Source organism: Xiphophorus couchianus, chromosome 3 (assembly GCF_001444195.1).
Source record: "Xiphophorus couchianus chromosome 3, X_couchianus-1.0, whole genome shotgun sequence".
In the NCBI taxonomy this organism is placed as follows: domain Eukaryota; kingdom Metazoa; phylum Chordata; class Actinopteri; order Cyprinodontiformes; family Poeciliidae; genus Xiphophorus; species Xiphophorus couchianus.
The window spans coordinates 14480741-14724533 of record NC_040230.1 but is presented as its reverse complement, the minus strand read 5'-3'; the positions used below and the strand labels follow the sequence as shown (position 1 = coordinate 14724533).

At 39.1% G+C, this 243793-nt stretch overlaps 14 protein-coding genes and 1 long non-coding RNA gene across 31 annotated transcripts; 8 read left to right on the top strand and 7 right to left on the bottom strand.

Moving 5' to 3' along the window:
- The first annotated feature begins 248 nt into the window (after positions 1-248).
- Positions 249-5593, top strand: fdps (farnesyl diphosphate synthase (farnesyl pyrophosphate synthetase, dimethylallyltranstransferase, geranyltranstransferase)). Of its 2 annotated transcripts, XM_028013593.1 has the most exons (10): positions 249-404; positions 1218-1370; positions 1457-1597; positions 2229-2309; positions 2413-2535; positions 3102-3190; positions 3274-3346; positions 3504-3581; positions 3679-3813; positions 5052-5593. In XM_028013593.1, exons 1-10 carry the CDS (start codon positions 402-404, stop codon positions 5250-5252), a joined length of 1077 nt encoding a protein of 358 aa, XP_027869394.1. In that variant the 5' UTR covers positions 249-401; the 3' UTR covers positions 5253-5593. The 2 variants fall into 2 exon arrangements, with proteins under 2 accessions (XP_027869394.1, XP_027869393.1); XM_028013592.1 differs by lacking the exon at positions 249-404 and having other exon boundaries at positions 908-1370.
- A 1262-nt stretch (positions 5594-6855) lies between these two features.
- Positions 6856-27914, top strand: rusc1 (RUN and SH3 domain containing 1). Of its 2 annotated transcripts, XM_028012570.1 has the most exons (12): positions 6856-6962; positions 9692-12946; positions 16499-17338; positions 19901-20023; positions 20116-20192; positions 21216-21390; positions 21663-21768; positions 21884-21930; positions 22231-22721; positions 22814-23046; positions 23334-23501; positions 24659-27914. In XM_028012570.1, the coding sequence occupies exons 2-12, from the start codon at positions 9817-9819 to the stop codon at positions 24822-24824; spliced, it is 5556 nt and encodes a 1851-aa protein (XP_027868371.1). In that variant the 5' UTR covers positions 6856-6962; positions 9692-9816; the 3' UTR covers positions 24825-27914. The 2 variants fall into 2 exon arrangements, with proteins under 2 accessions (XP_027868371.1, XP_027868372.1); XM_028012571.1 differs by lacking the exon at positions 16499-17338 and having other exon boundaries at positions 6857-6962.
- Positions 8581-12816, bottom strand: LOC114141766 (uncharacterized). Its single transcript, XR_003594905.1, has 2 exons — positions 12711-12816; positions 8581-9274 (listed from the first exon to the last, which is right to left on the bottom strand). It is a non-coding gene; the product is annotated as an uncharacterized LOC114141766 (long non-coding RNA).
- Positions 27915-29863: 1949 nt separating the features above from the next.
- On the bottom strand, positions 29864-53140 carry LOC114141764 (histone-lysine N-methyltransferase ASH1L). 5 transcript variants are annotated; one of them, XM_028012566.1, is made up of 14 exons: positions 52723-53137; positions 44531-45404; positions 38727-42747; positions 35848-36175; positions 35510-35683; positions 35334-35428; positions 35177-35250; positions 35050-35095; positions 33962-34002; positions 33800-33870; positions 33547-33716; positions 33040-33134; positions 32762-32920; positions 29864-31675 (listed from the first exon to the last, which is right to left on the bottom strand). In XM_028012566.1, the coding sequence occupies exons 2-13, from the start codon at positions 45191-45193 to the stop codon at positions 32780-32782; spliced, it is 5919 nt and encodes a 1972-aa protein (XP_027868367.1). In that variant the 5' UTR covers positions 45194-45404; positions 52723-53137; the 3' UTR covers positions 29864-31675; positions 32762-32779. The 5 variants fall into 5 exon arrangements, 3 of the variants coding, with proteins under 3 accessions (XP_027868367.1, XP_027868368.1, XP_027868369.1); XR_003594903.1 differs by lacking the exon at positions 29864-31675 and having other exon boundaries at positions 32764-32920; positions 33552-33716; positions 52723-53138; XR_003594904.1 differs by lacking the exon at positions 29864-31675 and having other exon boundaries at positions 32861-32920; positions 33532-33716; positions 52723-53138.
- A 918-nt stretch (positions 53141-54058) lies between these two features.
- dap3 (death associated protein 3) lies at positions 54059-61128 on the top strand. Of its 2 annotated transcripts, none has more exons than XM_028013569.1 (13): positions 54059-54230; positions 54400-54441; positions 54566-54679; positions 56282-56383; positions 56470-56578; positions 56686-56778; positions 56862-56992; positions 57859-57939; positions 58544-58708; positions 58803-58862; positions 58940-59029; positions 60708-60825; positions 60913-61128. In XM_028013569.1, exons 2-13 carry the CDS (start codon positions 54403-54405, stop codon positions 60996-60998), a joined length of 1188 nt encoding a protein of 395 aa, XP_027869370.1. In that variant the 5' UTR covers positions 54059-54230; positions 54400-54402; the 3' UTR covers positions 60999-61128. The 2 variants fall into 2 exon arrangements, with proteins under 2 accessions (XP_027869370.1, XP_027869369.1); XM_028013568.1 differs by having other exon boundaries at positions 54060-54259.
- Positions 61129-62414: 1286 nt separating this feature from the next.
- On the top strand, positions 62415-71657 carry gba1 (glucosylceramidase beta 1). The gene is made up of 12 exons (XM_028012391.1): positions 62415-62542; positions 62666-62743; positions 62819-63010; positions 63077-63223; positions 66298-66431; positions 66505-66677; positions 66775-66864; positions 66951-67098; positions 68161-68385; positions 69454-69617; positions 69689-69805; positions 69884-71657. Exons 2-12 carry the CDS (start codon positions 62671-62673, stop codon positions 69987-69989), a joined length of 1569 nt encoding a protein of 522 aa, XP_027868192.1. The 5' UTR covers positions 62415-62542; positions 62666-62670; the 3' UTR covers positions 69990-71657.
- Positions 71658-71862: 205 nt separating this feature from the next.
- rnf115a (ring finger protein 115a) lies at positions 71863-81191 on the bottom strand. The gene is made up of 9 exons (XM_028012392.1): positions 81060-81191; positions 77258-77316; positions 76996-77050; positions 76557-76840; positions 74975-75043; positions 74815-74887; positions 74650-74743; positions 73614-73729; positions 71863-72646 (listed from the first exon to the last, which is right to left on the bottom strand). The coding sequence occupies exons 1-9, from the start codon at positions 81135-81137 to the stop codon at positions 72530-72532; spliced, it is 945 nt and encodes a 314-aa protein (XP_027868193.1). The 5' UTR covers positions 81138-81191; the 3' UTR covers positions 71863-72529.
- A 1160-nt stretch (positions 81192-82351) lies between these two features.
- On the top strand, positions 82352-88504 carry polr3c (polymerase (RNA) III (DNA directed) polypeptide C). 2 transcript variants are annotated; one of them, XM_028012716.1, is made up of 13 exons: positions 82352-82486; positions 83271-83408; positions 83718-83982; positions 84931-85235; positions 85329-85433; positions 86323-86496; positions 86578-86629; positions 86730-86790; positions 86880-87030; positions 87629-87730; positions 87925-87974; positions 88056-88205; positions 88285-88504. In XM_028012716.1, the coding sequence occupies exons 2-13, from the start codon at positions 83271-83273 to the stop codon at positions 88361-88363; spliced, it is 1632 nt and encodes a 543-aa protein (XP_027868517.1). In that variant the 5' UTR covers positions 82352-82486; the 3' UTR covers positions 88364-88504. The 2 variants fall into 2 exon arrangements, with proteins under 2 accessions (XP_027868517.1, XP_027868515.1); XM_028012714.1 differs by having other exon boundaries at positions 83271-83417.
- Positions 88505-88625: 121 nt separating this feature from the next.
- itga10 (integrin, alpha 10) lies at positions 88626-124472 on the bottom strand. Its single transcript, XM_028012713.1, has 30 exons — positions 123725-124472; positions 114046-114157; positions 113851-113960; positions 113669-113757; positions 110939-111053; positions 109489-109616; positions 108755-108903; positions 103140-103290; positions 99934-100099; positions 98609-98682; positions 98380-98524; positions 96304-96452; positions 96051-96194; positions 95751-95957; positions 95048-95178; positions 94752-94918; positions 93837-93979; positions 92800-92910; positions 92644-92729; positions 92409-92550; positions 92229-92321; positions 92054-92130; positions 91876-91965; positions 91694-91778; positions 90933-91046; positions 90751-90858; positions 90568-90675; positions 90388-90483; positions 88988-89101; positions 88626-88897 (listed from the first exon to the last, which is right to left on the bottom strand). The coding sequence occupies exons 1-30, from the start codon at positions 123774-123776 to the stop codon at positions 88847-88849; spliced, it is 3507 nt and encodes a 1168-aa protein (XP_027868514.1). The 5' UTR covers positions 123777-124472; the 3' UTR covers positions 88626-88846.
- Positions 124473-137126: 12654 nt separating this feature from the next.
- On the bottom strand, positions 137127-148149 carry crabp2a (cellular retinoic acid binding protein 2, a). Its single transcript, XM_028013340.1, has 5 exons — positions 148031-148149; positions 147864-147951; positions 141915-142093; positions 141251-141367; positions 137127-138106 (listed from the first exon to the last, which is right to left on the bottom strand). The coding sequence occupies exons 2-5, from the start codon at positions 147943-147945 to the stop codon at positions 138056-138058; spliced, it is 429 nt and encodes a 142-aa protein (XP_027869141.1). The 5' UTR covers positions 147946-147951; positions 148031-148149; the 3' UTR covers positions 137127-138055.
- Positions 148150-158823: 10674 nt separating this feature from the next.
- LOC114142024 (ribonuclease pancreatic-like) lies at positions 158824-161390 on the bottom strand. Of its 3 annotated transcripts, none has more exons than XM_028013033.1 (2): positions 161300-161390; positions 158824-160334 (listed from the first exon to the last, which is right to left on the bottom strand). In XM_028013033.1, the coding sequence occupies exon 2, from the start codon at positions 160330-160332 to the stop codon at positions 159754-159756; it is 579 nt and encodes a 192-aa protein (XP_027868834.1). In that variant the 5' UTR covers positions 160333-160334; positions 161300-161390; the 3' UTR covers positions 158824-159753. The 3 variants fall into 3 exon arrangements, with proteins under 3 accessions (XP_027868834.1, XP_027868835.1, XP_027868833.1); XM_028013034.1 differs by having other exon boundaries at positions 161306-161390; XM_028013032.1 differs by lacking the exon at positions 161300-161390 and adding an exon at positions 160565-160712.
- A 626-nt stretch (positions 161391-162016) lies between these two features.
- On the bottom strand, positions 162017-178056 carry ca14 (carbonic anhydrase XIV). 4 transcript variants are annotated; one of them, XM_028013029.1, is made up of 14 exons: positions 178030-178055; positions 176800-176879; positions 176526-176549; positions 171552-171731; positions 171181-171326; positions 168813-168908; positions 168635-168701; positions 168221-168378; positions 167046-167172; positions 166187-166210; positions 165998-166082; positions 165799-165840; positions 163652-163705; positions 162017-162782 (listed from the first exon to the last, which is right to left on the bottom strand). In XM_028013029.1, coding segments are annotated over exons 1-14 (1197 nt in total). In that variant the 5' UTR covers positions 178032-178055; the 3' UTR covers positions 162017-162670. The 4 variants fall into 4 exon arrangements, with proteins under 4 accessions (XP_027868830.1, XP_027868831.1, XP_027868828.1 ...); XM_028013030.1 differs by lacking the exon at positions 165799-165840; XM_028013027.1 differs by lacking the exon at positions 178030-178055 and having other exon boundaries at positions 176800-176887.
- Positions 178057-184425: 6369 nt separating this feature from the next.
- LOC114142355 (uncharacterized) lies at positions 184426-194363 on the top strand. Its single transcript, XM_028013595.1, has 6 exons — positions 184426-184642; positions 186948-187282; positions 187379-187454; positions 187727-187805; positions 189284-189467; positions 189581-194363. Exons 1-6 carry the CDS (start codon positions 184597-184599, stop codon positions 190184-190186), a joined length of 1326 nt encoding a protein of 441 aa, XP_027869396.1. The 5' UTR covers positions 184426-184596; the 3' UTR covers positions 190187-194363.
- Positions 194364-202181: 7818 nt separating this feature from the next.
- prpf3 (PRP3 pre-mRNA processing factor 3 homolog (yeast)) lies at positions 202182-210227 on the top strand. Of its 2 annotated transcripts, none has more exons than XM_028013323.1 (17): positions 202182-202357; positions 202736-202889; positions 203718-203848; positions 204031-204195; positions 204286-204363; positions 204503-204738; positions 204835-204953; positions 206241-206428; positions 206573-206739; positions 206874-206956; positions 207153-207296; positions 207453-207552; positions 207650-207763; positions 207840-207958; positions 209089-209166; positions 209259-209314; positions 209421-210227. In XM_028013323.1, the coding sequence occupies exons 2-17, from the start codon at positions 202745-202747 to the stop codon at positions 209568-209570; spliced, it is 2073 nt and encodes a 690-aa protein (XP_027869124.1). In that variant the 5' UTR covers positions 202182-202357; positions 202736-202744; the 3' UTR covers positions 209571-210227. The 2 variants fall into 2 exon arrangements, with proteins under 2 accessions (XP_027869124.1, XP_027869122.1); XM_028013321.1 differs by having other exon boundaries at positions 202183-202357; positions 204028-204195.
- A 504-nt stretch (positions 210228-210731) lies between these two features.
- Positions 210732-236634, top strand: rprd2b (regulation of nuclear pre-mRNA domain containing 2b). 3 transcript variants are annotated; one of them, XM_028012456.1, is made up of 11 exons: positions 210732-210954; positions 218440-218569; positions 218707-218888; positions 220450-220532; positions 220630-220756; positions 222864-223039; positions 223778-224063; positions 224293-224544; positions 225639-225806; positions 225896-227889; positions 236483-236634. In XM_028012456.1, the coding sequence occupies exons 1-10, from the start codon at positions 210759-210761 to the stop codon at positions 227812-227814; spliced, it is 3519 nt and encodes a 1172-aa protein (XP_027868257.1). In that variant the 5' UTR covers positions 210732-210758; the 3' UTR covers positions 227815-227889; positions 236483-236634. The 3 variants fall into 3 exon arrangements, with proteins under 3 accessions (XP_027868257.1, XP_027868255.1, XP_027868256.1); XM_028012454.1 differs by having other exon boundaries at positions 223778-224075; XM_028012455.1 differs by lacking the exon at positions 236483-236634 and having other exon boundaries at positions 223778-224075; positions 225896-231286.
- The last annotated feature ends 7159 nt before the right edge of the window (positions 236635-243793 follow it).

Sequence of the window (243793 nt, the reverse complement as noted above, 5' to 3'; positions counted from 1 at the left end):
TGTAAAATCACTCTGCAATTTCACTGGTTGCTCTTTTACTTCTTTATTTCACCTGTGCAATGAATACTGGATTTAATCTGACCACTCCACTAAGCTCCGCCCATGTTTAGGTCCTATTGGTTGATCATCACAAGATCCTATCGTGGTTCGATGCGAGCAACCAATGAAAACGTCTAATGTCAGATGAAGCCTTTTCTTACCTCGCCCAAATGCAGGGGATGCTGGGACATTTAGTTCTGATAATTCCAGATAAAAACTGCTAGGGTGAGGTAATGAACTACAATCTCCATATCCTGGTTTGAAGAAACGTTCAAAGACCTCCGTTTGTCTGCGGGAAGGAGATAAAGGCTGATTTTTATTCAACTATACGGTGCAGTTTGGAATAAGAGATCAAATATATTATGGTATGTAAAGATATATATTCAAACGAAGCATAAGGTTATATAATATATCATCGCATGATAACAGATTAAAAGCAGAAAGCTAGCCATCTACTAATCCCATCGTAGCAACGCAGTTTGACGATGCCGAAGTTAGCTTTAGATTTGTTACTTTCGATTTAAAGGTATATTTCCCTCCTTTATGGAACTTTAAAATATTTCTAATTAAAAATTGATAACACGTAAACTTGATAAATTCATAATGGATTAATGTAGATTAAGTATGTGCACTTTAAAATGTAACTTATATATAAAATACTATATTATACTATTCTGGATTTATATAAAATATCTATGCAATGATTTTACAGATCACATGCTGTATTTTAAAGAATACAGAATGTTAGTAGTGGAGGATAAATATTACCAGGATAAATATTTCTAAAAGTGGTGCTTTTTGAGCATGGATTTATTTTAGACGGGGACAAAAATGTGAAATTACCCTTTATGTGTAGCGGAAGTTACAAATCGGAAGCTTACTTCGTCGTCTTGAAAACTTGAAAACAGTGCTTCTGTGTTACTCGTACGAGATCATGAATCTAGCAAGCTCGGCTTTTCCCGTAGACTGAAACGAGTTTCTAACGTCATGTTGCCGCTAAAACTACACGTCGACGGACTGCAATAAGTTTGCCCCTGGAGTGAATTTGCTCCAGAATGAGACGCCTGCTGCTGAGCTGTGCAGTTAATGCACCTAAAACCTTTCGGGCCGTGTGGTTAGTTGCGTCTACGTTCAGATTTAAAAGCCCGGCATTTATGCTGTCTGCCTCCTGTTTGCAGGCGGACACCGTTTGCAATGGGACACACAGCAAAAAGGCGTTGCTGTCGGACCCTCAGCTGTTTGATGCCAAGTTCGAGGAGCTGGTGACAGAGCTGACCGAGAGGGACTTCCAGGATCCCGGGCTGGCGGACGCCTTGAATAGGCTGAGAGAGGTATGGCTTTATTTATCATCCCTTTGTGAACTTCGCTGCAAATCCCATAGTTTTGATTTAGTCTAATTATCCACTTTTTGCTTTAGATTTTAGATTACAATGTTCCTGGAGGCAAGAAGAACAGAGGTTTGTCTGTAATCGGCTCCCTGAGAGAGCTTCTTCCGCCGTCCCAGCTTAGTCAGGATACTGTGCAGAAAGCTCTGATGGTCGGCTGGTGCATAGAGATGGTAAGGATTTGAAGTCTAATACTTTAAAATTAGTCAGTACCTGGTAAATCCACATGATTTAGAAAAAAAATTGTTGTAGCAATTGTAAAGATAAAGTTATAAACTTTAGTCGAACGTACTATTAAGCATTTTGTATTATATTGTTATGTTTTCAGTTGAAACAATTGGGTTTCTAATATCACCTCAAATGGTACCAAGACATACAGTATATGGTCATTATTAAATTAGATTTTTAGGGACCGATGACTGAATATAACAGTCAAGCTTATTCTTTAGAACCAATTTTATAAACAAATAATCTGATATAAAACCCGAACAGAGGTTCATACAGTCCACAAATTAAAATCAACAAATGTGTGTGTGGGTGTGTGAAGTTGTGATGCTCCTAGAGTTTTTTCACATAACAACCCCAAACATTGATGCTTATAACCTGGAGTTTTGTACCTTGCTGCCAATGCTGAAAATTATACTTTTGTTGCCCAAAATGTTAGCTGTTTGATTAAAGAGGCTGCAGTAGATATGGGAATGGAGCAAAGCTTAACCTTCCAACAGGACAACACCCCTAAACATTTGACCAGGTCTACAATGTAGTGTTTTAAATCAAATATATGCAAATATAAATATATTACAGCTTCAAGCATTTTTCCTCATGGCGGATGACATCATGGATGCATCTGTTACCCGGAGAGGACAACCCTGCTGGTACAAGAGGGTAAGCACTCAGTCATTCAAAAAAAAAAACAATGGATGCTAAAATTTATTTTTGTTACGTATTTATTACACATAAGTAAATATTCTCTTCTTCCTATTTTAAGAATGGAATAGGCCTGGATGCAATAAATGACTCCTTTCTTGTGGAGGCATCAATATATAGACTCCTTCGAAGACAATGCAGGGGTCAGCCCTATTACGTCCATTTACTGGAGCTTTTTAATGAGGTAAGTCTCAGTCCCTGGAAAGAAGCAGCAATAAGGTGGGCTGTGTTTACCTCAGTGTTGGGATATGTCCGCTCCAAGAGCGCCGCTAATCGCAACAGAAAGTTTTCCATGGTTAAGATTCTACTGTGACTTAAAGAAAGATGATAACTCTGTAGTCTTTCCTAAAAAGATATGTCTGTACAGATCAGAATATGCATTTTTAACCTTCCCTAATTTAATTTCTTCTCTCCTGTCTTTCAGTCTTGTCTTGTCCTTTCCCTAACTCCTTCCTTTGTTCCTCTTGTCCTACATTTTGCTCTTTGTTGCTTGTCTTTTAGCTCCCTTTCCTCTGTCCTCTGATCCTTCCTCCCTATTGTTCATTTAGGTTTTTATGTATAGCTCAGATGTTGTAACAGTATCTTCTAAGAAGATGCACTTTTTTCAATGTATATGTTAAAATGTGTGTTAAGTTTTAAAGTGTATTACTGCAGATTTTAAGCCTGCTCATTTCTTTGAGAAAAGTAAATATTAATATTTTTTTCTAAAAAAAAAAAGATGTTCTTTATTATTATCTTTTTGTGTTTCAGACCACCTTCCAGACTGAACTTGGTCAGGCACTGGACCTCATGACGGCTCCACCTGGCCACATTGACCTGAACAGGTTTACCATGGAAAGGTAATAACAGAAGAAATATCTTAAATGATATATTTAAATATGGAATTTATCAGAGTAAATACCTTTTTTTTTCTTCATTCCAGGTATAAAGCAATTGTGAAATACAAGACTGCCTTTTATTCGTTTTATCTCCCAGTGGCCTCTGCAATGTACATGGTGAGTATGTTTATGTTGTTAGTTGTTGTATAGTTGGAAGAAGTTAAAGACTGCAGAGTTGTTTCTTTGGGAAAGATAAGCCAGCACAGCCTGTCCTTGTAAAGTAATGAAAGCATGTAGCAAGTTTCTCTTACATGCTGGACCTTCATTCCTGCAGGCAGGGATTGACAGCGAAGAGGAACACAGTAATGCCAAGCACATTTTACTGGAGATGGGAGAGTTTTTCCAAATACAGGTAGTTGGTTATTAATATTATCAGTTTTCTCACTGTTTAAATAACATGTTGCCTTGTCTGCTGTGATAATAAACCATTTATACGTTTTATTCTGTAGGATGACTACTTGGATTGTTATGGCGACCCAGCTGTGACTGGAAAGATTGGGACAGACATCCAGGACAACAAATGCAGTTGGTTGGTGGTGAAAGCTCTAGAAGTGATGAGTCCTGAGCAGAGATCAGTTCTGGAGGTGAGGTTTGTTATGCAGCATTCCCATTTGAGCAAAAATCTCTTCATAGCGACCAAATCTATGGGTCAAAGTTTAACTGCAATGCAGCAACATCAGATTACGATTTGTTTCCTTGCATGGATGTCGTCTCCAACAAAAAATAAAGTTGTTTTTGAAGGCAAATCAAACATTTATTAAGAAACTAGCCTTTACTTACAGAAAACGCCAGTTTCCCTGTTTCAGCCATTTTCTGGCTGGTAATAATGATGTTCCACAAAGATACCCATCTCATTGCATATCCTGTTTTTCTGTTTCCTCTTGTTTACTTTCAGAAAGTCGATGGTTTACTAAAAACTTTCCATTGGAGCTGACATAATCCTGCTGTTCTTAAGAAATATTGCTCAAATGTTTTAAGTGCGGGCTGCACAGTGGCGCAGTTGGTAGCACTGTTGCCTTGCAGCAAGAAGGTCCTGGGTTCGATTCCCGGCCGGGGTCTTTCTGCATGGAGTTTGCATGTTCTCCCTGTGCATGCGTGGGTTCTCTCCGGGTACTCCGGCTTCCTCCCACAGTCCAAAAACATGACTGTTAGGTTAATTGGTCTATCTAAATTCTCCCTAGGTGTGTGTTTGTGTGTGAATGGTTGTTTGTCCTGTATGTCTCTGTGTTGCCCTGCGACAGACTGGCGACCTGTCCAGGGTGTACCCCGCCTCCCGCCTGGAACGTAGCTGGAGATAGGCACCAGCAACCCTCCCGACCCCATTAGGGACACGGGTGAACAGAAAATGGATGGATGGATGTTTTAAGTGCATCCACATTTGTATGTTCATGGAAAATTGTGCAAGAAACCATTCCGTGTTGGAACTCTGAAAATACAGTTAAATCTGAAACTCTTTTAAGACTCATGGGATTTCTTTTTTCCCTTTGAGCCATTGCACATTTCACAATGAAGAAAACCCCTATTTTTAGTTTGGCAGGTGTTTACACTTAATTTGCACCAGTTCAGACCAATTTGTGTCCATGTGTTGCAATTTCATCTCAACAGCATTTCATCATCCTCTGAAACATTTTCCAATATTGGAGTATGCTGGATCTTACTTGATCTTTTTTGAGGATCCCCCTAAAGGGTTTCTCTGTGATGTAGGTCTGGGGTTTGTGATGGGCTCAGAAGAAGGTTAATTTTGTGTGTGATTGTTTTATTTTCATGCAACACATTTTCCACTGAATTGCATCAAGAGCTGATGTTTTCATATTCTCTTTAGGCTTGCTACGGGCGCAAGGATGAAGCCAGCGTGGCGAAGGTCAAAGAGCTCTACAACGCCCTACTAATGCCAAAACTGTATCACACATATGAAGAGGAGAGCTACCAGCGGCTGCAGAAACTCATCGCTCGACATGCTCAGAACCTTCCTCACTCAATATTCCTCAACTTCGCCAAGAAAATTTACAAGAGGAACAAGTGAGGGACGGAACATCACAGGAAACTGGAACTAGAATGTTAAAATCCCAAGGGAGAAGCTTCAAACCGATCTGAGCTGAACATAAATATTTAAGTAGCTTTTCAGTGAGTTATGAATGTCAGGGAACAGAGTTAAAGGCAGAGAAAAGGGTATATTTACCCCACAAAAGTCTCAACGCAGTTATTGTTTATATTTTGACAATAATGTCCAGGAAAGAGTTGTACTTTATTTGGACTTGGGAAGGATACCTGAGAGGTTATTTCCTAAAACTTTTTTATAGTGTTTTTATGAAATACCCAATTGTCTCAATGTAATTGCACCTAATAAATTATTTATGATCTGTCTCTTTTGCATCCTTTTTCTGGGCAAGAATAATGGACACCAAATACACTTGCTGAGCAAGAGAAAGAAATTGTTAAACACCCAGAAATAATGGTCTGGTCTGGTTTGGTGCACATGGAGACCAGTGAAGGGTATGTAAAGGATTGTCACTTAATCTACATCTTATTTTAACAATCACACAGACATTTGATCCCTTTTTAGAAAACATTATTAATCCCAGTCAGAAATTCAGTTACTGTTGGACCGTTTATATCAAGAACCATGTAGTATATAACTGTTATGAAATGCATTCGGACAGCAATCTGGCAACAATGTTAATATGCCAGTGACAGTAAATCAGGTCCAGTTTCACAATTACGAAACTGATAAACAGTAACAGAAAACAGCCTAAGTTCATCACATTCACGATATAGCATAAAAGTCCAATAGGGAAGATTTACATGAAACCATGTTCCTCAATGGTCAATATTAAAAGAATAAAATGAAGCTATTTGTATTAAAAGCAGGAATACTACACTTTTAAATATAAAAGTTTGATCTCACGGCATACACAATAATAGGAAAAACTGCTAATGTAACCAGTAGTGGTCAGCAACATGCTTCACAAAAGGATAAGCCATTGAGGGTCACTGTTAAGGAAGCTCATAGTTCAAAGAGTGCTGTGTTTGGATATATTAGTAAAAGTTCAAGTGGGAGGAAAATATTTGGGTGAAATTACATGGATGACTGCAGCCTCAGGAGGATTACAAACTTCTGGTCCTCACCTGCAATTGTTTGCAATTCCTCATGTCAGGCCGTTATTTTTTTCTTGAAGCAGATACAATTTCAGAAACCTCCACAGAACTGAATTTTGGTTTTCATTAGCTTTAAGCCAGTTTTTTGTAATGTTTTGAAACACAAAAAAAGAAGAAAAACATTTGAATACATTACTCTAATGCATTTATATAAAATATGCTCTATTTCTGAATTCAATTACTTAAATAAATTTAAAAAATGTTGGTAATATCGAGATGTATACTAGATAAAGAAATTAAATATTTTGTCTTATTTTGTTCACAATTGACCTAATAAATCTATGGCATGTTTAAACAAATTTCAGGACAATTTATTATTTATATAAGACTCTTTATTTAGATTTTTAGCTCCAGTTATTTGAAGAAAATACGGGAAAAACGCAATGTTATGACTTTGAGGATGAGTATGCTGATACCAGCAAGGGGTTGGCTGGGCAAAAAGGAGGCGTTTCTGTGTTCTCGCGAGAAGACAGAAGATAAGGCCGTTAACAACGAGAAGAATCCACATCCTCCCGGACCTGGATGTGAGAGAGACATAGGAGATGGAGACCTTCACCCATCTTTAAACGAATCCGACGTGAGTCATTTTAATGCTACATTTATTTGCATGCATGTCCGTGTATTGTCTTTTTAAGCGTACCTGCTTTAACGAGTCATGTCAGAGAAATGTCATGATTTAACATGGTTAAAAAGCATAGAATTCCGCTTGAGGTCGTGATATGTAGATTATGTAGGTTTAAATATATATTATTTAATATCATTTTATTTATATATACGCATTATTTGAGTTAGAACAGGGATAAAATAGAGGTTGATGCTATAAAGCGTAATAAATGGGGCGTGTGGGCCTGTTTGAGAGCGATGCGGATGGATGTAGCCCCCCCCCCCCCTCCACCCATCCTCAGCCCTGTCTCCATCAGCTCTGTGGGATCAATGCAAACAAGGTTCTGCACGGGACCGTCCAAACACACGCAAAGATAGGCAGTAGCTTATATTTTAGTTCCTTGGTGTACTTTATAGCTTTGCTGGCTTCAACCTGCATTCCTGAGAACAAACAGATTATTGAGTCATTTATGTTGCCGTTGCTGTGAAGGACTATATATATATATATATATATATATATATATATATATATATATATATATAATACATATATTTTTTTTGTACATTTTTCTGTATGTGAGTAATAGCCCTCGGTGGATGGGCTTTAAAAAGAAGAAGGCACACTCAGTGATGTGCTGATTATTTCATGCTCCAGTTACATCTGCGTTATGCTCCAGGTATTGGGGATTTTTTTCCTCCCCACAATCTTTTTCATTTGATGTTGCTCTTCCTTCCTTTTATCAGCTTGTGGCAAAGATGGAAACACTATCGACTCATGATTACTGAGGAAGCTTTCCGATAAGATGACAGTTCTATCTACACAGTGCCATTCAAAAGCATTCGTGTTCCGTCAGATTGTCCGGATGTTGTTGCAGTTTAACCGCAACTGTTTTATGGGTATGTCATGTTAGACCATCACAAAGTGCTGAAGTCACTGCATGTCCTTACATATTTTTAATCAGTTTAATTAATAAACTGAGCTTGACTGCATCTTTTGACAACTGGGATCAATTGAAATGTGTGCATGATTGGACTGAATTTCCTTTTTTTTTTATGAACTGCTGCTATATAAATGAACTCAACTGAATTGAGTTGAAGTAGAAAAAAAAATTCATAGTTTTAGATAAAATAAAAAAAAATAAAATAAACTCATAAAACTGGCATGTGTACTTTTAGTCAACCCGGCATCTGACACCCCTAAATAAAATATAGTGTAATCAATTGCCTCCAGAAGTCACCTAGTTAGTAAAAGGTGTTCTGATTTGTGTATTTTAATTTCATGCTGAACACCCAGTCCTAGCTGCCAAAACATGGTGGTGGCATTAACATCCTGTGGGGATATTATGTGAAGAAATCAGAATTGGTGATGGATGTTCACATTTGCTATCCATTCAACCTGACTTGAGATGGGCAATACCCCAAAATGCTTGGTTTCAAGTATTAACTTATGCGTCTGGAATGCAAATTCACACAGCACTTTTCAGCTTTTTACTTGACAAGTAAAGTTAGAAAGCCATGCTTCCCTTTTAAAATATACCTAAGTTTGTAGTTGTAATGTAACGATAAGTGAAAAACTTTTACAAAGCACCGTGTTAGGAGAATCGATGAAATTTATTACAAGGGTCTGGTATATATATTTTTTTACAATAACATCAAAGATGAAAAATAACACAATAAGTAAGGTGGACACAATCTTTGCAGAAACAGAAAAAATGACATGGTGTAAGAAATTTAATTGTATAAAAGTACCATAGTCATATCTTCCAAGTAATGTCTACATTTTCAGAGCACAAACATTTAAATGTGCCATTTTATTCTTTTCTACCTAAATATTAATGATTAATTATGTAATATTTTAAGGGTAGCTTGTTAGATTGTGTTCTTTTCCAATGTCAGGGCAAAAATATTAAGATAGAATGAAAAACTTGTTTAAATAAAATGAAATTTCATGTTGAGCCTCATGAGGGAGTCTTCTTGCTGTCAGTGTTTAGGTAGTTGTAAAAAACAAAAAAGGGGTGTCCTGTGGCAGCCATGCGGTGGATAACAAAACCACTCAGAAAGTAGTTCATAATTCATGTTGATTTTGAAAAGTACAGAAAATGAAACATGGTGTTAATTTGAAAAAAGAAAAGTCTTAAAAATGATCCAGCACCCGTAAAATATCGAGTATAGTCCAAAAGTGGAATTCAATTTCACTCCTGCTTGGTTACGCTTCTCTTCGGAAAGTACAGGGGGAGCCTGGGTGGAATTGATAAGAAGATGGGTGAAACCTAAGACAGGGAAATCCTGCAGAATGTGTAAAAAAGTTCAAAGGGTGTGAATCCCTTTGTATGCCATGAAGACTTGTAAACCCATTTTACTGTCAGAGTTTCAGAAATACAATAAAAATGTTTTTGCAATGCATTGGAGATATGCAGATATACAAAGAAAGAATAGAATATCCCTACTCATGCAGAGCAGAGTGTAATAAAAAGACATCATCAGATGTTATTTTCTCTGACATCCACAGCATGAGACAAAGTGTTCTCTGGAGATTTACTCTGATATCTGTAAAACTGGATTTTAATGAATATGTTATAGACTACGTCAGCTTCGCTTCAATTTAGTATGAAACAAAGACACGTGTAGACAAGAAAACTGGTGTTTGGTGAGCCGAGCCTGCTCGTAGAAGTGATTCATCATGTGTCTTCTTTGATGTTGCAGGATCTTGGGAGTCAAGCCAAGATGTGACTTACGGTGCATCATAGACAGGATCCGTCCAGAATTTCCAGCACCAGTTTCTATAGCAACAGAAGTATCTGAGAATTTTAAATAGTCCCATTCCCACGATGCAGTCGTCCTCCCAGACTCCAAAGCCGCGGCGTTTCGATGCCAGCAGGCGGACTGCTAACTCAGCTGGGTCCAAGCTTCGTGGCTGTAGTCTTCAGAAGGAGGATAAAAACATGAACACAATCACCACCCCGTCCCCAAAGCGGGCTGTTAAAGCCCCCGCTGCTTCCTCCAGGAGCAGGACAGCTGCACAGCCACGAGCTCCTATAATCCAGTCCAGACCGAGCTCTCAGAAACAAGGTCCCACTGCTTCCAGATTGGCCAAACCCAAACTGAAGAGCACTCGGCCATCTGCAGCAACCCGGAATACGCCAGAGGTCGCTGCCCCTCCTCTGCCTCTTCCCTCCGTCCTCCCTCTGGATCCAAACTGCAACGAACCAAGCCTCCCTTGCCTGTGCTGCGATGGTCGCTCTCCTCAGGACAACAACAGCATGTTCAACCATAACCACAACAACAACAACACCGTCTCCATCAGGCAGCAGCTGCAGCTACCTCCTCCTCCTCCTGTGGTTCAGTTGGCCGACAAGTGTGATGGGATGAAGGCCAAAGAGCCGGTTCCCTCGCATGCAGAGCCCTCTGCCCAATCTGCTGCCAATCTGGGAAATGATGTGAAGAACGCAGATGAAAACGCAGACGTGGACAACAAGAAAACTGTAGATGAAGATGACGAGGAGGAAATAAGCAGCAGAGATACTGCTGTCGATGATGATGAGGACGATGAGACAGATAGTGATGATGATGATGATGACACCCTGGTGCCGTCATGCTGTGACTGCCCCCCATCCCTATTGGAATTCTCACTCTCTTCTTCCACTTCATCATCCTCCACTTCCATCAGCTCCTGCTCTGACCTGGAGTCTGACTGTGCCGATCAGTGCGCTTCCATGTGCTTCTCACAGGACCAGGACCATCTGTCTGCTGCTTTGAACCCCAAAGACCAATTTCCTGAGTTCAAACATCCCTCATCTCTTCCACTTAACAAGAATCCTTTCTCCCTTACCTCCTGTTCCCCAGTGGCCTCTTGCTCCCCTGATGAGGGTTACCCCTCTGCGCTTGACTCCTTTTCTCCTGACTACTTAGGGGCTAAAGGCGACTCTGATGCTGACAAAGTAGATTTACTTGACTTCCTAGAGTCTGTAGGGGAGTTTGGGAAAATGGAGCGCTTCAGCCAGGTTATCCAAGTTGCTCGCTGGGATCTGGAAGGGGAGCAACACTGGGATGTACTGAGGGATCGCCTAGATCACCTGGATCGTTTGGAAAAAGTGAATAGGGAAGTGAAGCTGGCCTACATTGCCAGACTTCACGAGAAGGGGTTTGATCTTGAGGATCTGGAGGAGCAGGACCTCTCAGATATTATGGATGAAATGGGGAACATCGACATTCCCTGGAAGTTGTATAAAACCCGTGATGGAACAATGAGGGAGTCTCAGGAGTTTTCAGATGCTGGAGTTGATCTCACCGCTCCATCAGACTGTGAAGATCCCCTTGCTCCAGACTCCCTCACCCCTTCCCCCATTGAGCCGCCACCCAGACCTCCCAAACCTCCTGCCCGTCATGCCAGTGTGAGCTCTGATCTCCACACCTACATCAACATCAGCAGAGAGACCACCTCCATGGCCGTCGCAACCTCCCCCACTTTGTCTACTTTCGCCCCCAACTCCCCTTCGCCCACATTCTCAACATTTCGATGTGAGAAGCCCCTCCCTCCATCTCCGCCATCCATCCCTCCTCTTCCTCTCTCCAAACCAGTCCCCTACCTCACCCTTTATACCACTCCTTCCCCACCTCCTTCCATTCCCACTCCAACCCCACCCATCCCTCCACCTCGAAAGCGACACCTGGCCAGGAAGGAGGCCCAGCGGCTCGCTGCTCTTCAAGCTGAACAGGAAAGAACTCCCCTCTCTCTGCCACCACCCACCACACGCCCTCCACCATTGCCTCCTCCACCTGTCATCTCAGTGTCTTGCTCCTTCTCACCCCCCGCCATACCACCACCACCTGCCCTGCCCCCTCCACCCTCCTTTCACACATTGGACGTGGAGATCCGGAAGCTGCTCATGCTTGCCGGACTGACCCAAGCCGAGCTCCTTAAACTTAGCCCTGAGCTCAGTGTCTGCGTTGGGGAGCTGGACGATGAGGAGGAAGCAGATAATCACTTTACATCCAGATCTCTGGAGTCCAGAGAGTTCAGATTACAAGACAGGGAGGCAGAGAAGGAAAACGACACATGCAAAGTGGGTGGAGATGGAAAAGCATCTGAGGATGGCAATAAGGAGGGGGAAAGTAAAGACAGACAAAGGACCACCTCTTTCACTGAAATTGCAAGAAGAAGGAAGAAGAACACTGTTTTAGTGACAGATCATTACTACAGCACAAGTTTTAATAATCCACATGAAGCAACAGTAAAGACTTTCTCTTATTCAAATGAGCTACCAGATTCTCCTCCACCTCCTCCACCTCCTCGTCCTTTGCCTCCCATCCCACCTTCTTTAGCGCCCCTCAAAGTGAGCACTTTGCCTGCTAACTCTGAGCAACCTGAGCGCTTTGATTGGCTTATAGCTTTCACACCCGAATGTGAAGCCCCACCACTCCCAGTACTGGAGAAGAGAAAATCCACCACTGAAGTCCCAAAAAAGCTCAGGTCATCAGGCTCGTCTCCAGGCTCTGGTCCAAAGGTGACTACGTTTAAAGAGCTTCGTTTCCGCAACAAGAGCACCTCCCCTCCCACAAAGGTGATCACAGATCCCGAGCCCGACCCCACTGTTATCACCCCCGACCCAGATATACTCTACAACTTGAGGTGGAGGAGGGAGAAGGCTGGTAGTGACGGCAGCCAGTGGGAGTACACTTCACAGGCCCAAGCCCTGTTCATGCAGCCGCCCCCAGCCCTCACCTCCATGGCCGCCCTGAAGGAGATGCTGCAGAGAGCTGACAAGGAGGGTGGACAGCTGGAGTTGTGCCCATCGCAGAAGATCGGCTGCTCAGTCAGTGACAGCAGCCTGTGGAATGTAGGCCAAGACAGGGAGATGAGAGAGGAGATGAAGGAAAGGAAGACAGAGAAAGGAAAAGAGGAAGTGGAGGTGAGAGGCCGGGCTGATGGAGGGAGAACTTTTGAATCGAGAACTTCTGGTGAGTACAACTTTCATGAGTCAACAAATAACTAACAAGGCCATTCCAATTTAATACAGTTGAACACCTTAAAGTGATTTCTCATGCTGATACAGAAAAGTGGTCTTAGTTTTTAATTCACTTCTCACAGAGCCTCAAAGAAGTTAGCAAAGAACCAGTTAGATCTGTACTTTGTGACCAACAGGCAGTGAAAATGGCACACATTGTTCCAATTTCTTTATTTAAATCTATAACAAAACAAAGCAGTTTTTTTTAGATGCAACAAGCCTTTAGCTAAAAACATACAAAGATTTTTTCAGAAGTATTCTTATATTTTTCAGTCTTTCACATTTTGTTATGTTGCATCCAGAAAACCTCAGTGTGTTTCATTGAGATTTTATGTGGTAGACCACCATAAAGCAGTACATGTGTAATTTTGGAGGTAAAATTACACATTATCCAGATGATGCTGCCACCGCCATGTTTCATAGTGATGTGCAATGTTAGTTTTCATCCACGCTTAACCTTGCGTCCAGTCCAAAAATGTTTGATGAATTAATGATTTGTTTTAAGTATTTGGAAGTAAAACATAAAGAGATAGGAGGTTTTGCACAGTCCTGTAGATGTCTTTATTTATGTGTCCATTACAAACTGTAAATTAAAATCGAGATGATAAGATAATGAAAAGGGTAAAGAGGGGATAACAAACAGGTGGATAGGCTGCATTCTCATATCCTCAGTCATGCAGAGATTATTTCCTTGGACATTTTCCTCCTTGTTGTCTCGTAATAGAAAAACCAAGATGGATGAAAATGTTGACTCATTAATGGTAATGGTACATTGAGCATGATTCACAGAGTGAAAGTAAGGGTGATGTGATGGATGCCTGATAATGAGGGGTACGCAGCGAGAGTTTAGGAGTGAGGGAAGCACGGGGAGTGAAAGATGAACAGCCGTGAAGATAGATGAGGTAATATGAGATAAAAGAGGTGGTTGGAAACTTTCCAGCCAGCACATCCTCCACTGGTTATCAAAGTGTGATTTCATCATAAACTTATTCAATTATTTATCATCTCTTCATTCTGAGGGTTGGGGGATAATGGGAGAGCACTAAAGTCTACATTTTCAGTTTTCTTATTTTCCTAACTGGATTCCTACTCAATCTGGAAAAGTATGGAATTTGATTTTATTATTTCCCAAGTCTGGGAAAAGTAGGAAAAAGGCAAATGAGAGTAAGGAAAAATACATGTATTTCCTGGCTTTATTATCACTATTACTGTCTAAAAGTACCCCTTCTTTGCTGTCCTTTCTTCTTTAGTTCAGCCAAATTAATTGTTGATTTAGGTACATCAAGGATAACTTTCTCATATAAGGCAAGGTTGCTTTTGATAGCTTTCTCTCTCCGATTATTCCTATTAACATTGATGATTCCTATTAATGACGTTATGATTTAAAAACAGCTTTTTCTGTTTTCTCAGATTAAATTAGCAAATACTTTTTTACACATTATAAACTGATGGATTTAATTCCCATCAGTTTATAATGTGTAGGATGGTTGCTTCCCTGTATCCACAGTCCTCCAATATGAAAGTTTATTTTAATTCTTTAAGATCTTGGGGTGATGGGATGTGCTGTGGTGGCGCAGGGGTTAAGCACAACCCACATATGGAGACCTTAGTCCTCGAAGCAGGTGCCGCAGGGTCGATTCCCGGCCTGGCGACCTTTGCCGCATGTCTTCCCCTTCTCTCATTACCCACTTTCCTGTCAATTAACTTTTGAATAAAGGGCACTAGAGCCTTTTAAAAAAAAAAGATCTTGGAGTGAAATATCTCTTTGATAGGTGTCCGATTGATGCAGTAGGGTTGATCATTTTTTTCTACCGCTCATGAAGAAGTTGTTTTTTTCCTGAAATGTATGTATTTAGAGGAAAATGAAACAACTTATGAAAAGGTGTGTACACCTTTAAGAGACAAAGGGGTGGAACTCTGTGTACAGGCCAATTGCTAAGAGTTTTGTTTTCATAATAGGAAGTAGCATATGTTGACTTCAGTTCAAAGGGAGCTCAAGTCTACACAAGGTACGACTTCTCTCTCAGCTCTTTTTTTAGCCTGGCAGAAAACTGTAGTGCCACTCTGAGGCTCTACAGAGCTGAGGTTAGAGACTGAAGTGTGTTATCTCTGTCTACTGACTCAGCATTCATACGGTGACTGCTGTTACTGCTGGGGAGGACAGGAAGGTAAAAGCAGGGGAGGAAACAAAGGAGAAAACTGACATAGGGAAGGCGATCCGGAGATGGCACCGCACTGCAGTGAAGTTTAAAATACTTGGAGTAGTTTATGGAGTCTAAAAATTTACTATGTTCATATATTTTTCTCAAGGAAGTGATAGAAAGTGAAACTACACTGTGTTTACACCCCATCAACTTTTTTAGTTTGTCTCAAGATAAACAACTTTAATGTATTCATCGGGATTTTTTGTTTTTTACTAGAAATAAATATCTGAAAGTTGTGATTTTTTTCAATACCTCTTTTTCTAATGTCCTTGTGCTGTGATTGCAGCTGCAAGTCTTCTGTCTCTATCAGCTTCTAGGGACATTGTTTTGCATATTATTATGGTTCAGGCACAGTCAGATTGCTGCTAGCATCTGGGACCGGCATTTTTCAAGTTTTATCCCAGATTCTTAATTGCATTTAGGTCTAGACTTTTACTGAAATGATATTACTTCTATACCTCATTTAACAAGATGCATGCCTTCTAAAAAGTTCCACTTTTCACTCATTAGTCACAATGATATTTTTCCAAAATTACTGTGAGTACAGCTGGATTTATTCTGAAATGAAATTGCATACATGTATCCCTTAGAGCAATTGAGGGTGCTAGATTTTACTTAGCTAATTAAATCCATATGCACACAATTTTTTTTTAACTGTTTGAAAGCTAATTATTAATTTCCTGTATTTGTACAATTATTGACTACTTTGTGTTGGTCTATCACATAAAACCCCAGTCAAATACTGAGGTTTTATAGCATTTATTTATTTAAAATCCAAAATCTAAAGACTTCTGTTCAAAGCTGCCATCTGCTGGTCATAGGATAGAATTCAGGATTCAGTTGCTGCCAGATTTTCTTTCATTTTTGTCTGGACAAACAAAAACACATGCAAACGTTGCCCTCACAGTTGTTCTTAACATTTGCTTAACTGCAGTCTGAACATCACATGTGGGGGACCACAGGCACACTAACCCTTATTTAAAAGAAGTGGAATTGATCTTAATAAATCAGCCTCTCTGGCTCCTGTGGTCAGTTTTAAAATGTGAGCCAAGTCTAAGTCTAGTGCTCTGTTATTAGACAATGGAAGCTGAAATACTGTTAGAATTGTGCATTTTTCTCCTGTTTTACACTAACATTCTCTACATCTCTCTCTCCTTCCCATTTCTTTGCCACATTATCACTTTGTTTTTTTTCTCACCCATCTATCCCACTCGGTTGTATCCATTGTATGTCCATTGCTTGGCTTTATGTTCGCCATATCCTGACTAATATTTTTCCGCTTAATGCCCTGAACTGAACAGTTTCATCACCCCCGCTGTCCCTTACCCGGTCCCCCCAACCCTACTTCCTGCACTCTGCCCTCCCTTCCCTCCACCCAGACCCCCATAACTCGCAGCTCCTCGCAGATCGGTGGTCCTCCAACAAACAGGCCAACGAACAGCGGGGTCCTGCTGCTGCAGGCTCAGCTTATTTCCACAAAGACGACTCCAGTTCTCTTGTAGGCTCTGGATTTGATGATTCCCTGGCTGATTTCCGCGCAGACTCTCCTCATTACTACAGAGACATTTTCAGTGAAAACACACATTCAGCTTATAAGTACGTCAACGATTCCAAAACCAACACGGGGGACTTTGAGTCGAAGTGTAATTTTGACTCACTCTACTGCAGCGATTCAGGGAAGCGAGACGACACCCACGTCTCGCTTAGTGGCACCTCCGGACCGCAGGGCTGCACCACTCCATATAAGAACATAGATGTTATGATGAGTTACCCAGACAGCTTCAGTGCTGTGGATTCGCTGTATTCAGAGAGGCGCTGCCGTGCAGACGATAGCAGCATTAAGGCCAGAATGTCCAAAGAGCTTCCTCCCCTCCCCACATGCTACCTGTACCACCCTAAAAACTGCCCGCTCCACCGGGGCGCCCCTCCACGCCTCTCCCCTATCGGCGCCCTCTCCCCTCCCCAGCGTTCTGGAGCTCTCCCGCTCTCTCGCCTCAACTCCCCGCTCTTTCCCCGTTCTCACACTCTTCCTGCCCTCGCTGCTCCCCTCTACTACCCAAACCTCTACCCTCCCATCCCACCCAGGGCACCCCCTATACTCCCTAAACTCTACCAGGGTCCTCCGCAGCCACATGTGGCGAGTAAGAATCTTTCCTACACTGCATTCCACATTTTCTCTGTCTTTTTTATTTATTATTTTGCTAGACATTTAACTTGTGTGTATTTCACTCTGGAGTAGCTGTTTCCTATTTCAGCTTTGAGGGAGTTTTCCAGATTTGAAAGTAGCCATAACTATAGCTATTTGTGATATCAGAGGGCAGCTACCTGCACGTCATCTGATATGTCCTATCTCCACTCTTCTTTTAAATCTGCAAAAAGGTCCTTCAGACGGGGAATAGCTGGTCCTGTCACAGCGTGTCTACAGTCACTCTGCTCAATCTGTCTCTCTTTGTCCTCCCCTGTCTGTTTGTCTGTGTTAGTCTGTTCTGGTTTCTCTCCTTGTTTTTCTTCTGTTTCTGCATGATGTGTTAAAATTGACACATGCATCTCAGCCAAAGCACACCCACATCACAGTAGATCTTTAAATTACTTTGTTCCTTGTTTCCCCCACTTTGATAACAGTTAAATCTTCATAAACAGTGGATTTTAAAAAAGTCTATCCACTCTATTTAAAATGCCAGAGGGTTTATCATTTCAGAACTTTTCTACATTTAATATCTTTATGTTTTAAAGGATTTTCAAACTTTCTTTTTTTCATTTTTTATTTTTTTTAGGACTGGGTGGAGTGGATAAAAAAAGAAAAATAACTTTAAAAATGTAGTTACATAGGTTTGCACACTTTCTTCTAACTGGGATATTTTTATACCTAGCACTACTACTAATAATAACAGTAACAATAATAGTAATACTGATAATGATGTAAACATTTATGCAACCAAATTTCTTAGTTTTATTTGTCCTTTAAAAAGATTATTGTTTTTTATTTTATTTTTTGAGTCATAAGGGTTACCGGTCAATTTAAAGGTGGAAAAAGGTCTGAAAGGATTTATTGTAGTCTTATTTTTCATGTCACAAAACCATGGCATTTTAATATAGTAATTTTATAGTCTTTCTTCATCCACTGTATGACTTTGTTCTATAAATACCAGTGTGTTCACAGCACCTGTGTTTGCACATTTGTTATTATATGTCTTGTTATTTTTGTGGTAACACCAACAGCTGTTTCTTTTTAGCTTCTTATTTGTTCAGGTTTTCTTTCTGTCAGTTTGTAGAATGTTTTGCGCACACTCACAAAAACCTCTGACTTCATGTCATATATTTCTTGAAAAAATTCATAGATTTAACATTTCTGCTCTGTTACTGGAGCCTTGCAAAAACTAGAACTTTATTTTATTCTTCCTTTACTAATAATGCTGGGACATATTGAAATTTGAACCTTGAGGGTAAATTGTTTGAAACCTAATGACAGCTCTTGATTAAGTTAAACTATCAAATTAACTTAAAAAATATGATTGTAACAAGATTTTCTTTTCAACACAGTGAAGACTGTTCAGTCTCTAAAGTTATTGTTTACATCTCCATAATTCTACATTTTCTTTGTAACCAGATCTAGAATAAAATGTCGTTAGCGTACTCCAGGAAAAATATTATGAGGGAAATATTACAGGCTGCTCGTGTCTCACCATGAAACGTCAACAGTAATTCTTGCTCTTCACTGTAATAAATTGTAGCGGTGTGTTCAACTCTCTTGCACATATTAATTGGCTCTCCCTCAGGAGAAACACTTTTCCAAGTTGAGGTTATGCTTGGCTGTGCTGGTTGCTGGGAGACCAAAGTAAGTTAGGAGTTTTTTATTCTTCAATTTAAATGCAACATTGACCTCAATACAATCAACCAAACATAAAATTATTAAATAAAGTTATAATATTTGGACTTTAATAGTAGCAGAGAAAACATTGTTGAACAGAGCAGATTTTCCGAATTTGTAACAATTTAGCCACAATTATATGGGTGGTGGAAGTTGGCAAAACTATAGATTGATATTCAGTAGACTTCATCACATTTACATTTTAAAAAAGAACATAAAAATAATTCCTAAAATCTTCCTTGTTAGGGTGAGATTTGTGGCTCTACATGTGATGAACTATCTACTTTAGAAAAAATCACACTATTCACAGTTTTAAAAATGTAACTCTAAACTGTTGAGACTGACTGTTCTAATTACTGTGAGACTTTCAGGATTAGCTCTTTTGTCTTTTTTCTTTAATTTAAAACCCAACTCCCTTGCAAAATATAATATTTGTAGTTTTGAAAGAATCACAATAATTATTGGGAGCCAGACATTCACACTGGAAGTGCTTTGAGTAAAGCTTTAGGAGTTTGTAAGATTTCAGGAATTTGTTTTATGAAATCTATGATATGAATTGGAAGCATTAAGTGAGTCAGTATGGGTTGATTAATTTCCTGATGAATTTGTGAGCTGAGGTTGATGCATGGGCTTCTGTTTAACACTCAAGCTGACAAGAAGCCATCATTACGGATTCAGATGTAAAACAACCTCACTACTGTGGCTCCAACACTCACAGGATGTGCTCACAAAGCACCATCTGCTTACATCTGCCTAATTTCACTTAATAACACTCGTATGTTAGTTTTGCTTAGAAATTGAAGCTGTATGTAATTATTTTCTCTGCCGCTGCAAGCCGTCCGCAGTGTCTCGTTTGCCGGCTCCGTACAGAAGATAGACGTTCCCTGGATGGGCGAGGATGTGGAGCATTCAGTGAGGGGTCTCGGCCTTACCTCTCTGTGTATGCAGGAAAAGAAAGGTGTTCATTCTTGCATTTGTATTATGTTTTTTTCTTTTCTACTGCATATAAACTTATCACCCAGTTCCTATCTTATTGTTTCTTCTCTTCAGCTCTGGTCAGTGGAGTCAGTGCTGCAGTGGAGGCCATCTTGGCTCAGTTCAGTTCTTCACGGACCATAGTCCAGAAGGTCAGTCCCTAAAGAGCAGATTTAATTACTTTGTTCTTTTTGCAAGTGTGTAAATGTATAGATGTGGGTTCTCTAAGTGAATAAGCAATTTTTAAAATTGTTAAAAAAAAGAGTGTTTTGAGTCATGCCCACAAAAACAAGAATGCATTATCATCCATGGATGAGGACCCTGCACTACAGTCTTGAAGCTCGTCTCTCTGTGCGGCTGTAGAAAAATAACCGATTGTTTTAACAAAAACAACCTTCTTTCAAAGGAAACTGTTGAATGAATCTGTGGTCATTTAATACACACACAAAAAGGGTATAAAAGCCACTTTCATTACAAAGATCATACACAGTTCATGCCTTGGCTAGAACAGACTACTTGAAACATACTTGTACTTGTACTTTACATGTACTTGTAAACATCCAGACCACATGGAGATTGTGAGCATTCTCTGTGAGCATACAGTTTAGGATGTAAGAGAATGCTTATGCCAATAATATCTGGAGTATTTTTCTTCCTCTGTGTATGGCCTAAATAAAGCTAATGAAGGAGAAAGGGTTTGACTAAAGCTGCTGTTGGACAACTTTGACTTCTCTACAAACCACAACATGTGCAACATTACCTAGAAGAGGCTTTGGAGAGCCAAGCAGCCTGATTTTTTGAGAAAACTAAGGACTTATAGAGTTTGAAAGGGGTGACAGAAAGTTTTTTTGACTACTACATTACTCGAGAGCAGGTAAAGAGTAAAACACACAGATTGTATAGGAAAATGTGAGACTTTCACTATCTCTGCATGATTTCCTAAGCTAAAGTCTCCTAATCTAAAGTGTTCTGGTGATTTATTTGGATAAGATGGAAAGCTCGCTAAATAATATTTGTTGAATTTCATCAACAAATATTTTCTTCAAACACTTGTCCATGAATTGCATATTTCTCTCCTTTTTCTCTTGAGCATTTCTTTCCAAACGTCTTTTTCAATTGCTGCAAACCTTTTAACTCATCCAATTCCATTTCCTTCCCCTCCATGTTCACCCCAGGCTTTATCAGGAGACAGCGCCATAAATCCATCTCTTGGCCGTCTGGTGCTGCAGTGCCTCTGTCCCGCCCTGCACAATTTGCTGACCGACGGCTTGAAGCCTCACCAGAGTGATCTGATTGCAGGCCGGAGGCCAAACTCAGCCTGGAGTCTGGTGCAGGCCACAACGAGGACAGGTAGCATCCAAAACCTCAAATGCTTGGACAGTGCCTGGCAGCTGTCCTGCCAGGGGGGGAGATTTCTTTTCTCCCCCCCTGGTTGATGATGATAAACTTCAATTTTAGATTTCTCCCTCTGTTGATTTTTACTGTTGAAAACGCTGAATAGAGGAAACCAGCTGGATGCAGATATTGATCGTTGTATTAGTGCCAAGCTTCACAGCAGTATTTCAATCACCTGTCTTCCTTTTTTTCCCTCCCATGCTCTCTCACTCAACCATTTCTGCAAGGTCCCAAAACTCAAGCCTTATTTAACCTACAAATCCGGGTTGGTGAGCTGCCGCAGCTGAGACACAGCAAGCAGAGGTTCAATGCATTCCTCCTTGGTCTGCTAAAGTAAGGAATAGCTTTTCTTACCTAACCCTGTGCAAGAGTTTGACATTTTGTCCTCTGGAAATGTTCTTATCACAACTGCTTATATCATTCTCCTTCTCTGATTTTTCTCTTAAAGCACCAAGCTTCTAGATTTCTGGCTGTCTCATCTTCAGTCTTGCAGCGGTAAGTTTCTAAACCCTTAAAACAGATCTGGCTGTTGCTACAGTGCCTTGCAAAAGTATTCATATCCCCAGAGATTTATGACATCTTGAGCTTCAACTAACAAAACATATTTTAGTGGAATTGTGTGTAATAAACCAACAAAAGTAGCAAATAAATTTTTTAAATGCAGTTTGCATTCAGTCCTATTTACTTTGCCACAAGATGTCTTTTACAGAACATTTCACCACTGAAAAATATATCTTTCAAAATTCTCCTTTTGCAAGCAAGCCACTTCTAAAACCCTATATTTCTCAACCTCAGATGTCCTGGAGGCATGTTACCACCCTACTTCCTTTATGCGTCTGTCGCTGACCACCTGCTGGCCTCTTTTTGAGGAGCTGCTCCTCGTGCTGCAGCCTCTGAGCCTGCTCACCTTTAACCTCGACCTGCTCTTCCAGCACCATCATCTGGAGGCGGATTCTCACAGGCCTGAGATGCCCAGATCTCCTCATCGGGAAGCCGGGCTACAGGCTTCCCTGCAGGGCCAACTGAAATCCCCAGCTGGCAGATACATGAAGAGCCTCTCAGAAGTGGACTTTGGAAGCCCAGAACATTCACCAAATACAAATTCTTCACCAATTTTAAACAATGGGGGATCCGAGTCATCAACAAGTACAGATTCTGAACCTGTCAAGGCTTTGCCTAGTTTTGGTCAAACAAGTCCACAGCTGCTGTGGGTGCAGGAAAAGGAAATTGAAACTTTACCTCTTTCTAATGTAGATGAAGATAGTTTTACCCATCAAGCTGGACAGGTCAGTATTTTATCATCCAATGCTTACAGCCATTTGTGGTTGTACAGTTCTGCCAAATGGACTTTTGTTTTTCTTTTTTACTGTAACTATAGGTGATCCAGCAGAGCTGGGGAGTTGTGATGCGCTGGGGAGGTCGGCTGAGCCAGAACCTGGCCGACTTTAGCCTGTCTGCCGTGAAAAAGGAGGAGACGAACACCAACAGTCCTGATTTCCAGGACCAGACAGGAAGTGACTATTCCCCCGTCAACGGCTCTCAGGTTTCCTGGAGTTTGGGACGACTTTTTGGAGCCTCCAAAAGCCCTATGAGTCACACACCACCAACCAGGTGAGCCGCTGTTTTTACTGAGTACATCAGCACAGAAAAGGAACTTCTTAGGATGGAAGAATATAAACTAAGCTTTTGCCCAGTATGTAGACAGGCTAAATATTTTTGAACACTTTTTGGGTATTAAAGAAAGAACTCCAGCAACACACAATCTCCATCTCACTGAGGACAACAATTTTATATAATCTGCATGTAGCAATCAAGTGAAATTTAACTTTTATAGTTTTCTGCCCACAAAATTGTACTGTATCTCATGACACAATATGTCTGACTTCTCCCATCCACAGGCGTCCCTCTCAGTGGTTAGCTCCTGGTCTCACGGCTCTGACCCGAATGGTGAGCAGCAGTTCCACCCCAACGCTACGCGGAACCTCTGAACTTCAGGAAGGAAGCGACAAAGAATCAGAGAAAAAGACAGATGCCACAGAAATGAAAGAAAAACCCAGACAATTCAGGTAGAACACAGAAACTCTGCAGATTCATGCTAGAGCTGCCTTTTAAGCTTGAGCTGCTAGAGATGCAGTTGTTATGTACTCATTAATTTTCCATTGAACTTGAAAGACAGGTTTTGATATATTTTAGAACCTTTAAAAACAACTCAATTTGGATGAAATATCTAGTTGGTAAATAGATTTTTAACTCTAGACTAAAAAACTCATGGTGATACCACAATCTCAAATGCCTTAATCGCACCAGCTTATTTCATAATGAAACTGAGTGTGAGATATTATCCTAATGCCTTTTATGGTAAAGGAGGATATAAAAACATTTCTACAAAATGTTACCAAATATTAATTAACGCTAGTGTGATTATCCACAGTGAAATGAGTCATGTAGCGATATTGACTAAAGAGCCACTAAGTGAGGAAGAAGAAATTTATAAAGCCAGATTATAGTTTTTTCTTAATGACTGTTTTTACACTTGGAGGAAAAATAGAGAACATTGTAAGGCTGTGAACGCCTTCATCACCATCATGATGTGAGGAAGCTTGGCTGAAGGAGAGGATTAGAGACTACAAACCTAATAGGAATGGGCCAAAATTCCAGCAAACTATGGTGGGAAGCATGTGGTGCAGAAACAAACAAAAAACATGCTTTTTTTTGCAAAATACCAAATGGAAATGTTTGTGAACTTTGACTTTAAAGAAAGTTCACAAAAAAATAAATAATATCTGACAGTTTAAATTTTGTTTAAATGATATCAAAGAAAAATTAAAATAGACAAAAACTTATACTGACATATTGGAGCTTTATTCAAACCAGTACTACAATGAAATTTGATTGGTGGATATTTAAATAACATGTTTTGCCATTATATACATGAAATAAAAGCATCAGATTTAGACTATCAGTTATACAAGAGGATGGACTAGTCATGGAAAAAAATAAAGACAACTTAATCTGAGGTAAACCAAGGCATGTCTCAGCTCTCTTTAACCCTCCAGGAACCCCAGTGGGTGCAGCAGAGATCAGAATAGCTGCTGTTACCATTCTCTCGTTGAAGGACGTTCACTGACTCATCGCTCTGACCGGTCCTGGTCGTGACTCATCCAGTCCTGCTTCATATGCTGACAGTATCGTTCTCATGGCTGTAACCGTTCTTGTGCTTCAGATCCGTTCGAATGCTGTGTAACCACACCGGAACCGGTTCGGAGCTCAGCTTCTGCAAAGGCGAAGAGCTGGTGGTGCTGGGAGGCGTCGATCAGGATTGGATTCGATGTCGTCAGGGAGACAAGGAGGGGCTGGTACCTATTGGCTACACCTCTCTCATCATGTGACGTCGGCACTGTAACTTCTGCACTAAAATCCATATTATATTAAATAAATATATATAAAATATATCCATATTAAAGATATTTTAAGTGAATCTGGAGGGTTTATGGGAAGGTCGCACTACTCTGAAAGGGATATTTTACGTGGGTTTGAGCTGAGAGCATGACGCCATCTGCTCTGCTTTGCTTTCATCTCGAGTATTCTCCGGTCCTCTCCTGTTGTGAACATATGGGGCTTTTTTCCCCATTAAAACTCATCCTGTTTGGTAGCTAATGAGTTTAAGTAGCAGGAACGCAGCAGATGGCATGAAGTAATGACTCAACTCAAATTCAAACCATTATAATATTTAAGTGAAGTGTCCCTTTTAATGCTTTTCTTCCATTCCTGCGCTCCACGTCAGCTGCTGATCTGAACCTGATGGCGGGGGAGACCCTGTCCACTTAACGTGTTATAGTCGACATCTTTGGAGCAGTCTACTTCAGCACTGCAGCCAGCAGGTCATTGAGTGAAGAAAGGATGCTAGAGTACTACGCCGCAGCTCCTGTTTGCATACTGCGTGTCGATGTGGTGAATTGTAGCTGTGTAGGTCTGTGTTCCCTTATCAACCTCTCTCATCTCTGGCCCGGTTTGTGTGTGTTTCTGCGATTCTAGTAGAATGTATAATTATATATATATATATATAAATTATAATAAATCCATGTGTACAGCTATATTAACTGAGAGGGATTTTACCAAGACAGATAGATTACCAAGAGGGAAAAAAAAGTGAAACAGTAAAGACTGTGACATTATTGTGAGTTTGACCGATAGGAATGGGTTGATCCATCTTTACACGTGCAACTCGCCTCACACATTAAGTCGATGTTCTGCAAAGTAAATTCTGTTTTAATTATAAAACCCAGCATCTTCCTTTATGCGTGCTTTTTGTGTTGCAAATTTTTTGCCATACATTAAGGTGCAAAAGATTTTTTCAAACCACTATATCTTTAAACTTTGCTTCAGCTGAGCCAGACTTTATTGTAATCTCTTAGAGTTTTCTGGATCAATATTTCTCTGGGCTTTTGAGGGTTGTTTTTTAGGTGTTCTTTGAATTTTGAATGCTTTTTCACTCAATATCTCTCCACCATTTTCACTGATAATTCACTTTTTTTGTCAAAGCATTTACCTCTGACGTAGTGCCTTGCAAAAAAAGTGGTGTCCATTAAACTCCTCCCCAAAGCAATGTTTTGTAGACATAAACTTGATCCTGGATATGGTTCCACGGTTGAGATGTTTGCAAATTCTTTTTGGCAAAATCACTCAAGCTCAAAGTGGTTGGACGGATTTAGACTGTAATTATCCATTTTAAAGTCTTGCCACAGATTCTCAATTGAATCTAGGTCTGGTCTTTAACTGGGCCATCATAGCATAAATGTGTTTCGCTCCGGACAGGTTTTCCTCCAGGGTGGCCCTGTGTAGCTATTTTCCTGTCAACACAGAAAAGCATTACCACAGCATGATGCTGCCACCGCCGCGCTTCAGTGTTGGAATGGTGTATTCAGAATGATATGCAGTACCACAAATTGTGTTTTGCATGCAAGTTAAAAAGTAAAATTTGGTCTCTTCCTCATATTTGCTGTACACCGACATGTTTTTCAGTTAGATTCTGTAGATTCTGTAGTCAGCTAGAAGATCTGGAACAGGAAAATTTGCAAGAAAAAAAATCAGTCAAGGTCCAAAGAAAATTTCTGAAAATCTGAAGAACTACTAATAAGGACAACTTTTAAAATATTACAGGAAAGTCTGGCTCCTTGGAAGGCAAGCATAAGGGAAACAAGGGATGACTCAAGGCTTTTGCAGTACTGTAATTTTCTGAAAATGATTACGTGTAGCTCATAAAGTTTAACACTGAATGCATTTTAGTATAAGCATGGATGCTTTGAATGAATGACACATTGATATAACCCTCCCAGTGGTGAAATATGAGACAAAGCAATCTGTAGCTCATCCTGTGGTTTGAGAAATAACCTCACAAAAACATTTTCAGCTCTTGTGTAATACTATCTGAAATAAAATATGAATGCAGCGAGAGGGGGGGAAAAAATCCTTGAACTGATGTAAAATGCTGCAGTGAAGCTTATAGGTTTGGTGGCTTTTCCTCAGCTTTTGTATTTATCTTCCTGCCAGGTCTGATCATAATCATTGATATTAATGATAGTAGTGATGGTGGAAGTGGTTCGTTTGTACTGATGCCACTCATATGAAACCCGTTGCTTTGCATCATATTTATATATTTATTCGTTTATCTCTGGATTCTAGATGTATCGACGACTATGCATATGCTTAAACGTTGAGCTGTTTTGTTTCAAAGTCATCATTTTAGTTTTGTGTACAACTGAGGCATTGCAAGATATCTTAAACCCTAAAGATACAAGATGAAAAGAGACTTGAAGACGTCTGGATTTGGTTCTGTAGGAAGGTTTCTTTACCACTGATAAATCAGGGAGAGCTCAATTCTTCAAAATATCCTTGTAGTTTCTATGTACGCCAGTGCCATGTAGCATGACATTACTGGCGCTACAGCAAAAGTCCAGTAGCAGTAAATGAAACCACTACATGCTCATACTGTAAATAATTATCATAATAAAACACCATCAAATGGATAGTTATAAGAAATCTTCAGATTGAATATTATTGGACAAATAAAGTTCATTTAGATTTTTTTATGTGAAAGCTGATAATTTATTGGATGTACTATTTATTGATTCCAGGGTGTATAAAAAGAAACAGCTCTCTATCTGTCTGGGTTCTGAAAGCGCGAGGGTGTGAACATGATGGTGGTGTGTGTGTGTGTGTATGTGGGTGTGCATATGGAAGTGAAAGTAGAGATGATGTGAGCACTTTCATGTGTCAGCATATCCTGCTGTTTCGCTGTGTGTGTGTAACAGAAAGCCTCCTTCTCTTTTTCTCTCTCTCTGGTGTAATGTAGCTTGTAGACATTTCCGAGTCCCACTGTTGCATATAGTTGCGTGCCCCTCTGGTGTCGGTCAATTGTCCACCTCCTGCATGTGCTTGTTTGTAAATACACCCAATAAAAATCATCTGTTCAAACCAAACCGTTCAGCTGTTTGATTTGCATGTCATACACAATACCTCATGTGGAAATCCCTCTTTGAAACTAAAGGTTCTTGTCTTGGAAGGATAGTTGAAATAGTTAAGATCAAAGCTAACTGTATTTAAACAAACTTTTTTTTTTTACCACATATCTTTTTTTAATATCAAGCAGATAAAACAGATGACCTCTGTCTCAGTTATAATGCAACCCTCAATGTGTAACTTAATTTCTTCCAACTCCAGAAAAAGAAATACAGTTTTCTTGAACCAGCTTGAAACAGATGGAGGATTTGGGAGATTTTACTCCAGGATAAATTGTCGTCTGGCCAGCAGAGATGTAAAGGCAACAATCTCCCTCTGGGTGGATCTGAGTGGAGTTGACTCAGCTGGGGTCCCAGAAGTGGCAGCCATGGAGCAGGACACAAAACATAATCCCATTATGGGGAATTCTGCCTTAAAATAACCAGCCTAAAATCATGAGGCTGTAGCTCAGAATTTTCTAACTTTTTTTTTTAAATGCTTATTTTACATTTTATTCTGCCACATTTTATAATTTTTTTCCTCAGACTTATTTCTGAGTCTTTCTGAAATAAAAATATGAAGGAATGTACCACTCCTCATTCTGTGAGACAACCTGTGCAACAAATGGTTCAAAAATATCAGAACGTTGTGTCGATGCAAAACTGCAAAGATTACTGAAATTGTCTCAACCATGAATGAGGGACAGCTCAGATTTATTTGCAGTGTGGTTCTGTTGCATTCATGAGCTGTCAATATCTTACCTGAAGTTGATAACTGACGGTATTGACAGTCCTGACTCAAAAGCTCTTAATGCCAAACATTAGTTTTAATAAGTTTTTAAACTGCCATGATGTTTGCATTGGATGCTTATTGACTCAGAAGTCTATGGCCTCATAATAAATACATCCTGCACAGGTGGCATCCAATCAAATTCACGCTGGAACTCACTAAGCTCCAGAAAATTATTCTTTCACAAATGGCATTGAAAGCAGTCTGCATCCCTAGGTCCTTAATTTTATACACCTGTACCCAATAACATTATTTGAACGTCTAAATTAAATGATTTGGGCCTTTAAGCAAACCCTTTTGGCTGTATAGGATGTCTTTAAACATATTTTAGTCATTTGTGGTACTAAATGACTGATGGGCCTGGAGAGTGGTTATAAGGCGAGGGCCGAGATACACCCTGATCAGGTCACCAGTCCATCAGGTCACCTGCCTTGGGGTCTGAGTCACACACACACTCAGACCCCAAGGCAGTTTTTTAGAGTATTCAGTGAACTTATCACTCATGTTTTTTTGGTTGTAGGAGGAAGCCAGAGTATCTGGAGAGAACCCATGCATGCATACAAGAAAAACCTCAGCCCAGGTTTCGACCTTCTAGCTGCTAGGCAACAGTGCCACCAATGGCTTTACTGTGCAGCCAGTCTATTGAAATTAACTTAAAATGAATCCCCTTTTTATAAAAAAAAAAAAAAACAAACAAAAAAAACACTAAAATTTCTTAGTTTCAACATGTAATAAACAGGTTTGTTTAAAACAGGATTGTACCAGGTATTCTGCAAACATGCACATTCTAGTCAGTAAAACTTCAAAATCCTATCCACTATTGTAATCCCTTTTTTTGGTTTCTGGAGAGTTCTTCAGATTTAAACTACCTAACTCTGCCCCAGTTAGGCTGGAAAGAGGAGAGCATAAGAGCATCTCCATGCGCTACACCCTCCCACCATCTTGTTATTGTGCTGCTTTGACAGCCCTGTTGTCCACTGTGGGTCATTACAGAGGACAACAGAATGTGAGATGTACAATCTTACACCACTAGATAGCACTGTAAACTCACACTGATTAGCATCACTGCGGTACTTCCACTTAAAACACAAATACAGCAGGAAGGAGGGCCTTGACGATGAAGCATGAAGAGTTCACAGGGTTTAGTACCAGGAGACATAAAATGCTTTTATTATTATGGATATAGAGGCAAAATGTTTGAGCTGACATTCTATGGCATTGAGTTATCACTGTTTTTTTTTTTGCTGTTTTGTTTTGCTAAACAGATGCACACCGTCAGAGGCAACAGGCAAAGGTTACATGTCATGCAAACTAGATAAATAACTCTTTATGTGTACCTTTGCTATAAAGTTAATCATCCACTGGCAATAATGTAGTGCCTTCAGGTAAAAAAAGTAAAGAGGGAGAAAAATATACATACAGTATGTAAACAGTCAAAGAAATTGCACTTTTTTGGCTCGCTATAAGAAGCCACACTACTGAAAGAGAGCACTGGAAAACAAAAAAACTAGTTTACTGTCACAGATTGTCTGACCAAAGTACGCTCAGCTAAAAAAGGAGGCAAAATATGTAACTCTACAAAAGAAGAGAGAGTAAAAATAATATACAACCATGTCAGTTCTAAGGATATACTGGTCAGCTGCTTATACTGTTAAAAATGTCTCAGCAAAATGAAAGATTTGACTGGTAGCTTTTATGTGTTATGCTAAATTTACACTCTACTGCGGATGGAAGGAAAATAGATCTACGGACTGTACATTCACATAAAACTGAAGGCTTGTTAATCCAATGATCCTAGGATGAGAACAATTTAATATGCTTTTTGTACAGAAAAACAAAGTCCTCAAATATTCACAAATTAATTAAAAAACATAACTGGAGTACTTATATAGTCCTTATTAGAGGAGATATTGCTTTTTAAAGACCACATGAGCTCGCTTTTACACATAAGACGACATGGCACTTCTACAGAGCATTTTGGGGTAAATTACTTCTTGTATCCCTTTCCCCTCTGACACCCACCATCGTCTCCATCGCCGAGGACATTCTGATTGTCAGTGCTCCGAAGAAAAGAGGGAAACCCTCTCAAAGGCAGTCGGGAGTAAACAAAACTATCTCCCCCTTTTCCTTGGAAGCAATACTGAAAATAGTTCGACAATAAACATTCCTGTCATAGATATATTCTGTCCATTTCTATAGCAGACAACACTTTTTTTTATTATTTTTTTCTAAAAAATAAGCTCTTTCTCAAAACCTCTTTAGAAATTCTCCTGCAGCAATGGCAAAATTCCTATTGCTAAGCTCTTCCCACCCTCCCTTTTCCCTATTCACTGGAACATGGCAGACACAGTCTTGTTAAAGCGAAGCAAAAAACCCCAAAAAACTAACACTGTCTTTTTTTTTAGCATTTAACTGGCTCGCTTCTCCTTGTGCCATTTCCCAAAGGTGCAATGTGACTTTGAAAGCTTAACAAGTAAATGAGGGTTCAATTTTGACCTACTTAAGGGGGGCCCGGGCTACATTTGCGTTTCCTCCTCCCCAGGCGGCTTATGAGCTCCTTGTCTCTTGGAAACTAGTGAGCCGAAAATGCAGAGTACCGCGTTGTACGTGTCCGCGTTCAACCTCCCGAGTAACACGCGTCCTTTTAGTTTTGTTTTTGCTTAAGGTGCCGCAGTGAGAGCATTCAAAGTGTATATATGTATTTTTTAAAGTGTCTTCACTCAGAATACATACAGTCTTTAGTGTGCTTGTTCATCCAGCACTAGTGCAAATTCATGTCAGCTGGTCTTTTCTTTTCATTTTTTTTCCCTTCATCCATGTCAGTTTGTCTCGTTCATCTCACGGTCAAACGCTCCCCGTCTTCGTCGTTCTGTCCTTTTAGTTGGTGCAGTGACATCAGTTTCAGTCCACCTGTTCACTGCTGGGGCTGGTCCCTTTTTGGAGTAATTCCACCCTACATGAAGATAAAATAAAAATGACCAATGTCCTGCAGACGGTCCTGGATCAAACCAAACTGTTCGTTGGCATATGCCGATATTTTATCTGGATTTTATGACAAGGTTTTGAAACAGTATTACAAATAAAAATCTGAAAAGTGTGGCATCCAAAGTGTTTCCTTACTAATACTTTGTAGAATCACATTTCACTGCAGATACAGCTGGAGGTCTTTTGGGATAAGCACCATATTTTCTAGACTGTAAGTCGCATTTATTTTGAAGTTGTCAAAATAAACATCGTTAGCATGACCTAGTTCATGCTAATGATATGTTCTGGTGAAAAGCTGTGTTCAGTTAACAAACACAGAAAAATTGTCAACCTTGGCTTGGAAGTCTGTTAACATCCCAGGAATGGCTCCACTCCGCCTGCGTGTGGAGCAGCGGAGTGGAGACCCGTGCAGTAAATCCAGAGTTTTAATGCGGGGTGATGGGGAACTTGCGTTACATGAAGTGGTGCCATCAAAGAGGCCCGACAGCAAAGTTATTTACATCCGTCTGGTTGGCAACTACCTGGGAGTAGGTATGTGACTGCACCGTTCACAAGCCTCTTCTGGCAGAATGTTCTTTATGGACCAAACTGTGGACTCCTTTCTCCAGCTCTCTTCATTTTACCGTCAGTCCTAGCAAACTTCCTCGACTCTCTGCTAAGAAAAGCATCCCCACATCATGATGCTGCCACCACTGTGTTTTAGCTTTGGGAAATTTAGAACAGCTGGTTTTTGAAGTGAGGTTACAATGACATGTAATTGGCTGACTTGTGAAGACAGCTGCTTGAATTTGATTTTATTTAGGGACACCAGACTAAAGGGGCAGAAACCCATTGCTTGCCGCACACTTCCACTTCAGATTTTTATTTGAATAAGACCTGAAAAACCAACATAATTTTCCCTCCACTATAAAGGGATATACTCTGCGTAAATCTATTTCATTGAATCCAAATCGATTTTAATGGAATCTGTCATCGCTATGTGGTCGAATTAGTAAAAAGTTAACGGGTGTGAGTACTTTTGCCAGCACTGTACACCGGCTGATGTTCCACTTACCTCTCTCTTTCTGATCATTTATGAATGCTGCAGAGTCAAAAGTAAATCATTCAACCGTTTCCTCCTCTGTTCTTTGCTGCAGACCTTTCTTTCCCCTCGTTTTGTTTCCTCCTCTCCCTCCTCTTCCTCCTCCTCTTGTCTGCTCTGGCTATTGGTGGGCTGGAGAGAACAAAACATACAACTGACTGCAAAAGCAGATTTAAAAAATAAAAAAAAAATCTTCACTCTATTAGAAGACTTTTTCCTCCATGTGGGTGGTGTGCGGTTGGTTAACTCACGCTGGGGCTGGCAGTGAGCGAGCTGAAGGTGTCCTGACTTTGGTGGGGGGGGTCATTGCTGCTGATAACCGTCACCTCCACCCCCACTGAGTGATCTGCAGGTCAAACAGCATTCGGCACGTTAGTGAAGGCTGGAACATCATCTTTTACGGCTACATTTTAATTATATGTGTTCTTGTTTTCTGTCTGCTGGATGAAAGTGTGTGGTTTCACTGCTAATGGAGAAAGTCGATGCCTGCTGAGTTCTTGGACACCAGCATTGGATGACAGAAATAGGGAAACATTTCTGCAGGCTGCATTCTGTGGTTGGAAAACCACTTAGTTTGGGCTGCTGAGTATGATACGGAAAGACAAGCCAAACATGAAGTCGGACGAGCGCACACATACATGCACACATACAACACAGTCCACACAAATGTACGGCAAAACAAAAAAATGAAAATGCGCAAGGTTCAACCACAAACACCTACAGAAACAAAAACTAACACACACACTTGCTTCATGGACCTGACTTGATGTGGCTGTCGTCCCCACTGGCGCCGTCGCAGGACGCAATCTGCGAGTCCTCTCCCTCCTCGTCTCCGTCTCTCCCCCTCGCTATCCTCATTCGGATCTGTCGGTCTCTCACCAGCTCCCAGTTCCTGACGAGGAACACGTGGTGTTTCACCACAAAGCTCCTGGACCCGGCACATACGGTCACAGACGGTTACCCTACTGACGCTGAAATGAGTTTAACAGCAGTTTATTTTGAAATCCATACTTCTCGCTGCAGGTCAGAGGCTCCATGTCGAGGTGAGGGAACAGGCTGGTGATGTCTCCGGAGCTCTCCTCCTGTTCGGTAAAATGCAGACGGGAGGAGATGAATGGAGGGAAAGCAATGAGTCTGTGCTGGAATAAAACAAACTAAAGCTACAAAACCCACCACTATTTGCTGGGAAGACGGAGTCCTCTGCTTCAGGCGACCTGCGTAAATCAGACGCACAGTAAGAATCTGACACATCAGACTTATTTGCTCCCCCGGTACAGATGTGTAAAAAGTCGTGAAATAATTTCATTTTGTATGAAGCAGTATAATCTAAGACCTGAAGATCTTCCACAAATTCAACCTGTAATTCAAGAAAACTTGTGTCTTATTTTTAGGGGGGGGGGAAACAGACAACCATTTAAAATAAATGCATCTAAAGAATTAATAATTATTTATTGTCAAAGTTAGGAACTGAAAATAAATAACCTAAAATTTACGCTTTTTGTTAGGCATAAATATATTAAACAGCAAAGATGGGTCAGAATGAGTATGATGGAAAAGCATTGAATTCCCACTAGGAGTAGTGATGCTATGGGCCTGTTTTTGTCCAAAGGCCTATGTGACCAGGTTTATTTTGTCACTCTGCTCCGGGAGGAGGATGAGGCATCATTATGATGTGATGCAGAAAGCCAGGGGTTTTTAAATTTTTTTTTATTTGCCAGTCATAAAATGGGAAAGACAATAAAACATGGCATTTAAGTAAGACAGATCTGTGGTTATGGTTCCAATATTTACTCCAAATCTAAATAGTTACTTTTCTCAATTTAAAAGGTCAAATTGTGACAATCAAGGCTGGACGAGGACCTATGTTTATTTTGCCACCAGCTACAGAAATTATGAAATAGAAAAAAAACTCAAAAACTCATTTAGAACTGCAGAAATAATTGTAATCTTGGGCATTAGAGTATTATTATATTTGATTATATCTATATGCTAATTGGCTGTTTGGCAGTGAAGCCAGAAAAATATCATTTTCTGTCCTACCATCACAAACATTAACATGGAATTTGGAAGCGTGGACTTTGATTAGGACAGATTGGTCTCTTTGGCACTTTAAAAGAAAATTTTAAGATATGAAAAAGCACCACTTGTCCACTGATATGTAAGTATGTATCCTACGATTACATCAGGGATGAGGATGGGGTTTGTACACATATTTACTTGAAGTCACAACAGAAGTAATATCAAATAAGAAATAAACTCACAGTAACGGCGTTTCCTTTTCAGGGGAACAGCAGGTTGACGCTGAAGCTGCACCCAAATTACATGAGAGTTACATCTGAGTTATTAAAAAAAATCTGTTTGCTTGAATTCTTGTTTCTACCTAAATACCTGGTTTTGCTGCCACTGCCACATCACATCATATGGCAGCTGGAAGTGAATTCGTTTCAGCCTCAAGTACTTTCCTAAAGAAGATTAAGATAGTTCGAAATGAGCGGCGATAGCCAGTACGAGCCAGAACAGAGTCGAGATGTTGATCTGTACTCACCAACATGTATGGGAGCAGGTAAAAGGCTGTACTCATGCTCCCCTGGTGTGTACTCTAAACTCTCACTGCAGTTCTTCTGGGCTTGGAAGGGAGGACTGAGATAAAGAGAAAGGAAAAATTCATGAAGAGGAAAAATATCCTATATATGAGGGAGTTTATGAGTTCACTTGGCTCACTCTGTAGTTTTATAATCATCAGAGTAAAGGCCTGCTGTCAGGTAATTTTTCCTTGGGGAGTCATCACTGTTCTCTTCCCTATGGGCGGCTACTGCTTGGGTCGGAGCCTCGTCGACATCTGATTGGCTGAGAAACTCAGAATGCATGTCACATTCAGGGATGTCCTTGGCAAAACTAAAAGGAAAGTGCAAACAGAGAGGTAGAGTGATAGGGAGGGTAAAGGAGAAAGAGAGAGATAGAGGGCACTGGTTTAGCACACAGTGCTGAAAACGGTGGGTTAATATAACAGCAGCGAGTGGTTGTATTGAACAGTCAAGTCAACCAGCTCCGGTGTTCACCTCTGATGGCACGGAGAGTCACCGTGTTTTCTCTTCCGCCCCCTCTTCCTCCGGGCCTGCGACTCCAAATCCATGACCTGCTGCACCGTGTTGCCTCCTCCTCCTCTTTTCTCTGGCACCGCTTCTTCTGCCCCTCCTCCTGCTTCTGGCACGAAGTCAGCAGGCGACATGGACGGCGTCGCATGAGATGAGCACGTAGGGGAGGACACGGCGGAGGGCAGCGGGTGCTTCCTGGGACGTCCTGGCCCTCTTTTGTTTTTCACCGCAGCGCAGTCTGGAGTTGGCACGCTTCGTCGCTGGCCACGGCTCCTCGAGTCACCTTGTAAACCTGCAGGAGGGGCAGAGGAGGCGAGGGGGGCGGGGCGGGATGGGGGGAGGTGTGCATGAGTGGCGGAGAGGAAATAAGACAGATGTGGATGAGAGATTGAGCCAGCAGAAGGTGTGAGGTGAGGCCAGTCTGGGCTGAGTCATGCGGACGAGCCGCAGATTAGGTGAGTCACAACATTTCCTCTGACCGGATCACTTCTGGGAAATGCATTAAAAGTGATTTATGAGCTGCACACACTCAGAAATAAATGATGCACACAAACAAATTGAGGCATGCATACCTCTTATGCACATCATTTGTTTTTGCACACTCAGTTAAAGTGAAAAATAGTACTGGAAAAGGAAACAGCAAAGTATGACCTTACCTTCTAATTCTGTTTTGCTTTGTTTCATCAGAAACAAAAAGAGCTGTTTTTCCTCACATACACACTCTGTGTGCCCCCCTCCTGACCTCCCTCTGATCCCTTCATCAATCTCTCCTGAGGTCATCCATCTTTTTGTTCCATTTTCCTCAGCCACTGACAAGACTGACCACTCTTTCCTTATTGGATTTTTCCAAATCAAACAGGCTCGGCCGGCCCAGCGGGGAGGAATAGGACGAGCTTTAAATAGCTGATCTGGTGGTTAACTAATGACTGTGCTTCGCTGGACAGCCCTGAGCTGGTACAGCGTGCGGTTCAGGAAGATTTTAAAGATGTTCCTGCAGATTCCCAAGAAGATATGGAACCCAAAAGTTGACAAGCGGCTCATCTTAGCCATGAATGTCATTTTTATTTAGCAAAGCACTTGAACTTTTTGGTTTCAGGGTGGAAGGAGCATAACACATACATCTTTAATTTTAAAAATGAGAATTTGGTGCAACAATTTGAATTTATTCAAGATTTTCACAATTTTAACACAGGCTCAACTATAAACATGAAATTCATCATATTCCTGGCACTGACCTGATTTCAAGCATATTCCCCTTATCTTTAATGGTTCTGGACTAAGAGTTGAGTTTGAGTCTGTTCTGGAAGCTAAATGTCAGCCTAAATGATCCATGTCTGTTTGCCATCACTGTCCTGTTGAAGCACCTAGTTGCATCCTTGCTTTACCCTAAACTGTCACCTGGAAGAAAAATATCTAGGCAGCTCAGTAGGACTTAACTGGTCTGTGGGATATTAGGATTCATGGCATTGCTTTTTTTTTTACTGTTGAATGTATACATTGTTGATTATGATTAACCCACATTTTCCTCACTATTCCCTTTCTTCTTCTCCATGACAATCTCCACATACCTCTCTTTGAGCTTTATAATCTTGGTTGTGGTCATCAAAGACATTGAAAGTCCATTCAAGATGCTAAATATGTTATAGAGAAGTTGAGTTTTAATCCAAAGTCAGACATCACCAAAGCTCATATCTATAAGGACAACAGTACCTTCTCTGTTCAGGTTATGTAAAAACATTGTCACCATAGACAGTATCACTGGTCTTCCAAACAGCCTTTAGTTCACAATGTGCTTGAGCTCTGGTGGTTCCTGGGTAACTCCTGAACATCCTAACCAACTTTCATCTGAATGTGACATTTTGGGTCAGACTGTTAAAATCCAAACAGAACTAGTTGCTCCAACAGAGCATGATCCCAAAAGAATATCAAAACTAGTTTTGGTATGGATAACACTTAAGTACTGAGCCTTGGGAGTAACCCTGACCTCAGTTCTATTCAAAAGCTCTGGACCCGTGGTTAAAGATGCCCTACAGTCCAAGCAATTTCATGGAGCTATAACATTTTTGTAAGAAGAGTGCTCAAATTTCCTGACAGAGGTATGCCAGAAACTGTTTCAAAGATACCAGCTAATTATATACGGTTGTTAACTGGTGATAAATGAATGTATATATTTGAGTGTGTAGGTATTTTGACCCTATGTAGATTTTAGAGGACCCACAATATATTCAAACTTCTTCACCAAATTCTTGTTTTGGAAATAAATGTTTCAGAGTTGGTTGGTGTAGAATCATCTCACCCTGGAGAATGAAGAGTTCAAATAAACCAAGTTAAAATGAGATTAATGCCTTTTGTGAGTGTATATAAGCTTCTGATTACTACTGTAACTTCAAAACAAATTCTAAGAGGAGTGGCTGCAGAGCGGCTGTATCGGTGCCCTTGCACAGAAAAGGGACTGAAGCTGGCTATAAAAAGAATGGAGTCTGATTTCTCCTCATGCACCCTCCGGGCTTTGATGTGTGGCTCAACAACACCTGAGAAAAAGCAGCTCTGTCACTATATTGGGCACACGGCTGCTGGTTGGTGGAGTTTCATCTCCGCACTGTGCAAATAGCAAAATCTGTCACACTGTGCGAGTGAAAAGAGGCTCTCTGCGTAAACCCATTTTCTCAGCTCACTGTCATTATACTACTGCTATTGTTATATTTCAATGGTGTTGGAGTCTCTGTTTTATCTGGATTGCTGTCAGCATTCAAAATAGATTCACTTTTAGTGCCAGTGAGGCAACAACAGAAGACAGTTGTGGATTCAACAGTTACCCATTCAGATCATTAAAGCATTCTCACCTGCCTCCCTCCTCTCTGTCCACGCTGGCTCATCCCTCCTCCATGACTTTTCTCCATTTCCAGGGATCCTGCTGCTCAATCCGCTCCTCAGGCCTCTCCCCACTGCTGACATGGCAGCAGAAGTGAACAGGTTGGTGTGTTTTGGAGCATACAGGTGTGAGTCGTCGACATCATCTTCACCATCCTCATCTTCTCCTTCCGAGGTAGCCAGTCTGCCCATGTGTTTGTCCCCGGAAAAGCCTCTCCAACTGGGGTTCAGGGTTCCAAATCCTGGGCTTCCTAGACTCCCAAATGTTGCCCAGTTGTGGCCCAAGCCACCCCAGCCTCCTCCAAATGAAGACAGGTGAGTGGAGCCAAGGCCCAAAGAGGTGAGAGATGTGTTTTTGTACCTCTCTGCCAAAGAACATGATGAAGAGGAAGTGGCAGCGGAGAAGGGAATGCTTCCATTTTGACGCAACCAAGGTGAGTCTTTAGACAGCATGCTTCCTGGTCCTTTTCCCCCTTTTCTTCTTCCCTCTACTTGCCCAAAAATGAACCCTGATTGTGTCTTTGAACCACTCAAGAGCTCCCTATCCATGCCGTCTTCCTCCTCCTCATCCTGTAACTCCTCTTCAGTTTCCATGTTTCGCTCACAGAGTCGGTGACGGTGCTTATGTTTATGTTCGCTCCTCCCCCAGCCACAAGAGAGTCCAGAAACAAACCCCGAGCTTGCTCCTCTGCTGCTAGCCCCTAAATCCCCCTCTACCTCTCCTCCTAAAGCTCCATCCCTGAGCAACCTGCTTCTGCGCCTGTGGAATCTGGCCGGGTTGAGGAGGAAGTGAGCGTGGTGGGACTGATGGGGGGCATACTGGTGAGGGGGTGGAAGTGGGAAAGAGCTGGGGAGGTGGTGATAGAGCGACGGTGGTGCTGGTGGGTAGCTGCCATAAAAGCCCATGTTTTCAATTGTTTCCTGGAACTTTGAGGGGCAGCCGCACTGCCGGCGGTCCAGTTTCCTGTTACAATGGCAAGGATAGAAGGGCTGAGGGGTGAAGGAAGGAGCTGCTGGGAAGGACACAGGGTGTGGCGAGTAGAAGCCATTCAGATTGATCCGGAAAATGTTGGACCGGTGGGAATGAGAAGAAGAATGATGTCGCCTTCCTCCGTCAAAGCCCTGCCCAAATCCAGTCCTCGCCCAGCTCCGTCGTCCAATGTGAACTTCGTTGAACTGAGCGATCAGATCATCCAGTTCAGCTAGGAACTCTGGGTCTTGCATGTGCATCTGTTGGTGCTTCTTCTTATGCTTGTTCTTCTGTCTCTTCAGTGCACTATGTCCAAGGCAAGAGTAATAGTCGGAATGAGTGCACTTGTTGTGTCCAAGGCAGGTGCACAGGCAGGCACAGGAAGCGGGGCAGTCATAATCCCTGCGCCTGTGTCGGTGCCGGTCTCTGTGACGCTCTGCCGTGTTTGAGATGTTAATAGTGTTTGAGTGTCTGGCCACATGAGAGAGGGGTGACGAAACCGGAGAGGGCCGGTCCACAAGAGATGGAGGGAGCCTTTGACCTCCCAGAATCACCCCTGACCCATGACCCATCCTCAGTATTCCTCGGGCTCCCCTCATCTCGCCTCGCTCAGAGACGCTGTTATTATCTGTTCCTATCCCACTGTCGCTGGGCAGCGTCTCGTCACTGTGTGACTCGCTCCTTGGTGAGGGGGTGGCCTCCTTCAGGTGACTCGGGGAACCCGGTACATGGTGCATTGAAGCAGTGGCACCCGAGAGCTTACATGAAGACTGGTGAAAGGGAAACTGATGTCTCCCTTGACATGGACAGCTCTTTTTTACAAAGGGGGAGAGGGAAGAGGAGGAAGGAGGACGTGGGGATGTACAAGAGGAAGACGGGGAAGGGAGAGAGAAGTGGTGGGAAAAGAGGAGGGAGGATGTTGGTTCTGTGAGGCTGCCTTCACTGTAAGGACTCTGGGCTCCACTAGAGTGGGTAAGTGATGGGGAAGGAAATGGGTGAGATGGGGGTGGGTGTGGCTGGCTAGATGAGAAAAGAGATGCTTCAGGGGGACTGGTAAACAAAGAAGACTGAGTGGAGTTCTGGGAGCTAGAGTTTAGGTTCGCAGATTGGGACTTAGGCTTGCGTCCTCGCCTCTTGCCCATGTAAATGGTCCCTCTTTTGCTTACATTGATCTGAGGGCCCAGTGTGCTCCCAAATGAAGAGGACAGGGCTGAAAGGGTGTGAACTGTTGTGTCCTCAATCGATTTACACATTCTCAATGAGGTTTTACCATCCACTACCTCTCTTCCTCTGCCCTCCTTCCCCATGTAACCAGCCATAATTACTTTGTGAAGTCTCCTCTTCTTTCTTTTCTTTATTTCATTAATCAGTCTCCTGATCTTTAGCTGCCGGTTCCCCCGTTCAGGAGGATAAAAGTCTTCACTCCTTTCCTTGCGATTGGGGGGATTCAGTGCATCTTCACCCTGGTCCTCTGGGAAGGGTCTTTTGGGGGGACGCCCTCGTTTCTTAGGGTTGGACTTAGACTGCAGTATTGGTACCAACACCGGGGCTTTTTTAGATCTGTCACAGCCTACAATGGTATCCTCAGAGGGAATATCATTTGGTGAAAGTCGAGGAGGAGGCTCATCCAAACTGGAGCTGTGGGATTTGGGGCGGCCCCTCTTCCGGGCTGAATCTGAAATGGGGTGAGTTTGTTTTGGGGCTGCTAAAGACACTGGGGGGGAGCAGCTGGATAAGGAGCTCAGGGGCGCTGACTGCAACTCATCGCTCTGCTGAACAGCGGTTTTGGATGGAAACGATGTCTTAGTGATCTGGGGGAAACTTAGCGATGGATTATGCAGGGAATCCGAAGAAGCTTCCTGATTTTCTGCTCTGTGGGCGCGATGTACCAGCTTGGTCCAGCTGGGCCTTCTGGCTTTGCGTTTCTTGAGTGGTCGGCTGTCCTGCTCCCGGGGCGAAGAGGGGGGAGAAACAGGAATGTGAGAGGAAGACGGGGCCAAAGGAGGAGGAGCTGAGGACATAGAGAGAGGCGGAGGCACTACTGGGTGTCTTGATACGTCTTGTTCTTTTGATTTACTGAAATCACCTGTTGAAGCAGGCTCACTTTGTTTAGCAAGCCTACAACTGTCAACTGTCTTTTCTTTCTCCTCTAGTCTGACTGGAGTCACTTTTTTAGAGCTTTTATCTAATTTAGTAGTACCAACTGTTTCACCACATTTTGCATTATTATCTTGTGTCCTCAGTCTTTCAGGGCTTATCCTATCTGCCTTTCCAGTCTCATTCTTTAGGTTATCCCTCCATAAATCACTAGTTCTATGTTTCTGATCCTTTTCTTTGTCATGTCTTGATCTTCCATCCTTGTCCTTCTTTTTCTTAACCTCATTCTTTCTTTTTTCACTTTTTTCTCTGTCTGCCTCTGGTCCATCTCTCCTTGATTTTTTATCTCTACGTCTCTCCTTCTTGGCTTTCTTCTCTTTCTCTCTCTTATTGTCTATCAGGGGTAGTGGAGAGGGATCACAACCCTCTGACTGGGCAGAGGAAGGATCCAAGGAGGGGGAAGACTGTGATTTGGGGGTGATTTGGTGACAGGCAGCAGAGTCTGGCTTAGTCTTACTGGAAAGCTCTTTATGGGAGCCAGAAGACACCAGAGACCTCACTGTGGAATCTGTGGAAGAAGCAGAAGACGAACCGCTGAGTTTTCCAGCTTTGTTTTTAGATGAGGATGAAGTGCCAAGGATATTTGAAGAACTCCTCCCATTCGATAGTTCCTTCTGTTTTGCTGTCTGAACCAAACCATTGTGTTTCTTGGAGCTGTTCCCTTCATTCCTGGTTTCTGAAGTGGAGACTGTCTGCTTGCTCGGTGTGGACGGAGTGGCTGAAGTTGTCTGATCTGTTGTGGGAGAGCAGGGTTTAAGTCCTGCAGGGACAGACTGTCCATTAACACTTGGAAGCTTGTCTTTCTTCACTTTCTCTGATGAACCGTTTGAATTATCGTCCGTCTTATCGGCCAGCTTGATAGGAACCTGGGGAATGCAAAAACATAATTTCTGTCACAGACTGTAATAACCTTGAGATTTATCAGTAACAGTGTACATGCTCTTGTTTTAAAAATGAGACACTGATTCATCATTTTTAAGCTCTGTCCATCTTTAATGTGGGTTCAATATACACTTTAGTTTGTGTATTCAGCTGATACACAAACTAAAGTGTAATAAGGGAAAATAAGAGGAACAACCCAGCTTTACAACTTTTATCCTTAATTCTGCACTTGCTGAAACACAAATTGATTAAACTTCAGCATTTAGTCTTCTTCAGTTCACTCTTATAAATTAAGGTAAATCTGGCTAAGCTTAACCCGAAAGAAAAAGATAACCCCAAAGCATCATACTGCCATCACAATGTTTCATTGTTGGCAGTGAGACAGACCTTTACTTGTAAACCTAAAAAAGGGTTGTGCATACAAGTTCTAGTAAATAAGCAATATCTGAAACACTAAGACTTACCTTTTTGGTACCAACTACCAGACAATGTTCAAAGCCTTCTACAGGCACATCAAAGTTAACATTTCCCAAAACCTTGCGTGGAAATAGTCATAGTCTCTTGAACCAAACTCTGAAATATATGTTTGTCCCAAAAATAATACCAGAAGACCACCATACCAACAGTGAGACATGGTGATGGCAGTAAGATGTTTTGTGGTTATTTTTTTCTTTCCGGTCACTGAGTGAAATATGAAGAGAACCAGTTCTCACCAGTTTGGACCTTAAAACATTAGATTTCCGCTACAAAGTCAAAAATGAAAACAGAGAAACTGTGGAGCAGCTTGAAGAGACACGTAGACAAGACATGTTTCACAGTGTGAGAGAGTTGGAGAACGTTTGGAAGGTACTATCACTATCAGTGGCGAAGTATCAGTTCAAGGTTGTGTGCACTAATGCATCTGGGTTACTGCACCTTCTTTGATACATATCTCTCCACCTTCTAGATTTGTTAATTTTTACGTTGAACTTTTGAGGACATGTCAGATTAATGCTATAAAAGAAAACATTTGTATTGCATCAAAAGAGAGTATAAGAATAAAATGGGTCAAACAGGTAGAGAAAATGAGGGCATACCAAGGAAAAGGAGAGAGCCAGGTGATGGAAACTGGAATGGGGGCAAAGAGAGGAGAAATGCAAAGGTGAAGAAACAGAGAGGAACCGAGTGGGACAGGGAAAGTGGGGGGAGTGAAAGATAAATGAGAGCGCGTAGAGAAAAGAGGGGATGTAAAAATAGAAGAGAGCTGCAGATATAGAGGGCCAGGCAGAGACTGAAAGAGAGAGAGAAAACATTGCTATTGGTAGCTATAAATTGCCACTAATACAGATGAGAAGGCTTGACATTTTATACTCGTTCTGTAATTTTGGTATGCTGCTGCTGCTGCTGCTGCTCAAGTGACGTTGAGCAGCTATGGCTATAAGCTTCCCCTTGGGCGATCATCACAAGGACTGATGGACCGATGTCTGTAATAACTCCAACTGGCTACCATCCTATCAGTCTAATCTTAGGTCTGTTAATTGTAATCTGCTGCTTAGGTTTCAGTTCTGAGACAATAGCTTATTTCACACTTATCTCTTTTCACCATTCCAGTGTGTATGAGAATCTGCTGGTTAACTCTAAAAACTAACAGAGAAACTACAACATGTGGTTCTTTTTAATAATGGATGAAAACCCTCATTCACTAAAAGCCTTGGTTGCTGTCCTTCTATTTAAAGCTAAAGTCAGCAGCAGATTTACTGCCAGCAGCTGGGAGGCTGAGTGTCCTACCTGTTTGCCAGTCTTGGTTCCTTGGCTTGATATGTTAGGGGCAGAAGCAGGAGTAGACTCTGAAGTTAATGTCGAGGATATCGACAAAGGCTGCGATGACGAGGATGATAATGACTTTGCAAGCGGCGGTGGAGTAGCAGATGTAGTTTTTTTGGATGTGGCCTGGACGGCATCCAAGCCCGATCGCTGCTCCCTGTTTGCCTCGTCTGTGGCTGGGCTGCTTTTGATCTGCTGGACTGCTCTTCCCTCTCCATCTGCCCTCAGCAGAGCCCCCCTGCCTTGTCTCTGATACGTCCTGATGGTGGGCTTGCACACGTAGCTCTCCAAAATCTTGGGCGGCTTTTTGGTGCGCTTGGCCTGGAGTCCAATCCGGACCCTTACGTTCCCCTCGGGGCAGTTTGACTCCCTGCCAGAAAGCTGGAGCTCCTGCTGCCCTCCACAGCGCCCCTCGATGAGCAGCTCCAGCACTGCTCCCTTGTCCCCTTCCCTTTTTCCTCCTGGTCCTCTTTTCTCCTCCTCTTTTTTCACAGCATTGCCACTCTCCCCCTCTGCTCTCCTCTTTTTCTCTGCCACTTGGTCCTGCTTAGAGTCTTCAGGAGCAGAAGTAGAGTCCAGAGTGGAGGCGGTGGCTGTAGGGGTCCCCCCCTTCACTCTCTGGTCCATCAGAGAAGTCAGGGGGGAGAGGCAGTGTGCTGCGGAGTTCCCAGTATAACACCTTCAAATGAGCCCAGAGGGGCAGTTGGGGTCAAAGACGAAGGGCAGACTGCAGGTGCAAACCAGAAAGGTTAGCAAAACAAATCTCTTAACGGTCCAAGTGCAGTTTATTGCTGTCAACCAGCGAGGGAAGGTCTCTCTCTTGTCCTTCAGACTTGAGCTGAGTAAATATGAATCCAAAAGAAAGAGGAGACGAAAAAACAGACACACACAGAGAGAGAGGGAGAGAGAGAGAGGCCAGAGATTAGTCATTTTAGTGAGCTCAGATGCTGAATCGCAGCGGCACAGGAATTGAGGGGGAAAGTCCCCTTCCTGCAGGCAGCTGCAGCGAGGTGCTAAAGTCTGTGTCCACAGAGATGATCTCATCATACAGAAAGCCCAGGAGGCCAATCAGATTCCCAGAATGTCAGCTCTAACTGGAAGACTTACTCACAATCCCACCAAACAACTCTTACAGTGGACTCTTCTAACGGTCTTCAGCTGCGGTGCATAACAAAAGTGCTTTTGTAAGAACTCATACATTTTCTATTATGTTAGCTCGACACTAAAACATTTTAGGGGGATTTTATGTGACTGACCAACACAACAAAGTGCATAATCTTGAACTTGAAGAAAAATGTTACAAGGTTTTTAAAAGTTCTTTTTTTTTTTTGCAAATAAAAATCTTAAAAGCATGAAGTGAATTTTTATAATTTGCCCTCGTAGTATCCCTAAACAATTCCAGTGCCGCTGCCGCTACCACATTTCACCATATGGAAATTGTTTTACAGTGATGTAAAGTATTAGTTCTCTATCACAAGTCGTCTTATCAGACCAAACATGGTTGTCTGACACTCTTTTGGCTCTGTGGAAGCTGTTATCTGTAAGACTGGATACATCCAAAGGGGATTCTAAGAAACTCATCTTCCTTCTCAGCAAGATCATATTTTAAAGCATTTCAAACATGATGCTGCCATCACCTTGTTTCACTGTGCGTTTAGGGTGACGAATGTTTGGTAATGTTTTCTAGCAAACCTCTGAGGCCTTAACAAAACCTGAATTTATACTGAGATTAAACTACACAGCTTGCTGTAGGAAGTTGGTTGCACTGGATTTTAAATGTTTCGGAGGTAGGAGGGATAAATATGAATGCACACCACACTTTTCTAATTCACAACTAAGTGCAGCTTTGTTGATCTGTCACAAAAGTTCAAATAAAATACACAAATTTATTTGGCTGTGATCTAATGGAGAAGTTGTGCAGAGCACTGCCCCTATAGATCTGAACCACAGCCACTGTCCCCTGCACACTGTAGCTCAGTTACAACCCTCGCTATTTCTCTCCCTAAATCAGCAAATCAATCAGTCGTCTCCTGACACATTCGAACACTTGATCCAGTCTCCTCCCCTCGTCTCCCCACTGTCTTTGCCTTCTGTTCTCAGCTACTCCCACAGCCACCTCTCCACCCACTCTTCCCTTCACTGTAGTCTCTTTTCTTTCGAAATCCCCCACCCCCTTTCGTGTTTGGCTCTAACCTTTTTTTCATACATTTTCTATTAGTCCCATACACTCTCATTCCCTCGCTGCAGACCACACAGTAAAACAGTCAACCCGAAAACTGTATCGTTGTTAATCAGAACCATATTTCTTCCCTCTGAGCAGTCCTTTCTGTTTTTCCCTCCTCTCCAGCCTAAATCCTTCCATTCACAGTGCAAACCATTCCCCTCCTCCCTCCCGCTTTTCGGTAGTGGTAACACAAATCCGTAGGAAAGGGTAAAACTTATTTTTGGAAAGGAGTGCAAATTCCTCCTCCTCCCATTGCTTCCTCTAAGTCAAGTAAAGCTTTTCATTGACCCCATTGTAAATGGACTTTTAATGCGACATTACACCAGAGAAACACGCCCTAAAAATAACAATCCGCTCACCAGAGAAAAACTTTCACTCTAACTCACCCTGCGTTCACAACAGTTTTTTCAAACTGAAAAGCTTTGAAAAGGAAAGTGACATCCTTCGTCGAGCTCCTCTCATTAGTCTCCATCTCTCATCAAGCGACACACTCGTCCATTTTCTAATAAAACACACCCCGCCAAGCATTCTTGCGGCTCTTTCTTCTTGTCTCTCTTGAGGGCCACTTATGAAATAGCTCATCTGTCTCTCAACAACACATTGAATTGCTGCCTTAAACCTACAAGAGCGTCTCAGTTTAATGTTTTCATTTAGGAGCTCAGTGGACCATCTTTCCTGCCTCTAGGTCCCTGAGTCCAAACACACACAGAAACTCTTTCCTTGAATCACACGAATCGACATCTGTTTTAGAAACTGCTCTTATGTAACAATATTGGAAAGCATGTTTAAGGCCAGTACTGCTTACAATAAAATCAAACGAGTACAGCAGAGGACAGTAGCTTTCTTAAAGATGCAATCCAAGGATGCCAATTTATTCCACTTGACAACCGTATACTGACAGTAAAACACAGCTGAGTGAAAAAGGACAAAGTTTAAACAATGTACTGCAGAAAAAAATTCTGCTTACTGTTTCTTGTGTGAGATTGGGTTTATAACATCACAAGAAGTGCAAGAATCAATTTGATCAGCCAGCATTGGAACATATTATGCTGGAATAATAACTCCTGACAATTGAGACATAGACTCCAAAGCACTCAGTGGAGTTGTAAAATGTTAACTATACATGTTTGAGCCAGAATTTGACTGATGTTCCCCAAGCCATGAAGGGCGCTGAGTAGAAGCAAACCGTTATTCAGATCTTTAACTTGTACGAATGTGCTTATATTCATGATTCAATTTTTCCATCTGTTTGGTTTTTTGGCATATTTACATGCCAGACACTGTTGGGAGCCCTACCCACACGTCCAAACTGGTGAGAACTTTTTTTTGCACTTACAAATGATAATAAATTTATAGCTTCATATACATGAAGTAGTTTTGGTTTTCTCAATATGAAAAAAAATCTTTGTCCTTGCCAAAAGAAATTCTTCGTAAACACTCCAAATGTCTTCACCCATAGAAGAAAATGCCCCAAAATATTGCATTTACTGTGGCATTATATTCTGTACTGTAACACAGTCATTAAAATATACTACAGAACAAAGAAGAAGGTATGAAGCATGTATTTAAAGACTGCTGCTGTTGATGTGCTTGGGGTCATGCTTGAGCATTGATTATTTATACCTCATTTCCACTGAGTGGTACGGCATGGGTTGGTGCGGTTTTGTACGCTGTATTATGACCAGGAAAGTGCTTCCACCACCAGTTGGACTTTCACTGGGAAGCCAGGATTAAACCCAAAAGCCTATTGTGGCATCAAACATGCTGCACTAGTATGTCTTGTGCTGGTCACAAGCAGAGACATTTTTCTGTCCCCCAGTCAACAGACTGTGCTGTATGATGCCAGTAGCTCCATCCTAACTATGCCATACCAATTACAACTGCACACCACCTGGAACCTATCTGGGATGGTGCAGTATGGGTCGCTTATATGGACCGCTTTCACAATGGAAGCTGACAAAACAGCACATTGAACCGCACCGACCCATGTCATACCTCTCATTTGAAACAAGACATAACATATTAATCCAACTAATTAAAGAACCTCATGGATATTGCTTCCACTAATTTGTAAGCATAAGACATATTGCCTGAAAAACATCTATTTGTTCAAAATAACTCTTTTTCTGTGTCCCCAAAACCTGGGAGCCCTGGGCTATTGCCCCAAGTGAATGTATATCATTCACTTGTGCTGTCTTCAACATCTACTTAATTTTCCAGACTAGAGCCAGTCTGAACTCTCTTTAATTTCTCTCTTTCTGTCTACTGAACAATGGGAGTTTTTCTTACTTCCCTGGAGTTGACTGGACTGTTGATGTTGCCAGCTGTACTACCTGTCCACGCATAGTGGGGTTAACTGATAGATCGGGGCTTTGTACGAGTCAGAAGTAGCGAGGGATGCAGCAGTTCTGCAGGAAGCATCGTTGGAACTTATCTCGACCTTTATTGTTACCAGATTTCTCAAATGTTTTGATGATGCTGTCCTGACTAGAGATAGACACATTGAAGTTAGGCAATGCTTGCTACTAGTATCAGGGATTACTGATACTGGTAATATTATTTCTTTAAAATCTTTTTAAAGAAATGTGCTTGAGGTCATGCATGAGTATTAATTATTTATACCTCAGGTCTGGAGACCTGAGTAACTGTCCCTTCCTTCACCTATTGCTCTGAATTGCCAGTCTACTAGCTGAAAGAAATGGCTGTCCAGTTTTTCCCTTGCTTACAGGCTGGACAAACTCAAATCTTATCAGTTATTAAGAAAGCACACAGTTATGACATGAAATAGGGATTAGGCAACACTATCAGTTAATATAGTCAGAGCCCCCCAAACAAGAATACTGCTCTAAAAACAAAACTTAGCGATTATTAATTGCAGTACTACAGTACAATACCAACATAGTTCTATTGTACCATGAAAGAGTGAAACAGCTGCATTTAAATTTCATATTTTCAAAAGTATTTCAAATTACTAATGCTCTCATGGATCCAACATTGGGAAAACTATTTCAACTATGAAAAACTAGTGAAATTATTTTAAGCAGTAAACATAACAAACCTTTTTCTGTATGTTTTCAGTTATGCAGACATCATTAACTAGAGTTTATCATTATCACAATAAATAACAGTACCATTTTTCCCTGATAAGGACATCCAATGCAATAATTGCCCATTCCTTGATGGGGAACGAAGGTTTCCCCAGCCCGCTATCACCATTCTGAATAACTGACTGCTGTTTAAAAACTAACGTAGGTAAACTGTGAGCAGTATGTCTGTCAAGTAGCTAATTACACATTCTGACAGAGCAGATAGCCCAAATTATTAAACCCCAAATATCAGCTAGTTATACTTGTGGTGTTATTCTGCAAATAACATAACTTCAGAAAGGTCTTATATTCTCTGCTAAAACGGTTACAAAATTTATTTTTTCTATATTTGTACCTAAATGTATGTATCATGTACATATAGTCATAGGAATCTCAGACTGATGGAGATGGTACAATAAAAACAAGGAGATTGCAAATGCCCGCACTCAAAAGAACTCTGATCAGTTACCTTTTGTGATGTCACTAAAGGCATGTTGGTATGAAAAATTTATTTTATCTTGAGAAAATTACAAGTTATAATATACCGAAACAAATATTTTCTGATTATTAAATGTTATTCAATAGACAACAAAGTAGATCTAAAGATTTTACTCAAAAGTCTGGGTAACAGCTTTAAATGCAGGCACTTTCTGAAACAGCTGTAGTGAAAAGTGACGGCAGGCAGATAATGAGAGTGGCAGGTTTTCAAACCTAAAAGGGTAAGCCCATTCAAAATCAGTCAAAGAGCATACTAATAGCTCCTTATGCTCTCCAGAGCCATACCTCTCATACATAACTCTGAATTATTCTAAGATTAGAGCAGAAGCTATTCCCAGTGACAGAATGATGGGTGGACTTGACACTGTAAGTCACTGTGGTTCCTCTGGAGAGGGACGATTAAATCATGATAATGGCCCTCCATCTTTCCAGCAGCATCATGATCACCATCCTGTGACAGTGTTATCATCGAGAACCACAATAGCCGCTAGCATCTGCCTGACAACAGCAGGAGCACAGCTGGAAACTGGGCTCCAGTGTTGGCATCCCAGGTTATTGAACCATGAAGCCTCGCAGTTAGTCACTCAGTTCTCACACCTCACCTTCACAGGGAAGGAGTAGCGCCCATAAGGAGATACTGTGAGGTAGTGGCCCACCGTATGAATTTACTGGGCAATCGCAGATGAATGTCTTTTTTTAATAATTTTTTTTTGGTTGTTTTATTGGTTTATTGGTTTGTCATGCTTGTGTCTTTCAGAGTGTACTTCTCATTCCTGTCCTTATACTCCTGATATTATATTCTGGCTCCAGCTTTTATGGTGCTAGAAAAGATGATCAGTGGCTCGCATCTGGTCACCCTTTTCTAGAGCTTTCAGAGGTGCCACTACAGGGAGGTAAAGTACTTTGCAATAGTATTCACCTTAAAGTTATCCTTTTTTCCGATTACAAGCATTCACTTCAATTTATTTTATTGGAATTTCATATGATCGACTAGCACAAAGTAGTGGTTAATTATAAGCAGAAGAAAATTATTTTAATTGTGTTTCGCAAAAAGAAATCTCTAAGGTGTGTTGTGTGTAGCAGAATCCAATTTTACTGCAACAACAGCTACAAATCTTTTGGGGTTATGTCTCTGCCAGCTTTACAACTAGAGACTGAAATACTTTCTTGCAAAATAGCTCAGGCTCAGTCAGATTGATGGCGATCTTCTGTGAAAATCAGTTTTCAAATACTGGAACAAATAATTGCCTATGGTTAATGGTTTTCTCCAACTTGAGCTCCAGATTTCTGCAGCTCCTCCAAAGCCACTGCTTACCTGGTTAACGCCTTTAACAACTTGACAGCTTAGGTGGATGACCATGCTTTGGATATGAGTAATTCATTTTCTCTCTAACCCGTTATGTTTCTTGGTCTTTGTGTTGCTTGTTCTCTAATTTCCAATAACAAACCTCAGATGCTTTCAGCTATACTGAGACTATATTATACTTATTTGCTAATTATTTCTGAAGGCAATTGGTTGCACAGGTTTTGGCTTACAGTTGCCAGTGTAACCGTGCCACACTTTTCTTATTTTATTATTCATTAAAAACCATGTATCCTTTCTTTCCACTACACATTTTTACTCTTCTTTTTTTTGCTTGTTTGTCACATAAAACTCTCCTAAAACACATTAAAGTTCGTGGCTCTAGCGTGACAGAGCGTTGAAACAGTTTGAGGGGTGTGAATACTTTGGCGATTATTCCATATCCCACCTCCTCACACGTACACATACTTCTCCCTCAGTTAGGAGTGTGTTGATTGAACATTGTGTACTCAGGTCGCAGTTGTGTCGGCTGACTGATGTTGCCACTGTAGATATATTGAAGCTTTCTCTCCTCTAAAATGACTTTGCGCACCATCCTCTTGATGCTGGCGCACTTGCAAATGAAGCACACGTGTTGTTGTTGCTCCTCTCCTCCGTTATTACATATGACGCGTGTTTGAGCGTCCTAATAAAAAACACAGCAAACATGCACAGCAAGCGAGCTAAAAACTCAACATGGAAGTAAAAGAGGGTGCATGGCATCAAAACGCGCCTGCTGATGTGGATCAGTCCCGAGAGAGCCCCCCCTCCCTACCCCCTCCTGTCCTCTGCCAGTCCCCCTGCTGGTGTCAGCAACATTGAAATAAGAAAAATATCACCGCGCAAGGAGAACAGAGGAAGGGGGGGAGAAACACGCTCAGCAACAAGGGATAAAATTAGCGCAAAGCGGATGCACCGAATTTGAGCTCGGTCATGATGAAAAGGCCTGCGCACATTAATACGGACTGCCATGACAATCTGTAATAAGGCTACGTAGGCTACTTACCCAGAGAGCGCGTCCCAGAGCCAACTGCGTTCGAGGCAAAAGGAGCTGAAGGTGTTGCTGTCCTGCTCTCCGCTCCTATCGGTTCTAACTGCGAGCGATCCGCCGCTTCTGGTGCATTAGATTGTGGCTCCGATTACATAACTAAGGCCGGCGGAGGTTAAAAACACCCCCGAAAGGCGAGTTTGTTTCCCAGCAGAGCGCGGAGCCCTCCGTGCAACAACATCGGCGCGGGTGTTTTTCATAATCGGTACAGTCGACGGATCTCCGCCGAAGCGTCTCCGCAGCTAGGTGGCGTACTGGTTACACCCACTGGGTCTTATTTTGCCACTTCTCTCTCAGGGAAAGTTGGATCGCTCCCGCCAGTTCTCATGGCTCACGGCGCTCTGATGTACGTGTGTGCGCACACAAGCAGGCAAGCAATGAGGAAGAGGAGGAGGAGGAGGAGCAGGAGGGGGACGGGCTGAAGGCTGCAGCTCTCTAGTGCATATGTGCGTGTGCGGTTAGATGTGCGGGAATGCAACTGCGTGGCCATTTTCATGTGGCCAGAGGAGGAGATAAAACGGCGAAGTGAGCCCAGGTTCTCATTGCAGTTCATAACAGGCGATCAGAGGAAGGCTATTTAGTCTCTTAATAAAATGGCGACGACTTGGCTGAAGTGAGCTGCTGTCAGGGTGTTTTTCTCCTCTTCTGGTGGGGAGCAGCTCAGAAGTTGCAGAGTGCGTCATGTGAGATTAGGTCTTCAGCTCATACATTGCTGGGAGAGGCAAACAGGATATGAGCATTTATTAAAAAGTTAAAGTGAAGACTGTTTATTATGCATCAGTTAAACAAAGAAACAAAAAGCAAAGAGTCTCCCTCTATCACCCATCCACGGATAACATCATATTTTTATTTCAACCTGGTCCACCAGGTTCCGAAACAGCTTTTTCCCACTTGCCATCAGACTGCTGAAGTCTTAACTGGACTGCACTCAAAATCTGGTCTCCACTTCATACCTTGCACATGTACAGAGCTAAATAACTTCTATTTTACTGTCAGTCCTGCACTTTATATTTTATATTTATATTTATATTCATATTTTATACTGTATTTTATTTTATTCTGGAGTAACCTCACAACATTGAAAGCTCAAAACACTGTCCTGAGCCGTATGCAACGAAATTTCGTTCTGTATACACCCTGTGCATGCAAAATGACAATGAAGTCAGTCTAAGTCTCTAAGTCTAAGTCTCTAAGATATGCGTAACAACGTTTAGAAACAAAATGTGCTAAAGTCCAAAGAACTCAATTTCCCATCTTTGAGGAGAAGCTTGTGTGATCTGATTGGCTAATGACTGTGCTACGTCACGTCCTTGCGTTCATGATGGCGTTGTCCATGACAGACCTGGCACATTGACTCCTACCGAGCTATGTGGAGCTTTTCTTCCCCTCGTCCTCGTCTCGTTTTGTCGGTAGATGAAGCCAGCAGATAAACTCCCAGCGTAAATATCTGTGGAAGTGAACCGCTGGTGAGTAACTTCACAGGCCTCACAGCTCGGTAAGTGTTGCCTTCACGGCGCTGCTGCTGCTAGCTGTTAGCTATGTGTTTATGCAAAGGTTACATGACTCGACTGAAGCCTTTAAATGCTTTAAAGCTTTCAAATATAAAAGTAGTCACTTTTCCTTGGCGTGTTTCAGATCATGTCCCTTCACAGACTGGCCTTCAGGCTGCGGCCAACGGTGAGAGTAATATTTGTGGGTTACTAACTGAGATCCAACTCATTCTCCATGTTTTTAAAACCACATTTGAGGTGTTAAACTAAGAGGTAAAGATATTTTACTTTATTTTGCTGCTGTGCTGCAGGTGACACATGTCAGGAGTCTTCATAGCAGTGGATATGTCCAGCAGCAGGAAGCCGTGGCTGTGGAGCCAGAACCAGAGTCTGTATCAGTCTTCAGGACACAGGAAAAAGACCCAGTAAGATGTTTTTAATAATTTTCTATGGGAATCAGGTGGTTTGGTTAAGAATCCAAATTTCCATTTATTACCAATTATTTGGTAATCCATTTACTTCCATTTATTTCCAATTACTTTTTAAAAAAAGCATAAGGGCATATGTTCATGTTTCTTCTAAACAGATCCACTTGCTCCTTTATTTATATATTTAAGGTTAATAGACTGTATATGTTTTTTTATGTTCGTCAGTGTTTGTAAACTGCTGCAAATTGAAAGCACAAACTTCAGTTTTTCTGTTTTTAAGTGTGCAAAAGCACGCTACATGTTTAATTGTCTGTACTTCTTAAGTAATAGGATGAAGCCACCACTGAGTGTGCCACTAAAAGAAGCCGATATATAAAATAATTGAAACACTAGAACTGGAGATGATGATTTTATTTCAGATAATCACTCATATTCACCAAAGCATTTTATCTATTTATAGTCTGTTTTTAAGATTTCTCACAATCACTGTTCCTTTAACCATGAAGGACTGTTGTTATGTAATACTTTGTGCATATTGATAAATATGTATATACAGTCAGATTTATGCGTAACTTTATTTACATTCAACCAAGAAGTTTTATTCTGACTGATAAGGAGGCAAGCATCTCTCAAAAGATAAAGCAATGTAAAATAAGTGTCAATTTGGAAAAAAAGTAATTTTTTTCAAAATGTTTTATTTACATTTGGCATGACAGAAGGTTTTGCTACCCATCTCAACGGTGATTGGAAAAAAAATTGTCATTTGACATAACAGCAATCAAAAAGATTTTCTCATTGCTGAGCAGCTTTTTGCATGTTTCCTCTGTTACTGTGATTGTTTTTATGCTTGGTGATAAGCCAAGTGCTGTTTTTTTTTTTTTTTTTTTTTTTTTTTTTTTTTACAATTGGTGTATAAATAAATACATATAAAAAGTACACATTGTTTAAAATGAGATGGTCTGAGGTTATTACAAACCCTGAAGTTGCTTTGAACGTTTCCCATTGCATCTGTAATAAAATCATTTTAGAAAGAACATTTTTGTGGTAATAACTTAATTGGTGACAATTAGTGTTTAAGTTAACATAAAACCTGTCGGAAGCAGTTTTCACTTTTTAATAGCCTTCTATTACACTTGTTTCTATGAAAAGATAAATGCATATTATTTTTTCTACCCGTATTTATTTTAGTGTCTTCTTTTATAAGAATTGTGGCTTGAAATAAGTAAATTTAGAAATCAAATTTAAAATAAAGCTGTTTTGTGATCAGATTAATTTTGATTAAAGGACTCTGTTCCTTTCCCAGTTTATCATTTTGTCCATCCAAAACCTCGTACCTTTACATGAGTGGCCTTGAATTAATTTCCTTTTTTCAACTTGTTCTTGTTCCTTTTATTGACAGATTCTACTTACTTATGTTGAAATATTTGTAATAAACGAATAATAGTTTGTCGTACCGGTGTAACAGAGTAATTTTTTTATCTGATATGTTTGAGATTTGTATTTTTAATGTGGGTTTTTGAAGTTTTGCACTTTGTTATGAAACATGTACAGATGTGATTATTCTGAGTGACTCATCTCTGTCCCTCGCTGACCCTCCAGGCTTGCCACTCAGACAAACATATGGGACAGTTCTACACCCTGTCTTCTGCGCATGTCCGGCCTCTGTTTCCGGACAGCTTCCCTTGGCGCTATCAGCAACAGGCAAGTTCGTTTCTGAAGCTTTAATCGATAACCTGTACAAGTCATCAAAGTCAACCTGGCTATAAACCACGCTGTATCATTTCTAGATGAAGACGTTCAATGAGACCTGCATCATGGTGCGGCAGCCAGCCTTGGAGGTAATCTCTTACCTTAAAAAAGCTGACTACAGCCAGCCTGCCCTGAGATACGTATTCTGTATCCTTCAAAGCTTTAAGCCGCACCGACTGCAGAGATAAACAAAAGTTTTTTTGCCTCTTGCGCCTGAATAAAACGTCTGTTGTCGTCCTTATCTGGGGACTCAGACGGGCTGAAGGGGACTGGGAAAACAATGTCTCTTTGTCACACAGTCCACTTCTGCTACACACAGGGATGGCTGGTGCTTCACGTCCCTGATGGTAAGACGAACACAAATCCCACAAGTGTTTATCTGAAAACCAAAGAGATTAAAACCCTTCTTCTTCTCCTCTTCCTCATACAGCCCACCTGTGGGTGAAGAACTGTAAGGAGCTGCTGCCATCGTCCTATAAGTTGTCTCGCTTTGATCAACCGCTAGAAGCCACCACTTGGCTACGCAACTTCAAAATCACCAACGAACATTTTCTTCCAAAGGTAACATTAAAAATTACTCATTAACCTTGATGGTAGAGTTATGAAATCAAGAGACAAAGGCTGGAATTACATCCTATTTTTTCCCATTATGAGAATTTATTTTTTGTACTTGCAGCTGTAAACACATGCTAAAGAGACCCGCTAAGTAATATTTTAGTTTTGAAAAAGCCGTTCTTCTACTCTTATTTATGTTAAGTTGCTAAATTAAAAAAGAAATTAACAGTTTATAAGCCAGAGTATTCACTGGAGTCTAACATACAAGCTCTGGTTTCTTTCCAATAAAACTTGCTGATCTCACTCAGAACTGACATATTCACAACAAACCCAGCTAACTTTTCACAGTTGTTCAACCCAAAGTTGTTTTTTCCCCATGTTTGTCCTGTCACAAACACAAACTTAGTAAAACAAATGTGTTTTATTGAGATCTTGTACTGAAAACTGTGGTGGTGAACTGTATTCAGCTCCCTCTTTAATTCAGTGTTCCTAAATAAAGCTCATTACCATCAAGTCCTCTCTGAGTGTATAATTTAACTTCAGTAAATGCAGATGTTCTGTGAAGGCCTCAGAGGTTTGTTAGGGGACATTGGTGACCGATCAGCATCATGGAACAAAGCGGTTATATAGTTTCAATTATTTGCTGCTATGTGTTGGTCTATCAGTAAAATCCCCCCAAAAATGGGATAAGATTCACGTTTGTGAAATGAAAATATGATTAATCCTAGGAGATATCAATAGTTTTGGACAGGGCTTTCAGAATGTGCTGCAGAGATTTCCGCAGAGGGTCTTTAGTCTTGATATGAAGCAAAAATATAAAGAGACACATTTACAAAAAAAAATCGTATCTTTGCAACTTTTTTTGTTCTCAGATAAAACTAAAAGAGCGGTATGTGTGGACGAAGAGGGAGTCCACCGAGGCGGGAAGTTCACTTGGAGAGCTGGTGGATCAGGTCAGTCCTTATCTTCCTCCAGTGTTTTTCATTAACAATGCGTCCTCTCTCTCTCCCTCTCTCATGATCTCTGCTTTATTTCCACTCAAGTTAACTCTCCTTCAGGAGTCTTTAAAGTTTTATCTCTCCACCTCCACCGGTGATCAATAGCCAATGAGCCGAGCAGGGTGATGGATCAGCACAATGTTGTTGTACCACACGCATTGATGAGGACAGAAAGGAAGCGAGGATTTATGTGCAGCTGCAAAATCCTCACCTTTTGTCTGTCACATTTCAGCTTAGGGAGATTCATTGCATCCATCAGGGTCTGACTTGTCAGTGTTGGTGTTTCTGGAGGCTGCTGTACAGGATGCTAACATGATTAGAGGAAATACTGATAAGCATCCCTCTGCTGCATTATTTGATTTTCTATTAATCTGTCAAATACTTCCTGTTTTTTTTTTTTCCTTTTATCTGATAAAAACTTGACCCTTAAAATTTATTGCATTGTGTATAAAATCCCCCCCAAGTCCATCTGCTCTTTATCATAATGTGGTGTTTTTAATATTTTTCCGTCTTTTCACAGCATTGCATTTTTCATCTGAGCCTATTTGCTTTGCTGCAGGGAATATCGCGAGTAAAGAGCAGCAGCGACGTGGTGGGAGCGGTGATGAAGGAGCTCAGGCTGCAAAGCGGCCAACCGGGAGCCGACTTCCGCCTGGCCGTGGCTGTGGACGGCGTGAACGCCCTGTGGGGAAGATCCACCATCAAGAAGGAGGATAAGACCGCCGTAAGACAAAACTCATCCATCATGCTGCGTCATCTGTTGTTTTGTATTTTTTCCACAAACAGGAAGTCTTATGTGTCCTTCTAATTTTCCTCAGGTGGATCCAGAGGAGCTCACTTTGGTTTATAACCTGAGAAAGCTGATGAAGAACGACTGGGTGAGAGGGATGCAACAGTTAAAGCCTCACAATGCTGTTTCAGAAACCTGTTGTTGACATTTACCGTCTTGTCTCAGAGCGGCGGTGCCATCATTACCACTCTGTCTCAGACGGGCTCTCTCTACCATCCAAAATCCGCCTACTTGCCTCAAGATCTTCTCGGAGAGGTAAGAGAATATTCCGTTTCATCTTGATGTTTGATCAGCTACTCCTCAGAGTGCTGCAGATGATTCAGCTCTGCTGCTCAGTTTATGCTAATGTACATCAAAAAAGACGTCCAAGTGGGTAAAGACGCAGCAACCGTAGCATCAAGGAAACCACTTCATTTAGTGACAAACCTCATCTATATGGGGTCTTTATAAAAAAGACCAAAAAAATTCTTAGAATAGTCTCAGTTTTACATCTTGAGCAGTTTTAAAGACATCCAGAGTTGTTCAGTGTTCAGTTAAATTTACTGCTTTGCAGTAGCCATAACCTATGACTCTTTGCATATTTTGCCATTGTCCCACCTTTTTAAATATGCTTTGAGTTTTCATGTGCTAGACAATGTAGTGCCTTACTGAAGTGTAAGAAAACTGAGAAATTGTTTCTAAAAGTTTTTACTTGCAGAAATTCGAAAAGTGTGCCATACATCCATTCCCTTTCAGTCAATACCTTACACACAAACATCTTTTGCTACTGTTACAACCACAAGTCGAGTGTATTATGTTTATCTCAGCTTTCCACATCTAAGCACTGACATTTTTTGTCAATTCTTTGCAAAAATAATTTTAAGTTCTGTTAGTCTGGATGGAGAACATCTCGGAGCTTCAATTTTCAAGTCTTGACAAAGATTCTAGATTCGATTTAACTCTGAACTTTTTAAAATATGAATATGCTTTGAATCAAGGTTTGCCAGTGTAGCTCAGGCTGTATGTTTATGGTTGTTGCCCTCCTGAAATGGGAACATCTGCCTCAGTTTGCACTCTTCTGGAGCCTATAACTATAATTGCATTGTGTGCATTTATCACATAAAACCTCCCAGGAGTACATTAAAGTTTTTGAGATGTAAAGATTTATGCCTATTAAAGATTGTCTATAGACTGCTCTCAGTTTTAAACAACCCCTATGCAGATGTACTGTATGTCCATTATAATGTACTTCTCTTAATATTACATTTATCCTTAGAGTATCATATTCTGTTTGGCAGGAAACTGCCTATTGAACTGTTCAACTTGCTGTTTTTGTAAATAAAATAGCTTTTTACTTTCTAGTAGTACAGCATAGAGGTGTTGTTTTTCCATTGATAAAAGAGAGTAAAGCAAATAATGACTCGCATTAGTCTTTTTGACACTGCAGCACTTTACCATGTGACTTCATTAAGTCGTTTTGAACTAATTACTAGTATATTTGTTGTGCGACTGCACACCAGGAAATCAGTTCGTCCTATTGCTTGATAAATCCCTCTTCTTGTGCTGAGAGGCATAAATTACAAGATTTAAAGTGCGATCACGTAACCCACCTAATGGAAAACATTTGCATCAAATGAATATAATATTTATTATTTACTTCACCCTTGACTGTGTGGGCTTGACTTTAGCTTTTTTTTTCATCACATTAATGCATAATTGAAAACATTTATCATTCACTTCGTTCCTCTTCCCTCCTGAAGTGCCCGAAGCAGTCGTCATGGTTTCTGACTTTACTTTTTACATGTAAATCTATTGAAAAAATTGGACTGAATTTGTGATCTAAGTGCGTACTTTGGGATAATAATTAAAACTATGGCTTTAAACGTGTCACACACCTGTAGACAACCGATTTCTCATTCGGTTCTTTAACTTCCTGTCGGTGTCGTCCTCATAGAGAGGCTTTGACAGCATGGATCCATTCATCCCCGTATCGGTGCCCAGCTACAGCGAGAAGGAGTTTGAGAGCTGTTACCTTTACTACATGGATCGGAACTGGCTGCAGCACCCACAGAGTGAGTTATGGTCCTGTCACTCTGCAGTTGTGTGATTAAAAATGAAACGTAACCAAAGTTTTCTGACCATGTTTGCTTTCCCATCAGGCCGAACAGAAGAAGGGAAGAAAGAACTCGTCTTTTTGTGCAACATGAATCCATCCATGTTCGAAAGACTTTGTGGCTACTTGTGAAGTCACAGAAACATTTCATCACAACAATGCCACTGCATCAGAAACATACAAACATATATCTCTGTGGTGTGTATCATGCTGTAAATTATACTACTTTGTTGCTTTCATAATAAAACATTACCAAAAAAAACCTGTTTGTTTTTTATCTTTAAGAATATCACTAACTATTTTACAATTTGAAAATAGAGCAAGTGTGGAAGAACTTGGATCACGGTCTTATTTGTCACAAAGTTACATCATCCACGTTTTACACTACTGAAAATTAAATATTTGAATGTTAAATTATTGTCCTGGTTAAGCTTTGTTTTTTTTGTTAGATTTCATTGCTACATTCAAAAAACACAGTCATCAAAAAGCATTTGTCTCCTTACCAATTTCTTGTTTTTACACTCTTATTACACTTGTGTGTTACAGATCAAAGACATTTTAAAATCATACAAAGACAAAGATGACATCAGTAAATGTATAATATAAAGTTTTCAAGATCAGTCATCCAGAGAAACTTGGCTTTATGTGAAGGGTAATTGCCCCCTAAGCCTAATAGCTTGTTGTTCCCCCACTTGGCAGCAACAATTGTGGATGAACTTTGACCCACCATTATTTTAGGATTATTTTATTCACGTTGTATGATTTTGAACATGAACTGCCATCCTGAAACATTTGAGCAGGTTTGGGTCCAGCCTTTCACCGAAGCCACTCTGAAAGGCGTTTTTTTATTGCGTGAGATGAACAATGTGCTGTTGTGCTGCAGATGATGGAACAGCTGCATAACCTAAGTTAAGCTGCAAACTGATGGCCAGATATTGTTTTACAAGATGTTCTGCTAGAGAGCCGAGTTCATGATTCCATCAATGAAATGAAGTCGTCCAGGTCCTGAAGCAGGAAAGCAGTCTCAGACAGACGAGTTTCCCAGACAGACCTTCTGCTCTGGGAACCCCGTGAAATCCCCCAGAATGAGCAGGACGGTGTCTCAGGCAAGAGGAATGTCTGGATTTCCCTCCCGCACATTTGCACTGCAACAATCTTCGATAAATATTCTTCAGTGGATGGATGAAATGTGGATATTCTATTTATATGATTCTCATCTATAAACAAATATGCTCTTTTACCAGTATTGCCCGTTTTTATGAATTGTGTTGTTCAATTGTGATTGCTTTTTACCTCAGTTCGTCTTGGTCTGCCCAACCTCCTTTATTTGGTTTATTGTGTTTTTCCCCACTTTTAAAGTATTTTCTCCCCTGATTACACTTTTCTGAAATGGATTGCGTCCAATTTAAGGAATAATGGCAGATACATTTCACGCTATTCATCAGCACTGAAAACATGTTCTCTGTTTCACTCCCTAAATCCCGTTTTGACGGTAGAGCGCCCTCTGGCCGCAGGTAAGAATTACTGCGACGCTGTTCACGTGATCGCTTTTAAATTCACGTGACCAGTGCATAAAGGTGATCAGAAACCGATCAGGAAGTTCCCTAATGGGACAACAACAGATTGACGGAGGAGTGTTGTTACCTGGTCAGAGTTTCTTCTAGCTTCTTCTTCAGGTGATTTGATCGTTTATAAACAGATCTGAACGACAGGACTGTGAGGTGTTTGATTTTTGAACTGAGTGAGCTCAAGTTATGTTGCTAATGTTTCAGATCCTTATTATTTTTATTCGCCTTCAGGTAAAATGGTGCTGCTGTTGCCATCAGCTCTTGTCGTAGCTCTTGTTGTCAGCGCAGCAGACGTGACTCTTTGCGCAGGTAACCCAAAAGCAAAAGCACAAATATTTCCTCCTATTGTTTTTATTTGCAGTAATGATGTTTTTCCTCTCGTAGGAATCAACAGATGTGTTGCCAGAAACCTCGGCCATGACTCTGTGGTGTGTGAGTGTAATTCCACCTACTGTGACGGTGTTGGTCCGGTTAGCCTGCCACCTCTGGGTCAGTACTCCACCTACCTGAGCAGCATGGCAGGCAGCAGGATGGAGCCAGGCCAGGGTCAAGTCCAGGTCAACAGCACTGGAGCAGGTAAGAGGATGAGCTCTGGGATATTGGGACATCAATGCTTTTCCTTAATGAGTTTCCTTCTTCCAGGTCTCAGGCTGACGATTGTTCCCTACCAGAAGTACCAGAGGATCAAGGGGTTCGGAGGAGCCATGACGGACGCAGCGGCTATTAACATACTTTCTCTCTCTGCTGGCGCACAGGAGCAGCTGCTGCGACAGTACTTCTCCAAAGAAGGTAAAGGTTATAAACTTTGTAAAGATTATAAAGTGGCTGAGTTTATGTGGACCAGTGCAACTTTAAGTCAGAAAATGACATTAAAATGGTTATTCTGGTTAGATGTTTCAAAACAACGTATAATATCATAGATACAAACCAAGCTTGAGGAAAAAAATAATGCCTTGCCATTGTTGGATTTCTCTTTGTTGTTTATCATGCAAAAAATTTATATTTTGTTTTTAAAATGGGTGTAAAAATAAAAGTACAGATTGCCCTGTGAAAAGGAGTTGTTCCTTTCCACTGTTGCCACGTTCTTGTTTTGGAGGAGGGATTGGTCAGTGACTTGCATGGTATTATTAGAGAAGGCAATTTGCTTATAATTTGTTTAGATGGTGGACTGATTGTGTTATGTACAGATTTATGAATATAAATTGGATCGCCTGAAGCATCTTAAGAAGACATTAGTTGGGAACTAGAGTATAAAAATAAACCAAAATGAACTGCATTGTTGTTTTAATGTAACAGCAACCAAATCCAACACAGCAAGTGATTGTTTTAGATGAAGCGCTACCTGTAAAATATTAAACATAAATGCCAAAGCAATGCACTTCATCCTGTAGTGTAAAATGAAAGCCTTATTGTCTTGTTATATTTGACAGCAACAGGAACCAGACTTTCTTGCAAGCTTGGTTTTAAACAGTCTTCCAGTATTTACCTTGTGATTTTTAGTGTTTTCATTCCAGTTTGTAACTGTTTTTTTGTTTTTTTTGGGGCGGGGGGTGATTTTTAACATAAATCAGTGTATTTATGATCATTGTCCTGCTGGGACGCCAAAGTTTGTAAAACGTTTTGCAACACAGGCCAGAATTGTTCACCTAAAAGTATTCAGCACCGTTATTTGGATTTTTTTTTTTTTTAAAGAAAATAAATAGCAATAATTCTAATAAATTCTCCAAGTTTGTAATTTTATACTTATTATGAAATTACAGTGAAAGCCAAACACTTGGTCAGTAATTACCAGAGTAGTCAAGTTGGAAGTATTAGTGGGCTGAAAAGGTAGATTTTCTTTTTTTTCTTTTATCTGCAATAATTTATTTGCTGCAGAATTTTAATTGCACTCAGGGGCCGCAGAAAATCATCCCAAGAGCCACAAAATGGTCCCCCCGCCACATGTTGGACATCCATGTGTTTTTTTTAGATTTGAAACAGTAGCTGCAACTCTTCCAAACATTTCTGCTACCAATGTGGTCAAATAGCTCCATCTTTGTCCTGTTTGACTATTAAACATCTTCCCAGAAGACATTTGATCTGACAATATTCAAACTTCATTCAAGATTTTAGGTGTCAATACTGGAGCAGATCAATGAAACACAGTCCGGTGGTACAGCAGTGAAAGTGATCCAAACCTCGCTTCAAAACTGGGTTTGGATTTTAAAATGGGATGTAAAATAATAATGGCTGTCATGTGACCGCCCAGAAACATCTGGCCACTTTGAAGCTAAGTATATGGAGTGGTACTGAATGTGGACATAAAAGCATAAAACTGTACCACACCACTGCATGACATAAACTTTCCCCCATCCAGGATTACATCTTTTCTCCCCCCCCAAAAAATATAAAATCTTTATAATGTAGATTTAGCAATTTTGGCAGAAACCTCATTCTGGAGATTTGGTTTCATCATGCTGCAAATCCTGTTGGGGTTTTAGCAGATTCAGATTTAATGACCATCCGGGTCACTTTAATTCTTTTACCGCAGCAAGCTGGTCTAAAATGATTTAGAGTTTTGAGATGGTGGTTCAGACTGCTGAGTCTAGGAAAATAAATGAATAATAGGAAAATGCTATTTCTTTCTTTTTTTTTATTCAGTTTAAATGCGGCCTCATTCTCAGCATCCCTCCTCGGTTAGATTGTTCTCTGGTGTTCAAATGACAGAAAGAAAAACAGAAGCAGTGAAAGTGTTCTCTTAATTATGTCTTTAGAAAAGTCTTAAGATTGCTGCAGACATTAACTGTTTTCTATTATTTTAAAGATGCTGTTTTGTTTTCAGCTGAAAGGAAAACTGCTCCATTCAATTGGTTAGTACTACAAGGCACGCTGTTCTGCTGAGAACCCCACAACTTAATGTGCATCAATGATTTTTTTTTTTTTTTTTTTACAAGCCATTCTTTGTAAATGTCAGTGAGGTTTTTATTTGCAAAACACCATAAGATCATCAGCTTTTACAGAAGTAGCTTATCACAGCAGCAGCAGCAGGCAGATCTTTATCGTTTCATCTTTGAGAATCATATCTTATCGTGTCACCGGCACAGTACCAGAAAAGAGATTAAAGGACTGCGAAGAATAATGCTCATAATCCTATTGAAGTTTTTATTCACAGTGCAGAGATGAAAGATTTCTAGTAAAGTGAGTCAGGCATGTCGATGGAACCTTAATTTATTCAGGGAGCAGCGGTGCCGTCACGGTTTGGAGGAGAGCATCATCAGATTCTTCACACCTGCAGATGTTTAAAGCTTTGTGACATCTGCACCAGCTGCGGGGCCCGGTCCAACGCTCGAGGGCCACCTGAGCAGAATTTGAGCCCACTTTTCAGATAAGACCATGAGCCAGAGTATGTTTTGTAATTGTGGCAACAAAACATACTCTAAATTGACTATTTTAGAGACATCAGTTTATGTGGTTCATTAAATAAAAAGCGCTGAGAATAAAGCAAAAAATAAAAATTAAATTGTTCTAAATTTATTGTGCAAAAAAATTGTGCTAAAGCTCAGCCACAAAAAACTGAAATCATATAGTGCTCGATAACTGTATAATTTATCAAAAAAATATGTACTTTAGTTTAAATGTTATATTCGTTTAAATAATATTTATTTTTTCTTTTACAACAAATTAAACAGTTGCGCAAATTTAAAATTAAACGTAGCATATTGTTGTCAAAATATAGTGTGAACAACAAATAGCAAAGAAAGTTACTAAGTATTACGTGACTCTTGAGGGCCCCCTGCTGGTCAGGAGTCCCTGGCTTGGTTAACTTATTTCTTGGGCTGGCTCTGATAACTGAAGACCGTTTTCGTTTCTCTGTGTTGTACCAGGTATTGGCTATAGCGTTGTGCGCGTCCCCATGGCCAGCTGTGACTTCTCCACTCGGCTGTACACCTACGCTGACAAACCCGGGGACTACGACCTGAAAAGCTTCGCTTTGGCCCCTGAGGATGTGAAGATGAAGGTCTCTGTCTTTGGCAGAAACGCGTCCGTCTCCTGATGTGTCCTCATCAATATCCTCTTCCTCTTTGTTTCAGATCCCTCTGCTGCTGCGTGCCCAGGCCTTGTCCCCTGTCCCACTTTCCCTGCTGGGCAGCGCCTGGAGCGCCCCTGCCTGGATGAAAACTAATGGTGCACTCATAGGAAAGGGCTCCCTGAAGGGCCAGCCAGGGGGCAAGGAGCATAAAACATGGGCTCAGTACTATATCAGGTGACTTTTGGGTCTTTTACCTTGAATTATTATCACACATCAGACAGGCCTGATACTGGAGAGATAAATTCTGATGTGTTTTAACTTTCCCTGGCAGGTTCCTTGAGGAATATGCTAAATATAACCTAACCTTCTGGGCGCTGACTACAGGAAATGAGCCCTCTGCAGGACAAATGACAAACTACAGGTCCCTGATTTAATTTGGAACAATACGCAGCATCCTTGCCGCTTAAAAATGCTAAAAGTCACATTAATATCTTTGCGTGGTTGCAGTTTCCAGGCTCTGGGCTTCACTCCTGAGGAGCAGAGGGACTGGGTGGCTATGGACTTGGGCCCGGCCCTGCAGTCCTCAGCACACCCACACACACACATCCTCATACTGGATGACAACCGCCTGCTGCTGCCCCACTGGGCCCGAGTGGTGAGTCCAAGGACAGAGAGATGGAGCAGTAGGGAAGGTCGTCTCTGACTTTGTTCAACCCACATGGTGGCAGATGAGATCAGAAACTACAGTTATATTTTAGGAAACCAGCAGTAGACCAAACATTCAAAAAGGAAAGTAAAAGCAGAAAGTAGTGGCATGTAAGGTAAATTCAAAATGAGCAAAGTCTGCTGCTGTTCAATCTGCAGTAAAATGGCAGTTGTAATTAAATTATGTTTCCATATAAGTCACATGCAAGTCATCATGAGTGCTGATAGAAATGTGTGACGTTTACTCTAAAATTGAGTTCATCTCAAAAGTCTACATATTCCTGGTGTTTCCCAGGTTTTGCTAAATAATTTTTCCACAGATAATTTGACATATTCAGTACAATTAAGCCCCCACCAAAAAAAAAAAATATTAAAGGAGTAGAGAAAGACAGAGAACAAAGTCTGGAAATATACATTTTTTCACAGTCTTATTTGCTTTTCTAATACTTTTCCATACTTTCTCAGACTGTTTAGAAACTCTGAATGTGGTGCACTACTTTATGCTGGTCTTTTTTTCCTATAAATTCCTGATTCTATAAACTGAAACTTTAGGGTAGGAGCATTCAACTGGGGGCTCGCTGGTGGTGTCAGTCCAACCCACCGATGAGTTCATTAACAAAAGGAAAATCTGGGGAAAAAAAAGATCTTCAAGATTTCAAGTGACCAAAAAATATGAATTGTGTAACTTTAAGTTTTATTTTGTTTTAAATTAGAAATCAACAAGAAAAATACTAACAGAAATAAAACTTTCCTTCAGAGCCCAACCTGTCATAGAGGATCTTTCTCTTGTTGTAAAACAAGATTAATGAGAAAAACACTAGAAAGGTTTGGAAAGTCAAATGCCAGAAGAATACTTTGCTGAATTTGTAGGAATTATGAGTCATTTTGGTTTTGTTTTATTTTTCATATTAGTAAATCACTACTTTACTGCAATTTCAGTCCAGATTATATGATCAGACAAATAAACCTCTAGTTGCAGTAATTATCTTTTTTTGCCTCTTTGTCCCTTCAGGTTCTCAGTGATGTTCATGCAGCACGATACATTCACGGCGTGGCGGTGCACTGGTACCTGGACAGTTTCGTCCCTGCAGAGGCGAGCCTGGGAGCCACCCATCAGCTGTTCCCAGAGTACTATCTGTTTGGCACGGAGGCCTGTGCGGGCTGGAGCTCAGCGGACCGCGGGGTGAAGCTGGGCAGCTGGGACCGGGCAGAGCAGTACGCACATGACATCCTAGAGGTGAGCTCATCTCAGGGTTGGTGCTTGTTCAGTCACATCCACTGTTGCAGACGTCAGATTTGACAAGCTGCGAGTCGTCCTAGAGAGGCGCGTCTCCCTCCCCTCCACGGTGCAGTGCAGGTTAAATGTTACACTCTGCTGCACCCCCCTGCCCCCCACCTCCACCCCCCCCACACACACTACAGAAACTGCCTGCAGGGCTGCAGAGCAAGCTGGAACTGGTGTTCTGTGTCCTCTTACTTCACTTTAGCAGGGGGAAACTGGAGTCCTTCCATTCTATTCATTTTGTGCTCATTCAGGTATTAGACGTACCCTGAGTCAAGAAGAACTCGATCCTGTTCATGCCTCTCTGCCGGTGTCACGTTTTGTCATGTTACAAGCTAAAACTTTAATGCACTTTACTGGGATTGTATGGGATGGATGGATAAAATGTAAAGTGTAGTGGAAGGCAAATGATGCATGGTTTTCAAATCATTTTAGAAAAACAAATCTGAAAAGCATTGCACGTCTATGGACTCAATATCTGCACAATCAGTTTTTACTGGAGGAACAGTCCGAAGTCCTTTGGGCATTTTTGTACACAGCTAGAAATGGAAATATTTGCCTGCTCCTCCTTGCAAAATTCCTTCTATTCAGTCAGACTAGAAGAAGTAAATATGTAAACATCAGTTTTCAAGAGTTGCCAAATTTTCTCAGTTGAATTTTGGTCTGGACTTGTACTGAACCAGTCACCAATCTTTGGCTCTAACTTATCTGTTATGTCCCTTCATCTTCTGGATTCTGTTACATTAGATTTAATTTAGAAATGTCAGAGTGAAGAAGGGTACATACAAAATGCACATCACACTATTACTTGTAAAACTTTTAAAAAACATGTTCCATTCTTAATTTCAATTAAGGCGCATCCTCTACTTTGCGTTGGTCCATCATATTATATTCCAAACTCCGGTGTGTGTTTGTAGTGTGACAAGACACTGTGAATGCCCAGTTAACAGATTCACTTCATGAAGATACACTTCTCACCACTACAGTTTCGGAAGACATACGAGGGTGTTTTCTCTGCTTCAGGACTTAAATCACTACGTTGTGGGCTGGACTGACTGGAACCTGGCACTGGACCAGACTGGTGGGCCAAACTGGGTGAAGAACTTTGTGGACAGCCCCGTCATAGTGGACGCCAAGCGGGACGTCTTTTACAAACAGCCAACTTTCTACAGCATGGCCCACTTTAGGTGACGTTTTTTTTCGCATGTTTCCTTTTGACTTTTACAATGAGATCCTTATTTTTAGTCTTTGTATACAGTGCTTTCCTGTGGGAGGGGTCCCAGAGAGTGGGAGTGTCTGCTAGTGGAAAGACACAGCTTGAGTTCTCCGCCTTCGTCAGACCAGACGGCTCTGTGGTTCTCATCGTTCTCAACAGGTACTAATAAAGAAATAGGTCCTAATTAGTGCAGTTTAGTGGTAAATACTAACCTGCTGTGTGTGTGTTTGTGTTCAGGTCACCATCAGCCATTCAGTTTGAGGTGTGGGATCCGGCTGTGGGTTATATTCCCTGCACTGCGCAGGCCCATTCGCTGCTCACGGTGGCTTGGAACACACACTGAGATTTAACAATGACGCACTTTAAAGTTTCTCTGAGCACTGCAGACACAAAACCAACCATTTATAAATCGCATCAAACTGTTATGTCTTCATTAGGGTCTGCACCACTTACATGCCGGCACACTTAGCAGCTTAAGAAAAGGGTTCCACTTTTTATGTTGGATAATATAATTTAAGAATATGCTGAATCTGTTTGTGACAAAATCTCCAGACAGTATGTATGCAAATGATTTGGTCTAGTTTTCATTTTGAGTATTTCCTAAAGAAATAGGAAAACGGCACTGGAAAAGATCTAATTTCGTCACGGCTTCATGTCGTCATATTTTCATTTGTTTATTCTCACAATCCTGCTAACTTGAGATGTTGCAACGCTATGAGTAGAGGCCACTACTCACCCGCCCAGCCAATGTTTACATGTAGAGATTAATTGCTTTTGAAGATTTGATACGGGGCCACTCAGGGTTTAAAATGGGAGCAGTTTGAGTTTCAGATGTGTTGCATCTGTTGAACTGGATTTCTTTTTCCAGTTAGGACCTACATCTGACCGCTTTGTCAGTTTTGCTGATAAAGGCTGTTTCTCGTCAAGTGGATCTCATTCAGCAAGACTGTTTACCTTTCACCTTGGCTGTTTGGTGAAGCAACCCAGGCAGTGAGGTGATTGGGGACGATCCACATAAAAGGTGTCAGTTTTAAACCCAAGCTAATAGGCTATAAGCTTATCTTTAAATTGGACATCAATTATAATGATGTCCTACATCTACTAATACATGTAGAGATTACATGTATCTCTTTAATAATACGTTATTAGTCCTAATAACTAATAGGACTAATAATGAGACAAATAGGACTAGTTATTAATTTAATAATAGCTTAAGTTATTATTAATAACTTATTCGTTATAATAGTTATTATAACTAATAACTATTAGGACTATAAGTAACTAAGTAACTATTTATTACTAATAGTTATTAGGACTTTTAAGTCCTAATAATAAATCTACAAATAACTGCAGTCCAGCAAACACAGCTTTCATATGGGTTAAGGTTTGTAAAAACTCCAAGATGGGTTCACAAATCAAATGGCAAAGTATGAACATCAAACAACTTGGATGATTTTGACTTTTCTTGTCATAAATCGTTGCTAAGGTAATTGTCCACTTGAACAGTTCGTAGCCCAAATTCTGAATTGAATATGGACCTGGAAACATCAATTACAAGCTAATTCATTGCTATCTCTAATGTGCTCATTTGTTTTGCACTATGAATGTGAAGGTATTCAGCATCGACAGGTTTACTCTGGCATAATGTCCCCACTGGCTTTCCCTACATTTCACCAGTCGGCTGGAAAAGGAGCAGATCCGATGTCTGTTTTAATATGAACACATTTCTGTTTCGCACAATTACTGTCGCTAGTTATTTAAATAACTCCAAAGAACCTCAGTACATTTTAATCGAGTTTGTGAAGCTATTTTTTTTTTTCATCATTTTTTTTAAGCAACAGCAATAAATGAAAGTGATTTATTCACAAGCACTGCTGGTGCCTCATCGTGCTACTAATGATCTTTCTGATCAACAAAGCTCATAAATGCCTTCTTTTAGTTTTATATTGTGTATAAAGCGCACTGTTCAAAATGTTTCTTAATCAATATTAAACGCACTGTAAGCAAGCAACATTTTTTGTCAATTTATTGATACATCATAAACATTTTATATTTATAATATACAGTTTTCATAAACCATGTATTTCACATTTGTGTTGCCATTCTCAATGTCTTCTTTTTCTTTGCAAACCTTAAGTAGGACTAAAATTATTTACATCAAAATAAGTGATGAAAATGCAAATCAAAAGAAGACTGCCATAAACAGAGGACTAAAATGAGAGAGGGTTGTCATTTGTATTTAATATATACACCAGGAGGAGTTTATGACATCTAAAGCATGAAACACGAGGGAGAAACGCTGAAAAATGTAATTTCCTCATTTCATGTATGGTTTCAGAGTTGGGACGACTTAAAAAAAATGCTTCCTCTTATCTGAAGTTACAGCTTCTATTTGTGGCTCTTTAACCAGATTCCTATTAAATTTAAAATGCCAACATTTTCCTGACGACTACCACTGTAAGATAACTGAGCAGAATTGCTATTAAGAATATTCCTCGTGCCTTCACAGGGCTCAGCTACAGGATTCTGTGTCTTTGAAACGGTAAACGGTCGGAGAATTTCAGCAACGCGCCGAGAGAAAAGTGCGGAGACGTTTTGCTCGAGAAGTGGAAACAGAAAAAGAACGGGGCGAGATGAGGGTCAAGCTAGGCTGCTCTATCCCGACAAATAAAATAGAATAAGCAAACCACAACAAATTAAGACGTCTTTAAGAGGATACATGATTGAAGAAGAAGGCATTAAAAATAGAAAATATATATACAAAGTGGCTGAAAATATGATGACAGGAACAGAGAGAAAATAGGGAAAAAGAGAAGCGTTTGTTTTGTTTTTTTTCCCTGGATGTATGTGATGGAAAGCTGAGGATGAGACAGCTGGGGTGTCTCAAAAAGACCATCTCTCCTGTGTGCGGGGGTCCGTGGAGAGCGAGGGAGACTCTGAGGGCTGGCTGCTGCTGTCTTCTCCGTTCAAACCCATCCGACACACTGGACACGTGTCGTGCTGCAGAACCATGGGAAAAGTAGGCAGACATCAGCTTGCAGCAGTTTTTTTTTTGTTTGTTCCAAAATATGGTGTTACTACTGTCAAACTAAACTAAAAAACAAAACAGGGCAGCATGTTCCCACCTACACATTAACTCAACTTACAAGCTGAGTTTTAATCAAATCAAACTAATTTCAGTGGATGCCAACATTCAGCAAGTTAGCCATCCTCTTTAACTTTTTCTGATTTTGTCATGTTAAACCTCCAACTTTAATGGATTTTAAAACATATATGTAAAGCAGAAGGACAATGCTAAAAATCCCATAGGTATGAATTCATTCATTCTGTCTCTGGAGTGAACACTTTGTAGGAACCACTTTCTGTCTCACTCACCTTTGCATATCTAGAGGGATGTTTTAATCTTTTTGCAAATTAGCTCTAGCTCAGTGAGACTGGATAGAGAACATCTCTAAACAGCATTTCATCTGCTGAGAATCTGCTGAAACCCAGATTCTCAGCAGTATTCAGATCGGGACTTTGACTGGGCCATTCCACAACCATATTTCTGCATGGGGATGATGTGTTCAGGGTGACGCGTAGCTTTAGTTTTCTCTCTCATTTGACCAGATCGCCTTCTTCCACAGCAAATCAGTTTCCCACAACCTGATTTTTGGGAAACTTAGAAATGCACTAATATATGATTACATGCTTATCTGTGTCTTTCCAGTATATCAAATCCTAATGAAATTGGCAAAATATGAAAAGCTTTAAGGGTTAAGAATAGTCTTTAAAAGTACTGTACAATTGCAAACTGCAAACTAATCATTCCTTTCTGATACTAATCTTGCACATGGAAATTTGTTATAATTATAAAAGTTTTTGCTCTATCCTGGAAAGCTAGTTTGAATGTGGTTTTACATCTGGATTCCCCCCCCAAAACAACAGCAAATGAATCATATGCTTGCTGTTCTGTATCGTGACTCACCATTTCCAGCCATGGTACTATACACTCTGAGTGAAAGAAGTGGTTACAGGGTAGCTGTCTGACTGGTTCTCCTACTGCAAAGTCCTCTTTGCACACTGGGCATTCCATACAGCAGTCTGCAGGAGAGAAGAGGAAAACATGCTTCAGTTTTCACTGATAAAAAAAAACACTTCTCTTTTGTTATTCACTTATGAGCTTCCTATTCATACAATACAAAGATAAGGAGTTAGTGCGAGTTAAACTCTATAAAGACAAAGTTACAAAGGGTACCCTGCAATTAGTTAATGGGATAAACTGTTAATCTCTTCTAGGTTAATGGATATTTTACCCTAAACAGTTTTTTATTAGCCATAGTCTTTTCATTTAAAAATCATACAATTAACTGGATTTCTCAATCAATTGTTGGCCCATTTTGACATTTAAATACAATAATATACACAAATTTTCATTCAAGGAATAAAGTTGTACTTTTATGAGACTTTAAAGACAATAAATATTAAATTTGCCCATGTTAAATGTCTGTTTATCTAAATACAAAAATCAGCTGAATTCATCATTTTTGGATGTTGATGTCAATTGAAAAAAAAGAGGGAATTAATAAATATAGAAATAGGAAACATTTTTACTTCATTTTCATTTGAACTACCTGTCAAAACCTAAAACACTCCAAAGAATAAATTACATTTTTTTCCCCAAAATTTAAAACTATAGAAAGCTGACCAGAGTCATTTCATTCTGAATCTAAAAGATACATATAAGCAAATATTAATGAAATATATATTTTCTCAATAAACGGAAAAAAACCCATAGTAATGCATTAAAGTGACTCTGTATGTGAACAGCACTAAAACATATAGAGTAGAGCCTCTAGATTTTATAACTAGTTTAAAAACTTAGCAGCCATGACCAAACAGCCCTAATAAAGTAACCGCTGTTCATGGAAAGGGGTAAAACTGACAACTCAAGCACAGCTATAGTCAACTTTAAGGACAAATGTAGCCTGGTCAGAAACTAAGAGGCAGAAAATATGACAGACCTGCTTGTTCCTGAGTTATACTGACAGTCGGGAGGGAAGAAATCTTCTCTTTCTCCGCTGGAGGAGGGCCTGTGTTCTCCAGTTGACCTAGTAACTAACCACACACACACACAGGTAAACTCGAGGGTAAAAACAGGTGAAAGTGTGGTAAGAAAATTTGTTCACCTGCGTTATGACGGCGTCTAACCCTCCCTGTCCCCATGCGTAATCGCCTGGGTTAGAGTGCAGCATCCCTGTCCTATAAAAGACAGAGGAGCAGCCAAGCTGGAGATGAACAGTTTCAGAAAAGCAACGCTGACACTCCAGCGAAGCTGCTTAGGTTTACCATGACAGAGGAGGTGAGCCGGGAACTCCAGAGTTGGCAAAGAGGCCAGCTAGAAACTGCTGTACAATCCTGTAAGAAAAAACACACAACAGCAACTAAAGTTAGAACCAAATGCAAGACCCATTATAGCTGGGAGACAATTATTTGATTTTCATTTTAAATTAAAGTACAAGTCAGAAATTGCATTAATATTTCTGGTAACCAATCAAAGATTTTCTTTGGACTTTGGCTGCTTTTTCACTCATTCATACTTTAATGCTCAAGCAGTCTTAGAGAAATTCTCTGACCTATGAATGACTCAGACATGGGATGTGCAATATATTGCAAATTTGTCATCATTGCAATATCACTGTATGCAATATGCATATTGTGAAGAACTGCTTAAACTGTAAAAATCAGTTTAAGCAGTTCAATGAGCATGTTTAAGAAGATAAAATCATTATGAAACTACAACTAACTTGTTTCAGTAACAAAAACAGCAGATGTCTAGAAGTAGCTTTTACAACAAAATCATAAACAATGTTTAGATGCTTATTTATTGCAAGTCATATTATTATTGCAACATTCGTTAACATTTTTGGAGTCAACAAACGTTAACTCCAATGTAAAATAAATAGGTTCCTTATGGGGATCATTTTTTGGTAAATGTGTCTGAATCATGTAAAAAAAAAAAAAAGTTTTTAAATAACAGGAGGGGTCTGCGGTTCAAGAAACATTTAAACCATCTCACTGAAACTGCTGAGCAAAGCAGACACTCCAGAAAGCTTTTTTGTTTGCTTTCACAAATATATTTTCTATGTAAGTTGTCTTCATTTACTCCCATCTTTTCATTATATTTTGTGCCTTGTTATTTTACTACATGTGTAAAGAAATCACCCTCCATGATTAATGCAGCATATATTTTGAGTACTGCCGACAGATATTAGGTAAAAGGACATCTAGAAGCAGAAAGAGACGTCTCTTTTTGGTGAGTTCAATTTTCTGCAAGTCTAATAAGAAGCATCATTTCCATGACTGTCTCCTAAAACGATGAACCTGTCTACACAATCTAGCAAAGAATCCATTTTAAATTGTATATTCAAGAACTTTGGTATGAGAAGACAAAGACACAATTGGCTCCAGTTATATTGCTAAATTCAGATTTTTGTTTCGTTAGTTGAGTAAAATAAGCAGCCAAAATCAATAAAAAAATTTTAACTGATTGTCTGAGGATCAAGATCAGTGTCTTTGGAGACAAACAAACAAAAAACATTCGTTTTTTCTAGTTCATTTTATTTGATCAGTTGATTTCTAGCCTTATGCAGTTATGTGTGATCTGGGAATCTGAATGTGGCTTTTTGCTGTGAAAGTCATCTTGTATTTAGTCACTGCACACACAGCAAAGAGAACTGCAGGGCTGCCCCTGAAACATCCAACAAGTTGCAGCAAATCATTTTGTACGTCAGCTGTGAGCGACTCCAGTGACCGCACTGGAGCTGCAACATGTCTCAACCGCCGCTGTTTGTTGGAAACGAGGCTCGTGAGCAAAACTAACGGGAAGCATGGAGGGAGACAACCGAGCCGGGCGGTAGAAACAACTTACCCCTCAACCGCTGGTGAGCGATCTGGCCTGCTGCTGCCTCTGGACCTGTATCTCCTCTGGCTGCCTAAACGAGGCGGACGCCCTTGCCCCCAGGAGTCCCCGGATCCTAGCAGACCCCCCATGGATCCTCCCAGACCTGTGGGGACAGATCCCCCGATCGATCCGCCTCCCAGCCCTCCCAGATCACCAAAGCCCATCAGGCGTCCTCCAGGGAGCCGGTGCTCGGAGTCAGGACTGTCTCTGTCTGTTGTAAATGGCCGCTCCAGTAACAAAAGATGCCATAGCTACAAAGATGTCAACAACAGAGAGGGGTTAGTATGAGAAATTATACGTAGAAAACAATAAGAAATAAGGGTCAAAAGAAGAGAAGACGACAAACTGAAACATCATTGATGTTAGTTTGTTTGTATTCCTTCAACGACCCCCCAAAAACTTGTACCTCTGCAAATTGTGTGGCTGTGTCATCTAGCCCATTAGCGCCGCCCTCTAGGAGACTGAGTGAAGCAGCGCACAAGGGGACAAAAGACACATTATTATGAACATACACTCAACCCCTCATTTCTGAACAATTGTACTGCCATCTTGGAACGAGACTACATGACGAGCAGCTTAAACAGAACTTCAGTCTAAAGACCGATCACTTCAACATTGACACGATTACTTATACGGACAATTAAAGCAGAGGGAGAAAAGCCTCATACCTGGAGTCCTCTGTTACTTCCTCTATAAAACCTGAATCACATCTTGGACAAATGTATTCCTGGAAGGAGGCAAAACAAAGTCTGAGTCAAACATTTTCATGCAGATAACCAGAAACTGAAGATGTTTGTGTAGGTCACAGATGGCCAAGTCCAGTCCAGCAACTTTTAGGTGCATTTCTTCTCCAACACAGCTTAAACACATTAATGAGTCGTTACTACAGCTCTGCGGAGCTGATGCAGGAATTCAGTCATTTAACTTAGGTGTGTTGGAGAGAAGATGCATCTAAAAGTTGCAGGATGGTAAATCTCAAGAACTAGGTTTGAGTAATCCAGGTTTAGGTGTTATGATTTGGCTAAACGAGTGAATTAAATTTTAGAAAATAGGACAAAAAAAGAGGAACAAATAAAGAGGCATTGTTTTAGGTGGAAGAAGACTGAACCAATAAATATTTGTTATTCTTACACTGACATTCATTAGGTTTAGAAAAAAGTATGTGGCTGCATATTTCAAAGTGAATTCATATTTATTTGAAAAAGATTTAAACTAAAATTGAGAGGGAAAAATTACTATGGGAAACAGGAAAACAATTATACACTGGTCGCTTTTATTTTGCAAAGTTGTGTCTTGGACAGCTGACATTTAATACCTAAATACTTCCAGAGCACTCAGTACCAGACTACTTAGCTGGTCTCCAAAATTGTACTTTAATTTGAAAGCAAATCGACACCACTCAGATAACATGCATGCTATTTATATAAAATTGATTTAATAAAGCCAAAGGCAAAGCAGAAAAATTAAAGACGTGTGAGAACACAGATCAGGACTGAACAAAATGATCCTCATAAAAAAGCCTTTAAAATCTGCTGTTTCCAAATTCAGATTTTCCTCTTTTATATATCAAATTGCATATTTTATACAATAAACACATTCTTTCAACTGGACGGTCAATGTGGAGCCGATCAAAACTTAAAAATAACAAAAAATGTACTAACATTTAATGAGACTAATTTATTAATGTGTAAATCCCAATCTGCCAATTGTTTTTAGAAGAAAATAAACGGTAAAACACTTGTATTTCATATGTAGCAAATTAAAAACTTCACTTATGACTACAAAGTCTTAGATAATTAGACAATTTAGCTTGTGAATGTTTTCTTTCTGGCTCCACTTAAGTTTGCTGACAAAACATGCAGAAGCATGCAAATAAACTTTGCTTTAAATGTATGTTATTCTCAATGTTTTATGTCGTAATCTAATATCTTGGTATCACATACCTCTATAAGTACAGCAAAAAAAAAAAAAAAGTAAAAGACACCAGTTCCATTTTTTGACATGTTATCTGGAAACACTTTCCAGATTCCAGTGTAAAAACATTTCAACGTATTTTTACTTGATGACTAAATTAACAACAGGACATTGGCAGATGATATCAGGCCCTTTTTTGAATGACAGCCAGTGTTTTCTGAATGTAACCCAGGAGGTAGAGCTGGTCTGGCCGACCACGCCTTATGTGTTAGAAAACAGTGAGACAGAATGAGGAAAACACCACCGTCGCTCAGATGTTCTTTTCCTAATGAAAGCCAGGACCTTCCAGCCATGAAAACAGGGCCGAGCGAAGATTCAGAACATACAGACAACGAGGAGATGATCAGATTTATGTCGCCTGCATAAGAAACTGTATTTAAAGGTGTTTAGCTAATAATGGACTTTATTTGGAAAGTGCTTTTGGAAAAATGATATAAATTTCTCCATACATGCATGACATTATTCCAGGAGTTACATTTCATAAGTCTGATCTGACAAACATTAGGATCTGAAAGTGCACAATTGGCAAAACCAGATTGTGCCAGTCGTGTGACACTTGCCCAGTTGATCCTTTCTGTTTTATACATGCGCACATGATCCTAGATGAATGAAAAATGATACTTGGGAAGTTCCGAGGTAGTGTGCTGTGATACATGGGTGTTGTAGTCATCTGGCTGACTGACATGTTAGTAACCTTTAAAGTAGCAAACCTATTTTGAGTGAGTGACGGCGTAGAAAAATAAATAATATGCAACAGATAATAAAGATTCAAATGAAGCTCAGGATATAAACCTCTAATTAGAAGTGTTGTAAGTACACACAATACAAATGTGATTTTATGAAACAATGATTCGCTTACCTGACTGATTATAGTCAAGTATTAGCTTGTCCTTGGCTATAACGCTTATGCAACAAATCCAACAATTTTTTAGAAGCTTCACTTTGTTATAACTTATTGAAAAAATCAGTCAAAATAAAACAATAAGGAAAACAATTTCAACTACAGTTGGTCTGACATTAGGTGAGTGTTGCCCTGAGATAAAATGATGTGCATCAACATGTGAAAGGGCGATATATACATTTAAAAAATAAATACCTCTGATTTGATGTTGACAACTCAAAATTATTTAGAGATGCACCAAGAAACAGAGACTTACAAATATGACTGAAAAGTCAAGAGACCCACTGGTGCAACATCTGGTCATTTCATAGTGGGAGTGATTACTGATGCAGAGTTGGATATTTTAATCAAGTCTGATGAAAACTAAAAGTGCAAGTAGCTGTTTAAAAAGAAAACTACTTTGTACACAGGTGTGTCAGCTACTCATTCACGCTGCTTCACCTTTAAACCTTTGGCTGTCATGGAAAATGTGAGATCTGGAAATGTTGGCAGCATTTTCAAATTGTCTGAGATAAGGCAAGAGTTTAAATATGTCAAGAAGGTACTGAGGGGAACTCGGTATTTACAGAGGTGCTGCTTGTCATACAGCATATGAAAACTATTAGAACACTCTGACAAATGGTACGCCATCAGCTCTTCATAATATAACTAATGACAACCCAGGGCAGCGAGAATAGAGAAAAATATTGAATGGTCTTCTTCTACCATGTTATTTTATAGTTCTCAAAGACAATTTGAATCAACAAGTTTAATATACACATATAAAATCAGCTACTTGATTGAAATGTGGAACAAAGAGACAAGTGTGACCACGTTTCTTAGGTTAACTTTTAAATTCATAAATTTATTTAATGTAACACAAAGTTGTCTCCAAAAGCCCATTAATGGTCATATAAGACTAATCAAAGATCTTACAGATATGATATAATAGAAGTTCCTTCAGTACCTGTTAAAGTTTGGATTTACTCCAAAACTTTCAAAATACATGAGCGGATATAAAATATATATTCTAAGAAGTATCATAATGCTGACCGTAAATAGTTCACTTGTGGTCAGTTCACTCCTACTTTTGATAACAAAACTGAAACTAAACACTTTTAAGTGTACACTCTGGAAAATTCCCCAACTCGTCCTGTCAATAATACGTTTTTGTTTTTTTTTTTTAAATCAGAAACGGTAACTGTCGACTTTCTGTCAGCTCATTTTAAATGCGTTGTCGATGATCAGTTAGTCAAGAGCTCTCCCTCGGTTGTTGCTGTTGACTAGTAGAAAAATCGCGAACAACATTATCTGAAGTATCTCAAGCAAATCTGTAAGCAGAGAGTTTAGGCATAAACCTGTTAGACGTTTAAACCTGTCGAAAGTAGACAGTGTTTGCTTTTAAAGTCTGTTTCTTTGCAAAAAATAAAATCTTCACAGGAGTTTATTTCGTGAGTTTACAACAACAACAAACGGGGCTAACAAGCGCTACCAGGCTAGCAGGGTTTAGCTTTAGCAAGCAGGCGAAAGAATCAGACATTCTCCGGCAGGCAGCGCTGTCAGCCCCGGTACTCCACAAAATAACACGGCACACAATCTAAAGTCATCTGACCTACCGGGAGTTTGGGGTTTACCTCTCCCTTACAACAGTGACAGAAAAACCGATGCGGGGGAACAGCCGCAGCCTCCGCCATCTTCCCCAAAGAAGCACAAACACTGACGTCGGTCCTCCGCCAACCGAAGACAGCTGTCGGCCGTGTATGGCAGGCAGTTGTAGCATATAATCAAATCACATTCTCATACTACTTCACTCTGTAGACTACAATAGAGGTGCATGTAAGATTTGAAATTAAAAATATCTACAATATTATTCATATTAGTAAGAAAATTGTCACGGACTATCCACACATAAACAAATTTTATTGTTATTACTTTTTAAAATTTCATACATGTGGAGTGGGGTTTTTTTTTTGTACTTAAAAGTCAGGAATTTTGAGTTACTGGTCAGAAAAACAAAACAGAACGTCTCCTGGTGAAATCACGTCACTGCTTTACAGAAAAGAGCTCAACCAACGAAAAGGGTGGAATAATACCCTTAGCTTTGGAACAAACTTCCCTAAAATCTGAGTTGTGCAGAAACTATTAGGACTTTATATTAGGACTACTCAAATGGCAAATGTTCAGAAATCTACATGCTGTGTTATTTTTAGGAAATTGCGATCCAACAATTTAGGTCAAGCGTTTTTAGGAAGTGTGACACACCTACAATCAATCAATCAATCAATCAAATTTTATTTGTATAGCACATTTCAGCAGCAAGGCATTTCAAAGTGCCTTACATCATATCAAACACAGAAACACAATGCAACATAGAATCAACAATCAAAACACGACATTAAGTCAGGTTCCATCAATAAATTGGTAATTGATTACGTTTCAAATACAATCCTAAACAGGTGGGTTTTTAGTCGAGTTTGCATCCATAAAAGATTTACCTGTTACACTCCTACTGTGTTATATGGAACAAAATACCTATTGCTGTTTTTATTCCCACTCACGCTCACAATCACACAGTTTACAACTGTAATTCTCAGATAATTTAATACAGCTACCAACATTGAAACATTTTTGCTCTAATGGAAACAACATTACTTGTGAAAACACCATTTAAAGTAAGAACATCAAGTACACTAAATGAATCCCAGCAAATTGGTAAAGACATGGAAAAGAACTGGGACATTGGATTATTTTAAAAAATCCCAATACCGTTTGAGAAACATTGCTCTAAAGTCTAGAGCCTGCAACTAACTTTAACACAGATGATCTTGGCTGCATAATCATTGTATTATGTGATAATTTGGTCTACCATACTCCTCCAGGCCGACAAGCGGCGCGCCATCACAGCGAGACACGGATAAGCAAACCTGGATAGCGGAAGTGCTCCTGTGTTGTCATCGACGCGTCGCATGTGTGCGAAGTCTGCGGTCTTTGGGATGCATAGAGGCGAAAGTTTCTCCTGTCCTGACAGTTAACCGTGTGCAAGGTTAGTGCTAATAACACGCTGAAGTTGTTGTTGCTTGTGGCCTTACAGACCACGTGGACAACATTCACTGACCCACCGGGCATCATAAGGAGCAGGTTTTAAGGTCGTAGTCTTTAGCCGTAGTTGACAAACAGACTTACGTTACAAGAGGCGTCAGTGTAACTTTGCAGTCTAGAGAGTTTGGGTTTTCTTGGATGTCTTGATGTATTAATTTTATGCCTTAAATAACAATAATCTGTTGGCAGTTCATCTTATTGAAACAGCTGCAGTCGCTCATTCTACCTCGTTTTGCCGCATACAAACCCAACAAATTAACTTAAGAAATTGTTTACATTGCAGTTCCTTGCAAAAATTGTGATATTTTTAAAAATTTCTTTCACAAGCCGTGTATTGTGCAACATCTTCTTTTGCCACAATTGCAGCTACAAATCTGTCGAGTTATGTTGCTAAACTTTTTTTTTCTCGCTGCTTTAAATTAGGGTCCCCCAAATATGGCACAAATTCTCAATTGATATTAGGTCTGGGCTTTGACTGGATCATAATTTGGCTTTGATTAAAACCCTGTGCTTGTAGCTCAGACTGTATGTCTACAGTCTTTGTCGTCATGCAAGGTGAACCTCCTCCCCAGTCTCAAGACTTTTGCAGCCCTTTAAGGGTGATATGTGTATTTGCCACCACACACGGGACTTTGAATATAGGACTGAAAGTTAAATTTTTGTCTCATCTCACTAAAGCACCTTCTTCCACATGTTTGTTGTGTGTATTTATTCTTGCCTTTATGCAGATGACGGCCCAGGAGATCCGTCTGTGTGGCCTTCTGCTGCAGGAGCATTTCGGAGAGGTGGTGGAGAAAGTGGGAACTCACCTTCTCCGAAGGGGAGCACAGAACTTGAGGACCATCGTCCAAGAAACCAACCTCTCGGTGAATTTGGTGCGGCTATCCAACATTTTCTTCCTATAATTATAATTATCATTTAAATTTTGCCACCAACGGCTTGTGGTGATGTATTCAAGCCGGTTATTTTTTTCTCAACTTATTAGCTACTATTATTATTTTTTTAGTTTGTAAAGGACGGTGGATAATACTCGACTTGCATAAAATAAATTCAAAAGACTTTGATGTTTCTGCATTATTACATCATTCATCACCATTCATATCAGTGTTCTCTCTCAAAATGTAGAAGAAACTCAGGAATGATGGGTGTATTTTAATATTTCTTTTTCATTAAAGGTAAAGAAGTGTCTGTGCGTGCTTGTGCAACATGGGGCTTGTTGTTTCACCTCTGGCCGTAAAGGACCGGGCAGCCCCACAGAGTACCGGGCCTGCTCCGATCGGATCCTGAGAGTTCTGCGCTACCCGCGTTACATCTACACGGCCAAAACGCTGTACGGCGACACGGGCGAGCTGATCATAGAGGAGCTGCTGCAGCGTGGCCACATGACGATGAGCGGCACGGTGAAGACGGTCGCAGACCGACTCACGCAGAACATGGAGGGTCGGTTTTTATGTCCACCAGAACTCTTTAACTGCAGTTTTCTTGTTTCAAAAGCCTTTTAAATTTAATGTTAGGGTTATCACAATAACAAATTTTACTTGACGACTTATTGTCCCTGAAATTATTGTGATAAATGTAGATTTTTAGACCATTTAATAATATTCTCAAATATTAATAAAACTGTAATTTCTAAAGAACAATACTGCTAGGGCTGGCAGAGATTTTAAAAATCCAAAATATCCTAAAACAATGAGTGAAATTGAAATAAAAACCTGCACATAACTGAAACAATGTGTATTGAATTGTGGATTGTCTGTAAACAAAATAGCCCTTAAAAAGTATGAATCATTGGTCTCAAACAAAAAAAAAACAGGCAAAAGTGTCAGTGTAAATTAACAAGAATACTCCGCTTGACTAATTCAACTAGTAATTCTCTGGCATGCTCCTCTTTTCAGTACTATTGTGATAGCAATAAAAATAACAATTAGAACAGTTTATTACTTGTTTTTAAGTAAATGGGCAGCTGTGACTGCATGGCTCCACAAACACAAACACGGCTCTTCAGTGTTTGTGTTCTTCAGAAACATACTGCTCTTCAGAAACATACCCATTTGTAATACTTTTCCTTAGGTCATGAGTCACTTATAGAAATGTGATTTGTATCACCAAACTCCACACATTAACTGCATTTAATCATATGTTCAAATGTTTTGGTATTTGTTGATATTCTCTTTAAACAAATAGTGGAGAAAATAGTGAAAATAACAATAATATGGACATAAAACAACAATACTGACAATTTTGGGGGGATTTAGGCATTGCAGTCTGGAATTTATTGTGAAAAAGACATTTCAAATTCTTACCATGATAAAAATTTATTACAATAAATAATAAACAATAGGATAAATTCTGACTCATAGTTGAAATTGTGTGTTTTTGTCATTATAGAAGGCCACAGCATGGATTACAGCGAAGTGTCTTCCGCTTTCTCCAAACTGGTGGAGACCCATTTCCTCCAACGCTGCCCTCCAGTGGGAGGAGCAGGAACTTCAGGCACTACCGCTCCTGCTGCGGCTCCTGCAGCTGCTGCAACTCCTGCAGCCGCTGTAAGCGTTGCCCCGCCGACTCCAGAGAGCTTTCCTGAGTGCTACAGCGTACCACATGTTTCGCTCATTGGACGAGGCAAACGGCAGCTTGTCCCCGAAAACGGAGAGGACCAGAGGAATGCAAAAAGGGCTAAGATGGACACAGAGGTCAGTGAATATTTGGTTCTATCGATAAGCTCCAAAATCACTGGCCTACCTGTGTTTTTTAAATGCTAAGGATGTTTTATTTTGTTTGATCAGACACATGGTGATGAAGGAATTCACTGGCAGGTGAATTTTGAGCGTTTCCATCAACACTTCAGAGACCAGGCGATCATCAGTGCTGTGGCCAATAAGCTGGATCAGGTCAGGTTTCCACCGAATTGCTGAAAATACAACCAAACTATTAAAGGATGAGCTTAAAATAAATTATTTCAGTAATTTAATTCACTTTTCCTTGCAAACGTATTGATACCCATGACGTTTTTCACACGTAGTCATATTAAAAAGAGTTCAGTGGGATTTTATGTGATAGACCAACAAAGCATTGTGCGTATTTGTGAACCTAACAGAAAACAATAGTTTTGAAGTTTTGATTAAAAATGCTGCATAACCCTTAATCACTAAACGCATCATCCTGAGCGCAATATTCCCACTGTGATACAGCGTGGTGGCAGCACCATAGAGTGGAGATGCTTTTCTTCAACACGGTCAGAGTTGATGGGAAGATAGATGGAGCTGCATGCTGGGAAAAGATGCAGAATCCTTGAGGCTGGTGCTGAGGTTTATCTTTAAACAAACACCCAGAGCTAAGAAGGCATGATTTGGATGAAGTCATGTTAATGTGTTAGTGTACCAGTCAAAATCCAGATTTTTCAATCTGTAGATGTGTGAAGATGGGAGGAAAGATTTTCAGGCTTAAACACCATGTATAATTTTTTTTTCTTCCACGTATTTCCACAAATGCATAAAAAATTGTGGCTCTACCTGCACAAAAAGTGAAAAAATGTTAGTGAGAATAGTACAGTGTTTATAAATTAAAACTGACTTGCTCTGTATTTAACAGCATAGCTATACATATTAAGTCTTCTGACTGTTAAAATGTCTACTTTGGATTTTTGTGTATATGAATTCCTTTAAACACCAATACATTTTTTATTAAAGAATACATAATTATATTATAAAATTAGGTTACAAAGGGAAAAAGCATCATCCATTAAGTTATTTTAAGATTGTTCATGTTCTAACGTCTCAGACCAGCAGTGAAATAGTGAGGACCATCCTGAGGATGAGTGAGGTGACCACTTCGGCCACCGCTGCCTGCACTAAGCCACTCTCAGCCAATGAGGTCTTCAGGTCCCTCCCTGCCAGCTACAACATCCCCAGACACATTTTGGATCAGTATCTGACTCTGCTGGTGGACGACCCGGTACGCACGCCGCCTGCTGGGCGATTTCACTTCCTATCCACATGAATCTCTTTTACCATCGACTGCTTCTTTATTTCCCAGATGGAGTTCGTTGGGAAGACTGGAGAAAGTGGAGGAGGAATGTTTGTTGTCAGTATCCTTTTGTGCAGTTAGATCCAAAGCTGAAATACTGAATTATCCAGCCTGGTTTATGAATCTGATAAATCAGCTGTATTCCTGAACTCATCTCTTAGATCTGCACAGAGCTCTTGCAAACCTGGCTCGAGCCACGGTTGAGTCCATCGTGCAGGAGAGGTGAGTCCGTTAGGGTTTTTACGGGACATACGTGTAACTTTCATGTGAACTAACTTATCAATCAGTTCTCATTTTCATCTGCTGATCAGATTTGGCTCCCGGTCGGCTCGTATCTTCCGTCTGTTGCTGCGGAAGAGACACCTGGAGCAGAAGCAGGTGGAGGACTTTGCCATGATTCCAGCAAAGGAGGCTAAAGACATGCTGTACACGCTGCTGTCCCACAACCTGGTGCAGCTCCAGGTGAACCACAATAGTTTAATTGATAAGATGCTTTTAAAATGTCCCTTTTGGGTTGTTTTATTTTGGAATTGTCTTTTGAATACAGTCAGAGTTATAAAAGTTAACAATTGTAATTTGATGTATTGTGCAAAAGATGTCATATCTTTGCTTTACAGAAACTTTACTTTTTGTACCTGTGCTGTGTTATTCCAACAAGAATAATAAGTTCATTTCACACTAGTTAAAACTGAATTAAATCGTGTTTTTTGGTTCAACACTTAAAAATGCCAAATTCACAGTAGAGTGAGGTTATTGTCACATTGTTTATTACTGAAAATAACATTAAAAAATAAATCACTATTTAATATCAATGTGCCTAAAAACTGAAATCCAATAAGTTGAAGGTTTTGTTTCAAAAAAATGCCAAGAAATTTAGAAAATTCAGGAAAACTGTATAAAAAACTTATAGGAACCTTTTGTGTCACTTTTACATAAACCTTGAATTAAGCAGATTTAATGGTCCAATTTTATCACTTTTCATTCTGGTAAATTAAAAGGCCACAATTTTATCTTGTTTGACAAAAATGTTTTCCAGTCTGACAAACCTTCTCTGCTTCAGGAAATCCCCAAAACCCCAGATTTTGCTCCGTCTCGCACTTTTTATCTTTACACCGTCAACCAGCTCCCAACCGCCAGGATGCTGCTGCAGAACTGCTACAAGGTTGGACCTTAAGATCTGACTGGATGTTTCCTTTCTTCCTTTCTTGCTTCTTTCTGTTTGTTTTAGTTTTTCCATATTTGAAGCCACTGTCGATATATCCTCCATAACTAAATTTGGGAAAGTATGCAGATGTCACATGGAAATGTGTAGGATCCGGGTGCATATTCTCCTTTTCTAACATATTTTTCCTGCAGACCGTGGCCAACCTCATAGAGCGACGCCTGTTTGAGACCAAAGAAAACAAGTGGGTCCTAGTCTAAAGATTTGGTTTGATGGTTTAAGTTCCCGTCTCATTGTGGCTGATTGCTTTCATGTCGGTTTTCAGGCGCCTCTTGGAGAAATCTCAGCGAATCGAAGCCATTCTGGCGTCTCTGCAGGCCAGCGGGGCCGAGCCCGAACAGCTGAGCGAAGTCGAGGAGATGATCTCTGCTCCCGAGAAGCAGCAGCTGGACGTCTTGAAGCTTCATGTTAACAAGTAAGAAGACAAAACTGAAACTGTCTTTTTCAGTTTCCTCAATAGTCTCTTTATGTTTTTGTTTCTTGTCCTTTTCCAGGTTAGATTCAGCAGAGAACCAAGTAGATGAAACCATCTTTATCTTAGAATCCTACGTCAGCTCCACGTCTACTTCTTGAGTTGTAATGGTTAAAATTGATCCAAAATGTCATCATTTTAAAAAAATGATTTCTTTAGTGTTTCTGTTAACTTTGACAGAATGTTTATTTTTCTTGTTTTTATTGTGTGGATCGTGACTGAATAAATATCAAAACACCTTTTTTTTTTTTTCCCCCCGACCTGTTTTTATTCCATTAGAAAACAAACAACACACACACAAAAAAAACCCAAACAAAACCTGTTCTGACCGTTTAAAATATGAAATTGTGGAAAAAGTCTGCAAGTTAAATAAAATAACTGTAGTTTGATACATTTTGCTTAAAAAAAAAAAGAAAATTTACATAATTGCCCCTACTGACCCTGAAAATCTTGGGCAGTGCATTTCTGTCGGACCCTGGTGACACTGACTTTGGTCCTGGAGATTCATGTTGAACATTTCAAGTTGAACTTCATCATGTTGCCTGTTCGAAGGCAACTGGTCTGGTCGTCTGCTTTGTAAACTCTCAGTCCTCGTGGTTTTCATCCTCTCTATGTTTCCGTGCGAAGAATCCAAGCTTTGAGAACAACAGGACAGCTGAGATCAATATCTGGCCTGTTACAAACTTATGTTTTCCAAACTTCCAATAAGAGATTTATTCGGTTACCTTCCACAGTATGAATATAATCAGTGCTAATAGCAGCAAACCGCCTATGATGCTGCCGATCAAAATCCAGAGGGAGATGGGAATAGCTTGGCCCTTCAGCACCTCTAGGACAGTCTGGAAAGAGAAAACACTCAGGAAATCACAGCGTTTTGCGGAAGTGTTCACAACTAGCTTTTATCTTCTTACAACTACAAGCCTCATTAGTGTTCTGTTCTATATACAGACAGGAAATGGTACATTATTGTCACTTTTTCCCACCAATAAAATCAGAAAAATGTGGTTTGTATATTGTCACCTTCCTAAAATAATGACCCAGCTCATTTCCTTTTGTCAAAAATTTTGTTTTGCCAAAATCACTTTGGAAAAAATGCCATAGGCAGTTACCTTAGGAGGGTGATGATGTGAGTTCATTCCCCTTTACCATGATACTCCTAAATAAATTATAGTGCAACAAGTTTCCTTTACGTGTCAACCAGCTGTTGCTGCTTTTTTGACGCATTTATATATTTCATAACATAAAACAAACTTTAATTTCTGACCGATAACATGAATAAAGTTGGTTCAATTTGTTTTTGCAGTCACTGGCAAACAGTTGAGTTTTTGACCGATTTTTTTTTTTTTTTTTTTACAAGGTTTTCAAGCATAAATGGCTTGTTTAATGTTCACATCTCACAAATTAAATGTTAGACTTTGACTAGGCAATTTGAAAGAAAACCTGTTAAAGCTGACAAAAGACTTAAGACCAGAAAAAAAATTTACCTTCCTGAAAGACAATGACTCTAAAGCTACAACCTGACCAATAATGGAACAGTTTAGATAAAAGCATGTTCATGCAAGAATGGACAAGTCAAAACTCAGAATTAAAGATAACTGGTTATCTATTTAAATACCTAAAAATAACTGAGCTATTTTTGCAAAGACCAACAGTCTTCGGGTGTGCAAAGCTGGTAGGAAAATACTACAAAAGACTTGCAGCTGTAATTATGGCAAAGAGTGATTCTTAAAAATTTTATAATTTTCGGGTGTGGTGTGGATAGCGTGACCAATGTTTGGAGGCCTTGAGTCCTCGACACAGCTGTTGCGGGTTCGATTCCTGGACCCGGCGACATTTGCCGCATGTCTTCTCCCCTCTCCTTCCCCCTTTCCTGTCAGCCTACTTTCATATAAGGGACACTAGAGCCCACAAAAGACCCCCCGGAGGGGAGAAAAAAAAATGGTATAATTTTCTCTCTACATCACCACTACTTTGTGCTGTTCTATCCCATAAAAAATACAATGAAATACTTTGAGGTTTGTAGCTGGAGCATGGTGAAATGCTGAAAGCTTCAAATAGTCTGAAAACGTTTTAAACACTCAAATATCTCCTCCCTTTGCTGAGTGGAAGCATTCTGCAGTCTTACCTCCCCCTGGACTGTTCCTGCTCCCAGAGTGATGAGGTTATTCTCCTGAGCTGAGAGACTGTAGGCGCTAATTATCCTCACGGACTTATATTTGACCTACAAAGTCACACACAAAGGATGAGCCATCTTTACATCATTTGGAAAGACTCTTATCTTCCACGTGACGCTCTGTTAACTCACTTTTCTGAAAAAGTCATCATGAACTCTGCGGCTGATTCGAATAACCGCCTGCTGACCGAGCTGTCGCACCTCACAGACGACCTCTGTGCACCACGACCGGCTGCAGTTCTGGACATAAAATATGCCACGTTACAGCCTGTAAAATGACTTCTTGGTGTTTATTCCTGAATCAAAAAGCCTCACCAGTATTTCATCATGCATCATGTCCTCGGGATGAAGGGGACGAATGTCTTTCTGTCTGGACTTCAACTGGGTTACATCACTCAGCACTCCGCACTTCATTCCTGTGGCCTGAGGGGAAGCTTAAAAATGTCACATCGTTCAAATTCAATGCACATAAAAGCAAATCACGGATTCCCACTCACGTTGTATGTGAAGACATCCGTTACAGTCATGAAGGCCGCGTCTTCTGCTGCCACAGAGGGCAAAAGCACACGCAGCTCCAGATTACTCACAGAGTAACAGCCGATATTCAGTAGCTACAAAAACAGACAAAAAAACCCCAAACAAACACATTTTACTTCAACCTGTACAGTAATGACATCTAAACAGCTCGGTGCAAATTCACCCTGAATGACTGTAGTTAAGATCTGTGGGTCTCCAGTCTTTTTAAGGGTGAATTTTTAGTTCATTTTCATTTCAGTACCTGATCATTTTGAAAGAAATGTCTCTTTAATTTGTCAAATCTGCTAATCTGAGCAGTGAAGTCACGCAGGTACGGAATTATTTTGTTTTCGGTGGATTGGTCTGCTCTGCTCTCGGAAAAGTATTGAAGCCCACAATGTTTTTCACTTTTTGTCACCTTACAGCCAAAACACTTGTTGTATGTTATTAGGATTTATGTGACAGACCAACACAAAACTGTGGATAATTACAAAATGGAAGAAAAATTACACATGGTTTTCAAAAAACCTTTGCAGAAATCTAAACAAATGTGTGCTTTCCACCTCTGCAGGTGGAAGCAATGCTCTTAGCTCAAGATTTCTATTATTAAATGAGGTTCAAATGTTGCTACAGCTGGCTTTAACACTGAAGATTTGTCACTTTCAGTTCCTCTGCTGAACATGACAGTTTTTTTACTAACCTTTCAGACAGATGGTTGAAGGAAAAAAAATGAGAAACTTACCCTGATGTACGTGTAGAACTCTGGACCCATGGCTTCTGATGCTGTCCGTGTGGGATGGACCTCGTAGCGGTTCAGGTTAGACTCACTAAACAAAGAACAGCCAAACAAAAGAGCTCCATATCAATAATGATGACAAAAAAAGTAAATAAAGCTTGTAAATTAAGTTAATTCTATGCTCAAACCTGCTAACAAAGAGATCTGGCTCATATTGTACGAAAGTCTGCAGCTGAACACTGTTGTCCCCCAGAGTTCCCTCTCTCTCACTGCTGTCACTGTAAGACAGAAAAAGATGGATATCACTAAAAAAAATTGTCCTTTTCTGTTTGTTCTTTGGGATTTGAAATGTTTGGACAATCTTACCTGGTAGCATTGAGCTTCATTTGTAACCGATTGTGCAAAGAGGTGCAGCTGAATTCAAACTCCAACATAAAATTCACCTGGAAACAAAGAGCAACAGAAACTGCTGAAGTGATGCCTCCCACTACTTGAAGGGCAGAGAGGTGTGAAGAGATCAGCCTCCTCAGCAGCAGGTTACCTTTGAATGCGAGCGAAACACTGGGTAGCTGACGTTACACGAGTGGCTGTTTGAGCCTAGAGCGGTACACTCTATCTTGAAGTTGGCATTCTCCTTTGTTAAAATTAAAGGAAAAATAATAGCAATAAATATTGCACTCAAACCACGCTACATGTGTAGGATAATTAAAGCAGAGTTTACTTTGATGCTGATGCTGGAGAAGTGGAGGTTGCGTGAGTAGTGCAGCTTCAGGCTAGTGTTGTAGGCATTTTCCAGCCTGTTCTGGAGCTGCACTTCCACCGACAGACGCCTACGAGGGCTGCGAATCACATAAGGTTTCTGCCTGTGCGAGAAAACATGACTCACTCAGATCTAGCAACCAGAAGACGTTTTACTTTGACTGGCTTCAGGAGAGAAAGCTAAAGCAGATCTGTACCTTGTACCAGAGATGTCCAGGTGTGCCTGCAAGACCAGGTCTGTTGTGCAAACGTCATCTTCGCCACAGTCTTTGAAAAATGGTATCTGGATAGAAGGACGAGAAAGGTTATTCGTGAAAATAATAATGGAGTGGAGTTAGCTTTGTGCTGCTTACAAATTTCTTGACGCTTGTAGGCCAGCCTTCATCCAACACCGGACCCGTCTCTGTGTCGTTGATCTTAAACCGCAGTGAGAAGCTGATTGGGCGAATATAATCTGCTGTATCCTGTGTGGCAGATAGAGAGGCTTCAGCCACATTTGTTTACTAAGTACTTTAAAAACAGCCAGACTGGACAGAATATTTGAAACGAAATACAATAGAAGTAAAACATTACCTAAAATAAGCAACATAAACACTACATAAAGAATAAAGTTTAAATAAAACAAACACCTAATTTGTGTCAAATGTATATTAGGAATATGTCCAAAATTAAGTGCAGTGAGGATAAAAAGAGAGTAATATGCAGCATTTTGCACAAGCTGAAAACCAACAACCACCAACATCCAACCAATATACCAGTTGTAATGTAGGAATGAATTTCTGTTTCTAAGTGGTGTCAAATTTGTTTAAATTTTGCTAATTGTTTAAACAAAAAAAAGTTCATCTTAAAAAAAAGTTTGATTGTTGGCTTTCTGTTTGAGAGAAAGGCAATTGTCTGGTATCTAAGAAGAAAGCTGAGGAACAGCAGATGTCAAGAAAATACCAGAAACTCAAGCATCCCACCCTGTGGGACGCCATTTATAAATGAAGTACATTAAAAAAAACAGGAGTTATTTTCTGTTTTCCATCACCGGCAAACTTCGACCAGTCGGGGCTCATCTGTACCACACATGTCCCCACAATGCTGCAGATTAAAATTTATGATCAACTGTGCTTAAGAGAGTTGTTAAATCTGAGAGAACAAGGACTGCATGAGCCCATGAATGTTTAGCCAGTACAATGTTGAACCTCAACACCACAAATCCTATAATATTCAGAGACCTCAAACCAGACTCATCAATTTTAAGAACACTATTTCATCGGAAAAAAATTCAATTGGCCCTAAGCAGAAAGGAAACATTGAGAACAATGCAAACGTTGGAGACCACTTAGTGGTCCAGTCTAGATTCTTTCATCACTGCTGTTGATTACGTGGTTGCTCAGATACTCACGTATACATGGAAAGGCAGCTTGTAGCAGAGAGTTTTTCTTGTTTGCACTCGCACTGGAAGCTGCATCTGTCTGTGGGAGCTTTCATCGAACAGAGCTCGCGCTGAAAACTTCCTGTCATCCAACATGGCTGACACCCAAAGATCTAAGGAAGAAGCATGAATCAAAAAGATGTGAGCTGGAAAATAAACAATTTATTTTTTTTGGATTAATCTGGTTTGATTTGAAACTGGTCACATTTGGTTTGTTTATGGACAAAACTATTCCCAGAAAGCGTAATGACAGCAGAAAAATGTTCAGCTTTGAAATGATTGTTTTTATATTCGAACTTTAATTGCTTTTTAAAAACTTTTTCACATGAGTCACGTTTTCCCTAACAGAGCAATTTAACTTTCAGGAACTGGTTCTTTAGCTCTTTTCAGAATAACCTCATTTTCTCTGTGGTGAAAAATTACTACAAGTTAACGTCTGCTGATCATATTATATTAAATGTTTTGTGAACTCTCACCAAAACAACTATTTGGGTTACATGTGCAAGGTTGGAAGTTGCTTTCTACAGCTGCATCAGAACCAGACTGCCTCGCCCCTTGTTTTGAATTCCTTATCCTTGGTATAAAACTCGTGTGTTGTCTCTGCTTGGCAGAGCTTTTCACCCAGACCTGCTTCATTGTTGATTGTCCTACAGGCTCTCTGTATTGTGCACAATATATGAGTAAACCTGATTGAGTGATTTCATCTGACAGTGCTTGGTAAAATAGTTTTTTCCACAACATTTTCCATACATGTGAGCAAAAATAACTATTTATTGATGTTGTTGTGTTGCTTCATCTGACTAAAAAAATAGATTTGTTCAGCATATTTTTTAAGGTCTTTACGTAAAATAAACAAATAAATAAATGAAAATAAAAAACAAATACCAAAAGCATTGCTGTGTGATCCAGGTGAGCGTGAAACGGCCGTGAAGCAGGCTGTGGCGTTGAGGCATGCTGACTCTCTGCCGCCCCTCTGACACGTCTTCTGAATGACGTTAATGGAGTGCGGCTGGAAGGACAAACTCACATTGATCTGGACGATGCTTCTGGAGCTATAAGAGCAGGAATGAGAAACAATTATCTTACAAAAGGTCCTAGCTGCTTGTAAAGTGTCTTTCTGTGTCACATTACAGGCACCCTATGCAATAAAATCTGCTGTGGTTGCGATTATCCCTGCTTACCTGAGCAGCACGGCTCTGCCCTGAGCTCCCACTGCCAAATCTATCAGCTCATCACCGTCCAAGTCCAACCGTGCACTTACACTGCGGCCAAAATACTGCAGAGAGGGGGAGAGGGACGACCCTAATATATGCTGGGAGGAGGAGAGAAGCAGATATTAGTGACTTAATTCTGAGACGCAGAATGAAGTTGTAAAAAAGCATGTTTTCATAAAACAGAAGATCGGACCATTTTTTTATACAGATATTTTTTAATGATTGTTAAGCAACTTAAATCTGTACTGTTAAACAATCAGACATGAGAAAATATTCTTTATTTCAGGTGGTGTTTGTGTCTACATATGCCACAAAACTAAGGAAAAATCCTTGTTATTTTATTAATAGCAGGTAGTCAAAAGAATATTATTTGTGCCTGTATCTGTGGAGGAATCTATGAAAACGATAACACGGTTTAACACATAAATAGTTTCTTAGTATCTGCAAGTTAATTACCAAAGAGCTATTAACTTAATTCCGCTTATACCAGCTGCAGATGTACACATTTCTTCCTCGTTCATCCACTCATACAATATTTTCAGATGCAAGGACTGAACATGAAGTGAAATTACAGCTAAAGACTTTTCTAAGTCCTGGGAAACTGCTGATCTGATTCAGTATTTTTAAAAAGTGGTTTACTTTTGCACTGCAGTGTACCTAACATAACTACCTGTTTGCAGTCATGGATGATGTAAATATCGTATCCATGGTAGACATAGATGGCCCCTCTGTGCTCATCCTCCAGCGGCGCTCCCACCACCAGGTCAGTGAAGCCATCATGGTTCAGATCGGGAGCAGCCGCCAGTGCATAACCAAACCTGGCATCCTGAGACTTATTGTCGGATTTCAGAGTCCCATTAGATATAAATTTTCCCTCCTGTAAAAACAAAGAGACAAGGGAAAGAAGAATGATCACCAAGTTATTAAAAATAGTTGTAATTGCATGTTTAAGATGCCACTGCTTTGTTACCCCATTGAGAGTGTAGATGTAGACTTTTCCAGCTTCCTTGTTTCCTGAGCCAAGATACATGGGAGCAGCGACCAAAAGGACGTCAGTGATGCCATCTTTATCAATATCCAGCCCGCACAGTTCACTGCCATAGTAAGATCCAATCTAAACACAGAAGGATGTAAATTCATCTTAATCCCAGTAGGTGGAGCCCTTGCTATGCTATTTGCAATAATTGATGATGTTGGAGGAACATTCAGCAACAGAAGTTCACCTGTTCTCCATTCAAAGCCTGCACGATGTCGACATAGCCGTTTTCATGGAGTTCAAATAAAACGACTTTGCCTTTGTGTTTAAATCGAGGAGCCCCAGCCACGTACAGCCTCCTCCAGTCACCAACAACCACAGATGACACAGTGTACCCTGCAAGCACACACAAATACAAATCAGACCTGGCAGCAGCTGCCTACAAATGACCTTCAAGGGGAAATAAAACTGGCCAAGCTGCATGCTTTTGACTGAACACTGACAACATTGTTGAGTTAAACCAATTGCGTGCTAATTTTGTGCTCCTGTTCAGTTTTGCTTTATTTTGATGCAAGAAAAAATGAGGTTTTACACACAACAAAATCCTATAAGTGTTGAAAGTGAATTGCTTCTGCGACAGTACTTAGAACTGACTTATCATAACTCCTTTAGCCAGGGTACATGTTACTACCATTTGTACAGAGGGTTTTAGCCACTTTAAGTGTGATAAAAGCTTTCGATAAATGTTCAGCTTCACCTTTCCCCTCTTAGTAAACCTCAGACATACTTATTCTGATTCTCATGAAGCACGGCTGACTAAATAAACAAAGATGACACAACCACAGATTTTTAAAGGCAGAGTAAAGAGCATTGGCGATACCCCAACAACAAGATCGAAAAAAGGAGCAAAAATTAGATAATTCATTTAGAAGGGTTGGGATATTTTTGTGTTTATGAGGAGCCAAATTTAGACTCTAAAATAAACACCAGCTGTTGATTCATAAAAAGTTAGTGGTGGATTAAATGTTTTTCATTCTCATTGCATCTCTTTGTCAAGTTCTCTTTCATCATTTCATTTATTAATGCCACTGCTTTCAGCTAAGTTTACTGTCTAGAACAAAGGACATTTTTATTTTACTCATTTATAAAGCAGAGCTAAACCAACCCAGTGTCTCTAATAAACCAGAGAATAAAGTTTGTCAAAAGACAAATGTTTGAAACGCATTAATAGCCCTGGGCAGATCAAACTTGAAATAAGAGTGTTGTGGTTGTGATTGACAAGAGTCTGACTTCCTGCATTCAGCCTGATCTTGGAAAAGGATTTGGTTTTGACAATCTTAAAACTCTGGAAAAATGTGCAAATGCTCAAAATATCTCTGAGATATAGAGGAAACTATGAGCCCATGAAGACTCTTAAAAAAATAATACAGAATTATACAAGTAATTTTATAAAAATGGAAACTAGTACTAGGAAGCTAAACCTGGATAATATAGTCAGTCATACCAGTTAGCTCCAATAAGGAGATTTGCATGCAAAGAAGATTCCTGTACAAAAACTTACAATAATCCATTTAAAAAAGTAGTGAAATACTTTTGGACTGTTGATTCTTTTAACGACCCTTGTTGAAATAAACCAGTCCAAACAGCAGCAAATCTGAATTTTAAAGTGATTAATAAAAATAAAACCCAAGTTTCTGGCAAAAAAAGAACAAAAAAAAAGAGAACTAATAATACTCTCAAAGTCATCCCAGAGTGGGACTGAGATTGCAACAACTTCTCTTTTTTCTTATTTTTGTTTAACCTGAAAAAATGTTATTTCCATTCAAGATTGTATGTTTTTAAGACATGTCTGTATTGAACTGAAGTTGAATTATTGGCTTAACTCCAGAAAATGTGCATTTCATTAGCAAAGCAGAGAGATGGTGTATTTTCTGAACAATGAAAATTCAGCAAAATGAAAACGATGGGGCATAAAATGAAATCCTGAGTTACACCACAACCAGGAATGTTTGCTTCTTTGTTGTCCAGGTGACAGTTATGGGGCTGTAATTGCTTCATAATTTTTGTTATGGAGGAAAGGGCTGCTGTCTCAGATTGCACAACAATCACAGGGCATTTAAAACATTCAGCAGGATCAGAGGCAGTTATACAGAGAGAAGACCCAAAAGCAAAGATCTGATTATTAAAAAAAATAACGTTTTTCACACGATGAGGGTTCTGCTTTAAAAAACAATGAAGAATAATACTACACTCCATAACATTTTAATCTCCTTTTATATGAAAGCGAATAAACACAAAAAGGTTGCTTGTGAAATCTTTGTACCTAAATAAGCAGCATGATTTTTGAGCTCCAATGGAAATTCACTTTCAAAGGCTTCTCTGGGGGGGATAATTACTCCGTTGGTCCCTTCCTTCAGGACCCCTCCATCCCAGTCGTAGGCGCCCACAATCCCAAACAGAATGCCATCCTGAAGAAATTAGTTTGGATTAAATAATGGACAAGTCAGTTTATATTTACCACATAGTTAAAAATTAACACAAGTAAGACTTACATCCAGTGTGTGCGTTGAGAAACCGATCTGAGACATCTCCATGTGGAACGTGCTTTGATTGTAGCCCAAGGTACCTAAAGGAGGACAGCATGTCAGCATCTCTCGTTTCTCTCCTTTCTTTGTTCGTATTCTCCTCCCTTCCCTTTCCTTGTTATGTCTCATAGGATCTGATCTATAACGCCCTCAAACGCCGATGGTGACAGACATTTCCTTTTCTCCTGTCCCTTCCTCTTTGATTTTCCTGAACATTTAAAGGTGGCATCAGTTTCAAAAGCCTTCCTCCCACGTTTCTGCAACTACTGCGATATCTGGCACCAGCTGTACTTTCTTTGTTTTTGTTTCTAGTTTTTTCTTTTTTTTTGGTGCAGGATTACATTTTTATTTCTCAGTCACATGGCAAATATTATAACTTATACATATAAACCAATGGATAAATTCCTATGGTAAAAACTTTCCATATGTTATCTATAAAATAAAACTAAGACAGATGACACTGAGTCTGGAGTTATTTTGTCTTTTTTTTTAGAGCCACTGTTTCTCTCTACATACCAGATAGCTGCAGGAAATTAGAAAAGTGTTTTCAAAGGTTACAACAATACAATATAACCATTTTATGCAGTTATTGGACTGTCATTGTGTTGAGATTTTAAGCACTACTTTATAAATCAGTTTGAACATTACTAATGGCATTGCTTTCAATTAACCAGGAGTGTCCAGAGGCCGTTGTCCTCCATGTTTTAGATGTGTCCCTTCTCCAACACAGCATGACTGAAACAACTAAGTCAAGTTCTGGAGGAGCCAACTAATGAATTACTCACCTGAATTTAATTCAATAAATATGATTCAGGGAAACATGCAGGAAACTGGCCCTTAAGGACTGGCTTTGGACATCACTGCTGTTAATTGATATTTTCAACCAGGATAAAAATCCCTCTGGCAATTAAGGAGGTGTTGCTAGTGTTATGATGTGCTGGACTATGAAAATTAAAGCCACGTTTATTTGCTGATGATGAGAGTAAAACAAATTGTTCAAGCTTAGCGTTATTTTCTGACTTAATCATACAAAATCCTGTCACGGCCGCTTCTGTCCGGCATGTCTCCTGTAATACAAGTGACATAGGCAGTTGCTCAGGGTGGCACTAGAAAGGCAAGATCAATTTTCTTAACTTATCTGTCAGTTGTGCTCTGAACAATTTTTTTTATTGCTCTTATAAACAATTGCAGTCAGAAGGGGAGCGTAGAATAAGAAGACTGGGCTACATATCCCATGATTTCCTGCACCTCACCCAAGGGATCATTTACACTAACTTTGATAACGCCCTCACCTTCAAGAGTGAAAATCCGATCTCCGAGAGCGTCCACAATGTCATTCAGCGCAGCTTCATCGGTCACGTTGAAAAAGTACTCGTCATCTGGGTCGCTGGCGATGTATTTGATCTCATTAATGAAGGTCTCTGGATCCTGCTGTTTGCGGATATAATACCCCAGAACCTGAATGGCAGAAAAGAAGAGACATAAACATGAGATTCTATGAAAAACAAAATGGTAGATGACACAAAACCAACAATGGGATCATACAAAGACAGACGAAATTGACTTCTCAAGGCAAATGATTCCTTGCATTTCAATGATTCTCCATGTTGAAGTAAAATAGAAAAACACATTTTGTGGATGTAATTAGGAGTTTCATCAACCCTCAAGTTTTGTTACATGGAAACACATTAAATGTAAAACACAAAGCTGGAGGAAACTGAAAATAAAATCCATTTCAAGAACATATAAAAAAATCCATAAGAGAAACCAATCCATGAATATTTCCCTGAAACTCGGCTGCCAAGCAAAGGAAATCCTCTGTTTTTAAAGGGTAGAGGAGGGTGTAATAGGGTGTACTGTGTCATATAATACTAATAAATATGTACATTACGATCCTATAGAAGAAAGAAAGAAAAATCCTCAAGCTTCCATGTCATGGTGGATTTTGAAAGTTTATAAGTGATATTAAAGAGAAAAATGGAAAAGAGGGAACAGTATTTCCCAAATATGCATCATTTGGCAAGTATTTAAATAGAAAAGCATCCATGCAATGTGCTCCATAAACTACTCAAGCAACAGATGTCTTTTTAATATCTGCATGACACTGATGTATAAAACAATCTGCTGTTCCTGCGTTGTACTTTGAAGAGGTCTGACCTCTACCATGAGATACATTCCTGTGCACTGTCAAAATGTGCATGCAGTGCAGAAAATACTAAATCATAACATACCTGCTGTTATAGGAAACAGTTAACTGTCATCACTTGACTTTTTACCATCTGAGTCCAAAGCCCCCTTTTACATCTGCATAAGATGGCCACACTATGCTTGGTGTTTATTTTTTTGATACTTTAGCATTAAGACCACCTCGCAATCTGCACGACCTCCCTGACCATCTGAATGTGGTTAAGTAGCAACAAATGTGGAAAATGAAACTCTACATAGAGGCAAGCCTGATCCTGCAGTCTGCTCCTACTCCCCAACCAGGTTTTCATTGGTTTTCCAGCACTGAACCATATGAGCTAAGATACTTTCTTATATTTTGTGGAATTTCCCTACATACATAAAGTTTCTGCATGTCCAAAACCAGTTTTGACTTTGGAGAGGCAAGCACCAGTAGTATTTTAGTCAGGACAAAAGTTAAGGCTTTTCTTATTACAAAGGCGCTAACACTCCAGACTGTGCAATCCTGATTACTAAGCTATACTCTGTGGAGGTATATTGAGAGGGAATCAGTCACACAAAATACAAAATCTGTTTTTTTTTTACTGATTACTGTGAGAAAATAACAGCAAGACTGAAGTTGTATTAAATGTTTTGTAGTGATTGCAATACTTTATTCTAAAAACTATTAGTTACTTGCTCAATTTCCTCCCTGACCTCATTGCCAACGCAGCAAATTCTGCAGAGTTAAATCAACCCTGTGCCGAGTGTATTTGGTCCTAATCAGAATTTTATTCTTTCAGAGTTATTTCAACAAGAGATTGAGTAATTTTAACATTTGAAATTGTTATAGCTACTCAAACTCTTGATGAAATAACTCTGTAAGAGTTAAACTGAAATCCATTTTGAAAAGGACTAAGTATAGACTTGGCATATCCAGTAGGGAGTAGACTGTGAAGCAGTCATTTCTCCCCTTAAGTGGAAACCGAAAAATTAGGTCCAGTCATTTTTTAATTAGGAAAAATTAGGACTAGGCTGCTTTCGTCAAGCAGCCTAGTCAGAGTTTGGAGGTACGCCCACAGCAATTGTGGTACAATCTTAAATAAAATCATAAGATTGTCAAAAAATTTACATTTGCATTTTGTGCTTTTTGACGGTGAACATATTTTGTTAACCTGATTATTTTGTCAGGATTGCTGAGCTTTTTTCTTCAATCAAAAAATGAAACTTCAGGTTCTACAGGGCGTCCAACTGCTCTTTGTTTTGTGATCCAGTTGCAGACGATGCCCTGCGTAAAGCCACGTCTACATTTTTGTAAAGCAGATTTCACACAACCTTACTGGAAACACTGATGTCATGGGCGTCTGAGCAACTTTTTCAAGTGATCAACAGAAGAGATGAGGTTACTCAACACGCTGGGCAGGTTACCTGTTTGAGGTCAAACACCATTTTGCAGTAAATTGTACAATTTACTGAAAAATTGTACTTCTATTTTTATTGTTGCATTTTGAATGCAGTGTTTACTTTTGTTTCAATCTCCTCTGCTCCCCATCGCCTGTGCCTCGCCACAGCAGCTCCTGGATGTCTGGGAAGGTACCTGGTGTACCGGACCCTCATCAGGCTCATCACATAGCACTGAAACAGGCTTAATTTTTTTCCTGGATGACTCAGTTTTCGTCTGTGTCTTCCAACCAGCACACATGTTGGTCTGGCAGACTGATGAACACAAAACAGCATCGACTCTAATCCCTACTTGACTCTTTACGATGACCCAGATTCTTTCCGGGATCTTGGAAAAAGATAAAAAAGAAATGGCAAAACACTGAAATGGCTGTGCTATAAATAAGCCCTTTAACCTAAAATTGTTTGTTTAATTTGCTTTTCCTTGTCATGCAAGCTCATTTATTCTTGTGCTTCTCCTGCTTTATGAGGAGGGGTTCAACCACTGGTCTCTGCCTGACCTGCGGATACTTTCATTGGACCGTTGTGTGCAGAATGGAGGGGTCGGGTGGAGCCGGACAAGGAAGAGTTTTTTTGTTCCCAGCTGGATATTTCAGTGGGCCCAAAGGGTTCATTTGGTAATTAGGCAGTTATTTTGGGAGAGTTGTGGTGATGTTGTGCGGTTGCTTCTGGGTGTTTACAGAGGCCATGCCACATTTGCACAATATGGGAGGAATGAAAGAGCTGCTCTGCACCCTCCGAGGAGACTGCATATTAGTTGTTTGCTGTGCTTTTCACAATTGCAGTACTATAAAAGGTAAAAAGATATCTGAAAGCAGTGGAAATCAGTGTAATAATGAATGCGCTGCACCACTGAGAGCCAGATATCACTCACAGCGATGGCGTATCTGGTGATGTTTCTGCTTTCGCATTCCTCCAGAGCGTCTGGCAGCTCGTCCCCGTCGTGCGACTCCCCGTCTGTGACCACAATCATCACCTTGGTGGCGCCTTCCCTGGCTCCACGCTCAGCGCTGAACGCCTCTGTGCTAAAAAAAAAAAAAAAAAAATATAGAAAACAGTTCTGGTAAAGCTGCTGATTATGCCAAACTGAACTGAATTTGAAACAGACTCAAGGAGGGAGAGAGAAAAAATGCGGTTGTGAAACGTGTGAAAGGGAGGAAACCCAAAAGGTATCCAGTCACTTGGGTTCTTGCAACGTCAAAATAAACTTCCTCTGTGTGATAATATACAGTATCAAGGGTTTTTCTGAGGAGAATAACCAGCTAATAAAACATTGAAACTCTGGATTTGAGTTCACTCCCTGCACAGGATTCATCTGAAGCCTTTCAGAAGTTCATTAACAACACTTGAAACGCATACCCCAGCTGCCAGTTTACACACATTGATCACTGCATGCAGCTCGCATGTGTCACTACACACAGCGACCACATTTGTGAATTCCCTTGTAGCTGTAATCCAGAAGGAGAAACCCAAATGACAAATGCACTGACGGTCTCATGCCGCACCCTGTTTGTCTGCAGGAAACCTGTTCTCTCTGGGACCTGGTTCAACGGTTGAATAGGGTTGGTAAGCCTCAGACCAGCACACACAAACATATGCACACGCAGTGCCTAGTCACCCCTGGTGATCTCAGTCATTTCCAAGTCTAACTGTAGCCCTTGCCTAAATATAACATTGTGGTCAGCCACAAGAAACTTAGAGTTGAAAACAACCATTTCCCCTCAGCAGCCTGCAAATAACAGAGGATGAAAAGAAAGAGGAAAAACAGAAACGAGAAGTGAAGCAGGGGTGACAAATACCTACACAAAAGGTGCACAAAGTGACCAGAAAGCAATCTGATGTATGAGAAGAAAAACCCTAAGACTGAAAAAAAGGATTATATATCAAACATGCTTACTAAGCAAATAAGTCAGAGAATAAAGACGGAACTTAAAAGAGTGGAGAAAGTAAGTAGAGCTAATTGGGAGCCCTGGCTGGATTTACAAGTCAGTTTATTGAGTCTCAGCAGAGTGGTAATGACACAGCACAGCGGCACGCTTTTGTTTGTGGGTGACTGAGAGACGGGTGGAGCTACAGAGACGTCAGCGGTTTATCCACTTGTAAGATGTTATTTCTTCTTTATGAAGCGATCAGCATTTATTTTATGCTCTGCACTTTACAGAATGTGCATAATAAACATGTAATAGAGAAAAAAACAAGCTCAACATTGAGTGAAGCAGAATCTGAATGCAGCTATTAGAGATTTGGAAATATTTTTTGTTGTTATCAATATGTACTTTGCTCTGTTATTTTTAAAAAATATTTCAGTGCTGGGATTTAAGAAATGGCATTTATAGCAAACCAGGAATGAAGGGATGTTGGTGTTACACACAACAGCTTCATTTGGAAGCGGCACATGTAAACTAGCAAATGTAAGAGCAAATCAATTATTACTTTATCTGAATAAAATCACCCATATAGTGTTATTAATCATAATCGGGAGCTCTCAGAAGAGACAACAGACAAGGACAGCTTTCTTCTTTAAGAGTAGCCTTTTAATTTTTTTAATCTTTCTTGGTTTTTAGGTATTTTTCAGCCAACCATGCAAGTTAAATTCTGACAGGAAATGTGGCAGACATCTGTCAGAAGATCAAATTAAAAATTAATTTGACAGTATATAGTGTTGCCTCTCTAAAAGTCTGTAGGAAGACAAAATGTCGGCTCTGTTAAAGTTTTCTACCAATGATAATAATGGTGGTCAAAATAAGGTTAAAGTTCAATAATTTAGTTACTTTGATTTCATGTTGTGTTCATCTGAAGTAACATTCCCTCCCCACACAAACCCACGCACACCCCTGCACACACTTTTGTTTCAGGGCTTTATGTTAATAGTGTTTGTTATGCTGAGATCCTTCAGTTGTCCTCTGTATAAACTTATCTCTCTCTCATATCATTCTGGGGGAGTTTTGACCCACTCCTTTTTGCAATGTCCCTTCAGTTCATTGTTGTCTGTGTGCATTCTCCTCTGAACAGTTCTTTTAATGTTCCACCAGAATATTCAAGTTCAAAAGAAATCTGGATTTTGACTGAAATACTGAAATTTTTGTTTTTTCCTGTGAAGTTTTGATGCAGCACAGCACAATTTGACTTCAGATTTGATTCAACTGTGCAGTACTTTGGTTGGGTTTGACTTCTTTACCGTAATATCCTCTGTAGAAGCAAAACAAGCCCAGATAATCACCCGTCCAACACCGTGTTCTCTAGCTGGCGATGGATGCTGCTATACTGCTTTTGGCTTTGCTAAGCAAATCAGTGTTCATTATGACAAAACATCTCTGAGTCTGTATCTGTTCAAATGAGTTGTGGCCCATTGATACAACTTTAACTTTGTTCAACATTCAACAAAAGTCTGAAATTATACATTAAATAATTGATTTATTTATTATGTGATATCCCCCAACATTACATAGTTTGATTATAAGAAAGTAATGTAATTTTCCCTTCAGATGAATGTCTTAAATGCTTTAAGCATGAAAAGAATCTATTTTGATGCAGAACTATGCATTTTAATAGTTGATAAACTTTCACTGTTTGTTAGGATGCAGCAATTTTACAGAAATATTGACTTTCTATATATGCTTTCCCCTTGTAACAACTAATTTCTGTAAGTCTAACAACAATCTGATTATCAAAAGCCAAACACTTTTCCTGCCTGTCAGAATCTATTTTTGTTGTTTGGGTTCATGGTTAAGGTTACAACAAGCACAAAGTCAGAGAAAGAGGTTAAAAGCCAAGCATGGAGTTTAAGAGGTTAAAGCTGAGGTCAGTGTACGAATCCTATGAATGCTTCTTGTTAAGAGAAGGTTTAATTGGTAATATTCTAAATTTGATTAAATTAGTTTTGTAACCCCAAAGTGAAAATGTAACTATGTCTCTGTAAATGTTCCTGAGTGTATTTTCACAGCTGCAGGAGCGCTACTTGGCTGACCAGGCCGTGCCACGCCCTTAGTGGTGCTGACCCAGCTGCCGGTTTGCCCAGCTCAGCTGCTCTTCGACCCCGTCATGTTTCTCTGTGCCAACTATTCTATCTGTCCATCTGTGAAAAAGTATGTGTGATTAGGTGAGGATGTTTTTATGTAAATTCAACCAAAGTGTGAGTTCTCTTACCTAGCAGCAACATTAAGCTCATATATTATCTTTTTACTGTTAATTGTTTTAATGGTTTAGTTTCCAAAACTTTTCCCCTTTTAAATGTAGCAGAAAACAGGAACCCTCCAATTACCTGAGTGGTTGTGTGGTTGCGTATTTGGTGGCTGTGTACTGTATGTGTGTCTGTGTGTACAGAAAGTGAACGTCGTTCCAAGACTCACATCCCAAAATGGTAGCTATGGCCACAGATCACGTCTGGGTGTGGTGCGCCGTGTGGGTTAAGCTAGTTGAAAGAAGCAGGAATTTTATTTTTAAAGGAATTAGATACTTTAAGGCTATTCACCAGTCTCTGGACTTCTAACGCGTAAAGAAACAGTCTGGTGACTGTGGAGGCCACTGCAATACAGTGAACTCATTGTCTGATTCAGAAAATCTGCTTGAGATTATTTGAGCTTGGAGACATGGTGCATTATCCTGCTGGAAGATGGGTTCACTGTGGTCATGAAGGATTGATATGGTCAGCAACAATACTCAGGAAGGCTGTTGTCTTTAAATAAAGGTTAGTTTGTACTATCAGTGTGCTATGACTATCACAACAACCAGTCTAAGCTAACACAAGGAAGACACACCTATGCTTTCAAATTGTTTACATCACATTCTGGTCCTATTGTTTGAATATCACACCTGACATCAAGACTCATCAATATTTTTTCAATCTGTCGTTTTCCTTCTTGATCCTGTTCTTCTTTCTTTTATCATTATCTTATAATTGTGGCACTTCATGTGGTTATCTGTTGCTGTTGTACATGTACATTAGGAGATGGTATTATGCAGACCTTGGACATAGCTAGAGGTTATTTGAGCCACCTTATCCTTTCTATCATATTGAGTCATTCCACCCATTCTCCTCTGACCTTTGACATCAACAACACATTTTGGTCCACAACTGCTGCTCATTGGATATTTTTTGTAATCCAATCTGCTCTCTGTAGATTGGATTATGTTTAAATTTAGAATCATGTTTAATTACAACTCTGGAAAAAATTAAGAGACCACTTTAGTTTCTCTGATTTTACTTTTTATAGTTATATGTTTGAGTAAAACGAACATTGTTTTTTATCCTATCAACTACTGACAACATGTCTCTGAAATTGCAAGCAAAAATTTTGTTTTTATTTGCAGAAAATAAGAAATGGTCAAAATAACAAAAACGATGCAGTGCTTTCAGACCTCAAATAATTTCAAGAAAACAAGTTCATTTTCATTTAGAAACAACAATATTAATGTTTTAAATTAGGAAGAGTTCAGAAATCAATATTTGGTGGAATAACCAGGAGGTTTTCAATGGGGTTCATTGCAGTGGGCTCTTAATTTTTTTCCCCAGAGCTGTATCTTTAAAAACATAAAAATGAAAAAATAAAGCTATTTCCAGTTAACAATATTTTATCACCACAAAAGTATGTACTATTTTTCCACTTTAATTACATTTACTGCTGCATTGAGGACTATTAACTTGGATGCATTTCATTTAGCTCATGTCATATATAAAGTAAGATGGTCAGAAATAAAGAAAAATTTGAATGAAATGTCTCATGTCTTACAACTTTGTTATGGTAAAAGTGACTGGCTTGAAGTCTTATAGGAGATTTTACATCTCTTATGGTGTAAAAACCATCATTGTAATTCTCTGAATTAATATAAATGTTTTTTAGCGTGTTTTGTAAGAAACCAAATGACTGGCATTTTTAAGAGACAAAATCACATCTGTGCCATGTTAACTGATAACAGCTCTATAAAATGTATACATGAATTTGGATCCTTGAGTCATGCCTGCTTGCCCAGTTATTTTTCCATTTTGTTTTTTCTGTGCTCCAACTCAAACTAAAGACAAAACCCCCATCAAAAAAGCTGAGTTTTCCTTCCTCACCCTCAACTTTCTGCTATTACAATATTATATTTTTCTTTTTTAAACAAATCATTCAAAGTGTCTACTGGAATTTCAACAGAATTTGACCCTAGGCGGACTAATTTTCCCTTAAAAAGGGTCACACTTTATGCTTATGTCTGATAGCAGTCACTGTCTACATTCACTTTACAGATTCTAATAGGATGCAGTAAAGCAGTACGAAACATTTCATGGTTTGCTTATCATCTAATCACTAGTACCTTGGAGAACCAAGAGAGTAGGCAAACAGTTCTAGCAACTTAAATATTATTATAAGAACAAACTACACAGTGTGTTATTTTTATAGAGAAACCTCAGAGAATGTTGCATCGAAATCCAAACAAGCAGATAGTTTCCTGCTAAATCTTTCCCATGTTGTAGAAGAATCATCTATGGACAATAACTAATAAGCCTACCAGGCCATTTGGATGGCATATGCAGTGCGTGTCTCTCGTCCCTCCTGTCGGCTGATGTTCTTGGCGGCCTCCACCACCTCCTGTGTGGTCTGGTAGTCTTTCAGAGACCACTCATGGACTGCTACCTCTGCATACTGCAGTATACCAACCTGAATAAAACATGCAAACACACAAGCATTTCAGCAATGCCACATATTCATAGCTGAGCTGGCACACAGTTGGTCAAAACATCGTCTAAAGCTCATGTTTTCCAGAGTGAACTATCTCTTTAAGTACGAACCCTGTTCTTAAAGCAAACAGCACACTTGGGGAATTTTTGAATTCATTCAAAAACCAGAGGTATTTCCTCTTCACCTCATGCTGCCTGCTACCCAATACCCCCCACCCTCCCTTTTCATAACTCAAACCCCCTCTCACTCTTCTTGTTATGCATGTCAGAGTAACGTCCCCACACCCTCCCCTCTGATTTCTGTTCTTCTAAAGAAACCTCCAAGGTTCTTGTCTTGTGACGTTATTGCAGGAGTTCATTCTGGTCATATTTGCCAAACTTGCCTGTAATTTCACTTGGTGAATGTTTTCACTCAAGAGACGAGAATGTTCCTTCTCCTGGCAACAGCAGAGGGGTCTATGAGATGTGTTATTTGACTTAAATTCAAACCCACAAGTTTCCATTACAAATGTGTGTAATAATTTCAGGCGGTTGCTATTGGTACGTTGTGGAGAGCAGTTTGTACCTGCATCTGGTCCGAGCTGATGTGGAACTTGCTGAGAATGTTGCTGAGGAAGTTCTGGACTTCATACCAGGGATAGATGCTGTTTGAGCCGTCCACAACGATCACGATGTCCATGAAGGTCTGACACTCTGCCACACAAGAGAGTTTCCTGATTCACTTTGAACTTTTTCCCTGTTCTGTCACATTGCAAAATCTGTTTTAGAATAGAGTAACGTCCCCTCTTAAACTAACTCTTATTGCTTGGTTTTTAAAGCTCTTAGCGGTTTGGCCTCACCCTATGTTTCTGATTTATTGAGTTTTTGAGTTATGGTAGATAATTTAGATCGTTGTCCAGTCCAAGCTCTTCTTGAGTCTATTTCATAAAGGTTTCTAACATAAACTTGCCTCTAAGCTCCCTCTGGTCATTTGTGGATCGCAACTGGAGATAGCGATGTCCCACACAGCTGTTGACGTACAAATTTGTGTGTTCTTGTGTTTTCCTGGCAGAAATCACGACTGCCTCCTGACTAAGGCAGAACTAAGTTTGACTGGAGAAATTAGGCGTAAAGCGTGGGACAACAAGAGTTGTTACGACTTTTTAACTATGCATAAAATTTGGTTAAAGCCTCTCCATAAAACCCTAAACAAAGAAAATGTTGATGAACTCAATGTAGAAAACCTGCTGTTGGCTGAACAAATGCGTCACATCTCGCCTTCTTAATGATCTTGTTAATCCCGAGTTTATTCTTCCTTATTCCTGAAAACTGTTGGCTGTACTTGCTTTCTCTTTCACTTTGAAACTATCTACTGCTTTCTGTTAATCGTTCACATATCATCATAGAAAAATACGTTGAAGTTTGTTGTTGAAACGTGACAAAATTAGATTAAGTTACAAAGTTGAAGATATCATTGCAAGGCACTATTTAGATCTTAATATTAGTGATGGACCATAACCAAAAGCCTCGGCCCTTAGAGATTATTCTTTTTAGTGAATCAAAGAATCGCTGCTCAGCTCTCACTCTCAGTGGCTCTTGGTTGGTAGCACGGCAGCCTTGTGGCCAATCATGTGTGAAGATATGGCAAAATAGCATTATTTAAAATCAGGAGAGCGTGTAACAAAAACCCCAAAAATATCACTGACCTCCCTAAACGAAGCTGCATCTGGCTGCAAATTAGAGAAACATAAAATGTAATGTAATAATAAATTACTATTATAGTTCTGCTCGGTAGATTTGTTTGTACTGTTACATAAAAATTAAGTTTGATTAAAATATTACACAAAACTATAAGAATGCCAGCTTTCATAACATCAAAACGTAATATTAGAAAAGCATGATACCTTCATAAAAACACAGAATGCAAAAAGATTTATTAACATACGAAACATTTATATTTACCAAGCTTAAAAACTTCCCAACCCTACTCAGCACGAGTCTTTATTATCTCTGTGTTTCTACAGATGTGTGATTACTTTGCTCTGTTGGAGCGATGGTGCCTCTCGGTTCCAGGTCATCGCCAACAGAGGCGCAGATGCCAGTGCTGAACATCGACGTCCCACACTCCTGCGACCACAGAGGGGCACACGCCTGCCGAACAGAGGCACACACTCACTCGGGGTCTTAAACAAACACATGAATCTACATGCGTGACACAGTTGAGGGGAATTCAGAGCCACTGGCAGACAGTTTGAGGATCTCATATCTTTATCTGCGTTCTGCCGTGAAGAAGATGTGATAATTTTGTTGCCTTCAAAGAATTTAGACAAATAAGTCTGTGTCACACATTTAAAAATATTCAAGAAGAAAACAGTAGGAATAAAAGAAAACAAGTCATAAAGGGGAATAAGTCATGGAAAAAAAAGTACAATGGTGTGGTTTTGTGGACAGAAAATGTGGCGGAGACAGAGGGAGGGAGACCATTGTTGACATGCTGGCAGTCACTGTTGTCATGAGCGGTTTAACAGAGCTGGAAACCGAGAGAAACACAGCAATTTAAAACTGATTGTGCTTAATGTGGGGCGGCTGAGTGGGGCGGGGGACATCCTATAAAAATATTTCTGTCTTCAAACGCCGTTTCGTTGGTTTTCATACTTGGGGGGGGGGGGAGAGAACGAAGGAAGAACGAGGACTTAAAAGGGAAAATCAGCTACAAAGAGACAAAAGGAGGGAGGGGTGAAAATGGGATAAAAAGGGGGTAGAACGAGAGAAAGAGAAACATCCTGGTTTTTCTTCCCCTGTCATTAAGGATGGGTTTCTCCTCAGGCACACAGACAAGCAGCAGGGATGAGATGGAGAGAATCATGGGAGGAAACCACGGAGGGAGAGGATGGAGCGAAGCGAAAGAGGTGCTATGGCTTTTGGTAGGTCTGTCATTACAGAAGGGCCGGAGACGCATTCCAGTCCTGTTATAGACCTGACCACTGGGGTTAACATAAAAACTCCCAGACACACACTCACACACACACTCACAGTTAAACATATGCTCACATTAAAGCTGCCTGAGCTGGCAGCCGTTTGTGAACTGTACACGACTCCACACCCGGAGTAGAGCAAGAATCCTGGCAGAAAACACAAGCACACACGACTGCCTCCTGGCTAAGGGCGAAGTGTGTTTGACTGGAGAAATTAGGCCAAGAGAGCAACAATAAAATGTTATTATCAGAGCTGCAGAGCCAGGCCCAAACTGGAGAGAGACTTGTTTTTTTTAGAAGAAACCCTGACCATCAGTGAATGCAATGGAAACTAAACAGTTGGTGATAATCTGCTCTTCAATCTGAGTGTTTATTAACTAAAACTCAAACTATCTAATATTTAAGCTATACTTTCTTGAACATTTTAATATTTTATGCCATTAAAATCACTTCTTCGATGTATTTTATTGGGATTTTATGTGTTAGATCAGATCAAAGTGGTACATACTTGGAAGTAAAAGTCTGACGTTTCATGATTGTTTACATTAATTTGCTGAAATTTCTGGAAAAACCATTCTCCTGCTGGAAGATGAACCTTTGGCCAAGTCTCAAATCTTTTACAGTTCCTCAGGTTTTTTGTCCAGGACTGTCCCATATGTAGCTCCATGTATCTTTTCCCTAAATCTGACCAGCTTCTCTCTCCCTGCTGAAGAAAACCATCCCCACAACATAATGCTGCCTCCTGTTTCCGATGCAGATTTTTCTTTTTTTTAGCAAGGTCAGATCTGTGGAGTGAGCAAATGTTGAATGATTTTGTTATTTGAGCTCTAGTCTTACCACAGGCCTCTTGGCAAAAAAACATCTGACTGCATTTCTTCCACTTCATAATAATGCACTACTTTGTGTTGGTTTACTATATAAATATCCATAAGAAAACAAGTTATGTGACCAGTCTAGTCGCTTTTCCTAGTAGTTCAAGTCAGGCCAGTTTAACTTAAATAATTAATTAAACTAATACATTAGACAAACTAAGAATTGGACAAATTTCAAGATTTGCTACAACTTGTATCTAATAATAATAATAATAATAATAATATTAAAAATCAGCAACAATTTTTATTACTTATTATTGTTAAATTTTCTGTAATACAAAATTAATTATTGAGAACTGATTTTTGTAGCTGCTGTTGGTAACACTTCATGACAGTGTCATAAACATGACATAACACCTGTAATGAGTATGAAGGAGTCTTTATGAATGCTTATGACTGTTGTCATGAAGTGTCATTCGGTAAATGAAGGCACTTTTGATGCAAAGTCGACACTTTTAGTTTAATTTTAATGCCAGCTGTAATGGCACTTTGCATTAAATGTGTCATTACTTACTGAATAATACAAAGTTGATGCTTTTAATGAACCTTTAATGCAACTTTTAGGGCACCTTTGCATTTAAAATGTCATTATTTACCAAAAGACACTTCGTCGTACACATTTATAAAAAATCATTCATGTTTATGACATGTGCTACGTCATGTTTATGACAGTCTTGTGTCAGCCTTATGCACACCCCTTCAAATAAAGTGTTACTCTGCTGTTTCATACAGCAAATTCACCTAATAATGTCAGAAAATCCATCTATCCATATAAATATGTTCATATAACCTCAGGTATTATTTACCTCAGCCATTGGATCTCTAATTTTGACCCATTCGTTTGATCTAAAGTGCTGTCATTAATTGATGTTTTCCATGAGCATACGAACTTAAAAAAGAAATTAGAGAACCAACATACCAAAAATCCATCAGGTGAGTCTGGTGTGAGGGTCATTCCCAGGTGAGAGTTCCTCAGATTTTTAGAAACATTACGTAGAGCAGTTTCACCTGAAGTACACAAATAAAAAAGATCTACTTAACATCTGGATATATAGCTTTAGTACTGACATTTTACTTTTATTTTTATTTTTTGTCTCTCACCAAGGTTTACTTTACTACAGTTTGAGTTTTTCTCCTCCCCAACAACACATTTATACACGTCTCCTTTCCTGTTGTTGGGCGGCCCATCCCACGGGGCTCCAACCAGCATCCTTCAGCAGAGCCACCCAAATGTTATCACAGCATCATGTAAATATTTCTTATTTCATATTGACCTCCTCCAACACAAATACTTACGATTTCTCTCCATCTGCTTCATGCTGTAGGACCGAGAAGCCAAATTGGGCGTCCTCTGGGCCGGTGAAGACGCGAGGATGTTTCACATCTATGTTGAAACACTGACACAACCCTGGAAGAAACAACAAAGATGTTGAAGAATTAAAAGTTACAGAAATAAAGAGAAGGAAACATAAAATACTGTCACAGTGGAGAAGAGGCAGCATCCATTCATCCATCTATTTCAGTAGAGATTATGCACTAACTTTGCATGCTCTATAAATCTATGCAGTGTTGTGTTTTTCTCTCTATTTCCAAATACAGAAGAACTAATCGGGAACAAGAAGACGTTGACGTGGATCGCCGCACTTCTGAGTGTGTTTGCCAACATGTTCTTTGCTTTAAAATAAACCATACAAATCAGTGCAAAATATGCAAAACCTGGCTGGAAATATTGTGTAGCATGGAAGTTTTTTTTTATTATTTTACAGTGGTTCCTCTGAAAAGAGGAAAAGATAAAGGGAAAAGGAGATCTTGTGATGAAAAGTGACAGAGGAAAGGATAGGAGAGAGGAGGGGTAAAGCAAAGCAGGGAAGGGTGTGGGTTAGAAAAACCTTGAAGCATAGTAAGCTCCCTGTTTTGACATACAAGCCTGCCCTTCATAGTTTGTAGGAGAGCGGAGAAAGACACACGGAGGACAGAAAGCAGCAAGATGGGAGGCAGATCACCGAGCTGCTGAGACGAAATCGAAGCACACTCATTTAAATTACACAAGTTCCTGGTTTTCACATGTTCACAGGTTAATCACATGAATAGTAAATGAAGGTCTGATTCCAAAAGCTTGAGAATTTATTTTCTTTAATTCAATGACTCTCCCTGCCATGTGTTTCTACTAGTCAATTATGTATGTGCCTTTTAAAGTAACTGCAACTGTATGATCAGAGCAGTGGTTCTAACTTTAAGTTGTTAGCAGAAATGCCTCTGTAGACATTTATAACAAACTGATTAATATTCTATTATTAGCCAGCAAACCAGCCAGGGGTTTTTTTTTTGCAGTTTGCACCTGAATACATCAAGTAATGATTATATTTGGCTCCATCTGTCTAACCCTGATTACAATTGAATACAATCAAGGAATGATTGGCCCAGTCAAAGTCCAGATCTAAATCCATCTGAGAATTTGTAGTAAGTATCTCATAGTTAATGTTCACAGCTGCTCTGCAAATTAACTTCCTTAGTTTGAACAGTTTTCCAGAAGAATGAGAAGACGAAGGGAAAAAGAATGAGTGTCTGAATACAAAAAATACAAGACACTTTACAGATTTCTTTTTGTAAAAGATTAAAAAAGCATTTTAAATTTTCTTTCCACTTATGCATCACTTAGAAATTAATTTGAATAAATAACATAATTGCACAATAAGTTAATGCAAAACAAGTACATTTTATTCAAAGAGTTACTCAAATAAATGTATCAGAGTAAATGTAAATTGTTACCACCCACCTCTTCAAAACCCCAACATACAGAGTATAAATAATTCTAGCAGTAATGTGTAATGTGATAAAATAAAGAATGTTTCAAGAGGTGTGAATATTTTTAGCACAGTGCTATTAATATTTTAGCCATTTTTAACACAAAGCTGAGTAAAACCTCTAACATTGCTCAACCTACTTAACTTTGTGTTTTCTCAACATCACTAAATCATCTAGATGTTAAAACATTTCCATGTGGTTTTATGATGAACAACATCATTTTCAGTCATAAGTAGCGTCAAATATAATTAGAAGGAAGCTTCACAGGGAGTGTGTTTGAAACATCCTGTTCCAGAAAACACACTTGCTCATCTTACTTGCACTTCATGCACATTGCCGCATTTCTTCCTATACATTTTCTCATAAATTTAAGTGTTTTGGAGAACATTATCTTTAGCTCAACCTGACAACAAAACTCTCCTCCAGTCTTGACAGTTGATAATTAGCCAGCTAAAGCTGCGTTAATTGTAGCCCTGAATGGTAAGATGTTAAATGTGTAAGAAAATAAAGATACATTGGACCTTGTGTGCAATTTTGCAAGCTCCTGGTTCATCTGCAGAGACTTCCTCAGTCTCACCCTGTGATTTGAACATGACTGGATCACTGGAGCAGTGATTGTGCACCAGGTCCTCCTGCACTTTCCCACTAAAACACACATTTACCTCGTCCAGGCCAATCAGAGGGGGATTCCACTTGGTTTAGAGGGGGAAACTGGATACGTTCAGTGTTTCTTATCCATCTCTGCTCCTGCTTTTCTCACAGAATCCAGTTTCTTCCACCTACTTCGTACTTGCAGATGTACTTTCTGGTATCCTCATTGAGTGTGAAATTTTCTTCTCTGTCTCGTGTTCAGATTTGCTCACCAGGGACTCATAGCTAGAAACATATGTATGTTCAGCTAAACAAAAAACAGTTCAAGATGTGACCAAGTATGTCTGTTGCTCAGCTTTAAACTTTGAGAAAAACAAAATCTGTGGGGATTTTACTTTTGTTGCTATATATGAAGGTAATTGAGACTTATGTTTTGAGTTTTTTGGGTAATTTGAGTGCAAAATGTGATAAAAAAAAAAAGCACAGGTAAGCTTAAACTTAGGCTAAGAATGTTGGAGATACTTATGTTTTTTAATAACTTTTTAATTAGTTGTTTTTTTTGGTTGTTCTGGGGTTGCTTCTTGTGTCTTCTTGTTGCATTGCTGATGTAAAATTAAGATTAAGTCAGTATGAGATTCCTGTGTAGTCACAACACTTCCTCAATAACTAAGCAATAATTTACAACAAATAATGATAGGATGGTGTAATTGGTAAAGTAACTGCATTATTCTTACTGCAGCAAAAGCAATCTGAAATATTCATTAATAAAGCTATAATAATTGTCTTCAAACCATATTTAGTTAAATGCTCTTTACTTTAAAATCACCCCACATTAATGGGCTGGTGGTCCGTTCAAACCCAGAGACTCCATCACTGTTTTTACTTTCTCTATAAGGCAATCCTATATTTTTAGGCTATGATGACTATTGTATAAGGTTATATCACTACACGTATCCTACTCTTCATCGTTCTAGCCTGAACTCCTTTGACTTTGCAGCAACACGCAATTGGAAAAACTTACCCATTCCTCTTCAATTTTACTGCCTATTAAGCTAACTCCAACAGATTATTGCAGATTTCTGTAAACACCTTGTGGCCGGTTGTTTAACACACACTCTACGTGATACCTGAAGTGGGTGGAGCTCTGTTCGTTTTCACACTGATACCAAAAGTATTATGTCCTTGCAGAGCCGCTGTCAATCTCCAGCAAACTGTGAAACCAGAAGCGTGTTCTTTGTGACAGTGTGTTCTCTCTAGCTAGAGGTTGCGTTAAGTCACTTCTGAACATGTGTGTTTAACATTTGGCAGCATCTGTGACCAGTTCACTTAGAAGAGACATTTAGTCTTTCCTCTGGTCCCTTTGCAGTGATGTGTCAACTGCAAGACATTCAGCATCAGATAAGATTTATGAATTGTCTGATTGCTCACACATGTCTTATATACTGTATGTCCTTCACTCTATATGTTCTTTCTCCTATCCAGACAGGCTGAAAATCCAAGCTTCTTAGAAATTATTTGCTCACCCGCCATTTGTACTTTACCATATCACTAAGATCGCTGTGAAACTCTTCTGGGTTTTATTACATCGCACAAACCGTTGTTTTAAATTTGGTCTCCACTAGCCGTTTTTGACAATTTTGTCTTTTATCTTTCGATTCATTAATTCGCCCATATAAGCTATAAAAAGTTGCTCTTAGTTTTCCACACACTTTTACAACAGGCACATAAGGATATACAAGCTTCCTATGACGTTCTACCCTTGTTCTCACAGCCTGGAGCATTTACAGAGCCGCTCTGTTGTTTGTCTTGCTCTGTCCTTTCGTCTGTGTATAAGCCATTTACATTGGCTTTATACATGACACCATGCCAGCAGCTTTTTGGCCACTAATTGTCATGACAACTGGTGGCAAACATACGCCAACCAAAACCAAGTCCAGATTTCCTGAACCACAAACTCAGCTGTGGGTGCTACTGCTGCTGGATGTGAACAGTTGTCACTGGAAAGAATGGGAAAGAACTGAATCTGATGCCATAGTTTTCTTTATTCTATGGTACCAACACAAAGATGCAATTTAAACCATGCCAAATGTTGCTTCTCAAAAGTTAAACATTTTCAGACATCCTGAAGGGCTTTCAAAGTTTTTCTTTAGCCTAAAGTATTGCTTAAACTCATTTTCAGTCCAGAATTGACATGATTCTTTTGGGTGTGCACATAAAACACAACCATTAATGTGTCTTTAGGCAGTTTGCTACAGGTTTCTTTTATTCAGTTAAATATTTGGGAGAGGTCATAGATAATGTAGATAAAGCAGATGTAGAGCTGTATTTAGTACCAACATGGGGATTTTCAAAGAAAGCAAAGTGGATGACCAACTGAAGGATGACGAATCTCTCTGGCCCTTTGCTAGATTTGATCCTATTTCATAAAGAAATGATTTCCAGATTCTTGGATGAATACCTGGATCCAGATCAAGGTGTTTTTAAAGGACTGGAGCTCCTGACTAAACTTGACTTCTCATACCTGTTGTTTGTTTACTGTCTGCATCTTAATGTCAGTTGTAAACCCCTAGTGAGCTGTATGGAAGGTTGTTTTTTTAAACAAAAACTAATGTTTATGTGTATAAGCTTGCAAATCTGCATTATTCTGGGTGCAGAATTCTACCAGTCAAAAAGATCTGTGTTTTTCTAACAATTCAAGTGTTTTTAGCCTTTTTATTGGGACATTCACACAGAAAGACAGACTGCACTGCATGTAGCAGTCCTGAGTCTGTCATAGAGCCTCATCTGCACTTAGAAAGATAGTTACGCAAAGAGCAGCTAAAACATCAGTCATTCAATTTTACGATGCTCAAAGCAGAGAGGAAATTTATGAAACAGGACAACAATGTTTTGGCTGCTTACAAGTAACTGAAATATGCCATGCACCCAGTTAGCAACGCGTGACATAAAACCAGAGAATAAACATGCTAATGCAAGCCTAACTATGCAGCAAACTGCTCCAAATAAACAAAATCTCTAATTAGAGGAAGAAATTAGCTTATATAAGACGGGAAATTATGTAAACCGTCTTATGTGTGTAAGACGGTTTACATACCATCTTATAAAGTCTTCTCCCAAAGTCTTCTTGGGACAAAATATTTGTCACTGCTGGGAAAGACTGAGGTTGCAGCATTGTGAAAGTCTTTGGGTGGGCTGAATTGCTGTCAGGGACAGAGACATTCAGATCAGGACAACCGTACCAGAACTTTTTCTTGTGATGTAGGTCTCACACATTTGACATCTTCTTGTATCTGCTTTTCACCTTGTGAAACATACTGTCATTATCAAGAACAAGACATGGGCCAAAATTAGATAAAAGCGGTCAAAGTCCAAACAAGAACTGTGAAAAACCTTCATAAATCCTGGAGAATAAAATGACCAAACCACTTCATAAGATTACAAGAAAATCTGGCCTGGCTCATTGCAGGAGGTATAGCTGGTTAAAAGATTTGCATAATTTTGTACAAGACTCCCAGTCCCCATTTTCCACTTAATTATCCTGTAAACCTAGTTTAGAAAACACCCTGCAGTGACGTGTCTTTGTGAATGTCTCAGTTCTCTTCACCTGACTCATTATGTTTTCCTGTTCACTTCTCTTCACCAGATTTTCTCTCCATTATGTTGATCGTGTTTTGTTCCCATCTCTGTCATATTCTCCTGGGGAGCCGGGGGTGGATGATGAGTGGGGAGCGGGAATGAAAGTCAGCAAAATAACAAGCAGATAGCAGGAGAAGCATACACACACACACACACCCCACACACCCCTACGTGCACCCACACACACCTGTGTTTGACATCTCAGTAAAGCACAACAGACATGGGAGTCCTGTTGTCCACATCAGGAGCAGCTCTGCTAAAACCATTAACGTTACACACATACTCAGTCACCTACATGCTCCAGAATGACACACAGAGGCAGGAACACCATCATTGCAGCTACACGAGCTACTGTAGAGGTCGAAGCAAATGTTCAAAGCCATGAAAACGTTTTGGCTTGTTCATGCTGGATTTAAACAGCTAACGTAGCTAAATGAGATAAGCTAAATTTGACTACTGGTGTTTTTCTTAAAATATGTAATTGTTTCGGCAATCTTTTTTGGGTATTTCCATGCCCACAGCATGCAGCTATAATTACTCAACAGCTTCCTGCAAATGCCAACGTTTTAATCTTACAGGTTAACATCACAAAACGCTCAGCACTTGCTGTATTGAGAGGATTAGCTCTTTGCAAAGTTAACAAAAACAAAGAAAAATCAGCCTGTTGATCTTATTCTGCTTCATGGAAGCGTGCTGTAACACAGCAGCTCACCCACCACTTATCAGAATCACAATCACACACTTCTCTAGGCAGACAACAATGGGCTTTTTCTTCACGTTCTTTCTGCTGAGCAGGAACACTTCAATGAGGTGTGTTAGACTGCCCTGCTGCAGCAATCATGAGCAGCGGAGGGCGACTGATGTTTATGCTTCACGGTGAAAACGAACACGCCACAAGACCCTCATTACTTCAGACTTCAGGTCTCAGAGATGGGAGCTTCTGATATGACCGGAGAGGTCGTGTCTCGCAGCGGCTCGGGTCAGTCAGTTGTAAGAGGAGATGAAACTGCAACATTTTGGACAAACATAAATCCTTGCAGCTATAATGTCTCAAATGTAGTCCTTCAGGGCCAGTGTCCTGCAACTTTTAGATGTGTCTCTGTTTCAACACACCTGAATCAAATAATCAGGAAATTAGCAGGACTGTGGAGAACCTGACTGAATCCTGAGGAGGTGATTCCGCCATTTGATTCAGTGTTGGACCAAGGACACATCTCAAAGTTGCAGGGCGAAATAAATTATGTCCCAAAGATTAAACTCTGAACCAGAAACTATTCGATGGCTGGTGTTCACTTTCTTGCATGTTTGATCTATCGGACACATGGAGTGTGTCCAGGTGTTTTTCTGTACATGCCTGCTCTCTTCCATGCACAACCATGTGAGGAATGTCTGCTTGGTGGTTCACTGGCACAGAAAAGAAAGATCAGAGGATCTCTGGGAGGCATGTGTGACACTGATATTGGCACCGGTTGTCTGTTAATGAGGTTAATGGCCATCAGTACGGTCAGCCTCTTATCTTCTCTTTACAAACTTGAGTTCCAGATTTTATGAAGCACTCAGCAGAAATTGATTTGATGACCCAATTCAGCCATTGTAGCGCCACCAACAACTCTTTAAATGATTCACGACTCTTGCACTTTTCATTAAACATGAAGAATTTTGTCGCCATCAAGTAATTTGTGACTTTTGTTAACTAGCTGTTCTTCAAACAGCAATAAAGTGTCTTATAAAGTAACTGTCATTTATCTGACTTGTTCATGTGGGAGTGGAGGCTAATGTTTAGGCTTTCAACACAGACACAGCAGAGTCACTGAAGAGGCTCCAAATTTTATTGTCTGTGACTGCAAACAACAATAGAGATTTGGTCATTTAACAATTATTATAAAATTATGATTATGCATGATTTTAAAAAGTAGGGATTTAACTTTTCAGGAAATTATGATTTTGCATAAGACAGTACTCCTTTTTGCAATAATTCATGCATTACTGAAGAAAACTGAATTGTATTCAGGTTGCTTCATAACCTTTAGCTCATCTGCATTGAGCTAAAGCAGTGTTTCTCAAATATTTTCAGGCTGAGGACCACTTAACTACATTTGAGATGTATTATCGCCTCTGCGATAATATATCTTTATATATAATGCAACCAGAAATGAAAATAATAGTCTCTTAACTCACATATTGTTGTTTTCTTTGTTCATCCTAATGAGAAGAGTGGTGCTGTTTGGGAAATGTGACTTGACTGGCCACAACAAAGCCATGAACAGGTCAACTTGGGTATTTGAGTTACTCTCAGATACTGAAAGTGTCTAAGCTTTCCAATGATGTCAAACACATAAAAATAAAAGAAATTGTTCTTTACTACCAAGCATTAATAACATTTAGGGCTATTTGTGATTTCAAAGCACAATTAAAGAACAAATAGACTTGTGTTGCTTTAACAGAAACAAAAAATCATTTTCAGCATCATTAAATATAAAAATAATCCACCCATTTCTATCGCTTGTATTTAATTAATTTTATTTAATCATTTTTAATTAAATAAAAATAACAATTGCTGTAGACGTGTACGCAGAGCATCATAGGTAAGCAAATTAATAAAAAAAACAAAGAACAGTTCTCACTAACTGAGTCGAGTTCTACCGCTCACTGCATAGAGCCGTTCAAAGGAAGGGTGGATTCCTAGCGATTGGAATCCACTAGAGATCAGAGGAAGCTGATCAGAAGAAGCTCAATTAAAGCTGCTGCTGAGTGTTGATGTGTCAGATGCTGAGTAACACTGACTGTCTGACACATCAACACTCAGTAGCAGCTGTAACTGGGCTTCCTCTGATCATATAAGAAGTTCTGGAGTTTTCTTCTTTCCAAAGACAGTTTTTACCTTGCAGCTTTTTTGTCTTCAGTGACTTGGTTTTAAGTCAGTTTTCCATCATTATTTTTAACACAATCCTTTGGTAAGCTAGATGTAGCGTCGCACATTGAGCTCACATCACAGCAAGTAAACGTTTGTTTACATGCAGAAACCTCCGGACCACCAGTGGTCCGGGTACCACAGTTTGAGAAAGACTGAGCTAAAGGTTACGAAGCAATCTGGTTATGAAAGTCATGGTTATTGCTGGTTATGAACCAATCTGGTGTCTCCCGTCTTACTCTTGACAAATACTCCATAGATCCTCTTGGGGGTTCTGGTCAGGTGGGCCAAGCACAATAATGTCATAGGCTTTAATGCAGACAGTAGTACTTTTGAGAGTGTGACAAGAACAAAATCTTGCTGGAAAATGCAATCACAATCTCAGCTTGACAGCAGAGGGATTCATAAAGTGACATAAAAAGCCCCAGCAAACAGCTGCTCTGACTTTGGACTTGTGTGGAAACTTCCTGCTGGACGTCCAGCAGCTCTGATTTTGTGCCTCTCCACTCTTCCTCTAGAATCTGTGACCTTTATATCCAGATGGAATCCAAATGTATTTACAGCCGAAAAGAGGAGTTTTGGACCACTGAGCAAACGACCGCTCCTTTTCCTCCTCTGTAAAACACTTCTTACATCAGCTCTGATTCAGGAGTGAAATATAAGTTGGACCCCAAAAGATGTGTGGTGGCTTATAGAGTTTGACTTCCGCTGCAAGTCCATGTGTAACATCTACCCTAAGATTTTCAAAACGACTTTTTCCTTCCACTCAACATTCAATTTATATAATTCTCTAATAGTCAGCACCTTCATCATTTACATTTTGTGGTTTACCCACCTGGAGGTTAAGAAATATTTCACTATGTGTCATGATTCTTTGAATAAATTACTGAAATATATATTTAAAAGATACTCTAATTTACTAAAACGCGCTGGCAGCTTAAATAAATAATCCTTTAGTTGTACATCCTCAAGTAAATTCTTTAAAAATATAAAAAATGTTATTGTCACAAAACCCCAGAGAGAAAATCTTACCTTTCAGAAGGAGAATAAACTCCAGGCACAACAGGTTTTTACGCAGCTCCATTTATAAGCCCGAATGAAAGCAGTCCCTTTAGTCCGTTTTTTTTCTACTTTTCCCTCCTCTTTTTCCTCTTCTGTTTACAAAGCGGTCTCCCCCGAGCGCTTCTGTATCCACCACATACTCAGCTTTCTCTTTCCACTGGAGATGCGTTAAATCCACTCACAATGTTCTGCATGTTAGCGCCAAATGTCGACGCAGGTTCATTTGCAGACTAATTATCGGGTTGTTAAAGATATAAATACTATGAGGATTTTCTTGTTTGTGAGTTTGTCTTAGTTGTAATATTTCAAATCTTCATGTAAGTGGGGGGAAAAAAAGAAAGATTGAGCGAGTGCACCTGTCCTGTCCGACTAAAGTTCACGGTTCAGAGTCAGTGAGCCTTAACAAATGTGCAACACCTTCATCGATCAATCAGCGGCGATGAGCGTCATCCCTCCGGACCCCGCAGCGCGTCTTTGAAGACCGAACTGTTCCAGCTCAAACTTGGAGCAGAACCGATGCTTCTGCTTCTCCCGATGACTTCCTATCCATGATCCACTCTCGCTGTTCAGTCCCGCGGGGCCGGAGTCCGCATGAATGTGTGCCTTTGGGTTTCTCTGCTGGAGAAGAAAGAGCGCATTTATTCTCACACCTCCTGTCGCTCCATCCGTCCTCATACATCCACTCCTCTCTGAGCGCCTGGTTCTGGTTCCTACTGACAAACTTTCAGCCTGCACATCTCTCTCTCTCTCCCCCCCTCTTTTCCACTCGATGTTTTCGAGAGCTCAACTTATTCCTCTGATTAATTGGTTCTGTTTGCTTTGATTTTCTTGTTAAAGGCACGACATTTGCGCAAAAATCAAGTTCCTGTCCATATAAAGTTTATAGAGGCTTGATAGTGAAAAACACATGAGATTTTACCAACTCAAAGAAAGTTTTATTCCGTTTCTTGTTGTCTTAAAGAAATAAAAAGCGACAGAGTGGGAATGAATGCAGGAACTTTTTTTATTCTCACTTGAAAGCAACATTTTTTTTATGAACAGCAGAATATGAATGTTGTTACCTCTAGCAGTCCGTTTCCTGCAGAAGAATGACAACAAACTAGATTCATGGAAGTTAAATCAGGTTCTTGTCACTTTTATTAAAAAACAATAAATACAAACTGAATATGTGGCTTTATAACATATATAAAGGCACAGGAGCATGAGCATACACATTTGGGGCTCCCACTCTGATAGTCTGATATGCTTATGTAATATAGTTTATTCGTGTCTTTGGTTTGACTACAGAGTCAAATAAATGATTTCCTGGAAGATTTCAGTGTTTTTAATGGTTTTATATGCAGTCATAATGAAATGACGTACTTTGATTTCCATCTGCCTTTAATACATGGTCTCATCTTAAAAGTCAGGAGATTATGCTGGCCCTTCAGGTCTGAACTGTGACAACCATATAGTCACCATAGCATCTGGCCATTTGCTTTCTAAAACTCATGTTTTTCTGCTTGCATAAGCTTGGCCATCTTCGTTTGCTTTCATCACTCTCTTGGTGGCAGCCTTTAACAGCTGGATCTGTTTTTATTGCATTGACATTTTGGTTCCAGATTGATCCAAAGGATGAATCTGACAGTGTTTCCTTGATCCTCATGGCACTCTGCCCTGCATGTTCAGACGTTTTTCTTCTTTAACACACCTGATTCGCATGATTGCATTTCAGCAGAAGCCTGTTAATTAGCCATGAATTAAAATCAGGTGTGCTGAAGAAGGGAAACACCAGGGTTGGGAAACACTGTAGCCACAGCTTTCAAAACCCAGTGCCAGAAAAGACAGCTGGTCAAAGTTGACTTTGGGTTAAAGTGACAGCTTGGTTAAGATCTTCCTCATCAGCCGAGCTGAGTGAGAGAGTGGGTGAATGTTTCTGAGAAAGTGATGAGACAACAGACAATTTCAGGCCACATAAGTCATTTTATGTTACTGTGGGATTTTCCAGGACGACAGACCAAAGCTGGCTCACTTTGAGCTCATTCCTCCTTTTTCTGGCAAACATTTCCCCTCAGAGCCACAGCTTAACTTGAGGCTCCATTTAAATCCAAATGTGTTTAAAAGCTTCTAACACAGGATGAATATTTAATTCTCAAGGAACTGATAAACATTCATTATAGGCCATTCATGTGACAAAGTGTCCTGACATTTCTGACGGCTCCCGTGAGTATTGTATACTGTTGTTTTGCTGCTCCTGTAGAGCGTATGTCATTCTGTGTTATAGCGCCATCTACAGGGTAAGCAACTGCATTGAATAGTTTAAATAATAAAAAATAAACACCGTGAAAAGTTAAGATGTGCGCACAACTTTAACTAACTTTAACACTTAATGGAATTGGGAGAACTATAAATGTATCTTCCCCTGAATGTAAATTTCTTTACAGTATAGATTATTAAACTTGAAGTTTTATGTTGTTAAAATTAAATGCATTATAAACCTTTCATAAAATTTGACTGTTATGGATTCATATACTAATGTAACTCCTTCAGTTTTCTCTTTTCAGAAATAAAGCCTCCTTTAAATAAAATTACGGATTTTATGAAGCGTCTGCATCAGATATTTTAATCAGCTAACCATCCTGACTAACATGGTTGAGTCTGCAAAAACAATTTTCCTTAGGAAGTCATGAATGAAGGAACTGTAAGAGTCTTAAAAGTCTTTTCCAATGCAACGTGAAAGTTTGTCAGCGTGCATAAAACGTTTAAACAGCAGAGGTCAGTGTTGCGCCGTTTACAAACTGCTGTTGAAAGGGTTTGAAGCAGTTTCTGCTCTTTATTACAGTAATATTGGTTTCCTTTGAATTGCGTATTGTGCATCACTTTTAATTTTAAGCCTTTTTGGAATGTATATAAATTCTTTAAGTTTAAGTTTGTACAAACCACTGACTCACCTCATGGGTTGTCTATATGATGTGTCACTGTGATGGAAACACATATTGACTTTAAATAATCTAATCTCCAAAACAAAATATCCTAAATGCTCTCTGACTCTGATTACAAATGGTCAAATTAATTTTCTCCTCTCAGATTGTAAATTGTATCCAAACCTTAGAAGTATAAATTGAACAAGGATTTTTATTTTTTATTTTTAACCTGTGACCCTCTGTCTCAGTATAAGTATGATAAAGACCATGCTGCATGCATGTCAGAAGTAGAACTAAAACAGTTATTACAAGGATTTTATTTTATTTTTATACAAAAATTATGTTTTCTCAAAAGACATCTAACCAGGGCTGGTTATAGAATATATGTAGTTTTAAGTAAGTTATTTATAATTTCTTGATTGATCAATGTGGTAAATGTGTCTGGTTTCTTCAAAAAAATGAAAGCTGTCGTTAGTGTTGAAACCCTTTAGGATTGTTGTCATTGTGTTATTCTGAGCAAACATCTGCAATCTTTTTCTGTGTTACGCTTATGGGTTTACTGTAGATCCTACAGTAAACCCAACAAGCTTCTCTGTTGCTTAATAGGAACCCAAAAGCACAACTTTTTTTCCTGAAGTTTTTCCACTTATGATCTCCAGTCTCTCAATCACAGTTAATACAAAAGTATGATGTGCAAACAGGTGCCCCGGTGTGGAAACAATGTTATGTGGTTGAACAAAAGTTATATGAAATAAAGAATTGAGATGAGACTCTAGAATTATAATTTATCTTTTGAGAATAGATTATCTCAGGTCATTTCAGAATTTGTTCCAGCTTAACTTGCAGGCAACTTTGAAGATGGTGAGACAGAGTGACTGGTTTCAAGAACCAGATAATGCAGTTGGGTTTTATTCATATTTCTTCAGATGTTTTTTGGTAATCAATTTGTTTTACATGTTGCCATCAGCTGAATCTGCTTACTAATTATTGTTTTTTGCTGCAACACACAGTTCTTTTGAATATTGATGAAATAGTTATTGATCTGTTCATTTTAATTAAATACATTCAGTTTTTACCTTGCAATTTCTCACAATATTTTGTATATAATATATATTGTATATAATTGTTCACTTAAAGGTGTTTGATAGGTTCAACATCTGAACAAAAATTTTGTTGGGTGAGACATTTTTAGAAAAGTTCATTCAGTGTTAAAGTTTTTTTTTTTTTTAAAGGACTGACTTTCTTAAAGCAAAGGGATAAAAAGCAAATCTCCTCTACAAAACATTTCAGCTCATAACCACTTGATGGCACTGTGTTGTAACTAATGTATTTCCTAATGCAGGAGTAAGAAGCATGACTTCTTTATTAACCTGCTGGGATGTTCCCTTATTGAAGATTTCACAGATCATCCAAAGCTAATTAATCTTCTGCATGTCGGTGCAGCGACTCATGATGGTCAGCTGGTCTTGGATTCACGAACTGCTGAATTTCTTTCACATTCAGACAATTATTAATAAATGGGTTCTTTTCTTCTCTCCCTATCTTGCCGTTGAACCTCTCTTAGACTCGTGTGGATGGATGTCCGCCAGCAGCCGGACGGAGAGTGAGACGGGGTCAGCAGAGCAGATTTGTGAAGTGACAGGAGCATTGAATTTATGAGTCCAGCAGGAGAAAAGATGATTATTATTGGGAAACTGACCTCCGTCTCACCATCATCCCTCCAACGTTAAGTGTTTTAATCGACATTGCTCTTCATCAGCATCCTTGTCAGTTTTGCCTTTGTCGTCTTCTTGTGTCTACATCCTTGCTCTGCTCCTGCTCCTTTCCATGGTGTTTAGTGTATTCCCAACATAAAGACTTAAATCTTCAAGTGGCACAAAAAGGGTTTTATTTTTTCAGGGACACACCTTAGCATTTTTGGCACAAGACAACTGTTGCTCTGCATGTTGGCATGTTCACACGCAACCAAAAACACTCACTGTAAATACACACTCATAGGTCTCTGCACTGAGGCACAACCACACACACACTCTGTGTAACACAGCATTTAGTGGCACAACAAAGGCCCCTTTAAGGTCATGTATGAAACAAGCTTTTGCAGAGTTGCACCGATGTAATACAACAGCTTGCATCAGTTCAGACTTGATAACCTTAACAGCTTTTACAAACCATAACGATGTTAATAAGATGAAATTGGGTATTATGATTCTAGTCTGAAATGTCTGCTGAATGCACTTGTATTAGTTTGCATATCTGTAGTGTATTTTACTGGTGAAATAATCAATAAATCAACATAAGGCATAAATTATATCTGTGTAAATGTGTGGAGGGGATGTAGTAGAGGAGTGTGTCTTGTTGTATCTGTTCAGTAGAGCAGCTGTGATGTGCAGGTATGTAAGGTGTAAGAAGAAAAGCCTGTTTTCCTTTTTTTTTTTTTCCATGAAGTGATTCTGAGCTGTCAGTCACACAGGAGAGTTTTTACAGGAACTATGCCAGCATCTTACACCTCTTAGTGTTATAATGAATATTTGTTTTCTCAACAGTGCGTTTAACCTGTTTTTCTTTTCCCATGAAGGTTTATGAACTTTCTTGAGAAAATACAAGCTCTTGTTTTTGCCAGTCTCTGTGCAGCAGCTTTGGAAATTTGCATGTACTCACATGCTTGATAGTTAGTCATGTGTGCAATCATTTAGGTGTTAGCTCTGTGGGATTCTTCCTCCTCTCATTCCCAAATCTCAGACCTCTGCAACCAGTCAAGTGACACCAGAACGCAGCATGACTTAGTCTATTAAACGCAAAGTTCAGATTGTGCAAAGTGAGGTTTTTCAGACTAGGTATGAGTTGTAATCATCTTACCTGCATCAGACAGAATCTTTACAGAATCGGGGATAAAGTTTCTTGGAGAAGTCAAACAGATGGTGCATCTCTTATTTAAATACATTTAATAAATAAAGACTTTATTGTGTATCTGATTTATGAAGTTGATTTAATTTTTCTTTGGGATCCACAAAGTATTTTGGGATTTGAATTCCCTAAAGCTTCTAACGGTGACAATGCTGCCATCAACTCTATATAATCAATTTTTCCTTCCTGAACAAAGTGTTCCCGGACCTGTGGTTCTGGGATTTTTCTGCGTATGAGTTCTGTCACAGTAAATGATACTGATTCTGATTCTGCTGGAGGTTTCTTCCATTTAAAAGGGAATATTTCCTCTCCACTGTCACATGCTTAGTGAAGATGAGGGATTTCTGTACAGGGAACAGCTCAAAGCAATCAGCTGTGCTTCCATGGATAGAAAACCTCTTTACTCGTTGCGATTATATGGTTATTTAAATGTAATTGCATTGTAGCTGGGAGTAAATGTGCAAGTAACTTAATCTTTTTTTGTTGATTTGGTTGAATATGTATAAATCTGATTAATTTGATCCTATATTCCATAAAACAAGATAGGACTTGGACATGGCTCAAAGTGTATTTATCTAACCCAAGCCACATTTGCTTCAGATAGTTTAGCACACAGAAGAGAGTTTATGATGGAACAAGCTCCACTGACGTTTATGAAGTACTCCCAGTCTGGATAGCTTAAAACTTAATCTGAACAGACAAAACTGTTAAAATTGTACTGTTCTTTTTAAAAAAAAAATTATATTAACATACAGAACAGGAATGCTTAGCTAAATTTAAAAGTGATGGCAGCTTGATGGGATTTTTTTCGTTCATAAACTTTGTGCAGCCACGTCTTTTAAGACTTTTTCAGTATTTTCCTATGGCGGCTTTTGTTCAGTGTTTTAAAAGCTGAATCTTACTTTTATGCGACGATGGTGCAGACCAAAACCTCTGTGCATGCTTAAACGGCAATAAAAATACTTTAGGTTTGAATTGTCTTACACACGGAAATTAGCTCTTAAATGCAGCCTCTTTGTAATAATAGGCATTTCTTCATTTTATTTTTCTAAATCACCCAAACTGACTTGCATTTAAGATACTGATCACATCCAAAAATTTACTTGATGTACTAATTCGAAATACATTGAGCTGAATGAAAATGTTAGGAATGTCATAATTCATTCATTAAAATTTATTTCCACAGCTGTGGTGGTACAGGACTTATTTATTGCGTAAAAAGGATGCAATGCAAGAAACAAGCACATAAAATGTGGGTCTTCATCAAGATATCTAAGCTGAATGACACTGAGGCTTAGTTTGTTTGTTATGGCTCTAGTTATTTTTCGTATAAAGGCTGCATGATGCAAACTGAATCCTTTCAATCCTAGCAATCAGTTCCTTTGTTAGCAGCTAACTAGTCTTTACAGATAAAAAACAATAATACTCTTAAAGTAAAAGAGAAATGTGGAAAACTTTTGGCAGAGCTTGGGTTTTGTATTTAGATTGCTCAAAGCACATTGTGTAATTTCTAAAAAGGCATTTATCAGCAATAGCTGGTAAGGAGTCGAGATTTAGGGCATGCTAAGACTCATGCTCTTTGACTTGATAATGAGTTAAAACAAAGCCTCTGTTCAAATGTAGAAAACCTTCAGGAAGACTCTTTACTCACCTGAATGGTCCTTCATGTCCCAAAATTAACAGGGAGTGCTTAAGGAAAAAGATTTCCAAGTTAAATTCCTGCTGTTAAGCACCGTAGTGGATTCATCAAATGCTGGGCTTTCATTTCAATGCACATGAAGAGCCTAATTATTCGCCCTTTTTGAAACAACATTCCACGAATTTCACCTAGCTGGCAGACAAATGGGCAAAAAGACTCTTGGCTGCAATGAAAAGCTTTTATAATTTGTGATTCTTGCCACAGGGGAGCTAACAAAGTGTTCACAAGCTGTTGCATGTCTTGCTTCAAATGCCGAATGATAGAAATTAAAGCAAGTCTTATTACCTAATAATCTTTAAAAATAAATTAATTTATTCACAGAACACATTTTTTCCCTGACAACCTTTTCATCTTATTCAGCACCATAAAATTCACAAATAAAACTGCGTCTTTTTTGGTTGCTTGTCAGTTCTTGTTCTTGCCCTCTATAGACTTTCAATCTTTTCAATTATTTATTGACTTCCTTTATCCAAAGTGTGGTTTTGTGGTTCATGACAGAGATTTTGCAAGAAGTTGTTTCCAAAACCAAGAAAATGAGACAGTTTCACATGTAACACTTCTCAAAACAAAACTTCCCAACACTCCACATCCAATCGATGGCACCCAATTTATATACTGTGTAAACATATTACACACCATTTTTATACTGTGAAAAAAGTGTTGGTTAACTTGATTTGATGAAAAAATGTCAGATTTCTGTCAACATCAAAGATTATAGCGAGTAAATAATGAACAAGTTTGACCTGTTGATCTCAAGGTCAGGCTGAAGGTGGGCTTGAAATCAACTAACAAACCAGTTTTTAGGAGACACTTTTCTCAAGCAGCGGTACAGGAAGAAGTCTGCATCATTCAAAAGGATAATGATTTTCATCTGGGACATTCCTTCATCACATGCATCCAAGTTTTGTCCTGCTGGACAAAAAGTTGATCAACAACGGATCAAGAAACTGCCCACGAATGGACTGGTGATCACTGTTATTGAAAAGAAGGCAGGCTACGTTATTCACAGATTTTATTTTTTCTTTTTATGTCAGAAACCTTTATTGGAAACTTTGGAGTTGTTTACAATTCTTATTTGAACAAATGAATATAAAAAAAAGTTAGATCAGGAAATGTTTTTCATTTAGTTGCATAATAATTCTGCACAATGATGGGTGCCCAATAATTGTCCATATATATTCAGTTTAGAAAGCAAAAACCTCACTTTTGCTTTCTTAATTAATCTTATTTGAGATTTATTACAATTTTGTATAAATTGAGAGCACAATATTTCTTGAGTAGTAAAAATAATCCTTGTTTAATAGCTGTGCACACAGTGTCGTTCTTGTGTTTCTTCTGACTGGAAGTAACATTAAAGTTTGGCTGCAGCTCAGCCAAAATCCTGACCCGAGTCTGATGGAGCATCTGTAGAGGGAGCTAAAGTAATCAGCTCTTACCTTGGAGGGAAAGTGTTGAATCTAATCAAATGCCCAAGAAATAATAATGTGCCAGATGTTCCTTGAAAGCAAAACATAAAGAAGTTAATGGTAGTTTGACTAGCTAAGCTTGATGAATTGCCCGTTCACTCTCCCTTTTCAGTTTCGCCCACGCTTTCTGTGTGTCTTTCCCTCAACCCTTCTGACTTCAAACACTATCCTCCAACTCTGCTGCTGTCCTCAGCTTGCCCAGAGTTTAATGTTCAGAGTCTGTAATCAGATTTGTTATTACCTCTTAACTTTTACAAAGAGCTCATTCAATCGGCTCGGCCTGTAAACTGAGGGTTGGCTGTCTGTGCAGGAGAAGAGGGATGTGTGTGCCTCTGCTAAACTGCTGATATCAGTTTGGAGATTCCCCACAGAGGAGCTCACAAAGGCAACATGTTTGAATGAAACTTAGCCTCCTTTGTGCCTGATTGAGAGATTTATCTTTCATTACAGACAGTAGAGTTTAATAGGGTCAATAACTCACTCCTCTTTTGGGCTACAAATTAATCTCTCTTTTGCTCTCATCTCTGTTCCACTTTTATTTTTATTTTCCACTTGTCAAACGTTTCTTTGCACAGATGTTAAAGCGATGAAACGGACACAGGGAAACAAGGTGCCCAACCTCGTGATTTCCAGATATCTTTTCAAGACCTTTTCTGCATGCCTTCCACACTCTCTCATGTCTTTCCTGTGGCCCATTAGCAGAGAAACAGTACAAATGGAAACTCTGAGAATACTGTGGCTCAAATAAAATATTAATTGTTGCATCTAAATGCAAGCTTGCAAGTTTCAGATGGACCAAAACAACATTTGGTAATGGCTTTTCTTCCCCCATTTTCCTGTCTTTGAAGCATGAGTAGCAGCACAAATTATTTAAATGTGTTGGACTCGTTGAACTTCTTCCCATTCTGTCACATTACAACCACAGCAGTAATGCATTTTACTGGGATTTTAAGAGACTTTTTAAAAACTCTGAATCAACAGACCTGTGCAACGGATTCACTCCAATAAAAAACACCAGAATGGCAAAAAATGTTGAGTTTATTTAGTTTTTTCCCCATTGGTTTTAATGGAAGGCATCCATGTTGGTTTAGAAGTTAGGGTTGGTTTCTAACAACCAATAGAATACCTATTACCTAAACTGGACATACTTTAGGAATAATTTAATGTATAACCACAATAATACAAGTCCAAAGTGATGTTGTACTTCAAATAAAGTCAAATAAAGATGATATTACTTGAATTACGTGGGTGTTGCTTGTATTTAAATATATTCAATCAATCAATCATGTCTTCGTTTCAGACACATAAGAAGGTCTGTAGTAGAAAGATAAAAAACAAACAAAATAGCAAGATAAGATAAAAAAATATTGAGTCATAAATAAATTATGATGCCAGTGGTTCCAAATTCTTGAGGTAAATCTGACTGTACTCAGTACAAGGTTTACTAAGATTGTAATTATACTATTGCATGACATGTATAATCTGCGCATGCCTTTATCAAGGCGCTGTATGATGTTGCCATCATCTTGTACAAACAGATGTTTTACAAGAAGCCAAAGGGTTTCCTGGGTGGTCTGATTGTCTTCGCCATTGGAGACTGGAGTACTTTCTGTCTGCCGGTGTTGCATTTCTGTTTGAACGGTTGTGTGTGTATTTATGAATGAATCCCCTCCACGAGAGACGGTCCGCTGTTTGAAGGTTTGCACAAAAGGCTTGGCTGTGAATGTGTGGTGGGAATGTGCCGCCTCTCCATTCATCAATCTTTCTCCTCTCAGGAGGCCTCTCATTTCTTCACAGTCCAAGCCAGAATTCACTTGACCCTTAACCCGATAGTCGCTTCAAACAGATCGCAAATCACCTGCCTTGACTTTTGTGACACACACTCAAGAAAAGTCAAGTATGCAGAAAGGCACACACATCCCAGCCTCCTCTCTGCTCATAAGTCATTGGACACAGAGCGGCGTGAGTCAGCCTGTGGCCCCTGGGCACCTAAACTAACCTGCTCTACCACAAACATCCTATGCATTAGTGTTGGGTTTCTTAGATATCCTAAAGTTACCTTGTTAGACATGCTGAAACGGTGTTGAATTTCCACTTAACATTGAGGAATTAAGTGCGCCATTCAATTTTGACTTTAGGGTAATCTAATATGAATCTTTCAAAGATGTTTTCTGCTTCTCATTACTTTTTTGGAATAAATCCTTGTGTCTTTGAGGTGTTTTTGCAGCTTTTTTTTGTTCTTGAGGCAGTTTGGCTGCATGCCTTTTGGGTGAGACGCAATGATGTTTTATGAGCTGCATGTACAGTGTAATTTTTTTTAAAGTCGTTCATGTGAATGTGTGCGTTTTCTTTCACAGGGGCCTAGTTGAGGCTGGGCGTTTTGAAGTGGGCCAGACAGCTGTCTTTTACTGCCCCAGGGGGTAATAAACAGCGAGGGAGGGGTAGTTATTTACCTCTTTTATTAGAGCAGGAGGTAGACTTTATTGGGGTCACACTGTAACACAAAGCTGCAGGGCAAGATGAGATACTCAGAAAAGGTTTTATCAACACTAAATTCCCCTCCCAGGAATTCCTCTACGTCCAGTTTTTATTTTCTGCCTTTGTGCAAACCCAATGCCATCCATCTTTCTTCCCATCATTACTCCCTCATCGTTTCCAGGACCCTTCACGGCCTGCTACTTGTTAGGCACATCTGCTGTCAATCGGCCATACCCCGTAATCCAAGTGGCATTTCCTGCCACAGGAGACATGCCCACTGACCTGCACCCTGACCATTTAACGATCAGTCAGGAACCTCGCACTCCGACTCGCACGCTGACCCGTATTTGTCCTGTAATCCTCCAAAAGTTGCCAAAACAACAGCTGCTCCACGGACAAGGATTTTCAGTGGGATTACTCTGAGCATGACAGGATCAATACCGCTCGTGTGTATGTCCAGCTATATGTACAGATGGGTGGCAAATTAAAAGGAGGAAGCTGTGAACCTTTGACCTTTTCAGAGTGATTGAGGGATTATCGAAGCGTTTGGTCCGCAGCCATTAGGAACCAGGGATCACTGACTGGTCTGCTGAGGATAAAAATAGGAGAAATCGGACAGACACTGATAGTTGTTCTCCCCACAAAAAAAAAACAATTATGTTGTAGATCTTTGAAGAATAGAAACCTTTCTATTCAGATGTGAGATGTTTAAAATGAAGCAAGTCTTCAACTGTGTTGGAAGCATTGCTTGACAAGTTTGTGCATACAAGCAAGGAATTAGATTTTAGTTCAAAAGTTTAAATACATATAAAAACAGGAAAATTAAAAGCAAACAATTGTATCTGTTTTGAGAAAGACCAGATTAGAATTTAGCAAATATTTATGGGATTCTGTCTGTTCTGCACATAGGGCTCTGTAGTGCCGACCTGAAGGTAAAACTAAACTAAACAGTTTGTGTCCAGGATGTGTGGAGTCTGCAAAGATTTAAATCACCCTGTTCCTAAACCTGTGTAAGATCAGCCTTGATGGTCCTTTCTGCAAATTGTATTCACGGATTCAATTATTGGTGGATTTTTCTGTAGAACGTAACTCCAAATTAAATGTGGAAAATTGACTCTTTGCACTTTTTTTCTGCAGAGTATGTCCAATATATATATAAAAAGAAAGCAGCTTTGGGAGCTGAAATACTTTGGTCCAATGTTACTTGACATGCTATTGGCTGTTCATAGGAGAGAGCTTTAAAAAAAAGAGTATTCGTTTCTGTGCTAATGCCAAGTTGATTTCCATTGTGCCTACTCATATTTATTAAGGTATAGCTCTGAATTTGAGCTATTAAAATAGGCAGTTATTAGAATTTTTAGAGGGGGTCTAAAGTATTTGTGGATTCTAGATATTCATTGTTTACTGTGGTGCCTAAACCCTGCAGACACACGGGGTTTACACAGTTTCATTTTACAACCACATCTTTCAATGTATTTTATGGTTCCACAGCCTCGCGACTCTTTGGATTCCCTCTGTTTTTGGCCTTTTGGGCCAAAAACTTAGGCCCAAAAGATCAATGTTTTTATAGGTCTTTAAAAAAAATGTGCGCTAAAATTATTTCACTGTTATCTTTTTTATATTTTATAGATCAAACAATAGATGGGGACAGACTATTTGTTTTTTGGCTGCTAAAAATGCATTTTTTAATTTGTATCAACACATTGGTTCGTCGTTTACGCATGGAAAACTTCTGAAGTCTGAAGAGTCCATTGATCAAAGTTAAGTACATTAGCTACATCTAATAACAAATCTATCTTAAAATGCTGGTTAGTGGGAGAAAAAATAATGTAACAAAAAAAAAACCAAAAAGCCCTTTGGCAAATAAAACAGTAAAAGATTTTCTGGCTCTGTAGCAACAAAGCAATGAAACAAAGGATGGCTTTGGCTGAAAAAATGTCTTGTTAAACTTTATTAAGAACCGTAAAAAACAAACAATATACTTTCAACTGCCAAACAAAATAGAAATAAGACAAATACTACTGAACTGCAGCTGTGGGGGTGAAGGGAAGCTGCGGGATGAGCAGATCCAGGAAAACTAGGCATGAAAAATATAGACATGAGAGAGACGAGGGGAGAAGATGGACAGAGAATGTGAAGAAGGAGGGGCAGACAAGTTATTCTGGTTGCAGACAGCTGAGAGAAAGCCTAAAATAAGATGGAGCCATTTAATGTGCACACATTCTGCAGCTACACTCACAAACCATAAAACCTCGGGCACCATTAAATGCCTTTACTGCTCCTTAATAGTTTTTTTTTCTGCACAGGAAAGTCAAAGAGCTGACGTCAAGGTGGTTTATTTTTTTCCCCCTAGAAAGGGTCATTTTCCTGTTATTTCATACAAAAGAGATGCAGTGTAAAATGTTGTGTAGTAATAAATACAAAAAAACAAATTAGACGGGGCAAAGGAGAGCGAGGCTACAGAAAGAGGAGAGGACAGACGTCAAAATGACCTGATAAAGGAAGAGCTCATGGATTGGTTTACACATCTATAAATATAGTCTCACATCTCGCCTGTTGTTGCCACACAACCCTCAGTCACACACACATGCACAGACAACCAATGCATGAGCTGCAATTTAGCAACTCAATGTGCCACCCAAAATGGAGCTGGTCAGGTCAGAAAACGCGCAAGGAAAATGAAGACAGAAGCTCAGATTTTAAATGTGACATGCTAAGTACAATTACCACATTAATATTGTATGGTGGCGCTAACAGGTTAACTGGAATAAATCTTCAGATTGGTGTCTCCCAGCACACAGAAAGGGGGAGAGAGGAACTGGAAGGGCAAAAAAGTGAGAAGTGCTGTTGTTCATTGTCGTTCGTAGACTCTGGTGCAAATCACATCATCCGCCCTCATGGTCTGAAACAGCAAACAAAGGACAGAGTTAACACTCACAGCACTGGACTCAGTTTAACCTTCAATAATTCATGCTGATCCAGTTCCCTGCTTTGCAAAAGCACCCAGCGCTTTTCACATTTTATGCTTGCCAGAGGTGATGAAATGGAGCGGGACTTTCAAAACATCCTCAATACCTCAAGCTTAAAAATGCAGCTAAGCTACAATGGAATGAGTTAGATCAAAACACATTCAGGTGTTTAGAATGGCAAAGTCAAAGTCTAGAGCTAAATCCAATTGAGAATCTAAAAAATGGCTGTTCAGAAATCTGGCTAAGTTTGAGATATTAAAAAAAAAAGACTTAGAGCTGCAATCGGTTATGAAAGATGACTACAAAGCAGGTCAGACTTTTCTGATTTATTTACGTAAATAGTTTGTCCTTATCCTTCCTACTCACATTATGTGCTACTTTGCACTGATTTATCACATAAAGTCCTTATAAAGTACATAAAGTTTGTGTTTGTGACAAACTAGTTCAAAGTTGAATGGCAGTCTCTACTTTTGTAGGCCAGCGTAATGTGATTTATCCAGCAGTTAACAGGATTACAGAAACAGACATTTTACTCTGACACAAACACGTCAACCGCTGCTGGCTGCTCCACAGCGGTTGTTGGTTTAGTGCTTTAGAGCAAATTAAGAGTTTTAAATGCCAGCCCTCAAGAAAGTATTTCCCCGTAAATACCTTTCTGATTTACAAGTTGCTGAGCTGAAAAAAGTATTTACTCCAGGAAGGAATACGATCCATTCTTCTCTTTGTCATCTCCAGGTTCTCATGTGGAACAGGATCCATAAATTTAGAAGTGTATAATTTCTGTCATATTGCACAACAGAACTGTCCCTCATTTTCATAGAATAAAAATGAGGGACTCTTTTGTCTTCCCTGTTCGAGCGTTTCTGTAACACTCGCTGTTTTGAAAGACTTGTGAGATCTCAGATCATGTTGTCAAATGGTGACCAGGCTGACCAGACTTGGATTGATTTGCGACATTCCCAGCAAAGGAAAGGAACAGGAATGATGAACATTTGCTTGTCTGCCTGTTTTTCCTCTCTTAAAGCAGACCAACTGTGGTTCACTCATTTTAAAGACTTGTGAGTATAGGCTTTATCCTGTGGTTTTGGACTTTAACCATTCCAAACTCGGCATGAAACCCCATACACGCTTTTTGCATATCTTCAACCCCATTTAAGTCTTCAAATAACTTTGACTTTTAATTAGAGCTCATTTGTCCAGCGAGAAAAAACGTTTCTGTTAAGAAATAGCATTTTTAATAGAAATCTAAATTAAGTAGCCCACTTGTTGAGATGATATGATTATCAAAGAATTTGCTAAGTTTGATAACCAAATTTTTTTTGCCACAAGTGACTTTGACAAAAAAAAAAAAAAACAATAATAATAATAACTGCTTTAAGTTTTAGCTAAAAATATTGATGAGAAAACTGGAGTTTGACTGAGTCGGCCTCAGTTCTCATATGGTTTCATGTAGCTCTGTCAATGCTATCTTCTGGTACTGTCCAATTTAGCCGATATGGCTCACCACCCAAGGTGACGTAGTCTTGGGGGTGACATAATTAATCAAAGTGAAATAGTTATCTCAGTTGTGCCCCAAGCAAATTTTCTATTCTTTATTGGATGAGTAGTTACTGGAGAGGGCACATCCCCTGTTTTTTTGTTTGTTTGTATTTTTGGGAGGAGGGATCTGGTTTGTTGCTAAATTAAAGGTCAACTTAGTTTTTTTGTGAGGAATCTGGACTGAACTGCATTATCTGTAATTTAAGATCTAAGCAGCTCCAGTTGTTAAAACCTGGACTGGATTTGTTTTGTTGCACAGAGATTCATTTGGCATTAATGAAATCTTCATTCTTTTGTGCAAACACAAAAAAGAGCAGAATGGGTTTGGAGGTGGGGGGTGGACTCGCCTATGGCGCCAGTCAACCAGAACCGCCGGTGCAGCTAATCCATCTTCATAATGACTTAATAAAGTATTGCTTGATGCCTACTGGGAGGCAACATGAAGAGCCCCAGAAACAGAACAAAGGACATTTCCCCAACAATATATTTTTCTTTTGTTTGGTTTCCAAATGGACAGTTTTCAATATTTTTTTGGTGAAAGGCTAAAAGCTAAAAGTCTGATTTAAGTTAAAACTCAAGTCAAGTTGATTTGTGATGTTTGTCTGACTCATTCCAAACTGTTTGTCTTTAAATCACATGTTATGATTGTTCATAACATTTATAATTAAACCCTGTGAATATTCAAGACTAACTTAGGCTTGTCCTTTGGACGAAAAGCTTGTATTAGTATGAGCCTGAAGACTATTCATTTTGTTCTTACTTTATGTAAAAATAGGCCTTGAAAGCTAAATGTTAAGATGGTAGAAAATATATTTAAACATTATCTGTACAGCATAATTACAGTGTAAATAGTCCAACATCCCAAGTAGGAGAATCGGTTTCTTTGGGAAAGAAAACCTGGCCTTTAAGCAACAGTGGCAAGAATAAGCCAATTTTTGAAAGAAAGCCATGAAGTCCAGTTCAAGGTTTGCCACAAAACATAGAGGAAACACACCAATAATATGGAAGCCGACTATCTGAAAATACAAGAAAAAAAAAGAACCTTTTTGACCTATATAGAAAAAATGATTATTCTTCTTTATGACACTTCACCTTCCAGTACAATAAAAACATAAAACATATAACCAGCATTATACTGGAATAGTTTTTAATCAAAGTATACTCGTGTTAAAATGGCTCAGTCAAGGTCCAAACCAAAATCCAATTGAGAAACTGTGGCCCAGCTTGAAAACTGATGTTCACAGACAATTTTCATCCAGTCTGACTGAAACTGAACCTCCTATTTTGCAGAGGAGGGGTCAAAAATCTGTGAAAAACTAGTAGAGGCATATTCCTAAAGACATGCAGCTTTATTTGCACAGATAGGGGGATCTACAAAACAATAATTCAGAAATATTTTTTTTTTAAAAACTGTTCATCATTTTCCATGAAATCCCAATAAGATGCAGCAATGTTTTGAGTTTTAGAGTGACAGTAAATAAAAACATTAAAGTGTTCTGACTATTTTAGCAAAGTTTTTTTCAGTTTGTGTGATTTACCAGGATCAGCTTGCCGTCACTGGTGATCTCTCGAGTCCAGGATGTCTTGGGACCTTCTCCTTTCTGCAGAGTCTGCTCACAGCTGATTTTGTTGTCTGTTTCCCAACGTGGAAAACTCTAAATTCAAAACAAAATCATGAGGGGAAAAATAAGACGATGTGTTTTATAACTGCCTGGATGCACAGACCGACTTACTGTCATTCACAACGAAAGGATCCAAAGTATCCATTGAAAGCATCCAGTGTCTAGTGTAGGAACCGGAGAAATAACTCATTGCGGGCCGGTGACTTGGAAGTGATAAGCTGTGATGCAATGAAGTCCTGGCTGGATGCATGTGTTTGCTTTGGAGACGGCCACACAGAGGCCATGCAGGGAGAACGGGGAGAATTAGGGAGGGGCAGAGGGCAAGAAAGGCCAAGAGGGGAGGATGGCTCAGGAAGATGTTGGGATGTTGAAAAGCAAAGCAAAGAGTATCTTGATGGGCCCTCAGAGAACCAGGGAGGAGTAAAGCTGTGCTATTAGTTTTATCATGATGAAAAGTGTAATTAAACTAATTTATGTCATGTGTGCTGCTCCTTCTTTACACACCCATTTCTGCCTCTGACATGAGTGTTTGTATTTAAAACAACCAATAATGTTTAGGAATAAATCTAGGTTTGCTTACCGTGCAGGGGCGGCCGTCCACGGTTGCCTCGTTGAACTCCTGGCCCACAGTGAAGTTGATGTGAGTGGTGCGGACTGTGGTGGACGTTTTGATGGACATCGTCTCTCCGTTCTGCGTGATCTCCACCAGCGGCTTTGAGGCGGCTTTCACTGCAATCTTACGCAGCATCACATTCACCCCTGAAACACAAAAGTCCAACAGAGAAAGCCTGAGAAAAGTGCAGAGCGCAAGTGAGAATCACTCTAACGCAGATTTACAATCTGATTTACACATTTTTCTACATTGTGCCCTGCAGATATTTATAGTATTCATTCCTTTTCAGCTTGTTCACATTGAGTCATGTAAGTCATCTGTGTAATTTATTGGGATTACATACAAAGAGGTGCAAACCTGTGAAGTGAAAGGAGCCCTCCGTGAAGCTGTGTGTTCACCAGTGCTCTCTAATGAATCTCTGACTCCTTCACTGAACAGTTGGATTTATACTGGGATTAAATTACAGACTTTTAAGATTTTTGGTCCAACTCATTAATCTCAATAAAACATAAATACATTTATGTATGAAATGTGACAAAAGCCACTGTATAGGTTCAAAAATATTCTGCTTTACTGAGAGGGAAAAGCGCTCACTTGCGTCCCATAAATCCGTCCAGCAATGATTGTGGGGAAATAATGAGGTCATGAAACAAAGCAAGTCTGCACATCTGCATTCTCCCCCGACAACATCATCTACGAACACACGCAAACATGCACCCACAGATTAAATACACCCAGGCTCAAGTGGGGATTTACACTTTCTGCAGTCTGTTGTATTATTCTCTTCTTTCCTCCTTCCAGTGACCACAGAGGGAGTTTTATTTGTTTAATGACTTATTAATTAAATCACTGCATATCTGAACGGCTAAAATTATATTTGTGCTGCATTAAAGTTACTAAATCACTAAAAAAAAGTTACTAAAGTTACTTAATTGATGCCAAATGTGTTAGCAAAACATGATAGTTGTCAGAGAAAATGTAAAAGATAAGAGAGGGAATCTGATGTTGCAGTGTGGGAAACAAGAGGGAATGGGATTCAGACGGCTGTGGAAGAAGGAGGAAGGAGAGGAGGAGGTGTGGGGGTTCAGACTGCCGAGGTGGCAGAAGGTCTGTGTGTTGTGTGTGAAGATCTCTGTCCAAGTGCGAGGGGAAGTGTGTATGCTCCGTCGAGTTGAGTTTCACACCTCTCACCTCACACACATTCCCACCTGTCACCGAGTGTAAATATACACAGAGAAATGCACAGTCACAGAGAATGCACAGAGAAAAGCATGAATACTGTGTCCAGCATCCACACTGTATGCAGAGGACACATGCTGCACAGGGCAGAGGCTGCATTATCTGCATCTGGTTGAGGAGGAGAGGAATAAGATGCAGATTGCGCTCTGTGACACTGAGTTGTAAATTATTAGGCCAAGACTTGAAGGGAGACTTACAAAGGTTTTCAACAGATTGCCAATATGTGCAGTTTTAGAAACTCACATAGCAGATTTTATTCAAATAAAGATCCTAAATTCTGGAGTGCATAATGTTTCATATGATCGTGTTTTAGATGAATTAGTATGTAGCGTCAAGTTTTAAAGGAACATCTGCACACAGACTTTGTTTTATATCATTTCACGGCATCAACACTGATAAGTAATCAGTCTGGTAATTCTTTCATTGTTCTCCTTTCTTTATATTATCCTGAAACTTGTAGCTTAATTTATATTGTAATGTTTATTGAATTTAATAAAAACCAAATACAAAATAATAAAAAACAATAAATATTCTCTGTTTTATAAATAAATATATCCTTAAGCTTACTTCATAATGGATTTAACCTCCAGATTCCACATTTTTACTTATTTATTTGTATTTACTTGAAATAAAAAATAACACAAATGATTCAAATTCCTCTTAAAATTTATCAGTGAGCAAACAGAGTTCATGTCCTAAAGTGTGAACCATTTGGTGAGGACAGAAGAAAGGCTTGGATGCTTCTGCAAAATTCTCCACGCTAAAGATTACCTTCAACCCTTCCTGTCTGCAGACGTGGGACCAAAAGGCAGACCTCACCACAGAACACACACAGACACAGAGAGACAGTCAGGGTCAGAGGTCAAAGTGCATAGGAAGCATTTGGGACAGAGACACGGAGAGGAGGAGTTAGTCAAGGAAGAGAGGATAGATAGATGGTGAGAGGAGAGTCAATGGTGCTGATGGGCCTCGTCCAGCTGTGAAATGTCTTCAGTGAAACCAGGAGCAACGTTCTAGAAAGTCAGATTAACTTGCATTGTTGCAAAAGTTTTATTTGTATTTTTTCTTGTCTTTTAATGGCCTTTGAATTATGGGTCCCCAGGACTTTCTGGAAGATTTTTCTTCCACTTTCCCTCCAATCCAAGAATGTAACCATGACAATATATCGTGTAGTGCGTGCTTAAAATTTAGAATTGTGAAAAACCAAAGGATGATTTTGGTCCCAAAAGTATCTAAAGTAGAAGAATTATAAATAAAAGTTATGTCACACTGAAACAATCAGTAAAGGCTTCCAGTTAATCATCTCCTGAAAGCCAGGCATGAAGCATTAGTTCACTGGGAATCATTATGTTGGTGCTAAAATATCCTTTCATGTGTTAAAGTGCTTTATCTTCAATTAATTTCACACTTAAGAGTTGTTGGTAACAAAGTGCATGGAGAGCCATATTAATACAGATAATTGCTAAGTTGCCTGTTATGCGTGGACACAGCGCTGGTTTATTTCTGGAGTTTTGAGTTAAATGATTTAACAATCAATCTCTGGAAATGTTTGGGTTCAGGACAACAAATGAGTGAAAACAGAGACAAAAAGAGGAAACTTAAAAGGCCATGAGAAACCTTGATAAGCTGTCAATCATAAAAGTTTGTCTCCTTGCGAATAGAAGGAAATCAAACAATTAATGATTTTAGACTTTTGCACAGCATTGAGAAATCCTGACCCCTGATTATTACATACAGCGCAACCTAATCATATCGCCATCTTGTCCTTTGTTAGAGCCCCTTTCCTCCTCCCCTCAAACACACACACACCCACCCCCACGCCCGCACACGCACACACACACACAAAGAGTGATGGAGACAAACAGGCAGGATTATTGGAGCAAAACATGCTCGCTAATTGCTTCAACAGGAATTTTTTGCCATAATGAGTGTTAGCTCAGAACAGTAGTGGCCTTTGACAGGTATTTCAGTGACCTCCATGTGCTGAGGATTAAAGCGAGTGCGTCTGAGAGAGAGCTGGATAAAGGGCGGCCTTGTTTGCTGTGATGACATCTCTCTGAGTTGATGACGTGAATTCCAGGTGTGACCTGGAACATCATCTAATGAAAAATGATTAGAAAATGCCGGACAGATAGGATCCTCGTGAGTGATGGCTGCCACGTGCCGAAGCAAGCAGATGTAGGGATGCAACTCACCAGAAAAAGCAGAGCTTAGTTTCAGTATAAACAAAAGCCAAGGCAGAAATTATTGCAACAGAGTCAAGATTCAAAGGAAATTAAAAGGGCTGTATTATGTAAAATCTTTTCTTTTTTTTTACTTTAGATTGTGTTATAAGGCCATTCCTACATCAAAAACACAGCTTGAGTGTTGCCTTAATTCTTTCATGAATGCTTGAGATTTTCTTGAAACTCCTTTGGTAAATATTTAACTGTGCAAAATGCCTGGGTGGACCAAGCACCACCTTCGAGGATGAAGCTCCTCCTCCTCAAAGCTTCTGAGCTTCTGCCTGACAGAGCAGACCTCTCCCACTCAGCTCCTTCAGACTAGCCAGCAACAATTAGAAAACATCTGGTGGAACTGCACATCTGTTGAGCTGATAATACCAGCTACTTCTCAGTGCAATGCTGGTAAAAACATCGTCAAATGCTTAATAGAAGAATGCTGTAGTGAAGACATTCTGAGGTTTCAGAAAGATCAGGAGTTTTTGTAGAGACTGAGGCCCAATTTCAAGGCATTAAATTACAAAGACAGATTTCTTTAAAGTCATATTTGAAATATACAACACTTTTATAATAACTGAGGGTAATATAGTTTCTTGATTGTGCTATAAAATGGCACTATATGCCTGGAAAATACATAATACTGTCCCTTTAAATAATTTCCACTGCTTGTATCTGAAGTTAGAAAGCATTACATGGTTGTAAACAGACCAGTAAAAGTTGTTTATTATGTGGTTGCTTGTTCTTACAGTACTGAACATGTTCCTCCCTTTGTGTATATATTGTTGTTTCCTTGTTACCGTCTGTATCTCAAACTTCCTCTTCTTATAATTGTCGCAGCATGTCCTTGATGTAGTCTAATATCCCTTTAATTTAACAAAGTCATTTATGCCGCAAGGAAACTAAGCTGATTCTTCTTCTTTTTTTTTTTCTCAGCAAATTGTCCTGACATTGTAGGTGTACCAGACCCACCATAACTTTTTCCTTAGCTGTCGAGGCATGAAATGTTAAAAACGAACTAAAAACATTTCTCCCACCTCCCAACTCTGCCCTTCATATGAAGAGCTACACAGTGGATTTGCCAAAGAGTATGAATATGTTTGACCACTGAGCAACAGTCGAGTCCGTTTCCTCATCAGTCCTGGTAAGACACAGATGAAAGCTGTGGATACAGCGTAGATATCGCCTTCAGTACGTCAGTGTGTGTGTAGTAAATACTATGCAAGTGTAGACTATCAACCACTTATCAAACACTTGAATTAGACTTTCTTTATGATTCTCCTGAGGCTGCAGTTACCCATGTTACTTGTACATCTTTTCCACATTTTTTCTGCAACGCATGGTTGCAGCATTCTGTGAATTTTAGCAATAAAATTTTGCATTTTGTTCTGGATATTGTCAGTTATTGTCTGCTGGACATCAATTTTATCATGATTGTCTAGGGCATAATGAAAAAATAATTGTTTCAATGAAAATCTTGCTGTTTGTTGTTTTTTAATAACAATTAACTCTTTCAGGAACAGAAGTTTGTTTTTTCATTAGCTGTGCTCCTTAATCATCTAAAGTAGAGAGATAAGCCCTTGAAATGTGTCACTCTGTGTGATGAATCTATTTAATTTCACTTTTTGAATTAAATTCCTGATATAATAAAAACAGTTCTGGGATATTATGCTTGTTTTAGTTAAATCTGTATGAGCAAGTCAAAGAAATACCTCATTCACTTGTGTTGTTCACTTGAACATACTGCAAAGTTTACCTTCACAAAACTTTTCTATGCTCTTTAAATGGTCTTGCAGGCAGCTGTTGGTGGATATTTTTATTGGCTGGCACACATGGGTAGTAGTTATCAATTATTTCACTTTTTAAATAATTATCATTTCAGTTAGTTGTTGGCTTGTTAAGTGGAAAACCAGTTGTGTTAAATGTGGAATAATGATCTTTTTTTAAAAAGACAAAAAAAGGATCCTGACATCAGGAGACGTTTAGTGGTGCTGTGGGCCAGAGGGGCTCAAACAGCTATTTGGGCAATCCCTGGCAGCAGGTGTGTGTTCCTCTCCCAGACTGATACTTTACATAATGATGCTACTGTCTGCCCTACTGTATTGTGTCATAACGGCCCTCCTCAGCAATCACACTCACTCAGATAATCGGAGGTTGTTCACGCACAGATGTGCTGTCGTTTGTCTCCTTTGTGTTTGTGAGGGCAGGTGAAAAGGGGAGATGGGAGAGAAAAAAAGGGTGGGGGCCCAAGCTTTGAGTTTTTGGTTCTGCAGGATGACAAAGACCCCCCACGGACCGAGCCGAACAGGCTGATCCTGTGCAAGGACATGCATGACAAGATCTGACCCTGTGTCCTGCAGTTCGAGATCTTTGTGATTAAAGGGAAGCAAGTCTCTGTAAAAATAATATATATATAAAAAGCGAGAAGCAAATTTTAAGCATCACTCTCTTTGCTTACCCAGTGTTTTCAGAAGCTCTTCAAAGTTTTCCGAGCTTTTCATTTCCCAGGTGCCAGAGAAATCGGGGATTTGGCGCTCCATCTTCGGCTGCAGGTAGTTATAAATTAATTAAAGTAAGTTGACAGGTCCAAGTTCTTCCGCGCGTAAAATATAAGTTCCGCCTGACCTGAAGCCTGGAGGATGCTTTGATTTAGCTCAGTCTGAGCGGCTGCGTCTGACAGCTCTTATATCTAATTGTGTGATGCTCGGTCAAAGCTGCTGCGCTTAAAATGAATGGCAAGCGAAGACACTTGGATGCGCACGCCCCCTCGGTTTTTTAATGTGGACACGCCCCGGAGTCCTACTGAATGATGGGGGGGTGAGGGGGTTCGATTTGACCCCGCCTTTGCAGGCAACATGTGCATTTCACGGTTAACGCGCGGAGCCAAGCCAGACCAGCATTTGGAGACGCTTAGCATCAACCTTAATGGCAGCCCCAGCAGCCAGGCGCGCAGGAGAAGTCTCGTTTTGGCAACTTGTCATGCAGATTGCATTGATTGCTTCGTTGCCGTTTCAAAAGAGGGAGGATGTAGCCAAGCCAGTCTGTTGACAGAACATGTCGTCTTGGCAGGGCGGTGTGAAGGCAGAACCAGTCAACTGGCAGACTGAGTGGATGGCAGCGGCAGTGTGTGTGTCTCTGTCTGTGTGTGTGTGCGTGTTTGTGAACAGAGAAGAAAGTCAAGTTCAGCCCCTCCCTAGTCTCCTGTGCGCCACTGCTCCGTGCCATAAAAATAAAAGTGCTGGTAATGGGATACAGCTCCTGGCTGCGACCTTTTGGGATATACCCATTTAACTGCGGCTGCGTTAGAGGAAAATAAAATCCTCCTGTGGGAAGCGCACAGGAGCAGAGGACGTGCGGGGATTAGTATGAAGGGGTGGGGTTGACGCACGTTGAAGCTTTTTGCCCCCCGCTGCTCGGGCGGAAGAAAGGGGCAAGAGGAGGAGATCTGGTAGACGGGGTAGGGTCAGGAGGCGGGGGGCCCGCGGGGTAGGAGGTATCCACGTAAAGAGTACGCGCACAGTCACGCACGCGGTGATGATGGATGGAAATTGGACAAAGCCGACGTTAACTATTGACTCTTGATGGATGATCCTATCCGCTTCACTGAACGGCGCATTAACCGGTGACTCCAGCAAAGGATGGGTGGGCAATAATGAGGGTTTAGGTCCCTTATTGTATGTTGTGTGAAAGCTCCAACCCACTAAAACACAAACCTGTAACAGAGACATATGACTAACAAAGGCATAGCAACGTCTGGAAACTTGATAGGCACTTTCAAGCATAGAACTGCGTCCAAATGCAGCCGACTGCATCTCACACTGCGGCTTGTTTGATGTGAACAAAGCTTGTTCACATTGTCCCCCCCCACACACACACACACCTATACACACCAACGCACACGCACATAGGCCACACACCCAGACACAATCACAGCATGTTCTCACAAGACACCCATATCAGAAATCTGATTTCCACAGACTCGCTCCGTTTTCCTTCACTCATTCTCTTTTTGCTGCTTCCTTATAATCTTTTCATAGTTTTTGTTTCTCCACCAAGATCACAGAAATTCAGTTAAAAAGTTTTCATGCCTCTTGAAATTGTCCACATTTTGTCACCTATTAGAATGAGTAACTTCAAGGTTGGGATTTGATGTGACAGACTTTTAAAAAAAAAAGTAATTTACACATGCGATGTGATCTGGTGGGAGGAAAATCTGAAAAATCTGGTGTTCATCAACATTTTACCAAATATTTCCGTATTCTGCAACAACAGCTGCAAGTCCTTTGGGGCAAAACACAACTAAAATATTTGGAAGCAAAAACAAAGTCATCCAAAGACAAGTCCATTAATGAACTTTGGATGAAATCAACGTTATTATTACATTATGAGTTTCATATCAAATTAAGTTTGTACTCTAATCTTCAGGTATTTGGACTTTAAACTTTGCTCTCTTTAGTATGCCATAAATGCAATGTGCAAACTGCACTTTGCATTTTCATTTGCACTGATTCTAGCAATATTTCTCAAACATCCATCTAAGCCCTGGTTTCCTTTTGACAACATTTGTTCACTGGTGGTGTGCTAACACCTGTGTATGCATAAAAGTTTTCTTGCATCAAAATAATTCCTTAAAGTCAAAAAAGCCTTCCAAACCCTTTGCCTATAGTATATATCCATACTCCGGAACCTTAATCATCGAGGCTGAACTTTTTATCCTTTCTTTGCAAAAATATCTCCAGCACATTCACACAGAAAGTGTCTCATGTTTCTAAGCAGCTATCCTCCATTATCTCTGTTTTGTAGCTGTATTTCTCTTCCCTCAGATGACTAGCTCACCTGCCTCTGCTGCAGAAAATCATCACCTCAGCATGATACTGCCACCACCAGGTGTCATTGTAGAGATGATTGGAGAAATCATGAACCTTCTCAAGTCAGAGTAACGCAGCTAAATGCAAACGCAAGCCACACTTCTATAGTTTCTTTTTTTTGTTTCACATTTTTTTACTTTGCAATCATACTTCACTTTGTGTTGGCATTTAACTTTATTCTTTTTATTTAAATACATAGAATTATTTGTTTGTTATGATGTGAGAACATTCAAAGTGTACAGATTCTTTTACAATTGGAGTTAAGCTGATTGTGTACGTCTCTGTATCAGTTTGACAAAAATCTGCCGCATCGCTTCTGCTGTGGTCTGCTGAAAACGTAATTTCGCCACCAAAAGAAGAATCAATCATGCCCTCAAATTCAAAGTGACCAGTTCAAACACAAAGGCGCCAAACGAGAGAATCCATCTTCGGCTTCGTTGCGGATCCTTTAACATATTACCATGACATAACAACAAAAATGCATCAAAGGGTTTAGAAGCAGAGCAACGCAGTGACAGCCTCACCCATCTTGTGTGTGTGCCGTTTCAAAGCAGGGATTGATAAAGAGCTCTAGAATGTGTGTGATGCTGCATGTCAGCACGCCATGACAAAGCACGGCTCAGCATTCAGGTGCACTCATCCGTGCTCTGCTCTTCTCGGCCTCACTCTCTCCACTCATTACTTCCTCCCCCCTTTTTGGTCTCTCCTTCGTTTCGGGCAACTTTCGCTCCCAATCGCCCCCTTCTCCTCCTCCTGCTGTCTGGCTTTTGTTCCTTTGTGCTGCTCGGACACATTCCTCAAGTCTGTTGAAGAGGAGGAGAGCATAATAGGAGAAGATGGATGGCCGAAGAAATAGTTAAGCTAGGGAGAAAGTTAGAAATTTGAGTGCAAGTGATTTAAAAAAAAAAATCTTATTGTTGAGGAGAAAGTGAGTCAGTAAAGAGAGACAGGGAAACCTTGGAGATCAAAAACACAACCTGCAGTGTCAAATAGAGTTGAGAGGGAGTGAACGAAGAGAGACTCCTCTGTCTTTGAAGGTGTAAAAAGTATTGGATTGCTCCTCTGGTGCCAGCTTTATCTGGTTTGATCTTCATTTCCCTGTGTTTCCTCTATTATTATCCCTCTGTGCTTCTTTGTTTGCTACAGTGTTCTTTCTCACACTGAGATTATCTTTTGCAACTGATATCATCACCTGTCATCACTGAAACTGACAAGCTGGCTTTACCCCATGGAAATAAGATGAAGTCTACAGCTAATATCACAAACCAGGCACAGTCAAAGGCAGAAACACTTGCAGCATTAGGAAAAATGCTGAAGAAGCAGATATGTTGGCTAACATCAGAACTGGCTGATATTCAGCTTGGTGACAGGATCTGTCTGCAAATAAGACTTTAAGTGTAGGCAGTTACTGATTTGATGTGCAGCAGAGTTGCCACAAAACCGGATAGACTTATTTTTAATCTGTTTAGAAAAGGTTTTGGGTTATGTGAAAAGTTGAAATGTATTGACTTGAAAAAGCTTCGGAGAAAGTAAGATTTTACTATGTGAACAGCAACAAAAGAGAATCGTTTTGTTCTGTTCTGTTCTGTTATCAAATTAGATAATAAAAGTTTAGCTTTAGAAACGTATAAGTTTGTGGTTTTTAACCTTTAACCAGGGGGTGAAAAAAATAACGTAAACCTGTCTGGTTCTGTGTTCGGATACCATTTTACAGTCCATCTGGACTGGAGTCTCTCTTCGTTCACTCCCTCTCAACTCTATTTGACACTGCAGGTTGTGTTTTTGATCTCCAAGGTTTCCCTGTCTCTCTTTACTGACTCACTTTCTCCTCAACAATAAGATTTTTTTTTAAATCACTTGCACTCAAATTTCTAACTGGACTCTAGGAAATATCCACTACCTTTTTAGTATTTCATAGATAAAAATACACTTAGTTTAAAAAGAAATATACAATGTCTTGCACCTATACACATTTTGTCACTTTATGACCGCATACTTTGGTGCATATTAAATTTGTATTTGATAGCCAAAACACAAAGAACATAATTTCCAAGTGGAAGGAACCTTTTATATGTTATGTATATTTTTACTCTGGTACCATTCAGCAGTACTTTTCTGGAGGCTCAAAGGTGGACAAATCCACAAAATATAGTGATAGGTGGTTCAAAGTCATGATTCAGGGGATGTGTATGGTATACCTTTCTGTTTTTAATTTGTAAAAACAAGTTGCATTTTTTTATTTCAACCTCACATTTATATAAACGTGTAAAGGCCTTTCTGTCAGCCGGACACATAAAATGTTTTGTGTACATCACAAAACCTGACAGAGGATCTGTTCTTTAAAATGTGACAGATTCATTTTCAGATTTGAGTCTTGCAGAGATCTGGTCTTTCTCTTCCTCAGTGGATTTCTATTCAGATCAGCCTGAGCCTCATATCAACACTCTCACCAGAATGACCTGCTCCATATCTCTGCGTTCCCTTCCTGCTGTGCTGCTTATTGTTTCCTATTTCCTTCCCTCATTCAAATGACTCAGATTTGAACCGTATCTGCAGGACATCCAGGCTATTTACTGTGCCAAAGAACTCTGATCTGGATCGTGAAGCAAACAAGGAACAGTCTGTGCCCTAATGATGGTGACCTCCTGTGTTAGTTGTGGCCTTGTAAAATTTGTGTTTGAACTGTCGTTTTGGTAAAACGGGTGACATGTCTGCACAAACTGCAGTTTGTTCGCGTGAATGTAGAAGTGTTTTGCCTGCTGTAAAGTCACACTTTAGTGCCATTCTTAACTTTATCGTCTAACTGACCTCAGGTAAAAGTTCTCACCCCTGTATCGTGAGTGATCCCAGACGTGAACTTGACCCTGGCCTTCCAAAGCACCGACTCCTGACTGGAAGGGATTTTTACTGCAGTTTTTCCAATAAAGAAGCTACTAGACAGGAATTATAAATGCATGCTCATAAAGCCTTTATAAATTAATGAGGGCTTGTCATTTGATTTATCTCAGTGTCAGATGAAGTGGGGTGGCTGGATGATCATTGAGAGGCCAGAATAGCTGACAAAACATTCATGACACTTTCTGAGATCTTTGCTTTTGATGGCACAAAAAAACATGACAAGCGAACCTCCTCCTGCCTCCAGAAATTACAGTCTCAGGAGCAGAAAAACATTTTTCCTTTTCCAAGAGTGAAAAACCAAGACATCTGTGAACCACTGCTCTGTTTGACTTTCACAGCAGTTGCACAACAAACAGCCTGGGTGACATACACACGCACATACGCATTCGTTTGCAGCCAAAAGTGTGTGTGCAGCACTGTTGCACTGCTGGCATGCTGACCCAGCAAACCACATGGATTTGATTAGGGTGCTAAGGATGGCAGCATTTAACTTGGAAATAGGAGGCAGAGAATGTGGAAGGTTAAAGAGCAGCGAAGAAGAGATCAGAACTGAAAGAGAGAGAAAAAAAATGCAGTCTGGAAGTAAAATGTCTCCTGTCTATCTATGTCTTTTTCCATGTGTGTCTGTGTGTGTGAGATGTAGGCAAAGGTCAGTTTTGTCAACAAATTAATGCACCACATTCAGCACTTTACACTCTTATTGGTAAACGTGTTAATAAAAAGTATTTTATTGTTTAACAAAAATGATGAATACATTAACTTTGCTACGTTCATTTTTTAAAAATCCACATTTGTGAATATTTTGGGGAGTTAATTTTTACATAATCACAATTATTGAAACTCCTCAAAATCCTTACATTTAAAAAAAAAAAACAACATTTTTTTAGATTTTACTCTTTGCTTTTAAGTTTGATCACATTGTTGAGCAACTTTCTCCTTCACTGGGTGTAAATATGACGTGTGACACTCTAAGCTGCTCCTAGAAATGAAAACAGCAGCTAAATTGTTACTCTTTACAAGTAACAAGGACATGGCTTCAAGTAAAATTTAAAGTTCACTGTTTAAGATCTTTCTACATCTTAACCTGGAGTGTTAATAAATGTGGGGCAGGTCAATTTTATTCATACCGCTGGCATATTGATTGATTAATTTTAAATATGTACGTATATATTTATAAAATGAAGTTTGTTTCTGGAAGGAAATGAGACGGACAACTCTCAGAAGATAATAAATCAATGTAAAAGGAGTTCTCAGCTTTTAAGTGTTTTAGTTTATGTCTTGTTTATGTCTCGGCATACTGAACATTTCCAGTTGATGATGACCTTTGAGGTTGGAAGGCCTCTGACCATCACCCTCATCTTTAGCTCCCTCCACTGAAACCAGAATCAGATTACAAAGTATAATTCTATCTGTAGAAAATAATACCATCCACAAATTGACTGAAAGGAGTTTACAAGTGTTCAAAAACATGTAGAGCTTGATTCACTTCACCAGAAACAGTTAACTGAGATCATTAAACATGTCAAATATGGCAGCTAGATGTACTGAAGACAACTTGCTGAGGCACAAATTCAAATAGGAGGAGGAATAAAGAGTATTTAAGTGACTGTGAATGGTTGTCTCCTACGCTTCTGCGCTCGCCTACCAGATCAAGACCACACTTGTGCAATAACAAGATAATTTTCTATTTGGACAAAATAAATTCCTAAAGCAATTACACAGGAAGTAGGAGGCTGAAAGAATGACCTAATAACCTGCCCACACACATCATAATGTCCTTAGTAGGATTTTTTCTTTTCCATCTAAAGCTGCAGTGTGGGGGTGTGCGTGTGTGTGTGTGCATGACTCAAGCTGAGTCTCTACGCATTCATCAGACCAAAGTCCTAGATGCATGTGCAGACATCTGTATTACTCACAGTCTATTCCTTTTGTCCAGCAGAGTCCTTACCCTCCCCTCCCGTCCTGCTCCTAAAATCCGTCTTCCCTCCCCCTCGTGTCTTTGTTTCTCTAATTATCATGTTTTTTTCTCATGAGCAGATCTCAACAGCAGGAGATTCAAAGTCGAATTTCATTTTGAAATGAGTGGAGGCAAAGTTGCGGGTTTTAATCTGGTAATCTTCAATCTTAACCACTTCTTTTTGACTATTTCCCCCCTCCATGTCAGTGCCACCTACAGACTTAATGAGTTCATGGGCCCCTTTTGAGGTGCTGCTTGACCACAGCACTGTAAAACCGCACTGAATGGGCCTGAGTGATGCTGAATTGCTGGACAGGAAGGCGAAGGACAACAGGAGGTAGGAACTGAGGGGAGAAAAAAGGAGGTCAGACAGCAAAGAGAGGAAGTGTCAGAGATAGGGGTGTTCATGGGGAAGGTTGGGTGAAGTACAGTGAGGTGAAGTGGATGTTAAAGTTGAGAAGAAAAACAAGAGCTGGTTCCCATACGTTTCACCTAATTTTATATGTTTTTGTTTTGCCCTACAAACCCCAACAAGTTCAATAAAGTGCAGCCGTCTCCAAGTTGTCCCCCCGCACCGATCACCTCCTCCTCGTTGCCCCCTCCCTTCTTATGCCACCCCTCACTCGGCGCTCATTCTTTTATTCTCCTACAGCCTTTCCTCCTCGACCCGAGTCGACGATTGTTGCGTGCTTTTGCTTTTTCCTCTGCTACAATTGTGTTAGCAGTCTGCTCGGTGCATGTGGGCATCAGACTAAAAGGCATGGATACAGTATATGTATGTGCATGCATGACCCCGTGGTGATGTCAGTAATGAGGAAATACCAGAGTTGAAGGCTCGGACTGACTGGAGGTCAGCCTCTGGTCATTGTTGCTAGATGTCGACCTAAAAGTCACGAGTATCACTTGACAATTTTCTTTTGGAGGTCTGAGTTGCATTTAGTCCTTTCTCCCTCCTCGTGTTACACTTTTGCACCTCGAGGCTAAAAACGAAAAAACAGCAATAAGTTTAAGTGATCCTGTGATTTCTACATGATCTTATGACTTCGCCAAAGGCCTCTTTGTGAAACTGAAATCCTAACAGATAATTTACAGAGTCTAGTAAGAAATTAAAAGAAATTCATCTTCATTCCTCATTTCATTGTTGAGCAGGAAATTTTAAGCATATGGGGTCAGCAACTTTGACACAATAAAGCCATTTTACCCTCGATCCAGCACGTTTCTACATGTCCCTTAACTTTTATACATACATATTTACAGATATTTGTATTTGTAAGTTAGAGAACCACCATTTTACCTATATTTTTTGGAATTGAATCAAGAAAAATATCTGACTTCTACAAAGAGAAAAATAATGCATGTTCTTTAATAGAATGATGAAAAAGCATGAAGTTTATGACCAAATAACGTAGAAAAAAGTCTTAGAGGAACATTTTATTTCTCTCTGGATGGATGACAACACTTCTATAATAAATACATTTGTGTTCAGTTCTTCAGACTACATCTCACGTTATGCTGTAAAACGTAAAAGCTATTAGTAATCATCTCACTTCCATGTGTTCTTAGTACAATTTAATTTACAACACCACAAAGAAAAGTCACTATGTTCACAAAGAAAAATCCCTAATATTTGTCAAGACAGCAAGTTCAATGTTTGGACCTCATTTTGTTTCCTATAAAGGTGTAATAACAACTTTTAACATGTAAAAATAGTAAAATATGCATGTTTCAATTTTTCCGCATATTTTGTTTTAAATGGCATCATTGTTATTTATTATTATTCATTTTGGACAATAAAGGTTATTTCTATTCTATTCTATTCTATTCTATTCTATTCTGTGTTCAGGTTTGCTTCTGGGATTTGTCAACTCCAAATGCCTCTCCTGCCTTCTAGTGGTGATAAAAAGGTGGTGCCCCGTTTCCAGTGTCGGGCGTGAACTTTTTGATCCCAACTATAGGAGATGTCCGGGCATTTAAGGCTGCATTTACCCACTTTGACTATTAAAACCTTTATTCTTTGGACTCATTGCTGCGTGGTGAACTCAAGCTGTGCGTGATTTGATGCCCACTCAAATACCTGCAGGGACGGGTGAAGTCAGAACACCTGAAAGGTCGTTCAGGAGAAAATGTTTGTGTTTGTGTCTCCAAGAGAACCAGCCGTACAGAGAATCCATTCAAATATTAAATGATTCCCTGAATGGTAGAAGATTGGTTTTGATGGTATTTTTAGAGTGGGAAAGCAAATTATCAAAGGACTTTAAAGAAACCATGATCCATTTTATTAGGTACGCCTTACAAAACTTCAATTATTTCCTTTATGTTTAAGATGTTAAGTAAAACAACTTCCTCTATCAGTCTTGGGTTCAGTCTCATCTTCCTCTTAGTTTTCTCAAGGCCATAAGAAATCCTCACAGGGAGGAAGGGAGGAAATGTGCATTGGCATATTACAAAATACAAATATTTTAGGTAAAGAAGGATATCATAAAGAGTCTGTAATTATGAGAAAGGGTTGTTTCTTGGATTCATGCGCTCATTTATAGACAACTAAGATTTGAACAATTATTGTGATTGTCTTCTAAATTACATCCCACAAGTTTAAACTTACAATCACTGTGTAGCTCTCCACATCAGTCGACTCACAGCGACATCAAGTGGTGACATGCTGAAAAAACATTTTTCACCAAATATTTCCAATACTAAAAAATTACAAAACGTACTTTTTTGGTTGAAAATGGGCGTTGTAGTGTCTGTGGTTAATTTTCCAATATACATTAAATGTTTTTACTTAAATATGCTAGTCTTTCTAGCATTGATTGGATGGGTTACAGGTGCTGAACAAACATGTGTATTTCCCCTTATGAACTCTTATCTCCAACTTTATGTCCAAAAACAATCAAATCAGCTTTCTTACTTCTTCTTTTGCTCTCTTACAACTTCTCCACCCTAAATCATGTATACAGAAAAACAAAGAAGCTATTTTATTTCAAACGTAATTTAGAAATGGTGACTATAAACTGGTTATGCTTCAGTGGAAGGATAATTCATCATTACAATAAGTAAATACCACTTTGGTTTTACGAATAAATTCATTGTGGTGTTTTTGCAAGTAAAATTTGCTCGTCTGATTAATCTGCATTGCATAATATTAAAACATTTAAATTTTTAGATTAATCACATCATGTTTTAATGCGACAGCCCTAAAGTACACCCACAGGTGTGTCTCTATTTAACTAAATGTTGTGAATAAGAAGCTTATAAAGCCTTGTCATCATTTTCCCCAAATGGTTTAAAAGTAAATATGATCTTAGTCAATGCAAACATCTATTGTTTTTTTTATTTTTTGGAAGTAACAATTTTCTTTATTCTGGCACTTAAGCAACTATAAATAAGTTCTAAAATTAATCTGAAACAGGGGCATTTTATATTGAATTAATAGCAAGCAGTAGAAAAAGCTCATTTTAAACATTTAATGTAAATCTGGTTTTATTTGTATATCCAAAAATGAGTTATTTTTTTTATCTGCTTTGAAATCACAGTCTAGGTTTCCCTGATGCCTCTCTCTCAGAGATGAGCTATGACCTAGAGCAGAAGTGTTTGTGTTTCATTTACAAAGAAATTTGAAGAACTGAAATAAAACCAGAACCAGAATCAATACGCCATGTTTTTCCAAATCGAAAACAGAAACTCTGACTCTCTCATGACCAGTTGCACATTACTTTTAATTCAAGTATGATATTTTAAATATCTGCAACATAATTTTTCATGTGTTGTAAATTTACCCTCTACATTTTTTATAGGTTGCTTTGAATAGTTGAATATACATGCATCCAAACATTTGGACAATAAAAGACCAATTTATAGATAATTTTTTTTTGTCCACAAAACTCCAGGCAGATTGTTTCCTGGTTATTTCTTATTTTTAATACAGGTTTCATAGATTAAAAAAAATATTTCAGAGTCAAGAAAACACTTTTAACAAACAGTCTGTATGCATTTTTAAAATGACCCGAGGTCATTCCAATTTAAATCCATTTTATATCAAAACTGTATATATTTTTACTCAAAAAGAACATCGGACAAATTAGATTGTGCAACACATAAAGCCGACTGACTGAAAACAAATACAGACACGGTGTATGACTATTTCATAGTCTCAAATGAAATGTTAAAATTAAATAAAATTGAAATGTTTTGAAAATACATTTGACTGACATGATTCTGATACATTTTAAAATCCTGATATTGGTATAATAAACAGGTTTTGTACCCTGAAATTTCTTGTTTCTTTTGCTTAAAAGAAACAAAAAATGTTGGGCCTGCAAAAAAATACAAGTTTTGCAGGACCAAAATTGTAGTTTTGGGCCTGCAAAACTAAAATTTGCTTTTTATTACTGAAATGGCTGATATAACTTGAATATTATGGCAATAAATGATTATAGAAAAACAAGCTCAAAACTGGACTGAAAACACATGCAAATAGCTGAGGATGCTCTTGGTAAAATTTTAAGACATATATTTGGCTTATGCAATTATGATGTTTTAAAATCAAAAACCACAACTGAAAGTAAAATTATCCTCTGATAAAAATCTCAGTCTTATCTAGTTCCTCAAAATGTCCTTCGAAAAAGTCAGAATGCATAGAAAATAAGCATAAAAGCAAACAACCAGAGGGGTGTCACTTTGAAGGCGGGAGCCTGGCCTTTGGTCTGAGGGTCCTGGCAGTCTCTGGCGTTGTTACTGGGCTTTTGATCCTTGGAGTTTCCCTCAAAGTGGACCGGGACACACTGATTCTCCAACACCTCACAGGCGAGGATCAGATGTTTGTTTTCCTGCGTGATGCTCTTGATCCCACAGGTTCCCTGGATGCTCCTCACCGTCACAAAAGTAAATGGCTGCTTACTGATGCACAGGTTATCTTTCAGCACCTTCCCTCCTCTGCTGGAGCACACAGATTTCACCTTCTCCAGCTCATCTGGGTGGAGGAACGACTGCGTGGGTCTGTCACAGCCTCCCAGAGACTTGATGAATTTCTCCCACTGATTCTGGTCCAGAGAAGTCGGAGTCCCTTTGGGAAGATGGCGCATGATGAAGGTTTGAGCGGCATTGTTCCACTTTCCGGGCAGACAGGGAGCATCGTTTTTGGCAGATGTTGGCTGAGTAAAAAGGAGACTGGCAGCAATACAGAGATACAATGTGTAGGCCGCCATTCCTGCAAGGAAGAATTCAGTTATGAGTTTAGGAAAAAATGTGGAAAAAGATAAAGTAGCTCAACGTTTTTTGTCTTTTTCTTTTGCTAAAAAAACAATCTTGGACTACTTGCATGACACGTAATAAACAGTGGGGAAAGTCTCGCAAAGCGGAAGCTGTGCGTCTCTGCTCCCTTTTTTAAACACGAAAGCAAAAGGCGGATGTAGGGAACAGCTGGGAGAACTTCCCTACCTGGTTCTGGCCTCAGAAAAATGCCCTCCGGTCAAAATAAATCTAAATCTGCAGATGTTGGACGTCCCTCTGTCATTCAGTTTCGCTTCCACATTTCACTTCCAGTGTGAAGCAGGAGGGGCCTGTGCACCACACACCTCTGACCACACGGGGCGCTGTTGGAGCAGAAATTCAAGCTTTGCGACTGGATGTTCTTTTCTATTATGGCGGATCTCAAGCAACTTTAAGGTGCATACTGTCACCTACTGTACACGAGTGTGAAGCAATATTACTTTACATCTATTAAATTCTATTTTTAAGTTTTGTATTCTGAAGATAAATAATGTTTTCCTTAATCTGTAAATATCCACTAGGCCTCCTCCACTTCCCAATATTCCTTTAAGACTCCATTCCTGTCCTTTGACTGGATGTTTACATTGGTTTATCTATTCATCTCATTTGAATTTAAGGTGTGTTTAATATTAAATATTGCTGCAACTTTATATATATATATATATATATATATATATATATATGATATTTTCTATTCCCAGAACAATAAAGAGATAACTCTTGCACCTTTAGGCATCTGAGAATTGTACCCAAGGATTTGAGGCCTTTTCATAAGAAGCTGTTGTGATTAAAGCTCGACGGACCCAAAACGTGTGAGCACACGAACAGGAAATCAGCCAACACAGAACAATCAGAGTTTACTTATTTTATTCTTTTTAGCGCTAAAAAGAAAGAGACGCTTACCCTTACAGGCTTATGTGGATGTCAAGTGTAAAGGCCCGAATCTATACAGCATCTGCTCAAACACGGAAGACACCTTGCTTATATCCTAAAGTTTTTTTTTTTTTTTTTTTTTTTTTTTTTAAACTTTATTTATTGTAATAAACAACAATACAATTGTACTGTGAACAAATCTCAGGAAGATAACAATAATTTACCAGGGGGAGCATAAAATAAAGCAAGAAGATAAGAAAACGACAATAAATATAAATATGTATACAGGAAATAGCACAAATTGTGATACGTGTGCCAGATGTCACAGTGGCTTATATCCTAAAGTCCGCCTCCTGGTCTGCTGGTGTGTTACGTCACTGCCTAGTGGTCAGACGATGAGCTAAAATTAAGTTTCGTTTCTACAGAAAGTGTCCGTATGAAACAAAAGGCTTTTGTGCAGAATCTTTGTGTCTGTAGTTGAGTGTGCGTGCATGTATGGGGCGTGTCTGGAGTAAACGTCTCAACAAAGCCAAGGCAAAGTATCTTCAATAAAGATAAGTCCCATTACCTTCTGTTTACCTTAGTATTGGAAAACTCATAAATTTATCCATAAATCATCTCTGAGATCTTCCTCTTCTTCCTGGCAGTTCCATCTCCTTCCACCATCATTCCTATGTACCTAAATTTTTCTCCAAACTCCTCCGTCTCATAGTTCTGATATTTACAGGGAAGAATTCAAAACACATACAGCATTCAAGTGTTTTAATGCAGTGCTCAGGCAGACAAGTTAGACAAAACAACAATAAACAGATATGTGCAGATGACATGCAGCTTTTATATTTCTTTCTTCTACAGAGTAAAGGCATGTACATAAATATAACTTCCATTTACAACAAAATGTGCAGAATTAAAATCCGATCTGAAATGTTTGTACAGCATCTGTATATACATGTCACCTGTCATGTTTTTACATCAGTCTGTTTTATCATTTATTTTTTACATTTCCTTAGAGTTTAGCTGTAAAAAGCTTACACAGTATTAGTGCAGAGTGCTTGAAATATTGTGACAGAAATTACATTAAGACTAAGAAAAAGAAAAAACATATTTCATGTGCATTCCTCATCTCAAGTATACACATGTATGAAACACACCTGAATATTAAACCAGCATCAGTTGCTTTACTTGGTTTTGGGTAGAATATAGTCTCATAACATGACTAAAAACTCTGCCAAATTTAAGTGGAAAAGACCTTTATCACAAAATCAAGAAAGAATGTTTTATTCCTCTCTCTCTTTTGTGATCGATTCAGGGAAAATATTGTTGCTTTTTCCTAGGAGACTGATCCATAAAATCACCTCTGATGAGAAAAAAAGACAGAACATCCTGATGTGAGATATAAAGCTACGGCTCGGTCTGAGGCGAGGGTGACAACTCTTCTTTCCTTTCAGCTTTTGAGGTTAACGTTAGAGCCAAGTCTGTTTTTATCTCCTGTGATTTCTCTGTCTCCTTTGTTCTGAAACAGTAAAAAAAAAAAGGAAGAAGTTATTAAAGTTATCCCACTTACAGAAAACCTGTTTGGGGATTTGTTTATTTCATTTGTTAGTGTAGTTCTTATGTTGTCCATAAGAGGTCCATATTTACAAGACTGGGAAATGGAGAGGGAAAATTAGTATTAAGGCTACTAATTTTACTACAGTAAGTGGCTTTGCAGACCAAGGGATGTCTGAACATAAATATACTCTCAGTGATTGTCGTTTTAATTTTTAAAAATAGTGTAACAATTAGAGCTGCTTATAAATAATATACTTTATTAGCATCTATATATAATGGGAAGTAATCACTGGCTTTGTTTCTATGTATGAGCAGATTGGTTTAAATACATGGGTTATTTTGCACTTTTTATAAATCTTATCTATCCGAGTCATTTTTGCAACAGATTAAGGGTGGAAAAGTTGGGCTGTCAGTTGTTAGGACTAATATCAGTGTTGTATTTGTTATGGAAATGCTGTAATGACTCCATCTATTGTCTATACCCGCTTATTTTAGATTTAAAAATAAATACGACTTTAACAGAATACTAAAAGTTTAGTTTATAATGTTCATTATAACATCAAATTAAAAATGTTACATCTGGGAGTTTTAAACTGCTGCATTTGTGTGGCTACCTGCTAGGAGTGCCGCAGCGCTAATCCTAGCTGATATATATATATCAGTTTGTTTATATATAAACAAACGGAGGTTAGTTTGTATGTGGAATATCTTTAAGACACCATTAGGAGGTGTTTTGCTCTAAACAGTGAGGTTAAGTGACTGAATAGGTGTTTACAACAAAGAGAGGTGCTCAGGACGTTAAGTCATAGGTCACAAATCCTGAGAAATAACCTTGGCATTGGAGCAGGCCGGTTATTGTGCAGGACGTCCCAGCTAGAAGTAGAGCTGTTGCAAGAACAAAAGACAGAATCACAAGAAAAAAACGAAGAAGAAATCATGGATTGAAGGTGTCAGAGAGACTGTGTTCAGATATTTTAAAACCTCACTCCTGCTTTCATTACTCATAAGGACAGGAGATTATGTTTTAAAACAAGTGCACACAGCTGACTGAGATTATGAAAGCCAGCAGCCCTTCAAGCATGATGCCAGGCCTGGCCCAAGTTCTCCTGATGGCAATGCAGCCATAAAATTCAAATGGTTTTACATATTAAAGGATTGGCAGAGTGAGTGCAGCGAGTTACAACAAATATTACAACAACAAATATGTGAAACAATGAAAATCATAGATACGTGTTTATGGGATGTTTTTATGTTTCACATCAGTACACTGATCAGCTACAGCAGTAAAACCACCAGGGCAAAAGCCTAAGAAGTAACATGTGGGTGGCACAGTCCATAAATAAAGGCACTCTAGCTCCAACTCTTAAAGATCTAAAGTAGCAACAATAAGAGAAAAACATTGGATTTTAGAAATGCAATGCATTTGTCTGCAGTTTAACGCAACAATAAGAGCATTTCTGGCAGAACTGGGTTGGTTGATAAAGAGGCATTTGTACCAGAAGTGCAACTAGAGTCCAGGCCAATAGAGGGTCTCACTTTGATCTGATTCATGTTAATATGACTTTACTTTATAAAATGTTCTGTCTACATTCATTTTCCTAATTAATCTTCTGATGGTGATGGCATCTGAAAGCATAAAAATGGCTCAGAGCACCAAAACACTTCGAAGTGCTAGTCGGGCCATTCAATTGTTTGTTTTCAATCAACAATACATTTTAGTTTGACAATAAAAGTAAAATCCTATTTCACACCTCAATGAACATCTTTTTCTCTTTTGCCACGCCACCAAACTACTTCATATAAAAAGCGTGGCTTTGATGAAGCTGATCATTGCCTGGAAACTGCAGGTCAAAGCAACAGAAAGGCTCTAAATAAGCATTGGGTTAAAGAAGAGACCTGACATTATATCTAGTGTGTGTAAACAAAGCAAGAACAGAGGAGTCAGAAACATGCACGTTGTAAAGATGATGTTAGGAGAGCAGATTATCCCCACACTGATGTTAAAATTGCTTTCAGATTTTAACAGAGAAACAAAGAGGATTAAATACATATTTGAGTTTATTTAACAGACCTGGCAACACTTTATATGGAAGTGTTTGGTGTAAAGGTTTTCCTTAAGAGATTGGGGCCTGTTCGGCTTGCTGCGTTGTCATTTTCTATTAAAAATATTATATGATGAAGTATTCAGGTCACTAAGTCAGGTCGAAATGTTGAGATTAAAGTATCAGGATTAAACTAAACCAACACTGCCGCAAAGACTTGTGACAGCCATGCGTTGTTTAAATGAGCTTCTAGCTTTATACTTTAGAATAGCATTAAAGAACAAAGACTTTCTTTCTCTTAACATATAAAAAACCTTTATGCATTATGTAGGCTGTGGAAAAAAAGCACAGCAGCGCAGGATACTGCCTTTTTTTCAAGATATTATTCACACTTTAATGTAACAAACTGTTTTTAAAACTTTATTACCCTTTCTTTTATTTATATAATAAATACATTTATTGAATGCAGATGGAAACCAAAGTCACATTCTTTTTTTTTTTGTATGTGGACAAAGTTGTTGAATAAATAACTGCTTGTAATTTTGCAACTTTTTCTCAAAATTTTAATGTTATTTTGTAATGGAAAAGAAAACAAAATGACCAAAACCGGGTATTTTTCCCCACTGTGTGGCCATACAATAGCCCTACATAAATTAAAAATACACATTCTTGGGTTCTTATATTGATATTTAACTATCAGCAAAATATTTCATGAATGAAAACACACATATATATATTTCTTTGGGTTATTTCACTCTATTTGAGTTTTCAAATGAAAGATTGGGTTTTCCCATGGAAATAGTTTTCTCCACTTTTATTTCATGGATAATTTATGATAATTTATCCTTGAGCTGTGTTTAAGGATCTCTGCATTCAACAAGTAAACAACTAAAGTATCAGTGGTATCTGTGTCAGTGTTATAATCAGGTAAACCACCTGTTTACCACGACCGTTTCAAGATGGAGGAGTTTAAAAAATCTGTCAAGAGAAAGAGACAGTGTGAACATACAAGCTGAACTCCTGCACAGTGTCACATCAAATCAACAACAGACAGGCAACCAGCATCAGCAGCTCTCTGAAGGACCAGATTGGAAAACAAGCCATAAGAAGAAGTAAAATGAGCAGGATAGTTTACCGTATTGTCTTCACGATGAAGCGAATGATCACCGCCACACCCACGCAGCCACACATCACTCCTATCACGATGGCTGTGACTTCACCTGCATAGGCAACGCAACAGAATCGTGAATCTCAAAAAACAAAACTCTAATCTGCTTCTTTATCATTTTGCAAATATATGCACAATAATAACTTATCGTCTTACCAGATGAGAGCTCCCTCCCTGATTCTGAAAAAACAAACAACACCTCATTAGAAAATGAATACATATCTGGGGTTAAACTTCATCATGGTTGAAAGTTTCATTAATTGTTGCAGAAACTGATGCTCAGGTGTTTGAAGATCTCAGGCTGCCTTTAGAAATCTGCACAAATCTCACAAGCCTTCCAGTTCAGTCACTCACCACAAAGAGCACTTTACATGAATTCATTCTGCTTTGTCTTTGTACACCACTCTGTCTCCACCTCTCTCTCCTTTTCCTCTCCCCTTTTGTCAGACTGCTGTGATAACAATGGAGTCACTGTTTACTTCCTCCAAATCCTCGTTTTCAATCAGATCCTACACAAACGGATCTCTCATCACTTCTCCAGTCCTTCCCCTGCATTTCTTTCATTCTTCAAGTCCACATTGCACTTATTGCTCTCAAAGTCACTGGTAATTAATAATTTTCCTGCAAATCCTTGCCTGCTCCAGTTTTGCATTTTTGCATGCTTTACTAGTTGTATAGTTTGGTATAAATGCTTATTCACTGACTTATTTTGATATACAAAGCAACTCTATTAAGAGTAGCTAGTGGGTATTACATTCTATTCCTGTGGAAGTGTGAATGAGGAGCAACAACTGAGGTTATGTCAAGTTGAATGTGAACTTTTGCCTGCTAAAATTTTCTAAAATATACATATCAAACAGATTAAAGATCTCCAAGCACAAAGGAGTACTTCACATGCAAATAAATTGTTTCTTTCTCCAATATACAGTACAGACCAAAAGTTTGGACACAATGTGTGTCCAAACTTTTGGTCTGTACTGTAGACAACGTCTTGGTGTCGTTGTTTCTGTCTAACCTGCAGAAAAGGAGGCAAAGATGATCCTGTGGTTGAGCGGCTGTGTTATCCTGTAGTTGTCCTGCAGCAGCATCCTGTCAACTTCCTGGACTTTACTGGAGTAAAGCATCATCTCCATCTTCAGGAGCTGGAGTGAAGAGAAGGAAAGATTAGAAATATATGGACTTATTTACATGCACAAATTCCTCTTAAAAAGAAAAGAAACAGCCTACCCATTAGAGAAATGATGCAAAGCAACTTTCAAATCACTTCTAGAAAACTAGCTTATATGTAACACAATAAAAAGAGAAAACTCTCAATTATGTTTCAAAGTAAAGAAATACATTTCAGAAACAAATGATTCAGGTTAGCAAAAACAAAACAACTGTGTAAAAAACAAGAAGGTTTTGCAACCATGGGTATCAAATTCATCGTGCACTTTAGCACTCTCAGTTCTGTAATAAAACAATATGAATAAAGAAACGACGTTAATGCTCACTTCACTATTCTGACAGTCTTGAAAAACTTCTCAGAATGACTTTAGTCTAAAGTGAATCACTTTTTCTTTCTACGACTGTCCTCTAAAAACTTATCCAAAATACAGTGACTATCAAGGAGCTGCAAAACATTTTGAATGTAATTTAAAGTAATAATATCATGTGTTAAGATTAAAACTTCCAACAGAGAGGAAACTTTTTCTGGTAAACACAGTTTAGTTCAATCTGAGTCCTTGATGTCTGCTTTCTGTCAGTTCTCCTCCTTATGATGGATTAAAAAATATGCTGCTTTCAGAAGGAGTAAACAGCTTCTGTAGACACTTTACCAAAAGAGGAGTCCAGCTGAAAGGTGGTTCTACAAAGTCCTGACTTAAAACAGGTCAAGTATGCAAATACTTTTTTTTAGATTTTAAACTGTATACTTTTCCTTTACACTCACAATTATTTCTTATTCTGTGCTGCTCTATCACATAAAATCAAAATAAAAGGTTGTAACAGAAGAAAATGTGGGAAAATTTAAATTAAACTTTTTCTTTACATTTAAATAATGACAGTGAAGATAAATGCCTCAGATCACCAAAACTTTAGGGTTCAGAGTCAGTCTGCATTTACATGCATCTGGATTAAATTTACTTTGCCCAGTTGAATATGGGATTAAGAGACGCTTGCTGATTTTGTGTTTCTCATTGTCAGCCAGACCTGTGCTTTTGAGATCTGAACCCTTTCATGAAACAGGGTCCAGATGACACTCTGGTAGCAGGGCGGGGTGGTCAGGGAGCCGTTGTATCGATAGTAGCGTCCTAGATCTTTGGGGAGTAAAGACTGGACGTCAAAGGCTGGGATGAACGTTCTCTGGTCTGACAGGAAATTAGAGACGACACAATACACAAACAAATCTGTAAATGTTCAAATATGGTAGAGCATATAGTGGTCATTTAGTTCCACTCATTCATAACAACACTGTGACTTTGATGGATTATTTTAAACTTGATTCAGGTAAAAAAAAAAAAAAAATATGAAAGAAAAATACTAAATACTGAGATAATACAGAAAAATAGAAAAGAAATTCAACCCAAGTCATGATATAGCTTGAAAACCAACATGGACACCTACCGGCATGTCTGATTCGGCTCATGTAGTTGAGGATGTTATTAAATCCTGGATTCGTCTCTTCACCTGTCTGGTAAACAAAACCTCAGACTCGAGATGCTCAGACGCTCTGATGCTAGTGTGTATGACAATTATTATGGTATTTCAAATCTGGCAATGAAGTTATGTGTGGTTTTCTTACCTCAATGAGAATTCCTAAAACAGCCAGGCCATCTCTCTGCGTCATTGCTGCGGACATGTTGGGGTAAAGTTCAGCGTTGTAGTGGACCACATGGAGCTGGAGAGAGCAGGAACACGCTCAGTTTAAAGGAGAAAAATAAGAAACTGTCCTCTTGCTCTCTACATATTTAAGGGGAAGGTTTAATAGAGATAAAGAGGAAGAAACTGAAAGAGACAATATAGCATCCAATTCAAAAAAACATGTTAAAGGGGCAGTACTATGCATTTTCCAGGCACATAGTGACATTTTATAGCACAATCAAATAACTAGGTTACATTCAGTTGTTCTAAAAATATTAAATTTATCAAACATGACTTAAAAGAATGTAATTTAACACCCTGAAATTGTGCCTCTGTCTCTTTAAAAACTCCTGCTTGCTCTGAAACTCTGCCTTCAGGAAGTCATCACAACATTGCTTCTTTATTAATCCTTTAGCAACATTTTTACTGAGAAGTAGCTTTTATAATGAGCTCAGCAGATGCACAGTTCTATCTGGGGTTTGCCAATTGCTGCTGGCTAGTCTGAAGAAGCCGAGGGGAGGAGTCAAGGAATAGGCAGAAGCTCAGACACTGCAGCGCTGTGATTCAGGTAAATCACAGCGCTGATTTACCTTGGGGTCCTTGATCCCCCAGGCGTTTTGCACAGCTGTATGGTTGCCACAGGAGATTTCATGAAAGAATCAAGGCAACACTCCAGGTATGCATTTGATGAGGGAATAACATTATAACATTATGTAAAGCTCTATTTTACATAATACTCCTGCTTTAAAATGATTTATTTCTCAAATAAGGACAATTTTACATTCATTTTCCCTTCATTGTTTTCATGACCTATGCCAACCGTAGGCTACATTTTCTCACATGACTTTTCCTCCAACCTCTAAATAAGCTGCTGACACACCTGCACAGTGATCGGTGGACAGGAACTGAGAAACTCAGGCTTATCCTCTTTCTGCCTTCTCTACTGTTTTTCCATCACAGTTTCTTATTTTTAACATCTTTAGAGGATATTTCCCTTGTTCTCTAGAAATTACTCTTTTCAGGATCAATGCACAATACACAGTCGCACTGAATCCTGATTGGATTTTAAAATAAATAACATGCAAGTTTTGGGTCTGTGGAGGAGCGCTTGGAGAAAATCAAACGTATTCATAATCATTCTCCCAAGAAAGATTGAACTTGTTTCCTCCCAACTCTGCTAGCCAACACTGAATGGTGCCAATGAGGAATTTGAGTCCTTTATGTACCATGGTTCAGATACAGTTATGGTGTCATCATGGCCATGAGTGTCACTAATTGTGAGTCGTTAATGATGCAATTAAACCATTTTTTTGATGTTGTAATGAATATACAACAAAAATGGTGAAGAGAAGAAACAAGAACTCAGTGCAAAAGCTTCAAACAATTGCAATTTTTACCTAATTCACACAGGGTAATATTTATTCATACCACTCAAACACATTCAAACACCTCCGCTGATATTTATATAAACTGCGGAGAACTACATGTTATTTGCAACTATCACCAAGGTACAAGTGTAAGCCTGGCTGGATATTTGATCACACTTGGTCAAACTGGAACTGAAAGGTAAAATTTAAACCTTTTCCATACATTTTTAAAATGTTTTATCAGAGTTTCAACCACTCAGTTGTTGGGTTGGAGGTGAAGTTGAAAGAATTTTAACTTCTGTGTTTCATCCACCTTGTGAAATAGAATTGTATCACTGACAATAAAGCAAACCCTCAGCATGATGCTACCGCCATCGTGAATGACCCTTCCTATAGCATTCTCAGTTGTTTTAAGATACTCATATCGACTCCGTCACACATTTTTCTTGCCATTTTGGCCAGTTAGCTTAATCTTTAGGCAGGCATTTAGTTTATCCATGTGAGAAGCAGCTAATTTTAGCCAAACTTAAAGGTATAAAATTTTAGAGCAGGGACTTCACACCCCTCTGAATGTTAGATTCTGACTTGAGCCAGTCGGCGATCCTGTTGTTCCTGAACATCTTAACAAATTTTGACATTTTTCAGATGACTCAAAGTTAGTTTTTTATACTGGGCAATAATCCTGATCATGCATTATTACAACTGGGTACATTAAAGTTCATTAAGGGTCTTCGAAAAGACATGCTTATCAGCCAACTATTAATATCCAAAAAAATGAAATCTGTGACCGTCATTGTGATTGTGGATTGTAATTTTATGAAATATTAGAGTAAAGAAGCAACATGTTTAATGTAGTTTGTGCAACATAGGTTATTTTTCTATTGCAGTGCTATAACTTTCTGCAGCTAATAAGGGAAGGTAAATGACAATGCTTAAACTTACTTCTGCATCTGAACTTCTCCCATTGATGGTGTGTTCACTGCCCCCTACACCTGGGCCTCCATTCCCCCAGTGAAGGTGCAGCTGAACGGCTGTAAAGAACCACGGTAGCCCCCCAAGTCCCATCCACTCTGGCAGCTCAACAATCACTGCAGAGGAGAAAACTCTATTGAGCCAGCAAGGACTGGGATCACTTAAAGATTTTGTTTTCCTAAAAGCAGACTTGGCATTTCCTGAAATGTTACCTGATGTCTCAATTGGCAGTAAAACTGTGCTACCAGGTTACGTCTGAGTGCAGGGTAAACAGAACAGCTAAAATGCACAACACAACAGAAGCTCTTAACAGGACCAAATGAGCTTGCTGTCATAGTTACCTGTGTGTCCGTTATTGTGCATCGAAAAGGGCTGGTTGCCGTGCTGACTGTAGCCTAGCGGCATCACAGGCACCAGACTGGGGTCATATTTAGTCTGAGTGGTTATCACATCCACAGGTGACTGGGAAGTACCACCACAGTCAGGGAAATACTCTGACCACTCAGACTGACCAACAAAACCTTTAGCAGAGAAAAGACAGAAACAGTGATGTCACCCAGGCATTTTGTTCTGTTCACAGTTCACTGGCACTGAGCAACGCAGTGAAAAGCCTCCATTGATCGGCCTCCAGCCATGCAGGACAGTTATTCTACTATTTTCTATTTACATTCATGGCCTCATGGGAGTAAGCTAAATCCTTTTCAAATGACATGCACAACCGCACACAGTCAATGATACAAGACACGTTTAAGTGCAACTACAATTTAGTCAACTTAGTGTACAGTAATCATTGTATCCACTCTTCTGACTTTGAGGGAAGAATTAAAAAATACATATTTTTTAAAATCTCTCATTCTAGAATTCAGTAAATAGAAATGAAAACTGAGCTAAAGAAGAAGAAATTTAGTTAGAATTGCTAGACTGAAAAAAAAAATGCTTTACTTCACTGTGTGTATTGCATGTGAGTCTTTATGCATTAATACAATTTTGAATATTGACAGCCTTGTTGCACTGCTAGTATTTAAGAAGAGTTTTTCTTTGCTTCAACACAAAAAGGTATGTTTGGCTCCTCTTTCCACAGATCTTTTACTGACAAAAACAAAACTGCTCCTGCTGATGTGAAAGGATCTTGTATTTTCTTATGTGACGATTTGTAAATCACAGGGCCAAAGTGCTGTAAGTAAATAAGTTAAAAACAAAATATGGAAAGACACACAACGTGCAAGTAAGATGTAATCGTCTTAAAAATAAAATATGAAAATTGTAAATCAACAAGAAACACCTAATATAAAAATGACCTTAAATGGCCAGGTTAAAGAGATGGGATTTCAGAAGAGATTTAAAAGCAGACATTAAACAGTTCTGTCTGAGGTCTGAGCTCAAATCATTCAACATGATCAAAGTTTACACTCAGTCCGAGGAAGAGAGAGGAGCAGCTCATCAGCTGACCTTCAAGTACAGTAGATGCATGAGGGTGCAATAGCTCTGAGAGATGTGATAGGATTTCAAAAAATAACTTTAAAATGAGTCCTAAGAAACATGCAGCCACTAAGGTAAAGCTGAAAAAGGGGGAAATGTGTTCAAACCTCTGAGTGTTAGTGATAAATTGAGCTGTGGCGTTTTGCAGCCTGTTGAAACAAATGATGGATGAAACGCTGATCCTTACATAAAGTTTAACATATTTTGCGTTAAAGTCAGATTTCTCTGCTTTTATTTATGCATGTTGCACCTGGAAACATTTAGTTTTGCTTATTTCCATTTTTTAAAGTAATGAAGAAAATATTAAATTAATTTACTTAATATATTTTATTTAGCTGTGCAATTTTATTGTTAAAACATGTTGGGTAGTTATTTTTGTTCAGGTGCAGAAGTTTAGAGAATCTGCTACTAAAATCTCTATTATTAGCATAAGTAGAGTTAAGAAGAAACAGAAGCTCAGAAACGTGACTGTGGTTGTCTGTCTGTGCGTCCAGCTGCTCCAGAGAGAACAATCCCACAACATACATGCAGCGTGGGGCAAATAAAGTTGCCATATATAGAAGACCCAGTCCTGTGTTATATGAGGACAACATATACAACTAACAAGAAGGCAAATTTTTTAAACATCCTTTATTCTTTTAAATTAACTGTGAAATTGTTTCTAGTTTTGAGTGAAATTAATCTTCAGCATTCACTATTTTATCCTCAAACCCCTTTTCTCTTACCGTCCTTTGTTTTGATTGAATGGCATATTTTTTTTTAGCCTCAGTTAATTTTATCTCAGCTTTATTTGATGATGTTTAAATATTTAATGTAGTTTTTTGATTGTTAATTTAAAAATAAGTTTTAGGGGTTTTTGTTTTTTTAGCTTGTATGGTATTTCACTTAAGGTTATTTAGAAACACTGAAAAAATGGGCTGACTTAATTAGATTTTACTCATGCCAAATGTCTTAGAGACACCTCATTCATTCAGTGAATAAAATCACTTTTCAACAGAATGATTTTAAGTTGGGCCACAGAAATGGCAAGAAAACGGGAGAGCATGAGCATGAGTTTAATCAGAGGAAAGGGACCGGCCTTCTGCAGCGGCATGAGGATAGAAAGAAAAAGGATGTGACATGCGAGACGAAGAACCTGAATTCAATTTGCAAAGGGAGAAATGCTTTGGAAAACAGGAATGCTACTCATTTTTCATTCACATAAAGCCAAAGGCAGTTTTTTGAAAAAGAGTATGTTTATGGCTTTAACCTAAAATCACAACCTTCAGTGTGTTTTATTGAGATTTTATGTGAGAAAGAGTGCATCATACTAAAGTGCAAGGAAAAAGATTATGACTTTCAAAATGCTTTACAAATAAAAACGTGAACAGTGTGCATTTGGATTCAGCCCCCCTGAGTCCACGCTGCGTAGAATCAACTTTCACAGCAATCACAGCTTCAAATCCATTTTTTGGGTATATCCTTAGCACTATTGCACATCTACAGATTGAACATTGTGTACTTTCTCCCCCAACCTGTCTGATCTGATCTTTGGTCTTCATGATGCCGTACGTTCACCGATGTTCTCTAACAGAGGCTGTAACTCGCGTTGTATTTTATTAATAGGTGTGTAAAGAGTCTGTGGTAAACACAAAATTACATTTTTTCGGATCGTTTTTAAAGATTTTGAAAATCATTTATAATTTCCTTCCACTCCTCAATGTTATGTTCCATCACATCAAATCCCCCAAAGTACATAAAGATTAATGTTTTAAATATATGAATGCTTTTGTTTTTATTGCAGTTTTATTCTAAATGATGGATTATGTTTGATTGGCTAAAGCAGTGGTGCTCAAAGGCTGACATGAAAACATAAAAATGCATTTATTCTTACTCCACTTTACCCAACCTTTTGTGGTTTAAATCTTTTTTATTTTGCTGGTCTGAATATTTTTTCAGTCTATTTACAATAAGAACAGTAAATCTGTGATTACTTTTTTAAGTAAACACTTTGTGCATTGTGCCAGGTTTAGTACCCGCATCTGTTTGTTTGTTTTTGTTAAATTTATTTATTTAGGAGTAAAAGTTGATGGATATTTGTGGTCCTGAAAATGTAATTAATAGATAATAAATTAATAAAAGAAAAACTGTCATGATTTGTGGTAGTTGTGGTGTGTACCCAAACACAGAGAGGTAGAGGCAGCAACTGAGTTTGATTATTTAATGAAGATCTTAAGTGAGTACAAAAGTCCAGCAGCACAGGTCAAACACTGGTAGCAACTGGAAAACTTGACAAGACAACGACACGGCATACGACAGCTAAGACAAAGATCCTATTGTGAAACACAGATACAGGAGAGTATAAATACAGGAGGTGATAATCAGGGAAAGGAGACACAACTGGGAACAATGAAGGGCAAGAGATGCAGACACGGGGCTAAATTAACCAAAACCTCACACAGAAATCCATAACCTCACAGAAACACTGTTGTGCCTAAGGTTTTATATTTTAATGTAAGCTAATGTAGATAACCCTTGATCTACATTAGCCTACATTAATGTAGATAACCCTTTAAAAAAAAACAAAAAGTATCTATGTACAAAAACATCTTTTGCTTGCAGGCTGGTTTGGGCCATACTTGAATTGCAATTGGGGCCCACACAAAAATATTTTTAGGAGCCGAGGGCCTCCTGTCTGCACGTAGACGTACTCGATGTGAGGAAGGTGGGGATTTCACACACATCACATGTACGCCGACATCCCTGAAACTCTGCCCCGCATCGCTCCTCATCTTCACCATAGTAACCACCAGAGGCCAAATATTCTGAAGCAATTACAGCCGTTTAACCACCTCATCAAGAACCCTGGTCCTGTCCTGAACGCAGCCATGAAACCAATGCACACAAACGATGAAGCATGTAATTAATTTCTTAGTGTGACAGAATGTTGTGCACGAGAAAAGCCAACAGCACCATTGCATTTTGGGAGAATAATACAGACACAACTCTCCTTCTCTTATTCAGCTGCAGTGAATGGCTTGGAATACAGAAAGTTAATTAAGTAAATCACCAAACGTGAGTTTTTGCACATCCATGTATCCTTATAAAGTCTGAACAGTTAAGTAGAAACACAAAGCAGTCTCTGAAAAATTACTGCAAGAACGATGCGTTAGTGTTGCTCCCCTGAATACATGCAGAGGGTGGTCAGCTGTGCGCCCCTTTCATTCCCACACATTCATTGTGCAGCTCATAGGCAGCCAGTGTGCGTCGACAGCACAATAAACACATAGGTTATTGTGTGCCGCAACAATACGCTGCACGATTCGGTATGCTTTTCCCTCAAACCCGTCCCATCTCAGTGCAACACGCTCATGCACCTGCCTTCTTCCGTCTCTCTTCCTGCTTTGCTCCTCACCATCACCCTCCAGCCCCCTTTTCCTACACCCTGTGTGATTGCTGTGCTCATGCCAGCCTGTTCAACTGTAACTAATACAGACAGAGAGGGAAAGAGAGAAAATCAGAGGGAGTGAAGCACGAGGGCAAAGACAAATTCTGCCAAAGTTATGAGAGCTTCCAGTAGTTGGGGAACATTGTTTTGTTATTCTCAAAAAACTTCTCTTTACTCTTTAGGTACGGGAAAACTGTTGTAAAAGTAATTTCTATTTTATTTATTTCAGGATTTGTCCAGCTATTAGCATGGAAATTAAAAGTTTGACTAAAAAATAATAATTATATCCACATACTAACCAACAATCTTGTTTGTTCCTATTTGGATCTGTTGTGATTAAAAAAAAAAGTATGCTATGCATTTGACTGAGGTTTAGGTATTCAAAGAATATTATGAAGCATGAACTTACCAGAATAGCTCCAGCTGATTTCATCTGAAAGAAAAACAAGAAAGGCCTCCTATAAAAGATTCGCAATTCAAACTCAAATTTCACCTTTCACCCTACAGTCCTAAAAGAAAAGTTGTTGACGCTCAAAGAGAGTGGTCAGCAGTTCTCAAAATCCGTACAAATTCACTCTGGAATGATTACTCCTCCACCAAAGGTCACTCTCTGCCTCCCTCACCCAAAACACAGACAATAAATGATCACCCAAGGCCTATTTTTATGTTAATGAACATCTTACCAGCAGAAGAAGCAGCTGTCCAGTGGAGAAACGTAGAAATTAGCAGGACAAAAAGACCCAACGAGTCCATGTTCACCCTCCTGCCCATACACAGAAATGAATAAGGGCTTACTGGGAGATGAGGAGCAAGAGAGGGAGAGATGGAGGTGGGGGGAGATGAGGGGACCGGGTCCAATAATACCACCTGCTACAGCTCTGTTTAACATGCTGAATCCGGTCCGGCATGCATGGCTCCAGACAAGGCCCTTAGTTTGACATTTATATAGAGAGAAATGGTCAGAAAGAAAAGATGGCTGCTTATTGGAGATGGGTGCAAATCAGGGACAGACAGATGAGAACCAAAGGTGACTGATCAGAGTGTGTTTTCCAGAGATTTCATACTTAAAGAAATATATTAAATATTTGAAGCATGATTGAATAGAAAACAGAAACTTAAGAGGTGATGTTATTTTAAAAAAAAAGAAAGTACCTATTTTTTTATATGTTTTCAATATGTACATAATCTGGTCGTCAAAATGTGCCACATTTACTAAAACCTAAATTTATGTGAGAATACGCTGCATATTTCACCATTTAATAAACTGAGATGAAGCTATTGGAAGCTGGTGAAAAGCCTTTAAACTTGAAGTTCTCATAAGATAGTTGACCTGAAACTTTTCCATCCATCCTCAGTTCAACACACCTAAATCTAATTGCTTAATTACCTCCTCAACATGCAGTCTGGTTTTGCAGAGTCTTGCCAATCATTTAGTTAAAGTGTCTTTAAGTAGGTGGATTTCTGTAAAATTCTAAACGCCAGTCCATTTGGATGAACACAGAAAATCCCTGCATTTTTAATAGTGTGTACTTTCTTTTTTGTATTTATGTGTTTTGCTTACAATTAAGTAAATAAAAATTGTGCTGTGGATTTGGGACAATTGAAGCCATGTCACAGGTAATAATAGTGAATTGAAGTCGTTGGGCTGTTTTCTAAATCCATCGCACTCTAATAGCTGCTGGGTTAAAAATAAACAAATTTGGAGTATTTTCCCCAAATATTTATTGGTGAACTAAAGACCAATCTAGTGCTGAAACATGACCCACCATAATGCATAAAGGATTGTTTTTAATCCAAAAATGTCTGAAAGTGCCTAACATTTCAGCTACCAAAGAGTGGATCAGAGAGAGTAACCCATAACCTGGATCACAAAACAATATCTGGAATAAATAAATGATACATCATGTACATACATTGTAATGTCCTGTGCCGTATCCAAGCAGCATCTGTAGGTTTCACTTACTCTGCACTGATTATGCTCATTATCAGCAGCTGTGATGTCCAGATTTAACTCTCCTGTCTCCTTTACAAACTAAAGGATCATCCATGTTCTTACCAGTTGCAGCATATCTACTAGTCCAAGCTCCTCATTATTTATGTTCTACAGTTTTTGACTCCTGCTTTGTTTTGTAACCTTGACCCCAAGTCCCTTCAAACTTCCTGAATGCTATAGGTCTCATATCCTTCTCTAAAAATGTGACCACTGTAGGAGTATTGAAAACTTGTCATTTAACGCTAATTAAGATGGAAATTATTTACACAAGTCAAAGATTAAGTTTAAGATGGCCTTCTAATTTAGCCAGTTAATGTTTTGGAGTGTCTAAACCAGAGCTTGACTTGAATCTGATGAAGAATATGTGGAGATTAGGGTGATGGCAAGGAGGTCTTTCAACCATAGAGATTTGAAAATCAAATACAAACTATCAAAATACCAGTGGAAGCATGCAAAAAGTTGATAATCAATTATAAAAAAGTTTTATTGCTGTAATGCAAACAAAGACTTTTTCTGGTTATTGAGTAGGGAGAGGTTGATTAGTGAATCAACAGCATGATGAAGACAAACAAACATGAAGAGGTCAGGGTTGGGGAAAGTTGTGGCAAAGTTTACAGCAGAGTTATTAAACAAAATAGAGTATTATCAAAAAAAGATATGATTTTAAATAATATTAATGTGTTTGAATGGCCCTGTTAGTATTTACAGATGCTCTGCATCCACTCTAAGTTGATAACTATTCAAGCCACAAGGTGGAACTCTAATGAAATCCAAACCCCAGCAACCGCCTGCTGCTGCTCTGTCCTTCATCAGTATGAGGCCAATTTTCAACACTGCATAAAGTTTGTTTGTTGGCATCATTCCTGAAAAATAAATCATTCTTTACATAATAAAAATTAGTAGCTTAATTTTTTGTTATATTGTCATGTAACAACTGGTGATATGGATTTCATTACATAACAATTTATCCAAGTGATTTGTTTTTTCAAATTTGTGTTATAAAACTTTGCAAAAAAAAATGGTGGCAGTAGCCAATGTTAATTTTTTTAAAAAAAATAATAAGGTGGCAAATTGAGAGCTAGCAAAATAGTCAAAGAGAAATTGAACTTTAATTTCGTCAGAATTACATAAAGTTGCATCACTCCGGGTGTTATTTTAGGGGGGGTTGATAATGCTGCTTTGAGAATGTTTTTTTTGTTTCTGTCATGCTTTAGATTCACACTGTTTTTTTAAATTACTTAAACATGCCAAAATTTTCTTAAAAATGCTTATTAAATGTGAACACTAGGAGGAGCCCTTTACATGTGACAGAGAAATTGATGGGGGAAATATGTCCCAAAACAAATAATATAGTATATTGAGGTAATCCAATGTATAATCCTAGACATTCAGCGCTTCACATAAATAATTTAACAACCCAGTTGTTCCCCTGCAGGACGAATCAGAGTCTCCGAAACTGTCACTGACGTATCCCATTAAATTTAATTAAATAATAGTTGGTTTTTTTCGTCCTCTTTGTACACCAAAGAAAAGAGGAAAAAAGATTAACTGGCTCTCTGGGTTGACTTTCTATTGACGCTTTGGTGCCGTCCAGCCGAGTGTGTTCTGATGCGAATGACATCACTCCGTGGAGTCGAGCATAGATTAAATACAAATGCTGTAAAACAGTCACCGTGTAGAGGTCCTCCTAAACGTGATGCGCCTCAGACAAATTATGCAACAGCGGTAACCTTCGCCGGCTTCCCATTGGTTACCGAGCGTTCCATCACGGCGCGTGGTTAAGACCAGTGCGCGTGCTGTTGGTTGTGTCTCCGCAGGGGGCGTGTCCTTTGGATCCATTCATAAATTCAGCAGCAGAGCTCGTCATGTGAAAATCCCCGTTTCCCACTGCTGCACACATGTTTGTCTGCAGATGTATGTTTGTGGTTTTGGCAAAGAATGACTTGGAGGTCAGCTTTATTTCAGCAAAGAATTCATTATATTCATATATTTCGGAAAGGAAACTTATTTTACATGAGCTAAAGGTTCTGTGTAGCGCCACCTTCACAAAAAATGTTTTTGTTTGTTTTATATTGGCCTACAATATGAAATATAATAGCACAAGCCCTAAAATGTTTTTTCCTTTTTTTTCCTGAAAGTGAATTACTGTGAAGGTAAAAAGGTCAGTGATAAAGATCTGGGGAAATATAAAACAGGGTTAGTTAATAAGATAATAACTCAAGCTTTGAACATCTCAAGAAGTTCACTTCAACATCAGAACTTGCCAAGACTAAGGGACAATTTCAGGCTTACATGGCTGTCGACAAGGAGAGCATTAGCCAGAGAAGTATTAGCATTACTGGTATTAGCAGTAGATGCACCTATTATTCATGTGCTCCACTATTCTACACAGCTATTATTGAAACAAAGCTTCAAGATAACATATCACATGTTTTGGTCCAATATTGGACTTAAATGCAAGAAAGATAAGCCAACCAAAATATGGGAATACCAAATATGGTTAATTGCCAAATGATGTAGTGTTTAATTGAAAGAAAAGTCCAGAGATTACAGAGAACAAAAAACACAGAGATAGAAGCTTAGGAAAACCAGATATCATGACCACACAGCAGAGGATCCACCAAAGACAGAAGCTGACTGGCTTTTAATGTGCAGCGTCTAGGGGGAAACCCAATACATATGGCAATATCAGAACTGTAACTAAAACCTAAACCTAAACCAACACCAATAAGCAAAGTGAAATATTTATTAAAAATAAAAGATTAGCATAAATACAGAACACAGAACCTGGACCGAAGGAAAGGCAAATGCCATGATATCATCAATTGGGGTGGACACAGCAGACATGTGGGAGAAAGTGCCCTGATCCAAAGAAACAAAATTGAACTTGTTGGTCTTTGTGCAAGATGCTATGTGTGGCAGAAAACACCAGAAACACACCGTGAAACATGATAGTGGGAACATGGAGCTGTGGGGGAACTTTTCTTCAGCAGGGAAACTCATCAGAGTTGATTGAGATGTGGGTAGAGTTCAAAACCCGTAAAAGGCTATAAAACGCTTTAAACTGGAGCACATGTTCATCTTCTAACAGACAACAACAAACATACAGTCAGAGCCTCAAAGGAATGGTTGAGATCAGCAATGGTTTGCACCTTTTGGATGCATCCTTGCATCTATAAACCTGAATCAAATAAATAGTTAATTGCCAAGCTTTTGCAAAACTTGCTTCTTTGCCAAGTAGGTAATTCAACCTTTTGACTCAGGTGCGCTGGAGCAGGGATGCATCTAAAGGTTGCAGGACTGTGGCACTTGAGGAAGGGTGTTGCAGACCTCTGGTTTAAAGCAAACCTATGTTTTAGAATGGTTCAGTCAAAGACTGGACCTGTATCCAGTTTAGAATTTGTGGAAAAACTTGAAGGTTGAGTTTCTGTTAATGTAGTCTGCCTGAGCTGGAGCTTTTTTGCAAAGAGGAATGTTCAGAAGAATGGCAGTGTTCGGCCTCTCTGTACACATTGTGGAAAGGTGGCCATATGCACTTTGTGGTTGTAGATTTTCCAAGAGGCATGAACATTTTTTGCAAGAAACTGCAGATGGAGATGCAAAACTGTGAAAACCAAACTTTAATTTTTAAAAATCAACCAGAACGTTTTTTTTTTCATAGTATTTCTGAGAAATAATATTGACAGTATTGAATATTTATACAAAATCTCCTTAGATTTAAAGGAGGAAAGTAAAAACTGGTCTGCAGGTGCAGACTGGGGAAAACAAAGCTGCAGTGAGTGGGTTTTTTCCACGCTGTCTTCAAATGGGACATGTTTGCCTCTGACTCACAGGGGGAAAAAAAGAGCAGTGAGAGTAAAGAGGGGCCCTCGTTTACAGTTTAGTCATTATGTTGTGCTTGCGTCTTCCCAGAGGGAGATAAGATTTCTGCTGTTGTTGTCTACTCTCAAACACTCAAACTTGTGCTTTTGACCTTCCACATTCCTTCGATACCTGATCTCTTAGTTCCTGTCAGTAGAAAGAAGACATCTAGGTAACTGTCTTCCAGGTAAAGTTATTACAGATATAGTGTCAACATTAGTTGAGAAAAAACGTGACTGAACTAAGATGACTGGACTATTTACTTAATTGAAGCAAGTGTTTTTCAATTTGTTCATCAAATTGAGGTGGTTCTCATTCAAAAATTAACATCCAGTAAACTGTAGAGTAATGTGCGCTACTTTCATCCAACCTGCTGACAAATGCCTCATCCATAAGTTTAGGCTTGACACAATTGGATTGTCAATATCAGAGATTTTTATTTTTATTTTTTTAAAGGAGCAAATGATAGAGAGAAGTGGGGAAGCAGGCGGGGGATGGGAATTAGTTGGAAGGGAAGTGGAAGGCTTGAAATGATGGGGGTGGTCTTCAGCAAGCATAAACTCAAAGTAGGTTCAGGCGGTTCATGTATTGCAGGGGAATTCTGACAGCGGGAGGGGGATGGTAAGCTCTCTGAACCCGCTGCCTCTTCCATACATTCAACTAAGATGCCTTTCTTTTGGCTTCTGCAGTCAAAGGTTAACCTGTGTTTTGCTTTCCTGATCACAGAAAGCAGTCTGGGCAGTGCATATAGTTGGGATAAGCGAAATGCATAGCAAAACAAACAAGGCTACGCCCTGCTATGTATGCAATGTATATGGCTAGAGAGAGGAGGGTGGGAGGGGGCGGTCGGTGAGTTCATGTGTAAGTTGTATGTATAGAGGGGGAGGGGCGGACTCCTCATCCTCTGACTGCAACATGAGGAGCAGCACGTAGGAAAATCCTGATAAAAGCATGCCAAACTACTGATGCATCATTTAAGCATTATGAAGTGAGAAACGACAAATGCATTAGATAATCAGAGGAGAGGACGTGTGTTGGTATATGTGCGTGTAAACAGGCTATGCAAGCAAGTGCAAAGCCTGTAGAGGTGGTCACAGAGTTCACCCTGTTGTGAGCTAAAAGCAAAGGGGGAGGACAAACTATGGCTGCTCATGGATAACCTTGAAGAGTGACTACATGTGTGATCCTATATACACCAACAGCAACAACACAGAATTAAAGATTCAGGTTCAAAAATGTTAAAAGATAGTATGAGGCATTAAATAAATAAAAAATATATAAAGCGTTAGGAAAACTACTTGTGTAAAACGGTTTTCATAATAAGTCGTTTGGAGATTATTTCTAATTACTGTTGTCAGAGATCAGAAAAGGCTGTAAATGCAACATTCTGGCCTGTTTTCAGAAAAATTTAAGATAATAAGTGTAAAACCCATCAGAATGAAATGAACAGTTTATAATTGTTTACAATGCTCTTGAAGAATATTTGAAGACTTGTCAGAGAGTGGGGTTTTGAGTGTGCACACACAGACGGTGCAAATTGAATCCTGCCTGAAATCAAACATGGGTGTTATTGAAGTTGCCTAGAGACGGGCTGTGATCTCTTCTTCTTGCCACATGACTATAATTACTATGTTTAAGTCTTGACACGAGGCTCAATCTGTAAAAGAAGCCTGTACCAGCTTCAGACGTTATTTACATGGAGCTGTTGTTAAATTAATGAATGTGGATGTTTGTACATTTTTAATGTCAAAATTGTTTAAATTTCTATCATTTTCAGTCCTCTTTTGGCTACTGGTTAAAAATATAAATAGATCACTGTATTTTTATAGCATGAACGGATGGGTGACTGGATGGATGGAAGACTGAATTGAATCTTTACAATTTGGGAGTTTTGAAATACAAATATTTTTTTTTCTTTTCCATACACAGACGTGAAATATCCTTAATCAAATTCCATGTTTCCAGACAGCGTGGGTTCCTTGTTTTCTTTTTTCCTCAGTGAAATGCGTCTTAAATTAGATCCAACAGACTGGAGAAGAAAAAAACCTGTTAATATATTTGCAAATTACACCGACGATTTACGAGCCTAGTTGCATAAGTCCTCTTGTTTTTTGTTTTTTTTTGGTTTTTGTTTTTTTTCTATGAGTTTCTGTGTTTTTGCTGTAATGGGCGGAGTCCTTTTAGGCCACATTGCGCTCCTCTTGCTCCGGCGCTGCGCGTTTACAACCGTTTGCTGTAGTAGAGCAACAACAGCAGCGCTCAGACACCAAACACACCGGAGACACATGAGTGGGGCGTGTCCGTCATAAGGGTCAGAACCTCCGTCCAATCAACGCTCGGTAATCCTTTCACTGGCTGAGCGGCTCAGCCAATGACGCGGGCCTCCAATCGGGACGTGAGCCAATAGGAAGAGCGACTAGCGTAGGCACGTGGACCTACGCACACGTTGACGCTCGTAAACTGCCAAGAGAAGCAGCAGCTAGTTGAGAGAGACAGAGATCGATGAGCAGACCGGGTGGTGTGCGCGCTCGTGTGTGTGTGTGCAAAGGATGGACTCGCTGATGCTGTTCCAGCCACTAACCGTGTACTGACGGATCTACCGAACCCAAACCAGAGGCGATATTTTATGTGTTGTTCACCGAGGCTCTCATTATTATCTCATTTTCCTGGCGGTGAGTATTAAAACGCTTTTCATCATCTGTTGTTGGCGTTTCCTGAAGTTGGCAGACTAGCCTAACGGAATTTCCTGCCCAGCTTTATCCTGTTTGTGCTGTTAAAACAATTACTTTTTCCATCCCCGACGCGACTCTTTCTCGCTAGTCTTGTATTATTTTTGAAAGCAATAGAAGCTTTTTTTTTTTGACAACTTTGTATTAAAATGTCCAGTGTGTGTTAGTATGTTGTAGTGGGCACACATACAGACGGGCAGCCATCACCTGTCTCTGTACCTGAGCCCGCGTGCACCATCCCAGCCCATCTCCATCCATCCAAGCTTCGCTACAGAACCAATTCTTTCTGGAACCCTTAGCAGAATCCTAATTCCACTTAAATTAATCACTGAGATAAATTAGTGACTACAGATCGCAGTTTTACTGTGCATAAAATATAACCGAAGCAAGAGAAATTAAGAAGCTGCAGTAATTTTAAATTCATGACTGCTAAACTAGCTATGAAGCTAGGAATAATTCTCCAGTGTTGGCTTACGCTTATATCAGGACTTGTAAATCCATCCATCCATCCATTTTCTGTTCTCCCTTTGTCCCTAATGGGGTCGGGAGGGTTGCTGGTGCCCATCTCCAGCTACGTTGCAGGCGAGAGGCGGGGTACACCCTGGACAGGTCGCCAGTCTGTCGCAGGGCAACACAAAGACATACAGAACAAACAACCATTCACACATACACTCACCCCTAGGGAGAATTTAGAGAGACCAATTAACCTAACAGTCATGTTTTTGGACTGTGGGAGGAAGCCGGAGTACCCGGAGAGAACCCACGCATGCACAGGGAGAACATGCAAACTCCATGCAGAAAGACCCCGGCCGGGAATCGAACCCAGGACCTTCTTGCTGCAAGGCAACAGTGCTACCAACTGCGCCACTGTGCAGCCCCGACTTGTAAATCATAAATAGCAAATTGTTTAATATTTTTAGCATTTTATTGTGCTGTTCATAAACTAATATGTCTGTTAACATTGCTACCGAACTGAATATTTACTCCCTTATTATTACGATTAATATAACTACTTAATCTGCTGTACTTTTATTGCTTTGTCAGTTCTTTTAAATCCTAACATTATTAAATGTTAACATTTTGTGGAGTTTTGTTTCAATTTACTAAAAATTACTATGATTGTTAATTAATCTGTAGGTTTACACAACTTTCATCCCAAATTATTTACATATTTAAAATTGTCTTTTCAATTTCTTATTCATGAATCAAGAGCGAATTTAAAAGTTATTCTGAGTAGGAATGTAAAGTTTTGGGATTGATATTCTATGTGGAATGTAAGCTGGTCGTGAGGACCCCTCTTGGCCCCAAGGGGCCCTAAGTAGCAGCTTACTTTGCCTTGGACTAACGCTGTCATAGTCAAGTGATGCATTATTTGGATAATTCTTTTTATTTTTATTTTTTTTTTTTTGGCAAAACATGTAATATTGATCTAAAAATACCCAGTTGGTTGAAAATTCATATTGTATCTCAAATAGACAAAACTGTGAGTGTTTCATTTCTCTCTTAGCCCTTCTGGGTGCAAAAATCTATCAGTCTCTCTGATAAGAGCTGGGGTGTTTATCTACCTAGTACATTCCTATTTCCCCACATATGCTGGTGGGATCAGAGACCAGAGGACGCTTGCAGATTGCTCAGACTGTGGGAGAAGGGCGCGTCAATGGCCAGAGAGAATGAAAAATGTGAGCGGAAATATAGAGGCTGTGTGCATAACGAATAGGATGGGATGAGAGCTGCACGGCATGCAGTAACGCAGCCAGAGAGGAAAGAAGGTGGTTTGTGTGTCTCTAATCCTGCTTGGGAGGGGGGTGGGTGTGTGTGGAGTAGAGAAAGCACGAGACTGAAGAGAGGAGGGGCTTCGGAGAGCAACCGGAGGCTGTGGTGGAGTGGGAGTGTGCCTATTCTGATTTCACCACTACACGAGCTCCCATCCCCCCCTCACATTTCCTACTCTCCTCCAGTCTCCTCAATGGGAGCCAGACATGTACCACCATTGTGTGCCTCCTGCATATACCCCCAGCCCCACTCTGCACCATGTTAAACTAGGACACTGGTATACCCACCATTTTGAGTTGTGGGAGTTGTATATTTAGGAAGAGAGATGTGGAAAATGGAGTACCGCCAAAACAGAAAACATGTTTGTTCTATGAATTTACTCTGCATTCCACTAAGCATGTTGTTTGTTTTGTTTCTCCTAAAAGCTAAATCTGACTTGTAGTAATCCAAATCCTTTACTACTGTTTCCCCAAAGTGATGCAGTCTCAAGGAAGCACTTCCACCCAGCCCTCCTTCGATTCCCTGAGTTCCAGCGACAGCCTCGTGCTCAGCGACTCGGAACAGATGGAGGACGACACTGACGTCTTTTTGACGGACAGCTCTTCCTCTGTCACCATCGGCGAAGTGGCATCCAAAAAGGAGCGGGGCTCGAGGAGCCCCAGGTCACAATGGGCGTACAGCGGCTTCTCGGGCGAGGAAGAGGCATACAGGTCGCAGAATGACGGCAAGGGGGCAAACTTCAGCATGCTCAATGCAGATGCTGCGAGCCAGAGACCCAAATCAGACGGAGATCTGCTGTTTGCTCAGAAGGTAAAGGAGGAGAGGAGAGGCATGACATGGCAGTGTTTGTACAGAGGGGGGCCTCTTCTGAAACTAATCTATCTGCTCTGTCTTATTTTCTGCCAGTGTGCTGAGCTGCAGGGTTTTGTCAGGCCGCTTCTCGAGTTGCTGAATGGGCTGAAGAGTGGCCGATTCGACCACGGTAAGCATTCCTAAATCTCTGCCTCCTGCAAGCGTGGTGTAGGTACATACAGACTGTAAGGACTTCTCTACCGGACTGAGGAGTTTTCCTCTGGACTCAAGTGTGCATTGATAAGGCACAATGTGCAACTAGCACGACACTACAGCCTCGCTCCTTACATATGACCTCTGTGGGGTTTGAGTGAAAGTGGTGCCTGAGGTGGAGGCTGTATGTGTTCTCATGTGTCCGCTCACTGTAAATCATGACAGGTGGATTATGTATTTGATTGACAGGTTTAAGCAGTTTCCAGCAGAGCGTCGCCATGGATCGCATCCAGAGGATTGTCGGGGTTTTGCAGAGACCAGACTGTGGGTAAGAAGTCATCCACATTGTCTTCATGTTCACACACGCTATTTATAGAGTGCTTTGCAAAAATATTCACATTTTGTCACCTTAAAACCACAAAGTTCGATGTATTTATAAGAACTTTGAGATAGATTAGCATGAATTGAGTCGTTACTCTATAAAGTGGAAGGACAATTATACTAAGTTTTTATTTATATTTGCCCCTGAAGTAAATCCAGAGCATCAAATTGTCTTCATAAATAGTCTTGTAAATAAATAGTCAATCTATGTGTAATACAATCTCAGTGTAAATCTTGCTGTTCTATGAAGGCCTCAGAGGTTTGTTGGATATAATAATAATGAAAAAGGAGCAAATAAAGTTGCAGGAGCAGCAGGGATCAACTGCTCAGGTGGAAAAATCTACTGGCAGAAAAATTATTAGTTTTGGCTTGAATAAACGTGGGCTTCATGGAAAATGGCCCAAAGAAAACCATTCCTGTTTTCACTTTGCCACACATCGTGTAGGGCAGTGGTCCCCAACCCTGGTCCTCAGGGACTGCTGTCCTGCATGTTTTTAATGAGTGTGGACTCATCACAGCTGATGCATATAATTGCATCACCTCCTTTGCATTCTTTCAATTGCTGCAGAAGCCAGTTAATCACCTGTTCATTTAACCCAGGTGTGCAACAGCAGGATTACACCTAAAATATGCAGGACAGTGGGCCCTGAGGACCAGGGTTGGGGACCACTGGTGTAGGGGACATAGCAAACTTGTTAAAAAAGATAATTTGGTCAGATGAGATGAGAACTGAACTTTCTATTGGGGCATTATACAGCCAGAATCACAATGGAGCGGTTTAGATTAATCGGTTTGTTAATCTAAATCGATTAACAAACCGATTAATCGGATGTTAGAATGGCCTAGTCAGACATAAATAGAGTTTACAATCTGTGGCAATACTTGATAATTGCTGTCAAAGACGTGTTCCTTCCCATCTGACTGGTCTGGAGCTGTTTTGCAAAGCAGAACTGGCAAAACTTTTAGTATCTATCTGAGCAAACTGTGAGTCATTCAGAGACGCTGAATACAGATACATGCCAGATTTTTATTTGTAGCAAAATTCAGTAAACCATGTATCCCTTTCCTGGAAATTTACAGTTATGCACTACTTTGTGTTGGTGCATGTCATAAAATCTCTGTGGAAAAAACATTGACGTTTTTAGTTGTAATGTGATAAAATATGTACAATTTAAGGGACATTAATATTTTTTCTGTGCAGGGGCCTTTATCTGACATCTACTTCCATAAATGTCAGGATTATTAAACTGTTCAAAAGCTTTTGGAGGTGTTTTTCAGTTTCAACTCTCTGTGCCTGCTGCATGTTTAACTGAGCGCTCCAATGAGTAGATTCACAGCATCCATCAGGAGTACCGGGCAACACTAAACGCTTGGTGATGATTTTCCCAACGTTTTCTGACTTTTTTTTTTTTCTTTGTATTTTAGGGAGAAGCACCTGAACACTTTGCTCCAGGTGGAGGTGATGCTAAAGCTCTGGTTTCCCCATATCTCTGCTCAGCCTGTGTCTTCGTCCTCCAGTTTCTCCACTTCCCCCACTCACTCCCTCCAGGACACTTCCAGCTCCACTCCGCCACACAAACATCGGGACCAGCTGCATATCCCCGTCAAGGTGAAAATGCGTGCATTTCGTCAGTCTGCTTGCGCAAATAAGCCCCTCCCCCTCCAGCGGCCACGCCGCTGAGAGTTAATATTCATTTGCTTGCTCTCCTGTTCATTTTCCAGAAGCGCAGACTCAGCTGGACAGACACTGACTCCCCCACGCCCTCCCCTGTACCTATCAAGTGCCGTCGTACCGGTGGAGAGGAGAGGAGGAAGAAGCACACTCAAGATGAAAGGGATCAGTCTGCTGCTTCTCCACTGCTGGCTTCTGACACAAACCCGAGTTTGCCAGATGTGGTCTGCAGCAGCCAGCTAAACAGCGACACAAAGGGAAATGACAGCGAGGGCGAGGAGCTGGACCAGCGCTCAAAGTACAAGGCGACCCAGAGCTCCGAGCCGAGGCTGACGTGGGTGCACGTCGCTCCCATCCCGTCCCCCCGAAAAACGTGCATCTCGCATGAGGCCATAAAAACGGAAAGTGTCGGCAAAATCGTTCTCACAGCAGCGAGCAGGGGCAGTCCAGCTATGCAAGACTGCTTCATCTCATCCACCACGCCCTCTAAAAACCCCAAAAATCAGAAGAAACCAACACAGTGCCAAAGCCAGCCCATTGCTGCTGGACTGCAAGGTGAGACAGAGAGCACTGGGACATGTCAAGGTCAAAACCAGCCTGCATTTGTCTCGCTGAAGCCTCTGGCTCGGGTATGCCCCTCCACCGTGGAGACCTGACACACAGAGAGAGCAAAAAGCCAGCAGCCTTGCTCTCCTTAAACCACCTGAGGCATAAAGCTGCTGCAACACAAAGAAAGGGATGAAAGCGTTGTTTATGAATGCATTTCAAAAGGAAGAGAATAGCAGTTAGTGGAGGTGGATATAAACGATAAATTGCTATGGGTAAATTTGAAGGGATGGGGAAATTTTTGAAGTGAAGTTCTGATCAAGCATTACAAGCACTAAATGTCTTATCTGGGTTTTGTTTAATATAAATCTAAGTAGTTGGTCTAAAAGCAGACTCATGCTGATGTCATAGTGGTTTATTGAAACACTACCTATTATTTAAACTGTTTTGTGGTTATTTACACAGAAAATTGTGATAATTTACATAACAATTGGTATTGGAGGCAGCGTTAGACATGGTCTTCCTCTGTGAAACGCATACTGACAACAGAACATGTGAAGTACGTGTCAAACGCAAGGCCCAGGGGCCAAATAAGGCCAACCGTAGCTTTTTACGTGGCCCTCTAGACTCCAATTTACATCAATAAGTCCCTCCAGTTTTTCAACAAATTTGCAAAACTCACTTAAAATTGACACAAAGTCTGCCGATTCCCACATTTTATTCTGATTTTTACCACTTTTTTTTTTTTTCTCTTCTCAAAATTGGCCTAAAACATCGGGTTTAACCTTCCTTGATGTCAAGTTATGGTCAATACGGCGATTAATAAAGTCATTTAACATCATACATTAGCACAAAAATCATAAAAATTCCTTGCAAATATTTCTAAATTAGTGCCACAAAATGATTTTGATTGCAAAAGAAACACAGACATTCATGAAATGCTGGATGGACTGACCACTGTGGAAAGATGCTCAACATTATGTAATTTTAAGAAACACTTACTGAATGCTGAAACAAACAACTATTTATTGATATTTTAACAGTTTAATTGGTTTTATCAATACATTCTGGCACTACTGGCCCTTTAAGAGCATTCAGAATTTTGATGTGGCCCAAAATCAAAATGAGTTAAACACCTCTGGTGTAAAGTGTTCCTGGTTGGAGTAACTATGTGGTATGGAAAAGGTTTAAGTGAATGGCAGTATACTTTTATGCCTATTTTAGTAGGAAAAACGCTTCCTTTGTTCAATTCCCACAGGAAGTTTCACACAGGAAGATCACTGGCGGCGGAGCGCCTCCCACCTCCATCGCCTCTATGAGTAATCATTGGATTTTGTGTGAATAACCAACAAATCCAAATGACTAAAGGCTCACAAAATAGCGTGTAGATACCCCGCTGTGGTGCTTTTGAGGCTGGACTTGTTTTACAACTGTAGAAGTCCAGGCCCAACTATCCCAAATTTATACTAGATCAAGATTTAATGAGAGTTATCCACCAATGGTAAGATAACCGTTAACAGAAGCTCACTTAAAAATATCCAAACTATCCCTTTGAACTTTTTATTTTTTAAATACACAATATGGAATATAATGTGTTTCAGATATATATTAAAAAAAACTATTGATAAAGTAATATTCTTAATTTTATATTAGTCCAAACATGCACTAAAAGAGGTTATAATTAAAAAACTAGAATACACCTAAAGATCAGGAATACAGGTGCAAAGATGGTCGATGGAGATTGGAACAAGTTTCAGGAGCAATTAAGAGAATAACTTCATAGCATGAAAGCAAACAATATATTCAGAGATAGCTGTTTTCGCACAACTTTATCTTAAACTTGAAACTTTACAAACTTTGGAGTCTGATGTCAGTATTTCAAATAAAACCCTAGAATGCTATGATTCCAATCAGAGCATTTAACAGAGTGAGCTAATATTTGTTTTATGACAGGAAGTCCTGTTTGATTTTACAACTAACTGTAGATAGGATAGGAGAAAAATAAGTGTGAAGTGAGTAAAGCCAAATCCTGTGGCTTTTAAGGTGAAAAATACAGCACTGACTAATTAATATGCTGTATATGTGGTGTGTTGGAGTCCGTGAAGATGGTGGAAAACAAACATCTAACATCCCACGAATGTATTCCAAAATGTTTGAACTCTTCACATCCAGAGGAGCGACGCCGTAGCAACGACCCGTCTCGCTGTGAATCAGGCGCTGCTGCCCAGTGTCTGTCTGCAAACCGACCGGCGATCAGGGTCAAGAAAGACTTTTTTCTTTTTTTCTTTTTAATGACCAGCCTGAGAGAAGCAAACAGAAAAGACAGCAACCACTCAGACATAAGACTCTAGTTCCACTGTTAATTTATTCACATTTCAATCAGACACTGCAGCTATTTATTATTGTTTATATTTATTTATTGGGCAGCTGATTACCGCCTGCTGTGCATTCGCATAGTTTGGCCCAGTTTCCTTTTCGAGGGTTTTCGATACTTTTGACATTTCATGTGTTTTTTACTACTATCATGAGGAGAAAAAAGGAGGCAGATAAAATATTTCGACTGGACTAATGGACTACTGTGCCTTTTTGCCAATGTGTTTGAAAAAGATCTTGGTGCTTTCAGTGCATTTTGATTGTTTGCATTTCACAAAACCAATAACACATTCAATCAAGGAAAGCCAACATGTAGTCTGTACTTTTTAAAAATGCATCAAAACCAACAACATAGTAGACAACTAAACCAACAGCGTCCAGATCCGATATCCTGATATCTGTTTGTCCTCACTTCCCACATCTCAAGCTGATATGGTGTGTGTATGTGTTCAGGTAATTTGGTGAGAAACCAGTAATGTAAAAACAAAAACAAGGGTTTACTTGATTTCTTTTATCTTCAAACACAAAAATATTTCTAGTAAGGTACGTAATTCTGTGACTATCCATCACCGTGACTGTAGGAGGCGCTGTCTTAGCCGTAGGCTAACAAAATTTTTCACAAATGGCAATGAACAAAAACATAGAAAATTAACACTTTTTTATTTATTTGGATGAGGATTTTTAAGAAATTATGTAATATTTAATTTTATGTTAAAAACGCTCATCCCTGCCATTTATGGGCAATGGTGTCACAAAGATCCTTGCTATCACATATTGATGTTTGGGGAAAAAAAAAAATTGCCATTGTTTTTTTTTTATATATATATATATATATAAAAATAAAAAAATGTTTCTGGCAAGGGTTCCACAAAAAAAAAAGACTTGTATTTCCCTTTTTTAGTTTGTATTGTATCTTGAAATCAGATAGCCACTTCTTTTTGTTGTTGTATTTTATTACTAATTTGTGGTTGAAGAAATCTGGTTTTAAGGCTTCCACAGACCGAATATGCACACTGTCAGCAGTGGCTATAAATTTTGTTGTGTATGATTGAGCATAATCTTTATTTAACGCTCTTTTTGGGCTCTAATCAGCGATGGAGCTAATTGAACTGCTGGTGCTCTTAAAAGAAAAAAAAATATATATATAAATTAGCTAGAAAATCTTTATTTGTACTACATGCTTCATAGGACCCCCTTATTTATTTTTAAATTAAAAAATAAGCTAACATTCATATAAATATTAAGCTATCTTTATCATTGTGATCGAATCAACTTGTATTAAAAAAAAGAAGCATATAAATATTGAAATTATTTGTAATTTTTTTTTTGTAATTCACTAATTTTGTACCGAGGGAGGTGACACCTCTTAAAACACCCACATGTAAACACAGAGCCCCCCTGGCAGACATCATGTTACTGCCCATGTTTTTGGAGCAACGAGCACACAAACCCTCCGTCACAGATCCAGACTCTGGATCAGAGCCTAAGGGCGGGGGGGTTGTCTTCCACCTCACTCTTGTTTACTGTTGAAGTATGATAGAGAAACCAATTGCACTTATTTGTTAACCTGCTTTTTTTTTTTGGCTTTCTCGGATGTATGTTTTGGGGGGTTTATTTTTACTGTTGCATCCACTGCTGATTAGTCAGGAATAACAATGTTTTGTTTATTTTAGCTGCCTTTCTCTCATTATACGCTGACTGTAAACGCGTCCCTTCCCCCATTCGGCTGCACTGCTCTGCCCTTGCCATCTCTGCTACATCCCCCTCAATCCTGTTAGTATCTTCCTCTCAAACGAAGCTATTTCTTTCTTTCACTTTCATCTTTTTTCTGATATTATCCTCCTGACTACTTTGTTTTCCAGCAATGACACAAGACAGAAATCTTTTAATAAACTACACATTTTTGAAAGTGAAGATGCATTCTGGATTTTTTTCCCTGTGTTTTCTATGACAGAAAAAAGTTACATTTTCTTTCCATATTTGCTGTTTGGCTTTGTTCATTATGATGCCGTGATACGAGTCAGACTTGACGTGTTTTGAAAGGCAGCTCTCACTAAACAGATGTGACTCAGTGGGGTGCAGATTTAGAGACTGTACATTTTGAAGTGCATGTGAGCTTGAAGGGTGGGGGGTTGAAGGAAGGAGGATGTATGGTGTGAGACTACTGACTCTAATCTGACTGAAAGTAGTAGGGGGCTGGCTGATCCTCCAACCAGCTGCTACTGCTGAGCCCAAACATTACTGCCGTGTATTTGTGTGCAAATTTAGGTTAGGAAATCCTAATTAGTAACAACCTCCTAGAAATAGAAGAAGAGTCTGGCATGGGGGGTGTCTCAAGTGCATCCAGGGGTATCATGAATGAAAGGGGCGGGGGAAAAAAGTAGATTCACTTGATCTGAATATTCAAAGTTTTGGGAGTCCAAAGTAGATCTGATATGTTGCTTATAGTTATTGTGAAAATCTACACAAGTTTTTTGTGTGAAAAATTAACTTTTCCACATATGACATTCATCAAGTATTCATGTAAAAATATATTACGTGAGTTCACACTACTTATTAATTATATTCAATCTGATTAACCTGAAAGGAAGTTCAGCTGAGATAAAAGGGTTTGTTGATTTTTGCTAATTTTTATAATTTAGCTAAAGCCATAGTTCTCACAAAGGCTACTAAGGGGAAAAAAAGTTTATCAAGTTAACAATAAAGGTAAAGCTGATAAGAAATTTCTTTAAAAATCAATAAAAATAGGAGATAGAAACTGATCAGACACTGCTAAAACACTGAAATAATCTCTGAAGAAGCTGCAGAAACTTCTGGTTGGCACCGGAGCTGCTGGATGTGTTACTAAATCACTAAATAACACATCCGGTTTTGGCTTAAAGAAACTGCTATGGTCTGATAAATCCAACTTGAACTTTGGGACTCAACTCCCAAAAGATACGTTTATCACAAATCCAACACATCGGCAAAAGAACACTGTACCCAAAGTGAAATAAGGTGGAAGCAGAATCATGGGCAAGGATTAATTTTTTTAAATGGAACGAGTGTTTCTGTAAAGATGGGTGAAATCAGGAAATCAGGGTCCAAACACAGATCTGTTTTTAAGGTCTCAGCTTTAAAGGGCGATTATTTTTCAGCTTCACAGCAAGGTAAATCATACACAACAATCTATTTAACATTTTATTCACCAAAAGAAATGAAATGTTACAAATGGTAAAATGAGAGTCTAGAACTAAATCTGACAGAAAAAGTGTGACCTGACAGGCTTGGAGAACTGCCACAAGCAGACAAATAAAAAGTAGCAACAAACATAGGGAAAAAAAAGTCACTAATATTTTGCTGGATCACTAATACCTTTGATTTTAGCACACAATTGCTACACAGGCAATTTTGTTGAGAAAAATAATTACAATGAGAAATTGTCATCAGTAAATAGATTTACACAAATAATATAATTCGTGAAAAGTTTTTTATGTGTTATTGTGCTCCTAAAGGTTTTATACAACTTTATCAGCTACGCTTCTAAATGTGTACTAATTCAGAGAATCTGTAATGACTGGAGATATTTTGAACTTGACATTTTCAGAACACCTTACATGTTCATTATTTTAATAATATTTAATTAAAATTCAGTAAAATATGAAGAAATATTTGGAAAATTATGATTTATCTCATAACGGCCATTAAAAAAAAACAGTGAAACATTGTAATTTCCTCTTTATGCTGGAGTGTTGCGTGGTTGAATTTAATAGGGTGGGGTTTGGCTCTTTGGTCAAGCAGGATGAAACCAGCAGCAGTGCATACACGACATTCTTACACGTAAACATACAAGCACCACACATCACATTCAGCTCAGGCGTGCACTGCTTTCTGACACAGTGACTGGCTAATTTCACGATGGGCCTGTCTCTGACACACTGATTGTGCTGCGCTACAAAACCAGAGACGGCCCACCTCCTCTCCCTCTCTCTCAGCCCCCCCTTGTATCCATGCAGTTTTTAGCAGAGGAGCAGTTGCCCTGCTTCTCCCCAACACAGCAACACACCCCTTTTTCTTCTCTGAAGCATGGAAACCAGGGGCAAGAAGACAGGGATGTGCTGGGGGTCAGTCAAGGACATTGACATTGCTGCAGCTTAATTAAAACAAAAATGGCTTTTTGTTGTGTTTTAAAAGCTTACATTGAAAACTAACTCACCTTGAGCAAGCTATGTTGTATTAATTTTTCCATTTTTTAAAATTCCTTTGTATGAGTAAGCAACAAGACTAAACAGGAATTGGTAAAGCACCATTAATGCTCTTAATAGTTTTCACTTCTCTGAGTATCCAACAAGCATGTGTGGGATTATTTGAGCATGTGTGTTCGGGCATCAATAGGATTTCACATAATGAACTTACTGCATCTCTTATCCGCTGTTGTGGAGGTTTTATTTGTGGGTCTGCGTCCCGTTGTTGAGCTTAACAAGTTGAGGGTGTCTGCGGCCGCACTTGCTGCGACCGTGAGGATGTTTAATGACACAATAAGGTGCTTAATCATTTATCCCAAACTCCCCTCCCCTCATAATTCAGTCTCTGTGCTCTGATAAAACCCTCTGAGCTAAAGACACACAGTGATTTTGCAGTAAAACACACGGACACGCACACCCCCACAAGCACTTACTCATCCTAAGCCCACAGGGGAGTTTTAGTCCAGACTTGTCACAAAACAGCCTTGACGCAGATTTAAAATGCACAGTGGCAAACCCTGAAATGGAAATCAGAGCCACCTCGAAGTCATTTCTGCCCTTCCGGAGACCTCATCACTGACAGAGCTCACCGTGTTGAAGGGAACGCTTTCACCCACCATCTGTAACCCTCTATCACCATGACGCCACCTATTCAGTAAAGACGGAGACATCGGGGCCTCACCTTCAAGGACTCACGTGTTTCTCATGACATTGTGTGCAATATTTGGGACAAGGAAGAGCTAAAAGGCAACAACATCCTCATCAGTTTCTTAAGGACTGGATGTTTTAGTGCTCATGGTGACGCCATGTCGCATGACAGGGGAGCAGGTTGGACGTCAAAAAATGCACAAGATGCATGTAAATAGTGTTAGGAATGATTTTAATAAAAGCTAGACTGCATCAGTGAGTGATTTGGGTGGAAACGCTCCAGCCAAGGTGTGGAGTTCAGACAGCAAAGTCCCCTGCGACTGAATCATCCGAGCTGATTTACAACCCCTGTCATTTGTAATGGAATAAAACTGGGCCAGTATGAAGGAATTATACTGGAAACCTTTATACAAGATGAGAAACATTCTCAACAAAGTCACACACACATTGGAATACATATAAGAACAGATGAGTATTATGGAACAACACAACAGGTTGTATGTTATAAACCCAGGTCATCAGATCTGACCTTTGAACTACAAGGTCTGCTCTTTTCCAAGGTTCTTTAAGATGTCCTTGATGGACGATTTAGATCAGCTGAAACAATCTCTGATCCAAATGGTTCCTTGAGTCCCCAATGCATCAAGGTTGTTTTGACTCTAGAGTGTTACACTGTAAAACATTTGAAGGTGGTGCTGCCTTGAAAATGCGATTTAAGTCAACAACAAAATTGTTTTGGTTTTAACTCGGAAATTAAAGTTCATGAAGTTGATTTAACAACCAGAGACAAGTTGTCCAAACATTGTTTTTTAAGTTCATTAATCTTGAATTGTGATCTTTAACTTAGTGCTGCAATTTAAACCAAATAATTATGTCACAGTATGCATAAAAAAACTGCCCTCACCTACAGCACACATTTCTCTATTATTTTTACTCACAATATCAAGTTAAAATAACAACTTGTTTTACTTACGAGTAATTTAAATTGTTGTTTCAAATTGCATAAACTGAAAATAAATGTTATTAAACATCACAATGAACTCTGCTCTAAAACATCTAGTGTGAACAGGACATTATCCTCAAGCTTTGCAAGCTGTTAGTTGCATTCAAATAAACATTTGCCTTAATAACACAGAAGAGTCCGATAAATGTAACACACTTCCATCTCATTCAAGGTGCAACATAGGATACAAAAACATGCCACTAAGCACGTTGGGAAATAGTTCCCACTCCTGTCTTTTTCTTCTTTCAGTTTTTTAAGTGCTAACCTAAAAACTCTGGCTTATTCAACTCTTTGAGATATGACAAAAATAATAAAAAGTTAACACAACTGTACGTTTATCTTTCACAAACTCACATATTCAGGTTCAAAATCTAAAACTCGCTAAATTTATTTGACTGGAAGAGTACAAGATAGTAGACACAACTAAAAGCGGCTCAAATGTTTCACAGTGTATGCTTAGAAAGGTGTTGAATCTGTGAGTTAGTCTCAACGCTGTTAAATGAATACATGACCACGTAACCTTATGTTAAACTCTGAAACTGAACTCACTGTTTTTTTTAATAGAATTATATTGGAGGGTGTTACATTTTTTGATATGCGTAGCCACATATTTCCCAAAACTTTGCTTGTGATCGACTGATCAGCACTTTGAAATGGTTCCTTCTTTGGACGCCGGAGAGAAAAATAAAGGTTTTCCCCACCCAAATTAGTTGTGATAGAAAGTTTGCTTTGTGCAACATATTCTTTGCCACGTTTGCCTAATTTTCCAAAGAAGACCCTGTAAAGTTTATGTATTTTTTCTCCACACCTCCAAAGCACTCACTGACTTTCTTCAAGTGTTTTGTTTACATTTGCATCCAGTATTGTTCCGAAATGATCCAAGTGAGCAATCACCAAGACATCTAATAAACAGCACTGTTCTAATAAAACTGTCCTATAAAAACAGCCTACCGAGCCTGGGGAGAAAGAACTGCTGTTTGAGGCTGACAGAAGTGAGGGAACACCAGAGCAGAAACTGAAGTTGGTTCTGAGAAAACTAAGAGCCTGTCTGAGCTCTGAAAGTAAACATTTTATTCCCCTGTTCTATTGCGACGATGGCGATGTGAGAACAGGGATGTGGCCAGCTGGTTTGGAAACTTTGAATCTTTCCTTTGTCTTCTCCCTAACATTTTCCGTCAAATTTTTTTTGCAAGGCGTTAGAACTCAGAATATCAGTCTGCAAAAACCCTTTCTCAAGCTCCTCAGAGAGCAGTGCACTTCTGGTAACACTGAAACATTGAATCATCTTATAAAATATTTCACTTTGTTCAGTTTTCTGTCCTTTTTCAGAAAGCATCCATCTACATGTAGTAGATGCCTCCTTTTGTGATATTTGTTTTGTTTTCTTACTGTAATTAATTGGTCGTGTAAAGAACAATTGTAACACTAGGTTAGGTGAATTTTATTTTTATTGTAAGTCTTTTAATTGTGATAATTATAAAGAGCCTCTACTCCTTAATGTGCATGTAGAAAATCATTCACAGGGGAGGAAGCTTAACAGATAATTACAATAAAATCATTTATCGTTTCATAATTAATGACACACAAAATATGTGAAAATCACTGCTGTGTTATCCAGCGATAAACATGGGATATATTTACGCCATCCTCATCACATAACTGCATGATGCTGCAGTTCAGTTGTCGCGCTGTGTTTGCCAGTTTGGAAAGGAGCCTGTGTGTTTTTGTTTTCCTGTTGCACAGAAATATCTGTGGTATTGTCATATTATGTGCTGAGGGGTCATTACATAATAGAGTTGGCAGGAGAGTCAGGGGCTTAAGGGGGTTCAGCACATGTGATGAGCCACAGAACGGCTCAGGTTGATCACCGGTGGCGGTGAGGGAGTCTGTTTGCCGTATTTACTGACTCACTAATCATTTGATTACAACTGATCACAATATTACTTTGCAAATTATGCGGTTGTTTAAAGAGGTTGAAGGTAAATAGGTAGACAAAGAGCTACTGAAAAACGTTAGGATATGATTTTCTGAAAGGTTATTTTTTGTTACCCATTTCAGCTTCTAAAGAGAAGGTTCCTCCGAGTTATTGCAGTGTCCATTTTATGCACAATGCATCAGGGAACTATTTACAGCTTTTCATTTTTTTCACATTTTGGTATGTTACAGCTTTTTGTTTCTTCTGGTCTACCTAGCTCTAAGGTGCGTTTCTGCCCGTCTCTACATTGAAAGGCCGATTAGTGGAGAACAATAGCACTGACTGACCTTGTAGAAGTTTCCAGTATTTCCACAAGTGAATGGTGAAGCTCAGGGATCAACAGATTCTTGTTCCCCTCTCTTACCAAGACCCTTCTCCCCTAAATACTCAGTTTTAACGAGCAACCAGATTAAAGGAGGGTCCTGATTGTTCCAAGCTTCTTGCATTTCCAATTAATGGAGACCCCACTGCTTTTTAAGACAGTGCTTCCAGATTTGTCTTGTATTCCTTCCCAGATTTGTGCTATATGGTGTTGGTGTCATTGCTTGGTGGTCTGATAATCACAGTTAAAATTGAGATCTTCTGTAGATAAGTGTGATCCATATGGAAGCATAGGTAAATTTAAAATATGCTATAGTCTGGTTGTTTATTTGTGGATGCATGGGCGAGGCAGGTAAGCAGATAAGCAGGTATGCGGTGAACTCGAGAGGGCGTTGCCCCAATGAAGGAGCATTTAGACAAGTGTGTAAGGATCATGGACTTTTACAGTGTAAATAGAAATTTGTCATCTTAACAACTAAAACAAGGCCAAACTTGAATATGGTGTGTGTCTCTGTGCAGTTTTGTCCGGACTGCCACACTCTGCACTAAGTGGACACGGCCCGTGGTAGGAGGAGGGGGTAGACGGGTGTAGCCTCAGGCTTACCACCACTGATTCATACTCACGCTACTACAAGTGCAGTGTGCTGACCCACATCACGCAAAGAAAGCCAAAAGGAAGGGGTGGGTCCTCAGTGAAGGGAGATCATATGATAATCCCATGTTTTTCAAACCAGTTTTCTGGGTGCACCAGTCAGGCAATATTTAACCTGAGACTAACTGCACTTGCAATTATAGAAATATCTAGTTTTACCTAATAAAACTCAATCTAACTTATCATATAGAACACACAGCAACAAAAAAGCCTCCCAAAACAGACAAACCTTCAGTGTAATTTCAAAGCATTTAATTTAATTTCTTTCACCTAACATTTGAGCTCACTCAAAATATACCAGTGAGACAAGGTGCAGACAGAGAGGACAAACTTAGTTTTAGTCTTTAATTTATGCATAAATCAATAAAAAAATAATAGGAGAAACTTATACTCCAATTTAATTTCATTGCATACTTTTAATGATATGTTGCATATTAAAGTTGTATTTTAAAGGATAAACAACAATGTTAACCTTCATAATTAAGCAACTGGACATTTTTAAGTTTATTTCTATATGTTTTTCATGTTTTTTGCAAACTACACGCTTAAAATGCCTGAGGAAAGTCGACAGTTTCTTGTACAGTGGACAAGCAGTGAAACCAACATCTTGGAGAGACATCTCAGCAGAAAGTGGCAGAGAAGAACAAGTTTGGATGTACATGTTATGTTACATTGTCAGAATTATGGTGAAGAAAGACAACCATTGATTCAAAATTTAACTTGAGTTGAACTAAAACTAAATTTAGTTTAATTAGAAATCACTCGAAAAGTAAAGGTTATCGCATAATATTTCGTTATCTTAGACTATACTCTCCTTCAGTGACATTCTGCTCCACACTCCATACCAGTCGGTGGCGGTAATGCACCAATTTCATTGTTTCCCAACCGCCAAAAAACATCAAAGAAGAAGTTTGAATTTCCTGTTCCGGGTCCTCTAACAGAAACGTCGCGTGAACGGCGCGGCTAAACAGAAAGTTTTGGATGAAAACGTGAACATTTGAGCTTTTTCAGCATCTAAAACCTGCTCGTCTTGGCCGGAATTGTACAGCAAACGTGTACTCGGGGATTGACCTTCAAATTCAAGAGGTTTGAAAGCTTTATTAAGGCAAAGTACATCTATGTTGGTGGCCCATATACAGTAGTGAGCTAACGCCTATTAGCATGTTACTGGGGAGTTTCGGATGTGATTGATCTTAGCTAGTTTGTTGCTCCATGTTAGCAAAGCTAGCCATGTACTGAAACATAATATTTAACGAATAACTGAAAGACGTAGACTTTGCTCAACATGTGTGTTTTTAGGTCACTTGTGCGACTCTCAAAGAGTGCTTGAGCTTATGCAACGTCCTGTTTGGCACATTCAGATCCTAAGAGAAAATCTGTTAAATATAAGCTTGCCGCAAATTAAAAGCTGGTTATTGAGCTGAAGGCAGCTTTGAAACATTACCGAATTGTTATGTCTCGCAGTATTGGAGGATGTCTCTGCCAAAGCGAGAGGTGGAGGAGCTGCGACCCTGGGTGGAGCGCACCGTGAAGAAGGTGCTGGGTTTCTCAGAGCCCACTGTGGTCACCGCAGCTTTACACTGCGTTGGGAAGGGGCTGGATAAAAAGAAGACCACAGGTAACTAACAGTCAAACTTTTTTTAAATTGAGCGATTTCTGCTCCCTTTCCAGTTTTTTTTTTTTTTTTTTTTTTTTTGCTATCTGCGGGATATTTAAAACAGCAGTTTGTAACTTTTATTAAAAGAAAATGTTTTTTTCTTATTACATATTTATAAAAACTGTAACTATGTTGTAACAATATGGTAAGAGACAGATAATCCTCCTCTGCCTTCTCCCAATGGGTCTGCTGTCACCTGAACAAATACACTGCTTTGTCAGAAATAACCAATCAGAGCCAGGAGGAGGGTCTTAGTGCTGTCAGTCACTCTTGTGTACATGCTGCTCACAGCTTCCCTCTGCTACACTACAGTTGGTTCACCACAACAAAAACTGACATGAAAGCTAAGGGTAGTTAGCATAGCCATCAGTGGCAGCAGATAAACTGGCAGCATACACAAGGTTGATTGACAGCACTAAGACATTCCTCCTGTCTCTGATTGGTTGTTTTTGACAGGGAGCGCTGTATTTCTTCAGACGGTAGCTCAGGGAGGCAGTGGGAGTGCTTGATTATTATTTTTTTAATTATTATTATTATCTGTCTCATACTGTCAGGACATGGTGGCAGTTTTAACAAATATGTAAAAAAAAAAAAAAAAAAAAAGAATTAAAAGTTACATACTGTAGCTTTACATATAGCTTTAGGTCAAGCTGTCACTATCAGACCTAAACATGACATAAATAAAAGCAGTAGGTTCAAATAATTACAGTGTTTGCGATAACATGTTACTGTGACTATTAAATCGCCCTTGAATTTGTGTTAATTATTTAAACACTTGTTTGCCCTTAGACCAGCTGCGTCCGATCCTCGATGACTCTGCAGGAGGTTTTGTGGAACGTCTGTTTGAAGCTCTCGAGGAAAGCCGCAACAGCCGTGGCGGCAAAGGAGCGAGTGAAAAACACCGCAAGAGAGAACTTAAGGTAACAAGAGACTGGTGCTCTGACCTTTCGACAAGGTCAGAGCAACTTATGAAAGGTGCTCTGAGTCTGTATAAGAATTTATATAGACTCCATTAAAATTATACAGTATCACTTAGTGACAAAGTACAACAACTGAAAAAACTTGTGTGTTTGCTCGTGATTTGGCTGTTTGGACTAAGGAGGTTTTTGGAGAGGAGTCAGACACAGGAGCAGTGCAAGTTGCTCCAGATGCAGGAGATGGAACAACAGCCAAGAGGAAGCGAGTCCCACGCTTTCAGGAGGTGGAAGAGCCCGAGGTGATTCCCGGACCTCCATCTGAAAGCCCTGGTATGCTCACCAAAATGCAGGTAAAATAAATTATTGTGCATCTCACATGTACTGTATGTCTTTAGTTAGTCAAGTTTTAAGAACTGTCCTACTTTCTGCTTCTCAAACAGATCAAGCAGATGATGGAAGCAGCCACTAAGCAGATAGAAGAAAGGAAGAAACAGCTGAGCTTTACTTCGCCTGCAACAGTAAGTCTTTATTCAAACCCTCAGATACTAGACCAAAAACAAATAAACATTTGACATTTTTATAACATCCAGCCATTCATCACACTAAACTACTGGCCCATTTTCTGACATCGCTTGTTGTCTGTTCTCACAATCACAGGGTGATGGATCACGGCTTCTTGGTGCTGCTGCTGGTGGAGCCTCGTCTATTGCCCCCTCTCAGGCTGCCAGCTTTATGAACGATGCCATAGAGAAAGCCCGCAAAGCAGCTGAGCTTCAGGCCCGGATCCAGTCCCAGTTAGCTCAGAAGCCTGGTATCCTCAACACTTTTGTGAACACGGGGCCTCCAAACCTAGTCGCTCTTGCTAATCTGCACGCCATGGGAATTGCACCACCGTTAGTAACAACTTGGAAAAACAATTTTGCACAAGAAAATCTGGGGTTTAATGCGGTTATAGCTAAAAATGTCCTTTTATATGTGTGAAATTACAGGAAAGTTGATATTAAAGAAGTGAACAAACCAACGCCTCTGATCCTGGACGACAAGGGCAGAACTGTTGATGCGACAGGCAAAGAGATTGAACTCACACATCGTATGCCCACACTCAAAGGTATCGCATTTCTTTCAGGTTGTCGTCAACTTTAAAACAAAAAATATTTAAAATTCAAATGGATTATATATTTTTGGATTATTCTGAACAGTTGTTTTATTTCTCAAAAATAATGAATTAAATGTGAAATGTTTTTGCTACATGGTGGTTGAATAGGTCACACTACCTGTGGTTACTGTTCAGTAGAATGAAGAATAAAGAAATTCAGATAGATATTACCAGAAAAAATGGAAAGAGTTCGCTTCATTTCTAGGTTTGCCTTAGATATTATGTCAGAAAAAAAGTGCTGGGAGACACTATAAATATTTGTTAGTCAGTATAGCGAGGGAAGAGCTGCTGTGTAATTTTATCTTTAAGAACAGGTGTGATTAGGGGTGTAACAGTACCTGTGTTCATACTGATTAGCCACAGCTTTATTGGTTTGGTACAGATATGTACCAAATATACTGTGCTGCATATAGCTGTACAAATGCAGAATGTTTGTGTTATTCCCTGGAGTTCCTAAAAACAAGATCATGTAAACCTTTTTTTCTAATTCTCGAATGTCTGCAAAGACTTATTTAAGAAATTATAAACAACATTGACTGTGTTCAAATGGTTTTATTTTTGTCTTTCATTGATAGCAAAAAACTCAGTCCAAAACTCCATTTGGTTCGATAGTGGCCACTTTGTGTTTGTTTGTCTTAGCTAAAGAGAACTGAAAATACTGTTTTAGGTACCATTAACACTGCTAGATGTCAAAAATATCAACATTAAAAAAATATTTAACTTAAAAATGTCTTTTTCTAAGAAAACAACATTTAACTCTAATTGAAGGAAAACCTATGCAGTCTGTGTGTAGTTTGTTTCCTAAAGTTTTTGCTGTAATGGAATCAAGATGGTAAATATTTGGAAGTATAAAAATCCATTAAGCAGCAACATAAGTTTACTGCCTATATTTTGAACATATTTTGAAGTTTACACACCACTGTTACACAAAGAAATTAAATCTTGATAAATTATTTAAAAACATACACAATGGTTACACAATGCAAGTAACCAGAAACAAATATCAAAGTAAGAAAATATACAATAAAAATCTGAATTAAACTGCTTCAACTATTTTGGAGTATGTGAACTAAATACTAGGTTAAACCTCCTTTTTGGCCTCTTAAGTTCACAATGGTAACTCTGAAATTAAATAAAGTTCTTCTGTCCAGGGAAGTTTTTTTTTCTGATATTTTATTATTTATTCATCTTTCACTCATAATTCCAACTAATTAAAAGGGTTTTCTTCTTTCTGTGCAGCCAACATACGAGCTGTAAAGAGGGAGCAGTTTCGCCAGCAGCTGAAGGAGAAGCCTGGGGACGACATAGAGTCCACGTCCTACTTTGACCAGCGGGTTCTCATAACTCCAGCCCAGCGGACTCGCAGGGGCTTCAAATTCCACGAACCGGGTCGCTTTGAGAAGATTGCTCAGAGAGTTAGAACCAAGGTAGAAGAAAGCTCTCCAAATGTAGATGCATATTCTGTTTAGTTAAATGGTTTGCAGTTTTCATGCACTTTTGTGTGTGTGCCTGTGCTCTTGCTTGTGTGGGGGGTGGGTGGGTGTGTGTGTGTGATTGTTTAATCCAATCAGGCCCAGCTGGAGAGGCTCCAGAATGAGATTGCCCAGGCTGCAAAGAAAACAGGAATCCAAGCTTCCACCAAATTGGCATTGATTGCTCCGAAAAAAGAGATTGGAGAAGGAGATGTGCCTAATATTGAGTGGTGGGATTCGTATATATTAAGCACCTACATGCCCATGTAAGGAAATGAATAAGGCTGTTCAGCCAAAGCTCAGTTATTTAATAATGCTGTATGACATTTGCAGAAAAAATAATAATGTTTAAAAGTGACTGACCTTTATCATGCTTTCTTTTTCTCTCTCTGTTGAAAAGAAATCCGGAATCAAAGTTTGAAGAGTTTGACCTTTTTGGTGTGACAAACCTAGTAGAACATCCTGCCCAAATTAGTCCTCCAGGTAAGGTGTGGGTTAAATGCATTTTATAACTTCTTGATACTCTACTATAGTTCTCCATTAAACTGTTTCAAGTAATTTAAGATCGAGTTTCAGTCAATACTCAGTCCCACTCCTCTTCTCATAATTCAGTTCAGCTCATTTCAGTTCAATTCCATCATTAGTAGTTTTTATATTTTATTTATGTTTTTTTTTCTAGTTGACACAGACAAGCCAGTAACTTTAGGTGTGTATCTAACAAAGAGAGAACAGAAGAAACTGAGAAGACAAACACGGAGGGAAGCACAAAAAGAAGTGCAGGAAAAGGTCCGTCTGGGTCTGATGCCTCCACCAGAACCAAAAGGTACACAAACACAAATATGGTCATAAATAGTTGCTGGGTTGGACCAAGCAGAACAATATTCTGCTAAATATTCACATAAAATGTGAATATTTAGAATTTTGTGGTTTTAACATTATACAATTTTACATTTGCTAATGTTTGTTTCTATTGATTTAGTACGTATCTCCAACCTGATGAGAGTCTTGGGAACGGAGGCTGTTCAGGATCCTACAAAAGTAGAAGCCCATGTGAGAGCGCAGATGGCAAAGAGACAAAAGTTTGTAGCATGGTTATTAATATCTTGGCATTTCTTTGACATTTAAAACTGAAGGACTTTCGTATAAATCAAGTTTTAATTTGTTGTCTAATTACAGAGCTCATGAAGAGGCCAATGCAGCTCGCAAGCTGACAGCAGAGCAGAGAAAAGAAAAGAAGGTTAAGAAGTTAAAAGAAGATCTAACTAATGGCGTTCACGCTACAGTATACAGGTAAGCAAACAGGACACGAGTCACTTGAGATATGCAGAAATACTTCTTACTATTATAAAAAAAAATTCTCGTTTAGGATTCGTAACTTGCAAAATCCGGCAAAGAAATTTAAGGTGGAGGCCAATGCAAACCAGCTATACCTGACGGGCACCGTGGTTCTGCACAGAGACGTCAATATAGTTGTGGTGGAGGGAGGTAAGAAATGATACAGAATCAAAATGCTAGTAAGGGTTGGAAGGCTTTTATAAAACCAGTGCATTTAAAGTTTTATTTTAATGGTTTATGTCAATGTGGTTGGCCAAAATGAGTTGTTTCTGCCTGGGGATCAGGAAGATTGACATTGAAGAAATTGGCATATTAGTGGCTGGCTCTTTACCCAACTCTTAATACGACACTTTTTAATTTATTTCCACATGCATAAAACATTTTTTTTGTTGTTTTTTTGTTTCACATGTAACTGGTTTAAATTCATTATGACAATATTTTATTTTTTACCATGTAGGCAAGAAATATATTCTTTCAAAAGCAAGTTGAGATATTTCCTTTTTTATATATATTGCCCATAATAATTATGAATAGATTTTTATTAGAAATCTAGCAAATTCTTTAGGTCTCAATTGGATAAAAACAGAACAAAATTTTGTAATTTCTCATCAAATTACAAAATTCTTTCTTTCAAGAAGCTTGCCATATTTAGCCAAGTGTAATAAGTTAATTAAAAGCGGATGTCGGGGCAGCAAAGTTTGCTTTTGAGTAACTGTCTCTGGTTAGATGTGGCTCATCCAATAGAATGCAAAAAATCATCGTTATTTAAAGATAAATACTGTGTGCCCAACATTTTCTATTGTAAAAAGATTTTAATTTGAGCTGTTTGCACAGAATGGGCAGAAACTAGATCTGCAAAGTTAGGAGAGATTGCACATCTAGATTTGTAGCTAGAATTGGAGTAAATGGTTCCGTAGAAAGCATTGACACAGTGGGGCTGGATGAAAAAAGGTATTTAATATTTTTAAGTATTTATTTGTAAGAAATGTTGAAAACATTGAATATATTTACATTCAAGTTGAACTTTCACATAAAATGTGAATATTTAGAATTTTGTGGTTTTAACATTATACAATTTTACATTTGCTTTATGTTTACAGTTAAATACTATTAGATTTACCCAAACAATGAGAGCGCTGTTCTGTTTGAACATATGCTGTTACTTTTTATACCATCTAATGCTTTTCTTGTATAATTCTGTAAATAGTCTGCTGGCCTTTAAACTATTAGATTTTCATGTTGCACTTAAAATGTTGATTTTTTTTTTCTTCCCATTTTAGGCCCTAAAGCCCAGAAAAAGTTTAAGAGGCTGATGATGCACAGAATCAAATGGGAGGAACACAACAGCAAAAGAGATGGTAAGACTGGTTTTAGGCTTGTTTTTTTATGTTCTACCTGTAATACCTTATTTTAATAGTTAACTTTTTCCATCCGGCCCTTTATGTATTAGATCCAGATGGCGATGACGATACAAGAAGAAACAACAAATGTTGGCTGATTTGGGAGGTCAGTGTTCTGCATCTTGCATCTTCATGTTCAATTATGTTCTTTTTTGTATTTTTATTTTTTATTTATTAGTCTCGTGAAAGTATCTTTTCTCCTGGCTCCACAGGGAACGGCTAAGGAGCGGAGTTTTGGTGAGATGAAGTTCAAGCAGTGCCCCACTGAGAACATGGCTCGAGAGCACTTCAAGAAACACGGCACAGAACACTACTGGGACTTAGCGCTGAGCCAGAGTGTGTTGGAAGGCTCAGACGATTGAAGCAAACCGGCGTAGCGCTTTGATACTGTCAGTGACTCGAACCATCAGTAAGCCCACAGATCCCTCACGGCCAGCCGGCCCCTTCTGCTGGCTCCTGGACAGACATCGGCTTTATTAAAAGACTTGAATGTCGAAAAGGAGCAACAACAAACTGTGCGAGTGTGGTTATTTTTGTTGTTTTTTTAAGAGAGAGAGAGGGAGAGAATGGAACAGATCCAGATGTGTATAGAGAAGTGTGTGTGTATAGGTCTGCATCAGTGTTGATTTCTTTGATGGCTTAGGCTTTTCTGTCTAAATTGTATTTTTTGTAGACAGATTGCGTAGTTTGGTGTAATAACTCCATAGGCATAATGTGGTGAGATCCGTTTCTCACGACTGCTAATTTTGTGATGAAATCAAGTTGCCCATTGTAAAAATCTGTTTGATTGGAAACATTTGAGGGACCCCTCCATTAGAAACAATTTGCACAATTACACGCTCAAAAAACACACTAGATAAATATCTTTACCACATAAGGTTCACAAACGTTTTACTGAAAGGCAGGTGTCTAAATGCATTTATGCAATTTTTGCTTGAAGAATGCATTTTTGGCTCTGTTGTAGCTACACGTATCTCTAACAGTGCAGTATCTGCCTTAAATAAACAAAATACAAACACTTTTGTTTTTTTATTGTGTGTTTTTTTTAATTAAACATTGTTTTCTAACTAGAGCTCTCTATGCTAACTTTGCATTAACTAGTCCCATTTTAAAGTTTCCTCCCTACAGCTCTTCATCTTTACCCGAATTTGCTGCATCCTCCAACTATGGGCAGTTCTAGATGGGGACTAGTCCTGATGAGATGATAAATAAATGAGTTTCTTATTGTGATATGTGCAGAAACTTTATGGTTCATTGGATCAATTTAAAATTTCACTTTAACAATTAAAAAGTAAGGTGTTGCAAATTCTACAATGTTTTTAGATGGTATCAGTTTTCATCAGTGGTCTGCAAGCTGTAGCCCTAGGAAAAGCAAGTGACTCTTAAGCGCTGTGCTTCACTTAATATATTACACAAAAATACTGCATTTTTTAAATTATTTTGAACCCCCATGAAAAAAACCCCCACTGCCCCCACCTTCCCTCTGTCCCCCTGGTAAATTTGGTCTAGCACCGCCACTGCCCCCATCATCAGCAGACAGATCGGGGAAGATGGCGGCTGGTTCAGGCGCTGCAAGCGGGCAGGGAGCACGCAGCTCCACTGGTTCTCTGGAAGCCTCACTGGACCGCCGCTTTCAAGGAGTTTCCAATACTATGGAGTCGATACAGAGCCTGTCGACGTGGTGCATTGAAAACAAGAAACACCACGGCCTCATTGTTCGCTACTGGATGAAGTGGCTCAAGAAATGTGAGTAGCTGCGCCGCTAGCTAGCATACCTCAAGCTAATTCAAAAGCTTGATTTTTGGCTTTTCTACGTATAGTTTGCAAAACTCGTCAATATATTTGGCTAATTTATGCAGTGCTTTGCGTTGTATCGCAAAGGTTGTTACTTTCTCAGTTTTTTTTTACTTTTAAACGAGCGATTTATTTTCAGAAGTATTCGCAGGTGATGCTACATAAAATTAGCTGCTAATGGTGGCATAGCTAACGTGTCGCTGATGGCAGTGTTTACTGATGGGCCTTTCTGGGAAACACGGGCTGGTTGTGCAAAACAAATTAAGTTGGGATGTGCTGATCTTGATTCACTCGTAGCTGGTTTCTTTAACTGGGTCACTTTTTGCACAGGTTTGGTTGCATCTTAATAGCTGTTCGTGTGGCGTGTTTTGATGAGATGTTTACTGTTTATTTTATGAGCACAATTGAATGAACTTGTTTTTCTGTAGTTTTTAGCATATTGACAAAGTCGCAGCTCGTTAGTCTGCAGGTGTAATGTGCAATGTACATTTAACTGTTGCACAGTGCATTAGTCGAGCAAGTGCGTCTGCCTTGAACTGCGATTGATTTGATGAATGCATGACTTAATAATGGCTGTGGAAGGTCCTCCTGTAGCAGTCTGTAATACAGCAAATCTGAAGCAGCCTCTGACTGAAGACAGTCTCATGAAGATGTTTAAAGTTGTTCATAATTTTCTTGATTTTATGAGCAAGTCCTTCTTTGCATAACCACCTTCAGTTTTTCAGAACCTCACCAGCCGTCTTTATCAGGTTGTTGAGCCAGTTTAAGTTCGTCACAACAGAGTTCTAGTAGAGCGGCAGCATTTTGCTGCAAACACTGCAGGAGCTTCCTCAAGAAGTACAGTTTGCTCTGTCTCTACCTGTGCACAGCTTCACTGTTGCTTCACTTCACTAAGGGTTCCTCCAGATACTAAAAAGTATAAAGCGGTCGGTACTTCAAGAGACATGTCTTGCATATTTTTTAAAATTATTGATCCTTCAAATGTTCCAAGCAAACTAAACAAGAAGACTCAACAAACTGATAGGCTTTAATTTCACATTTCATTTTTGGTGCCTCATTTAATAAAAACATTCCAGCTGATCTGAAGTATTGATACGTTCATTTTTAGCTTCTGCTAAATTTGGTGTTCATGGTTTTAGAATAACGTAACTCATTTATGTTTAAGTACATGAATATGCATTTAAAGCTGGAACCAGAAGTTTACATGTGTAAGAAAAAGATGCACATGTGCACAGGGTTTCACAGTGATCAGAAAATGATGAGATGGCAATATCAGTTGTTATGTTTATTTGTTTTTTCTGTTATCTGTACTTCTTGCACTCTGATCTTTAGCATTTTCATCCATGCTATTTGTGTCTGGTGTGAGCATCTGCTACCGTGAGACTCTGTAACTTGTTAAATATTACATTAGCATAACATTTACAAGTTCAAAACATTTGTTGGAACATTTTAGCTTACAAATATTTCACTCCAAACAGTCCTTTGCATTATAAATAGGTATCGTGTAGCCTACGAAAGATAACATATTGTCTAGCCTCTCTTTTTCTTAGCGTTTCTAACAGTTTCTTTTCTCTCTATTCAATCTACATGTAAAACTCCGACTTTGACTTTTATTATTGTGGTTTTCAGCAGATAGAAATAATTTTGGTCGTTCTCACCTAAGTTGGTCAACTTTAGGAGTTGACCAAAATAAACATATTTTCAGAGTTATAGCAATCTGTCTCTTTTTTGTACTTTTACATATCTAAATCCAAAAATGGCTGCAAATACATGTGCATGTTACTTTATTCTTATTTTATCTTCTCTAAAGTTTTGTATTTCTACTTTGTGTTCAGAGGCTGAGTGCTTGTAAACCAAAGTCAAATTTCTTGTATATGCACATGATCTTGGCCAGTAAAAACAGATTCTGAGGCAAAGTGGGATTTAACAATAATATTTATTGATTAGATGTTTTTTTTCCCTGAATTACCTGGAACGAAATGCAGGAAGTTTTGTGGTATTTAACCACAGACAATTTTGCTGCTGTAATTTCATTCTGACCCAGACCCAATTCAGTCTAGAATGTGTTTTCCTGTCATGTTTTTATTTTATATATATTTTTCAAAATCTTTTTTTAACCCTGGGTTCCCAAGTTTTATTATTTTGATGCAGGTGTTCTTTTTAGGTGTTGGGAGTCATTCTGTAAAACTGAAGAAATTGGTTTACTTCATGCTGGATTACATTTTTTTTGCTGGTAATAAATCGTAAACTCTTGAATATGAGTTTTAGTCTTAGTGGTGCTGATGTTGGTGAAAGCCGAATTAAGTGTACTGGGTTTCGCAGATCTTTTTCTTCATCATTACTGAGCTGAGGTTTTTCATTTAGATTTTTTTTCTAAAATAAATTTGGGACAGAAAAACCCAAGTTGTTGGAAGTCTGTTGATTCATTATTTAAATCCCTCAGGAATAGTCTTGTATTTACTCGAAAAGCTAGAGGTTGTTGGCAATGTCATTTGATTTATATTTTCTCCAAGTATCCCTGATTGTGGTTTGTGTACAAAAAGCAGTCTGTCTTCAGGTGATAAAGCAACTTTTGTTCTTTAAAGTCATATCCTGAACATTTATTGATGCTTTTGAGGCCAGTCTTCCAGGTCTTTTATGGACACAAACTCCTAAATTTAGAAATGCAGTCTGTTAAAGAACAGTATTGATGGAAAGATCAAGTTTATTACTGTAACTCGTTCCGCACAGAGTGCTTTGTAAAACTATAATACAAGTATAAAATTCACAAAAATGATTTAATCGAAGCTAAAAAGAGAAGTTAAATAATAGTGTGACTATAAAGACGGCTAAAACATTGACTAAGGCTTTTAAAAGAGAAAATATTTATTTCATCATATCCTTAAACCCATATCACAGTAGAGAATATTATGAGGCAAAAATATTTAGAAGAAATTCAGAAATTAATAATTATCTGATTAGTTATAACTAGTGACTATAAAACTTTGAGATGTTGCTTGAAGTTGCTGTTTTTTGCTCCTTTGTTGGCAGTTTATTTTGGATATGTTAAATATTCATGCATGTTTTTGTAAACTCAGCTTTAGATGGAAATGGTGTAAAGATTGATGCCAGAATCTGAGTAGTAACATGAATTGTTTAAAATCTTCTGAGTAAGATAACCAATTAAATATTTAAAAATTAAGCAGTATATTTTTTAATAAACACGTCATGTTCTGTTGGGGGAAGATACGGAGCACGTGGTGTTAACTATTCTTAATTTAAGCGTGTAAAAACAAGGGAGTGCAGCGATATGTTTAAGATTTTGTCATGGTATTTTGGAGGAAAAAAATGTATCCAAGCTCTTTTTAGGTGAAAGACCAGAGTAAAATCTCTGAGAGAGTCAACACGTCGTTTTTATACTGAGGACAAAGAATCATAAACTCCAGAAACAGTCTGCAGAAAACACCTCCAGGACAGCTGGAGTTGGGTTTTAGCTCAGACAGGTTCATTTGGTTCAGTCATTAGTATTCAGATAAAAACACATTAGATGACCATCAAAATATTAGTCTGAAGACCCTATTATATTTTCTGTAAGACTGACTGGAGTTTTCCAGATAAAAATGTTTATTATGTAAATATGAAAAGGCTATTTATATTAGCTGTACTTTGGGGGATTTGTAGGATCACTGTTTTGAATCTGACTCTTTATTAGTTGATCCAAGTTCACAACAGGTTGGGTTTTTAAATCTTAAGTAAAGATGATACATTTTGATTCTAAATATTGGCAGTTTGTGTGGTGGAAACCTCAATTTGCCTCATTTCTTAAATGTTTTCCTTGAAAATATTGGCATTGTAATTTTTTAGGCACATTTTCTAAAAGCTTGATTAAAGTAGGGGCCTTTGAAAGTGCATCCCAGCTTATTTACAGTAATCTTCAATGGAGAAATCGGGAGTAGGAGTGTGGTATGATACTGGGTTAAAGAGAAATAGGACATGATTTCAGCAAAATGTGGGAAAACAAATAAACCTAATTTTTGTTCACATAGACCGACTAAAGCTTTAACAAACAGTTTTTCAGCATCTGTAATGATGTACAATTATTCAGTTCAAAGTTTACTGGAGTGTATATATTGACATTAAATATTTTCAGCTAATTCTAAGATGCCAAAAAGCATAGAAATTAAAAGTTTCATTCATTTCTTTGTATCTGTTTTGGAATAATCTGTTCATGTGAAATTGTCAGGTTTATGTTTAATCAGTATTTTGAACCAGAGGTGATGAAACATTAAAAATAAAATAATTTCTTTATGTTGATTTGTTTTAGGATCCTTGTTGGTTAATTGTTTAGTGGTGATTTTTGTTCAGATTGTGTCTTTACAGCAGCTTCTTTTTTCTGTGGAAGGTCAAAATACCTGACTTGAGTACAGAGGAGACTTAACTTCAATGGTTTTCTAACAAAGTGTTTTCAGTCAGGTGTACAAGCCGACATCATCAGTATATTGAGGCAACACAGGAACTTTATTTTTAAACAGGAGTCACAATTATGGATCTAAAAAAAATAGCTAATCTTTAAATATTGCCTTAATATCTGAGGCTCTGGACTATTTTGTTTTTTTATGCTCTGACTGTGTTCTTTCAGCAAATAATATTCTTCATTTAACAATTAATCAGTTACTAAATTAGTTGACAATAATTTCAATAATCGATTCATCACGATTAATCTGATTAATTGTTTCAACCCTAATGGCAAGATTTTTATAAACCTTTCCATTTAAAATGGCTGATAAAAACAGTTTAATTTTTAAACTATTAGAAATAGTTTTAAAAAGGCTAACAATCATGTTTGTTTTCACAAAAGATTTACAGATTAATAAATATAAGTAAGTATAATAAGTAATCAACAGTAATTGGTGTTGATTAATTCAGTCCATATTCCAGTGTTGACATTTGTTTAAACTTAAAGCAGTTATAATGCTTAAAGGTTTCATAAATTGCATGGTATAAATATACACTGCTCAAAAAAATAAAGGGAACACTTAAACAGGTGTTTAACACTTAAAGTGTTCCCTTTATTTTTTTGAGCAGTATATATGTTTTTTTTTCAGTAAATTTTGTTTGATGCAGAATGATGTGGTTCAGTTTTGACCCGTTTTTTGTGTTATAGAGCATAAAATTCAGTCTCGGCATCTTTACCACAATAGTAAAAGCTCTTTAATGTAAAGATCTTTTCTGCTTCAGCGTCATTCAGCTGCATCGGATTCTTTAGATCTTTTCAATTTGCTTATAGCTACAGTTTTCGGGCCTGGACTTGCACATAAAAGAGCATTATTTAAGATTATGTGGTCTTGTTGTACACATCCTAATTTGATGTTCAAGGGCTATTAGTATCTTTGCTGTACACATAACTGCATTAATTGACTTAATCCCCTTGATTAAGCTTTTAGAAAACGTTTAAACTGTCCACAGTTTGAAAGTTTAACATTAAATGATACAAATCTTCACAATAGATGATGCTAGGGCTGCGAAATATCAGCAAAACAAGTTATTGCTGCTCTGTTGCTGAATATTTTCATGCTGCTATTGATTACAGTTGTTCTATATTTTCTTTTTCTTCCATTGAAAGTACATCTAACAAGCTAAAAATCTTATTTTTTTGCAGTAATTATGTGCATGTCATTTAAAGTACAACTCATTTCCAGGTTTTGCATTCCTGCACTCTTTTACAATTGGAACATGTTACACAAATAGATATTGACATTGCAATTGACATTCGATTGTTTGTGCAGCTTTATGTAAATCGGATAAATTCACGGAGGAATCTGACCCCTTTAATTATTTAGTCACAAACATTACATTCATGGAAAGAACCTCGTCAAAGTCCAAAAAGGAATACATTTCTAATTTAAAGCACTTAAATTTCAGAGCTTATGGCATTTAAATTGATGGATTTTCATCATTTCGAGATAAAAATGACTCGGAGCCTTAGAAAAATCCCTCCTGTGTTTCAGTGTAGCTGTGGATTTAAATAGATTTGCTTTTTACTTGAAATCAAACGATGTTCAGGGACTGGAGTCTACTTTGACTCTGCAAACCCTCGCTTGTGAAATAATCATATTCTTACTGGGGATCCTTGGATTTACTTCTGTCATTTTGTCATTTTGTTCATGTTTGGCTCCACTCACACACAGTACAGATGTGACACATTCAAATTGTGTGTTTTTTGTGTGTGTGCGTTTGTTTTTTCATAATCAACTTTGTCATGGCAGTCAATTCTGAAGTTTCCATCCCAAAATCTGATGCATATCTGATAGTTTTCAAAGCATCTGCAGTCAGAACAGTTATGTCTCATTTGTGTCGTGAGACATGCATAATTCTGCACCAGAAGAAACCAGACATAGAAAACGGCTGAAGCAATCATCCAATACCTTAATTTATAGCTTTCTTTGTCTTATGATCTTGTTACAATACTGTCAACTCCTTTTGATTAGTAGCAAGAAGAACCACGCAAAAATAAATAAATAAATAAATAAATTTGCAAATGTAGCCTTAGATTAACTAGTGATCTGATGAGTTGAGATCAAAGATGTCCACTATCTCTGCCAATTAGAAGATGAATGGACATTGTTATGAGTATCAGTCTTTACTGGGTTACTGGATATTTTTATTTGGTGTTGGATTAATTTACTTTGCAGTTTAAAAAATGAAAGACATGGTAAAGAAGAAAGTATAAATCCACTTGACATGGTAAACTTGACCACCTCGAAAAATAATAGAACAGCATATCATGCACCTGCACGACGAGGACATTGGGTGAATCTTGCAAAAAATATGTGAGGTGTTGGGTAAAACAATTCTTTAAAATATGTGCTCTGGGTTGCTGAATAACCAACAGAGTTTGCTTGTCTGAACTGTGTGTGTATTTATGTTGCAACAAATATGTTTCCTGCAATTTTTGTTGTCACAAAATCAGCAACCAAATATTTTATTGTGCAACTGGAATTGATTTATTGTAGTTTAAAAGCAAATAAATTTGTTACATTAAAGAAGATGATGTTACCTCACTATATTTTTGTAATTTTTGTTTTTTAGTCTTGGATATTTTCTAAAACATGCCTGTGTATTTATTGAAAACTAGTTTAAAGTGTGAATGCCAAGAATGTTTTGCTTCTAAACAGCTATTCTCTTTTATTTTTAGTTATTTAACCTTTATTTTACCAGGATAAAAACTCACTGAGATTAAAAATCTGTTTCAAAGGAGTCCAAGAAGCAGCAACAAACACAACACAGAAAAATACACCAGGCTGGCAAAATTTGTAATTAGTTGGGTAGTTGCATGGACGAGGATGCATCATAGAGCTAAACAAAATTAAATAATAACAAATATCAAGCATAGCTGGATAAAACTGCAGCTATTTTTGTCCTTCTCTCTTTTAACCTCTCTATTCATTTCTTTTGTAGCCGACCACAGTCATCGCTTGAATCTTTTCTATCTTGCCAATGATGTGATCCAAAACTGCAAAAGAAAGAACGCCATTGTGTTTCGTTCGGCGTTCTCCGATGTACTTCCCAATGCTGCCCTCCTCGTCAAGTGAGTAGCTTCGTTGTGTTTACTCAGCGCTTTGTCGGAGCTAAACCTGCGTATTGTTTTAGTAGTTTGGTCTGCGACAAAGAAAATGCACCAACCCTGGTATTCATTGAGACAATGTGTGTGTTTTTCTCTGTTAGAGATGGAAAAGTCCGCAAATCGGTTGAAAGGATTTTTTCCATTTGGGAGGAGAGGAATGTGTATCCCGAGGAAGTGATTGCACAGTTCAAAGCCAGCCTGCACAAAAAGGATAAAGAGCGAGAAAAGCAAAGGGAAAAGGAGAAAGAAAAGCAGAAAGAAAAGGAGACTCCATCAAATAATGGTCAGCTTTCATTTTAAATCTTTAGTGTTGATCAAATCCAGATGATCCTAAGAGGTGCTTGAAATGTTATAAACACTATTTGAATTCAGAAATCTGTATTTTCTTCATTTTTCTAGTGAAGCATTACTTGTCGTCCTGATTAAAAATGTTTTTGAACATTTAAAAAAAATCTAAATCAGTAAATGAAACTGGTTTCATTTAGTGATGTTGCTTAGCACAATGATGAACAGCATAATTAATTTGTTGATCCGTATGGACTGAATCAGAATCTATTAGTTCAGATCTTTTATAAATGGTAAAAAGGCCCAAATGTAACATAAATTCAATCTTTATTAGAGCTAAACTCAGTTTCAAAGTTGTTGTATCAAAACAAAGAAAGTTTATACAAATATAAACAATGGATGGATAAAGTTTGAGGGGGGAATTTTTTTTTTGTGGACTACCTTTTATTTATTCATAAGCTATGTAGATTATATTTTTACTTGTAAGAATAATTTGCTTAAAAACAACAAATGTACTTCAGGATTAGATTGTTTTCCCTGTAAAACATGGTCATATCTCATGGCGAAGCTCTGCTGTGTGGTTCAGGCTGGTTTAGCATCAGCAAGGAAAGCATAAATTCTGAACTATAGACACAAATTGTAAGGAAAAATGGTCACACAGGTTTTTGTAAACTGATCATAGATGTAAAGTCACACACAAATGTATGCAGTGGAGACTATCTGAAATACTCAGAAGAAATGCAGCTTGGAAAGCTGATGCAATGCTACATAACGCAATGCAATGACTAGCGTTCACAAACCAGCCTATCGAGGCACGCCATTCATTTTCCTTTCTGCTGATTGGCTGTTCCTGCCTCACCTCGAATCTGTTCTCTGCTGTTTCTGATCGCTCCTCAGCACACAAAACACGTTACACTCAGTTGGTAGCAAAAAACACTGTACATTATATACATACACTAAATTATGGAAAATCAGTTCATATATTAAATGTTTTTGACCATTTTATTGGCGATGTACAGACAGGAGGAACATGCTCTCATAGAGTGGCAGCCAGTGCAGTTAGCGAGAGGTTGCGCAATCCCAGGTGAGGCTCAGCTTCCGAGCATTTGAATAGGAAAATGCGAAAATTCTGCGATTTTGAAGAAAAATTAATCAGAGTTGAGCTAAATGAAAAATAGTTACTATATATTAAAAACCACAGGGTGAAAATAGCAATATAAATTATTTTATCATTATTTATTATTTCTCCATGATGACATACACGTCTGACCGCACGTCACTGACTGGGAGTTACTTGTGGATATGATATACAGTATAAAGTTTACAAAGACTTGAGTTAGTTTTTATTGCAAAGGGATGTGAAGGATAAACTGGATCATTTTACTCTGAAAATTCTTCAGTTTTTTTTTCTTTTAAGTTTTCTTTCTTCCTGTCACCTCTTTGAATCACATTTATGCCGAAAAATAAACAGATAGAGGTTCACAAATGTCCCAGCACCACTATTAATTAAAATGGTTTTAATTTTTTTTCTGTGTTTTAATGTTGTTTCTGTTCTTCAGCTCCCACCAGCACCAAAGCCGTCAGCACTAAAACTCCACCTAATAAAGCTGCGCTGAAGTCCAAGATTGTTGCAGAGTTTACAGTAAGCCTCCTTTCATTGTTGCTCTTTTGAAATAGTGCTACTAAAATTTGCCTAAAACAAAATTGACTTGTGTCTTTTAATCTTTGCTCTTTTCTAGCCCCACTTCCTTATCGAGCAGCTGTCGAGACACAAGCAGGCTGCTGCTGAAGAGCAGATCAGAGAGAAGCAGCTAGAGACGCTCAGGGTGGATGTCCTCAACACCGAGGCCTTCAAAAGGCTTAAAGGTCAGGTGTTTCCCAGATAATTTCCCTAAAATCACAAACCTCCTTTTTCTAGCGTCATCCTCAGTCTGGAAAGTTGACATCAGAAGGCTTTGAAGACATTAGTATATTAACGACATGTGAAGATGATTTAAAAGTTTATCAATAGGGTGGATCTTATTGTATTTAACCGCCAAATATATTCCAGACGGATGAAATTAGTTTATTTTTTGTGACTCAAAAAAACTGAGGGAAAATCTTGCAGAAGAGACGGTATGCCACTCTTTTATAATTTTGTGTAATGGAAGACATAAGAAGGATATACTAATACAGCATAAGTTTGATACTCAGGTTTTCCCTCAGAAAACTTGCTAAGCCTGGTGCTCAGGGCGATAGGGCAGTCATTCAGCCGGCTGCCATGTTTTTTAGTAAAAAAAATTTTAAAATTGACAGGTTATTTGAAAATATCACTTGTAGTTATGTGTTATTGGAAGATTAAACCCTAAACACCAACTACAAAGTCTTAAAAAAGGCAATAATAAAAAAACTAAAATAAATAAACAATACTAAGCCTGGTGGCCCGCCAGGCTTATAATACACTGTGGGAAACCCTGGACACTATACAGTGAACCCTCGGTTTTTCGCGGGGGTTATGTTCCAAAAAGAAGCTGCGATAGGCAAAATCCGTGAAGTAGTAACTTTTTTTTTTACAATGATTATACAATAAAATACTCCATAATACATTGAAACCAAAGAACAAAACTTTTTTTACAGGCCCAAGCATTGTTTAGCTAATAAAAGTACTGTATAAATGTTTTTGGGTTTTTTTTACAAATAACTACTGTACTGTAAAATAATCATTTTAATCATCAATACGAACTGAAGGCTTCAAATTGCGGAGATCAGCACCGCGACTCGAGACATTGGATTAGAACGGGAGAAAATGAAAAATTATTATGAAAAAAAAAAAACGTACAGTAGGACAAATAGTGACTCACGTGCATTTCATTGCTCTTCTGACTGAGCCACTGCATCCTGACTTTCCTCTGTAGCGTTTTTTTTCTTCTAAAGCCTGTGGTGCAGGTGTGTTTTTTCGAGAGAAGAACATGGTTATCAGTAGTTGTTGTTGCTCTTTTTTCTTCTGGGCAAAAAGATTCTCAAATTTGGCAAGCTGTTTTACATACGTGTATATATTAAATCGCAACGTTATCAACACACAGGTAGAGAAGAAGCGAAGAGACTGTTTAGCCAATCAGAATGCAGAGCACGGTGCAAATCCGTGAAGCAGCGAGACCGTGAAAGGTGAACCGCGAAATAGCGAGGGTTCACTGTATTGGACAAAAATGAAGTGAAAGTACTCCAGCGAGAACTTTTGGGGTGGAAAAAGTGGTCTTCTAGTGGAGGGGTCTGTGCATTCTTGTAGTGAATTACAAACATGTTTAAGCAGTCAGTCAAAGTGTCAGATTGCAGTCAGCTCTCAGCCTATGACCTTGGAGTTTGATAATACTCAGAGGAGGAGCATAAACCGCGCACACACACCTACGCATTTTTTAGAAAACCAGGTCTCATACGCTAGCAACTATCTTAATTGATAATATCAATACTTCTATATGCTAATAAGTGTCTGAATAATGATAAAAACAAAACTATCTGGGGCAGAGCGAGAGGTTATATCATCATGTTTTTCTAACATGATGATGTTAGAAAAATGTTAATGGATGTGCAGTGAGTGAAACGGAGAAGAACCTTGTCCAACAAAACACACATTCAGATAAACTGACAACAAGAGAAGTGGTTTTGTTATCTTATGTTCTCATAATAAACACAAGTTGTTTTTTCAAGTGAGCACCTTTATGTAGTAACTTAGAAAAACTATACATATAAGAAATACTGCCACCCATAGGGGGAAGTGACTTAAACTTAATCCCAGAGTTTCTGACTGTTTTGTAGGAAATTTGCAATAAACTCACAGTTTTGCATTAGTGCACAAATAATTTCCTTCATCCTTTCGTAAAACACTTCATTCCTCTTCAGCAGTTCACTCTTAACAAAAATACATCAGTTCATTCCATTTGAAATATTTAAAAATTCAAATAACTTTATTCTGTTTTTTCAATTTCTCCCTTTTTAGACAAAGCAGGAGGAAATAATTTTGCTAAGGACTTTGAAGATGGTAGTCTGAAGCTGCAGGAGTTTGTCAGCTTCCTGGAGAAAGAGCTGAAAACTGGACCTCCCCTGCTTGAAGCATTGGGAAATGCAGATATCTTCTATGAGATGCAATACAAGGAGGTCAAGATTGTGGCAAATGTAAGTGTGTTGTGTGTTTAAAATACAATGATAAAGATGTTTGTATTTGCATTTTCAAGCTATTTTTTGAACTTTGACAGATGCATTTACCTGCTAACCTTTGGGAAAGATTGACACAATTGCATTCAAATAAGAAAAAGTGTTTTTTAACAGAATGAGAAAGCTTTTCCATAATATTCTAAATGTTTAAGCGAGTCTTCGTTCATGAATGATTAGCTTAAACAGCTTCAACACAGAGTTGCATGGAGCAAAATTAAGTTTAATACAAGTGGGATTGGAGAGTATGCTTGACATATGATGTAAGCATTTTATATCAGTTGATATTGATAATTATTTACTAGTTTTTTTGCTTTAAATATCTTAAATTCTGCCAAACTGGCAACAAGACCTTTTCTGTTTCATCCACAGTTTTTCACACCACTACATTGTTTATTTTTACGCAGTTATGAAACACAGTGGCAAAACCTTAAACTGCTGCTGCGCAAGTTACTTAACAAGTTGTTGCTAGGTAACCACAAGTTACTCAAATAGCTGTTGCTAGGTAACCAGAGAGCGAGTGAGTTGGTTGATGCCACTCACCTTGCTTAGCTGGCCATGAGAGGTTTAATATGAAATATTTTAAATATTGAATATTCTGTCAGATGTATTATCTATTGATATTAATCACCTGTCTCTCACAATATATATTGTTATTAATTTATTGTCCATTCATTTGTTGAATCCCCCTCTTCTCTTCAGGCGTATAATGCCTTTGCCAACCGAGTAAACAGCCTCAAAAAGAAACTGGATTCTCTCAAGGCATCACTCTCCGGCCCTGAGGACTCACCCATCCCCTCTCCCTCTGAAGACGCTCCTTCACCCACTGGCTCCGACTCACCCTTTCTGGACATGGAGAAGGCCAGGGCCAAGGTGGATCCGGAGCTGGACGGCAAGGCCATGGATGAAGGAGAGCTCCAAAATGACAACAGAGACATGGAAGACATGGACATGTCAGATGAGGAGGCATGCGCTGGTGCTGCGCAGGGTGAGCTGTGTCGTAGGTGCACTATTCTCAAATTATTGTGCAGAAGTCAAGGAGTCGTATTTTTTAAAGTGCTTCAGCTCAATAAGTATATGCTCCACAATAAATAAATAGAAAAAGTTGTTGAAAAGGAAGCCTGAAAAAATTGCATTTTTCAAAGCATAAAGTTCTTCTACAATGCAGCATTGTATTAAGTTGGGACACTTTTATTTATTTATTTTTCCTTTGCCAGATGGTAAGTCAGACCAGCCATCAGGCGCTGTTTCCAAGACAAAGTCGGACGCTGCGTCAAAACCTCCAAGCACGCCAACAAAACCACCTAAGCCCAGCCCTTCTGTTGTTACCACGGCAGCCCCAGTGACTCCGACATCTGCTAAAGCTACGACAACCCCAACCACGCCCCTGGGAGTGAACCTGGCCAAAGTGGACCTGGGGAAGATCAGTTCCATTCTCAGCTCGCTCACGTCTGCCATGAAGAACACAGGTGGGTTTGGAGTTGGTCATGGTCTCTATAATTAGAGAAAAACTAAATTCACGATTGATGACCGAGAAATGTTCTTCATATATTTTTTTTAATTTGCAGGTTTTTAGGAGTGATGGTTTTCCTGCTTTTAATTAGCTAGGCATACAAACTGACTGCCTGGACATGCAGAGCTGCAGGCCGGTTACAGGAACACTTCTCACCGTCTTCTTTATAACGCTGTAGTGTGTTAAAATCTAATAGTTAGCTATTTTTAGCTAAAAATGTACAACAAAAATCCTAGTAGAGTTGTAGATGTACATTCACTGGCCACTTTATTAGGTTTGAAGCGATTATGCAGTAATTTTAATCCTGCAAATAATTCAGGAATTACAAGATTAGCAACATTTATGCTTTAAAGCGAAAGTCTAAAGTTTTACTTTTTGCTGTTTTGTGTTAAAGGAAAAACTTGTGATTTACGTACTAGAACAGTGGTAGCTCTTAGTTTTATCAGAAATAATGAATAATCAAATTTTACCTTTCTTGACCTTTGGTATTTGATCACAAATCAGAGCCAGTCTAATAAAAATTGGCATATTTTGCTCTTTGAATAATTATAATTTAGCATGTGGTTATTGTCACAGTTACTTAGTATGTTAAAATGTTCAGCTTTGGTCTCCCCTGCTACTATACTACTACCGCAGTTCACCAGGACATCAACAACCAGAAACAGTGAATGTTTTAATTCTAATGTTCATCCAGTTTACAGGATTTCTAATTTCGAGACAAATCTGTGATGTATTTTCAGCATTTCTGAAAAATAGCTTTTTTTTATATATATATATATATTCAGTCATTCATGTGGAGAGTAAATTAATTTTACTAACAACTCCCTCTTGTTTGAAAATGTCTGCCTTCTCTGAAGCCTTCTGTGAAGGATACTAGATGTGATTAGACAAGTTTGAAAATTTACCTTGAAAATGCTTGAAAAGTTCTTGAATTTTAGTGTGGGGAAAAGTGTATGAGCCCTCGGACCATTAAAAAAATGGATAACTGCCCGCTTTGGTTTATATTTACTGTGGTTTTGATTTGTCTGTTCTATCCTTGCGTTCTCCTAGCACCTACTCCGTCTCCTCGGCCGTCTCCTGGGACACCCACCACCCCCACCGCCCAATCAGCGGCCTCCAAAGGGACGCCGCCAAGTCCTGCTTTGGCCAGCATCCTGTCACGTGTTGACATCACCCCTGAAGGGATACTAAACGCTCTGTCTAAAACCAACACACCAGGTTGCACACACTTCTCTCTTTAATTACCGCTGAATATTACTACACAGTTTATGTCACTTCTATTTTTTATTTTAATCATCTCAAAACAGGTTTGTCATCTCTCCTTCAAAGTGTGACTAATACCTCCACCGCTCCCTCCAACCGAACCTCCCCAGACTCTTCCAGTGTCAAAACCCCGATAACCCCAACCACCCCGAAGACAAAACCCGCTCTGGGGAACAGTGTCAAACAAGACGAACCTGGAAGAGCCAGAGACTGGGAGAAGGAGCGCCAGCTCTCTCCTCCACCTCCTCCTCCACCCCCTCCTCGTACCTCAGCTCCTTCTTCCTCTCCCCCCAGCTTAGAATCGAAGATCAACAGTTTCCTGCAGGGTAATCCAGGCTTCAGCCTGGCGCTGGGCGACGCGAGTCCCGATGGCGTCGACGGCACCCCGGTGAGGGACGAGGCAGCTGGCACGCCGACGCAGGACGAGATCATGGACACACCTGGAGGCGTGCCAGAATCTTTGGGCTCCTCTGGAAGCCATAACCTCTCACCCACAGCCTACCGCAATGATCCCTGGGATGCTGCAGTCACCCCAACCGGAAGCAGCAACAACGGAGACTTTCTTGGCTCCTCCTCTTCAAGATTCGGTGCAGGAAAAAGGAGTGGCATGAAGTTAAACAACGAAGACATAATGAGGAAGCAGGTGTCGTCTTCTTCTGCTGGTGACTTGAAGGGTCGGAACAGTAGAGCCTTGGCAGAGCGGAGACTCTCTGCTGGCTCTCGGAAGGCAAGCACCGGTTCCGACGATGCGGGTCTGGGTGGAAAAAAGGACAGTGGGAAAGAGAGGCTAGCAGACGCAAAGGAAGGTCAGTACCATCGCATCGAGACACTGGTGTCACCCCACACTGAAGGAGCACCAATCCAAACTCTGGGGTATTCAAACCGACCATCAGCCGGAGAGCGCATCAAGACAGTTGAGAGCATCCGCTTGATTGGTCGAGGCTCTCGGCGAGGGGGAGGAGCCGGGAGTCGGCCAGGGGCTTCAATGTGGTACGAAGAGGAAGAATACTTGGAGGGTCAGCCTCCATCACCCCAAGTTTTACCCCCTCCTCTCAACATGGGTCAGGGAGGCGGTGAAGACATGAACCCCTCCATTCTACCTCCTCCTTTTCCTCCTCCTCCACCACACCACATCCCACATCTTCACCCTCCGCCATCTCTTCCTCTCCCTCCTCAGCCTCCGTTCCCAATGCCGTACCACCCTGAAAACATGCAGACTCCTCCTCCATCGATGCTCCAACCTCATCTTCATCCCTCCGCCTCCTTTTTTGCCTCTGTTCCCCCAATCCCTCGGCTGCCTCCACCTCCTTCCATGCACCGCCTCTCGCCTCCGCCGCCTCACCTTTCTTTGCCCCACTCCGTCATGGTGGGGGGGATCCTGGTCCCTGTGGACCACAGCTTGCCTCTTCCTCCATCACTAAGACCCAAAGGTGCAGAGCACAGCAGAATGGGGCCCAGAGGAAGGAAGGTGACCCCTCCACCACTCATGTCATCGTTGCTAGGCGACCCCCCTAAACTACCCCGTCCTGGCACAGTTAAAGAGCCTTTAATCCCTCGCCATACCCCCCCTCTCCACCGCCCAGGTGCGCCTGGCGTTCCTCCGCCTTTACTCGGCCGAGTGAAGGAGCCTTTGATTTTACCTCACCCCTCCCCAACATCCTCCACGCCCTCTCCCTCCACGCCTAATTCTCCTGCAGGAGACTCCTCTCTCTCCAAACCCCCACCCAGCCCTCCAGCTGCACCCCACAACCCAGGCTCCAACCCCGTCCCCCTCCTCAACTTACCCACGTCCAGACCCCCGATCCTCGCCACTCCCATGCAGCAGAGACCCCCGATGCGAGGCCGCAGCCTGTCTCAAGACCACCCCATGGGTGGGTTTCATGGAGGGAAGCGAGCCGGACCCCCATTCGGCGGCGGTCCCTTCCATGCGCAGAAGAGGCCTTACCTTCCCCCGCGCTACTGAAGCAGTCGACTATGACAAGCTGAATGAGAAGAGCAAGCCACACGTCTAACAGTGCAGAGTGTGTTAGCCCTGCTGGTATGAGCCCAGATATCTTTACTCTGTTACTTAGCTTGAAGGAAACCTACTTTAGGTTGTGTGTAAATAGCTGATCAAGTCTTGATGCTTCGGCTTTAGTGGCCACTCACTTTATCCTGTACTCAGAGGTTGTCAGTGACATAGTTCAGAGTGTTGTATAACCTGCTTTCTTCCATTTCTCCACACATTAGATGCTTTACCTTGAATGGCGTAACTACAAGAATAAAACAGATAGTTCAAGCAGAAATTAAACAATACTTTTCTTTCTCTGTGATTCTGGGGTTACTTCACCTGAGATGTCAGAAGAAAGACATAAGAGGAGCCTAAAATTAATAACTTAGCATTTTAAGATGTCTGTGCGTTACCTCACTTTGCTTTACACGCAAAGATTACTTCTCATACCAGCCAACTTGGTTTGAAGCTTGGCATAAAGATGAGGATAAAATCTCTCTGAAGATGAAGAAAATTATTCCCAAATGTATACAAGAAAATAAGCCATCTAGAGCATTTACTCTTATGCAGACTTGTTGCTTGGTACTGTTATAACTCTTTATGCTGAGCTGAATGAGTACCCCGATATATCTGGCTTCATTTAAAAAGAAGAACAAGTTCTCAGTATTTCAGTGAGATTTATCACATTTTCTAAAATGTTTAGACATGTTCCCCGGAAATTAAAGCAAACCGATTCCAAACTAATCTCCTCTTGGAAATACAAGAGTATACAGCATTCTCCACACTTAGCAGCACTTCTGATAAAGATGTGTAGAAATCTTAACTGTTATGTCACTGTAGCTGCGAAATTTAACTGAAATTTGAAGGAAAATTACCTGTATGTCAGCAAATATACTTATATTTTGCTTTTTAATCCATGACTTGAAGTTTCCTTGAGCTATAATTTTGATTTGACACTCTTCAAAATGGGGAACACAAGAGAACATCCTACGTAAGCTCTTACCTGCAGTCGGAAAAATAATTGTTACTTTTAAAACCGGAATGGTGAAAAGGACCCAAGCCAGCCTTGCCAGCATACCCAGTAAGGAGCATGGTAAGGGAGATGGCTTACTGTTTGGAAACAGTAAGCCATCAGTAAGCCAACAATAGTGTCATGGCGTCTCCATGGCAACGCATTTCAAGGCTTTCTACACATCTTAAGCAGCAGTACCAATAATTGTGGTGAGAGCTGTACACTGAGAATTTGAAACCGTTTTTTTCATTTGACGTGGCGTTTGTTGTCGCAGGTGAATTTAACGCTTGTTCTGATTTCCAGAGTACCTACTGTAAATATTCTTCTTCTCTTGCTAAACCTTTTTGCATCTATCTATTCCTCCCTACTGTACATTTCTAAACTTGTAAATATAAAGAGTGACTGAGTTGATATACCTTTTTTTTTTTTTCTTCAAACTTATTTCTAAAAATGTCTCAAGTGATTGTTTTATTTCCCGTCTTCACTGTGATCAAGGCCTTTGGATAAGCTTTTAACCTTGATTTTTTTTTTCTTGCAATGTTTTGCATAACTTTCTTGCTCTCTCCTTTTGAAATCACTGCTCTGAAGAAGTGTTGGGATAATTTAGCATTTTCTTTCACAGACATAACGTGTGTTCTGTTCAAGTTTCATTTATGAACGCTGAATAGCAGAAAGGGATAGTTTTTACTTGAATAAAATCAAGAGTTTAAATTGAAAAGGGGGGTATTTTTAATTGGTTGCAACCTATTCCTTGAATTAAATCATTTTATCTTTTGGGCTGTATTTCCTCCCACTTTTCAGGAAGCACCGCTTTGCATAAACTGCATACAGATGGATGCAACATTTTGGGCAGCCCAGGAAAAGATATTTTAAAATAAATGCATCTTTTTGTAGCCTAATCCTATACTGTCAATTTAACCAAAAAAAATCTAAATTTAATTTGAGTACATTTATTCAGTATAACATTTTTAACACTTTTAAACTATTTTCACAAGAGAATATGCAAACAATAAAGGGGCACGCATACTTGTAACCATGCTGTCAATACCTTCTAATGGGACAGAGATTTATGCTAACATTTATCCTGCATGTTTTAATGTTTTCCCAGGTTTAACACACCAGAATCAAATGTTCATTATCAGGCCTCAGCAGAACTTTGTGGAGATAGTTGTGTTGGAGCAGAGACTCGTTTAAAACTGTCAGGACACCCACCATCTTCTGATCTAAGCACATGGTTCTGTTAAAGTCCTGGTAGAGTTTAGCTAAATCCATGTTTGGCTATGACTGAAAAAGGCATCTCTAATGGTTGCTATGGTTATTTGGACCCCAAAATGCTAGTTCCCTTACAGTGAGCTTTTGGTTACTTGTCTTTTATCTCTGGTACCATCCGGCTTGCTGTACAAGACAAATATGGATCCAAGTCCAGCTGCAAAACCAATGAAGCCCCTGCATCTTATTTATGCCCCAAAATACAGAAACATATGGTATTGAATTCATTTACACTCTGATTTAGTAAAAAGTGTAAAGAACAAATAAAGTGCTTCAGTTAGATTTAATTAAAAATAGTTCTTGGGTATACCAGCATTTTGGCAAAAGTGAGTTTATCCAGTAAAAGAACAACTATTTAAACATATTTTTAAAAATTAAAGTCTGTTATTCTAAATGTTTCAGTATAAGATTATGCTACATCAGTAAAAGCTGAATTTATTTTAAAGCTTTTTGCCCTTTCATTTTTTTTGCAACTCTCCAGGATAGACATTTGCAATGAATTTTCTGGTTATCAGTATAAAAGTGGAGTTGGGGATGGGAAGGAAGAAATATTTGAAACAATCAGCATCTAAACATTTTCATTTAATTTTCCTGCTTCAAGCTCCTGTGCTTTTTTCCCCAGAGCATTTCTGCACCTCTCAGCTCAACTTCGAAAGCTAGTGGGGAAGGGGGGCAGCAATTGTTTCCAAGATGTGATCATTCTTTTGCCCACCTGAAAGGTGCAGATTGTTTTCCTCCAAGCCTCATAACTCCTTTGTCAAATCTGTTGTTTCCTCTGTTTGCAGATTAAGTTTAAATAATGCTTCACATTCTGCATGATGTTGGTGATAATCAAGTTTTAAAATGTATCTCAGTGTTACCACAGTTTTCACGATGCCCGTCTTGTCACCTCTGCAGTTAACGCTAACGATGAGGTTAGTTTGCGGAGATCACACTACATGGAGAGTTATTAGCGAGGTTAATTCTTAAACATCTGCAAGCAAACACCAAACATGTGGAACTTTTTTTTTTGTGTGTGTGTTTATAAATGTATTTTTCTTTCACAAGAAATATTAATTTGAAAAGTTGAGTTTGAAAATGACTGAATATGTACCGAAGCTGATGGTCTGTATATATTTGACACGTTTCACTGCTGTTCTCATCAATGATGCTATATCACTGGTCTTTGAGTGTCCAGTCCTTTCTCTTGTGATGAACATGCACACATTCTGCAGCAGCTGTTAACGAGAATACAAGTCTACCTCTCAAGGAAAACATGCACTTTTTATAGAAGATTATAGCCTTAAGATCTAGAAAATCTGTTCCTATTTTAAGTCCAATTGTAATGGTTTCACTTAATATGTCAGCACATTTTGCTGGACAAGTAACCGTTTTATTTTCATAAGCTCCTATTACTTTTATCTCATCAGCCATGCAGTTTCCTGTTTACAAACATAAATATGATGATATCCAAAACTATTTTTACCTTTAGTTGCCCCAAAGTTTGCCAATTTACAGTCACAAACCTTGCATTACCTATTGCAATGTTTTATGACCCAGATGGAATTTTACTCATTTACAAAACACCATCAACCTAATGTTAAGCAGGAAAGAACTTTTTCATCTCCAAATCTATTGTTGGCAATTATCTATAGTTAAAACGTGTCATATTTTAATCTACCGTTTTTGGCATTTGTGAGCATTGATTTTTAATTATTTTGGATTTCCAGCTGGAAGCTCATGAAGATGCTGAACACATACATTACCCCTATTGAGTTAGACTATAGTAAATGACTTAGTATGTCAGTGGATTAATGATGGGAATTGTTAGACATCGAAATAATGGCAAATATATGATATGCTGAAAGGTGTGATATTATCACGATCGACTCTGCTCTTATAATGCCCTAGCGCCTTCGTGTGGCAGATTGGTGGTACTCCATCTTGAAGCGTCGTCTTGATCAGTAAGGTTTTAATGAGATCAATCAAAATGTTAAATTAAAAGTACAGCATCTACAATCATTGAAATTAGTTTTTCAATTTAGAAGAGCATTGTATTTCAGTGCATCTGTAAATGAGGTCGTTGCTCGCACATTCTCGAACTTAAATATTAAATGTGATATTTTTTTGTAACTGAAGGATTAAAATGTGTTGCGAATGTCTGATGACTGAAGGAATGCTTACGTTAAGGGGAAAATGTTTGAAAAAATCTATCTGGCTGTTAACTAGATGAATAAATGTATTTAAAACTAGAGAAGGCACAAAAACTGCCCCTTTCCACCTTGTTTATCGCCCGTATACAGCAGAATGTCTACTGCGAAATCTTAAAGAGTTTCTGACTTAAATTGATTACTAATAACTTCAATTTGAACTACTAATTAGTCGTTTTTCAGTGTATCGCGCCCTGCATCCTTCCTTCCTTTTTCTCCGTCCAGTGTAAGCGCGCTCTGGCTTTTAGCCGCGAACGCGCACGCTGCTCCCGAATCTGCGTCACTGAATGTGACCTCAACGAACGTCACCGCCGCTCTGCCTACTTTCGTGTGTTTCCTGTGTTATGGCCGCTTGCATAGAGAGGAAGAGAGATGAGGCATGCTTGTAAATAAACTTTTGGGCAGGTGCGTTCAGGATGGCGGTGACGCAGCTGCTTATGCTGCTCGCGAGTAGGTCGACACTCCACTCACGAAGGAGGTACAGCAAGGTGCGGAAACTTGTAGCAATTGGAAGCTAACTGAGGCTAACGTTAGCATGCAGGGCAGTGTGTTTACTGTGTGTCGTCATGTCATGAGCTGAAACTGATGTCCATTCAATATGTGTGTAAACAAATTCTGTTTTGTACATCTATTATCAACCTTTTATTATTGACTAAACGGTTTGCTTTAGCTGATAGTTATATTAAATTAAATGCCCTTTGGGGGAAAAAGAGCAATTTAATATGAATATTTTTGATTTAACCAAATTTCTCTTTGCTTTTTTATTAATATTACCCCTTTTTCAGCTACCCCAAAATTAAAACCATACCATGTGTCAATATTGTCATTAGTTACAAAATGTTTGCATAATACTTGGACTTTGTGAGTGTTCTCATTTAGCTACATTCCCCAACAGAATATTTTAATTTTCAATAATTAGCATTAGGATTTGCATTAGTTAACAATATTAAGCAGCAAGATACCTCACACCTCAGATTTAGTGTTACCAGCAGAAGAATTGGGCTTCATAAGGATATAAGGATGAGACTGTGATTACTAAAGTTGGTCAGTGCATCTCCAAAACTGCAGCTGTTCTGGGGTGATCAAGTCTGCAGAAGTCAATATTAATCAAAAGCGACCCAAGAAAGGAAAGTTTTTAAACCACCATCTGATAAAATCCAACAAATGACTTACTCTATTTCGGATTGCTGTAGAAGTTAATGCTGGATCTTGCAGAAAGGTGGCATAATACACAGTTCTTTGCTGTTTTGCACATGGATCTGCAAAGTCAGGGCACCCATACTGTTCATAATGTTATGCCAGTGCTAGTTATTACAATGATGCAGCACTTTTTCAGCTTGGCATTCCACACTTGAGGTCATTTCTCAAGGTCAACATTTTCATGTTTATGCTAATGTTTTTCTTTTAGGATTTGAATTTTGACACTTTTTTTGGCATAACAGTTTTGCATTTGTAAACCTAAATGATCTGACTGAAGCTGTAGCTTTTTTTTATGGTACTTAGGACGTTTCATGTGACTGATCCATTGTGCTTAGATCTGCTCTGCCATGCAAACGGTGTCTAAAGGAGGCTTCAAGTGAAGGGTTACTATTAATAAATCAGCACACAGAGACTGACCGACTGTCCTCTGAGGTCTGCCTGAATGTGTTTAAATGATAGATGGTCCCAGCCTCACTTTTACTGTCAGCATAGCCACAGAAATGCTTTTTGTCTTGCAGATATGTCTGTCTTTGGTTTACTTACTCAATGCCAAATGACAAATATCTGCCAAATGTATCAGGCAGACAGTGTATTGACATTCTTTTTATCTACAAATAAAACAAATTGCCATTGTCAGTTCCTTATATTGATAATATTTATAGCACAAGAACAGACATTAAAGTTGTCAATGGAATGAAGTTATGCATTTATTGCAAAGAGAGTGTGCCTTTAATGTCCCACAACAACTAAATTCAAGTATTCTAGCTGGATTAATGCAAATTAATGCAAATGCTGAAATAGCCACCAGTACTTTTTCAAAAGTCAGTTCAAAAGAACCTTATTAGTCCCAAAGAAAAATCAAATGTTGTTTTAACTCATATTATTGAAATTTCTTGAAAGGGTAGTAGATGCTGATGGCAGGAAGGATCTCCTGTAGGAGTCAGTATTACTTTTTCACATATGAAAAAGCCTCTGGCTAAAGACAGTCTGTTGTTGTAAAGCAGTCTCATGAAGAAGATGCACTGGGTTGTCTGTAATCTTCTTCATTTTATAAAGAAATCTCATTTGTACATTATTCTTCAGATGTACTAGAGGAGTCTAGAACAGATTACAGATTTGCATAAGATCTGCAGCATTTTGCTCCAAACACTGAAAAACATAAACTTCCTCAAGAAATAGAGCTTGCTCTGTCCTTTCTTGTAGATGCTTCTCTTTTGCATCTCTAGTTCAGTCTGTTGTCCAGCTGGACACTGAGGTAATTATATTCCTCAGCCACGTCTACTATTTCCCCCATGATGGACATAGAGTTTACTCTAACCCTGTTTCTCTTGAAATCTACAACCATCTTTGTTCACATTAGAGATGAGTTGACTGTTTCCACACCATGACACAAAGTGGTCCACCAGATCTCTGTACTCCGCTTCTTGTCCATTTCTGATACATCTGACGACTGCAGAATAATCTGAGTATTTCTGCAGATGACAGGACTCTGTTTCGTCCTGGAAGTCTGAAGTGTACAGAGTGAATCTAAATGGTGAGAGTACAGTTCCCTGTGGTGCGCCTGTGCTGCTGATCACCAGGTTAGACACATACTCCTTCAACATGATTGTTGAGGTCTCCACTTGTCTTCTGGAGTTTCTGACAAAGCAAATCAGACTGGATTGTGTTAAAAGCATTGGAGAAATCAAACATGTTTTTGCTTAAAACATGAGTGTTTTCTGGTTCACCGTTATTCACTCCAGTTTCTGAAATTGTTTTGTATATTCTCCTCCCCACATCTGTTTTAAATTTACATACCAGGATCTTGTAGCTTGCTTGAACAACATACCTTTTGAGTACAGAGTTTCTACACAGTCTGGATGACTGTGTAAATTGATTTATGGGGTTTTTTTTCTAGCTTTAGAGCAATACAGGAAAAATATTGTTTTTAAAAACATTTCTTTCTTCCATCCATCTTATTTTGTTCTGTCATTATTCCATTTGTTCCTTTCTTTGTTCCTTCCTGTTATTCAACCGTTTTTTTCCCATCCAGTTATTTCTTTCTGTTGTTCATTTGTTCATTCCTTCTTCCTTTTACTATTCCCAATGTTTCCTCCTTAATTCTGTCCTTTTCTGATTTCATTCCATCTTTTGGTTATTTCTGTCTTCCATTCTATTCCTCCTCCATTTGTTTCCTTGTGAATTATCTTCTATGTTTTTTCTTTCTGTCTGTCTCTCAATTCCATTCTTCTTCCCTTCCTTTTTAAACCATTCTTCCCTTTTGTTCCTTTTCTTTTTTACCACTTTCATTCCTTTTACGTCTGATGGATGTCCAATGTTTAAAACCAAACCTCTGCGGAAATATCTGCCGAATATTCAGAACATTCTTTAGTATATTTAAGAAAATGGATTAAAGTAATACAAGTTCCAGAAATTCAATTCTAGAACCTTGAAATAAAAAATGTGTTGCATTCCTGTGATGGCCTTACGTTATTGGTTAGAAATAAAGTTTGAATTTCACATTTTTGCCACTAGAGGAAGCCTGAGGACCACCAGATATATGAGAACCACAGCTTTGAATCATCATCATGACTGCATGTTCATTTTATTTGGCAGGGAGTAACAAATGAAATAACATAACTTATCATTCTCCAAACCCTTGACCCTTATAAAATACTCAGCTAAGAGTTGAACAGTAATTTTAACATATCGTCACCTTCCTACTATATTGGTAAGCCCTTTTGGCAAAACAATTGCCACCTCTTTCGTTCCAAAATATGCTTTAAGCGCAAAAGAGTCACTTTTGTCAAAAAAAAAAGTGACGTGCGCCATTACTTTAGGAAGGTGACAATATGAGTTCCTGTTAGAAAAACATTGCTTTAGGATAAGATTTACAACTGAAGTGATGAAATGTTGTTAATTGTAATGACTTTCTTCATGTTTCACGATGTGCCTTCTTACTCTTTTTAATATTTCCATTTTTTCTCTGCAGTTCCAGTTGTCTCCAGCCCTGTCTGAGCGCCTGCGAGTCTTTGAGTCTCTCAGGGAACAAAGAAACAAGAACAGGAGACAAAGCGTTAGAGAAAGCCCTCTCTCTGTCCGCCTAACTAATGGACAGACGGTGAAGGGAACAGCTGGAGTAACCACACCGCATTATGTTGCTCAGAGTCTGAGGTAAATACACAAGAGAGGCAGAAATGTTTTTGAGGTGTTGCATGATTGCAGATGTAAATCCTTGTTTTATTTCAGGGTGAAAGGAGTCCTGGTGTGTAAAGTGAATGGGGAGCTGTGGGAGCTGGGACGACCTCTAGAGGCAGACTGTGAACTACAGCTTCTGGGGTTTGACTCGGCTGAAGGGAGACGGGTATGTCCGACAGAGTATTAGGGACAGACAAAGAGTAGAGTCAATACTACCACAATAAAGTCATTATACTGGTAGAACGAAGATGCAATATTCCCAAAAGAAATTACTATAAAATTACTAAATTAATAAAATTACTAGAAAAACGTCATTTTAATGAGAGCAAAGCTTTGATAAAGCATGACCAGTTCAGTCCATGTGGCTCATTCTTTGAAACAGTCGTTTCAAAATCTTCCTACTGATAATAATTTGATGCTGATGCATTTAAAGATTAATATATTCTATTGGTAAAACTGATACCAAAGTATAACTTCACAAGATAATTTTTTGTGTTGGACTGTAAAATTTCTACTTTATTCTCCTAAGATTACAACTTTACTCTCTTAATATGACTTTTTTCTGAAAATGTTATGAATTTATCCTTGTATTGTTATGACTTTTTTGCTTGTGTTATTACCAATTTATTCTTGTAACGCTGACTTTATTCTCATAATATTATAACTCATTATTTCAACTTACTGTCATACTTCTTTATTCTCGAAGTACTCTCCAGGAAACATACCTGTTCCCTTGATTATCTGTGAGATCAATATTTAATCTACAGCTCATTAATTTTTCTTCACCTTTTTTACTGACTGGTTTGGTTTCCCAGAAGGTAATTTTTTTCTGTGAACTTTGAACGCCTTACAAGTAAGGGAAAAAAATCGGATATTGCAGTAGATGTAAACTTTTTTTTAATGTAAACCTTAGGGACACCTTCTATTTTTTAAAACTCTCTGAGTCTTTGAGCCGAATAAACTCAGCAACTAATTTACAGGCAGCATGGAGGACAGGAGCGTGTGTCCTTGGCGGTGTGTTGGAGGGGGTGTTTGGTGCAGAGGTGTGCAGGGAAGGAGCGTCGGAGCTCGGACTTTTTTGCGACCATATCCCAAGCAGCAGGTGAGACTTGTCCTTCGTAAACATGAGCTTTTTTTCAGCTTCAGTCGCTGAGCTCGGCAAGTTGGAAGATATTTTTAGTTTCATTTTCTCTGAAGCACTTTATGCTGTGGTTTTTCTTATTTGTGTATTATGTCTATTTTATCTGTATTTGCTGTAATGTTGAAAATGCCATTACACACTCAGCGTTCTTGTGTAGTCTTGAAAACTTTGGAAAGTTATGGAATCTGAATTGATCATTTTCCAAGTCTGCATAAATATAGGAAAAATAAAATGTATGGGGGGAACTTTATTTCTAAACTGTAATTCTATTATCTCGAAGGTAAAAATATTATGGAAAACAGTTGATTTCTATGAAAAGGATAAACTTTTTGAGGGGTTTTTTTGTACGCCCCATGAAACCTTGACCTTCTATTAAACCTAATGCTCATTTTAGTTTCTTAGGCACTACCCACTAAACTCATGGCCCCTAAAAGTCAGAAAAATGATACTTTGCCGTTTTTTGTTTTTGCGTATGTGAAGCGAAGGTATTTCTGTTAGTAAACTTTCATATGAAGGATATGTATTGAAGTCCTGTCTAGATTTTCTAGAGAAGTCATGCAATCCTAATATATACAGATGCCAAAAAAGTGAAATTACCCTTTATTTTCCTTTAGTTTCATGATTGTGTTTCATGATTTCTTTGAGAATAAAGATGGAGAAGCTGACCTAGATTAATATTTTAGTACTCAAGGTCATAAAGTATTGAAAAAATTGAATCTGGGAAAGTATGGAAGCTTTAAGTTTTAATTTGTTCATTTCTTCCTCAGTTCTTTGTCGCTGAGTGATGTGGAGGCAAAATGTAAGGAGGCTGCAGCCCTCAAACTTCCTTTAATCAGACTGGACATGAACACCGCAGAGTTTCATGAACTGTTTCAGGTCAGTAATTATTGCTGTATGTCTCATAATGTTCTTATGCGGGACCTTATCATTTATGCTGCAATTAAATATGTTGTACATCAGGCACAAACAGTTAGGTCCTCCCTCGTTTTAATTTTTCCTCCTGCCATCTAACGCTGTAAATCCTTTAAATAGCTGCACACAACCTGCATCTTAAAAAGTCCAAGACTTAATAAGACTCTGGAAAGTCCCAATTACTAATCGATTGTTTCATACCGGAACCTAAATTACATATAGATGCATCTTAAATTCATAACTTTTTTCCATGTTTTGAGATGAGAGATGCAGCACTCCCAGCTGCTCTGTAGGAACTTTTTTACTGATTAATAGTTTTTTGCAGGTAGGTACACAAATACGTTTGATGTTTCTGCCTTGTCAGGAGAATCTGCAGTGGAAATTGTTGGGTATCTGATGAATTGCTGGTTACAAATTAAAGGAGTAGAGAAAGCAGTAATAGTAGTTCATCCAATGTTTGGTTTAAAGAAAATCTGTTGGAGTGCAATCACAGAAAAAGTTCAAATCACCAGGAGCCACTAAAGGCAACGGAAACTGACAAAATGGCTTGATGGAGAATTCACAGGCTTGATTAAATTGATACAAACGTGGTGTTTCAGTAAACATCAGGTTTCAGCTCAGATGCAAGTCTGTAAATTTCCCTCCATGCACTTCTTTCATCAGGAAATGGAGACTTTTCCCAGATTGTTTTGCACAGATTACAAGCTAAAGCAAGAACAGAAACGCTTGAGGTCAGACATGTTTTAGCATCCGCAACAATCCAATTTAATTAAATACTTTAAAACGACTTGTTTTGTTTAGTTTGGCTCTACAGTTACATGTTGCTGTGCTGATCAGCTAAAAGGAGGAATGCTTTTCATACTCCAGAAAACCAAATTTAATCAAGACTTAAGAACTCAGGAAAAAAAATGGAAGCCTGCAGTAATATTTCATTTCTTAAAGTATCCTTTTTTAATCACTCTCTGGTTATTGTCATGGTGATACTCAGTCTTGTAGCCTCATATTTACTTCTAATAGTTTATTTCTGAGTTTAGTAACTTTGACACTTGTTTTATTATGCATCTGTGTTTTTTAACAGTGCTGTGTGTGTGTGTGTGTTATAGGACAGTAAACTGCGGATGCAGCTTGTTGAGGAGCAGATTAACGACCCTACAGTCACAGTCTACAGGCATGTGTTCATATTGACTTGCTTTCTATTTGTTTATTTTGTAACAACAAAATGTGACCTGCTGTTATCCTGTGTGTGATTCAGATGTGGGGACAGGTTAGCGGTGTGTGACGGGCCTCTCCTCCCACACACCGGTTTCCTCAAGGTCTTTAAGATGCTGCAGGTGCGTAGCTGTTTCTGTCTTCTGTTTGTTGATTTTTCTTTGCTCAGCTTCTCTGTAATTTTATGCATTTGCCTTTTTATAATTCTAGCATCGAGATGGATAACTAGTCTCTAGAAAGCCAAACACTTTTTTTGTTCTTTTATACCTCTGGTCTTTTCTTTATGCTTCAAACAAGATGATTGAGAATTTCTGATCCCACTATAATCAGATGATTCCATCATACTCTCATGTGGCTTTTTTCCTGAATAAATCAGAATTTTTTCCAAATTTTTCTGATCTGTGGCTCTGGTTCTGTGCTGGTCTGTCACTGGGCAGACGGGAATTCCACAACAGCATGAGGCTGGAAATATTGGTGACAGGATGTTGTGTTTGCCAGAGGCCGTATTCCTGTTCCAAGCGCTAACACAATGCTTTCCAGCAGATAAATATCACATTCTTCCCTTTTTTTGCCAGCCTGTCACTTTCGTTTCCTCTGTTGCCATCTGTTTATTCGCTCATTATTTTCTGTCATCCCAGCTGTCCTCCATCACGGTGTCCAACCAGACAGACTCCAGTGGCTTAACGCGTCTGCTAGGTGTGGCGTTTCCAGGAGAGAAGGACAGGGAGGAGTGGGAGAGGGAGCAGGAAGAGGCGCGGAGGAGAGACCACCGGCGGATAGGAACAGTGAGATGAGAGATGCATTATAGAAGTGAAACTAAGTGGTAAAATCAGACTTTTAAATAGATTTTATGTTTTTGTTCAGGACCAGGAGTTGTTCTTCTTCAACGACGTGAGCCCAGGCAGCTGCTTCTTCCTGCCTAAAGGAGCCCACATCTGCAACACACTCACTGACTTTATTAAGGTGCTCTACTTTTTATAAACATTTAAACTACTTCTAGCCCCATTTATAGACTCATTATGTTTGGCAGATACAGTAGAGTCAAAAATGCATAATTTTATGCTTCAGATAGTTGGAATAAGACTAGTTCTTTATTGTAATTTATTTCAGGTGGAGTTAATTTTATGCCAAACATTTAGAGTCGACAGACAACAAATAAGTTTCATATATGGCGTTACTGGAGTAACAGTCAGTAAATAAAATCATCAAATCTGTGATGTTTTAAATAAATTATATTTTTAAACTAAACTAATATTTTGAACAACTTTTCAAATTAACATGAATGACTGGAATCAAATATGGTGAATATACCGAATCAACAGATTATCTTAATTTTTTTATACGCTTTTGGACTAAAGTAGACTATGTCTAATTTTTTAAATTGAGGTTTGTAATCCATTGTCAAGATAATTTATTTCAAAAATCCAGGACTTTGGTCTCAAATGTAATAATAGAATAGAATAGAATTCAACTTTATTGTCATTGCACTGTCACAAGTACAAGCAACGAGATATAGTTTGCATCTAGTCTAGTTGCAAACTACATAATCTAATCTTTTAAAAAAATATTGATCCAAGTTGGTAGATTTTTAGTAAGTGGAGATAAAATATTATGAACTCTAAAATAATAGATGTCAGTAAAAATGTCAAAGGGACACAAATTGCTTTATTTAGTTTTGAGACTTCAGGTTTAAAATACATCACCTGGACAAATTTTAGCCATTTTGCATAAACACAAGTTAAGCAACAATAATTTAGCAAAAATACAAAAAAGTCAGAAATTTAAAGTTATTACATGACCATGTTAACTTGGTTTTTTGTCATTTGTGCAGATTTTACATTTAAACCATAATGGTCTTATAAAGGTCTTTAAAACCTTAAATTTAACCTTTTCACTTAAAGAAAACCCAGAAATGTAGAAGGTTTACTGTTTTCATAAAGTTAAGTAAACTAAAGATGTCTTAAAAGAGTAGATCTCCATACATAAAAACGTTTTACACATACATAGATTTGTAACATCTGGCTCAATATTCTGGCATGTGTTATAAAACCAAAAACAAACTTTGTTATGGAACAGAGCACATTGTCTGAGGAAATGTTTGTCCATCTCTAAGACGGATTGAAGCATTAATTTCTTTTCTAGACACATTAGAAATTAGATCTAAAGCTGCAGCAATACTTGGTCACTTTAGCTGAGCTGCATATTTGGACTGCTGATAAAAATGACCCTTTTAATGCGGTTTAGCTGAATCCAAATACAAAACACGCCTTGGTGTGATTGCAGTAAAGTTGGATGAGAATCAGTAGCTGAAGGTTTTTCATTCGTTCCTCTTGGTAATGACAGTTTCTTCTGCGAACTGAATTCTCCCATTAATGTGCTCAGTTTATGACCCTGAAGATTTATGAGTGTGTGTCCGTGGTCAGGATGTTAGTCTTGGTTTAATCATGACGCTATTGTGACAGTTTGACCCGCTCCTTTGCTCATTGTTGCACATATCCTTCTCTCTCCGACCCCTCACAGAGCGAGTACCGAAGGCGAGGCTTCACCGAGGTCGTGACCCCAACTCTTTACAGCACTGCTTTATGGGAGCGCTCGGGCCACTGGGAGCACTACAGCGAGAACATGTTCACCGTGACCTCGGAGGGCGCTCAGACCTTCGCTCTGAAGCCCATGAACTGTCCTGCACACTGGTAAAAGCAAAAACACACACATACATAACACACAGCACTCCTTCAGCGACAGACTGCGGCATCCTAAATGCAGGATGACTGTGGCTCTTTGGTAGAGTAGTCGTCTTGCGATCGGAAGGTTGTAGGTTCGATTCCAGCTTCCTCCTGCCACATGTTGATGTGCCTCTGGGCAAGGCACTTAACCCCAAATTGCCTACCGATCTACGTATCGGTGTATATGTGTGTTTGTGAGTGCGACTGAGTGAATATGACTCTAGTAAAGCGCTTTGAGTGGTCAAAATGACTGGAAAAGCGCTAAATAAGTTCAGTCCATTTACCATTAACCATTTACAAAGGAGCAGATCCTTCCTCCCAGCAGCTCTCGGACTTTATAACCATCACGGCTTATTGTGATGTTAACATCCATGCTGCTCTTTACTCATTTTTAAATACCATTTCCGCTGTTATTCCAAATCTGTTTTTGTGCACAGATCTGTGCACAAAAACAATACACAATATTTTGATCATGATATTAGTGTTTCATATCCATTGATATTGATAATTATTGATTAGGTTTTTGCTTTAATTACCTGATTTACTTCCAAACTTGTGATGTTTCCTGTTTTACCCAGTTTTCTCTCAACACCGTAATTGTTTATTTACTAGCAGTTATGAATGGCAAAACTTGAAACTGCTGCTTACTCAAGCGGGTTGTTGCTAAGTAACCAAAGAATGAGTGAGTTGCTAGGTAACCAAAGAGTGAGCAAGTTAGTTTATTCCACCAACCTTGCTTAGGTTGAGTTGCTTTCCTCTGCCTACATCTCCCAGAATGCTGTGCGTTTCTGGATTGGAGATCAGTGGAATTATTGAACATTCTATTAAACTATTATCTGTTTATTGATCAACAGTGTATTGCAATATATATTGTTATTGCTTTATTGTCCATTCGTAGTATTATTTTCGTTGATGTTAATCTTGTTTTATATATATTGCTTTTAACACTTTAAGAACTTTTTGTGTGAGCCTTTACATCAGTTGCTGCTTTTGCACCTGAATTTCTGTTTTTATCATACTTATTTTTGCATTTGGACGTTTCCATGGTAACCGACTCTGCTCTGTTGGGTTTAGTCTCATGTTTGAGCATCGGGTTCGCTCGTGGAGGGAGCTTCCTCTG

Excerpts from the sequence above, each read along its gene's own strand:
- LOC114142355 (XM_028013595.1), top strand. The coding sequence starts at position 184,597 with ATGTGTTGTTCACCGAGGCTCTCATTATTATCTCATTTTCCTGGCG. Across the intron at positions 184,643-186,947 it reads ATTATCTCATTTTCCTGGCG|TGATGCAGTCTCAAGGAAGC; the intron begins GTGAGTATTAAA and ends GTTTCCCCAAAG. Across the intron at positions 187,283-187,378 it reads ATCTGCTGTTTGCTCAGAAG|TGTGCTGAGCTGCAGGGTTT; the intron begins GTAAAGGAGGAG and ends ATTTTCTGCCAG.
- rusc1 (XM_028012570.1), top strand. The coding sequence starts at position 9,817 with ATGCAGTCGTCCTCCCAGACTCCAAAGCCGCGGCGTTTCGATGCCAGC. Across the intron at positions 20,193-21,215 it reads CACGGACCATAGTCCAGAAG|GCTTTATCAGGAGACAGCGC; the intron begins GTCAGTCCCTAA and ends TGTTCACCCCAG. Across the intron at positions 21,769-21,883 it reads TTCCTCCTTGGTCTGCTAAA|CACCAAGCTTCTAGATTTCT; the intron begins GTAAGGAATAGC and ends TTTCTCTTAAAG.
- ca14 (XM_028013027.1), bottom strand. The coding sequence starts at position 176,887 with ATGGGCAGGAGGGTGAACATGGACTCGTTGGGTCTTTTTGTCCTGCTA. Across the intron at positions 166,083-166,186 it reads AGGGAGGGAGCTCTCATCTG|GTGAAGTCACAGCCATCGTG; the intron begins GTAAGACGATAA and ends TTGCCTATGCAG. Across the intron at positions 162,783-163,651 it reads CGGCCTGCTCCAATGCCAAG|AACAAAGGAGACAGAGAAAT; the intron begins GTTATTTCTCAG and ends TTACTGTTTCAG.
- itga10 (XM_028012713.1), bottom strand. The coding sequence starts at position 123,776 with ATGGAGCTGCGTAAAAACCTGTTGTGCCTGGAGTTTATTCTCCTTCTG. Across the intron at positions 94,919-95,047 it reads GGCAGAGCCGTGCTGCTCAG|CTCCAGAAGCATCGTCCAGA; the intron begins GTAAGCAGGGAT and ends CTGCTCTTATAG. Across the intron at positions 91,779-91,875 it reads CCAGATCTCTTTGTTAGCAG|TGAGTCTAACCTGAACCGCT; the intron begins GTTTGAGCATAG and ends TTCTTTGTTTAG.
- gba1 (XM_028012391.1), top strand. The coding sequence starts at position 62,671 with ATGGTGCTGCTGTTGCCATCAGCTCTTGTCGTAGCTCTTGTTGTCAGC. Across the intron at positions 63,224-66,297 it reads ACAGTACTTCTCCAAAGAAG|GTATTGGCTATAGCGTTGTG; the intron begins GTAAAGGTTATA and ends GTGTTGTACCAG. Across the intron at positions 66,865-66,950 it reads GGACAAATGACAAACTACAG|TTTCCAGGCTCTGGGCTTCA; the intron begins GTCCCTGATTTA and ends GCGTGGTTGCAG.
- fdps (XM_028013592.1), top strand. The coding sequence starts at position 1,095 with ATGAGACGCCTGCTGCTGAGCTGTGCAGTTAATGCACCTAAAACCTTT. Across the intron at positions 2,310-2,412 it reads AACCCTGCTGGTACAAGAGG|AATGGAATAGGCCTGGATGC; the intron begins GTAAGCACTCAG and ends TCCTATTTTAAG. Across the intron at positions 2,536-3,101 it reads TACTGGAGCTTTTTAATGAG|ACCACCTTCCAGACTGAACT; the intron begins GTAAGTCTCAGT and ends TTTGTGTTTCAG.
- LOC114141764 (XM_028012566.1), bottom strand. The coding sequence starts at position 45,193 with ATGGACCAGAGAGTGAAGGGGGGGACCCCTACAGCCACCGCCTCCACT. Across the intron at positions 35,251-35,333 it reads ACCTGCTCCCATACATGTTG|GAAAGTACTTGAGGCTGAAA; the intron begins GTGAGTACAGAT and ends AATCTTCTTTAG. Across the intron at positions 35,096-35,176 it reads GGCAGTGGCAGCAAAACCAG|CTTCAGCGTCAACCTGCTGT; the intron begins GTATTTAGGTAG and ends ATTTGGGTGCAG.
- rprd2b (XM_028012454.1), top strand. The coding sequence starts at position 210,759 with ATGGCGGCTGGTTCAGGCGCTGCAAGCGGGCAGGGAGCACGCAGCTCC. Across the intron at positions 210,955-218,439 it reads GATGAAGTGGCTCAAGAAAT|CCGACCACAGTCATCGCTTG; the intron begins GTGAGTAGCTGC and ends TTTCTTTTGTAG. Across the intron at positions 224,076-224,292 it reads TGCGCAGGGTGAGCTGTGTC|ATGGTAAGTCAGACCAGCCA; the intron begins GTAGGTGCACTA and ends TTCCTTTGCCAG.
- LOC114142024 (XM_028013033.1), bottom strand. The coding sequence starts at position 160,332 with ATGGCGGCCTACACATTGTATCTCTGTATTGCTGCCAGTCTCCTTTTT.
- polr3c (XM_028012714.1), top strand. The coding sequence starts at position 83,271 with ATGACGGCCCAGGAGATCCGTCTGTGTGGCCTTCTGCTGCAGGAGCAT. Across the intron at positions 83,418-83,717 it reads CCAACCTCTCGGTGAATTTG|GTAAAGAAGTGTCTGTGCGT; the intron begins GTGCGGCTATCC and ends TTTTCATTAAAG. Across the intron at positions 88,206-88,284 it reads TTGAAGCTTCATGTTAACAA|GTTAGATTCAGCAGAGAACC; the intron begins GTAAGAAGACAA and ends GTCCTTTTCCAG.
- prpf3 (XM_028013321.1), top strand. The coding sequence starts at position 202,745 with ATGTCTCTGCCAAAGCGAGAGGTGGAGGAGCTGCGACCCTGGGTGGAG. Across the intron at positions 203,849-204,027 it reads ACCGCAAGAGAGAACTTAAG|GAGGTTTTTGGAGAGGAGTC; the intron begins GTAACAAGAGAC and ends GTTTGGACTAAG. Across the intron at positions 207,553-207,649 it reads CAGATGGCAAAGAGACAAAA|AGCTCATGAAGAGGCCAATG; the intron begins GTTTGTAGCATG and ends GTCTAATTACAG.
- dap3 (XM_028013569.1), top strand. The coding sequence starts at position 54,403 with ATGTCCCTTCACAGACTGGCCTTCAGGCTGCGGCCAACG. Across the intron at positions 54,680-56,281 it reads GGACACAGGAAAAAGACCCA|GCTTGCCACTCAGACAAACA; the intron begins GTAAGATGTTTT and ends CTGACCCTCCAG. Across the intron at positions 56,779-56,861 it reads GGTGCTTCACGTCCCTGATG|CCCACCTGTGGGTGAAGAAC; the intron begins GTAAGACGAACA and ends TTCCTCATACAG.
- rnf115a (XM_028012392.1), bottom strand. The coding sequence starts at position 81,137 with ATGGCGGAGGCTGCGGCTGTTCCCCCGCATCGGTTTTTCTGTCACTGT. Across the intron at positions 77,317-81,059 it reads AGGTAAACCCCAAACTCCCG|GAATACATTTGTCCAAGATG; the intron begins GTAGGTCAGATG and ends GCCTCCTTCCAG. Across the intron at positions 74,744-74,814 it reads TAGACGCCGTCATAACGCAG|TTACTAGGTCAACTGGAGAA; the intron begins GTGAACAAATTT and ends GTGTGTGGTTAG.
- crabp2a (XM_028013340.1), bottom strand. The coding sequence starts at position 147,945 with ATGGAGCGCCAAATCCCCGATTTCTCTGGCACCTGGGAAATGAAAAGC. Across the intron at positions 142,094-147,863 it reads AGAGCTTCTGAAAACACTGG|GGGTGAATGTGATGCTGCGT; the intron begins GTAAGCAAAGAG and ends TTTGTGTTTCAG. Across the intron at positions 141,368-141,914 it reads TGGACGGCCGCCCCTGCACG|AGTTTTCCACGTTGGGAAAC; the intron begins GTAAGCAAACCT and ends TTTTGAATTTAG.